The following is a 252,330-nucleotide window of genomic DNA, read 5'->3' as shown; positions in this document are numbered from 1 at the left end:
GATGTACCTCAACTATGAGAGACAAAAGGAGAAAAAAAATCCAGAAAATAACATTGTCTGATTTTTAAAGAATTTATTTGCAAAATATGGTGGAAAATAAGTATTTGGTCAATAAGAAAAGTTCATCTCAATACTTTGTTATATACCCTTTGTTGGTAATGACAGAGTTCAAACGTTTTCTGTAAGTCTTCACAAGGTTTTCACACACTGTTGGTGGTATTCTGGCCCATTCCTCCATGCAGATCTTCTCTAGAGCTGTGATGTTCTGGGGCTGTCGCTGGGCAACACAGACTTTCAACTCCCTCCAAAGATTTTCTATGGGGTTGACATTTGGAGACTAGCTAGGCCACTCCAAGACCTTGAAATGCTTCTTACGAAGCCACTCCTTCGTTAGCCGGGTGGTGTGTTTGGGATCATCGTCCTGCTGAAAGACCCAGCCACGTTTCACCTTCAATGCCCTTGCTGTTGGAAGGAGGTTTTCACTCAAAATGTGACGATACATGGCCCCATTCATTCTTTCCTTTACACGGATCAGTCGTCCTGGTCCCTTAGCAGAAAAACAGCCCTAAAGCATGATGTTTCCACCCCCATGCTTCACAGTAGGCCTGGTGTTCTTTGGATGCAACTCAGCATTCATTCTCCTCCAAACACGACGAGTAGAGTTTTGACCAAAAAGTTCTATTTTGGCTTCATCTGACCATATGATATTCTCCCAGTCATCTTCTGGATCATCCAAATGCTCTCTAGCAAACTTGAGACGGGCCTTGACATGTACTGGCTCAAGCAGGGGGACACGTCTGGCACTGCCGACAGGGACTCAAACCTGCAGGCATTAAAAGGACCTGGAACTTTTGTTTTTCCACTGAAAGCTCTGGTTTGCACAATAAATGCCATCTGGGTGAAATTTTATGGATGATACTCTGATGTCCCATTCTCCTAAAGGCTGCACAGAGCTGCACCACCAGAAACTGACAAACACTGAAGAGAAGAAGAGCTATGATTAATGTAGTTACAGTTCTATCCATGTTTTAATGTTGCAGAGCTCAGTCGTTTTGCAAATAGTTCAAAGTTTAAACTGGCATGTTAAACATCTTTTATCTGGTCATTTTGTGCAAGATTTAACAACTAGAAAATGGCACAAAATAAGAATATTTTTTCCACTCTGATTGGTTGCTGTTAGGCCTACTGATTTTGACTTGAATGTTCATTGCATTTTTCGTAGACGCCTGTGAAAATAATTTCTATTCCCATGACTTTTTTGTTCTCTGGGAAATTATTTTTGATGATAAATACAGAAACAAGCATAAAAATCAAAACATCTACAACAGTGATAGTAATATTAATGATAAAATAATGGTCAGTGCAAAGTAGCCTACAAATTCTTTGGTGGGGGGCGGTGAGGGACCTGGATAAAGGCTAGGGGGGGCGCTGGCCCAAAAAAGGTTGAGAAACACTGGTTTAGACTTAGATATGTGATTCTATGCATCATAATTTCAGGGATGGAAACATCTTGTCTCCTGTCCTACCATAGCATGAACTTCACTTTTTTTGCCACACATTTATTTTGAAAGAAATCCAACTGGCAGAGGAGGACATGGAACCAAGGAGCCTCGTAGCAGAGTTGTAGTCTGGACCACTGAACCCAAGACCAAATCAAAACCAGCAGCCCGTGCTACATGACAATAACATTAAGTGCACCTATCAAAATTGCTTCTCAAATTGATCTGAAAGATTCACTTTCCCATAAAAACACCTAGATATTAAACACTTAAAGCTGAAATAAATGTAACCAGTGACAATTCAAACTCTTCTTCATTCTGTTTTGCTTTCATCTCTGTGCCACAATACACAGAGGTCTCCTGCCACCCCTAAAAAAATAACACCCTGCGCGGTTGCCCATATTGCCAATGTCAGAAATAATAATTGTCTGCACCATTAGACATAGCAATTAACAACGCTCAACTATGAACACTGTCCAAGGCCCAATAAGCAAGAAGTAACCAAGCAGGAGGAGCACCGACTGTTCTCATCCTCCCTCCTGCTGCAACGTCTGCCACCATGACAGGTGACGAAAACAAAGAGCAATGAGCATGCTCTGTGTTCCTACGTTCTTGTTTTATTTATTCGCCAATTAAATATAAAGATATTTTAATGAAATAAAATAGCTACTGCAGTGTAGGCAGAGCATTACAAGAACAAAGCTCTCAGTGAGGCTTCAGCACTATAGGACTTTAGTCAAGATCCGTCCAGAAGAATCGGATCGTCCATGAATGTCATATTACTATATTGCACTTTGGTCACAGCGTTGTCCCATATATGCAACACCTCAGTCAACACCTCCATACAATAATTCAGCGCATGAGTGACAACTTTTTTTCATCGCAGATGCAACATGTGTTTCAGTCAATACAGCTAGCTTTGCTAGCATCACGTCCACGGAGCTTACCTTTCTTTAAGCTTTCCTTCCAAGTGATGTTAAAAATTGGACGAAGTCCCACCGTCTGTGAAAGCGAAGCGCTGCTGATTTTACATGTCGCCATATCTTATGATTTATGCAGCGCTTTTATATTACTGACGCTCAGAGGAAACCACTGCGCATGTCTTGGGGCTCCGCGTGCGAGTAAAGGTGGAGCCGATGGGTGACAACGGACACTAAGTCACGTTATTGCTTGGATTTTACGGCGCCACCTGAAGTCCCTGAACTTCACATTTTAACGGAAAAAAAGAGCAACGCGACTTGGATGTAACGAGTAACGCGACACTTTTGTAGAAATATAGTGAAGTAGAAAGTATAGATACTTACTGTAAAATGTAGTGGAGTAAAAGTAGAAAGTATCCATTATTAAATCTACTTAAGTAAAGTACAAATACACGAAAATTGTACTTAAGCACAGTAAGTACAATTACTGTACTTACTGTACAGTAATTATATATATATATATATATATATATATATATATATATATATATATATATATATAACCCTACCCTAACCCTAACTCAAAAAAAGGAAAAAACTAAGGATGCCTCATCCAATGTACACAAAACATCATTAATGCCCCACTTGCATACAAACCCATCAATATTCTTTGTCAACTTAAAAAACTCAAACTCCACACGAATTCGAGCGATTATCAGTCTCTGATATAAAACGCAAGCATCATCTGTTTGATGACCGTTCTTTTTGTTTCTCCTCGATAACCATATTGCCAGTTTCGCAGTCACTTTTCACACTTTTCAGATTTTCATTTGTACAAATCTGAACCACTTCTGTCCACTTCAAAATTCGACACTACTTTCTGATGGTCCATCACATCAAATTCAAATACAAAATAGCAATCCCTGGTTGTACCGTGACAAAGTATGAAAACGTTCAGGATATGTGAATCATATTGACCCTGTTGTAGTGAATGATGTCAAATGACTACTGATTTTTTTCATGTCTCTCAGCTCTGTGCTGTGGAAAATCTCTCTAGGTGATCAAACAAGTAAACAAAGACAGTAAATCACAACTTTTGGGATTCAATGCCTCAGTGTACAAGGCTGATACACACTTTAAGCAGAGGAGAAATGTATGCCTAAGTTAATTCCTTTGATATTTTAAAACTTAATGAGAACCCTTGGGATAGCATTATGCTCGCTGCCTCATTTGGAAATGGTCAATAGGTCATTATTATTATCCCTCAGGTGCAATTAAGCACACTTTGCTTCCTCTAAGGCCCATCGTGCAGAACTTAAAAAATAGTTTTTCTTGTAGCGAATGGTCAAACAAAACAACAATCTTAACAATAGTAAGAAACAAAACATGGCTGACCTAATCGTGTTTGCTTTTGCTGCAGTTTTTATGACCTATTGCGCTGAAATGAAAGTAAACACTTATTTGCTTTCTAAAGAGTAAGTAGGCCTGTCAAACTGATCGGTTAAAATGGCCTACACTGGTGCCGCGCTTTATTTTGTCCATAGGACTCCTAAGCTTTTCATACTACATGAAGTCACTCACCCAATAATGCACACGGATTGTGGAAACCCCACCCTGAGGCTGGCTGACAGAATCAAGGCTGCCGTACAGTCGGTTCCCCTGCTCCATCCATCTCAGTTATTGTGTTCATAGGCAAGACGTGTCACTTCCTTGCCTGCTGGTGGTATTCAGGCGGCCGATGGGAAGAGTGTATGGCAACCTCACTTCTGTCAGACTGCCTCAGGGCAGCTCTGGCTACAATCAGTAGGTTGCCACCATGAATGGCTGAATGTAGTGGGGAGCTATAGGACATTGGAACAAGAAGAAGAGGTTCTTTATCAGATCTTCCTGAAGCTGGTCTTTGGTTTATCTGTACCATCCTGTTTTCTGCATGTTTTTTTGTCATTGGATTTGCACTTCAGTCTTCTGTCATGTCTTGCTGAGAGATCTGATATGGAAATTACTGGAACTTCTTGTCAGCTGGGTCAGACAGAGAGTCCAGTAAGTGGTTTCTGAATGATAAGTCAACAACAAAGCACTTGTCTTCTCCAGGTGCAATCGTGAGGTTTTGGAAATGTCTCTCCTGAGTTTTATTACTTGATGCAGCAAGGAAAGCAGTACATCAGATCCTTATTCACTCTAAGCATTGCTCTGAATAATTCAAGCTTCACACCGTTTTATAAGCACATCCACAGTCACGCAATCCTTAATACGTGTCAGGATTTAGACCTCAGAGATGTAGAAAAGTTTTTTAAAAAAAATCTGTGATTGAGTTAAATCAAAAAATTAAAACGTTGCTGATTGTATAACATGTCAGATTGTTATCAGCTTCATGGTATTATGAAGTGGTCAGCGAGATCCCCAGATCCAATCCATTAGAAACCTGTGGGAAGTTGACATCAAACATGCTGTTTGAAAATAAAAGATATTCAGAGGAATTGTTGAACATCCTATTTATATTTTCCAAAATATAAACTACACATTGATTTATTTTTGCTTTATTTTGAAGGTCCTGTTTTGTATACACTTGTGTCCACGTTACTTCCTTTTCCTCACATCGGTCGCAGCCAAACATTGAGGGTAAGTTGTTGCTGGAGCTTTTTCCCGTACTGCCTTTGTAAATCTCACCGTTTATGCTGCACACAAGTTGGGATGTCGATTAAAGGCGATACTTTGACATTTGTACGGGAGCGTTGATCTGCCGCTCACGGTAATAAATAATAAATACGTAATAAATCCCCGTGTGTGTTCTGGCTTATTTGAGAGAACATGTTTCAGATTGTTTGTTCCTTTTCGTCTCAGTGTCGGACTGCGACTCATTCAGTGACCGTTTCATAGAGATATGCAACAAGGACGAGCGGGTAAAAACAGGTTGAAGACGTATTTTGACTGTAATTTGTTCTCTGGAGCAGAAGGGGCCAGTAATGCACCATTAAGTTGAACGCTAACTACTGCTAAACAAGAAGAGGTTCTTCAAGGCAGGTCTGTGTTCTACCTGTCTTCTGCATGTCTTATTTCTTTTTTGTTTCTCATACTATTAATTTTTTGTCCCATGGATTCTCAAATCACCCTTCTATCGGGGCATTCGTGAATTACTGAACCTGCAGTGTTCAACTGTCTTTGTTGTTATTCAATAATTTAGCAAACTATAACATTGGCAGTCTTGCGTGTAAAGACAAATGGATTGTGTTATTAACGCAAACCGTTTTAGAAAAACTTGGCACATTTATTTTTACAGACGAGAAAATAAACTTGATTCTATTTTACTTGCATTATTTCATTAGTTTGTGTAATTTTTCACATAATGTAGTTAATCTGATGTAATGTGTAGAAATATGCAATGAAAGGAAAGGGTTAAGCTGGAGGCCCAGTCAACAGCTCTGCAGCTGAGCTAACAGGACCTTCTACTCAGGCAGCTTTCAGTAAGAGGCTTAATCAGACCACTTTTATTAACTTTGTTTAAAAAGTTCAAATCTTCATCTGATCATCTTTAAATTCTCACTGCTCTCATCTGTTTTATTTGAATTGTAGGATGTCTGGGAGGTTTCATTCCTGCAAGACCGAAGACCACACACACACACACGTGCCTGGCAGGAGATTTGAAAATAAATATGTTACACAGTAACAAGATTAGCAGAGAGGGGAAGCAAAGAGAAACAAGGGATTGAAAGAGACAAAAGACGAACTTTGCTCCCAAAGGCAGAGACTGCTCTGCAGGAGAGATCAAGCTAGTTGCAACAAGCAAGAGATAAGAAAAGCAAGTGAAACTTCTCAATGGCATACCGACTTTTTGAAGGGAAGGAACACGCTTCCATCTACCAACAGTATCGGTTTACGCCTCCATCTGGGCTGAAGGATGTTATCATTCAGTACTTGGACAAAAAGGTATGGCCTGTCTGGCATAATCCTTTCTCTCTTTAATAAAGGACTTATCACCCCTTTTCATCCCCAGAAGGGACAGCCGCATGTGCTTGCTGTAGACCTGGGATGTGGAACAGGTCAGCACACTCGACTAATTGCGGCACATTTCAAAGAAGTGGTTGGCATTGACATCAGCGACTTCCAGCTGGAGGAGGCCCGGGCCGTGCCGGGATACGCTAACATCACATACCGGTACGCAGAGGTCCGCTGCAGGTGTAAACGTTCACCGGCAAATTATGAAAGTCTTTTCGCATGCGAAACAACGCAAGTTAAAAGAATGAGCTTCTATACAAAGCTTCTATACCATGACACATTAGTGCTTTGCTGCTCTATCTTTTACTGACATTTTGAAGAAAATGTTTATAAACTAAAGTTCTTCCTTTATAAGGTGACAACTACAATGCAGTTTGTCACAAAAACACAATTAACAAAGCGATATATCACAGCATCCATTACATGATGGGACTCAAACTACATTTACAAGGTGACCAGTCACATTAACAACTTTTAAGTTACTAATTGTCTCAGAAATTATTGCGATAAATAATGTTGTTTTGAGACACTTTTCAAGTAATATATTAAAAAAAAGACAGAATAACACAAGTTTGCCCCCTCAAAGCTATAATTTTGTGCAGAACACTCCTGGAACTGGAAAACATTTTAAATATCCAAAAGAAAACACAACAACCAAACACAATATACACACAATGGATTATACAGTGTCTGTAAACAAATTTTCCCTTCAGAATGGAAATGATCAAGCTTAATGTGACTGATTAATAGCTTATTGTGACAGATTTATTCTTAATTTCTTGAGTAACAGGTTTCGAAGCAGAATGTTTATGTTGGAGGAATTGAGTGAGTTAACTGGATGATGTGACATATTTTTACTTTTTTTCTCTCCTTAAAGCCAGATTGTCTGGAAATGTGATGGTCACTAGCTGTACTTGTCTCTCTGTGGTACATTTGCAGTAAGGGGACAGCAGAAGAGCTTCCTTTTGAGGACGGTACTGTAGATTTATTGACAGCAGCTTCGGCAGCACATTGGTTCGACCCGACCAGGTTTCTGCTTGAGGCCGATCGGGTCCTGAAGCCGCGGGGCTGCATGGCTCTGCTGGGCTTCACGGACTGTAACATCAGACTAAACTATAAGGACTGCGGAGAGAAGCTAAACCACATATACCAGGAGGTAGGTGTTGGCTTAAAGACGTGACTTTTATGGTCGAAGTTAAATTTTAAATCTCATCAGAAGGATCTGCCTTGTCTTTGTAGACCATCAAATTACAGTGAGTGAATTAATTATTAACTTCTGGCTTGAATCTGCAACAAATGTTGACGTGTATCTTATAAAACAGAATATTTTCCAGTGGTGGCAAATAAAATGCTTACATTAAAGACTTCCTCTTATTTGCAGATTTTGCTCTGACTAAAAGCAGCCACTGAATTTTCCATTTGACTCATTTTTAGGACATTTCCAGGATGAAAAAACAAAACAATTGCAAATGTCTTTGTTTTTTTGAATGTCTTTCATCAAAAGACTTAGACTTCCAACCTTAGTTAGTCTTTTGATGATGGAGCCTTTCTGTTTAAAACTGGCGTCTGATTTAGCTGCTGACCTCTCGTCTTTTGCAAATGGTGAGAACATGTCTTCTTTAGATTAGTTAACAATCAAAGTCCACAACTTTTTCACCTTACAGATTGGGCGTCTTTTGGTCATGAAAACTTCAGTTAATTGATCATCCTCCAAATAAGTAAAAGTCAGGTTCCAGACCAGGAAGTAGAGTTGTAGTTTAACACCTGTCTGTAGCTTCATCGCTCCATTGAGGCTGTGACCTGGCCACATCTCCAATTAGATTACAAAACAACTTTGGAGGAATATCTCATGAGTGACAACCTTTCCATCAGTATGTTATGATTAACTGTGTCAAATGCAGAATTGATATTGAGAAATAATAAGACAGAGCTATAGAATTTGGTAAAAAGAGTGGAACTCCTTCAGTCGGTGCTCCTTCGCAGCTCTGATTGGCTAAGCAATGTAACGTGATCCTCTGCAGCAACTGATGGCAAAGCGGGGTGTCATCACGACTTTACACAAGTGTGTCTTTACCTCCGCGGCAGAGGCTCCGCCGAACCCCTGAGACCGACTCACCGAACCCCTGGGGTTCGATCGAACCCAGGTTAAGAACCACTGATCTAGACTGACCACTGTTGACATTATGCAGGTGAAGGAGTTGCTGCGGCCATACACAAGCAACCCAGTCGCTGCGTCAGAGAGTAAACTGGAAGACTTGTACTCTGCCATACCCTTTCCAGACAAGGAAAGGTAATCTTTTGTAGTTGATCTGATGTTATAAAAATGGTTATTACACAAATTAAAGCTAAACTGGATGCTTTTAGAATTGTAGTTAACATGACTCTTTTTTTAAACGCACGTTTTCTCCCTCTTATGTTGATCCAACAGGATTGAGAGTTTTAAGTGCAAATCCATGATCTCTATCAGGACATTGGTGGGTTTTATTAGCAGTTGGTCCATGTACAATTCTTACAAGAGAAAAGACCCACAAGCGGCTGAAGACATGCTGGTCAAGATTCAGAAGCGGTAATTCTCTGTTCTTCAGCAAACACATTCTGATGTCTGTGTTTTACATTTAGGTGTTTAGTTACACAGTTTTGGGAAATAATATATATGTACATCTAATCTATGAGCGTTTTCATCGCAGGTTCCTGGATGAAATGGGCGTCACTTCTGTTGACACTGAAATAGAGCGGGAGTGGGAATATTTCTGCGTCCTCGCTTCAAAGCCGCAATAACCAACACCGCAAACAGAATCTGAGATTCTTGTGTGTTTGCATTCTAAAACGTGTGTAAAATCTCTCCTTGCACCCTAAATTTCTGCGACACACTTGAATGTTTACCACAGGGAAAGTGAAATATTCCAGGAATTATGTAACTTTTTTGAGATTTTTATAATGTATAGTATTATTCTATTGTAAAAGCAAACCTGCTTTGTTACTTTCATGCATGTTTGAGGAAACCTTGAATCTCCCATGGCAACCATTCAGGAAAGAGCAGGAGCTTCTTAAAGAAACAGAGGCCAATTTCAAGGCATCAGTTGCAAAGTCAAATTTCTTGTAAATTATATTTGATATATACAGCATTTTTTATAATAACTGAGGGTAACATAGTTACTTGATTGTGCTACTAAATGGCACCATGTGCCTAAAAAATTCATAACACCACCCCTTTAATAAAAAGTGTTCAAAACAACTTAAAAAAACTTGTCTTTGTATCATCTGTGCTTTTGTTGCTTCCCCTAAAATTATAAATTTGTCTTTATTTCCCCCACCCACTTTTTCTTGCACCTGTGACCAGTGCACAGTTTTGGTGGATCAAAATATTTTTTTATTCATTGAAATAATGATTAAAAGCAGTCAAACACTATATTGATTTAAAATAAGTTATAAATTCATTATTTCTGTAGCATTCTAGAGGTTTATCCAGAAATATGTATGTTGTATCAACGTGATATAATTGTTCAAACTTGAAAAGTAAATTGCAATGTCATGATTATATTTTGTACATGAATGAAAAGTATTGTTAAAACAATAAAATTTTCACATTATAATGTATTTTCTCTGTTTTTCTTTTCCCTGGATAATGACTAGTTTTGTATGTTTGGTTCTCATTTTGGCAGTGAAAATATGTTTTATGAGCATTTTTATGTATATTTGTTATGTTTATTTTATTACTTTCTTATGAATCCATGTTTGAGTGATAAAAAAACACAGTGGACATTAATATTCCACCTTTGGACCTAAAGTCAGGTCCAGGATTCTGACTTTTCTAACAGAAATCATCCTCCATGCTTCCTAAGCATTTCCTAGTGAGTTTGACCTGGTTTTCTATTAATCAGTTACACTAAAGGCCCTTGTTATGAGGCACAGCACGTGTGTGTGCTTGGAGGTAGTTGGTTGCTCTCCCTGTTACCCAGCAGCCACACTGCTTGTTTTGTCAGTCAACAGAGAGGAATTTAAACCTTGGAAGTTCAATCTGGAGAGACTCAGACGGACAAAGGGGGAACAATTAAAAGATTTAATGACAGGAATGAATAACAGTTCTTTGGCGCTCGGACCCCCGCAGCTAATTTGAGCTGAGATTTGATGTGAACTCGATGAACATCCCGATAACTGATTAGGGATGCTCTCCCCCGGGGCCCGACACTGGTGGTGGTGGTGGTCGGGAAAGGGTGCCATCCTAGATGGCTGGTTGGAGAAGGGGAGGTGGTGGGTTGAACGCAGCTGGGAAGCGGCTGACAGCTTGGGTGTGGATCCTTTATGCAGAGCTTGATTGCTGATTGAACGCGCCGGGTGAGGTCCAGCGCCGGGTCAGGTCCAGCGCCGGGTGAGGTCCAGCGCTGAGGTCGGAGTTGAGCATGACGTCGATGGGCTAACGGAGGGGGCGGAGTCTTCCAGTCTGAACTTCCATTTTAGCTCCATTTCTCTTTTCTTGTCAAATGAAGAAATATTACTATTTGTTTTTGTCTTCTTGCCAAACTTGAGTTAAATCAGAAGAAAATAAGCATTTGACAGCTATGACATACCGACTTTTTGAAGGCAAGGAGCATGCTGCGTCCTACTGGAAGTACAGAGTCTCTCCTTCAGGTCATCTAGTCCAACAAGTTCTGGACTTTCTAGAGAAGCATGTGAGTACAAGCAAAGTCTACTTTATGTTTTTGACTTATAAGAACTAACACTGTAGGCTGTTTATTTAACTTCAAAAAGGCAATTTCACAGCATTGTAACTTAAATATTTTCTCAGGGGGGTCGTCCTTTTGGGCTGGCTGTGGATGTGGGTTGTGGTTCTGGGCAGGGGACGCGGATCCTGTCCAAGCACTTTGCTTCGGTTGTGGGAACAGACGTGAGTCCTGCTCAGTTGGAAGTGGCTTTGCAGCAAACCAAAGAGCCAAACATCACATACAGGTGAGTCTGAGCCAAAAAAGTTGAGCTTCACTGGCTCATCCACTCTGTGGCTTTTTATTTTTCTTGTATTATGATGAAAGCACAGTGACTAAAACAACTGAGAGCTTTAATGCGTTTTTTAAATTATTTTTTTATGTGATTTATTGATAGAAAGTGTGGTGGTGGATAATAGTGAAGTAGAAGGAAAGGGATATTTACTTCTCATAGTCCTCTACAAATTAAAATCTCAAATACTTAAAGGGGACCTAGTATGCTAAATTCACTTTGCGTGTTTTTGTACTTGCATTTGGATCTCTACTGCTTCTAGAAACAGTCCAAGTGCTTAAAAAAAGCATCCAATCATTTTCTGGCAATAACTTCATGTTTTTTGGTGGCTGGAAAACAAACTTTTATGACGTAAAAAATGGCAGGCACTACCCCTCACCTAGCAACCCAAACGAAACCCTGCACATATAACCATGTTTGCTCAGTTTACCATTGCATTCGCTGCACAATGGCTGCTGGAAAAGACAAGTGTTTTGTTGTTGTTGCTGCAGTCTTGTTGGTTGTGCAGGAAATTCTACTAATGCTTTTTAAAGATGCACGATTGTATAATTGTGCATCTGTTTGCATTACTGTATAATATGCAAGAACAAACACTGAGGTGACAGAGCCCTAAAACAGCTCATTGTGAAAGGAGCTCAAAGTAGACAGAACTGAGAAGGTGAAATCGCATTACTTTAGAATGATTTTGTAATGAACATAGATCTCATTGATCTAACCTAATCTGTTTAAAAGGAAGCATGATAGGTCACCGTTAAAAAAACAAAACAAACAAAAAATCACACTTTTTTTGTTAGCCCCTGTAAGGTGGGATTTGCAGTTTCAAGCAGGGAAAATAGTGCATATGGTCTGAGTGGCTGCATCCACCTCTTGAATGCTTAAACGGAAAAGTCATGCCGGCTGAAAGTTTGATATTTTTCCCCGTGATTTATCTTTAGACAATGTGTGGCTGAGGAGCTGCCCTTCGCTGACAGCTCAGCGGACCTGGTGACGGCCATGTCTGCCTTCCACTGGTTTGACAGGCCTCGGTTCCTGCAGGAGGCCCACCGGGTCCTGAAGCCCCAAGGCTGCTTGGCTCTGCTCAACTACACAATTAACATGGAGCTCAGCTACCCCGACTGTTGCAAACATACACTCAACCAAGTCTGCAAAGAGGTAAAGACTGACACCTTAACCAAAAGCACAACACAAACGCGTTTATTAAATCTGTAAATAACTGCAGCAGTGGAAATGTCTTTTTCTTTGCCTTGATGTTTTGATTTTTACGTGGATCCGATAGGAAAGGATTTCTGTGGGTGCCAGTTAAAGCACTACTATGATTTTTCATAGTTAAGCCTTATTTTCGCAGCAGTATAGCCTCAACTCAAACCTCTGACTTCTGATATAGTTTTGTCTTTACAATCTTTAGGAACTAATAGTATCAAAAATATTTTTTTTCAACCTGCCTGCATGATTGATAACTACTTTTTTTGGTAAAGTGTCTATTTATTGTCAACATTTATTGTGAATTGACTCTATAATTTTGATTCTTGAGAGGTGACATCTATTGAGCTAAATATAGTTTGTTGAAAAATGTACTAAACCGCTGTGTGAGAGCATTCACTATAAAACATGACGTTAATGTTATTTTAAAACAAATTTAAAATGATTGGAGTTCACATTTTATGCTGTCTCCTGTTTATTGTATTTAATATTGGCAGAGTTAGCTTAATTAAACCAGTAATTCATGTGCATGTTCTAGAGAATATAGATTCCTAATTACTAGAAATATCTCAAAAGCTTTAATCAGAACAACATGGCTGTGCTCTATTCAACCTTTCCTTTATTTACTAAAAGTCTGGCTCTTTTTCTGTCTGAATGCTGAATGTTTGATAAAAATTTATTTAAAATGTTGAGTTTTGGTTAAAATCTTAATTTAAAGGCTAGTTTAAAATACACATTAAATACTCTTCCACTCTACTGTTGAATCAATAATCAATGATGGCATCAGATATATAAAAAAAAATCAGGGTATCTGACAGATAATAATAGTTGTGTTAAAAAAGTAAGAATGATTCAAGAAGAAGTAAATATTTATTCTTTTGCATTAGGGCCTTGTTCAACGAGTTAAAATGTCTTCAAGAAAGAATCTAAATAAAAAATATTTCATGATATATTGATAGAGTACAGATTGAATCTCTCAGACCTAAATATAAAATGCTGAAAAAGTGTTTTGTTACCATCCAGTGGACGTTTGAGGTTAAAACATCTTGTTGCTCTTTTTCTCACAGTAGGTTTTGCACTGAAACGTTGCTGTAGTGTAGTGAAAATGTGCTATTGACAAGTCAAAGATAAAAAATGTCACTCATAACATATACCCGAATTTAACATCTATATTTTTGTTGTTGGTCAGTTTTATGCAGCTCTGGAACCTTACAGGAGTCCCCACCTTGGTAAAAGCTCTGTTGATCTGTACAGGGAGGCGTACGGATCTATTCCCTATCCCGACAAAGAGTGGTGAGTGATGAATTCCTTTTCTTTGGCTAGTAACCTAACCTGACTTCAGTGATATCAAGTTTTTCCCCTTTGGCTGCGATGTTGCAAAAACACTGTGTTTCTGTGTGTGATATGCATACAATGCACGGCGCATATATATTGTGCTGTTTTCCAGGCAGGAGTGTTTTTGGGACAGAAATATTATGCCGCTGTCCAGCTACATGGGATTGGTGGAGTCTTTTTCCAGTTATCAGGCTCTGCTGAGAGAAGATCCACAGAGAGCTAACAGGCTCTCCCAGGATATAACTGAGAGGTGAACATCATGTTTTATGATGCTAATCTGTCATTTTCTGCACATAAAGTTATATCCCAGTGTTTTAAACCACCACTGATGTGTTTACACTTTGCTCTAAATAAGGTAAATGCTCATATATTTTATTACACAATAGTAGCGGCATTATACACGCTTATGTTTGTATGCCGTCCTCTGAAACAGTCTTGTCTCCTTTCTTGTCTCCTCCAGGCTGATGTCTGTAATGAAAGTAACCTCTGCAGAGGCAGAAGTCACAGTGGCTGTCAAGTATTTCTACCTCCTGGCCTGTAAACCTCAACAAACTTGACTTCTGGCAGCTTTGCCCTTTTTAACAAAGTCAGAAAAGGTTACATCTGCTTTTACTGGTGCTGATCATTTTATAAATTATTCTCTTTGGACAGAAATAATCTCACTATGTATGTAAGGTAGTTTAGGCTCAAGGATCAGAGGTGAGCAGAAAATCAGGACCAGCCACCGCTTCAGTTTCTTCCAATTGTTTTTTTTTATTCAGTCTTTGCTCAGACTTCTCCCCCAGCATCCAAAAGCTCACTGTTTTTATATACAACTGGCACCACACCTGTGCTTGATTGGACACAGCCACCAAGGAACAGGTCAAAACATTTACACAAAGAAACACAAAAAACTACAAATCAATTTACAAACTCCTACATAATAAAGTTATCTGCAAAATAAATTAAATACAAGATAACTCAAAAGGTTATTTTTAAAAGGAAAAACAAACAATACACAAAAGAAAAACCCTCTAATTGGTAGAACCCAATAAGGTAATCACTGACATCATCCAGCCATTTAACCAGGAAGTACTGGGCCGGCCTCTCCCATACTCCTGCAGATCTACATGGACAAATGATGGTGAGTACAAAGAAAAGTAAATACTCCTTGAAACAACTTCAACCCATAATCCAGAAATAATAACTTTAACCTAAACAGATAGATCTTGCAACATAATGCCAACACAAACAAACCCGGGATAGTAAGTGAAGCAAAATGGCAATGTTTGAATTAATTATTATAACCCAATATAAAAATAAGTGAATGAGAGAGAATAAGGGACAAGTGGTGAACACAAACTGAACCACTTTGTCACATTCCCCCCCCTTAAGTTATTTAGTCTTCATAGGAACGGGAAAGATAATCTGCCACCACATTTTTCTTTCCAGCTTTATACTGAATCTTAAAACAATAAGGTTGCAATGACAGGTACCATCTGGTGATTCTTGCATTGGTCTCTCTCATTCTGTTCATCCATTGTAAAGCTCGATGATCAGTTTCAAGCACAAATTCACCACCCAGCAGATAATACTTTAAAGTGTCAAGAGCCCATTTTATTGCTAAAGCTTCCTTTTCGATTGTTGAGTATCTAATTTCTCTGGGGAAGAGCTTTCGACTTATGTACTGCACTGGTCTTTGGTCGCCTCCATCACCTTGCAGCAACACAGCTCCTAGCCCCACCCCTGAAGCATCAGTCTGTACAATGAATGGGCGTGTAAAGTCTGGACACTGCAACACAGGTTCATTACACAAACAGTTTTTCAGATCTGCAAAGGCAGCCTCACTTTCTGGAGTCCATTTAATCTTGTTAGGACAAGATTTACGTGTCAAGTCACTAAGAATGGCTGATCTGGTGGAGAAGTTGGGGATGAACCGACGGTACCAGCCAGCTAAACCTAGAAAAGATCTCAACTTTTTCTTAGTTGTAGGAGGAAAACAAGCAGCAAGGCTATCAACCTTACTCACCTGAGGGCGGATTACCCCACCCCCGATGACATACCCCAAGTATTCAACCTCAGTCTTTGCAATGTGACACTTTCCAGGATTGATGACTAATCCAGCTGCTTTGATTCTTTGTAGGACATCCGTCAGATGCTTCACATGGTCTTTCCATGTCTCACTGAACACCACAATGTCATCGATGTATGCTGCTGCATAGCCATCAGCTCCTTTTAAAACCAAGTCCATCATCCTCTGGAATGTAGCTGGAGCTCCGTGAAGTCCAAAAGGCATAGTTCTGAAACGATAAAGTCCACTAGGAACCCTGAAAGTGGTTAAATCCCTTGAGGACTCCGTTAGTGGAACTTGCCAATAACCTTTACAGAGGTCAAGTGTTGTCAGGTAGTTAGCATTTCCCAAGCGCTCAATAAGTTCATCAACTCTTGGCATTGGATACGCATCAAAAACAGAGACAGCATTAAGTTTTGAAAAATCAATACAAAATCTTTGCCTCGAGTCATTTTTCTTGGGAACAAGCACCACAGGGCTGCACCACTCACCTCTGGAAGGTTCTATGATCCCCATAGACAGCATTTCTTCCACCTCCTGTTTCAGAGCTGGCATCAGCTTTGCTGGAACTCTGGAGGTTGTATCTCTGATGGGCGGTTGATCTGTACTGCGAAGTCGTATGTCATGCTGAATGAGATGGGTGTAGCCTGGCTTTGTGCTGAAAAGTTCTTTTGGCAAAATAGCCAGCAGTTCTCCTTGCTGCTCTGACGACAGATGGCTTACATCTGGCAGAAGCTGTTCCCCAGTTTTAGATGGAAGGAATTGCTCTTGAAGCTCTTCTTCGTCAATTACAGCTCGAGCCCACAACTGTGTTGATGGAACTGGCCGTTCAATCCATTCCTTTAACATGTTGACATGAAAAACTTGTTGCTTTTTACGCCGATCTGGCATGTTGAGTTCGTAAGTGACGGGACCTACTTTCCTGTTAATGAGAAAAGGCCCCTGCCACTTGGCTAGGAGGCTGCTCTCAGTCGTTGGCAAAAGCAACAACACTTTCTGTCCTTCTGTAAAGGTTCTCCTGCGAGCTGTTTTATCATAGTTCTTCTTTTGGCGCTGTTGAGCTTCTACTAGGTGACTATGAGCCAGTTCCTGAAACTGTTCAAGTTTATCCCTCATTTTCAGCACATATGAGAGTGATGTACACTGTTTTCCAGGTCTGGTCTCCTCCCAGGCCTCTTTAAGGACATCTAGTGGACCCCTGACAGTATGACCATACAAAAGTTGAAAAGGAGAAAACCCAGTAGATGCTTGAGGTACCTCTCTATAAGCGAAAAGCAGAAATGGTAACCACTGATCCCAGTCTTTCCCAGAGTCTTTTACAAACTTTTTCAACATTGACTTCAGGGTTTTATTAAACCTTTCAACAAGTCCATCAGTTTGAGGATGGTAAGGACTAGTTTTGATCCCGCTAATTCCCAAAAGTTTATAAACCTCCTTCAGCAGGTTTGAAGTGAAGTTTGACCCTTGATCTGTAAGGATTTCTCTGGGAATTCCCACCCTTGAAAACATCTGTATCAGACAATTGGCTATTTGGCGAGCTTTCACTCGTCTCAGTGGGAAAGCCTCAGGGTACCTTGTCGCATAGTCACACACCACTAGAATATATCTATGTCCTGAGCTGCTTCTCTCCAACGGACCAACAATGTCCATGGCAATGCGAGAGAAGGGAATGTCAATTACAGGCATAGGAATAAGTGGGGCTCTGTCACCTTTCTTACTCGGAGCTATTAACTGACACTGTGGACATGATTTGCAGTATTGCACGGTATCTGAAAACTGCTGAGGCCAAAAAAAACGGCTTGACATTCTGGAGAAAGTTTTCACATATCCCAAATGACCCGCCCAAGGAACTGAATGGGCCAACTGTAAAACTATTGGCCTTAAGCTTGTGGGAACTACTAACTGGTCACCCACTTTGCTACGGCGATACAGGCGTTCATTCTTTATAATGAAAACTTCTCGAACTCCCTCTGTAATCTGTGTTGATTCTGGTACACACTTAGCAAAAAGAGGCGTTAAAGAGGGGTCTTGCCTTTGAAGTTGGACAACATTGCTTGGAATTACCAGTAGCTCATCAATTTCAGGTTCAAAAAGTAACTCTGCAACTTCTGTCCCCCTTACCCTCTCATGTCTCCTCTGCATTCTGCTTTTTCTTGGACATTGCCGTCTTAATCCTTCCTCACCAGGAATTTCAGTGTTAGCAAAAGGTAACTCCCTCAAACCAGGCTCTGACTGAGACCTTCTAGAGCTAGACCTAGTGACGGCTAGCAGACCCTCACTTGAAATATCTAGATCTTTCTCTTCCTTTGCTAACAGGTCCCTAAGGAGTGGCATATCCCGTCCCAATACAACCTGGTAGGGAAGTTTATCCATCACTCCTACAGTAAGTAAATGTTCCTGGTCATGAACTTGAAGGACAACATTGGCCATGGGGTAATCAACATCATCACCATGAACACACCAGACTTTAACTTTACCAGAAAATGTGGTGTCTCTGGGAAGACAATCTTGCCTAACGAGGGTGCGGCTACTGCCTGAATCTAATAGGGCGACACATGGCTTTCCCTCAATGAAAACACAAATGGTGTGCTCCTGACCCCTTAAAGGTACTGCAGACTGAGATTTTTCTTCCAGCAAATCAAAACACTCTGGTGAAAAACACATGCAAGTCTTACTGACTTGTAAACCTGGGCAATCAGCCTTAAAATGACCAGTTTGACCACAAGCGTGACAAACCAAAGGACCTCTTTGTTTAAATTCCCTGACACGGTTATTGCCGCTGATCGGGGAACTGTCTTTGGGATATTTATGTCTGTATCCATTCCCAGCCCCCGACTTACCCACCATTAAGGGGCCTGCACTCTGTTTCAAAGTCATGAACCCTTTGTGTGGGCGGCGAGCCGCAAGGAAAGCCTCAGCCATCTCTGCAGCTTCCTTTGAAGTGGAGGGGTTGCGCTCCTTCACCCAGGTTCGAAGATCCGGGCTGAGAACTCTCAGGAACTGCTCCAGCACCACGACATCTCCGATTTGCTCTCTTGTCTTCTTCTTTGGAACCATCCACTTTTCATACAGGTCTTTTAGACGTGTTCGCAGTTCCTTGGGTGTCTCGTCATCCCTCACCGATGTGGACCGGAACCTGGATCTGTAAGTCTCAGCACTTATTTCAAACTTCTCCAGCACAGCAGTTTTTACTTTGTCATAGTCCATTGTCTCATCAGTGTCCATAGCTACATAAGCAGCTCTTGCTTTACCGCTGAGAAGTGGTGCCAGATGCAGGGCCCATTCTGTCCTTGGCCACTGACATCCGGTCGCAATTCTTTCAAATGTTGTCAAATAATGTTCAATATCTTCATCCTCACCATAGGGCTGCATCTTTGGACCTTTCCAACTGGTTGGTCTCAGACTGGATGCTTGTGGTCCCTCAGATGTGCTGGGAGGACTTTGTCTCTGTTGCACCAATTGTGGCACCTTTGGCCTCACTGCAGGACCGGGAAGTGTTCCAGGATCAGCTACTGCACCCTCCAGCTGCATCTGATGCTCTTGACGTTCCATTTGGACCTCCTGCTGAAGTTGACTGAACTGGTGTTCCATTTTCCTCCACCGATCCTCCTGGCGTCGTCTGTCCTGCTCCCATTTGGTTTCCTGGTCAGCATGCTGCTGCATCAGGCCTTTCAATAAAGCTGAGAGTTCAGAAAAACTTTGTGCCTCAGTTCGCTGCTCACTAGAAGCTTCTGGCAGATTTTCATCATCTTGGGCCCCCTCTGTGGAACACTCTATTGGTCCCTGATGCCTCTTTGATTTGACTGATTTCTGCATTTCTGACACCTATCGGCCTGGAACCACCGCTGCCACCATTTGTAAGGTAGTTTAGGCTCAAGGATCAGAGGTGAGCAGAAAATCAGGACCAGCCACCGCTTCAGTTTCTTCCAATTGCTTTTTTTATTCAGTCTTTGCTCAGACTTCTCTCCCCAGCATCCAAAAGCTCACTGTTTTTATATACAACTGGCACCACACCTGTGCTTGATTGGACACAGCCACCAAGGAACAGGTCAAAACATTTACACAAAGAAACACAAAAAACTACAAATCAATTTACAAACTCCTACATAATAAAGTTATCTGCAAAATAAATTAAATACAAGATAACTCAAAAGGTTATTTTTAAAAGGAAAAACAAACAATACACAAAAGAAAAACCCTCTAATTGGTAGAACCCAATAAGGTAATCACTGACATCATCCAGCCATTTAACCAGGAAGTACTGGGCCGGCCTCTCCCATACTCCTGCAGATCTACATGGACAAATGATGGTGAGTACAAAGAAAAGTAAACACTCCTTGAAACAACTTCAACCCATAATCCAGAAATAATAACTTTAACCTAAACAGATAGATCTTGCAACATAATGCCAACACAAACAAACCCGGGATAGTAAGTGAAGCAAAATGGCAATGTTTGAATTAATTATTATAACCCAATATAAAAATAAGTGAATGAGAAAGAATAAGGGACAAGTGGTGAACACAAACTGAACCACTTTGTCACTATGTAACTGAAGTAACTCTTTGGCATTTGGTAAAGTGCTTATATCTGTTTTCTACTGACATTTAAATGAAGTGATAGCATTCACAGTAGCAAACATTGTTTTGTTTGAAAAATGATCTTTTTTAGTTTCACATAACGCCAGTAGAGGGCGACATTTGATCAAATGTCCTTTTTGATTAACTGTGTATGTCAATCATTTTTGGGGTATGTCGCTGTTTTCACCTTCCATTCTGAAAGTAAAAATCAGATATTTGTGTAGTGTTTTATATTGAAATGTAACTGAGATCATAACTTTCAATGTGACTCACAGTCTTATCTGTATTTATAATTTCCAATTTGTAGGATTTATAATTTTAAATGTGAGACTGAATTGTGATTAAAACTCAATGAATTAAAATGTATTTGGCTAGCAGCATGAGTCTGCACATTAATGCAGACATTCACTGAGTCAACTGGGCAAACCAGGGGTGTCCCAAAGTTTTAACCCACAGGCCAAAACATTTAAAGTTAATATAAGTAGCTCTGTTAGTGACTTTTTTTTTAAAAGAGACTATACTACAAGGAACAAGGGTATTTTCTATGCAAGGAAAATAAAAAACAATAATTAAAACACAATATTAATGGCAGCAAAAAAGGCAAAATGCTAAATGTCAGTATACTTTTTTTCTGCTAATAGTAACCCAAAGGAATCATTATAGACCGGGAAGTATTGGTGCTTTTCTTCTGTGTCGGTGCAAAACATATGAGCCATTCAGATCACTTCCAAAGATCAAGCTTTTATCTGCGAGATTACAGCTCGGATCAATACCTGTCCATCCTCTGAGATTGGATCTGCTGACAAAACATGGCTCAGGCCAGGCTTCAGGTGATTTATTCCTATTGATCTGTTTTTTTGAAATATGTCCCTCCACAAAATAATACCCTGTCACTACAGTACTCTGACACGTCTCGGTGGTCCTTCCGTCTTTATGGACTGCCGGTTGTAGGTTTGGAGTTGGCGCATTATGACAGAGACAGTGTTTTATGGTTTACAAAGGCGATGTTGAAAGTGACAAGGGAGTCAGGTACAAACCAAAAGTCAACGTGAGAACATTAGACAGGAAAATCTTTGTTTGAATAAACAAATAAGAGCTAATCCTCATTTGTATTTGACACAAGACTTCTTCAGCCATATTCAAATCAGTATAGGACACATAATGAAACAATGATGCAAATCCTCTGCTGACGTTTTAGGTAAGAGAAGAAACTGTGAATTGTAATGGTGAAAGAAAGGGATTCTTTTGCTTTACTGAATCGATTGTAACCTTCGTACAGCAGGGTGAGTTGGATAAACTTCCAACTGAACAAGCTTAAGTTAAAAAGCAAAGATTCCATCTCCGGAGTGCAACATTTGAACCAAAAATGAAAGGTTTTCTGATTGTTTTCACGTCAGGGGTATGGAATATTACAAACATTTTGTGGAGACCAACTGTGCAGCAGATGTCAAACAAAAGATGACACATCACAGGATTTGTTGCAGTCTGACTAATGCATTAGTCATGTACTTGCAGACAAATTTTCTTTTTAAACTAAGCAGACACTTGGCTCATATTTGGGTCACTTGGTCTGGCAGGGAGAGCAGAGCCTTAGGTGCAACACTTTGCTTCTATATGATTAAGACCGGAGCCACTGGGCTTCTGTCACTGCGGCTGCGGTCTCAGTCTGATCTGAACTGACACAGAGAATGGCTTTTGAAAAAAACGGGTACTGCCACAAAGACTTTAATAGAGAATAAATTACATTACAGAAATTAGTAAAGGACGACAGCGCTGAAACTGAGTGGGTAAACATAATGTTCAGCTGAAGGTTTTGCAGTGAATTGTTCATGGGTATGAATTAATAAAAGTCTTAAATGATATAAAAGAAAAACAGCTGCTCGGTGAAGTCACTGAATTAACATTTGTGGGAGGTTTGCTCTGCACATTTTGACAAATCTACCTAGACAATGTTTCAGAGATGCCAGAGGGCCTTAATCAAACATTTAACTAAGACAAATGTAGAAAGTATAATCGTTGTATGCATTCTGCGCCGAGTATTTATAGCTTTGAAGAACAGTCTGTTGCTAGGGTAAGTTAGAAGGTACTTATGAAGAGGTTCAGCCTCTCTGGTCGAGTCAAATCTATTACTTTGATCACTTTGAATATCTTTATTCTCTTGAAAAAGTAATTTCTTCTTCCAAGCTTACCCTGCAACTTCTTACGCCTTGTGTTCTCTGTGACTTCCAGGTTGAAATTATTGTTGAGAAGACAAGAGAACCCAACACAAACATTTGACAACTTGTATAATTTGAAGAATTATAAAACATTATAAAACATTGGATTATGTTTGAAAGGTCAAACATAATCTATTCTAAACTCATGTCTGGGAGTGTTTTTAGTGATGAAAAGTGATGGACACTTGTATGGTTAAGCCCCCAAAAGTAGACTTTGGCTATTGGTGCAGTTTGGAAAAGAGATATTTTTCATTCTTTAGTTTCCTCATTTTTTCAGCATCTGTTGAATTTAACTTGCAACCTCGTTAGCGTTATGGCCATAAATCACTATGTTAGGTTTAGAGAATCATAGTGTGAAAATATTACTCCTCCATTGAATGGCTTTAGCTGCAGCCCTTTCACCTGACATAAGATCTGCCAATTAGTTAAATTAAAAGTTTTTATTAGTGCAAAAGTATTAAAATTGTTCAGCAACATTAACTCCATCTAATCAATAGGAGGAACAAGACATAAAGAAGCAATAGAAACAGGCTGTGCAACAGAAGGATCCTGCAAAGGAACGATCGATGTTACCTGGGGTGATGATTAATGAACGAGAAACAGTCGAGTGATCATTAACAGCCTACGGTTGTTGATGAAGAAAAAGAGCTGATGACACACTGAGAAAATGTAACGCAATGGAAGAAGAACTTAACATAAAGAAACTCTGAATCAGGAATGACGGGAAGTAAAAGGTGCACAACAGGAAGAACAATACAAAAAAAAAAGAGTAGAACTACAACTCAAATTAGAAGTCAGACTGACACCAAAAAGCTAAAAGTACACAAATACAAAATTGATATTTAAGGGATTTTATAATGAGACTTTGCTTTCACTGAATCTAAAGTCTCATAAAGTCATTTAAAGTGATGATGGGAAAAGCCCTCTTTCAATTGGACTATTCAGCTCATTCAGAAATCTGTCCTGTCTTCAGCCTTTTTTTTAAAAGTTTACCATTTGTTACAGAAATTATTTTAAAAGACAAATATATAAAACACATGATGTTTTTCCAATGTTTGGATTAGAAACACATGATTTAGCTCAATAATGTTCAGGTTTAAATGTTAACTGTGACAACTTCTCAAAAACATTTGGGCACTTTATAAAAAAGAACTGTTGAATCTGAGATTTGTAGAAAAACCAAGGATGAAAGTCCAAGGACACATTTAATGTCTTTCAGACGGAGCCCGTAAGCAGAAGGAAAGAAATCCTAATATATTCATTTTTGACATTCAGGCAATAGTTTTTCTGACTCCAGGAGAAACATTTCTCTATCACTATCGTTCCTCTGTTGCAAACATCAAAGCTGAACGAAGCTAATTAGACATTTACATTTTTAAAGAGGTTTCAGAAAAGATAAACTCTGGACTCAAATTTCTCATGAGGCATGTCGGGTCTGTTAATCCCCCTCTCGTTTAGGGTGGAGAAGGGTATCAAACCCTCCCTGTTTACTTGGCCCACTATCTGTAGAAACCAGAGGTGAGAGCAAAGTTTTAATATTTGATCATTTTTGACATGTGTGTCTAATTCTGGAATATAGTCAGATGGAGTTTAATTCAATTCTGCTGTGTGACCCTAAATAAATTTGACCACTCCTTGCCTTTCATGTTTGCACTAATGTGATATCAGCTTGAAGAAAACACAGCAAGATCGCTTGTCCCCAATAAACAGCCTGTCAACTACAAAAGCAAATGCAGTTAAAATGCACAATATTCTCCTTTTAAAAGATGAATGAGAGTTACCCATTATTTTAACTCTTAGCCAACCGGTTTGTTTGAAACTATATTCTGGGTTACATTGACAAGTTGAGGTCATGCCCCAAAAGACTCAATCGTTGTAGAAAATGTTGTCTTTAATATGAAATAATAATAATAATAATAATAATACACAATATTAATAATCATAATAATTAATACTATACTATATTTAATACAAAAATATAGCCCATTTTTGCAAATTGCTGCAGCGTGTTGGCTGAAGTTGAAAGAATTGTCCATGATTGTTCCTAACATTAACAGACAGAGGTCATTGCAATTACTGGCAGCCTTGATAAAAATGTATAAAGAGCCGTACATTTTATTAATCTTCTATTGCTATAGCACAATGTCACTCTGAAAAAAAACTCCAACCTTTAATTTTTTGGTGATGTTAACAGCAGGGTTTCCAATAATTGTGAAGGGCTTTTCAGGAAGCACATCATAGGAGAATCTTGATCTTCTTTATTCTTACTTTACTGATTAAATCAAGTAAAGCAGAAACATTGTCTTCACCTTACCAAAGTGAAATCTGACTGAGGGCTGTTTCGGCTGGGGTAGCAGCAGTGGTGATAACAGGTCTGTGTCCCTGGAACATTTTGGAAATAAATCCTTGTTAAATAACCAATACTACAAATCAGCACAAAGCAACAAACTACGTCCAGTCTTTAACTATCAGAACTGAAATGCTCTGACCTCAATATTGTCTTCACTCTAAGTCACTCATTACCATTATTGATTTGGATTTCGATTTCACTCTCAGCATCCCCCATTTGAGAGGCAAACTGACATTTCATGTGTAATATACATTCTCTGTACTCGTTTCCCCTCACTTTTATTACTCTGGGTGGTAGAGGACTCATTCATCTCAAAAGTGACAGAAATATGTGCGATGAACAAAGTGGGCACTTTGCTCATGTCCTTGCCACAGTAAACAGTTCAAATCTAAAATGTATGCTTTATATCACGTTAAGTTTGTTATGGGACAAGTACAGGCAGGAGTAAGGCAGTCTCAAAATAAAAGGGCCACAATTTAATGAATAAATACAGAGGAGCGCAGGGAGGGGACAGGATAGGTGGGTTTCCTGTTGCAATGTGTTTCTCTAGTGCTTACTGTCATATTTTAGCTGAATACAAATCATGCTGCACAATACATAGATATATAGATAACACCTCTGTCACAAAGGTTTTGCATATTCAGCTTAGACAGCATGCTTTATCATTTTCAAATGTCTATACGTAATTTTCATTAATACACAATTATACATTGTTATACAATTTTTGTATATTCTTTTATTGATCTGATGGTATATTTCTATCTTAAATGTATTTTTTTCTTTAGCTGTAAGCAGAAAATCATAATAATTATCAGAAAGAAAGATTTGAAATATGTAAGATAATCTGTATAGTTTGTTTCATATAGTTAAATTAGTTACTTAAATAAATGAACTTTTTAAAAATGTTCTCATTCATTAAATATGGCAGTATATAATTTGATTACAAACAATCTGGAAGTTCGAGAGAAGCGGAACTATTTATCGTTCTCTCTGTGTCCACACGGACAAAAACAACAAGAACAGACATTCGCTGCTCTTCCGTTGCCCATGACACCGGAGCGAAGTTCTGACAGCTGATTTCCAAACCGGTTTCCGACACTTTCAGAACCCCAGGTCCCGGTTTTTGGCTCTTTTCCTATTTGGAGGCGTTTGCTGCTTCCCAGCTGCGGTGTTCCTGACGGCGGGTTTACCGGGATACAGCGGCTGATTATGGTGTAGCACGGAACGTTAGCTCGGAGAGACGGAAGGTACCAACACAAAGCTTAGACAAAACCCCCTCAGGCTTCAGATACAGGCAAAGTTCTTCTTTAAAACAGGACATATTTTTGTCTGTGTGAGTGTGACGGATTTTCTATATTCTGTGAAATCCGCCGTGTCTGTGTATGTGAGATTATTACAGCGTTACCGAAGTGTTATTACGCTAATTTAAGGGAAGTGTTCTGAAATTAGGTGAGGAATTCTAAGTTATATTATTGTCCTGCTTCCGAGATCCTTTCAGCAAAACAATAAGTGTTTCTCTGGGCTCTTCTCTTTGTTTCAAGAATATTGGACATACGCAGCTTTCATCGAACTACATAAAACTACCTAAAATAAACCAATTAAGAATTATAGGGCCATATCATAACATTTTACCTACTAGAAAATGTAGCATGCAGTAGAAATAAACAGTTCTGGTGAAAAACAACAACAACAAAAACCCAATAACAAACAAAAAGAAAAACCTTGATTCACCCCTCATTTCTTAAAACCTTGTGGAAACTTCTTTGAAATGCATTAAGTAAACATTAGTGATGAACATCATGTTGCAGCAGCATAGTCCAAACCCCCCCCAAAACACTGCACAATATTAGAACAATATGAAGTTGCAATATTACTGTTGAAAGTTATGGTGGCCCCTGTTTTGTTGTCATTAGCACAAAATTCTAAATCAATGTTGGGTGTCAAGAACACAAAACGTGAATTCCTGTGAGTCTCAAGTTTTGAAATTAAGAAGAAATTGCTTCAACCTGTGCTTCAGAGTATCTAACGTATTTATTGTGATAGACTTATTGTGGTCACAATTAAGTCACTTAATCGCATGATGAATTAAAATGAGCTGAATAATTTCCATTTGGACAACAATAAAGAGATGTTCCCCTTTAATAACGTTGAAAAACCTGCATTATGAAAATGCTGCAAACATTTTACACCCAGAATGAAGTAGTCAGATTTTTTAATTTAATTTAATTTTATTATTTTTAACAAGAGTCCAAACTGGCATTGTTGCCTTCTTTCCCTGTCTAAACTGAAAGAGGCAGTTTTGGTTACAAAGACTTCATAATCCATTTTTAGGTATTGTTACTTCAGTTGCTTTGTTTGTTTATTTAAAAGGTTTTGCCAGTTCTAGTGTTAAATATTCTTTAGAAATTAAAATTTTTTTAGATCTTTGAGAGGATGTACTTTCATTAACATGCCGTTATTATTATGTTTATTGAAAATGGTCACAAAATAGACCATTGCCTTACAAGTATCGTAACATTATAGGACAGCTTTACTCTCCAGACTTGTGATGTGCGTGCTACCAACATTTCCTCACTGTTTCCTATTATGTGTAATCACTGTAACTCAGCCGCTCTACTTGATCCTTAGCATCTTTTTTGCGCTTTAAGTGTAGTGACAGTTCATCCAACTGGCCGAATGTAGTATTGGACTCCAGAGAAATGTCATTTTTTAAGTAGTTTTAAATGGTAAATGGATGGCTCAGAAGTGTCGAAGTGAGGTTTTGTTAGGAGGTTATAAGCAGTAAATATATTATCTGGTGTTGTGCATAACTTTCTCTGCATCTCGGTAAGCCAGATTAGCTTGTCTTGGTGGAGAAAGTTAAGGCCTGTTAAAGAGGACCTAAAACCAAGGCAGACCTCTACTGGCTTAAAGCAACTACAATTTCAAAACCATTTAAAATATCTGTTATTCATCAGTTTTCACTGCCTTGCTCTTGTGTTCAGTTACTACCCTGGTTGGAAGCTCTCTTTTTATTCGTTTCATTTCCTGTTTCACACAGAAAGATCACTGGCAGCACACCTCCTTCTACTCAGATTTCCTGTGTAAATAATAATCAGGTTCTTAAATAACTATTGAGTGTAAAGAACATTTTCATTGAGTAAAAAACCTGCTAGGCTTTGATCTTGGACCCTGGACCTGAGAGTAACTGACCTGGATTCATCCTAATTCAAGAACCTTTTAGAGTTATAGATATTTAACTGCAGCCATACTGCACAATCCATGGTATAGTTTTATGACACTAGCCTAGTATTGTAAGAAAATTTCCATATATTTAAGAACAAGTATTTTTTGCATTAATTTATCCAGATAATAGTACATTTAGAATAAATAAACTTTGCAATACTACTAGGTGAAAACACAGCTCCCAGCCCTGACAGTCTTTGCTGAGTTTAAAGATGGATTTTTCAAGCTTTTCACTGGACCATCATAAAAATTAATTGCATTTTGATCAAGCTTAAATTTTTTATTTGTAAGATTTGTTAGTACAGATTTTTAGTTCCCTCAAAGACAGCATCTTTATCTCTTCTGGAGTCCATTTACTGTTTTTTATGCCAGTCAAGCTGCAGTCATTACCATTATTATTACTATATCCATGTCTAAATATGAAGATAGTTAATGATATGGTCTGGACTGAAGAAGAATCACAGCCCAAACTTAGACAGCCATTTAGAAACTTGGAGCCTTGTCCAGATATTTTAACTATCACGGGAATTGGAAGCTAAACAAATAAATCTATTAGCTTGTTTCAGTTTTCAGCTGCTCGGAAACATTGTTGCACAAACCTGTTGTTACCCCCTGCAGCAGTTTGACTAACAGCCACGTTAGTGTGTGTTAGGGAAACATGTCAGAGCGGTGAGTGACAGCTGAGGCAGGTGGGCTTTGACTTGGTCTCAGTGACACACATTCCATGGCTTCACTGACAACTGATAGCTTCACTCTGCTTCTCCCTGCACAGATTACTGTAAACACCCCCCCCCACCCCATTAATTAGAGCTTCACACACCGAGTAGCTGCATGACATTTAATATTCTGGGAAGAATGCACAGTGCTTTGTATAAGCAATTACAACACTTATCAGCATCAGTAATGGGTAAATGGGATATGAAGCTTTGGGTCATGAGCTTTGGGTCATGACCGAAAGAACGAGATCACGGGTACAAGCGGCCGAAATGGGTTTCCTCCGCAGGGTGGCTGGGCTCTCCCTTAGAGATAGGGTGAGAAGCTCGGTCATCCGGGAGGGACTCAGAGTAGAGCCGCTGCTCCTCCACGTCGAGAGGAGCCAGTTGAGGTGGCTCGGGCATCTGGTCAGAATGCCTCCTGGACGCCTCCCTGGTGAGGTGTTCCGGGCACGTCCCACCGGGAGGAGGCCTCGGGGAAAACCCAGGACACGCTGGAGGGATTACGTCTCTCGGCTGGCCTGGGAACGCCTTGGGATTCCCCCGGAGGAGCTGGAAGAAGTGGCTGGGGAGAGGGAAGTCTGGGCCTCCCTTCTGAAGCTGCTGCCCCCGCGACCCGACCCCGGATAAGCGGAAGAAAATGGATGGATGGATGGATGGATGGATATGAAGAACTTCCCCTGTTTTTACAAATAAAAATCTGACTTTAATGAATTTGTGGGACGACCTCTTGCTGCAGTTACAGCTGCGAGGCTTTTGGGTTCGATTTCTACCCGTTTTACCGATGTAGAGGCTGAAATGTTTCCTCATTGTACGTCTAACTCAGCCGGGTTGGAAGGAGTGTCTGCAAACGTTGATTTTTCAAGTCTTGCCATAGATTCTCAACTGGGTTCATGTCTGGATTTGGACTGGGCCATTCTAACATACACAGCTCTGGAAAAAAAATAAGAAACCACTTAAAATGATTAGTTTCTCTGATTTAGCATTTTATAGGTATATGTTTGAGTAATATGAACTTTGTTCTTTTATTCTATAATAATAATAATAATAATAATACATTTAATTTGTACCGTACTTTTCATTAGAAAAAATCTCAAAGTGCTATCTATGAACTACTGAGAACATGTCTCCTAAATTCCAAGCAAAAATTTTTTATTTATTTGCAGAAAATGAGAAATGGTCAAAATAACAAAAAAGATGCATTAAAACAACAATATTAATGGGTTAACTTAGGAAGCGTTCAGAAATCAATATTTGGTGGAATAACCATGAGGTTTTCAACGTGGTTCAGTGCAGTGGGCTCTTCATTTTTTCCAGAGGTATATGCTTTGATTGAAACGCTTCCATTGTACCTCTGACTTTATGTTTCGGGTTGTTGAGGAACTTCCACCCCATCCTCGAACCGCTTTTCTTCAAGGATATTTATCTCCATCACCAATTCTGACCGGCTTCCCCGTCGCTGCTGTTGAAAAGCTGACTCATTATCTTAATTGTACTGAACAGCTGAACCTTTTGTTTATTACTTACTTTGGAAAGGAAGCATTGGAAAGTTAACCTGTCTGCCATTGCTCTTCTTGTTCACAGTAGGAGGGTTTCTGAGTTTATATAATTGCGATTTACTTACCCACCTACTTTTGATTGGCTGATCTAACATGGCGAATTGTTGCCAGAAGGTTTTTACACCTTGTACATGCAGGTCTATTGTGGGTGGTTTTACATATATGGGTTGTGTGGACTCAGTGGCTGGGGTGTGATTCTGAACCACTTTTGTTCAGCCTGTGTGAACCACAAAAGGGAACTGTCACTGGTTTAGTTGGTACATCTTTATTGTAGCTCATACTCTGAGACGGCTGTATGATAACGGCTGGAGAAACAGTCTTATTCTCCTCTGAGTTTTTATCTTTATTGCTTCCAGAAACAACAGACACTTTTTATGAGAACATGGAGACAGTTACAGAATATGTTTAATCTTCACTTCTTAATATTCAGGCAGTAGTTATGCAATAATTGTGACTTTTATGTTGTTTCAAACTGCGAAACTGGATTTTATTCATCTTAATCTACCTCTTCAGTTAGAAGTTGTGCTGCTGTTGCACCAGGTGTCTGCATACATACTGAGTTTGTATTTTTTTTTTCAGACTTAAGCAGAAGTCGAACCCACATTTTGCCCTGCTGTTCTTACCAGCGGCACATTGAGCTGCAGACTTTGTTGCAGTTTCTCTTCTTTGTTGGCAAATTAGCAGCCTTGTCAGCATATCTGCTAAAAAGCAGCCTGTGTTCACATCTCTGTGCATACCCTGCAGGACCGCTGGAGGCAGAGGAACTGAAAGAATTAACAGCCAGATGCAAGAAAATGAAGAATCTTAACAAGTAGTTTTGAATCTGTTAACTTCCAAAAAGTGACAGTAAAGGCAAATCAGAGAATTCATGATGCATTTGAGGAAGAAGTTGTTAAAACTTATCATGCGTCAAGTAAAACGGAAAGAAGCCTTTTTCCCTTCAGAGCGTGACGTTACGCCTCAGAGAGTGAGTGCTGCAGAAGGAAAAGAGCAGTTCACAGAAGCTGCCTGTTCCCTTGTACTTGTAACCTCTCTCACACTGAAAAAATGTAGGAAAATCTAACCTTTAATTTGATTAAACTTCGTCAGTGCGAGAAAAAGGGTGACACAACCAGTTATTACATTTAAGGGCATTTTTGTCACGTTGAGCGGAAGTGGCTTGCATGCTCATTCAGAAAATACATTTTCTTATTTTCTCAAGTGTGAAAAAAAGCAACATCAAAGAAATCTGTAAGAGGACAGATTCTTTTCTACAACTCTACTGTATTATTTCCAACTAGGAAGAAAAAAACAGCCAAAACTGCTAAATATGGAAATAAATGCCAAACATATCCAAAATCATAAATAAAAGGAAGAATAAAGTCTCTGTTAACCAAATTGCCCATCAGAAAATCTTAATTATTAGCATCAGGGAAAACAGGCAAAACTGCCTTTTTGTGATTACTGAGCCCATTTTAATTTATAATGTGATGAATTAATTTATCGTGTGTCGTGACAGGCCTGTTTTCAACATCAAGCCAGTTTTTGTTGGACTTATTAATCATGTATCAGATTGCGACTTGTCTTTACCTTTAATGATTATGTATGTTGACAATAATAAAACGGACCGTTGTGTGTTTTGATTTGTTCTATCTGCAGACATCTAAGCAGCGGACGCAGAGTGGTGTAGAGCAGACGGAGCAGCTTAGCCATGCTTACACTGGCCAGCAAGTTGAAGAAGGACGATGGAGGAAAGACGGGCCGTGCCTCCGGAGCCTCTGACTCCACCCACAGGGTCTCCATCAGAGACCGCCTCCTCACCAAAGGTGCCCACCACTTATTGCTTAACCTACGGTCGGGCTATATTAGAGGAGCGGCTCTCACTTTGTCAGCAAAGAAAGACTGTCTTGTCCTTTTTAACTCCTTAGCAGAAGCTACCTGCTTCAAGCTTCCAAAATTACTGAAAAATAAACGGGTATATTTTATACAAACCTAACCTGAAGTCACAACAGAGATATTGGCCGTTCAAAATTCAAAGAGCCAGTTTCTTCCATCTTAAAACCTCTGCTGAAATGAAGCACCTCATTTTTCTCCTTTTACTCATTTTAATAAAAGGATTCACTCCTTAGTGAGTTTTGACTTCAAATTGTTAATAATGAAAAACAAGAGATTGGACATATGTGTTTCAAGTATTCGTGTTTATGTTGTTTTTTTACTTTTATGTTTTATTTTTATTTTTGTCTTTTCATTGTGTTTTAAAACGTTGCCTTATTTTCTTATATGAGCAACGCTTGTCTAATGAGAGATGCTCTCAAGAATCCAAAAAATAACCAACAATTTTTCAGCAAGTTCATTTGGCTACAGTAAAACCACAAACAAGAACTTAAAATACTTGAAAGGGTTTTAATTGCTCCCGATCACCATAAATAATAGGCTTGCTGACTGTTTTGTCTTTTGTTGCTGTTTATTTTTATTTTTATGGGCTCAGCTTAATTAGCTTCTTATCTCTTGAAATATTTGATTCATTTATTATAATTAGGTTTCCTTTTCTACTTATCCCCTTTACCTGCTCTATGCATTAGCCTATGCATTCACTTGTCAATCAGTGATTACCGTAAGAAGTAACGTCGTACAGGTTCTAAGGGCTTTCAGTAAAGGATGTAGATTTTGTTGCCTAAAAATGAGAAATTGTTTTAATGAAATATCACCTGTTATTCCAGAAGTAAAACATAGACTTGGGCTGCAAATTGAATAAATAAATCGATAAATAAATAACATTTGATTTAATTAAATTTTCATTTTTTAAATAAGTGAATAGAATTAGTAAATAATTAATCAAGTAAATTAATAAAACAATATTAGTTTTTTATGTAAAGAAGAACTTAAATAAATATTCAAGTGAATATTTAAAGGCAAAAAAAGACATATTAAAATACAGACCTTTACTATTTAATATGTTTTCGCTAAATACATTTAAACAAATAAGTTATCTCTTATATATGTTCAAAATATCCAAATAAATCTATAGATTTGTAAGTTGATATGTAAATAAATAGACATTTTGCTAAATAAGTGAGTAAATAAATAAAAATTTTAAAGTAAATGAATTAACAGTTTATTTTGAGAAAATATATTTATGTCTTTTTGGAAAGTGTATGGCGGTTTTATTATTGGACTGAATTCGAAAGTTTATCGCAGATGACTGTTGTTTATGAACAAATGTACATTTTCAATGTCTGCTGCATATTGCTAGCTTCATTAGGTGAAGCAGTAGCTCTCTGCTGTTTAGCTGTTAATTAGCTTTCTCCTGTAGGTGGGAGGAAGTGAAATAATAAGAAAAATAACAAACCAAAAATAATTTTCCTCTGAGAATCAATTTAATTAGATTTATTCATAATAGATGTACTTTTATGAATAAAAATAGAAATGTCTTATCAAACGACAACAACAGCATATAGAAACAAAGAACTCAGAGAAACAAATTTGTTCTTTTCCTTCAGTGGCTGAGAATATGTTTAGCAAAACAGAACCTAATAACCAGAGCCAGCATCAGCAAATCAACTCTCTGCTGTTTTCCTGCTTTTCATCCTTTTTTTCCTGCTCTTACTTTCATCTTTTGTCTCACTGCACCAGTCAGTTTTTTTCCCCACTGAAACATTATGCTGCATGCAAGACATTTTTTTCCCCTTTCTCATTCAGTTCCCACATTTGATATTATGTGGAAAAACTTCGTTTATGAACCAGAAGAGTGGGAGTGTGAGTTCTCTGTGCTGTTGGCCTAATTACACACCGTTCCAAACACTTTGAATCTTCAGGAACCACAAAACACAAAGGAATAATCCCCATCAAGCTCAACAGAGCGGTGGTTACAGAAAGAGACGCTCCACATCTGTTTATTTTAAATCAAATGCACCCACTGAGGATCTACTCACAGATCCCCAATATTTAGCTTGTTTTGTTCTAACTCATTGTTCTTATTTTGTCCCAACAGAAGTTGCAGAACTTGAAGCCAATCTCCCTAGTAAGTATGCCGCATATTTTACCGCTCCACATTCTGCCTAAGGCAGAGTCACTGAAACTGGGAGCAGAATGAAACCATCATCAGTTCTTTCTGAGTTAAGGGACGTGGCTGTCAGAGCTCACATATGCTCTTCATCTTTACTTTAATACTTTGAGGTGGGAGTCACCTTTTAGTTACTGAACTGATTCTTTTTGGAATCTAGGGAAATCTACTGTAAGCTTTCGAAAGACTAGTGTTCTTCATTTCTGCACAGCAACTGCCCTCGTCACTTTAATCCTTCTTAATGAAGACAAAACTAAATTATTAGCATCAAGATGTGGACAGTAAGTCTGTAGGGACTTATTACTTTCTATGGTATCCTAAAATCAAAAGAATAACTTGTTATCTGACATGTTACATGAGTCAACTGGCTCAAACTACATGATAACGGGGTATAATGCACAGTTTCAATATATTTTATACAATTAGATTAAATTATACAGAATATTTGTGCAGTTTTTCTGGAATATTGATCTCTGTGATACAGGAAAAATACCTACAGCTGAAACCAGAATTTTACCCACACCAAATAAAAAGACACTTGCACCCTTTTTCACTGTTTCAAGTTAAATCAGACCAAACTTCTCTTGTTTAGGTCAGAATTACCAGAATTATTTCTAGTTTTTAAATGCCGCAATAATGAGAAAAACTGAAATATTTATTAATTGATTATCTTCAAAATCAGAAGTTTGCATATATTTCCTTAGCGTTTGGTAACATTGAGTAAAAACTGTATTCAGTGTTTGAAGACATAGAAATCATTCTGTATGTTAGGTAATCTTGAAGACATTAATAAATCTGACAGATTGGTTCTTGCATTATTGTAGAATTTAGCAAATAGAAATAATTGAGGTAATTCTGACTGACCTAAAACAAGAGAAGTTTGATCTGATTTAATTCAGAAAGAGAGGACAAAAGGTGTATATAAATGTCTTGTTTCAACCGTAGCGACAAGTAGTTAAATAGTTTGGTTCTAACAGTTAGAATCTAACTGGTACAAAATGTAAGTAGCAAGGGAAGGAAATGGCAGTTTTAGTATGAATTAGGGTTGAAGTCACCCTGGGGTGGTACAACATGCTGACAGTCTCTTTGACTTTCAAGGATTCGTGGCCCCACTTTGACTCCATCTCAAAACTGGAGTCAAAAACATTTAGCCTTTTTGCGTTATGAGGGGTTATTAATGGCGAACACTCTTTTCCTTCAATCTGTTTCGGAATAAAGTAGAGGTTCAGCTTTGTGCTTATCCATTATCATGATGGCATCCATAACAGTTCAGCTTAAGTAAAAATGGTTTGTCTTTAAATGGTCAAATACATCAACATAATTGCTCTTATTCATTCAGCTTGCAGTACTGATCTTTGAACACCAGGGGGGAATATGGTGCCATGGGGATACCTAGAGGCAATCTATAAATCTCGTTTTTGGTGCTGATATTAGGGATAAACTGGGGATTAAATTGGCTTTAATAAAGATAAAACATGTTAAATATGTGCAGATTTTTACACCACAAAGGCACATTGCTGTTATGATTCAAACTTTTCAGTCTAAATGCTGACAGCTGTCATTTTCACTGTTGTTTTTACTGTGTGCAGGTACATGCAAAGCCAGTTTCCCAGATGAGAATAAGTTGCATCACTTTCAGCTTGCAGTGTCTCCTGGTAAGAGCAACCTCATTTGGCATCTTGTCAAATATGTTCAGAAATGCAGATATCTTATATTTAAATTTAGTCCCTGCGTAACTGAAAGTTTGAACTGATGAATTGCGGTAAACTTCCACATGCACTCATGTTGTACACAAGGGATTTGAATATAAAGAGAATAAAGATTTTTCTTCAGGTTAGGAGTCTAAGTATGCTGCCGAGAGTGAAAGTGCATCCGCTGGCTGTTTTGTTTCTAATTGCGCATTTTCACTGAATGGCACTTGGAGCCCTGCTCTGTATTTCCACATTACGGTTACACTTTGATAAGCCCATAGTGAAGTCCATTGTGCATGCTCAGCAGCCTTCCAAGCTAAGTGGGCTACCTATCAAGTGTCGAACAACACAAACACACCAGTGTGGAATTACACAAGTCTCTGGAGGTTGTCTTACCTGTCACTTCCAGTTCCCTACCTGTCACAAGGAAACTGTAACACAGCCTAAACCCAGTGTTACCTTCTCCATTACCTGCATTTAAAAAGCTGCCCAACAGTTAATGTATTATGCAGAAACTAGAAACTGGGAACAAATATCTGTCTGTCTGTCATTAATTAATTACACAGAGATATTAACAACATGCCCAGTTAAAAACACAGCCAGCAAAGGGGATAAAACTCAAGAGTGAAACATTTTGAACATGAACATTTTAAAACAATTTATGTTAAATGTTATAGTTTTGCCAATTTTTGTAACATGGGTTTTAGAATTTAGCTGAGTTTTCAAAATTATTCCTAAATATTTTTTCTGGGATGCTCGTTCAACGGCATTCCTGTTGGTCTGAACATGCAAGGACCATTATGAAGCTTTATTAACTGAAAACATAAACTTTGTTTTCTTTGTATCATGAAGGAGTAGTTAAACCTTGGTATTTTATGTAAAGTGTTGTTAAATTTTCCATTGGCTGCTTCACAGCTTTTACCAAATATGTAAATGACACTGTCGTCGCCGTACGTTTGCAAATTTACTTAAGGACAGATTTCTGGTTGACTATTAATATATGGGCTGAAGAGGATGAGACGTAAAATTATTCCTTAAGAGATTCCTGATTCAGATTTGACAAAAATAGTTTTACAACACATTGTTCACAATCTTTTAAGTATGACTGAATTAATTTGTTATTAAGAGAGGTGAAAATAACTGATTGGTCCCCTGCTGAATTATTTATTTATGTTTTATTTAGCAAGAACCAGAATTCTAACTTCTGCAGATTAGCTCTGGCCTCATGTTGCACGTAAATCAATTTATCTTTAGCTGCGTTTCCACTGATCATATTATTGCAAAATGGGATTACCAAAATACGTTTGCTTAATGAAAACATGCCAAATTTGAAAAAAGCATGTTTTTCTCAAAAGGTTTTTGAACTAGAATAAAGTAGTTAATTTGGCTAAATAAAAATATGTGTATACTGAATAGTTTTTTTGCATCACACGAGTCATGTGATCAACAACCAGATGTTACTACAGGCAGAAAGATGAAGAAGATCACAGTAAGTGGTAGGTGGATGATGGTGATTCTTGTTTTTTAATGACTTATCGCTTGAACAAACTTATCCATGTTTGATTTTAATTATGGATCCTATTTAATGGAAACACCGCAATTTCAAAATTGTGTTTTTTCGACAGCAGAACAACAATTTTTTCCTTCCATTTGTTAGGGAAACATAGCTATTTGTAGATGCGCCTCACCCTAACTTCTATGTATAAAATCCATCAGTCTAGAGGATAATTTTATTCCGTTTTAACCTCTCGGCCACCACAGACAGACCATAAGAGCTGTCAAAGGACATCAGGGACACGATGGTAGATCTACACATGGCTGGAGGAGGATCCAAAAAAAATCAGATAGATGGTTGACAGCTGCTGGTGTGATTACTGGGAAATAGTGGAACTATTTCCACTATGAGAACTCATGTTGGGTCTCTTGAGGTGAGAATGATCAGGGGAAGGTTTGGCGGTGTCATCAACTCACACCTATGCAAAAAGAGCTTGTTATGGATCTGAAATTAGGTGGTTCCACAGCAAAACCTTAGTAGGACTAGATCAGACGTCCTCTCTTCTCTGTTCGATTACGCTTGCATATTTGTAATCCTGTCTCGTCTGTGTCACTCAAACTGGCACCATGACTTCAGATTAGCTGCCAGAAAGAACTTCGTAAGCAATATCTGTGGAGAAAATGCAAAGATCAGCGATTAGTGAAAAGGTTTGGTGTCTTGTTCTTTTAAAACAGAATTGATATGGAGATTGAGTTCTCAGAGAAAGACTCGCTCAATTATTTAAAAAGACTGCCTCCCCTGGCGCAGCCGTCCCAGTTCACACCGCCTTCCTTTCTCTCTCCTCCTGATTTAGACCTCACAGTTTTGGACTCTGTTCCTGTTGTCACGCACTTTGTTCCGCTTTACTCATCAGTCCGCCAGGTGTGTTTATTTCCAAGCACAGTGTGAAAAGTAATTTAATAAGAAGCACTTCAGATCTTGCTGCGAGGCATGTGTGTGTTTATAGAACAGGATTTGTAATCTTAACCAGCAGTCAAATGAAAAATATTACATCAAATCATGTGTGTCTGTGATGCTGATTGCTATTTTTGTGCGTCTCAGTTCTCTAAATTGAGTTGCAGTAGATGTTTTATCAGTTTTATCCACAGTCAAAAGTATAGGGAAGCTTGCCCCGGGGCTCAAGCTGTCTAGTTTGTCTTGTGTGGTGAAGGTAAAATCATGTTGACTTGTTATATAGAGAATACACAGCTTACGGCATTGCGAGCTTTTCTTGCGTCTTCTCTTTGTGTCGTCTTGTTTTGTTTTGTTTTCTCATGCTCCTGTTATCGTTTACATATCTCAGGGCCACAATGGGCTGCTTACTCTAGCTCAGCGTTACTTGAGCAGCAAATAGGAGTGCCATGAGTGACTCATAATGATTTTATTTACACGCAGTTTTAATTGAAACTGCCTCTATTCTGCTCATTAAAACAGATAAGTATTCCTGTCATTTTAAGTCATCTGATTCAAGACAGCCGTCTCCTCAGTAACATCATGTCATTCTGCTTCATTTGAACAGCACCTGGTGGGAGTAATATTGGAGTTTATGGTCTGTACTTATATCTGAACTTTTCTTATTCAACACTTTGGGTTAAGGCTTTAGGTATGGGTTCAGCAAAATGCTACTGCACAAGTTTGGATAGAATTGGGGTAAATAAGGAATAAATAGTCAAAAATGTATATTTGTATAGCACATTTCAGCAATAAGGCAGTTCAAAGTGCTTTACATCACAAAATGTAAAGCACTTTGGTGCTTGTTTCACCAAATATGAAACAAGCAGTACATATAATTTTTTTAAAATGTTGTCATCAAAATCATCAAGCAAATTTACATCAAATATGTTGATACATTTCCCACTTACTAATAATCAAAGGGAACTCTAAGCGAATGGGATTTTAGTCTTAATTTAAAGGAACTCAGTGTTTCAGCTGTTTTAGAGTTTTCTGAAAGTTGGTTCCAGATTTGTGGCGCATAGAAGCAGAATGCTGCTTCTCCGTGTTTGGTTCTGGTTCTTTGGATGCAGAACCAGAACCAAATCTTTAGTGTACTTTGTTGCTAAGCTGTTCAGTGACATGAGCAGCAGCGTTACGGATCAGCTGTTTTCTTTTTAGACAGACTTGTAAGGCTGTTGCAGTAATCAGTGCAACTAAAGATAAACATATGGATGAGTTTTTCATTAGTCCTTTAATCCTGGAAATGTTCTTCGTGTGATAAAAGGCCAACTTTGTCTTTATGTGACTCTGAAGGTTCATGTCTGAATCCATCACTGCACCCAGATTACTACTGACCTGATCCGTAATTAGAGTCGGCATGCAAATAATAAAAAAATGTGCATGCTGACCCTTGCAGTTTTGTTTCTGTTTAACTAAAAGTTGTTCAGTGCCGTGAAAATCAATTATTCTGATGGATAGATGGACAAACAGAAATACCTGCTTTCTCTGAAAGAAAAGGATTATCTATGTTTTTTTTTTATATCTTGATGATCAATCACTTCAGGTGACTACAATATAGCAAAATGTGGAAAGACCTTCATGGGTAAAAATACTTTAGCTTGATGTTTTATTCACAAACTCTATTTTATTAGACTATTATTGAGGGGTCTTCTCACATGAATTCAGAAGCATGCAGGAAAACATCACGGTGGGGGGTTTCAGCTGGAAGCATGCTCTCACGGCGTGAAATACAGACGATGGCTTGCAGGGAAGCACAAAATGAGGAGGACATGTTTTTCAAAGTACAGCGTGGAAATAACAATGTTTCCTTCACGGCACCTTGGATGATGGATGAGGCTTTCTGTGTCCTGTTTTTGTGCTGGAATTTACACCACGTGTTACTGTGTCTATCCAAGTATTGATGAGCGGGTCTGAAGAATCATTCTGGTCAGCAGAAAAGTGTGTAAGGCAGCAGCCCCACACTTGCAGTTAAGGGCCTGGAGACTCCTTGTTACATTTGCACATTGTTCCACTTCCTCTCGGTGTTTTGCTTGGAGCCCATGTGGAAAATGGAACAAACATGAAAACGGGCTTATTTTTGTATTTTGTCTGGTTGTACAAAAACAAACGGGGGGGAAAAATAAACTTTTATGCATTTGTTTGCAGTTTTAATTGTCTCCTCCTGCTTCTCCCAGTTTAGTTTCTTTTTTCACTAAAACGGTTCTTATTTGTGGCGTCAGGCTCTGAGTCTTTGAAGGATGGGGACTCCAGCAACACTGCGAGGTGAACATGTTCTGACCCATCTTTTATTCACAGTTTAACCAGGACTCTAATGAAAGGGAAACTGGACAGAAGACTAGATGTGTCTCTGTATTGGACGACGTGTCTTTCTGCTGTTTTGCATGTGAATAAAAGGCATATTGTTTTGCATATTGCACCATAGAGATGCAGAGGGAGGGGATTTTTAGAAGGCTCAGCAAGAGGTTGCATCTAATTAAAGTATTTTAGTTAAATGGAACAAAAGATGAAAAATATGGACAATTATAGTCATAGTTACGTCTGATAGATACAAAGATTACATCTTTTAAAACCAAAAGTGCAGAGGTTGTGTTGTTCTGTAACTTTTAGAAACATGTCCTGTTTAAATGATGATGATAAATTGTATCCCATTTGATTTGACATATTTTTTCATAAATCTGCTTAAGCGTGAACTCAGTTTTTAAAATGTGCATATTATCCTTTCATATTATTAGAAATGATTTCCCCCTCTAGTCGGTAAGTAGAAGTGTTTTGAAAGTCTTCACAATGAATCCTCTTTTGACTTGTATGATTTACTTATGAGGGGTGTGAATTATTTAAATGCCTTGCTGTCTCTCTTTTCTCTTGCTGAATTCAAACAAAATTATTGAATAGACAAGTCCCTGTTTGGAGAAATGCAAAAAAAAGATACACTTCTTTTTGGATCTCTGTCTTATTTATGTTTTTTTTTTTTAAGTTCAAGATTAAATTTTTCAGCCTTTAGGCCAAATGTTGCTCTTATAAATATGAGCGGCAGAGTGCTCTCAGTAACAATAAATATCAAAGCCAGTCTGAGGAGTAAGCAGTAAAAGTTTTAAAAGTCAAATGTTTCTTAACAACAATGTCTGATTGTTCTTCTTGCCTGCTGCAGACAGTCATGGATTGTTCATTTCATCTTACCGAAGCTGTTATACAGAGGATGTTCGTGGTTTTGTGCCTTCCTCTTGCTCCTTCTTTTATTCATCCATCAAAATTCTAGTCTCTTGATCACCACTTACACATGTTCTGGGTTCCTGCACCATCTTGAAAAGTGTAGAATACAATTTTAGTGTTTTTCAGATCTTTGAATGTGAAAATACTTGTATTTCCACAGTTTGTATCCTGTGCCAATTTAAGAAGATACAAATCTTTGGAAACAGTTTTTCTAAACAAATTTTTATATAGAAGATGTTATGAGAATGACAACCTCAAAATCATGAATTTAATACTTCGTGGGAAGAAAAAAACCACGACAAGAAATAAAATTTTTATTATTTGTGTGTTTAGTACATTTGATGCATTAACAATAAACCAGACTTTGACTTTGATTTCACATTTCTTTCTAAAATATTATGTTTAGAACATAGCAAAGAGAAAACAGTTTGGTATTAAATGTGGTGGGTATGAAGTAAAGGTTGGTATAAAACATCCTGTGGCAGCTGCCACCTTCTTGTTTATGTACGAAAGCACCAAAACTACTCAAGAAAATTGAGAAAAGACAAAATGAGACGCAACCCACTTCAGAATAACGCATGTTTGGGGATTAATCAGATTAATTGCCAAAGAAAAACAAAATGGTACATTTAATTTGGCTAATTAAGAAGAATAGTTTTTTTAGACTCAGGAAAGAGAAGTACTTTGTGTGTTTGTGTGTGTTGATGGCCAAAATTAACAAACACAAAAAGCAACAAAATAATTAATTAGCAATTAGAAACAATTTTGTGGCTCCTATCAATGCATAGCCCTCTTTAGATCCAATGTTCTCCGTTAGTCCGGCAGTGAAGGTTAATAAATGATCATCTAGTAAAATAAACAGAGATTTACTGAAATAAACATGTTCAGTTATTCTTAATGTTTTGATGCTGTAAAACAGTAATTACCACAATAACTTTTGTTAGTCCAATTCTAAAGCGATAAAAAAAACAGTTTTTAGGTCACTTTGTCTGATCTCTTGGTGATGAAGGAACAACTAACCTTCATAATTACTGGGTAATAATGGAATGCTTTTTCAACAGGGAATGATTTTGTTGTAATAAAGACACATTTGTTTCTGTCTGTTAATAATTGCTCTTTTTCTCTCCTCTCCTCAGATGAAGGTTACTACCAAAGTGGAAGGTTTCAGTTTGAAATAGATGTCCCTGAAGCCTATAACATGGTGGTGAGTAGTTTTGAATATTTTATTTCAGATGTTTAGGTGTTGGCCTTTTATCTTCATGTGAAACATTTGGAAAGGCTGTCAAGCTTTATTCAAACTTATTTGGAAATGTGGACGTTTACCTTAAATTATAACAACTATGAGAAATTCATTTAATTTTTGTAAACAATTAAAGCTGAAGAAAAGATCCTAATTCAAAGCAGCTGCTAATAGCCATGCAAGGAAGTCCACCCTGAAAGAAGACGGCAAGACACTAAAATTAGTCTTTGTATCTACTGCAGGATCTTGCTGGATCTGATATGCAAGTCAGTGATTGTTTGATCTGTAAGAGATTTCACTACTTGAACTTTCATAAGAGATGTGCAAGATGAAAACTTTTATTTCTGAAGAAATCATCTCAGGGAGGGACCAACAATCTAGAATAATGCTTTTTTTTCTAATATATGTATCTAAAATTTCATTACTCTAAGGTGAGCATTAAACTGATATCCGAAAGAATTGTACATTGATTGAATGGGATAAAAAAATCTCAGTTTTTGTCTTCGTTTTTATTTCAACACTATAATAAAAGAGGTGGCTGCAGAGTGGCGCAGTTGGTAGAGCTGTTGCCTTGCAGCAAGAAGGTTCTGGGTTCGATTCCCGGCCTGGGGTCTTTCTGCATGGAGTTTGCATGTTCTCCCTGTGCATGCGTGGGTTTTCTCCGGGTACTCCGGTTTCTTCCCACAGTCCAAAAACATGACCGTCAGGTTAATTGGCCTCTCTAAATTGTCCCTAGGTGTGAGTGTGTGTGTGCATGGTTGTTTGTCCTGTGTGTCTCTGTGTTGCCCTGCGGCAGACTGGCGACCTGTCCAGGGTGTACCCCGCCTCTCGCCCGGAACGTTAGCTGGAGATGGGCACCAGCACCTCCCGACCCCACTGAGGGACAAGGGTGAAAGAAAATGGATGGATGGATGAAATAAAAGAGGTTTTGGTTTTGTACTAACATATAGAGCATTTCTACATGATGCAGACAGGATAATAACATTTTAGATCACACAGAGTCAGTAATGGCAACTAAAGTAATAACTTCTTAAGACTAAAGCCTAAGCAGCTTCAGTTTTTGTTTTATGTCGCATTATTTTGTACAAACAAACTGGAGTTCACTGCAGCTGCTCATCTGCTCATAAAGTTAAATCGAGTGCTCTCAGGGTTGGAGGTTTCTTTATGTTCTCATTTATTATTAATGCTTCATTTAAGAGAAACAGACTCTTGAGTTTTAAAATCCAATTTACCAGAGTGCCATGAGCCAGAAGACAGCAGGTCAAAATAACACAACACAACATAAAAAGTTGCTACAGTACAAGAAAGTTCATTAAAAATGAAGAAAAGTAAACAAAAAGTGGTCTAATGGCATGTAAACACATCATAACTTCCAAAATCAAAAATCCCAATATTATATCCTGTGCGGAAAGGTTTCTGCCAGTCTCTAAGAGGATTATTTATATACACTCTTACATTTTAATACTTATCTAAGTACATCTATGTTTGGTGCAACAACGTAGAAATGACATCCCAAATTGTAATGATCATATATTAAATAATTATTCCTGTCATAGTTGATTTTAATAGAAATTTGAAAAGAAATTCCAGCTAAAACCATTAACATGCTGACATTCTAACACTATATTTACAATACTGTATTTCAGTGAAAACACAACCCAGATGAACTCACATCTCTTGTCTGAGTAATATTGGGAGAAGAGCAAAACCCATGGAACTGCTGGCGTAGAATGCCAGGTCAGGACTTATAAAAATAGTAAATTGGTGCAGTGAGCCTGTGGTGAATGCAGACGATCAATATAAACCTCTTTTCACTTCCTTTCCAGAGGTCACACTTTGCTCTTTACTTCCTTCTTACTTTCCTCCGTACTTACCACTATTGAGAGTTTATTTTAAACTTGTTCAGCATCTTTCTCTTTCTCCGTTTAGAAATGAACCTAAAGTGATCCAGAAGTTAACCAGGCAATAGAGACAAAAGGCTAATGTCATTGAAACCCAAATTTTGGTCACAGGAAAACGTTCATGAATTAATGAAATTTTGACACAGATTTAAATATACTTAGTGACCAGTTGCACTCCCACACATGGCTAAAACTCCCCCCTATACTAGGACTTTCTCTCAATGGAAGATCCTGAGGAAAAATCTGTTGAGGAAAGGCTCAAAGACTACAACAAAGAGCCTGTGTTTAACTTTCCAGATAAAAATCAACTGTTTTTTGCTGGGGAAACGAATCCCTGGAGACTCTATTCCACAGTCCAGAGGTGGTATTAGATCATCCAGACCTCCTTTAGGTGATGTTGTTCATGCCAAATACTGATATGAAATTGTTGTTGTGTGATTGTGACCAGTGACAAACCTTCCACTGAAATACTGCTGTTCTGTTACACCACGTTATGTCCTCCATTAACCATATAGTCAAAGGCCTAATAAACTTTTAATTTCTTGCTTTTTCTGTATTTTTTTCCAGCCTCCTAAAGTCAGATGTCTGACCAGAATATGGCATCCGAATATCACAGAAAATGGAGAGATCTGTTTGAGGTATTCCTCTATGGCTTTGTACCATTCTGTCACTTTTTTCCTTATAGTTTAGGCTGTTTTAATTGGTATTCTGTAGAGAGGTCCTAACTCATTTTCTTCTATTAAAAAAGGAAATTACTTTACCGGTGCTGTAATTGTAGTTTTCTAAGGGAATTTGTCCCTTCATAATTAGTTTGAGCACCAGCAGGAATTGATTGATATTCCTAATACAGTTAGAAAACAGATAATAGAGTGACCTGCATGTCTCTTTTTTTCTGCAGCTTATTGAGAGAACATTCAATTGACGGCACAGGTTGGGCACCAACTAGAACGTTAAAGGTAAAATGCATTTATTGTGGTTATAAATTACGTATCTTAAAGAATTTGAAGAGTTTCTGAAAACTGGTACCATTAATATCTGTATTAGAGACGAGTATGGGCCATTCTGATGTACCGATTTATTTTTATCTAAGCCGTTCTGTTGTAGCTGTCTTGGTACATCAGAATGGAGGAGGCTAAATACAAATAAACCAAAACTGAAATAAAGCAAGCATTATTTTCCTTCCACATTGAGTGTGTTTGTCAATTGAATTATACAGGACAAACGTCACTTTCAAGGTAAAAATATATTCATTTATATTATATTATATTATATTATATTATATTATATTATATTATATTATATTATATTATATTATATTATATTATTTATTGTTGTCTAATTTATTCCAAGTCAAAAAATGGTGGTTTTTTAAAAGGGTTGTGTTGACTTTTGAGATTAACTGTAAAGTGTTGTTAAAGTTCACAACAGGCTCAGAAGATTTAGATTTTTTTGCTTTGAAAACATTTTCATTTGTCCCAATTTTGAGGTGAACTTTCAAATTAAAAGCTCACCTTTTAATTTGGGTTACAGTGACCTTCAGATCACCTTCTTTTGCAAGGCTGTTTTATGTTCAGAGGATGAAACAGACGAGCCCATTTAGCTTTGAGAGCAAGGTCCCTTGCTGGATTGACTTAATATTTGTTGTAATTACGGCATTGTCTGAAATACCAGAAACATTGCTATTGACAGTGTCACCTCTTATATAATGAGCCACTGTTGCTTTGCCAAACTGCTATATTTGACATTTAGCAGAAAGTAAAGGCATGATGCTTTCTATGGATCCGTTCCGACCTTATCACTGGGTTGTTTAAGGTAAACTTAAAAATGGAAACTTTTTCACTTGCATTTAAAAGAGTTCGCTGAGTTTTCAAGTTTACTGTTCAGTCAAGCTGTCCTTTTCAAGCCGTTAAAGAATAGTAAAAGAGGTTTAAAGCAAGGACACTCTCTTTGATCTTCACTTAGGATTTGACAAAAATTACTTCTGATCGAAACTACGACTTTAAACTATGATACAAGGAAGGAGCTCTGCCCTCCATGCTAAAACTGGATGCTTTTCTCCAAAGAGACCCAAGACTAGATCAGCATTCTCCTCAGTGTCTGCGCTGGTTTTCTCCTTGAATACAAACTATCTATGACGACCCCTAAAGTAACTGTTTCTGTCAAAATTTTAGAGTTTATGATTTGGGAGTTTTCCACAGTTTTGTCCTCACTTTTCTTATAGTTCTGGGCAAAACAACTTTCTCTGGAGTTTTCTATTGTTTGAAAGATTATAGTTTAAAATGCTGAATATATCAAATGCATAAAATAATTGCATAAAACAATAACAATACTTTTAAAAGAGACACGATTTTCTCTAAAAAAAATACAAGCAAATTTATTTATTTATTTGCTAAATTGATTGGTATTATATTTAAGCATAATAGTTTCATAGCTGTGACATTGTATATTTGTTTCACTTTAGTCTACATGAAACAATTCTTACTACTCAGTTTAAATATATATAACATATCCTCACATTTACAGGTACTGCTGTCTGTTCAGCCATCTGTTTTCCCCTTGTCTTGTCTTCCATTAGAGCCTCTGGGATTGAAAGGTCTCCAGAATTCACAAGGGGGCTATAATGAACTGCAACTGCTTTTACTTCTTGTTTATTTGAACAGGCATTCCTTTTTTTCCTACTAGCTCTAATTGTGATGTATATTTCTCAACCCTTTGGGACTTGGATACAGTGGACCCCCAGTGTTATGGGGTTTAGGGACTACAGCCACCCACGAAAAGCTGAAACTTGAGACCCCCTCTAAAAACTCTTGTAACTGCCTATTTTAATAGTTCAGCCACCAAACATACCTTAATATGCATTGATATGCACAGTGGAAACAATTTTAGCACTATCACTATCACTATCACAGAAGCTAACATCCACAATCTTTGTTATCTCTACTCTTGGGGATTCAGCCGAGGAAAATGAACGGCGCTCCTGGATTGGCTGCTTTGTAAATGCCTCCAGTAACTTGTCAATTAGCATTGTTCTGACGTATTTCAGCATCCAAAGCTCAATTTATTTTGATTTTGAAGAAACCTGTGAATAAGCAAATTTTACCCAAATATTTCAGAGTGATCCTTTACTTTGGGACTAAAAGTATGTTTCAGAAGTTTCAAACAAAACCCAATAATACCACATTCCCTAAGCGTCATAATAGGGCTTTGGGAAATAAAGCTGAGAGTATTCACAGTTTTGATTAACTGACTGTTTATAATGTCAGATATGTGAAAATTACCCAGTTTAGAGTTTCCATAAAAGTATTCTGTACCTCTTATTTGAATTCACTATATACACCCATATTATGTTTTTCCTTGTGTAACACAAATTAATTCAACATGAAGAATGGTTTTGTCAGAAATTGCGCACATCTTTTAACTGACGTGCGTAGGATCTTTCAAAGAAATCAGAAAAAAAATCCCAGAAACACTCTAAGCCTCAGTTAGATGACAGTACAGTTAGAAAAACTAAACCAGCATGGCCTGTTTGGAGGATCTGACAGGAGAAAAGAGCTTCTCTCTAAAATGAGCGCAGTGTGATTTTGGTTTCTCCTTTTTTTCTTTAAAATCAAAAACACTCCTTGAAAATGTACAGAAAATGGAAAATTTGAGATTTTTGTCTGTAATTCATTTAGCAAAAACTAAAAACTGTATGCTCACTGTACAGCACAGGGCTGGATGGACGATAATGTGAGAATACTTGTGCTGGTTCAGCCTATTATTCTGACAAATGGTCCCAGCCATCAGTAACACTGTAAAGAAATTTGAGTCAAAACCTTTGAATGCACAACCAAGAGACTGATAAAGTTATTTAGACATCAGCAACACACATGTGTTGCCTTTTCTGTCAGCTGTTGTTATTCTGGAAAAACGCTCCTGTGTTTAGTCAAAGGTAGGTGTGGATGTGGTCATAGGCGTGTGAGCGGTTGAGCTTGAGTTCAGGTGTGTCACCCAGTGTCAGAGTGTGCACAAAAATATGTGGGAAAAATACAAAAAACAAAGGTGCAAAAGCTGCTAAGCAGAATGTGTGTTGAGTGGGTGGTTTGTCCCTGTTCTCTGGTCACCACTCTTCTCCACTGCAACCCACACATGAAGCACAAGCTTCTTTTCCTTCTTAAGACATGCATATTGCATATCCAATCCTCTTTAATCTGAGCTCATTCTGCTTGTCTTATAAATTTTTTTAAGTTATAAAACTGACAAAACTGGTGTGAAAAATACATGTATATACTCAGAAACAGAAAACATTTGATAAATTTGATAGATTTGGAGAACTCGATCCTGGTTTACTATGTGATTTTATTTTGTGACATACAAATGTAACATTTATAAAACATTAAACAGTTTTTATTATAAACAAAACTTGTTTTATTAAGCAAGAGTTTGAGCTCAGATTGAAGAGGGAACTTTAATGAGATATCATAGGTTGTTATGAAGCTTTTCTTTTGACCCTGTAATGTTTTTTATTCTCATTCTGATTGATTGCTTTGTGCACAAGAGTCCTGGGGAGCAGATGTTGATGAAAGTTACATTTTAGGCACGATTTAAATAAACTGTTTAGAGCCAGTTCTAGATAGTTTTCTGCTGCTTTGTAACTTTAGTTATTTTTAATGACAATAGCTAAACTGAGTTAAAAAAAATTGAGAGCTTGTTTCAGTTTAATATCAGCAACTTCCATGTAGAATTTTATCTAACCAATCTCTGGAAAGCAGTGTGCACCAGTGTAGCCAGTAAAATTAACTGGTGTCTGCACACATCCATCGACAAGCAAGTAAATGTTTTTGAGAGAAAATTATAAATATTTGAGGATTGCAAAATGATTTGTTTATCCAGAATAGTTGAGAAGAGTCAGAAAAGTATAATTTTTAAATTACTTCAAGATGAAAATGACAAAATATTTGAGTTGAAACAAAATTCATACCAGACGTTTCTGCAAATGTGCAGAGATCAAGAACTCCCTTTATTTGTAATCAACAATGTCTAACAAAAGAATAAAAAGCAGTATACTGCATGGTGCAATACGGTGCATCTCAGGTTAATTTAAAGTAGAAAAATTGACAAGATGTACATTAAACATATATGTGCATAAAAATAAGAGACTATAAGAAGTGAGAAAACTGTGTAAATAACAGAAAAATAAAAACTTAAGTTTGTTGAGATCAATGATGATTATAATGTGTAACAGCTGCTGGAGGGAAGGGTTTCTTATGCTTCTTTGTGCACATAAGATGCATTGGAATCGGTATTAGATAAAGCATTTGAATGGCCACATATACTGGACACCCACTTTCATTTTGACTGTTACTGTAATTATCATTTTCTTCATGTTTACTTCAGATTTTTTTAAAAAGTTTTGTGAGTAATTTAGAAAATCTTGTTGTGAAAATATTCATTGTGTAGCATATACATTTTTTTGATTTTGTTATTGAAATAAGTTTGTTCAATATGCATGAATGCATACAGGATTAAAAAAAAAACAAAAAAAAACAAACATCCATCTCATTTAACGTGAAATTTCCATTATTGACAGAACAAAACAGATGTTCAGAACGACTCTTAGAATCATTCTTAGAATATAAATGGAGTAAATCAATCTGGAATGAATGAGCTTCTAAACATTAAAAGTAATTGTCAATTAAAAATAAGCTACTTTGTATTGAAGCAAAACTGGAGGATATTGGTTTTCTATTTGTCTTTATTTTCATTCTTGATCAATGCTGGGAAATTAATCGCGTCTGTCTGAACTGTATCTGCGAATAGAAATGTCAGGATAATAAAAGCTAAAAGGAAAATGGAAAATAAGTCCTGTCACCTGTAGTTGCTGCTAACTTGAAAAACAAGCCAGAACCCACAGGACCTGGGGGTCATTTAATAACAGAAATGGACAAGATGATGTTTTATTTTAAGCGAGCTGTTGAAGAGACGGCTGTGAAGGTTACTGCTTTACTTGTGCTGCATATTAATGAAACTTAGCCTTTTGAAAAACAATGTGTAACTGGACTCTTCTTTGGCACAACTAACATCTGTACATCATCCTTATCAACATACACAGCTTGTCTTAATTGCTCCTACAGCATGCAGTGTTATTTAGCCGGCTTTAGCTAATCAAGGTAAACATGTTTTCAAAAGCTGATTATGCTTAACAGGCTTTGTTGTGTCTCCATTTGCTCGTGGATTTAAGATTAACTGAGTCCCTAGTAAGAAAATATATAATAATGCATCCTCAATTTTTAAACTGATTTATAATCAACAATTTTGACCCCAAAGTCCAATATGGCTTCCATTATTATTAAACTGTTTATTTCCAGTTCTGACTCTCAGGTCTTAAATCCAAACAACACACAGCAGTGCACAACTATTTATTTAGTCTGTGAATTCCTGCATGCACCGTTGTCTTTTGTGAGATTAACTCACAGTGCCCATGTTACCCACACTTTAAATAGAGTTTATTGAGCTCAAGAGGAATTGTGATGACTACCATTATCAGGATAGAGAAGAGGAAAGTGAGGAAAATGTGAGTTGATTACAGTCAATATTGTTCTCATGATATTCAGTAAGTTTTTTTATTTAATTTTTTTTATTGTGCTGTCCTCGTTGTAAAACTAGAGGTAGAAATTAGAACTGAAAGTACAGAAATGTTAATTTAATTTTACGATTCTAGCATTGAAATTACACGAGTAAGCACACATTTTAATGCGAATCATTTCTTCTCTTGTCTTTTCTAGGATGTGGTCTGGGGATTGAACTCCTTGTTTACTGTAAGTAAAACTTTTTTTGATGGTAAAATTGACACATTTAACTCTAATTTCAACCATCAGGAGCCAAACTCTAACATAATGCTGCAGTTTCTGCTGAATGGCCCCCAAACAGGCCACTGAAGAAGTGTTAAAATGGATTACTCCAAATATTCAGTCACAGAATATTTTTTGACCCCAGTAAATCTTCACTGCCAAAGTTTCTCATTGTATTAACATGGAGTTATTCTAAAGCCAGATCCAAATAAACAAGGTCACTGTTAATCCCTCTTTAAAGATGTACTGAGACCATAAATTCCGACTTGGGGGAAATCATGAATCTCGTTATGAAGAACACTTTGATGCAACTTTGAGGTCGAACCGAGAAAATTAGAGTGCAAGTCACGTTTTGGAGACGCCACCCGGCTCAGGAAGCTCGCTACTGCCACCTCTCCTCGGGGTACGCAGTTATACTTTATGTTTCTCGTGAAAAGAAAATGATACTGATACGATTAACCTTTTAAAAATATATCTTGTTGATGAAAGAATGGAAAAATTCAAAAGGCGACATAAAAACTACCTGAAACAAGACAAATATGCTACATAATAAATCAAGCATATACTTTACCACAACTGATGATTGAATATACAAATTTAAATAGACTTTTTATTGATTATTTGTTGAAAATATCTGTTCTTACCCTGAGGTTAGCACTGTGTTCATGGTGATAATGGTGATCTTACCACTTTATTAGGAAATAACCTCCCAGGCCGTCCTCTCTTTTTATCTCTTAATAGCACGCCTGCCTCTCTTGTTGTGTGTGGCGTCGCTAAGGCGACTGTGTTATTAAACCGTTTTGTTTGTCGCAGTGACAGGCGCTGCGGTGACATTACACACAGTTGGTGGTGTTGAAGTGGATTTTATTTCCCACGACAGCTTTTCCTAATTAACAACATTTGACCCACAGAATGAAGAGCTGAGTCCTGAAAGTATGCTAATAAAATGACAGAGCCCCTAGGCACAAATAGTTTAGAAGTGATGAATGTTTTTCAATGTTTGACTCAACATCTCTGCTGTGGTACTTTTTATTATTATTATTGTGGTTATTTTTAATCAGGCCTTCTCTTAATTTACCTTTCCTATTCTTCTGCAGGACCTGCTGAACTTTGACGACCCACTGAACATCGATGCAGCAGAACATCATCTGAGAGACAAGGTGAGGTACAGTCAGGACGAATTTAGGTCTCTTTTCATCATCACATTAGGAGATGCTGCAAGCAAGGATTGTGGACTTTTAAATGCATTTAATTCACTTTTGCATAATTTCTGAGAATCGCCTGCAGTCTTTTTAATAAATTTTACATCTGCTTGTGTGAACAACCTGCATAAAAATCTGTTTAAACCAGATCATCACCGTGCAGCTGCGACACTTCCTGCTGCAGCTTTTTCTGAAACACCATGGGATTTAGTTGCTGTTGTAGGAGGTGTAATGTGATAATAGAAATGCTTTAGTTTGGTGTAGTGGGCTGAAGCTGCCTTTCTGGGAACACAGTGACTGTGGACACTCCAAGGCTGTGTTCACAGGGAGACACTTGGCCACGCACTGCTGCTAAATTTGGTAACTCTACAGTAGACGACAGGAGGTTCAGTTTGCAAATCAAATAATCATATTAAAGCAGGTCCCTGGATCTTGCGCTCTTTACTGCTGTGGGAATTGATCAGCTTAATTCAGCGTAATGGTGTTGAAGCTTTGTGCAGTGAAACCATCTGGAAACCATTCTTCAGGATTAATTAAATCCTTTCTTTCCCTCTGCTCTAAATTTTACAGTGCATTAAAAAGCAATCTGATTCAAACAGGATAAGGATGAGTAATCGATGCACAAATTAGCAGTAGTCTATCTTGCAAAAGTATTGATATTTTCAGTTTTTATGAGAAAAGGTTCAAAGGTTATGAAGGTTTTATGGGGTAATGTCATATCATCCAAAAATACCTACTTACTATCTTAAATTTATGAGATCGTTATTCTTACACAATCAAAAATAAATCCCAGTTTGTTTGTTACTGAGGGAGCCAGGATTTGTCATGTGGCAATTGTAAAAATAATATTGTACCATAAATTCACAGTTCAAGTGGCTTTAAAGTTTTAGAAAAACAGCAGGTGGGATCTTTACGCTGTCAGTGTTAAGATCTGAGCTCCTGTTTTCTGCAGTCGGACTCTGGGTTCTACTGAGTCAGGCAGCAGCTGAAGGTCTAAGTGAAGAGACTTGTACGCAGATAAATAGTCATAAACCTTAATGAAGATTAAGTAATGTAGTCAAGAAATGAAGGGCAAAAGTAATCAACAATTCTAAACTTTATTTCATTTCATTATACTGCCGCTGATGCTAAAGCCATATTTCTTTATTGAAATTTGCATAATTTTGTCTTTGATGATGAACTGTAATAGTATGCTATAGTTTCTGACTAGTTTTTGACTGCCTTGGTCAACAAAATCTTTTTTATTAACACGATTTTTTAACACATGAATTGAGTATTATGTTTTTTTACTGTACTTGCTTTATTATTAACCATAGCGGCTAATTCCTTTACTACTGATCAGAGGAATAATGAGGTTATTTTTACGTCTTCACAATTTTGTAGATTTAGACTTTGTCAGATATGAAACAACCAGATCAAATGGGGTCAAAATATCCATCATTTTTTCAAACCTATTGGACCCTTCAAGTTAAAATGTTGTTATTTTTACATTGACAAAACATTAGGTTACTCTCAGACAAGTATGTTGTCAGTGTTGGATGCTGTTATGCTGGATTTGTCCATTTTATGCAGCACAAGAACTAGTAAACATATGGTTCTTGCTCACAGTTCAGTTCTAAAATCCCAGTTCTCTGCATGCTATCAGTAATACTAATGGTGCTGGTCGGTGGACCGCAGGAGGTTCATTAGGGGCTTACATATGACTTCAGAGATGGTCTGCAGCGAAGCAGACACCATACGCTTTGCAGTGCTCTGCCTCCTGCTGGATGGTGTCTCAGCACCTTACATTTCTATTTCCGTTCTCTGTTTCCACCAGAGTCTGATGTGCTGTGACGCAGCAGAAAAGATGCAATGTTGGACTAAGAAATGTTAAGACACTGATGTCTTGTGTAAATATCCGAAGTCTGTTCTGGTAGCAGGAACTACCGGCGGTACGACACCTGAGCTCATCTGAAGATGATTGATGGAAGCGTTAAAAACAAACCTCTTTTAATGCGTTACGTAAATCTATTTTGAGCATATTTAGAGCTGCTTCACCGTCCTGTTGTTCTTCTATGAAGTCGCAACAGCTGAAAACATGAAGTTGTTCAACCATGACCCCCCTCCCGTTGAGTCACAGTGTGCTATAATCAACTTCAGGAGTGAGCGGATAGAGGTGTGGGAGTTGTGTGTGTGTGTGTGTGTGTGTGTGTATGTGAATTCTTTTATATGTAGATGGATTTGCTTTTGTGTGTTGGAGCTTTTAAAGTGGTGCTACTCCTCTGGCTGCTCTCTGAATACATTACCGGTTAAAGTGGCTGAAAGGTAGCATTCTCAGAGGCTGAATCTAGTGTGCAGTTTGTTACCGACTTCAATTTCTGACAACTAGTTTGAGTACTATAATAAATATCTAAAATCCTATTTCTAGATATCCTGGACATTTTTAATCTATTTTAAAACTAAATCAAGGCCAGACAGAGAAGACTACGTTTATCCTTTCAAACATTTCTGTTTGATGATTTGTAAGAGCACTTTAAAAAGCAAACACACACTGACATTTGAAGTCCTTTTTACCAATTATCTTTGCCCAGTATTTATATAAATAGGGCATTTTGACAGACAGATTGCCATCTGGTTTCCTGGCACCCAGAATCTACGACTAAGGTATTTATTTATTTATTTTTATTTTTTATTTTTGCTGTGGAAGTATTTTCTTTGGGTATCTCTGATTTTAATAAACATGGATTTTTCTTCCTCTTTTGACAACACCTACACTGCCTGAAAATTGCCCACTATAAGTATATTATATATGCTGTCAACAGCAAACTAAAACGACATTAATTTATAAGTTGTAATAAAAACACCACTCCATTTTTTTATTGAAGTCTCTGTATATTTTCAGCCTGCAGTTGATTTGCCCTCCAGCTTCAACACATCAATTGGTTTCTGTAAATGAGTGTTTTCTTGCAGTAGCATCATCTTAAATGGAACATTTTGAAAAATTCAAACCGTTCATTTGATTATATTTTATTAGATAATCTTAGTAATATCTGTGTGTCACAAAACCACTAATTGCACATTTATAGCTATAAATGGTATTTGTGGTATCCACTCTGTAATACATAAAGACTAGAAAGCACAACATTTAAGTAAGGCAAATACTATGGCATCACATTACTGCCAAAGACCCAGAGGAAGGTGTTAAGCAGTCTCAACAGCACATTTACGGATTGAGAGCGTATAGCTCTGATTGTGGGCATTTCCATTTATTTGCAGACCCATTTGCTACCCATTCTCCTCCCATCTGTTTGCTCTGGGAGGAAAATTGTGTTTGCTATCTGTGTTTAAAGGGCGTATTTGCCAGGTGTTTGTAATAACTCTTCTGATTGTTCTGATTGGCCAGATTTTAGCTTAAAATCTAGCCATTAAACAACATTATACAAGTGTATAACTTTGTTGCTTAGCTGATCTTGCTAGTCCTATTTTAACAACATAAATCAAGTGGAAGCGAACAATGGTACAGGCAGAGCTTATCAATATCTAGCTGCAATATTTATACAAAAATGGCCGTAAAAACTGAACTACAGTGAAACAGGTGAAGAAGTCTCATACTGTCCTCACCGTAATGAAAAGTACGCATTGGTACTTGCAACACAAGGATTGAAAAAGTTTTTTGCCCTAAACCCTGATGTGATATGGAGCATCTGTTCACCTTCTGTTCAAGTATAACACCTCGGAGAATCTGTAACTGCCTCAGCACCACAGTTCACTTCCTCCTTTCCTGATAAAATCTGCACATTTCCACTAATTATACCGATCGTTTGCTGAGACCACCTGTCCTGGTCTCTACCCTCATCAGTTATCTCGTGTGGTTTAGCTTTTCATCAAGATTTAGTCACATCAAGCACGCTGACACACAATCCATTTACTCCATCCTGATTGGAGCTCTGCTCCCCTCATCAGCTTTCCTCCTGCCAGCTCAAAACTCTGTGGGCCTGTGTAGACCCTCATTAGGGTACCAAAGGTAGACCACATTGATCCTCTTTGTCTCAGTGTGTAAACAGAAACAGAGCTCACTTATTGGGTATGCAGTCTTTAACTCTTTGCAACTCAACAACATCTGGTCAAGTTTCAGTGGATTATTCTATACTATGAAAGTACATTACAGATGATCTGTCTTTGACAAACCACTGAAAATACTGTTCCTGCACTGTGGGGGCAAGTCAGATGCTCAAATATGTGTCTGCAGGTAAACCAGACTTGGTTATAACATATTTCACAGATAATTGAGTCTTTAGTTAGATTTGTGTGCTCTCTCACTTTTTTCTCTCCTGCAGTGAATGGTGCATGGGGTAATGTGCGTTTGAGAGGTCTAAACCAAACTGCAGCATAACAACAGATCTTATTATTGCTTTTGTTTTCTGCAGACACAGCGCCCTCCACAATAATTGGCACCCCCGTTGAAGATGTGTGAAAAGCCCTTGAACACATTCTGCTGTTTTCACCTTTACTTGAGAAAACCGCAGCATTTTATTAGGATGCATTTATTCAGCTGGTACAAAAACGGCTGTTTCTTATACCAAGTTACCTGTTCAGTTAAAAAACAAACAAACATGAATTTGTTATTGTGGTTTCACTCAATACTGTATTTAAGTTTAAAAGAAAACCTAAAAAAGTCACAAATGTACATTATAATAGCCACTGTTTGATATCGCTGTCAAATACAGTCATTTGAATTGGTCACCTAATGTCTCTCTTTATATTTCATATATTGTGGCAGATGCAGTAGTGGCAGATAAACCTCTTTGGTGTTTTTAGCCCTTGCATTTACACATTATCAGATCTTATTTATCACTGGGCAACTTTTATCCTGAGGTCTAATACATTTCTCTGATGTGATTGCGTTGAAAGGATAAATATTTGGTTTCATTATGCATAAATCAGTCTGATTAATAGACATGATTTCAGTGTCAGATCAGAGCTAGTGCAGAACCAGTTCTTAACTGGTTCTATAAAAAAATATGTCACCAAACTGCTCTCCTCCATTAATTATTAAAACCTTACTTGGTTTTATTTTAGGTTCCCTTAGACTTTGCTGTGCTTGCAGACTGTTTATCTACAAATATTTATGTATTTTTCTTTTTAAATATGTAAGCAGACTCATTATTATTCCCTGTCAAATTTGTAAAGGCTGCCTTAGACTACAGTTAGTAGTTGTGGTCACCCGATTAATAGTGCTGGAGTAGGGTGCACCACTTCAACAAGGATTCATAATTAAGAACAATCATTAATAAAACAGCTGACACTTTTTATGAACTGAACTGCAAACAGCTGGTAAAAGCTTAGACGTCTGCAGTCAATTGAACCACATTTGCAGCATTGTTTCATTCAACTTCTTTCTAATTTTGAAGCCCAGAGTTTCCTAATTCTACCCCAAATATGACGGAATAATGTGAAATTAACTAAAATTCTTGCTATCACAAGTTAGTTGTTAGTTTTCAAAAGCCCTGGACAGAGGTTTTAATTAATTCCCCCATCCCTACAAACGTTGGTGCAACGGTTGTTTTACTACTTTATTACATTTTTTTTACCTTTGATTTGATGTTGTTATGAAAGTACTACTACTGTTTTTGGACTGGAACTGCAATTCCTCACCTCTTACTTTGTGATAGTTGATGGAATAAACCAATGGGAGTCAATTAAGATAGAATAGATTATAGATAAACCACTGCTAGTTTTGAACAAAGGAGTTCAACTGAGACATGTCTTTTCATTGTAGCATTTGTTTTCTCATTGAAACCTTCTTTTGTTTTTGTTGCAGCAGTCATTGCTGAATCACAATTTTTGAATCACTGCTTTTCAGTAAAAAGTGTAATGAAAAAATTGTTTTTTTGTATAAAAATATTCTTGTGTGAATCCAAATGTGACAAAAGCTCAAATCCACCATTTTGCAACTTACATTCTGCCTTTAAATCACTCTTGATTTTTGTGTCTGCTTCATGTTAAATGTAGCATCTTGTGGGCTCTAGTTGAGCTTTATTCTCATTTGGAAAGCGAGTGTTTGCATCCATGAGGTTTAATTTACCTCCAGATGTCTGTGATCTGGCTCATGCATTTTGAAAACCTGTACATAACTCTGGATGGGCATAACAACCTGCTGTTAGTGAAAAGGTCCAGAGAAAAGAAGGTTTTATTTACTTAGTACATTCAGCCCAACCAAAGTTAGTAATTTGCCATCTCAGCCACTTTTCTGCTGAAAGAAAACTTTGAAACAAAGCAAAGGGGAATGTGTTGCTTATGTGATGTCATTAAATGGGTTATTTCACTGATTGTTGTTCTAATTGAATTTATGTGATGTTAATTAGATCATCTCTTTGTTTTCTCCCACTTTGCTTTGACGCTTTAGTTTCTGGGCATCTACATGTCAGTTTAGGACAATGTTTCTTAGTGTGCTACTTTGTTACCTGAACTAAAAAAACACATGTAAGAAGCCCTAATTGTGACAAAGTCAATCATGATGTTTGACATTTTCACATTTTCGTTGCTGTCGGCTCACCTTGCAAACAGTTTCCCCTCATAACTGAGAAGAAGAAAGTTGCTTAATGTGATTGTTTCTTGACGTCTGTCATAAATAAAGGTTTACAGCTGAGTTCACAAAGAGCCAACATCTCTGATGTACATGAGGTGTACGCAGATTTCCAGAAGTACAGGAAGTCATTTAAGGGATTGTTGAAGTTGGGACGTGATGTCCTTTTTGAAGCTGAGAAAGCCAGGAATGAAACGACACTTGCATTTTTTTTTTCAAATCAACTGAAGCCTTACTTTCACATTTTACAAAAACTTTACAAACACTTTTGAAAGTTGATTTTCAGGGAATCTGTATCATTAATATAGCATTTTTGTAGAACTATTTTTTATATTAAAAATTTATTTAAACTGGGTGTTAAAGTAGCTCACTGAGACCTGAACTAAAGGACAATCTGCAGTCCTCATTCCAGATTTGACTTTTTCATGACTTTTGTATTTCTACAGATAATATTCAAAGCCAACTTCTCCTGTGAATCAGTTTATGTCACTAGATTGTCATTAGCAGCTAATTAGCCAGTACACGTACCCTCTGCATCGTTAGTTGTTAGAGTCAAATAGGGCTTGTCCAGCAACACAAGTTTGAACTGCATCATTACATTTTGAAAGTTACTTTAACCAACTATAAAGCATCCATCCATCCATTTTCTTGACACCCTTGTCCCTTAGTGGGGTCGGGAGGTGCTGGTGCCTATCTCCAGCTAACGTTCCGGGCGAGAGGCGGGGGTCACTCTGGACAGGTCGCCAGTATATTGCAGGGCAACACAGAGACACACAGGACACGCAACCATGCACACACACACTCACACCTAGGAACAATTTAGACAGACCAAGTAACCTGACAGACATGTTTTTGGACTGTGGGAGGAAACTGGAGTACCCGGAGAAAACCCACGCATTGCACAGGGAGAACATGCAAACTCCATGCAGAAAGACCGGGGCCGGGAATCGAACCCAGAACCTTCTTGCTGCAAGGCAACAACTCTACCAACTGCGCCACTGTGCAGCCCAACTACAAAGCAAATATTTGTATATTACAAACAAAAGCTGATACTTATTTTCTAGTGACACCTAGTGACCCTACCTATTTTCTTGTCTTGCACTGATTGCTTTTTCCTTAATTCAGCTAGTTTTTTGTCTATTCCTGGCAGTAGTGGCCCACTCCTTTAAGAAACTGATAATCAGTTCATGTGGATTTACTTAATGCAGGAGACATGTACATCATTTGTTTTTTTGCATAATATTTTTAAAGGTGAGCATTCATAAATCCAAATGTAGAATACTCAGTGTGCAAAAGAAATCTAACTGTATTTGTGTTTTAATATCAAATTATATTACGTTTTTACTTGGTTTTGTGCAGGAGTAGAATTAAGTATTGACAGCATAATGACTGGTGTGATATTACAATATTTTGAATTGAGAAACATAGTGTAATGTAGTATTTTTCTGTTTTGAAGCATGCATAAAGTGATGCCTGCTTGTGTTTTTCTACTCCATTTCAGCCAAAGTAAAAAAAACAAGCAAGAAAAACAAACAAGATTTCTTTTTTTCATTCACTGTAATGAAATAATATCTTAAAACATCTTGCAGACTTGCAGCTGACTTCCTGGATTTTATTGTTGTCAGTCTTAGTTATATCAATTCATGCACTTTATGGTACTTCAGGGGTTTTATTTGATGATTTTATTTTTCTTTTCAAACTCTGAGAACAAAAAGATTCAGTTGCTTACAGCAGGCTTCTTCTGAGTCAGTTCACCACTACCATTTATTTTAAAACCTTACTGTGCCACATAGATATTAAGTATAATAATCACATTCCTCTCGCAGTTTTGAAGTATCAAAAAAATGTTCAGTAGAAGAGCATACTCTGCAGAAATGTGTCTCCTCTGTGGATAGATTCATAAATAGCCGACATCTTTTGTCACTGGCAGGCGTCCAGCGTTTACATCCATGTTTCCACACATCATTTTTAACGCCATATGTTGCTCTTCCCCCTTGTCGACATGTTTAGGCTCACGTTCTCTCGCTTCCTCACTCGTACCCCAGTGACCGTTCTGAAGCCCAGCGCTGCCTGCGTAACTAACTCACTACTGGAACTGATGCATTGATGTCAGTGCTGCACACTTGAATGTGAACAATCCTGTTGGAGAGCAACATTAGCACAGAGAAATAGCAGTGATTTAATGGCCAAGACCCCTGGGGTGGTGGATGAGTAAATGGAAATAACGAGCATAAAAGATGACAAGAAGGGAGGGTTAGAAGAGACTGGTAGGCTGATGCTGCATAGCACCAAAATATGAGTGTGACGTCTTTACAAAAATAATAAATTGCTTTTACATTCAGGTATTGAAAACTTTTCCAGGCAGTTAGCTGCCGCTAATCCTATTATCGCCATGAATCAACATTGTGATGCGGGAACTTCTCAGTGTGGCATCATGTTGAAGTAGTTTTATTAGGTTTGTTCTGATTTGGGTTTTTTTTTTATAGACTTTTGTTCCTAATTGTCTTTTGTTGAGTCGTTGCATGTTTCGAAAATGATTCCCTCTGGTTTTGGATGCTGTGCAGAGGAAATCCTCGTTCTTGCTAGTGGTTAAAGATGTGATCTGCTGCAAAAACAGTCTAAAAGAAAAATTACTGCTTTCTTCTTATTGTCGAAGCTCTTTCTGTTTCTTTTTTTTTTTTACCACAACAGCGACTTAAGTGAAACTTAAGTACTACATGATTAACCACATTTAATCTCTTTTAAAGTTAGTTAAAACTTTTCCATTATACCATGAAAATAGTTGTTTAAACTTGAAATTGACTGTGATGTAAACTACAAAAAACTCTATCAAAAAGACTTTGTGCTGCTAGTCCAACCTTGAAACCATCAGGGGGTGGAATATCTCAATCATATATAGTTTTATTCCAGTGTTTCTACGTTAGAAGGTCAGGCACTAAATCCCTCTGAAGAAATGCGAGTCTTTTGGGAAACTTTCTGCATTTTAAGTGGATCTTTTTGTGCCCCAAGGTAAATCTCTCTCATATAAAATAAAGATGAGTTACTAATAATGCAGAAAGGCATATTTAGACATGTAAATGAAGAAAATTGTGTTGCACTGTGGTTATGTGAAACATCTCATCCCATATTGACAAAATGTAGAAGGGTTCAGGAAAGAAGCGTTTTGAGAAAGAAGGCAATTTGCCATCTGCCAAATTCTATGGTGATGATCTGTTAGCAGCTTTTCTACAGATGGGAGGAAGCGGTTAGATTAGCTCACTGGGAAGGCTCGCACTGGAAGTAGATGCCCAGTCAACCCAGTACAGATAGTGGGAGACAGTAGATGTCTCCCACGCCAAGCATGAAGATTTGCTGGACTGGAGAGCATGGTTTTATTTTCACTTATTGTAAATAGTCTACTGTCTTGAATGCACACATACACATGCACATTATGTACATTTAAAACAAAAATTCTACCCAGTTGCACATTTCTTTGGATCAAAGTAAGCTACTTTTGATAAGTGCACAGTATCTTAAGTTGTAATTTTACCCTTGGTGTATAGTATGTAATTCTCAATTTATTATATATATATATATATATATATATATATATATATATATATATATATATATATATATTAGAGATGTGCCGATCATGTTTTTTCCTTCCGATTCCGATCACCCATGAAGGCCGATCACTGATACCGATCACATAATTATTATTTTTTTTATCATAAGCACTACCGGTTACATTATGTGGAAAAAGGAACCATAAATTCACCTTAATTTAGATAAAAACTTGTTTTTAATAACTTTTTCCAAGAAACACACAAAACAGGCATTCTGCAAATTGTACTGCTATCGGTAATACTATCTTTAACAGACTGATAACATATGAAGGCTCTGAAGAGGCTAAATAATGCAAAGAGCCAAAATAAAACCTCTCAACATTGTCAAAAAAATTCAAGTATAAAACATAACATTCAAAGGCAAATACAAGTTCCATTACAATAAACAATCCAGAGTTACTGAATGAAAACTTCCTGATAGCATGGCGGCTAGCTGATTACTGCTAGTTCTGATTGGCTGTTTCTGACTGAGCGGAGTAATTATGCAGAGCAGGGAGGAGATCGATTATTTCTTTAGAGATTATCTGTCTCATGTTAGGACAGCGAAAGTTTTAATACGTATGTAAAATTAATTTTTTAGGTTAGATGCTGCAGCTTTAAACAGAGGTTTGGTGTGAGAGTCACTACCAGGTGGAGCAGAAGCGGCGCTCCGTCTGTGAAATATTACTACCTGTAGCGAGTAGCAGCGGTTCGACAGCGGGAACAGAACCAGCGTCTTACATCGCACCTCGAAGACTTAAAAATAATTTTGCGGGTTATTTGTTTAGCTTTCTGACCGTCATGCTAATCCGGGTGAGTGTTTGTAGCTGTGCGCTGCTTTACCTGCTATCTGATCCTCCATATGTCTTTTTTACTGCAGTGAGCCTCGATGTAGCCAAACTCCGTCAAGTATTGTTTTTATCCCATATTAAATTCGTTGTGTTGATGCATTTTGACCTGCTTCAATTTTCCGCCGCAACACGCAAACTTCCCCATTCACTCAGTGCGATATAGTTACACATCATTTAGGATTTGTTGCTGCGTGTTTGCTCAGTGTGAAGTAAAGAGACCAGCTGCACAGGCAGGCTGAGAAATGAGATGCAGGTGATCGGTTTGTGTGATCGGCAACAAGAGGCCGTGATCGGCGATCACCGATCATACACTTTTTCACGGAAATCGGCCGATTATGATCGGTGGCCGATTTTTTTTTTTTTTTGTCTTCATGTGAACATACATACCTGTCACTTTGCTGTTGCCGTACCTAATTTAGCCACTGTGGTAAAATAAAGGATATTTTTATTTAATTCTAAAATCAGACCTTTGGGAAACACTTTTGAGTTTATGCTGATTTTTCTGCTTCTACAATGAATTTAAATGATTAATTTGTTTAAAACGGTTAATCATAGACACAACATTCAAACCCCAGATTCACTCATTTTTCAATTAGATGTAGAGAAAGTGACCAAAAATACTATCAAATATGAAATTGCATCGGTCATATTTAAGGTTAACACAATGTCCTGGCTGTTGTTGAAGTTAATTAACTTCCCTAAAACATGTCTGTGCTTTGATCGTGCTTGCCCAGTGATCCCATTTAGAGTAGTTTCTTTCTTATCTGTTGCCTTCAGCTGAATGAACAGTTTAGTTTGGCTTTGTCTGTTTTTGTATGTTCTGCATAAAAGGCTGCACTTTAACAAGAGAGCTGTTGTAGTTCAAATTAACAGTCTCTGGTCTTTGATCCAAATCCAGGATGACGTGCGCACGGACTGCAAGGCATTCTCTGTGAGGTTTCACCAAATATTTGGCTGAAGGGATGTAGACACAAGCAACCAAAGCCAATAAAGTCTCTAGAAAATACAGCAAGCTGTTGTGTGAGGAGAGATAGGCAGCAAAATGTCAAAACAGAACAAGGCAAAGCGATCATGCAAAGAGCTCCCTTTAGAGCAGATTTACCCGGGAGGTATGGGTCAAAAGAACTATAGAAACCGACTGACACAATGCTTGGATTGTATGCATGGTTGAAAAGATGAAATACATATCACAAAGGTATGGTCAAGTTAAAAGAGAGCGAGTTAGAAAGAGATGGTAAACATGATTGGCAGGAATGTGACCAAGGAAAAGTCTTCTGCAAGCATGAATTCTGCTTTGTCACAGTTTTATCCGTTCAATGACAGTGTTTAATAAAAACCAGAAAAACTGAAGTAGTGGGGATGCACCAAGATGGAAATTCAGGCCGATATTGATATCCGATATTAATATTGCTGTTATGGCCGTTAACCAATATTTAAGTGTTATGTATATTTCACTACAGTTTTGACAGTTTGTGGAAAAAAACAGATGCAAATAAATATTGGTTGTTCATATCGACCATATCTGTTCATATCTGCTCAGTCTCACACCATTTCGCCTCACAACATTGGTCAGAAGACCAATGCTGAAATAGTTTGACCAGAGCCAGGTGTCACAACTTTCATCACCGCTCTATGTCAATGACAGACGATTTCGGTACTTTGGATATAGTAAATGACAGGCTTCACTCTAGGTGTGTTTGATCTTTCTTGGCCAATGATGTGGTTTTGCTCATTGTCTCCATCAATGGGATGCTGTGAAGAAGTTGACAATAATCCCTTTGGTCTTCCTAATAGTGAGGGAGAGATTGTTGTCCTTACACCGTTGGAGCAGTTGGCTCACCTGTAGTCAGTTTCATCGTTGTTTGTTGGTGATGAGGTCCACTACAGCCGCATCATCCAGACTTAATGATGTGGTTAGTGCTGCAGGTGTGTGTGCACAGTCATTGATCAGTAGTGTGAAAAGCAGCAAACTGTGTTTTTATATTAAACTGCCTGATGTCCAAACTTCATCAGCAGACGGACTGTGGTTTGCGTCTCTCAATTTAATTACAAAACAAACCGTTATTATCAATTAATAACGGTTAATTGATAACCGTAATTAACTCGTCAAAGTGGTTGGCTTTTTCTTCATCTTGACATAGGAGTCCTACTTCATGTTATTCAGGCCGTGGTCATCAGAGTCTGAGACTGACCCCATGAAGGAAAACAAGACTCACCCTTTCACCTTCCCTGGGGATTACTTAGTTCAGTTCTGTTGAATCCCTGGATGGCAGTAGGATCATAAATATGTTATTTTATGCTTTAGGCAGTCTGTAGCCCAGCCAAAGAACAAACAAAGGTCACATAAGTCATACATTCAGATTCAGGAAAGACATATTTAGTTTTAGATTTTGTGAAATGTGGAGAAAGTGAGCAAAAATGTCCACAGAACTAATGCATATTTAATTTACTGCTGCAGAAAAATGTCACGTACCCTAAGTGAGCTGTTTTTTATGGCTTTTTTCTTTGAAAAGATGCTTTTTTGCAAAGTCTCAACGTCTTTCCACTGAAGAAATATGACTCACTAAATGTATGGTGACACTGAAGAAGGATATATTTATATACATATGACTAATTTGTGACTTCATTATCAGTCACATCACCCCTGGTTATCCTGGGAATAGTACATGTGGTTGCTTTTGCTTTGCTTATGGATATCCAGTAGCTTACTGTGTGCTGCCATAAACAATGTGTTTTAAGTGTTCATACCCACTGACCATTTTATCAAAAACAAATCTTATAACATGCTTTCACATTAGAACCACAGACATTAATGGATAAAACTAATAAAAAGCAGTAAATGATTGAGAAGTAGAAGACAAAGTAGCAATTTCTTTACTTGTGTTTGTATAAAAATGGGGCTGCACAGTGACGCAGTTGGTAGAGCTGTTGCCTTGCAGCAAGAAGGTTCTGGGTTTGATTCCCGGCCCCAGTCTTTCTGCATGGAGTTTGCATGTTCTCCCTGTGCATGCGTGGGTTTTCTCCGGGTACTCCGGTTTCCTCCCACAGTCCAAAAACATGACTGTCAGGTTACTTGGTCTGTCTAAATTGTCCCTAGGTGTGAGTGTGAGTGTGTATGGTTGTTTATCCTGTGTGTCTCTGTGTTGCCCTGCGACAGACTGGCGACCTGTCCAGGGTGACCCCGCCTCTCGCCCGGAACGTTAGCTGGAGATAGGCACCAGCACCTCCCGACCCCACTGAGGGACAAGGGTGTCAGAAAATGGATGGATGGATGTATAAAAATGACCTGGTCTTGCATTCCTTTCACATTTCAGTTATGTGCTACTTCTGTTTGTGCTTCGCATAAAGTCAAAATAGGTTGCCTTGAAGTCAATGTGAAGGATTTTAAAGGTCATCAGTAGTTTTTTCGTTGCATTTTAGAGTTGCACATACGGCAAATAGAAGCATCTCAATAGTGTTTAATCTTCCATAACGCTCATCTTATCTTTCCCTCTTGTCCCCCCTCCCCTCTTTTCCACTCAGGAGGATTTTCGAAGTAAGGTTCAAGATTACATCAAGCACTACGCCAGATGATAAATGCATCGGCTTCCCCCAGCAGCCGTGCGACAAACAACCAAACTGCTCTACCTTGCCTCTGCTTATCTGGCCGACTCCTCCACGTGTGAAACAGCAGCAGACTCTTTGACTCTTACTACTCCCCTCCACCTCTATATGACACGGCAACCCCCGCAATAAACTTCACACTGCAGAAATAATAAAAAAAAGAAAAAAATAGTAAAAAAAACGAAACAGAATTATGACTGCTTCAAAGGAAGGACTTGCAAACGAAATATATGCTTTAATTATGCTAATAAGTTGATTGTTACAGCAGCAACAATGTCTGAGTCGGCGCCTCGCTAAGGTGAACACGAGCCTGTTGGGAACGAGCCGTGGCAGGAAAAACACAACATGGAGTTTCACATGACGTTTCACCGAAAAAGACCAGAAGTCACACTTGGCTGTTTTTAAATACAAGCTGAGAAAAGAACAAATATCTGTTACTATCAGCTCTCTGTTTCAGTGCCTGCATTGTTTGTGTTGTTTATGAGAAAGTGCATGGGAGTCCACAAATGTTCACACATGCAAAAAAAAACCAACAACAACAAAACAACAAAAAAGAGGGTGAGCACACACACTCACACGCGAAGGTTGCTCATTAGACAGCATGTGAATGATCACGTTTTGTTTCCGTTCTCAGAGCATGTTTGCGTTGTCCTGTGCTCAGCATTTAAATCACCTCTAATCTCTTTATACGTTGCTTCCAAGTTCTCCAGGTCTTTTTCTTTTGACTTTGTTGACTTTATTACCATAGTTTTTAATAATTTACAGAAATTGGGGGCGGTTTAAAATCTTTGCACAGTTCTCCAGCAGGTTACACACACAAAACATCTCATAGAGATCATTTGAGTGTTTTCAGCTCCAGATACATAAAATACTGCCATGAAAAACAAAAAGCCACATGTATCGTTTTTTTGTTTTTTTTTATTCACCCCCTTCTTCATCTGTGCTCTTCACACCTTCGTATCTCGATCACGGTGTGTATGAGGAGCTTATTGCAAACTAACAGTGCAATCCAAAAGTGCTTTGACATCTCACTGGCAAAGTTGGTTTTGTACTTAAATACTATCAAGTTTTAAGTGAAATCATGAGGACTTTAAATGACTGGTTCAGATTTAATTTTTGCACCCATGAGAAATAAATGGTGATGGACTTTTACCTGTTTGGTTTTTATTCCAGTTTCTCTTGATTTAATTAAGAAGCAATGGAACTGAAGTTAACATCACCTTACTTGATATCTTATAGCTAAAATATTTGGGGTAAAACTATCAGCAGTTGATAAAAATCATGAACTTGGTAGAGTTCAGATGATCCTTCGAACATCCTGGATGCAACAATTTGAATGACCAGGTCTGTCATTTAAATGAAATGTTTACGACTTGTATTTGGATGCTTCTTTGATATCCGGTCAAAGTGGACAACTCTAAAAGTATCAACATCTTTTTACTCAGAGGTTTATAATAAATTAACTGCATTAATATGTTAGAGACTCATAAAATATGTGCTATTTCAGTTTAATTTAGAAAGGAAAATGTTCTCATTTTGAAAGGTAATACAAACTTCATTTTTTAGGTTGATATGGGTTTGGAAGCGCTGCAAAAAGAAACAAATACTGTTTTTTTATTTTAAAATGAAAATTACACAGAAACAACCTATGCTAGCTACATATTCTTCTTCATATAGGAGAATATGTAAAGCAGCATTTGGTAATGGAGAATTTCACTTTTATGCATTTTTCACATTTATCTTCTTAACAAACAAAAATAACTTAAATGAATCATTTTATTCTGTTTACTCAAAATTGGGTTTGCAACTTTGAGTAAACAAAGTTACCCTTTACCACTAAAGGGTCTTTTAGGTTTTCTACAGCTACAGAACCTTTAAAAAGCGTCCACCACCTTGGATGTTTGAACCTTTTTATTGCTTTTACAAATCAATCATGAACAACAAAATTTGTATTTTTTGACCAACGGAAATTACAAAACCCCTCTAATATCAAAGTGGAAGCTGATTTCTGCAACATAATAAAGTTAAACTATATGTATTTTACATAGAAGTGATTGCATAAATATTCTCTCCTTTTAAAGTGACTGACCTAATTCAACAGAGGACCAGCGAACTGGTACTGGTAGTCTCGCAAGTAAGAAAACATCCTGAAGCGTTCATCTAAAGCTACAGAGAAATGGTTTGGAGACAACAAGGTTGATGTTCTGGAGTGGCCTAATCAAAGCCCAGAACTCAATCCCACAGACTTGAAAGATTCTGTTCAGCTTAGCAGGAAGAGTGGAGCTTCTGCATCCAGATGTGCAGCCTGACTTAGATCTATCCACAGCTGGGGTATCTGCCAAAGCTACATTTACGAAATATTGACTTGAAGGGGTTAAATATTTGTCATCAATGTTTTTATTTTAAATATTTACATTTTTTGGTAATTTTTTACTGTCAAAATCTAATTTTTATGTTGCTTTTGCAGTCACGACCTCTTCCTCTGAGAGTGGCTTTTCAGCTTCTTTTGAGAAACGACGTTCTTTTACCAGACTCCACCAGCAGCTTCACCGAGTCTTTTTCTGTTGCTCTGAGGACAACACACATATTTGCACAAACGTTTAGACGGTCACAGTGTGACATGAATATGATGTGACTTGCCAGCATGATTTCTTCCTTCTCTTCTTCTTTTTTATCATTCTGTTCCAGGTTTTTAACTTCTTTTTTCCCCACTGGTGAAAATAAATGCAATGATCGCACTGTGTTCTGCTGAAATGAAAAACCCATCAGTGAGACAAACAAAGGCCAGTTAAAAGCAGCTGTGAAATGTCTGCTCTGAAGCATGTCTTAAGGCTAAAGTAATAGACATTGGGTGCAAAACTATCTTTCAAAATTGGCCTCAAGGTTCATTTTATGGTGTCTTGTGGTTTTCTTTTGTCATGCAGTTTCAATGTTTTCTCTTTAAAGTCATTACTTTTTCCTAGTAGATTTGTGGACTAGTGGGGAGGGAGAGCAAATATCCATTTTTATTCTTTCTCTCAAAAAGGAAAATATCAGAAACTATTTTTCAATAACTTAAAAGTTTTCTCTTAAGCATTTAATGCCTTTTTTATGCAGTGTATTGTGATGTTATCTTCTATCAATTCAAGCTACAACCTGACAAACTACCCTGCTTTGTCTTTCACCAACTAGTGCTGCCACATCTTTTACTGCAGTTTGGTGGCGTACAGTCCTTTCTTCTTCTGGGTTCCCTACATTGTTGGACGGTTTGATGAGGTGAAGCTACAAAGCTAATTGATTTACATTCATCAGCAGCTTTGTAATGCACACATGTTCAGTTGCTTAAATTTGCTAAAGTTCAAACCAAGCCTCAGGATGGGTAATAGGTGATTTAAGTTGCTTTGAATGTGCCACATAGTTGTTGGTGCTTGACAATAACGGATTGTTTTAATCCTAATCACCTCTATAAGGCTCACTGTTTTCATAAAGGACTTAGAAAAACTGTACTTTTCATTCCACAAACTGGTAGAGAGGCACTCTGTCCTATTCGTACCCACAATAACTGACTGCATCACCCTACTGTCAGCGATTCGTACAATTTGACTTGGTTGAGAGAGAACTGCAGACAGTGCAGATGTCTGTCAGTCACACACTGCACCAACCTTTGGAGGATCCACAATCGAACTGTACACTTGCCCTGTGGGTACTGCATATTGCATTATCCTGGGCCTGCAGTGACAGCTGACAGCGTCAACCGGGTAACGAGACGGGTTAGTGCTGTAAATCCTATTTCTTTCCATTTTCTGGCCCCAACAAGCATTGTTGAGCGCGAATACAATCTCCAATAAGCTCTTGCAAAACAGCTTCAATTATCCTGCAGCACATTTTCTTCCCCTCACCTTTGAGGAGACGAGGAGAGGAAGAAAAATAACAAGAAGCTGAAGAAATCCCTGTGGACGGCACACCTGACTGCCACACATACGAGGAGCTTAATCAGCCTAAATGATGACGGGTCATTTATCACAGAAATTGGCTGAAGCCAGCACCTTTTGTAACTTGGGGCAATATTTTGACCAGTGGACAATTTAAAGGGTGTAGGTTCTAACAAAGATCTTGACTCGCAGAGATAGTTAGCAGCAGAGAAGCTGAAAATATATTTTGCCAGAGGCTAGAGTGTTAAGAGAATTATTTATTTATTTTTTTTTTTACTCGAAGAGTCAGACTGAACAAAAGTAGATTTCATTTCAGAAAACTTTTAACAGCAGCTGAGCCGGTGGAGTTAATAATCGCTGCTTCCTGTATGTGCATGTTTTCTTGATCTGGTGAACAAGGTTCCCTACATGAGCACATTTCCCTTCTGCCTTTTCATTCTTTCAGATCGTCTGTCAGAATGAATAACCTATTCTCTTCTTTATCACATGACTCATCTCCTTAGTCATATTCTCACTATCTTATGGGGAAATCAAATGGAAAAAGAGCAGCAATTATATTTCTGCTGGCATAAATGATGTCCATTTATTATCATGGATGAGTGCAGTGCTGGAGTTTGTGGAGGGTAGCTTCTTTTTGCTGGTTAAATTGAGGATGAGCTGTTTATGGTTTTAACTGTTGATCCATTACCTGCTAAACTCTTAGAGGTGGCCTATTATGCTTCCTTAAACAGATTAGGATAGATCTTTGGGCAAAACAAAACATGTTCATTGCATTTTTTTGCACAATATCATTCTTTGATAATGAGATTTCAATCTGGTCAGGCCAACTTAGAGCTCCTTTCAGAATGAGCTGCACCCCAACTCAACACTTACATGAAAATGACTGGAAACAGATGCACAATTATACAACCGTACATTGAAAAGCAGAAGTGGAGCCTCCTGCACAACCAACAAGGCGTGGTTTCTGGATGGTACGTCTACAATATAACACTCGTCTTTCCCAGCAGCCATTGTACAGCAGTAAAATCAGCTGACCAAACATACTGGAGCTCAGTTTCAGTCGCTTGATAAAAGGACTGAGGTTGCTAGGTAACGACACAGTGCCTTTGGAATTTGAGAGGTTTTTGAAAAAAAACAAACAAAAAAACATTAATTTATTACCAAAATATGGTTGAAGAAATTTCTTAAGCGCTTGGACTAAATAGTAGAGACCTGAATGGATCGTATATAAAATATACAAACTATGAATTTTGCATCATAGGTCCCCTTTAAACTAAGCTGTCCACAATGCTCTGTTGCTTTTATCACTTCATTGGCTCTCCAGGTAAAATTTGAAAACTTGATTTTTGTTTTAGATATGTGCACAAAAAATATATATATTTGGCCTTCCAATGAATTAATTGAGAGAACAATAATGCCATTGGAGATTAGGTTCAACATAAATCTCCTCCTCTCAATCTCTCACTCACTTATTTCCCACCTCGCTTTATTTCTCTACTCCAACACAAAGTGGTAATTCAGTCCCCGGTAGTGTGTTAAAAAACAATTGGATCCCCGTAGACATTCGGTTTGATTTCACTTTGTGCTCATAAATTGTAAGCCTGGGCAGCCTGAGTGTCGCCTCAGGGCAATAACCTGTGGTTTTCTATTAGGGAGAATAAATGACAAAAAGTCTCAGTCCAGTCAGGATTCTGTAACACGCGCAACATGCCAGTCATCATCTCAGAGCAATCTCTGTAAGTCTTGCTCCGGGAAAACTCGTGTAAATCTTGGCTCAATGCACTGAGATGAAGTGTTTTTAAGGTTTGGATGAGGATAAGAGTGGACTTCGATGATGTACAGAGGATGATGGTTAGCTTTTTTGTGGAGGTTTGGTGCAGATGCCCAAATTGTCTGAGTGAAGAGGCGCAGAATGCGATGTGCTTGGAGTCAGAGCCATTAGCCGAGTATAAAACATCAACACTTATTTATCCTGCTTATGTTCAACAATGGAAAGACGGGTTGGATTTTTTTTACAGCTACGTCCACCAGAAAGAGTTTTTGTTTATGATCTCCATGGCAACATCTCTGAATCCATCTAGCTATGCTGTTAGTGATAGCAGCTAAACTTCAATTTATTTATTGGGATGTTGTGTTATAGACTAACACAAAGTAGCACGTAATGGTGAAGTAGAAGGAAAATAATAAATGATTGTCAACATTTTTTTGGTTTTAAAAATAAAAATATAAAAATTTAACCATATTCAGCTCCTCGTTCTCCCGAGTCAGTTCCTTCTCAAGCCACCTTAAATTTGAATTTTTTTCCCCATAAAGCTTTCAAGTCTTACCACAGATTCTTAATTTGATTTAGATTTGGACTTTGACTGGGCCATTTGTAACAAATACCTTAATCTTAAACTTTCTGGTTATGTGTTAATAGTCGTTGTCCTGCTGGTTGTCCTCGAGATCAAAGTCTTTTCCAGTGTTGAAACAAGTTTTCTTCAAGAACTGCCATGTATCCAGCTTCATACATCTTCCCATCAACTTTGACCAGGTTTAAAGTCTCTGCTGAAGAAACTCGTCCCCACAGTATGATGCTGTCACCACTGTGTTGTGTTCACGGTCAAATACTGGTTTGCGTGTTGGCCAAAAAATATATCTTGGCATCATCTGTCCAGAGCACCTTCTTCCATGTTTTTGGCTTTAATAGTGAACAACGAATAGTTTTACTGTCAGCAGATTACTTGTGAAGGCACGTGGTTGCACTAGAGGTTATTTATATGTACCAGAGTAAAATGGTGCATATCAAAATCAAAATTATATATCTTTATTCTGCTAAAACACCATAAGTTTTTTTTTTCCTACTTATCAGTAATACACTTCACCTCTTTGTTTTGGTTTATCAAAAAAATAATAAAAAGCCACAAATTTGCAGCAGATAATGTTCAAGACCCCATATACTGCTGCTGGTGTTTGGAAGCATTTTTCATTAATACGACCTTAACAAAAAGGCCAGCTTTCTTTTATTCTATATTTTTGATGTATATAAAATAAAAGTAAATAACTTGGTACTCCCCTCTCCTCTGATAATCGTTATAAAAGACGCTGCTGAGTTAAAAAAAAAAAAAAATGTTGCTGTGAGTGTTTACAAATAGTTTTTACAGCATTTGTTGATTTTTTCCGCTTAGACGTTCCTTCGGCTGTCAGTTTGACAGATGATCAATAAAAGCGGAGATTGCTTTTGGTGAAATCAAACTTACACCCTTCTGTTTGTTGCTGATCATAATTTCATGCTGCCAGTTTCACATCTACTGCAGGTTTTCTCACCAACAGTCCACACACACACACACACACACACACACGCACACACACACACACACACACACACACACACACACACACACACACACACGCGCGCACGCACGCATGCACACGCACACACACATGCGCACATGCACGCATGCACGCACGCACACACACACACACACACACACACACACACACACACACACACACACACACGCACGCACACACACACACACACACACATGCACACAAACATTTGCGTGGCTATCTTTGTGGGGACTTTCCATTGACTTCCATTCGTTTCTACAGCCTAAATCTTACCCCTACCCTGACCCAAAGCCTTAGCCATTACATACCTAAGTCTAGCCAAAACTCAATTCACACTTTAGTCCTAAATCTAACCCCTGACCCAAAAACATGCATTGTTGGGACCAGGCTTCGGTCCCCACAAGGAGCAGTAGGTCCCCACAACGTAGTAAGAAAATGGTCCCCACAAGGTATTACAAACAACTGCACACACACACATGCTGCATTTATTTACGTGAACATATAAAAGAGATGAAACGCAGTGTTTTGAAGCTTCCTCAGTAAATGTCTTTGCATGTCCACATTCAGGCGTGTCAGACGTCCAGGTCCGTCCAAGTGCTTGTCCCAGTCAATGAACAGAAGCGCGTCGACTCGGGTGTTGCGTTCACGCCTCTCACTGCGCCTAAGAGTAAAGTGCCTCGCTATTTCATTTGTTCTGCCTCAGAAGCTGCCCACACTGTTTCCAGCTGTGGGAGGCATTTCAGTGAGCTGCGAGATTAACTTGGAAGACTGCAAACAATAATACATTTAGTCATGCCAACTTACACAGAAACAGCGTAATTAAATAAGCCTCCATCTTTTCTGCTTTGCTGAAGCAGAGCAACAATAAAGGCCGATAAACAATGCAGACAGAATCACTGATGCGCACAAACTGCACTACCAGTCATCCATGTTTTAATGCAAATCAGCGTGAGATAGAAGACCAGATAGTGAAAACATTAACATGTTGTAAATAAAATGCACACTGTTTTGTTTTATCCATAGAAATATACAAACCTCTGTGCAACTTTTGTCATATTTAATACCTCGTGATGCCCACCCACAATGGCATAAACATGAGCGTTATAGTGAAGCCAGCTCATCTTTCTGTGCACCACCTTCACTTCACTTCTAGCTGAAACGGAGCTGTCAGCTGTCAGGCTGTGATATTTAAACAAATCCAAACTATTTAGGTGAACTCACTTTCCCGAGCAACAGTGATGCAGCCTAATTTCTCTGTGTAGGTTTGCTTATTTTTTCTGTCTTAAATGATTGGCCACATATAACATGTCTTTCTTCACAGATCAATGAGTGAGTGGCGTGGTTACACACATTAACTGTCTTGTTTTACCTCTAATGATTCCAAAATGCCTGCATTCACACACCGCACGAAATGGAAAACTGTTCACGGAAGAGCTGAGATGTTTAAACTCTGTAAAACGTCTCTCTGGTGTGCAGTCGTTGTCAAGAGCCCAGTTTGTTTCCACTGAGAGTTTGCTGTCAACTGCATCCCACACGAATTACCTCGTAAGCAGCTCCTGAGTTTTCAGGCGTAGCTCCCATGCTGATTGGCTTTAATGGGCAAAGTAGTCTCAGTTGGTTTCTGCAGAAGCAGGTGTTCACATCAACCAGGAGAATATATAATTCAGTAGGGAGTAAACGTGCTACCGCTCTGGCTTTTGTCACTGTTCTCTTTTTATAACAACACAACAGAAGGAGAATGCGACAAGGCACCGCGGGAGCTGCATCTCGCTCAGTCGTAATGAGACATTTAGAAACCCTCCTTCATCGTTCTACGCGATAGAGAAGCATCGTAATAAGCTGACCGAACAATTTTGGAAAGATAACATTTCCTAACATTGACCTGTCCAACCTACGCAACCCCATATCACGACACTGCCTCCGCAGGCTTTTCTGGCAAACACTCGGTTTGATGGCAGCCTCACTTTTTCTGCCATTTGCATTATCATGATGCACTCATTAAATTTCAAACAGACTAAGCCACGGCTCATCAGAGAAAAAGACCCTTTTCAAATGCTCCAGAGTCCAATATGCATGTTTCCTGTCAAACTGAAGGCTTTTTCCACCCCATTAGCCTCGCTAATAAGCTGTTGTCTCTGGGCTACGCAGATGTTTAGTCCCAATAAAAGACTCCGCTGCTGAAACAATGTAAGAGCGGAAACACTCTTACATTTACTAGTCAATAATGTAAGAGTGTTTCCACACTTAACTCCAGTTTGTGGTTTTAAGGTGAGACAAAATGAAAAGAACTGAAAACTATCAGTGGAAACTTGTGATACAGCAACTGATTAGCAAAGTGACAAAAATCTTTTTTGGCTCTGAATGGTGATCTTAAGATCTAAACCAAAAATTGTATATATATTTGTTTGGTTCATTAGATGATGCAATACTAGAAAGTTTTATGTTTTGGGTCAATATATAGCATGCGTATGTAAATAACACTTTGACACTTTGCATTCTTTGACATTTGTGAATGAAATAAAATCATTTTCTGTAGCATTTGAAACTATCACATCTTACAGGAAACATGCAGCTCAGTTGTTTTTCGAACATAATCACTGAAGTAAAACCAAATTAAAAGAGTCCTTCCAATTTTCTTCATCTGCGTAGCACAAAGACATCACAAAGCTTTAACTCTGAGTATGTTTCTCTTTGGAGAAATAATTACGGTTTGGAACATTGTGTGGCCTTAGCGATACAGTTTAAATATAATTCTACTAAATACAAAGGGAATATACACTTGAGATGTACGCACAAGAAATTCCAAAAGCACTAGTTATTGTAGGTATTAAAGCTAAGGCTTAAAGGGTTATTGCAATCTAAAATATGTTAGTTATCATCATATTTCCCATTGGGAGTGTTTATTTTTACCAGTTTGTTCAGTTAAAACCGGGTGGTTCCTTGTTTCACTGCTTGCTCATTTAACTGTATTCCTTGCTTCCAGCTCAGTCATCTGACCGGGCCACTTGCTGTCACATTTTAAAATAGTTCCTCATGAGGGAAAATGTACAGTTGTGCTCCTTTATAAACCAATCCATCCCTTATGTGTCATCCATGATTATCCTGAAGGAGTAAATACATCTGCTGGGTTGTGCTGTCACACGCTTCTCATATTTGTCTTGGACTTTTCCTGTTTTTAGTACAATTTCATCTTTCACTTAATTAGGCTTCTGGTGCTTCCTCCCAACATGGAGCTCCCATTGTTTTCCTTATACATCCTTCCCTCCTCTTTCCTTCCACCCACCAGCTCTCTTTCCTCGACATTCTCCATCTTTTCCCTCTCCGCCTCTGTCTCCAGAGACAGACGAAAGCTTCAGAGTGGAGCGTGAGACTGGTCTGATGAAGCTGCTTGCTATGATGATGATGATGATGATGATGATGATGAGAAGGTAAACAGAGGATGCACACCTTGACATATGCAAATCTGTTTACATGCCTGGTAGTTTATTTTTACTCATTTTTCACTCTTTATCGGCTGTGCACCTGATAATTCATGAATAAATATATGACACTAGATTCCCAGCAAAAAACAAGCCTTCTTGGTTCTATGGAGTGATATAAAGGTCTTTGTCACTTAATTTACTCGATTTGCCCTCCTTGTTGGGGTGTCATCTCCCAGGCCGCCTGCAGGTGGATTTCTATGTTTCTTGAGGGTCTACTGGGACCCTGAAAGAGACATAAATACACCAGGGAGAAAGTGGAGCAGCATTCTGAGTACTGGAAATGACATGGACTAACATTAACGACAGACATCTGTGGATAACATTACGTTGTCTGTATTCCACATGAGGAGACAACAGGAGGAGGAGGATTGGAGCAGGTCCTGACGTCACACATTGCTCTTCCACCTTTTCTTTCTCCTGCTTGTCCTCTCTGCACAGCTATTGGCTGGATGAACTCTGGCTGCAGGAAGCTTTTGAATTAAACAGCATTGGTATTCGTTTTTTATATTTTCTTAGTTTAGGAAGTTTATTTTGGGTTTTCACACTTCAGGTTCAATAAAGGTTATAACTCTAATTTCCCCCTATATAAAGCAAACTACACCTCTAATTCATTATTATCCTGATAAAGAATCCGCTGGTAAGGTGCATTGTGGGATAGGAGGGTCAACAAAATTTAAAATCCGCAACACAACAGCAAAGAGCCACGAGGGAAGTACTAATAATGCTAAATCAGAAGTTATCCTAGCAAGTTTATCATTATGTCCATTTTAACATAACCTTTGTGACTTTTGGTCTTGCATTGTGGCTTTTGCATTTTGTTCACCCTTTTGCACAAATGCATGCTGGATTATATTGTCAGGAATTGTACAAACAGGAAAAGTCAGACAAAAATCTGTTTGTGAAAACTTTGCAGTTCAGATGATTTAGCTCACATGGCCTTGAGGAAGTATGGCTGAAGACAAATCATTCAGTTGTTAAATTAAAACATTTTACAAACACTTTAATGTTATTTGATAATAAAACTTTTGCTTGTGTAGCCAAATATGTAACCCACATTTACCATGTGTATCGTATAATAAATTCAGAAGTAAGTCTGAAGGGAGGCAGCTAGTTAGCTTGAATTTAGCAAAACTAATCATGTAAACTGGCTTCATCATTCTGCTAAAAAAAGGAAAGCATTTATTTTACACCACAGAATGTAATGTTAACCTTCCTATGGTGTTAGGGTCCCTACGGACCCGTTTTGAGTTTTAGCATGCATAAAAGTACTTCATACATTTGTTTTTTGCGTTGAAACTTTTTGACTTTGTCAGGGACTTCCATTTAAACAAAGTAAAATAATTTTTTTTTTTTACTAAATTATAAAGTGCTTTGGTGAAAAAAATGACTTTTGTGGTGTTCGGGTCATTTGTGACCCGGTTAAAATTTTCGATTATAAAACAATAAAAAAAATGCCAAAAATTAAATCATAAACACACAATCAACCAACAGCCTCTTCCTCCAACCACTTGAAGTTCATTTAGGGGCTTTTCTCTTTGGCTTTTTGCGAGAACAAACAAAGGGAGACATGTCCAGGCTTCTCAAGCCATTTGAGTGTAGACGTGGTGACTTGCAGAGTACACATCTCCAATTCACAGGATGCAACAATGAGGAGAAGATTCACTGTAAATGAAACTTTGGATCACATATTTGCTGCAAATGAGGCAGAGGACACACAGGATTTTAGCGATGGAGATAAGCAGGCCTCTGAAAACGAAGATGATGTGGAGTACCAAGTGGAAGAAACAGACACAACTGATCAGTCTGAAGAGGAGGTCACTGGTGCTGAAGCTGCTCCTGCTGAATCATTCCAATCCAAAAGGGGCAACATCCGTTGGAGCACAGTTCCTCCTGATGTGCATGGAAGGACAGCTGCTGCAAACATCATCAAAATGACCCCTGGGGTCACGAGGTTTGCTGTGACAAGAGTAAGTGACATCAAGACGTGCTTTGATCTTTTTTTGCCATTGTCACTAAAAAAAGTCATAATTGCTATGACAAACCTTGAGGGGAAAAAAGTCCATGGCAACACTTGGAAAGACATTGATGAGACGTACCTGGATGCCTACATTGGTGTTCTCCTCCTTGCTGGAGTTTACAGATCCAGCAATGAGGCAACTGAAAGTCTCTGGGATGCATCAACGGGCAGAAATATTTTCCGGGCAACAATGTCTCTTCGGACCTTTCAGATGATCTCAAGAGTCCTCAGATTTGACAATCGAGACACCAGAGCAAAATCTGACAAGCTTGCTCCCATCAGGGATGTTTGGGAGAGATGGGTGCAACGCCTTCCACTGATGTTCAACCCAGGGCCAGAGGTGACAGTGGATGAACGTTTTCTCCCTTTCCGAGGAAAATGCCCATTCCGGCAATACATGCCTAGCAAGCCAGGCAAATATGGCATAAACATCTGGGCAGCCTGTGATGCTAAAACAAGAATATATAGAACAAGTACTTGATTTCTTTTGATGTGATTTTCTCAATTGGTTGTTTATTTGACCTTGCAAATCTTTGTTTTATTGTAATTTGATATTATTTATGACTGTTTTGTTTTTCATATTGTTAAATATTGTATTAAAGTTCTATTGTGTGGGGAAAAAAAAGACTTGTTTTTGCCTTTTTCTTGATGTAAATATATACGGGTCCAAAATGACCCGAAACACCATAGATGTTGCTATATTTGATAATATTAAAATTAAAATCTTTTTTTTGTTGAACATTTAAGAAATGTGTTTTAATATCTCTCAGTTACACTCAGGTAACAGAACAACTGATTATTTTCTTGCCTTCTTCTCTTATCTTTCATTTGACCACTTTTTAGACAATGAAAACGAGGGGTATTTTGTTAAAACAAAGGCCCAGGGGGCCACAAAAAAATATTAAAACCAATCTTTTCATGGATAAGGGAGCCCAACCAGCTAAACAAGAGTTAAGAAAAACATTGGATGATAAAAGATTGTTTTTAGGGCATTTTATGGCTGATTTAATACACGGGTCCAAAATGACCCGCTAACACTACAGATGGCAGGAGAAAGCTAACACCAGAGGAAGGTTAATCTTCTTCGAATTTAGTAACCAAGGAGATGAGTTAGTGTAAATTTAGACAGACTGACAGATTTGATACTGAAAATAGCATTTATCATGTTCTCACAGTTTAATCCTGCTTGAATTGTGGGAAAACATTTCATCTTCCAGTTTTCCTTCTCCATAATCTTCAGTATCTCTTCACATAGGGATTCTGAAACCCCTCTAAATAATCTGACTGTATTTGCTGAAGTTTCCATGTCGTGTTGTATGTAAATGGAGAACGATGCATTTGAATGCCAATAACTGTAGATGGTTCTGTTTGCATCTGTGCCAAAGACAGGAGTAGAAATTGAGTTTGTGCATATGCATATAATTTTCTAATATACTGACTGATATTTGTGATAAAGAACTATACATATCCATAGTTTTATAAATATAAGGGAAAAATACATATGGAAATATCCCACACAGTTTGAATCATCCAGTTTTACAGAGTTTAATTCAAATTGCCCTCCGACTTAGAAAAACTGCAACTTTAAATTTTACATTTGTCTGAGTCTGAGAAATTCCTCCTGCACTCTCTCTAACCTGAAACTGAGATGGTCTCCAGCCATTATGAAGGATAGAAATCTTTTCTAACAAAGATTTAAGGAAGGGCTGATGAATTAGCCCGAAAACAAGCACAACACAGTCCCTATCAATGCAATATTTATTTTTAATCTTTCTAATTTCTTCCCTTTCAATGAGCTTGATAGTTATTTAATGACTGCACAGACTGACCATTGCTTCTGTCTGGGTATCAGCGGTTCTTCACTTTCAGTGTTCGCCTCTGTCTAACTATCCTCAGGTCCCCTTTGTTCTTCATAAGTTATTCACCAGGGAGAGTTAACTTCTTAATAAGGTCAGTTAAGAGTCCGCCCTTCTGACAGTGAATCTTCATCTGTCTCACATCCTTCTGAGTTTAGAGTTTTACAAGCTTTGACATCAGAGTTGATAAAAAATTGAACAGTATAAAAGGTTGGAAGTTGGGTCCTTAAACCCTTACAATTAAAAAATATACATACCAGTTGTAAAATGTTACATTTTTACATGATACAATCACAAAGTGTAGCATGTTTTACTGGGATCATTTGTGACTTACTGACAGGAAGCTTGGATCTTTTGTGCAGTCCCTGCAGTAGTCTGGTTGTTGAGACCGAGTTTACCCTAAAGGAGCCAAACGGCCCACAAGAGCCCACTTGTTTGGTGGCGTTTTTCCTTGTATCTAAGAGATTTTGTTTAGAAGTTGAGGATAAAAGTATTTTTAGCAAGAACTCAAGTGGTCTCTGCTTCTTTTATCTGTGTTAGGTCAGTGTGTAACAAGTGCTTTTCAAACACTTAAGCTAACATTAGTTTATGTCTGTTTTTCTAAGCCAGTGCTATATTTGATCTTATTCTAGTTTCATTTCTGGAAGGCTCAAACATTACCTTTACCTAACAGTGCAAATCTTGAGGATAGAGGTAGGAGATCTTTGTGGCTGTAGTTTGGTTATTCTGGAAGTTGGGTTATTCTATTTGTAAAAAAAAAAAAGAAAAAGGAAATACTTTGCAGTTGATGGAATGACTTTCACCAGTTTGTGTGTCAGTTCCAGTCAAAGCACCAAAGTGGAGCGAGTTGGAAAATTAAAGTCTTGCTGGATCCTGTCAGGAGAAAGAAATCATTTCTCTACCTAGAAAAAAACCCCTGAGCATAGATAGTTGATTTAGCAAATAATCTCTGCCACCAATTTAAGCATCATACAAGCCTCATCATTACCTCCCTTCTTAAAATCTAATCTCACTTTACTGCTGTGCTTTTAACTAAAAGTACTAAAGTCTAATTGCAAAATGTAGAAATTACCACCTTTCTGGGTAAACATGAAACATAAACCTTGTGATAATATTTTTGCTCAGAAAACTTGTGAAAGTCTCCACACAGTGAGTGGATGAGTGAATTTTGTTGTAGACATGGCATGATTAATTTAAAAATAATCTAAAATGTTAAGACTGTTACATTTAAACACACTGGACAGGTAGTGTGATGCTGTCCTTAAAACAAGATACGAACTGCAGTGGATTTCTTCTTTTAATTAGTCAGGTTTGACTTGAACTTACCTGCAAATTTTTGAGGAGTAAAAGGAATTTCTGTTACATAGTGAAATAATTTTTCTCTGCATTCCTAAAAGAAATCATGAATTTGGAGCCCCATCATTAGGTTTTAGCAACTTCCCAGCCACTGAGGTGCATCATTGTTGAATCCCAAAAAACAATTTGAATTCAAGATTCATAATAAAAACTGCACACGCTAAACCCCTTCTGTCATTGTGTCATAGCAGAGAATCTGTGGTGTGTGTATTCAACACATTATTCAGACATTTTATTGAAAATCTCTTCACAATCACAGATTTCAGAATCAATCAGTGAAAGTCATTCCAACAGAAGATGGTTTATATATTCGTTTCATAACAAACATGGCTCTCCCTCTTTTTCCTTCACGAGGTTTTGGCACAAACTACAAACTGTGGGTGTATCTCAAAGTGTGTTTTGCTGACAGGCAGGTTACAGGTCAATGAATTTATAAAGGAAAAAGAGCATTTGAAAATATCAATGGAGGACTAGTTCACGCGGCACACTCTACTACACTGAGAGATCATAAATCAATAGAAACCCAAGGTTCGTGATTCACAAACTGCTTTGGGCGATGACGATGCTCAGGAGCGTTGTGCGTTGGCTAACTTAAAGTTACCCACTGCTTTGAATCTTCTATTTATCTGGAGTTGTGTTTTACAATACCATCTGCCCACTGTTTAACCTACTGTCATTTTCATGGCTATATATGTGGAAGTTCTTAAAAAGTAAGCTGGAGTTCGACGATCTTTTCCAAAACGTGCTTCCCGTTTCCTGAACTTACACCCTTGACTTGCGGAGAACTGGTAGTGTAGATAAAATACATTAAATGCAACAAAATCATGACACAATAATCACAAAGCTGTACATACTACGTATAGTTTAGGTACAGTGTATGTATACATGTAAGGACGAGAATATTTGTGGGTTTCCTGTCAGAGCTTTTAGTCGTCTGTTCCTTTGTTGTTGAAAGCACTTGTTTAATTTTTGTACAATCACATCCAGCATCCTTTTGAGCAGTTTCTGACAGAACAAAATAGTTTTATATACAATATACTATCACCAGTCAGTTTTCTGGTCCAGATTCAAGTGAACATTGCAGCAAAAGGTAAACCCAAGAAATGACTCCAATCCTTGAAGATGAAACAAACATGTAATGGACGTTAATGTCTTCACAGATCCATTGAAGTGGAACCTATTTTTATAGCCTGGAGTTCATCTTTTTCCTTCCAACATAACCCTTTCCCCAACACTGACACTGGTGTTACTGCAGGGAGTATAAAGCATGTTTTGACTTGTAACGCCAGCCCTGGATTGTTCCCTTTATTAAACAATCCCCTCGCTGCGCTTGCTCCTCCACACCACCAGGGCCGTCATGAGGATGGTGACCAGGATGGGACCCACAATGAAAGGACCCAGGATGCGGTTTGGAGGGTCCCTGAGTCGTCGTCCAGACATTGAGCAGTTATGGAAGTAGCGCCTGTGGACCTGGATGAAGAACTCGTCCACCATTCGATTGGGCCAGTAGCAGTTCATGTTCGATGCCAACAGGTATGTGCAGTTCGTTAGCTCTTCATAGAATCTGCAAGGTAGAAACACACAAAGCAAACCAGTCACACACTTAAGAAAATAAAGACATTTTCTTACCATCTGTTCTCCAAGAGCGCAGATAGTGTACAGTTCACCATAAGCCATGTAGGAAACACAGAAAACCTGCTGATAAGGATACTCTGGTCAGACAAAGACCCTAAAGACACACCCAGAGCTGTATTTTTAGGTGAAATATATTAGTCTTTGAAAATGGCTTAGTCAAAAACCAGCTCTAAATTATATTAAGAACAAGGCAATGACACACTCAACCCAGTTTGACTGAACCTGAGATTTTTTGCAAAGAGAAACTGGCAAAAATGTCATTCTGCATGATCGAATCTGGTAAAGACGTACCCAAATTGACTTGAGGTTTAAATGGTAATGTAATGCTAATGCTAATGGGGTCGGATTTTGATTGGTTGTCAGACATAAAACTAGTGGTTTAGAACTAGTCTCTCTGCTTAGGGTAATGTTAAATATGACATTCCTTAGGGAGAATAAGAAGAGTTGGTAACAAGCTTTTCAGCTGCTTCTTCATGTTGTTTTGAGTGTAAGACACATATTACAGAAAGCAAATCAAAGTATATTTTCGTGTTTTGTCCCCACAAAGAAACCCATTTATCTAACAGCACATCATCTCAGGTTGGCCTGGAAGCAACAAGCATTCTTGTTTTCAGCTGTCAGCTTTCTGACTGCGGAAATGTACCTTTACAACGCCCATAAAAGAAGATAAACACGGTTTTTATCAGAAGTTTAGTGGTTCACATAAAAGTTTGGAGGAAAGAGACACCATAGCAGTGTTTTTGAACGTGGAGCACATTTCTTATTTTAATTGCTTATGCATATGGAGAAATTCACACTTTTTAATATTTTGTTTGCTGAAAACATCTGTGTACTGCGGCTGGAAATTTGTTTAATGAGACCTCTGGGACCAACCTGAAAGACTAAAGTTGCAGACCTTAAAAGCATAAAAGCAGGCACTTTCTAAAATATTTAACATTCCTTAAGGGAACTGCAGAGTTGGGTAATATTCCCTCTGGATGCCTTCAACAAGTGACTTCCATCATTAGTATGTAATCCATCAGGTTCATTCTTGACGTTTGATTTGAGCTACAAAGCTCACATTTAAGATGTTCTAGTAATGACTAACATCTTTTGGTGATGCACCCCAGTAATAGGTGGTTTTTTGTGGAACAACAGCTGAAGGCTGTTTGGCATGGCACCATCACAACAGAGCACTGTGTGCGGCTTCAGGTGGTGGGTTCACTCCGTCTGGGTGTTTACGTCTTTCTTCTGCTGTTTCCTTGAAGCTTTACAAATCAGTTGTGGTAGAGAAGGAGAGAGAGAGAAAACAAATGAATTCTGGTCCTGCTGCTGGTCTAATGAGCGCCGCGGTCTGAGGGGGTGTTTCCGAGTCAGGAATTTAAAGAAGACACAGCGGAGTTGAGACAAGAGGAATGAACAAAGAGAGATGCCCTCGGTTACCAGTTCACCCCATGTAGCTAAGGTTAGGATCAAATTCAACCTGACAGTGTGGCAACTTTGTGAGATTCTGTGCGTATTTGTGTTTCTACACACAGTTCACTGAAGGACTGAATGCATTGTCCTATATAATTTGTGTCAAACACTCATTTTACTATGAAGTCTGCTCAACCAAAGAGAATTTGCGTTTATGACCGGCATCCATGTCAGCAGTGGCGCAAAAAGTGGGTATGCAGGGTATGCAACGCATAGGGGCGCAGCACCAGAGGGGGCGGCGCGTCGATGATGTTTTCCCACACACTTCAGCGCGCCTTATGCTCCTTCACCTCGCGCACATAATGAGGTAAATGTGGCAAGTTTTACCTTTCACGTATCGTCAACTGGGGAGGGAATGGGGGGGCCGATCTACGTTTTCGCATCCACCTGAATAATGTGTAGTTGCGCATCTTTCTGCATGGAGTTTGCATGTTCTCCCCGTGTATGCGTAGGTTTTCTCCGGGTACTCCGGTTTCCTCCCACAGTCCAAAAACATGACTGTCAGGTTAATTGGCCTCTCCAAATTGCCCCTGGGTGTGAGTGTGTGTGTGTGCATGGTTGTGTGTCCTGTGTGTCTCTGTGTTGCCCTGAGACAGACTGGCAACCTGTCCAGGGTGTACCCCGCCTCTCGCCCGAAACGTTGGCTGGAGATGGGCACCAGCATCCCTCCCGACCCCACTGAGGGACAAGGGTGAAAGAAAATGGATGGATGGATGGATCTCCATTAACTGAAGAACTGATTCAGGACTGTTCCTTTATAGCATACAGAGACACTCGCAAAGGCAGCTAGCTGCAGAGGACAAGTATGTCAGCAGATACATGTGGTGTTTATAAAAAAAAATAATAATGCTTTACGACGAGAAGTGCAGCATTTATCACTGCAAACTGTTGGTGAGTCGAGTTATTCACGCAGACTGCCAACAGACATCGTTATCTCCTCTGTTATAAAGTTTCACAGTGCAGTTCAGATAAATAATTCTTGCTCTCAGTTCGCTTGCATCCACGTGCAAACAACACTCCTGGCGTTCATCTCATATTCTCCGCTGGCTTTCAATATGTCACATTTTTCCACCTAGAAAACCAAGACGACATTTGGGAACGGCCTTTACAGAGAATAACCACACATTCTGGTTGTTTGTATTATTCTGCCCTCCCTGTAACCGCAAACTCATATTAAATTTAAAGCAGGCGTGTGAAAGCTCTCTTCAAAATGACATACAGACCGGCGACCATCTCTGGGGTCCCACCATGCTGTTAGTCGGGCGTTTAGTCTGGCTCTTCCTGTGTAAAAAACACTGAAGTCTCATGTTTTTGCATGAAGCTGCTTTGACATCGCAGCAGGTGTTCTAACATTGAGTGAAGGCAACAAATGTTAGGAATAAAACTACAAAAATGACTTCACTGTCACATCTAGCAGTTTCATACCTGTAGCAGAGTCAGTTTGAAAAACCTCCAAGTTGCAATCACAGCTGCTTCACACAGGACTTAACTGTTGCACATTCACATTAGTTTATCAACTAGTGCTAAATGAACTGAAGGGAATCTTGTCAAACTTAAAAAGATTGATGATTTAGTCGTCAAACCGTTACCAGACTGCAACCAGTGAACAATTAAAAGGTCAAGCCTTGTTGTGTTTTCGGAGCTTCGACAACATCAGCCCTCAGGGATGATTCTTCTAATTATTTTAAACAGCAGCGAGATGCTAATTGTCCTTTTGTTTATTATAAGAAAGTGGAACATCTGATAAGATACCCCCTACAAGAGAAGTGGGTCAGGAGGCACCAAAGTCTTTTAACAGGAGCAGCAACAGGAGGATTAAAGATTCATGTAATTTCACACATGAATGCCCGTCCACAAAGATTTTACAGTTTCCAGTTTGAGTACATAACCTGATATGACTGTTCCGGTTCTCATTAGAGAACCAAGAGAAACCACTTCCTGATCTCCAGTCCAAATAATTTATTCCCTCAAGGTCCACTGGTACATTACAGAGTCTGAAATCAACCTGTTTAGTAACTAAATGACAAAATGTATTGTCGCTTGTTCATGGTAATATTTTCAATTAATTTGATGTTAATGGGGAACTTACAAGCAAACAATATTTGGCTAAAATGATGCTCTGACTTTCAATGTGCTAAATTTAACCTGTAATCAAAAATAATGTATAGTGTTTTTATTTGTGTCTCAATATGAACAAAATCACAGAGATAAAACTAAGGAATGTAACTCTGAAGAAAGTTTTATGTGAAATAGTCCAAACTCTGTCCAAATATTATACTTTTATTTCTTCTGCAGAAAAATTGTGCTTTAATCTCATTAAAGTTACTGTATAATTAAAAAGTTTTGAAACTCACCAGACCTTTAATTGTGGCATTGTTTAACATGTTTTATCTGTGACTGGAGACTCAATCCTCCAAAAGATGGAAAATAGTGCTAAACCTTTAAAATATATATTTTTTGCTATTCTTTGTGAAGTAAAGCACTGTGTCTTTAAAACATCCTAAAGCTGTTTTTAGTTTGTTGTTTTTCTCAACCAGTAAGAGTTCATGTTTCAAATCTTGCTTTGGATTGGCTGGATACAGGAGGTTTTAGCTACTTTACTTTTATTTTATTCTTCGCCTTGAGGCAGTAACAAATAAGCTTACCTCACTAACAAAAAAAAAAATCAATCACTTTAATCTTGTTCTTTCTTGTTTACCAGGCTTATCTAAATTTTCCTTAAAATCCTCATGGTATTAATATACCACACACACACACACGCACACGCACACACACACACACACCCCCACACACACACACACACACACACACACACACACACACGCACACCCCCACGCACACACACACACCCACGCACACGCACGCACGCACGCACACATACACACACACACGCACGCAGACACATGAATAAGATGTATCTGTGTGTGAACAGATTATAGAAAGTCTTTTCCGCAGTGGATTTCTGAGGAAAGCATCTCATATGTCAGTAATTTTCTTAATTGATAACATAACGGTGTCAATAACTAGTTATCAGGGGCAAAGAGAGGTTACCTCGCCATATGTTCCAACCAATCGTAATTTGGTTTATAGATCATTGTATTGTTTAAAATATACTTTCACTGTGTGATTGTGACTTTTCTCAGCTGAGGAGCTGTGTGTGAGACAGGGAAGCTTGGGTAAGAAAGAAACCTACTTATTGAGGAAAGTGCTTTTGTGACATGATCTCTTCCTCACTGTCCAGTTAAACTCAGGCTAAAGAGGAGAAGAGGCCAAGAAGCACTTCAGAGATCCAGAACTCAGATGGGAAAATCTGTTAACCCAACTAAAAGGATATTTTCACACCTGATAGTCCAGTAGACTTGGTCCAACTGGGGACCAACATTGTAACATTTGTTAAATGTTTGCTTTCACAGAGCACTGTGTTAAAAAGATCCAAACCCTCAAAGAAACCTGTTCCCCTTCTCGCCTGTGGTGGCGCTGCACCGAGAACAACAAAAGAAAATGACACAAAAACGTCTGAAAAAACCACGAGCGCAACTTCCTTCATCATGAAACGTAAACATAAATGGAGTGACGTCAGAATTTAGTGGTTTAGGATTTCTCTTTTGACTTTGGCAAAAGACAATCGGCTTTCAGTTTGATTGCACACTCACACTTTGTCCTTTCTGGACAAATGAACAAGAGTTTGATTAAACAGGGCTGGTGTGAATACACACTAAGTCATATGCTCCAAAAAACATGGGCTTTTTTTTGGAAGTGACAAAGCAAGTGGGAGAAATCCTTGAGAAGTGCTGAAGTTTGCCACAGGTCATGCAGGGGACAGAGCAAACACGTGGCAGAAAGTGCTCTGGTCAGATGAGACCAATTCAAAGCTTTTGACCTGTAAGAAAAACTCAATGTGCAGCACAAAACTAGCACTGCACTTTGCTCTCTTCACTCATCATCAACGACGTAAAAGCATGGTGGTTGCAGCATCATTCAGTTGACAAGCTCTTTTTTCAGTTTTAGTCAGAGTTCATGTGAAAGTGGATGGAGCTAAATTCAGGTAATCCCAGAAGAAAACCTGCTAGGAGCTGAAGAAAGATGGTGGAAAAGGGTTGAGGTTCACCTTCCAGTCAAACAATAACCCCAAACATGAAGTCAGAGATACAATAGAAAAGCTTGGATCAGTATTCATGTGATGTAATAGTTTAGTCTAGTTTTGAATCTAGTCAGAAATATATGACATGACTTGGTTATAATATCAACTTAAGGAGGCCAAATGCAAATGCCTGACAAGATTTTCAGATTTTTGTGAACACATTTTATTTTCATTGTTTGAAAGATGTTGTCTTTGTCTCTCACATAAACCCCAAATTAAATATTTCTTACAAAATGGTAAGTGTTTGTGACTTTGTATTTTTTGAAGAGCTGTTATATTACTCTGATTTCACAGAATCAAACTAACTTTTGGTCTTATAGTCTAATTGTGACTTTTGATTTAGTTAGCATAGAAACTTGTGAACAACGTTTTAAATGTGTCTCAAATTATAAAGGTTATGGTTAAATCATCATAATCATAGGCTTGAAAATATCAGTCTGTCATTAAACTATGTCATATGTTTAATTTGTAATTTGAGTTACTGGAATAAGATAACTTTTCAAATATAGTCTAATCCACTTACAGAGCCTGACTCTCAGGCCTCTCTGCGCTGAGTTGCCGCTCCCCTCGTCAGCTTCAGGTTACATCTGGTGCTATCTGTGCCAGGTCTGAAGAACCCATCCGTTCTTCAGTGCAGGATAATGCAAGTTCAGCACAGTTTGTGGTTTCATTTTAAACGACAGGCACAGCAGCTTTGATTAAAAGGGACTGTAACATATCGCTGACCTTCAGATTCCTGCCACATCAGCAGATTTTTGCAAATAAACCTATTTCTCTTTTCAGATTTGTCCTAGTTTATCAGTATTTTGGTGGTTTTATAGTATTGGGACATTTTAGCACACAAGGACAACATGTTAGCAACATGGAAGCTAAAAAGTTCAGCAAAAACAACCAACAAACCAACCAGCCTGCCTTCCTACCAACCATGGATTCTTACTTTTGTGTAATGTTTTAATCAAACTTTGCATTTTTATTTAACACAAAAACAAATAAATAAAATATTGCTACAAAATCTGCTGAATAGATCGAAAATTCAGTTACCAAACCTTCACTCTGCTATTTCCAAAGTCTTACTGTTGGTTTACGGGAGTTTACAGGTTCCTATTTGGCTCTCCAAACCAACTTGGCCGACTCCCGTCTCATTAGTCTCTTGGACAGTTGATTTATTTGACCTTTAATCATACAGGTTGTCTCATGGAGATCCAAGATCTCATTTACAAGAGACATCCTCGCTCTATCTCCGAGCTCAGCCTGGGTTTTCTGATTTTAGCCCTTTTTATCTGACATCTTGGTCATAATCCATATGTCATCATGACAGGTGAGGGTGCCAGCGGAGACGACTTTGCTTTTCAGTTCAGCTCATTTCTCACCAACAGAGCAGCATCTCCTTTACTGCAGAAACGTCTCACAATCCGTCTATCCATCTTCCGCTCTCAATACCATCAAGTGAGCGATCCATCTTTGCTGCGAAACGCTCAAGTGCACCATGAAGGTCATAGTTTGACGACCCCAACAGAAACCACATCATCTGCAAAAACAAAGATCACCCTTCACTACACAACCACACCTCAGGACTGATTGTGACGAAATATTCCTTTCCAGTCTGCACTGGAAAGACGTTTGACTTCATGACAAGAATGTGGATACGACTCTTGCTTTGGGTACTAATGCTAAGAATTAATAATGTTCTATAACTCGGCATAAAGAGCACCGATTGTATACATGTATCACATGTTTGAGTTTACCAGTGTGATTTATCAGAGCTCTTCGACGGGCAAAAACAGAGCATTCTAGCAGATTCCCTCTTTCGGAAAAGGTCTTCATTACTCGCATCCAGAGCAGAGAGAGTTTATCCGTGGTTGCTTGGAGAGATCAATTTAAAGAATAAACGGAGAGAAGCCTTCATCTCATACCAAGGAAATCCAACAAAAACTAGGCCAAACTGTCACTGCAAAGCAAATCAAATAAAATGTTCTTTACATCGGTACTTTGGTATTCTGCTTACTTCTGCAACTCTTTTTCTTTCCTCTCGGTTTGCGTATTGCGTCACTTTCTCTCCAACATGAAACACAAATGTGATAAAATCCTCCATGAAGTTTAATAGTTGTGTGTTTCATGTGGTGAAGCTGTTTTTTTTTATTATTTGTTTTATCTCACTGTCCACACAGTCACATCGTTTTTCACTGCCATGATGAGAAATGTTATCACTTTTGAATAGAGTGCTGGTGTTTTTTTGGGATATCTGATTGCAAGGGTGTTTATAAATTGCTTTAGCTTATTTATTTAAATTTTTTTTACCAAGGTAATAAATATGTTTTTGTGACCGAGTTCATGCATTTATCACTACGCAGAGTGAGTCCAAATTTATGCTTCACAGGGTAAATGTTTATTCTCTCTAATTTCTCATTGTTAGTCTAGAACCTAGTAATAGTTTTAACTCGTTAAGCCAGACTAACTGCTGTTGCTGTCCTCCAAAATACCCAAAGAAGACTTAATATTTGCAAAGCAGTTAACAGCAGAGCAGCATTTTTGTAAACCGAGACTTATTTCCTTTCAGGTCATGAAATCTATTTAGTAAAGTATGATTGTAGAGACTTTTTCATCTCATCGGAAACCAAAAGGATTGTAAATGTATGATGGTTCCTCTGTTCCTGTTGGACCAATCAATATATCTGTGAATATATAAAAATTCATCCATGCCCTTCTGGTGGGCATCTTCATCTTCTTTTGTTTGAGAGGCAAAAATTGCAAGAACACTGACGATGAAAATTACCCACATTTCAGTCTAACATCTCTTTAAGCATTTAAGTAGCACAACTGTACAAGTTGTGAATTGTTTCCTTGATATCATGGGAGACAATGTTCTGTTCATTTTCATAGAAAATAAAATTGTCAGATGTTGAGCATAAATTTCCAGACAGAACTGAGAAACATCTGAAGTTATTTGTATTTGAGATGAGGCCGTGCTGACAGACCATACACTATGATGAATGACAGTTTAAGTTGATGCTATAAAACAATGTCATCAGTTCACATATAACTATAAAACCAGGCTGTCCCACACCGACTTGTGGTTTTCTCAATTCAGGACACGCTGTTCTGTCCTGACTTGGTAAAACGTCCTGAGATCCAGATCAGTTGACTTTTTTAATGCATCTCAATTGCTGCTAAAACTGGTCCATATTATGTCTTCTGGAAAATATCAACAAAAACAAAGATTCAAACAAATCTCAGTTTTAAACCAAATATGGAAATATACATTTCAGCCTAGATTACTAGCCTACAGTATGTCTGTATTGTAAAACATGCAAAGAGCCTAAATATACAAGGATAAATATGGTATTATTTTGATGTTTATTGTGTTTATGTTTAAATATTTTAGATTGTAAAACAAAAAGTTTAAGAGAAAAAGAAAAACTCCCACATTAAATTTTGCAACGCACTAAAGAAAACCTTTCATTTCTTTTCCATTCAGTCCTAAAATGCTGTATTAATGTGAAGACTGACTATTAGATAATGCTCAATTCAGGGAAAAACATCCTGTAAGATTTAGTTTGCATTTAGATTTAAGTAATGAAGAAAACTCTGCACATTAGGAGTAAATAACATAGATGACGAGGATTGAAAGGATTTAGACTTTGAGTTGTTTTTGCAGGAAGAGATTGAATTGTTCTGTTTTAAGGATTAAAGACAGCAGGAATGCAGCTTTGCAGTGGCGAGACTGTGTAGATCTTGTAATGAATGTGTTCCAGGAGAACTCATATTTTAACAGAAAAAAGAAACAAGTAAATATTTTTTTAGAAAACTAAGACGCCTCTCCATCCATCTCTCTCTATTCCTGCGATTCTTGTCCTAATTTTATCAGAGATTTATTGCATAACAGCTTCAAGTGCGCAGCAGTCGGAGCAAAGCTGGATATTATCCAGTCATTAGTTATAAAAACACGCAGAAATCCATTCCTAATCACCCAGTAATCAGCCTCTTAATTCACACAGCTCCACAGAGGCAAAGCTTCTGTAAGCTTTCAACACTACTTAGCTCACTAGACGTTCTCTGGCCCGGCTTCACGAGTAACCTGATGTGAATTCACTCACCACGAGGGTTTTTAAATTATTCGAGACGGCTGACAGCATGCATGACTGATTGACCAAAATACCCCTTAACAATAACACAGCCTGAAAAGCTCGCCCGTAACAAAGGAGTGGAGTTATTTTTAAAACTGAGAGCCTGGAGTACTGAGGCCAAGGAGACAATTAGTATTACTGAAAAACACAATATCGGCAACTGGATTCATTATTCCACTGTGTTCTATGCTACTGTGCTGACTCCAGATTTGAAGTAATACTGGTCATCAAACTATGATACTATCTCACAAAACCTTTTAAAACTTTGGAAAAATCTAATAACATTTACAATATGGCATAGGTACATAATAATGTTCTAATTAAATGCTTTGGGGTTAATTATTAACCCATTTACTGAAATGTTGTTGAATAACTTTGTGGTTTTTCCTGTGTGGAGAATTAGTAGAGAGAGTTTCCTTGGTTATATGTTGGGGATCACTGTCTTGCTTGCTCAGTTTTATCTTAAAATCCTTATCAAGAATGAGAATGCTATTCCTTAAGCTACATCAAGTCTGCCAGTATTTTATGCTAAATCATCAGTTTGAGGGCAACCTCATTCCTCCTCTAATAAGGGTGTGTGCAAAGACAGAGCATTTGATGTTGGTCTTATCTGACCGGATTGTATTCTTCTCAGTATTTTGTTGATTTGTCAAATGATCCAGCATGATTTTTCTTCAGCAGTGGAGTCTTGCGTAGAGGACAGGCAAAATTGTCTTCGTGTCTCGATACATTTCTTATTGTTGGCTCTGGAAAAACGGTTTATTCTAACTGCGTATTTATTGAAGAAAACATGGATTATGGGAATTGGTACCAATAAGTCACATTTCTCCCATAGTTTGGCTGGTCTTGTGACTTATTTTAGAAACTGCAACTTATGTATATATCTTTCCTCTTCATGACACATTTTTTGATTGATGGATAATGTCCCCCAGATGTTTAACAATTTCTAAATGAATATGACTTATAATCCAGCACAAGGTGTTTTTTTCTCCTCTTTATGACGTATTTTTTGACTGATGCGACTCATATAAAAGTATACTCTGGGGCATCGTGCAGTCTGGAAAATGAACAGCCAAAAATAGTTTGATTCCTGAAAATGTTTGACCTCAAAAGTTGTGCTTTTATCATAAAGTTATCACCACTTATTGATTTCTTGACTAATCTCAGACATTCTGGCTAGGTAAACTCCAAATATACCAAACTGTAGTGAAAGTCACTTAACCCAAAAATCCAAACTGACTCTTTTACATCAATTCAAGACAGGAAGGTCAATCAGCTCGGAAAATGTCATGGTCTTCATCCTTTTTATTAATTTCTGTCACCATCTCCACCGTCAAATGTCAAGATGAAACTGGCTCTCATGACGATTGCCTCGGGACATCAAGATGAAGATTTTTCTCTGCTGAAGATACGAAATTCATGTATGGAAATGAAATAATAAAGGAACCCTTAGATCAAAGCCATCAAGGATTCAAGCAGACATATCAAAACGTCAGCTGCTCAGGCGAGACTGCCGAAATCTGGCTTTCATGGACCCCTTTCCTTCAGTGAAAGCACTAATCAGGAAGATTGGCAGGAACTGGAGCCAAAGATCCTCAAGTAAAGGCAGGAAGTCCAGTAGAAATCTGTGTGTCAATCTGAAATGGCATTTATTATTTGAATCACTCAGATTACTGCTTCAAATGACCTCATAACACAGCAAAGAGGATCAATACTAAAATGGGTATGCATTAAAGTTAGGGTAATAAAATAAAAAATTATAGACTAAATGTTAGCTGTGCAACAAACTGTGCATATACTGAGCAAACTTCTTTGACACAAATTGAAGAAACACTTCTACAACAGAACAGTTTGTCCCAGTTTTATAAACCATTTCCTGCAAGCAAAACCTAAAACCTTACACAGCTAAAACACAGTAAAACCGAAGCATAATTGCGTCACAAATGACAATTTCATTTTATCATGCGTCTCATTTTGTATTTCATTTTCAGGTAATGGTTGGAAGGATTTATTTTAGCTGCATTCAAGGCTGTCAGAAATAATCAGTTTTGTACAAAAACTGATGATTACAGCGTCATTTCACAACAAATGCTGTCACGAGGGACTTTGCAGAAATTACATTTTAATTAAACAAAACAATAAATTTACCTGAAAACAGTGATCTGTGGAGAGGGATCTGGAGTGTTTCATAAAGGTGGCGCATTCACAAAACTATGAAACACAAGAATCTATAAAACACAAACTTAATATGCGTTGGCTCACAGTCTGTTGGAGCTGAATGTGCAATCATATTCAATAAATTAGAACATGTATTCACATGAGACTTGATTGTTAGATTAAAAGTACTATTTGAATATATCAACCTTTAAGCAAGTATTAACTATACTTTCCATTATGTCCACATTTCTGTGTTAAAAATGTGATTTTTTATTGTGTAATGCTTTAATCTTAAATGTCATATTTTCATTAACCGTGTGCAAAAAAAATCCTCACAATCATCAGCAATGAAGACTTGAAATTATCAATCTGTCATTTGGTTAGTTATCTGAAATGAGTGAACTTTTCAAAAATATTCTAATTTATTCAACATGACTGTATATCAAAGGTTGTAACGCCAAAAGGTGAACCTCAGTCTCAAGTCTTTTGATTGTTATAATTTTTCTTTTCCAGGATCGTTTTTAGTGCCATCCATCTTTGTAACAACTCTAACCAGACTTCCTTTCCAGGCTGAAGAGCAAACATTCCCCACAGGATGATGCTGCCACCACCATGCTTCACCAAGTTGATGGAGTCAGTTTTTTTGCTACGCATATCATTTTTAACATAAGCCAAAAAGTTCAGATTTGGTTTCATCTCATTGTTCCACATGTTCACTGATGTGTGTTACAAACAGATAGATGAATTTAGGACATAATGCGCCTGTGCTGCCTGTGCAGGGTTTGCCTTAATTTGAAATATCCTCTCAATCCCGTGTAGTTTACATTTCACCGACTTCCCAGGTGCAGCCTAAATATCTCAACATCATCTCTGCGTAGGCAGTGACCTCCACCATGGTGGGCGGCGTCCTGTGTGGCTTTAAGAAGTTCCTGGTTTGACCTCTCATAGGCTGCAGAGCAGCTCAAGCTCAAGCTGCTGAATGTAAAAAAAAAAGTCGGGATGGAAGTGATATAAGCAGAAGGAAATAAAATGAAGTCAAAAAAACAAACTTGTGTAACAAAAATGATGCATACTCCACGCCTCCGCTTGATTTATGTTATGAAACTGGTTTTGTTGAGTAACCTGGAACGAGTGTCTGATCATGATCATCAGCCGGGGCACAGCTGATCAATCAGAACGCACCTTCAACTATGAAATGAGATGTGATGGTGGCACTTTATGAAAGAGGAAAACTATAATCATATGCATTATTAAGTTTCCATGTTGCAGCTTTTTGTTTATGGGGTCTCGAGACGCCAGTCAGCGTTTGAATCTAAAGAGGAGCCATCAACATGTTGGAAAATGATCAAGCTGAATCGAATGGCGACACGTCAACGTTCCTCGCCACAGCATGAAGGTTATGTCTCTCCATCTGTCTCCTGCTTGCAGCAGCAGAGTTGTCATGATTTCCATCTGCTGGATTTTTTGGTTTGTGCTCAAAGAAATTCCTCAACAGACAGATAAAAATATGTTTCTATCCAAAAATAGATGTAGAAAAAGTTAAAAAAAAAAATGTTTAAGGAAGTAAATTTACATCTGGGTAATAATAGATTCTGTTTTGATTAAACAGCGGCTGCCATCTGTTATATTACAAAGGTTCAACACCGCATTAAATCACAGAGCTGCACAGCCGTCCTTTACATATCGGTCAGCAGATACTAGCATCTAGATATGCTAATGTTTGACCTGGACTATAAATAATTGTCTTCAGCAAAGTTATCGACATCAAAATAAGAGCTGACTGTACAGAGCTGAAAACGTACACCTTACTGGGAGCGTGAATAAATAACATTTAGAAGTTTCAAAAGTCTTATGAAGTTTTCAGCATGAGTTGAAGATAATTGTAAAATAAATATCTAATTTCTACAATATTTCCTGTGGGATTCATGAATTGGTTGAAACATGTATCCCTACTGTTTAAAAACATGGATTATGTTTTTGTTTTGTGCATCTTTGTATATCACAAATTAAAGTCTCCTTATGGAATTTTATCTTTTTTTGACAATTTTGAGCTGAGTTGGTAGCAAATGAGGGCTTATTTGGGATGATTTTATATGTATCAATATGAGAGATGCACGCATACTGCATATTTATTATTCAATCAATAAAGCAGTCACACAAAAGTGGATATTTTAAAAACTTAGAAGGCCTCGAGGATATTGAAAAGTAGGTTAAATGCTCTTTAATTATATTTGGCTGAAGGTTCAAATTGATGATATCTTCAGCATAATGACTGAAGAAAATGTTAGCTGTGTCAAATATGAAATAAAATACTTTATATTGGGCAAACCTCAATGTATGGCAGCTTTGAAAGAATGCTGGTTAACATCCTTTAACGCAACAGATCACAAATCCAAGGATGCATCTGAGGAATTTCCTGCTAATGAGTTTTATAGCAGCATGGTGATTATCAACGACACAGAGTCGGACAGAACCTTTAATTTATCGATTGTACCAGTCTCATTGTTCCTGTCTACTCCTCCAGTCTCAAAATGTCCAATTTACACCCTGAATGGCAGTGAGGCCCTGCAGTATTGAGCTGTGAGTAATGCTGCTGTGACCTCTGCAGAGCTTTTCTCTGCCATTTTCTCATTTCGTGCTGGGCTTTGAGGCGACACGTCAAAATATTGACAGGAAAACACACAAGGCCTTTACACACGGTGTGATAACAGCACCATGGCTGCTTGGCAGACTTGGGGAAAACAAATCTCTCATATGTGTCACTAATATATCAGAGGAACTGGAAAATTTGAAGAAACAATGGAAAGAATATTAAAGTAAGCAGCGGTCTTTGTGATTCGAAGGGGAATAATGGAAGTGGAACAAATGTGACAGAAAGCAACAACGTGACGGTCCCAGTAAACAATCGTCGCAAATGAAAAAGGAAACTTTAATTTAATTCATTATTTACTGCAGAAAGACGTGTCTATGGCTGCTCAGTGGTTATCACTGCTGTGTAGCAGCCAGAAGATGCTGGGTTTGATTTCTGACCAGAGTTCATTCTGCCTGTAGCTTGTAAGGTTTCCAGGAACTCCTGCTTCCTCCAACAGTCTAAAAACATGAGATTAACTGGTCTCTCTAAATTAGTGTGTCCGTGCGTTGTTGTTGATTGATAAACTAACAAAGGGCTTGATTTGTTTGACAAGGTGCAGTATGAAGGCAAATCGCTTCGGCTGAAAATCGAACCGAGTCTAGTGGACTATGAGGTCTGAAAACACCCCACATATGTTTTTCTATTGAAATAAAATTATTTCTGTTAAAGACAGTTTAACAAATTTGTCTCAAAGAAAACTATTTCAATCTCTTTTAGAAATTAACACATCAATAGAAAACTGCAAAATGAAATCTCCCATTGCTCCAGAAAAATGTAATGAGTCTGATTTACTCTGACTCTTGAACATTTCACAAATCATAATGTTCAGCTTTGAAGTAACAGGCTTGTCATGTTTTATTTCTTTCTACTAACTAACTCAAATGAACCAATGAACGTCCTATAACAGTTTCGATTCCACGTTTTTCTCAGAGTTATATGTACATGAAACCTTGCGAGGATTCATAAAAGTAAGTTGGACTGGAATAACACTGACTAATGTCTACAGCAGTGGCTTTAAGAGACAGAGTTGAGTGTTTTATGAAGAGGGAGCTGAATATAAACTGACAGCTGAAGACTGACAAGAGGGCAGAGGAAGCAGGTCTCCTCTTGACAGCGGAGACGCGCCGAGGAGCCGGGAGACGAGGCAAACTGGCCAGACGCTCACAGGAGACGCTCACACAGACTCCAAATGTCACTCGATGTGAATTAGAGATCTCTGAAGGCGGTTCGCCCAGAAAGAAAGGGTGAGAGGGGCTAACATTCCTGATGGTTGACCTTTTAACTTAGACAGACTATATTTCACATTTTGAATCCTTCATTCTCTGTAGCGCTTTGTTCTCTTTCACTTTTCTCTCAAAAACGTGAGAAAAAAAATCTACATCTGTACTGTAAAGAATTGGCGATTAAAACTCTATTTAGAGGAGGTTTTCCTTCTTTAGAATAGAATAATTGTTGTTTTGTTTTCCCAAACCGCTCCTCTTTCAAACAAAAATCTCCGTCAACTTTTTTTTTTGGAGACGCCAAATTGGATTCTCCCTCCAGGATCACAGACAGATGAGCGGCAGCAACAGTAAAAACGCACATTTGATTTGCGAACGTTTGATGAATACATCATGTTGTGACAGTTTTACTGTTGGAGTAGGAAATGTTTTAGTGTTTATTCAACTGATTAACTGATTTGAAATGATAATCTGCTGGAACAATTTGGAAAGACGTAGCCTAAAGCATCTTTTACAGTGAGTGCAAGGATAATATTTGTGCATGCACAAAAGATCTTTGTTTATGCCAAAGGCATGCAGCTTTTGTTCTGACTGTGTGTGTATCCTCTCTGTTTCTCACCCTCCACTTACTCGCTCTCTGTTGTTTCCCTCAGTTTTTAATCAACTGTTGGAACGCAACCAAAAACTTGGACAATCATAAAGAGTGGCAATCAAATATAAACAAGTTCACAGCTTTTTCTTTTTTTTTTTTCATAATAAGATACAACAATGCATCTCTGTTTATTTCTGCAATAAAAACGTGTTTATCCTCCTTATTGCAATAAAACCCAACATCAGTGAGATGTGCATCTCAGACGTGAAGCTCATTATGTTGTTGTTCTGCAAGAGTAAGTCTGTTTTCATTTCTCTCCTCTGTGCATGTTTGTGCTTGATTACTCACTTGGCTGTGTCCTCCCAGCTACACCACTGACTCTGGTCCAGTTCCTGCATGTCTAGCCTGAATCTGGTCAGGCAGAACTCCTCGATCACGAACTGGTAGTGGGCTCCACATCCCAGCGCGGGGGAACACTGAGCCACTGGTGAGAGCACAGTGGGGGGAAAAACAGAGAAAATGAAGAGAACAAAGAAAAAAAGGGAGACAGGAGTTCAAACTTGTTATGGATGTGATTATATCCCAGCAAGATGCAGAAATCTGGATTCAAAAATATATGTTTAAAATAATGTAGCACATGAGCTTTAATCATAGCAGTGATGTTCAAGTCACCACAGCTGTAACATATTCAGTAAATTAGAATATACTGTCAGATGAGGCCCATTACTATTATTAAAGGTGTTACAATTATTACCTTTTGAAAAATGTACAACTTTCATGCAGGTGTTAAACATACTTTTCATTCAGGCTACATGTCTGTATTATTATTCTTTTATTGGTATGATGTAATATTTAAATTTTTATTAACTGTAAGCGGAAAATCATCATATTGTGTTTCACTTAGTGAAAAAAAAATCTGAAATAAATTGACTTTTCAGTATTATTCTAATTTATTTAATGGGTGTGTATAAATAAAGTACACCCTCTTCACTTCTAGAGCTTCATGTGTAAAGACACATTTGAAATGATTTGGTGATATGAACGAAAACATAATAAAATACACGTGTTCAGTATTTATTAAACAAATATCTTTAAACATTTCATTCTTCTCAGCTCTGTTTGTGGTGATCTAATTGTGCTCTCTGCTGTTTTTCATGTAAATCTGTACTTCTCTCCATCAGCTATACAGTCTTTTGTCTCTCTTTTATATCTGGACAAATATCTGCGCTTTTATTTAATAATTATTGATAACTTTTAACCTCATTTGCTGTTACATTCCACCAGATTCTCTTGACACCAGAAAGATTGAGAGTTGTTTTATATTTGATTTTTTTTTTTAGAATAATATTGTCATTATTCTGTGTTTCTTGTCCCTCATCTACTGATTTGAGTTTGAACTTGACAAACAAATAACTTGCAGCCTGGTTGTTTTCTTCCCACTAATTCATGCACTTTTTCCCTCCCAGTGATGCTTTCCATCCTGCCAACCAGGAGTTCATTCCAGAACAACCTCTGAAAGCTGTTTTCCACCCACTTCTCCACTCCCCTGCCTCTGCTCTACCTTCACTTTGCTCATTCTCCTCATTAGAGGTTAATGATAACTCTCTGTTCTGTACTAAGCTAATGTCTGGATCTCCTAAGTCGTCTATCTAAGAAACCTGCATGGAGCTGATACTCTGAAAGCTGTGTGCTGACCTCGGAGATGTTCAAAGAAAACACAATAATTCCAGCTGGTTTTAAAGGTTATCAGTCATTTTATCCCCCGCCAGTTTGCAAAAATGGCTTTTTACTAAGATAAAATTAATAATACTCTTAAGGTCAAACTATTTTCCATCTTGCAAACAAAACTCCTTCATATTTCAGTTGCTTCACCTACATTTCTTTGCAGAAAATATTAACAAAACACCAATTTAGGCTTCATTAGACATGTTTTCCCATTCAGACTCATTTTATAGGACGTATAATTGTGAGGTACTCATTTCTTAGTTTTGGTTTGGGAAAGTTTTACAATATTATCACTACCATATAAACTTTATTTATGTATTACATTTAAAATTATGAATATAGACATGCAAAAACAAAACAAAAGTAATAGTAAGAATATACAAAATAGACATTTTTGTCTACCAAGGATGGGAGTGAATAATATATCAGAGAGGAAAACCATTTCAAGATTTTAAAGGGACAGTATTATGTATTTTCCAGGCACATACTGCCATTTTATAGCACAATAAAGTAACTATTTTATCTTCAGTTGTCATAAAAATACTATATATGTCAAACATGACAAAAAAAACTACAGATTTTATCCATGAAGCTGTTTGCAAAGTTTTTAGGAGCTTCGGACTGAGAAACAGATGCAGATCCATCAGGTGTTTGCTAATTTCTAATTTGGTTGTGTTGTGCCTGTACATTCATGTACAGTATACATACATTCACAACACAGATTAGAATAGGATTGGTAAGAAACCAAAAGAAAAACTTATACACCTTCTGCAACTTTTACATTTTCAAAAAGGAAATTTTGCAGGACTTTGACCACAACTGCAAATGTTTTTCTCTTGTCACATCTTGAGCTTTTTAACTGTATGACAACAAAAACAGAAAACATACAAATGAGACATGACTAAGGCACATTGATATAGAGTGTATAAATCCATAACAAAGAAATAATTTAGTTGAAAGAGTCTAAACTGAAAGTAAACCTAATTGACAAACTACATGTAACTAGTTTATAGTGAATTAAACACATGAAAACTTAACAAATGGACATTAACTGTCTCATGCAGGGATTGTAATTTTAGCTTTTTTGTTTTACTCTAAACTGTACTTCCTGTTAAATGAAAATTTGTACAAAACCTCTGGACAGAGAATACTATTTATGGTGAAACACATCTTTATAAAAGCATATCAAATGGAGAAGTCTCTCAGGCATATACACATCCTTATATGTCAGAGAAACAGACTGCATGACCAGAGCCAAGCAGTTTGCCGTAAAAAGAAGACCTCTGGCAAACCCTGCAATCATAAAGGCCAGGTGGCGCGTTGCACAGGCATCCAAATAAAAAAAGTTTTGGAACAACGAGATACACACACATCATTTGTTCTCTGAATATCCTGAACTAGACAAGTCAGTGACCTGATGATAATCTAGCCGTGTTGCAGTCCACTTCCTGAAGACCAGACTGAAAGCACTTGGCGGCTGCAGACAACTTCACTCAAAAATGTACTTTAATAAAGGTTAGACTTTGAGTTAGGAATAAGCAAATGGAAAAGTGTTCTTTCCAGGGGTTCACCAGTAGGGAATTGTTGGACTATTGGGTTAAAGAAGTTCCACCGGTTAACTTTTAGTTATGTTTAAAGATGTTAAATTTAAAAGTTTTGACTCCACTTATGAACATAGATCAAAAAATGTTAAATATTCCCTGTGGGAGCTGAATGTTAGAGAGGAGGGAGGATGGGAAATGAAAAAGAATGTCATGAATATTAAACAAAACTTGTTCACATTTGTATAAAGTGGTTGGTATTAACCTCGTGACTACCAGTAGTTCATTTTTGTCCTCTGTAGAGGACATTTCTAAACTAGAATATCTCCCACCCCCTGCATTCTACTGAATTAATTCCTTTTGGTATCTTGAGAGGACATTTAGGGCTTTTCAATGATGCCAGATGTGAAGGGGTGGGGCTTTTGTACCTCCCTTTTTCTCATTCATAAAAATGACGTTCATCAGTAGAAGCACATTTTATGGGGAGAGACAAAGTAAGTGCATACAACTTTTTATTGTGCAAATTTTTGTTGGCATATTCTAAATAAGTCTCTAAGCAGCATATTAAAACATTCTATAAATTATTTTTGACTGTATTTTATCATAGTATTTAAAAGTTGAAAAATTGTCCTCTGTAGTGGACATTTGTAATTATTTTTCTGTTTTTTCTGTATCCATCAACCCATCAATCCATCCATTCATCCATCCATTCACCCACCCATTCGCCCATCCATTCATCCATCCACCCATACATCCACCCACTCATTCATCCGTCCATCCACCCATCTATTCATCCTCCCACCAGCTCATCCATCCATCCATCCGTCCTCCCACCAACCCATCCGTCCTCCCATCCATCCATCCATCCATCCATCCATCCATCCATCCATCCATCCATCCATCCATCCATCCATCCATCCATCCATCCATCCATCCATCCATCCATCCATCCATCCATCCATCCATCCATCCATCCATCCATCCATCCATCCATCCATCCATTTTCTGTACACCATTGTCCCTTAGTGGGGTTGGGAGGGTTGCTGGTGCCTATCTCCAGCTAACGTACCGGGCAAGAGGCGGGTTCACCCTGAACAGGTCGCCAATCTGTCGCAGGGCAACACAGAGGCAAACAACCATGCACACCCACACCTAGGGGGAATTTGGAGAGGCCAATTAACCTGACAGTCATGTTTTTGGACTGTGGGAGGAAGCTGGAGAACCCGGAGAAAACCCACGCATGCATAGGGAGAACATGCAAACTCCATGCAGAAAGACAGCGGGCCGGGAATTGAACCCAGAACCTTCTTGCTAGGCAACAGTGCTCAGTTTTGTAAATGTGAAATTCACTCATAAGTTGATGTTTGGATATTTTCTTTGGGAAAAAACTGGTTGCCATCAAGGTTCAATTTCAAATGTAAGGGGTTCCGATGTCCACTGTAGTGGACACATCATATTTCAAAAATTAAAACTTTTTTCCCCCAAAAAAATGTTTTAAGTATGCCAATTACATTACAAAGATTGTGGAATTAAAAAAAAATGGTGATTGGACAATTTTCCTGGTAGTCAGCTGGAGAGTCTTTGCTCCAGTCTACAGAAATCTAGTCAGGGATGGAGAAAGAATGATTTTGAGTAAACAGAGATAAAGAGGAGAAGAGAGATCATGTTGGTCATTCCTGAGAAATGCTCAGAGAGAAAACTGAACTGTAGAACTGAGCAGTTTGTTCAACTTAAGGAAAAGTGAAGTGTGCTGGAAGGCAAGCTCCTACCTCCCACATGTTCTGACTTCACCACATTAAGAGTAAAATACTCCCTTTACTTATTATCAATGTCTTCATGAAGGGAAAATTGGTTTTCAGTCCTTTCCAAAATAAATACAGTTACTGTGTTTCTTTAAACTCAAATCAATCAGGGTTTGGACAAATAGGTAGTATTTTTCTAGTGATGTAATTGTCCATTATAATTAACCTTGTCCCATTCTGGAAGTTTATATTATTGAATCGTTTTCATCAGCCTTACAAACCAAACCATATGAAGGATGATTTGGAGACCCTGTCAACAATCCCAGCATTGTTTTTCTTTTTATTCAATCTGACATGGCTGCTATCTGTCTATTTTTATTAATACACAAATATTCACTTGTCCTGATTTTCTGGATCTATGAAAAATAGTTTTAAAGCACATTGTTCTCATAAGTGACAGAAACTTTTTCCAGTCAATTCCCTCACTGTAAAAGTATTTGTACAAGGGAATCTTCTAGTGTACAATGGGCCCTGAGGCTTACTGTGCATTAAACATCCATTCCACTTGAGTGGGCTAATTGAAGCCTGATAATGAAGGCTCAGTAGAATACATGCTGATGAGCAAGAAAGCCTGGAGGATGCAAGAAATTGCATAATCATGCCAACAGTTTGGGTATACAATGGAGATATAAGTTATTGTTAGAAGAGAACAGTGGAGGATTATCTCATTGTAATCACAAGCAGCCAACAGTTTTTGCCTGAGAGATAAACTGTTGAGCTACTGTGGAAAAAGAAAGTCATGGTTGACCCGGGGTGATTGGACATATTATCCTTTCTGCTCTGTTTCATTTAATTTTGACTCCATATTGACTCAGTGCAGAAAACGCCAGGCTGGGATTCAAACCGAGGACCTTCTTCTTGCAAAGCAACCAACTGCTCCACCGTGCAGCAGTAGGTAGATCAGTATTGATATATTCAGCACTTATGTAAGCAACAAAAATAGTGTTTTATAAAATGCATTCCCTACTATCCCTATCAATGTTAACACGTGATTAATCTGAAAAGTTGAACACATTAATGCAGATTAATTGTATAACCCTAAAAGCCTCTCCAGCAGAGGGTTACACGGCCTTGTACTGCGGTCAACAATGAAAACGCAAGTAAAAAGATGAGTGAGGAGAGTCAGACTGTTGTGTCTGGGTAGAAGTTTCACTTTAAAAAGATGCTTTGATGGATGTGCAGATAATACAGAGCCTACCTTTTTGCAAAGGTGAAAAATCTTTCCTCCAAACACAACCATAAATATTTCTAAATTACATTTGAAACAAAATGACTTTGTTTTTTCTTAAACGTCCCTGAATATGAAAACCTGGAAAACTTAGATCTTTGGTTTGAGACAATAAAACATTTTTTTTGAAAATGTGCATTTTTACATTTCAAGTTTACAAAGTTAAGCATAGTGATTAATCTTATTAAACACTAAATTATGATTATATTTTTTAATTGACTGACAGCACTAATTACTTAAACTAATTTTAAAAATTTCTCTAATTTCACATAAGTGCCATAATGTCACCAGAACACAAAGGAAAAAAAGTCATACTCTGTTGTTGGACTTGTGATGAACTGTAAAAACACAAAACCATACCAAATACTTTTTGGTTTAGTTTCTAGTGCAAATATCTTAGTTCACTTGAAATGAGACAAAACTAAGTTATAAGTATCTTTTCAGCAAAATACAGGTGATTGCTTTAAGTCAAAAATTCCTTTATATTCATGAAAAAGTACTACTTCCATTGGCAGATTATTTCACTTGTCATATGGGAAAAATGTCTTGTTAGAACTGCAGTAGTAGCTGTTCTGTTAATAGCAGCATAAAGGTCCTGGGGGCTTTTTGCACAAAGTTTGCATGTGCACAAGTAGATTCTCAGCACAGCTTTCTCCCACAGTTAAAGAATAAAACTCTAAATTGTTTTTGGTGTGTGTCTGTCTGTCTGCATGGTAGTTTGTCCGTTTGTCTCTATGCTGCCCTGTGGTAGATTGGCTACCTGATTGCTTGCACCCTGCCTTTCGTTCATTGATGCCATTGAGGCAACAGCCTTCCCCCATGGATGGATGGATGATAATGGAGGAGTGGAAATACATTCTGTTGTCTTAGTGGATGCTCCCATCAGCTATTTTTATTGATGGTAGGAAACAAACCTTTAAGGAGGTGTTCAAAACCAGACATCTCCTAAAAAGAAAAACACCTGCCGGCACTGCTTCCATCAACATTTTTCATCTTTACACCAAAGTATCTGTTTTTATCATTTCATTTCCCACACTGTGACTCAGTTGTTCAAATCAATGTTGTCCTCCAGATACTCATAGTGAGGCAACGCATGATGAACCTGAAGTGAAGGGTACGATTGACTGAAGTTTTCCTTACTTTTTCCCTCCAGCTAGTTTTGACTTGAAACTAAAAATAAAAGTAACCTTTCATGCTTAAGTCAATTTTTATTTTATTTACATTTTTCTTGATTGTTACTGAAGATGGGAAGGCTGCAGCTAGGCAAAGTTTAAATTTTAGTAATAAATAGAAGAAAATAAAAACTGAAAAAAGTGTCAGTTGGACCATTTTAATTTGCTCTCTCTACTAAAGATGTGAATTTAAAAATAAGGGTCTATTATCTAAAAATATCTCTGATCATCAAATACACTAAGCTTTGTCAGAATTTAATATGAAACTGTAAACTGTTTACTTTATGGAAAGTCAGGGATTTGCTTTATCATTAGATCTGTTGTTCACTTTTGGTCCTTTTGACTTTAGAGCAATTTTGTCTTTTGCATTCGACCATTTCAGCCTCGAAATCAAAAGGTCACATGTCTAGTGCAAACCCAGTTTGGGTATTTCAGAAAACCTGAGCTGCCCTTTCAGATAGGAATTAAAAGGAGATAGAAAGTTCTTAATAAATCTTATACTGTGTGTTTGAGCCGATGTCTGATGATCACTTAACGGAAGGGGGAGAGTCTGTGAGGAATGGGTGACGGGAAGGGAAGATGTCTCCTCAAGTCATGGCACTTTATGTGGAAAACCAGGAAATGTTTGACATTGATGAACACTGCAAGATAAACTGGATTAAGAAATCTGGGACATTTGAGAGTAATGAAAAGCACAACAATAATAAATCAGGAGAAATTTTCTTGAAATTTGGAGTTGAAACCTCAATGTTTTTCTATGTTTAAATCATTTTCTTATTCTACATCTTCTGCAACAGGGATTTTCTTGTTTTTTTTCTGTATTTTCTGTATTCCTGTATTTTCTGCTGAATCATTTCTGAGCGCAGAAAATGATAATCTTCCACAGTGACTCTCGGGGGGGGGATAGATATAAAAGCAGAATTTAGGTTTATTTTCACATATCGCTGTAGGAGAAGAAGAGTTTACAAAAACATTCAAAAAGAAAAACGCTGCAACAGATGCTTTGTGAAAAATTTAGGTAATCTTTGATGAAACAACACCTGATAATGTATGTATATATATATATATATATATATATATATATATATATATATATATATATATATATATATATATATATATATATATATATATATATATATATGGTATATTATACCTGCTGCTATAGATGCTAGCAATATCATTAGTTAATAAAATATTTACTTGTGACTAAAAAGCATTTTATTAAGGTGCTTAGAGAGTCAAAGCTCAAGAGATAATATTCTCAAAATGTTCCACTTCAGGTTGGTTTAAAACTCACAAATGACCAGATGCAAATCAGATCAAACATGGTTCTAAAAGAGGGCAATTTACATCATGTTCATTTGTGGAATATGATGTTTTATTTTTTTTATCTTTTTTATTTATCTTTTTTTCTTTTTTTTTTTTTTTTTTACAAAAGGACAGTTTCATATGAGTTTTGTGACATAAAACAGCAAGTCAATGCTTCATCTGCATGTTCTCTCTTCAACTTATGGACAGTATTTTAGTAAATACTGTCCATATAAAGGTCATATAACAATCTGCACATCTTATCTGATAGGGCCTTCACTACAATCTGTGAGAAGTCATCACCTTTTTGTAATGCAACAGCACATTACATGAGAATCAGATGATAAACACTGAGGACGTGAAGCTGTTTACCTGCCTTACACTTTAAGAGCTTAAATTTCCCAAGCCAGACAGAGTTTCATCATGATAATGTAATAACATCCTATTCCACGTGCGTGTTATTGCATTTATTGTCGCCAGTGGAGCTTTCAGGATTGACCAAGGCAAATGTTTCAGCTGCAGGCTTACACAGGAGTGAAGAAAGATTAATGAGTCTTAATTCCTTTATTTTCCTCATCTAAGAAGCAGGATTTGTTGTGAGGCGAGGTTTGAAAGAGGACCCAAAACCAGAAACTGATCGTGGAGGAAATGAGCAGAGAACTTACAGGTAAACATGAGGAGAGCAGGAAATGGAAACCGGATGAGCGCAAGAGAAGGTTCCACTTATAAACAATGAAAAAGAGGAGCTTGAATACTGAGGCAGGAGAGAAGAACGACGTAAGAAACAGGTGAGCTACTTAGGAGAAAAGTAGAAAAGCTGTGCAAGAGGACTGAACAGGGGAACCGAGGGAAGGAGATAAATAAATACATATCACACAACTCAGATACAAAATGATCTACAAATCAGAAAGACAGAAAATTACAATAACTTTGTGCATTTAACAAAAATGCACAAAGGGAAGAACACAAGAAATATATATGAAACTGAGCAAAAAGGAATAAATTATGTGGTGAGATCTTCACAACAAAAATAAATGGACACACCAAGCCGTTTTCTGCCAGTATGTGTCTGAAAAATGACCCGTTTGAAAAACCTCTAAATCGTTTGTTTGCTAAAACTTTTATTTAACCGTTGAGACTAAAATTTTATTTTACAGGAGTGTCCTGGGCTGTACAGCAGCAGCAGTCATGAATCATTAAAATAGTCACAATTGGTGAGCGCTGCCCCGTTACCTAGCAACCGTAGCTGAGCCCTGCCCATCACCTAGCAACCAGGAGGCGTGGCCAGCAGCAGCTTATTTGGATTTAAAGAGACGAGAGGCCCTAAAACAACTTATTCTGAAAGGAGCTCATAACAGGCAGAACTGACAAATGTGTGTGAATCAAAATTTGCTGTTGCAAATTTGTATCTAAGGGCAAGTGACAGCAGATCAGTTTCTGTCTGTTTCACACTTTGCAAAAAAGATTAGCCTCCTGCAGACTGTTGAGTTATGGATGAAGCAGCACAGTGTGAATTCTCGCTGTGTCAAAATGAAAAATATAGGCAGTGGAGCAGTGCAGCTGTTTTCTTTCAAAAACTAATTAGATGCCAGATCTGCTCCCAAATGAAGCAGCAGCATCCCTCTGCCACTTTGTCTTTCTTTAGTGTCACTTCCACACCAGTGTTGAGCAGGAAACCTTCATCTTGTTGCCTTTGAACAAAATCATTTCTGACCACTGCAACCCTCTCACCTCATCAGCCATCCAAACACCCACTCCTAAGACTTTTCACCACATTACAGTCATGAATCATCTCAGTTCATGGAGAAGCAGCGGAGAAGAGGGAAAACGCCATGTGCCTCTCTTCCCACCTCTCTGACAGCTCAATTTAGACTCTCTGAACGTACACAGATTTTATGCATATTTTAAAAAACCCACACATTTTACTCCTTCCTGCACTAAAACTTCATCTGTTTGATGTTTCTGCTCAGAAAAGTTTGGATGTCTGAGCACAACAATTGATTTAACTTTGCATTGCTGTTTTTTTTCCTTCTTTTTATGCAAGGGTAAACAAATGTGGTTAACCACTTGCTGGATTAGCAGAGATGGGAAAAGTTGAAAAGTTTGGAGTTAGCACAGAGGGAAGTCAGAGCTGACAAGATCAGATTCCCAGAAAGTATTTATATTATAATTTTCTGCATTTTCAGGCATGATGGTTAAAAACCACATGGTTGACCACACTTCTCTGATATGGTTGACCATATCAGAGAACCTAGAAATCTTGAAATCGTAAAAAACATAATTAAATCCTAGTTCCAGTAACTTTGAAAGTAACTTTTCTGACCCAACAAGCCGTTCTAACAAGTAGGGATCACTGCCTTGTGTAGTTTGATCACTGATTTCTTTTTTTTTTTATGTTGGCAAAAAATATATTTCTAATGGGAATATGTTCAGAAAATGTGGTGCTACTTAATGGGAATTGTCAAAACTTGCTACAAGAAAGCAAGAACCAGACCACCTGGGTAACAAAAGGGGTTGTTTGTGAGCATAAAGTTAGACTGGTAAGAAAATTATTTCTTTTTAACAATTAGTTTGTCTTCTGCTGTGTGTCTGCTGTTGTCCACCGATCTGTTTGTTAAATTAAATCAATAACTGCTTTCCACATGTCTCTTTTGTGTATCCAGTCATGACAATTAGCCACTGCAGAAATTAATTTTATTCAGTGTCTCCAATCAGCTGCTCAGAAATTACAATTATCTTTGTTTTTTCCTCCTAACTGGAAGCAAAACATCCATCTTAATCTCCAATGTAAAAACTTGCAATCAAGCTGGAGAGTTTTTCCATGGTTACTTTTTTCTTGGGTGGTTATTGTGATATACAGTGATGTCCAGGTTTGATGTTGTATACATGATTTTCACAACTTTTGGCTGCGTTTTCAGCTGCACTGTGCTTGCTCTCTGTCTCGTACAGCTTACTTCACATATTTCTCAACCTGGAACATGGAAAATGTGAACTACAAGATGATCTTATCATTTTAAGAGAGGCTGCAGCTTGAGTACATCCTTTGCCAATATTTAATTCTGTTTTTATTATCCTTTCATCTTCTCTTTCAAAGGAATGTCAACTTCTTTATCTGCTTATACTCTCAACTGGTTATTTCAGTTACTGGTTGTCCTTGTAACACTTAATGCAGAGAAATCAGCAGAATGTACTGTTCCTCTCAAAGCCAGCAAGAATTTGTGTCTTCATCGCTCATGGCAAGTTCTAAAATTTTGTACTTGTTTTGTTTTTCTGTTCCTCAATTCTTCAAAAAAAATGCCAGTATCTAATACAATTTCTTTTTTTTTTTTTTTAGCCAATTAAGGATATATTTTTGGACAAATGCATGAAAAAGATGTTCCCAGACAAGCCATAAATAAAAGTTGATCATTTGGTTGCCTTGCTTGTCATTGTGTTTTTCCATCTGATCAGAGATACTTTACTCTGCAGCTTGGCACTGCACTGCACCAACGACAGACAACAGATTCACATGGCCTCAAAGCAGCAAGCCAGGCTGATTTACATATCTGTGGGTTCACAGTATATTAAATCAGGCAAAAATGAAGAGCAACGTCCAAGCTGTGGTACAGTATAAACTTAAAACTCTCATGTTACCAAAACATTTTAGACAATTTAAATGAACTAGAGTGAGTTTTATTCTTTGGAGAACAACTTTGTTTTATAGTATTTTTTAATAAAATGCTACTATTATTTTTTTTACTTGTTCACTGGCATCTTTATTATAATTAAAAGTCAACCATGGAACTGTTCCTCAATAATTAATAACCGCAATATAGCAGCATTGGTTTCCTGTTTAAAGTAATAAAAATTACAAATCAGTTTTAGATCTGTAAATTATTCTATTTTTACCCAAAGTTATACTGCCATACTATAACTGGAGGAAGAAGGAGTACCCAGAGAGAATCCACAGGGAGAACATGCAAACTCCATGCAGAAAGACCCCGGGCCAGGAATCGAACCCAGAACCTGCTTGCTACAAAGGCGACAGTTCTACCAACTGCACCACTGTGCAGCCCCCTGAACTATTTAAAATGTAAAAAGTTGAAAAGAAAAGGTAGGAAACAAATGTAAACATGTAGTTAGTCTATTATTCTAAACTGCTTTGATCATTTTCTAAGAGCATTGATCATTTAAGAGGTTGTGCTTTTAGTTACCATGGTGATAGATTCAGGAAAACGTAAAAATCACAAACTGGACCTCCTCGCTAAGCCGCTAACTCTGCTTCATCCCCCAGCTGAAACAGGAAGGCGGTGACAAGATCAGAAATCTTCATGAGCACAAATTGCTCACTGGACACAACTTTGACCCACATCCCCACAGAATAAGCTCATAGAGTTAGTTTGTTACAGTTGAAAGCTTCACAAGTCGTACATATCATTTGTTTTTTAAGAAAGACAATCCTGCTCGAGACCAAATCACATGGCTAATTTTTTGGACATAAGTGGTCAGACAAAATGTTTGAATCTCACATAACAATTTAATTTATATAGCAACATTATGAAGTACAATTATGAGTTCAGAACAATAAAGTAAAACACAAACTATGATCAGTCACCTAATTTCATGGTAAATTACTGTAATTCACATTTTTGTCATGAATGACAAGGCAGCAAAATCTGTAACGAAATGTCAGAGAAATTTTATTTGCTTGAGTGGCTACAGATTGGTGAAAATTTAAAATGCCAACCACTAACAGAGCTGTTTGTTTGCATACACTGATGTTAGTAATTTTACCTGTCAGTTTATTTTTATCTACTGCTGATTACTGTTTTTTTATTTTTTATTTTTTTAGATTAAATAAAAAACAAACCAAGAGAATAATGGAATCATATTAAATTCTATATTTATCATCCAATCATATCATTTCTCTGGATAAAAATGAGGCAGGTTTATTCACTGTGTCATTACACCAACATCAGAGTTAATGCTCCCTCCTCCCACCTTTGCTATCTGTCCCAGTCAGCCAGCTGGAAACTCTGGACGTCTTCATGCAGAATCAAACATCCCGAAAAGCATTCACAAAATTAAACAGGATAGCTTCAGAAAGACATGAAAATGAGTCGTGCACATCTTTAATGTCTGCAGTCTGGCATCGCCGCCATGCACCCTTCCAACTTTTAACACATGCTAACTGAGATGCTCAAAATGTGAAACGTGTACATGAAGAGAGGCTCATCTTAAAGGCTCTGAACGTTGTTTTTGATCCTCCTCCTCCCTTGCAAACTGAGTCCCAGCTGCTTCCTTAACGTCTCCACACATGCAGCTCCTCTAATTGCTACAGAGTTTCTACTGGCCCATCTGTTACTGTTGCTCTCAAAAAGCAAATGTCACAATATGCTGACCTTCTCATGACTAATGTAACAGCAGGTTGCAGAAGACGTAATGCTGATTTAGCAACTGTATTTGTACCAGGGCTGCACAACATGTTGTGTCTACAACATCGCAATATCAGTATTAGCATGCTTTGAACTTGTTTTAAAAACAGATTTGCATCATTAAGGATTTCCTCTGTTGCTTTTTTTCCACATGTAAATGTTTCAGATCATCTCAGATCAGCTGATTAAATATGAATAGCAGTTTTCCAAATAGGATTTTATTTATTAAAGGAAAAAACAACATGTAAACTACCTACTACCTAAAGCCTGTTTGAAAATGTAATTATACCGAAGAGTTAGCTGTGATTAACTCATATTTTGGTTCAGTTTTACTAGCCACACTCAAGCCTGATTGTTGCCAGATCTGTAAATTACAAAAACACTTACATAAATACTGTGTGACACCATGAAGCTAAAATATCTGAAAAAGCAACTAATCTTTCCCGCGTCTGGACATGATGACTCTAAACTTTAACCTAAACAGATTTCGGCTTTTCATGTGTACAGCAGCTGTTTCAAGTGAATACTTTTGATGTGGTCTAGTCAAAGTCTGGACTTAAATCTGATTGACCTTAGGAAGGCAGTTTATGCTTGAAACCCAGGAGTTATCATTGTTTGTTCAGTGATAGCTTCTGAAGTTGAAAAAAAAAAAAATCAAGAAGAATGCTTTCAAGAAACTAAAAACGGGGCTGAGAAAATAGGATTTACTTTCCATATTTTCCTCGTTACCGGAACCAAAAAGGCATCCTAGATTTATTAAACCACATTAAAAGCCCAGAATGCAGGCAAGCATGCCTACTAATAAATGGTTTCTCTCATAAGAACATAATCCATTGAGGTAAATGAGATTTTTATCACAGGGATTGTTACTGATCCCATATAAAACCAAATTGATTGCATTTATAATTGATTTGGTATTTAATAAGGATACAGATGACTGCAGCAGAGTAATTGGTTTTTATCTCGCTCAAGTGGGACGTCTCCCTCAGAACGACTGTTTTTCTAAGAAGTAAGTTCATAAGGACTTGTCCTGTCCTAACATTGCTGCTGTTGTGTCTCTAGTGAAAGAGTTTGCTTAATATAGCTGAAACATTTCTATAATCAAAAAGAAATAAAACACACCACATTTTCTCTCCTATTTAAGAGTTAAATTTAATGTTCCCAGATATATTTTCATTTTTATTTAGTGCTTTTATACCCAACACCAAAATGAAGAAGCAGCAGTTGACCTTTGCCCCCCTGCTGTGGCTCATCGTACTGCCAGCATCTGGGAAGCAAACTCCACTTGAATGCATCGCAAAACTGACCTTTACCTGAAATCTAGACATGAAGAGGAGGACACAACCCTGCAGAGCCGAGCAGGAGTCCATGCATTATTCAGCATAGAAACTTACATAAGGTCAATATTAATTCACTTATAAATATCCAAAATAATTCTTCCTTAGATGCATGTTTTTATGTGTTTACACTCAAAAGTTTTATCTGGCATATAAACAAACAGAAACGGTTTTGCAACTCAGAGGCGACTGATGTTGGACCATATCTCCAGAGCTATTCTGACTGCTAATTTAGCATTTCTAAAATTTTTGAATAAACACTTCTAAATTCCAGAAATCCACACTCATAACTCTACTGTATAGAGCTATGAATGCCATTTTCACTTTGAAGAGTTTTGAGTTGGGAACAGTTTGACAGTCAGATTCAGGTCAGAAAGTCTCATCCTCTTCCTTTTGAAACAACAACAATCTGACTTCTAAGAGTAACTTTCATTGTTTTTTTTTTCTACTTTTGTTTTTATTCATAGGTCAATCTGTTACATTTTTATAAAGACATCAAGATTTATTTATTCACAGCTGATCGTCACAAGTTCTGCTTTCCCGCTGCCACCGTCCAACCTCTGCACATTCAGGTTTGCCCACGTCCCTAATAACTAGAGCAGCAGTGTGTGCTCTCTCTGACAGACTGCACACATTTATTACACCCTGCAAACAGACGCACCTTCATATCGCGCCCTGCATGACGCGTCCACACACCGAAGTAATGTGCGCTGCTACAATTACTGCAAAGATGGTGCTTTTGTCTGCGCGTTCGTGTGTGCCTGCCACATTCATCTCTGTCAAGTGGAGCTCCATCTATCAGCAGATTATCATTACAGTAAGCAGGGCTTTCAGCACAGATAAAGGTCTGCCTGTACTGGCTCTGTTTGGTAATAGCATTCAATTAAAGGGGATAAAGAGCCACACAACAATAGGATGATGCGCAACACCGTGGAGGATGTTATCTAAAAGCTCAGTGGGGAGTCAACGGGAAGATTGCAGATTGTGTCGTGAAGTAATAGTCATTTTTCTTGTCTTTCCTATCACAGGCTGCAACATTTTGAGGACTTTGTACATTTTCCGTATCCAGTTTCATACCATTGAAATGCTAGTTCACAAAATAGTCGCTCAGCAACTTTTCAACAAGCAACTTAAATTAAAAGTAGATTTTAAAAATTGGGCAGCGGTGATCTCATTCATAATTAAACATTCTGACTGAGAATAGAAAATGAATAATTATTGCATTAATATTAATCTCCTGAAAGGAAATTAAGATGGATTTCAGAAGAGACAGAAATAAACCTGACCTCACAAGTCCGGAAATATTTTTAGTGTTCTGTGGAATATCCATGAATCTGAGCACAATTTTAAAAAATGTAAATTTATCCAAAATATATATAAAACCTTTATGAAGAGCAGTTCAAGGAATGTATTTGGATTATATGTGCAACATCATCACAAAGCAACATGTAATTGTGAATTGGTAAAAACAAAAGTCATAAAAGGTATTCAAAAAATGTAATAAAAAGTTCACTTTCTTTTCAATCCCATTTAATCTAGCCTGACATAAAATAAAGGGCAACCAGAGATATGTAATGTTTAGTTACATTTACTTGATTCATTTTTTAGAAAAAATACATTTAGAGGTAATTTTACTGCACCATACTTTTAACTTTTTACTTGAGTTATATTTTATGAAGTATTGCTAATCTTGCAAATGTAAAATGTTTCAATGCTCTACCAGCATACTGCAGAAATACAAAATCTTACAAAGTAATTTTGGTCTAGCTTCTAGTGCTAATATCTTAGTAAACATTTAATAAGACAAACTTACAAGTAACTTTAAGTCAAGATAATTTTCTCATGTTATAAGTGAAATAATCTGTCAGTAGAACAAGTTTTTTTAATCAATATTAAGAAATTATTTACTTGAAACAAGCTTTTTTTTTAAAAAGTTACTTATAAGTTACTGTTATCTTACATAAAGTGCATTTAGATATTTGAACTGGAAACCAGACCAAAAATAGTTGGAAAGATTTGAGTTTTTGCAGTGAACCAAGAAACTTCACTGAATTAAGGCCAATGTTTGGTTATATATCTGATGTTATTATTATAAACATATCACTGCTATCTTTTTATAAGGACAGGAAGCTGCTGCCAAACAGGATATTATTCACCAAAAGGATCATGCAAATTACAAGCAGAAGGCTGGTCTCTAAATATGAAGATGTATCATTCAGTCTGGCCATTTTCATAAAACATATTTATGTGGGGAATATGTTTTAGATGGGCTAAAAGAAACTCCAAGAGGCTGCGAGTGTTTACCACAGCTACAATAACAAAGCAGGAGGGGGGTGGGGGGCATGTGGTTTATGAGAACAATTACACAACACATAACCACGACTTCAGAGAGAGTGGAAAGGTCCTGAGCTGCATAAACACAGAAACCATCCTTTGTTTTATTGTCCTGTGACGGAGCGAGTGCATCCATGCAGGCGGCAGAGCCCCACATCGAGTGGTGTCAGAGGTTTAAAGAGAGGTGAGCAGAGGGCTGCTAGAGCCAATGAGGTGGAGAGAGGGGCTGCAGGCTGTCTGGGTTATTTAGAGACACAGGAGGAGAGGGGAATTCAGCTTTGTGCTCCACTGTCAGATTGTGTACATAATGTAGAAAAGTCACTCATTTGGGTCATTTTTAGAAATTTGTTGGCTACACAAACAACAAATGGCTCTCAGGGTTTGTTTGTGCATATTATCCTCTGGATAATATGGAAAGGTTCAAGTTTGGTTAGGAATGCGCTGCTATTTTTAGGCACAAAGTAGCAGGTCAGCAATTACTAGAAGGGTTTGATTGCCGTAATATGAATTATTACTGAGAATGGGATACTTTTGGACATTGTTTTTTTTATGCAGATGTAAATAAAAAGAGATAAACATACATTTTCATGGGTCATTGTATTTTGAGAAATGTCTACCACATGTTGTTGAATGAAAACAATCGCCGTGGTGACCAAACTTTCTGCCACCAGAATCAAAATCATTGTGAAATGCAAATGCAATGCAAACACAAAAATGTTTTTGTTATAACTTTTTTCATTTTATTTATCAACTCAGGAATAAACTAAACATGCAAAATTTTATGGAACAAACTGAATAGTCAGATATATGTAGAAAAATGATCAATAAATCATTTTACATAACAAAAGCAGTTGCCTAATTTTTAGGATTTCTTTTTTTTTTAGCCCAAGCAGCTTCTGAGTAAAAGTTTCTGGATGTTTGTAGTTAAAGACCTAGAAATGAGTATTTTTTTAAATTATTTTAAGATGTTCTTTGTCTGTTAAAATGTGGGTGTAAAGATAAGAACAGACCAGGTTTACTCCATTCTAAAATTGGAGTCGAGAGCCACAGAAAATCATTCAGCGGGCTGCAAATGGTCCCTACACCACTGTTTGGACAGCCCTGTATAGTGTTTTGTTATAACACACAGGAAATAAAAATCCCAACAATATGCAAACATTAACTGCAGAAGTACAGTAGAGCTGTTAAATGGTGTTAAATCATCTGAGAAATGTTAAAATGCTTAGTAAATTATCAAAGTGAGCACCTCTCAGATTCCAGATTGGACTTCCTGACCTGATTACGTAAACCAGACCATGCAGTGAGGTGATATGTGCCTGGCAACATCAGCTTTAGTTTATGTTTCCATACTGATAAACACCTGGAGGACACACAGCATGCATGATCACGCCCACTGATGTGCTGTCAGTGTTTGCGGTTTTAGAAAATATCACCTCAAAACTACAGCCGCAAAGACTGGAAACATTCACAAAAAATAAGCTTAAAGGCAGTAAATATATTCCTGTCTGTTTACACCGATGGGAAGATCACTTTTGGCTGTGCGTGCTAGAAACCTCGGAGCGGTAAATTTAGTACTACAGCGCCAAACTCGCTGATGGACAACAGCCAGCTCATGGGCTGTTTTGGAGGTTGTTTGGGTGGGAGTGAGGTTCGGGGGGCCGAGGAGGGGGCTGATGACTGTGTTGCCCCGCGCTCGCAGTTGCCAACATCAAAAAAAAAAAAAAAAAAATCACTCATCCACTCATGCTTTCACACATTTATTAAAAAGGTTGAGTGAAATCATAGAGCTGCTGCAGCTTCTGTTTTTAATTTGTTCTTACCAGTCTGCTCTGCTTTTTGTTCAACTTTAAAACAGATTCAAGCAACATAATATATGTCAAGTCTGCACTTTAACCCTTTCTATTTTGAATATTAAGGTATGAATAGAAAAAGACAGCCCAGTTCTTAAAGGGTGCATTGATTATCCATGTAGCTCTACAGGGTGCTTACAAGTAGGGATGGACATTTATTGTATCGTTTATCACTTATTGTGATAAGAATTTTGATTCATTATTGCCTTGATAAACACAGCATTATTGTAGATGCTATTTTTACTATTTCCTTCTGTGTTTCGCAAAATCATCAATCAATATCATTACATTTAAAAATGTGATTACATGCAGTAACTGTGTGTAGTTTGGTGAAATAAATCAAGCTTCTTAACATAAGTGGCATCCTGAGGAAGGCAATTTGAAATGGGAACGTTTTTCAAAAGCAGCATTTGTGTTTGTGGTGCTAAGATTGTTGTGTCTTTCATTCACAGCCATACAGTTAAAAACAAAGTAATAAATTGTGTTTTTATCATCATTTATCACACGTCATCTATCATTATCACAACAGTACCACAAAACATCATTATAAAATTCAAAATCCATATTGCTCACACCTTACAAGGTGTTGAAAGCATTTCAGGTTATATTTGCTCTTTTCAATTCTGTTCACTTATATAGCAGGAATTCACAAAATCAATGTTATCTCAAAATAATTTACTAGACAAAAATATTCCATTCATATCATTTATGTAAAACTCAATTCAGTCCAAATTTACACAAAATAATTCTGACTTTAATCTGAGAATTATAACGTTTTTTCTCAGCTTTCTAATCTTGTATCAAAATCCAAATAAACAACTAAACATTCTTAGGTTGTTAGCATATTTAAAGAATCACTTATCTGTTTCTCCATTAAAGGATTTGTAAAAAAAAAAAAAAAAAGCACTTTATTCACAGTGAAAGCCTGTCCCAAATGTATTTGGTAGATTCGAGTTTTGAGACTAGATTCATCTAATGTTGCATAAACAATTTAAACAATTCTGATTCTGAGATTAAATTCAAAATTCTGAGGATTTTTTTTCTTTTCTTTTCTGTGGCCCTAATCCGTTTCCCTACAATACAATCCAGATGGTCATAAAATTTTAGAGCATTCTCAATCTGAGCGACAGGACATTATTTTCTTTCCTTTAATTTGCGCTTTTAAAAGCTGCTAATGTTTCAGATTACTGGAGTGCAACGTTCACTGCTGTCAACTACGGCTGCCTCCAGAGGGTATAGCGTCTACAAAGTGTAGATTATGTTGAAAGCAGATAGATGCGGTAATATCTCCTCTGAGTTTTCTTCTCCAGTTCTCCCTTAAAACCAAACAAAGGCATAAATCCTCTGCCTTCGGTTGTGTTGTAAACGTATCTGGATGAGAGTTGGAGAGAGAGAGAGGACAAGCAAGCAATTAAAAGACACATTCCAGCTGAGAGAGTGATCTCAGTTTCAACCTGAGACGATCTGGTGTTTAAACTTTTAAACCCAAGTTTACCCTTAGATTTATGAATGAACTGGATTCCTAGCTAATTCTAATCATAAACAAAGGAGGTTGAGACGTATTGTATTGCAAACATCTTCAATATTTTGCATGACTCAAAAGGGATCAGCAGTAAAAATAAATGTAAAACTGTGTTTTCTGGTTAGCTTCAGGTCAAAACTGTTCAAGTTGGGGGGAAAACAGTAAAATATGCTATTTATATGTGCAATATTTTCTGCATATGCTTAATCTGTCGCATCCTGAGTCGGCATGGTTCATTTACAGTGAGAAGAGGTTTGAAATGCCAGCTGGCCTTGTAACGAGGACTCACACACACTCACTGTGTTTTTTATCTTTTTTTATTTATTTATTTTATTTATTTTTTAAAATCTCTTTCTCTTTCTTACTGTTCATTCAATGTCACATGCTGTTTTTATTTTTTCTTTAATTATGTAAAGCACCTTGAAATGCCCTGCTGCTGAAATGTGCTATACAAATAAAATTTGATTGATTGATTGATTGATTGATTGACTCGCTGCTGCAACAATGTTTCTAAGCTATTTATTGCTGACGCTGAGGCAAAAATATGTAAATAAAACAGCCTCACTGCACTGAGCTCCTGTACAGAAATTGAGTTTTCAACAAATAGACTCAAACTAAAAAAAACATTATATAAAAACTCAACCTTAAAAATTATGTACTTTTACTGAAGTTGTCAGTTTCAGAGTTTTAGTTGCCATTAGCAATAATGTTTAATGAAATTTGGTACAGGTCTACAATCAGTAAATCAACCAACAGTCAACAAATGTGGAAAATGTAAATAAAATTTGGAGAGCAATCTCAAAAATCATGAATATTTAAAACACAGAAACAGTTTGTTAAATAGTTATAATTATTTGTCCCCGTCAGTGGACAGTCTGCAGCTTTCTTTATGAGGTCATCTGCACAGCATCACCTTCTTCTGAGATAAATTAATTCTTGAAAAGGAGAAAATAGAGACACAATTTTGTGTTTTGTGCAAACGTCTAAAATGGTGGGAGTTGATTTCTATAACCAAGGAGGAACTCAAGAGCAACACAAAGGAGCAATTTACAAAAGTCATTTCTGAATGTTTAATCAATATTTCCTATTGAGTATCAAGGATTTGTAAGAGTCTTTGAAGACTTACATAAAGAAGAAATATTTCCAATTTAGCTAATCATTAATAAAAAAATAAAATAAAAACATGTGTTTGGCTTTCTTTGATGAACTTAGTTTTTATATTGAACTTTTGGAAGATTTTCTCAACCTCCTTTTCGCACACTATGTTGCTTGACTCAAAAATAAAGACCATTCAAAGCAAATGACCTTGTAACAAAGGGATTTTGATCCTGGAAAAATTGGCTTTTCAGGTGCTTTCATAAAGGTTTAAACTGCAAGAAAGCTACAGATTTGAGTAAAGCAATCAGTCTTTTATCACCCGATAGTCAGTTGATACTTAACAATAGAGAAAATAAATGAAATAAAAGAAACTGCTGTAATGCTGTGACATTATAGCAATACTAAGTCATCTATTTCTTCACATTTAGACCAAGGATTTTAGATATGTCACCATATTTGGCCAGACAGGAAACAGAATAACAATTAGGTATATTTGGTGTTCAATCGATTAAAATTCTAAGCATTTTCAGAGCCTCTCAGGTATCCGTACAGTTCAGCTATTTGTTTTGTGGCTGTTGCCTCTTCTGTTCCAACAAAATGAGTCTTTTGCCTTTGTTTTGATGAAGATTACACTATTCTTCATCACCAACATGCTATGTTGAGGTAAACACACTTAGGGTTAATCTGCAAAGTGTAAATCACCTACAGGAAGCTGCTGTCATGCATTAACAACCAGTAACTCAATCCTTCTTACCAAGGCAGTTCTTACAAACTGTGACTAAATTGGAAACTTCTTATGTCATCCTCATACTGACTCAGGTTTTGTCTCTCCACTCTGGACTCTGGACATTAATCTTCATCCTTTTTCTGTCCTTTTTCTCACCCAGTCTCACAACTTTAAAACATTCATCCCATGGTCAGATTACGTTTGTAATCTGACCCATCAGGCACGACAGGCCGAGTGAATGCTTGTTAATTTTTCACGGGTTCTGGTTCACTGGCTTTGACTGAAAGGACATAGTTGTAGAGATCGAGAGATAAATATGATCCTGTTAAGCCTCTGGAGAGGAACTTTTCTCTGGTTACCAGGAAATATGAATCCGACAGGAAGATAATCTAATTATATAAGCATTTAATGTTTTTTTTTTTTACATTTTTAAAATGTAATGAATTAAAAGTGTGAATTAATTGTAATGCAAGTGAAACAACATTCTGATTAAACATTTTTTTTGGGTAGTGAGTAAAAACAGAAGTAAAAAATGTAAAGCCTGTGCTTTTTTAGGCTGAGTAGAGTTTCGTGCAACCTCAGAACAAACACTGACAGATGAAGTAAACCTCTCTAGATTATATGCCTGGGGCTTCAACAGAACACATTACTGAAATCATATACACTTCGTGTCATAAAACAGGAATCTGTGATCTTCTTTGGCTTCAGATGGCTTTATATAAGAAAAAAGTGTTGTAAAGTTTATTGCTCTCACTAAAGATAAGGAAGGATCATTTCTGAACCTGTTATTCCTTTAATCATCTTTTGGTGTGGACATAGTGACAATGTTCATCTTTAATTTTAACAAAAACACAGAGAAGAGCCACAATCTATTTTATGTGTTTGTTAAAATAGAACTTCTATAGTTTAAACCAGATGTAACATAAAGTGAAATTTGATTTTACAGCTAATTTAGAGGACATAAGGACACAATCCATTGCCTTCAAGAAGCTTTGAGCTTTTCTATATTATATTTCACACATTTTCTACTCACAAAAAAAATATTCAAAACTTTGTATTATTGTCCTACTACATTACAAATGCACACTACTCTGTGAATTGAGTGTTGGTCCATCTCAGAGAAAACAATAACACTTTTAAAATGTAAAACAATGTCAGCAGGTTAAATACTTTCACAATGTTTAAACACAACAAAGGTATAAAAATGGAATTAAATTTAGTCAAAGATGAAAAAGTAATGTAGTGTAACCTAAAATAGTTGTTGCATCACCCTGTAGGTTTATGTCTACATGTATCTTAGTACATGTATTATTTAATGCAAGCACTTTACAGTAAAACATAAAACTTTGAGCAATTCCTCACTTCAGAACACTTGGCAGACAACTGTGTCAAATCCATGCTGACAAATAATTCAAACCTCTGTTCTTTTGTAATATTTGGCTTATCAAATCAGTCCATCATCGTCAGCCACTGAAAATGAGTTTGGGAGTTTAGAGTTGAGGCAAATGTGCTTCACTAATGTTTTTATACACATATATGTTACCAATCCATGATTGTGGTTAAAGTTAAGAGAAAATAATAATAAGTCAAAATGGAGGGTCCAGCGTTGCCTTCATACCATCTGGACAATTGTTAATGGCTGCCATTGCAGACAAGACATTAACACACACAAACCCAGCAGACACACACATATAAGCACACGCATTCATTCACAGACACACAGATTCAAATATGCTTCATTAACCAGGCAGCAGTGCCTGGGTGCTCCTCATTAGTTGCTGAGGCGTAACGGTGAAAACTGGGTTATTGCTTGGCAAATGCACACATGTACATGTGTACAGCAAACATAAACCCAAACACAGAAATACATGAAAAACACAAGCTAGCCTCAAAACAGACAAAAAAGCATTTAATGTTAGCGTTCAAATGTCCAGATCAAATGTTTTCTCATTTTTCCCCACATGCTGTGGGTGGGTTTCTTTTACCCACTCCCTCTTGATTTATGTCAAAGCAATCCCTCTGAGTCCTCATCTGTTTTGTTCACTATTTCCCTCTGTCTTTTGCACAAAATTAGACTGCACACAGATTTAATTATGTGGGCCTGCCTCATGTTGTGAACGTCCTCCTCTAAGATTGGCAGTTCTCAAGAATGAGAAGAGGCACTAAGAATTGACCGAGGTCCTTTAAACATTTTCTCATATTCCTGAGATTATATAAATAAAAAACAACTTAAAGACAACATTGTGTTTTATATTCTGATGTTAGTTTTTGTTATTGTTGTCCACTTGTCTTGTCCACCTCGATGTATGCTCCTACCGTTTGTTATTGTGCATCTCACGCTCCAGTCAGTCACCTTTTCTCTACTATCACTACTACGATCTCTGTTTTCCCTACTATCTTCCTCCAACACCACATCGGTGATCTTTACCATCCCAAGTTCATTGTCAAAATCACATAGCTAATTTAGCATTAAAACAATATTAATTCAAGTATCTTGCATTTGGTCTTATTCAGTTACTCAAAATGTTTAGTCTTCATTCTTTAAAACTTTCATGCATGGCTCAACTATAAATCTGGGAACTTCCCCTTTTTTCCAGGAAGCTTGTTCCTATTTCGTGGCTTAGCTTTCTCTGCCTAACTATGATTTTTTTTTATGATTAAATACAAAAAAGAAATTGAATTAAAGCAAAGGTTGCATTAGACAAAACATAAAAGCACAACCTCATTGATCCTATTGAAGTTTGATTCTGCTGCCGGGTCCAGATATTTCTTTGTGTGATTAATTCTACAGGTAACTTCATGTACTGAAAAGTTGATTTGGAGTTTAGCTACTTTTTAAACACAGCTTAAGTCAGGTTTAACACACAAAAAAAACTTTTTGACATAAGTTTTGATTGGTTTGAACCTTTATTTCCCCCTAATAAATTAAGTCATTATTAAAAAACTATGTTTTTAAATTTAATTTGGTTTTCCTTGTCTAATATTAAGGTTTGTCGAATGATTTTAGGCAAACCTGGCTCAGTATGAATAGTAGCTATTTTGCAATCCAAAACTTGTGAGTTTGACTCCAGGTGCCTCATGTCAATGTGCTAATGGGCAAGGCACTCCGAGCTGCGTACTAATCTGAATGTGAATCTTGCTCTAGTGGGAAGCACTCTGAGTTAGGGGTGCACCGATTGCAGTTTTTTTGGCCGATCCCCAATTACCGATCTTTAAAAAACCTGACCTGCCGATTCCGATTTTGGCCGATACCCATTTTTTTTGTCTGAAATGTTGCTAAATACAACAAGAAAGTTGCTGAGTCGGTAACAATAGGGTGTATATTATTAACTGGAAACGTGCAGACATGACCTGGTGGTTCAGTATGTCACTCAAACCTTTCTCACAGGAGAGTAGAAGAGGACAGTGGTTTATTTTTAGACCTTTGTTGATGCAGATAAGATCAGTAAATAAGATCGGCTTCACATGTCACAGATCTCCCAAAATTAAGGAAATTGGCACCGATAAATCAGTGCACCCCTACTGTGAGTGGTCAGTTTGACTACAAAAAATCACTCAACTTATCTGAAACATCTAAGTGAGACTGAAGAAAAGCAACATATAACAGGCGGAAAATATTTCTTTACAGTATTGTGAATAATACACATTAACAGCAAGACCAAGCAACAAATAAAAAGAGAAGGTTGCTGGGGGAAAAAAAATCATCTTCAATATGGAAACATTAAGTGGTGCTAATTTAATTAGAGCAACTCATCAGAGAGGGGTTGAGGTAGAGAATAAGTGCTATTATTAATCTTTTTCTTCCCCTATAAGGAAAACACTAAAGCAGATCCTCAGCTCAGTCAAGCAGACACAGTATGAGGCGCCTCAGCTACCTGGGGTCAAAACGAGATAGGAAGCCGGGCGGTCACAGACAGATGAGCTGTTAAATGAGGTGATCACTGTGGAGCAATGGGCAATTTGTCCCCATATACCAGTGGCCACAGGGCGGAGATTAACCCCCTCTCAAATTATCTAAAGTAATGCTGAGTGTTATCGAAGCTACAGCTCAGATCTGTCTTAACGGTAAACTTGATCTGCAAAACACCTTTTAAATCATTTTGGTCATAATTTTAAGGCATTTAAGGTAAATTGGAGGCGATTACATTTCTAATGACAGTATACAAAACAGTCGCTGTAACGTGCTTCAGTTTGGGATTTTCTGCTCTGCCTCATGCTATTTGACACCAAATCCCTTCCAGTAAATTGGCAAGTTACACATCACAAGCAGCGAGAAAAGGAGGAATCAAAGAGGCGCTGATAGCTGGCAGTTCATTGAAGCTCTGGTGTGTAATTCAAACTGTGGTATCATTTTCCTTTTAATCTTTACAGAAGCTCCCAAAACTTTCTACACGGGTTCTTTATGATGTGGCTTATGAAGGAAGATTTCCACGAATAAATTAGCCCTGAACATCTAACCTGTAATGGCGTTGACTCTACCACCGCATGGCCTTCTGCGTCCAGGAAATATGAAGACACTTTTGCAAACAGAAGAGAGAAATAAAAGGTCAGTAGTTCACATCCCTGACCTCAATCTGATCCGTGTCGCAGAGTGAATCCTGCTGGGATTCCTCAACCTAAAATACAATGAATTATTTAAAGCCCATTAAGCTGCAGGAATGTTGACTAGGCTTTTTATCGCTGCAGAAGCAAATTGGGGGAAAGAGGAGACATCACTCCAACCTGATGAACAAATAACAAGTCAGTGTCTATTCCTGTGGTCTTCACACAAAGCAGAAGATTCAAATTGTAACTCCGTTATGTCAGTGGACACCTACTATTTACTGAGGTAGTAAATCAGAGCTGCAATTAATTACCATAGCAAAAATTCACAAATACTTCAGATCCTCTAAAAACACAAATATCTGCCGGTGTTCAAAGTTTAAATACCAAATATATCTTAATATGCATCAAAACGCTCAGTTTAAACTATCTTGGCATTACAACAGAAACTAACATCTACAGTCATGTTAGCTACAAGGAAAATGAATGGGGCTCCTGGATTGGGTGCTTTGCAAATGCCAGGCAACAACATATCAAATAGAGTTGCACCAGAGGGGTATTTCAGCTCCACAAACTGTACAATGTTTTCAAATATTTTATATATTTGCAAAAAAAAATCCACAAATATGCAGATTTTTTTGTAAATAATTTGAAGGTACTTTCCATAAAAAAATAAGTCCGCTGTATATCATTTATTACCAAGCCTTCTCAATTCAACGTCACATCATCCCTGCAAATTTAACTTGCACATCATTTTTTTAGTTATGTAATACATAGACAAACAATGTATGTTTCATTTTAAACTTCATTTGTTACTTGACATTATCAATCAATCAATTTGCTACATTTGTACCAGCAGGATGAGTGACGTTTCAGTGATGCGCTAAGTTAACTTAGTGCTTCCTTCACCGAAAATCTTGACTTCAATCAAAACCCTTTTTCACACTTAAATTAAATTTGAAACTGAGCCACTTGCGCAGACTGATTTCTAAATACATTCCTATGCATCCTAGCCAAAACATGACTCACACTAACCACTAATAACACTGCTATAAACTTTATTTGTAAGTTCATACAGGAGTTAATCAGTAACTCAATTGCAAAATGGCAGTTTCAGAGTTCAGAGTTTTAAATCTACTGGAAGGACCCGTTTAGGAGTAAAAACAGGTGGCCTGATTAAAAATGGTAGACAGGTGATTAGCTAGCTATTGGTAACAGCGTCTAGTCAGGTCATCAATAGGCAGGGGCCACAGGAAACAAGTGAGGAACAAAACCATTATTAAGCAAGAGTATTATAAATAAAACAAAAATAGTAAACTGGCCATCCAACAAACATTTGCGCAGCAATCAGACACATTAACTCAGAAACGTGTGTTAATCAAGCATTAATGGCCAAGGTTGGCATGATGTTGTCAAAAATATCAGATACAATTAAACCAAATTGAAGTAATCTTTTAATCTTAATAACAGGTTTCTTCTGACAGAAAGTACTACTACCATATTTGGAGTGGCCCAGCCAGGGTCCCAACTAATGGAGGGAGCTGAAGATTAGGGTTGTGGCACTGAGGCCTTCCAACCTCAAAGACCTGGAGCTTATCGTCACAGATAAAATGTTATATACCAGTGGAACTGGGCAAAAATTAAGAAGATGGTCAGCAATTAATTATAAGAAGGACTTGATCGTTGTAATGCCAATAAAGATCATCCAACAGATTACTGAAATATATGACATTTTTTAAATAAAAGGTTAATAAGAAGTTTTTTTTAATTGAAACTTATTTACTTTGTTTTATCCCTTAAGAAATGTTAATCTCTTTAAAAATAAAAAACAAGCTTCTTTTTTGTATAAAAATCATTTAAAATTTCAATTTGTATGAATTAACAGTGCAGTGGGTAAATTGAATATTTAAAAGGCTATTATAACAACGTCGACATTAGTTTTCTAATGCAGCAAAAGATCTACAACTGATTATAACATCCCAAAATGGGATATTAGCTCCTTTTTGGTGACTTGACACAAAATATTCCTATTTTTTTCCACTATGGAAGCTGCAGCCTATCTTTAGATTTAATAATCCCATCCAAAAGTTATGAAGGGGGAACAACTCTTTCATTTGTTAATACACATCCACTGTTCTATATGTAGTTACATGCTGTAGTGTAGAAACACAAACTGTAAAAGCTATTCTAGCTACAAAGTTGCTTAAAACTCACATCATGTCTCTGAAAGCCTAAGAAGGGAAACACAAAGAGGCACTCAGGAAGCGTGTACACAGAAAGTTTTTAAATATTCTAAAGCAGTAAGAAAAGCAGCTGCACTAAAGCAGGGTGAGTCCGTTTTTCTGAGCTTTCTTTTCCTCCTTTTAATCCCCGCTCACTATCTTTCTAATTAGCCAAAGTCCTGTAGGCGGATCTGTCGCGCAGGATGCACACAAACACACACGGCTCCAACTCCACACACAGCAGGGCACAGTTATATATCAGCACTATTAAAACTTACACTATCCAGTCCCACCTTCCTCATTTATCGCTCTCTCTGTCTTCTTAAAGCCTCTGAGCTGCCACTGGCCCTCCACCCCCACTGATTTGTGACGCTTCTTTTAAACGCCCTCTTGAGTCTTTTCACACTGGAACTGGGTTCAAGTATGAGAGACTAAACAAAAGCATACTATTTTTAAAAAATAATCCACTTCTTATGGAGAGTTTAGGGCTTAACCTGGACCTATAAGACAAACCCTCAAAGAAAAATTAACCCAACAGTGTCTGGAGGCAGAATCAACTGAGTATCTTAGTTTCTCTGACTCTACACCTCTTTTGTGTTCTCATGACTACTGTAAAGAAAATATTTTTAAGCTGTGGATGTAGAATCAACTAACCACAACAATTTTGCAGTAACATTTGTGTTGTAGCAAAAGCAGTAAGTAAATGGCATAAAATGCCAGCCTGTTTTTGTTTTCTTTGTATTTATTATCGTAAAATACAAAAGAAATTTGACTCTTTCTACAACCAGAGGGGGATGAGAGCAGCTGCACTGAGTCAGAATGGGAAAGAAAGATTTTAAACTTTACCAAACAAATTTTACAAATAAGCAATGCCTGTTTATGCAAGATTTGAGCTGTTTCTATGGTTATTAATAGCATAGCAGATAAAGCTTTTTTCAACAACACTCCCCTAATAGTTTCCTGACCGTCTGGAGATGAAGGTTCAATGTTTTCTGTGCAGTTTATTAGGGCTCCCAAGACGTAAAAAAAAATAAATAAAAATAAATAAATTAATTAATAATAATAATAATAATAATAATAATAATAATAATAATAATAATAATAATAATAATAATAATAATAAGAGTCACACATCACCAAAATGGCCTTCCACAATATGTGGGTCTTATAGTAAAGAAATGTAAAAAGCTCCAAAATAATTCTGTCTTTTGTTTCAGCACCATACTCTTCTACTTTTAAATTAAATTTTATTATCATTACATTTATTAGATGTGGACGGGAAACAGCTACAACTAAATATAACTAGAGAGCATATTTGTAAAGTGATATTACATTCAGTTAGCAATCCATAACTTCCTGTTTGTCACAGAACTCTGTATCTTAGCAACTCTTTAAAATGGGAAGAACAAGAAAAACATTGAAGGTATTTTGTTAATCTTTATAAGTCAATATAAACTGAAATTATATGTCTGGATTCCAGAAGATTCGATTGATTACAGATAAAACCTACAGATCACAAATTAAAATAAGATTGTTTATGTATTCATGCAGCTTATAAATCATTCATAGTGTTGAACTTACACAATTCAAACTGCTGTGTTTTAATTGCTTGCAGTCATTAAGCCCACATTGTCAGAGTTTCCTGATGTTTTCCTGTGAGTCATTCCACAAAGTGTTTCCTATCTGCCGTTTGACTATACCAGCAGCAAAGTTGCTTGCTGTTTGTGGAATATGTTGAATGAATTTAAATTGAATCCCAGGCTGTCACTTGAAAGAACACCACCTCAGAGAAAGAGGATTAAAGCGACTCTTTTTCTGTGCGCTGAATAGAGTAACCGAGTCCTTTTCCCCTTTATCTAAAAAAAAATAAATTACAGCTAAAACGGGGGAATAATTTATTTAATAATGACCTGTTGTAGCCTTTGATTAGCTTACTACAGTATTAAATCAAGCTTTAGCAATACCCACAAAGCCTAACAGATTAAAAACTGTGTGCCACACAGAATCAAAGATGTGAATTGAGATTCTACTGTGTTTTTTTTCAGGATTTTACAAAGTTCTTTTTTGGGTTTACAATTTTAGACTGGAGCACAGTCGAACGACGACGAGGCAACCTGGTGGCAACGATAAGTCATAACTGTTTCTGTAAATCCACAACACTCATTCTGTGCTTTTGTTAGAGGAAACAAAGATCAGAGGAAGCTCTTCTGAACACCCCAGCTAGAGCATCAAAGTGTGAACATGCAGCGTAACCACAGATATTAAGAGCCACTGAGGGAAGTCCAAAGAGCCGCTTGCAGGTTGCAAACGCCTGTCCTGATGTGGCAGCATCATCTGCATCAGGATTACTCCGGCGGTTTGCTAATGGAGCTAAGAGTAACCGGTAGTAAAGGGAAATCAGAAGTTTAACGAAACTACAGAAGATGGAGGGGAAAAAAATAACGCCACTTGGCTCCACTACACAGCAAGTGCCATTTAAACAGACTTTATAAGAAATGTAGAATTTTTTAAATATGACTGCACAGACATTTTCAAAAACTAAATGTTGTTTTGGCATTTAGACAACACTGTATATGAATGTATTTAAATGCTGTTGGGAAATCCCCCCAGGTCAGAGTTACTCTGCACAGCAGCATCAGTTTGTTGTTGTTTGTCTTGTGCAGCGTTTTGGACTGAACGCTGCAGGCAGCTGGATTTGGACTTCAGCTGACTTTCCTCTAGTGCTAGTGATGTTTACTTTTAGCTTGATGTTGTTTCAGGTGAAATACAAAGTAAATAAGTTAAAGTGAAAAACAAATAACACATGAACCTGTTTATTAAAGGCTAAGTGCAATTTATATTTCTAGTTCTAGTACTTGAGGTTCTAATTTTTTTTTTGCATGCCAGGTGTGGTGAATCGTTGAGTTTTTGTCACGGACTCTATAAAAGTGTGCAGTTGTTCTAGCTTTTCTATTAAAAGGCATCTTTCCACTTTTTGTTTGAGTCTGACCAACAGATTTGGGGGGAAAACCCTTTCGCTTCCTGACAGGCTGGACATCATATCTCATGAAGTAGCTCTCACTGATCCCAAAGTGGCTCTAAGCTGTTTATTGGTTAAGCTCTCGGCCAGCGTTTTGACAGCTCTGGTTTGCCAAGGAGTAAATCCTGAGTGGGGAGAGCGGTTTAGCGGTTCAGAAAAACGAATGCATGCGTCTAGGAAATCACACACTCCATTTCAGTAGTCATTCTGTTTTTCTTGTTGTCCAGGTGTTGTCCACTGGTTTGTTTTGTTGGTGCGTGCTCACATCTGTGCATTTTTTCCTGTGGACATGGCCACACCGTCCTGAATTGAATGGAGTGTCAGTTATTATGAAGATGTTTTTTATCTCAAAGATAGAATCAAGTTGTTTTCATCCATCCAGTAATGAGTTAGAAAAGCTTCTTAAAAATGTCCGTCTTCTTCTGTATATGAAAAAATACGATTCTCATATTTCCGATTATGTGGTTTTTGCTGCTGATTTGGGACCGGGTCGTAGAAGCAACAATCTGGACAAACATCCCCAGAACTCCTTGTTCCCATCTGTCTCTTTCAGCTCTTCCAGGGGAACAAGGGAGTATTTCCAAGACAGCCATGAGAAATATACAGGTCCTTCTCAAAAGATTTGCATATTGTGATAAAGTTAATTTTCCATAATGTAATGATAAAAATTAAACTGTCATATATTTTAGATTCATTGCACACCAACTGAAATATTTCAGATCTTTTATTGTTTTAATACTGATAATTTTGGCATACAGCTCATGAAAACCCAAAATCCATGTCTCAAAAAATTAGCATATCATGAAAAGGTTCTCTGAACGAGCAGCTAACCTGATCATCTGAATCAACAAAGTAACTCTAAACACCTGCAAAAGATTCCTGAGGTTTTCTTAAAAAAAACCAGCCTGGTTCATTACTCCAAACTGCAATCATGGCTAAGACTGCTGACCTGACTGCTGTCCAGAAGGCCATCATTGACACCCTCAAGCAAGAGGGTGAGACACAGAAAGACATTTCTGTACGAATAGGATGTTCCCTGACTGCTGTATCAAGGCACCTCAGTGGGAAGAAAAAAGTGTGGCAGAAAACGCTGCACAACGAGAAGAGGTGACCGGACCCTGAGGAAGATTGTGGAGAAGGATGGATTCCAGACCTTGGGGGACCTGAGGAAGCAGTGGACTGAGTCTGGAGTAGAAACATCCAGAGCCACCGTGCACAGGCATGTGCAGGAAATGGGCTACAGGTGCCGCATTTCCCAGGTCAAAGGTCAAGACACTTTTGAATCAGAAACAGCGGCAGAAGCGTCTGACCTGGGCTACAGAGAAGCAGCACTGGACTGTTGCTCAGTGGTCCAAAGTACGTTTTTTGGATGAAAGCAAATTTTGCATGTCTTTCGGAAATCAAGGTGCCAGAATCTGGAGGAAGACTGGAGAGAAGGAAATGCCAAAAGGCCAGAAGTCCAGTGTCAAGTACCCACAGTCAGTGATGGTCTGGGGAGCCATGTCAGCTGCTGGTGTTGGTCCACTGTGTTTTATCAAGGCCAGGGTCAATGCAGCAGCTGTCAGGAGATTTTGGAGCACTTCATGCTTCCATCTGCTGAAAAGCTTTATGGAGGTGAAGATTTCATTTTTCAGCACCACCTGGAACCTGCTCACAGTTCCAAAACCACTGGTATTACTGACCATGGTGTTACTCTGCTCAATGGGCCTGCCAACTCTCCTGACCTGAACCCCACAGAGAATCTGTGGGATATTGTGAAGAGAAAGTTGAGAGACGCAAAACCCAAAACTCTGGATGAGCTTAAGGCCATCGAAGCATCCTGGGCTCCATAACACCTCAGCAGCGCCACAGGCTGATTGCCTCCATGCCACACAGCATTGAACGATTCCTGACCAAGTATTGAGTGCATAACTGAACATAGGCTTTTTTGGTATTAAAACACATTTCTTTTATGGGTCGGATGAAATATGCTAATTTTTTGAGACAGGGATTTTGGGTTTTCATGAGCTGTATGCCAAAATTATCAGTATTAAAACAATAAAAGACCTGAAATATTTCAGTTGGTGTGCAATGAATCTTAAATATATGACAGTTTAATTTTTCTCATTACATTATGGAAAATAATTAACTTTATCACAATATGCTAATTTTTTTAGAAGAACCTGTACATTACAGCCAAACGTTAGCAAAGGAATAAAATCAGATCCAATCGTTTAAAACCTCAATATGCCAGAAGCAATCATTTCTCAAAAGGCAAAAGTCCAGAGCCTGTCACAAACTTAACAATGATGTATTGTTAACTATAAGTTGTTTTACTAAATGTTTCAATAAGATACAAGGCTGAAGGTTTGGAAATAAACCTTCAACCGTCACTGACTGCAGTAGGTTTAAACCAAATCAGGCAATTCTCAAGAAGAACTTGGTTTCTGAAGCTCTGCAGAAAAACATTTTATCAAATATATGGAATATATGATATGATATGATAAAACTATTTAAATAATATGGAGGAGTTTCAATGTGTAAACAGAAAGAGGAGAAATTCACAAAGGTGGACACCTGTGGACCTTATTTGCCACTCAGCAGTGCATCAATAATTCATCAACAGATAATAAAATAAAATGGATAGAGATATCTTTCAGACACCTTTAAACCACTGCAATATAGTGACTCATTCAGAAATGCAGCTTCAGTCTTTGAGGGTACAAAGTGGAAGAGCGGTGACTTAACTGGGCTTACAGAAACAAATGTTTCCTTCAGCATGACGTCTTTCTCTGGAGAAATTTGATTCTCTTTTAAACAAAATAATTGCTGCATATCCTCTGTTCTAATATATCTATAATGCATAACATAAAACATTTCTGACACCTAATAGTGGGACATTCTTGCATATAATGTGTCTGAGGGAAGAAAGAAGCAAAAATAATGCCCGAAATCCCCAAATATCTTCAATGCCAAAAATATCTCCATCTAGATTGAAAGAAATGGAAACGCGTCTCTCTGTGTGTTCACGTGGTTTCTGTGTATTTGACCTATCTTCCTTTATTTTCTCACTGCTGCCAGAGTTTCTTCTGTTTTCAGGAGCGTTTCCAGGTTGTGGAGCTTTCCAACATCTCAACCAGATTTACTGATTTCATGAAACCCTCAAAAAACAAAAATAACAGAAAACCAATCCATCCATCCATCCATCCATCCATCCATCCATCCATCCATCCATCCATCCATCCATCCATCCATCCATCCATCCATCCATCCATCCATCCATCCATCCATCCATCCATCCATCCATTTTCTAACACTCTTGTCCCTTGTGGGGTCCAGAGGGGTGCTGGTGCCTATCTCCAGTGAACGTTTCGGTGGAACGTTTCGACAGACTGGCGACTGGACAGGTCGCCAGTCTGTCGCAGGGCATGGAAAATCCATGTCAAACTAATTTATAAGACAGGACTGGCTTAACTGGGACCCAAATGTCACAACGTTATTTTAAACAAAAGCTTAAACTGGACTTGTTATCAGCAGATCTGGGAGGTGAGTGTCTGGTTACTTACATGTATCTTCCAGTGTGTTTATTAAAGTATATTTAAAAATAAATATGTGGGAAAAAAAGGAAACAAATCAAGTGTCTCTCACACATTTCGCTGACAGCCTAACAGCCCTTTTTTTTGTTTTGTTCCAGTTTAAACAGAGATTACTGTGTTTAGGCAGTAAACAGGGCGCTGGACGTCTCTACTTATCCTCTGTTCATTTTAATTTCTTCCTATAACAAACCCATAACTTAGGTATTTATTGGAACAAATAAACTGACTAGTTATCTAAATCTATAAAACAAATAAAGTTAAAAGACCTTAATATTCTTCCAAAAGTTGTAAAAGAGGCTATTCCCTTTACTTAAACTGTTATCACATTATTACCTCAAACTTAAGAATATTTGTATTTTATGTAATAGAATAAAAGCAAGCAGCCTAAAATTGTGATGTGGACAGAAAAAAGATGAAAAAAAAAAATAAGGATCTAAAAAGTGTGGTGTGTATTTGTTTCTGAATTTTATCTCACGCTCCAAAAATAAAATCCAGGGCATCTAATCGCCTTCAGGAGGCACATAGAGGGTTTTCACACCTGGTAGCCTGGCAGACTTGGTTCAATTAGGACCAAAGCTGCAGCATTTGTTACATTTTCAGCTGGTGCGGTTTGCTTTCACACTACACTGTATGAAACGAACCAAACCCTTTGAAAAACCTGTTCACCTTCTCACCTGTGGTGGCGCTGCACCAAGAACTACTTAAGGAAACAACATGAAAACCTCTGAGGAAGACATCAGCACTACTTCATTATTCAATAAATATAAACAGAAATGGAGTGGCATCAGATTTTAACATTAAGATTTCTCTTTTGTCTTTGGCAAAACACTACAAACTTTTCCAAGCACAAGACTTGCGTGTTTGTTTTGGTAGGATTTACCCAAAAGTCCTGTATTATAATCAGCTTCCTGCTTTTGGAGAGGTTTCCATATATGCATTCAAACCACACCGGAGTTCATTTCGACCAAACCGAGACCTGGGTTTTTAGACTTCTTTCGTCCGCGTCAGAGTTCATCTACATTTTCCCCAAATGAGCTGGACCTTTAAGGCAAACAAACTGGAGTTTGATTAAAGCGGACTAAACAGGGATGATGTGAATCGACCCTTAAGCAGTGAGCAAACTCTACCTGTGTGTACTCTACATTCAGCTGCAGCTGTTTGTGAAGACGTTTGTTAAAGAAAAGTAGTGAACAAACAGCATCATCAAGATCAAAGCTAAAGCAGTGTTATGTAATAAAGCTAATATTTTCAGCTCTGAACATTTCATAAGTGACTTCTCGATCCATCACCTGGACATGGAAAGAGTATGGCACATATCTAAACATGAGAAGAACAGAGCCTACTGACATGACAACTATTATTCATGCACTCCAGAAATGTGGCCTTCATGAAAGAGTGGCAAGAAGGAAAACCTTTGTTGAAAGAAGATCATAAGCTTCATATAAAGTCTACATTTTACTGAACACCGGTACCAAAGTCAGGTGGGATCAAAGTTAAAACTTCAGGCTAATGTCCAAAATACACCTGGCAAAAGCAGCTGTGGTTTTAGCTCTATAGCTGTGGCTCAAGTGTAAAATTCTGTGAAACTTTACAACAATTAACTACACTGAAGTTTGTGATTGAAACTTTAAACTTTAAAATGTACTTTTGCAAACTTGTTCACTTTTACAGATATGAGAAACAAACTAAATTGACAGCTTTCACTTTTGGAGCCAAACGGAGCAGGTGAGTTTTCAGAAGATGAAAAGCATCAGGTTCGTCCTTAATCAGTAAAATATTAAATCAGTTTTTCCATTTATCCAGATTTAAAACTGTGGGATCTTTAAATGTATTGAAGCAGGTGAGACTCACCTATGATGAACCACAGCAGAGCATGTTTCTGCAGCGCTGAACCGGCGTGCGACTCCATCCTGTCGCTCCCGAAACGATCAAGAGAGACAAGTTTCAGAGGAGGCAGCGAGCGGATCCACCAAAAGCTCAACGGGAAACCGCAAACATCATAAAGTAGCTGCTGGTAAAGAAATCCACCAAATGCGGCAACACGAGCCACCGCTGGAGCACCTTGCGCAAATTGCTCGGGGGAGAGCCCGGACTCGTCCTTGATCCTCCCGCGCTTACACGTCCACTCCCCCCGAGTCCTCCTGTCACCGACCGCGTATCATCCCGGCAGAAAACGTACCGAGTTGTCAAGTTAGAAGCTTTTTTCCCCCCCTTCTCTCTATAAGCCCCGAGGTTAGAGAGAGATCCGGAAAGGGAACTGTGTGGAAACTATGCGGCGTTTGGAAGAGTGCTGTGCGCAACGGGACGCGTCAGTCTGGCACCGGCGGAGCCGAGAGAGAGACCTACCCGGGTGAGCGGCGGGGACTCAGACCTGACCCGACAAATTACAGAGCGCCGGGAAGGAGAGCGAGGGAGGAAGGGAGGGAGGGAGGGAGGAGGCAATGAACTGATACTAATACCTTGGAACTGGTTATCTGACATAAACGTTGGAGTGCATGAAGCAATCTTAAGGACACAAAGTGACACATCATTTCTAAGATTCAGCTTGTAAAACAGAAACAAGCTCGACTGGCAAAACAAAACAAAAACCAGTGTCATTCCTGTTTTCACTAATCTCCCAAAATTCAAAATGTTGTGTTAAAAAGTCCTACGTTTAAAGTTGATCGATTTTTCGCTTTGCCATGGAGATCTTTGGAGTAACTTTCTTTAGTTGTTTCTTTTCAAACAAATTGTTTATTTATTTAATTCATTCAGCTCTAAAAGAGAAATGTGCATGTCATACAGTTTCTATTCAATTTTTCAATTCAGTACAATTTTATTTATATAATTCACAACACATCCACTTTACAAAAATCATACCATATGCTTTATTAATTATTCAACGTAATTTAATAAGTTTCAAATAAAATCCAGCAGATTGCTCCTTTAAACACACAAGCGCTTATTTCTTTTAATTCTGCTAAGCATGGCTCAAAGCTAATAAAATCCAGCTTCTTAGAAGATCCGTAAAGACGAGGAAAATAGTATTTTTAATGAAAATAAATATATTATGGCCTTCGTGTGGCCTACACAATCACAAGGAAGACTGCTTGCTTGACTGTTGTTTAGCAGTCGGTAACTGACACCTCTTACAAGGAGGACAAACCACAAAGGGTCATTGCTAAAAGAGCTGGTTGCTCACAGAGCTCTCTATCCAAGCATGTTTATGGAAAGATGAGTGGAAGGAAAAAATGTGGTAGGAAAAGATGCAGATGCTGCATCTTTTCCTACCAGGTACATTGCAATGAGGTACATTGCAATGTACCTCATTGCAATGAGGTACATTGCAATGACAGAAACTCCAAAGAGAAACTGGAACATCCATATTTCCTTATTAAAATACAGATAATGCTGTTTGTCAGTTAAACTGAATTCAGGTTTTTCAATAAGGTAAAACACATCTGAGTGTTATAAATCAATAAATGAATTTCACTCTTTGATTTGAGCTACTGAAATAAATTCGTGCTTGAATGATATTCTAATTCACCAAAACTCACCTGGATACTTTGACTGGACCACTATAGTATGTTAACTTGTTTCTTTTTTAGCGAAACCTTCTAAAGATTTTTTATTGTGTTCCTGATCCTTTTCACGTCCAATGGCCTGTTATCACTCACACTTCAGCTTTTAAACTCGTCAGGTCATTAGATTTTTTCATGATTGTGTAGATCATTACATGGCTAAAAAATCTGAACAAAGAACAATTATTTGGTGATATTACCCTTTTTTGAGAAACAAAATTTAACTTTTCATTATTTATAATGTCCCATCATTAAAATTAGTTCATCAAATTAATCACTACGTGTGGAGTGAGTTTACATAATGCACGAGTTCGATTTTTTTTTATTGAATTACAGCAAAAAGTATATATTTTTGTAATATTTTAATTTGTGATGCACGGAGAAAAGTCTGGTGTCGATCAAGCGTTTTGTTCCGCTTTCCTTCAGGACTGAAATATTTATGATAGTTAAACACTGCCACCTTGTGCTCATGTGGGGTAAGCTCCGCTGTATGTGCTTTTTATGTTTGAATTTGTTCCACTATATAGAAGAGCTTTGTTTTTCTCAGTCAACTTCCTTAACTCTGTTTTTGAGCTTTAATAAACAGAAGTATGAAGTCTTTTTAAAATATTTATATTTAATTATGAAGAGGCTATCTGTTGTTCTATTGTTATTTCGCAGAATTTAAAACACATTTTAGACGTTTTAACCTCAGCTGAAAGGACACACCTTTGTGCTGCCTTTTCACAGTGTATAAAAACTGCCTCCCTTTGTCTGCAGCTTGTTTTGAGCCCAATGTCAAAAGACACTTTCATCTGAATCAGTTCAACGATGACTCATCTACAAGGTCTTGTATATTATTCTCTTCCAAACACCTTTGTGTGGTTTCATGTTGTTCCACAATATCAGAGCTGCACAAAAAATCTGCCAGGCAACAATGACTGAGCCTAAGTTGGCTGAGCAGGAGAGAAATTCTGCTTTTTCAGATCTCAGATCAGTCAGGAGGGGGAAAAGTGTGTAGAAAGAGGTTAGATGACAGTGAGGTTCACAGATCTTTCTTCTGAAAATGGCCTTTAATGTTGGCCTTTAGCTTGTCTCCATTGTTTTCTCTGGTATCTCCTATTATCCTCCAAACAATCAAAGCTGTTTAGACTCTCTATGGGGTTACATTCAGGCCAACAAAAGCACGATAATACATTGGTCATTGAAGCAGGTGTTGGTAGTTTTGGTTGTATGGACAGCTGTCAATTCCTTCAGGAAAATGAAATCTGCATGTCCAGACAGTTTGTCAGAATCAAAATCAGCTTCATTCACCAAAATGTGTGCACTAAAAAAAAAGCATTTTCAAGAGTTTACAGAGTACAGACAAAAAGTATAAAAAATATAAACCATAAGGGAAATAAAGTAAGGATAAAGGAACAACATGTAGATGTATTCACAGCCATTTTTTTTTATATAGGATAAAAAAAGAGCAAAATGTCTTATTTTGTTTCTGTGTAGCTGCTGATTGGCTGAAAGGTATTTGTTGTGTTCAGGGAGACAGACTGGGAGACGAAAACTGTCTGTGGAGAAGCTGATTTTTACAAACAGCGCTCTGTAGGGCCTATCTAAGATAAAAGTGTGTCCAGGATGTGTGGGGTCTGCAGAGACGTTAGCCTCCCTTTTCCTGATCCTCGATCTGTACATGTCCTGTTTAGACTTGTCCTTATAATGTTCCTGTTGCTAGTGGAGCATTTGTTAACCCATTTAGAAGTTCTTACTTTCTGAAAAACAAAATTGGTGGTTTTGATAAGCTGTAATCCTCTAAATTTGGAGAAATACGTGCTTGAAATACATCACTGTGTACAATAAATCCATAACATCAGTTTCTTTTTTGACTTGAATTACCAAAATAAAAAAAATTTTCACTGATATTATTATTTGATGAGATGCACCTGTATGACCTTTCATAAACATAATTTTAATACATTTCTCAAATCAATAAAACTGACTCTTTGCTTGGTGATGTGCCTGTCAAAAGAAAATCTTTATTTTATTTTCAAGAATGCTTTTACCATATTTAACAAAGTTGCAAATATCAGATCAGCGAAACCTTGTTTTGCCTGTAATGAACTAAGTTACATTGTAATAATCACTGAAACAAGCAAATCATTGCTTGATCCTTTCAATGGATGCCTTTTACATGAACAAATGGAAAGCAAACAATGTGTCTTAATGTGTGGGGTAACAGACAGTCTCTGGGTAATTAAAAACCACCTCTGTTAACGGCTGTCTGTCCAACTGTCTCCAAGGAAACCAAGTGTAAACGGACGACAGAAGCCACGAGGGACAAAAAGCAAGAAAATAGAAATTGCTTGAGTGGACAGTCTGCTGAAAATAGATCAAAGGTTCGTTTGACAAATGCCTACAGAAGCTCAGAGGAGACACACAACCGGATTAGTTACTGATTGAAGCAACAGAGACAAGTGTAAGTAAAACACTTTATTAAAATGTTTCACTGCCGGTCATCATTTCAAGCTGCTGACAATCAGTTCTGAGGAGTAATAGACATTGTTTTAATATCCAGAAGCTACTTTACTGCTATTTTATCAACAAATGCTATTGCTTCATTGTGTAATTTAGCAATTCAGTGAGTTCTGCTCTTAGCTTTTAGTAAACATTAAACCGGAAGAGATTTAGTCACCAAGGACGCACGACTAAGGACACAGGCAGATTAACAAGCTTTTTTTATAAATGACCAACACTGCAGGGGAATAAACCTGTAATATCCTTACACATTTACTCAACACTGGATAATACAGCCTTTATTATACATTGATTTACTGATGTTTATTCCATTAAAAAAGACTTTCAAGTGAGACTTCCTCCATTCACACATATAAACTGTCATTTGCAAATAAGCTCAATTATAGACAATGATGTGTTTATGGTGACTCCACAGCAGTCGTAATGAGGGATATATTTCCAGTCACGCCTTCTGTCTGGTCCCACTGGGCACCAGTGGGTCATTAGAGACTGACATCACACGAACACACTGACTGCCAAACACCGAGTTAAGAAAAAACATTCTTCTTTGTTCCGCAGCTCAGTGGTGGCTCTTCTCATCTGACTTTTGACTATGAGGGCAATGGAGGCGAAGAAGAGGAGAGACGCTGATGATGTGGAAGACGGCGATGAAGATGATGCGATGCATTTAGGAGAGCTGGAAGGAGAAAATGATCAGGTGGTTTTAGGACCACAGATGGAGATCCTGGATGTGCTGGAGGTCTCTGATGATGAAGAAGAAGAACGGAGACGGGCTGACCTCTTCGCTGCTTGTCGAAGCAACAAGTCAGAGGTGAGTTACAGATAAATGTGCTTATACATGTAATTTAAAAAGTTCTGGATTATTAAAAAGATTGTTGGAAAAAAACAGTGTGGTCATGTGACACAGTTATTTCCTTCTCAACAACAACACCTGTTTACGAGCATGTATGTGCGTCACATAATCTAAATATTGCTCTATAAGCTCCACCCACCCTTTGGGAGTCATGTTGAAAATGACTTCCTGGTAACATGAGAAGGTTTCCTCTTGGAGATCAGTTGCTAACAACGTAGATGTAAATCCGCATCATGAAGTGGACATAAAAAAAAAAAAAACAAGATTAAACAGTTCACTGAAATATTTGAGAGCAACTTCGATGAAATACTGAAAAGACACAAAACGTTTTCCCTTCAAGTCCTGTTCATATATGTCTGAACAAAGCAGTCAGCCTTAGAGAGCAAAAAAGACAAATATTTAATTTTCACACCAACCATTTTCTAGTCAACAATATTTTATCATATCAATTCAACTGACTGACCGGTTTGATCGGTGTGCTCAACAGGTGTTGCAGGGGCTGCTGAGGGCCGATGCTGACCTGACGCTGTGTAACCACAGACAGCAGACCGCGCTGCACATCAGCCCACCTGAGCTCCAGGAGAAAATGGTGAGGTGGATGACGAGGCCCCATCTGTGCGCACAGGAGCAGCTGCTGCAGGCCGCCTGGCAGGGAGACCTGGGCTCTGTGAGGCAGCTGCTGGTGAGTCTCTGATCCAAAGGTCTGGGTGGAACTGATCAGCAGGGACAGCAATAACTGTTTCCTGTCAGAGTTTAGAGCAACAGCAAATTAGTCAGATTTTGGTCAGATTTATTACAGACCAGAGTTGGGTAGTAACTAGTTACATTTACTCACATTTAGCTACTTGAGTTTTTTGTTTTTTTTATTTACTTTTACGAGTATCTTTACTTTTCACTTTTACTTGAGTAATTTTATTATGAAGTATTGCTGCTCTTATTTGAGTAAAATGTCTGGACTTGTCTACCCACTGAATAAAGAACAAACATGTTTTAACCAGAAATTCACCAGACACAGACACACACCTGCAGTTTTGTTAAAGTTTATTAAATTTTGCATGGAAAGAAACTGATTCGGAATTTTTATTTTATTTTTTTTTTGCCTGATTTCATTATGTTTTGCTACTTGGATTGCTGTCATTTTGATTTTTAAAATACCAAAATTTCCACCTGACTTTATATTTTGGTCTATCTGATAATGTATTTTAAAACATTAAATGAGTGATAATTTGATCAGCTACTCAGTACTTCAGTAGCATTTTTTACGTTATTCTAACCACAGAGCAACCAGCAGGTTTGAAAGCTGGATCCTCTTCCTGTGGGGTTTTGTGTTTCTGGAAATGTGAAGCGTAAAACTTAGGAGTCTGTAAAAACAAGTCAACAACCCATGTCACAATATGGGACAGTGCTTTTCATCAACTTTTATTAAATCTATTTTTATTAGGATGATTATGTAATTCACAAAATGTGTATATTTTTAGCTTTGTGTGTAACAAGCTGAGGGATTAATGATGATTCCGGGTTTGTGTGTGTTAGTCTCAGACAGACAGTGTGGATGTGAACAATCCCAACAGTGACGGCGCAACAGCTGTGATCCTCGCCGTCAGAGACGTCGACCTGTTTCAGGGCATGGCGACGTGGTTACCATGGGAACACAACCCTGTGGAGGTGGTCAGGGAGCTTCTAAAGTTGTCAGCGTAAGGAAAAACACGGCTAAACAGGCTACACTTCCTGAAAAACTAAAAAAAAAAAAAGCTTTAAAACACCTCCAAGGAGTCTGAGTAACTATTGATCCAGACCACTTTTAAATAGATACATGACGAGGTAATCTAATTTGTATATTCATGTTCTTGAGGGACCATGTCAGTGTTGCTGCTTTGAGTTGTTAAATGATATTTTTTTTTAGTGATTTGCGAGCTCGAGACCTCAACGGCTGCTCTGCCCTCCACTACGCTGCTAATCTCAGCAGCCGTCTGATGGAAGAGATCGTTCCAGTTCTGATGGAGGCTCTGGGTCACACAGGTACACACTAACACACTGATTCACACACTAATACACTAAAATCAAATTTCAAGGCTTACAAACCATTTACATTTGTGGAAGGAATCATAATAGTTAACCTTTGACCTTGAGGAACAGATTCTCACCCTTGTCATGCACAATTGGCTGAAAACCACAAAAATATATGTTAATGCTCCTTAAATTATGATTTTAACAAATCATATGATCTGTGAAGATAAATATGTTTTTTTTTTATTTGTGAATAATTTAACAAATTATTTGGAGATAATTTATAAAATGAAAAAACACAAAGATCAGGATTGACATCCTTTGTTTTATCTTCTAACTTCAATTGATTTCAAGGCAGAGACTACTCAGGATAGTGTCTTGTCTTGTGTCAGTGTCTTGTCCTGTTTTTAATACCTTGTCAATTTTTAAAAAAATTTTTTTGCAGAGGCTGATCCTAAGTCCTTGTCGGATCTTGAGAAATACTTGTTCCAGGATTTGGACTTTGGAGGTTCAGACACAGAGCAGGATGCTGAGAGCCTTTTTCATCATCAGAAAGCAAGAAGACATCAACACAGCAACCATTCTCACAGCCATACACGGGTAAGAAAAACAAAGATTTATTCTTACAAAGTGATTAGAGCTCACAGAGTTTACAGATCTTTGAAATACACTTTAAACATAAACTCAAAGAAACATAAATGCTTAAGTTTGATGTAAGGTTTTATCTAAAACTGCCGTTGCATTCAGATCTGCAGAAAACCACAGTGGAACCAACATAGGTTTTGTGTAAAAAGGTTGTACAATTGTACATAAAGCTCACTAATGGCTTGGGTGTGGCTGAAGCTCTCAGGTTACACTAATTGACAAACACAGAGGTAGAATGGGAGTCAGCAATAACACACACAGCTTTGGGTTTTCTGTGTAGCCGCCATGCTTCATATAGGAAGGAGACGAACCAACAGCTGGTTAGCAGAAGGACGGAGCAGCTGGTCGACGCAGTTTATGTACATCACAGACACACTCTGGGTATCTTACCTGTAATATGTCACCAAAACATTTAGAATAATAAAATGGTTTTAGAACCTAATGCAGCTGTTGTTAGTTAATTCTGATTTTACTTTAATAAAATAATACAAATAAAACTAAAGGATGTAAACTGTGTAGACTGAAAAAAACATTGCTTACAGACCTTTGAACTTATGCATATCAAGTCATTTTACGATCACATATTTTATTACGATTTTAGATGATAGATCAACAATGCATTCACAAAATGGTGAATCAATAACAAGTGTACTTCAGTTTTCATTAACAAGAAAAAAATCTGAAATGTGTTTTGTGCATTTGAGTTGACGCAATAAACATGTGGGAGAAAGTCCTCTAGTCAGATGAGGCCAAGATTAAAACGAAATGCTATGTGTCACCGAAAAACAAATTGTCATCCTGACATTAAAAAAAGATTTATGGTAACAAATGACACCTTTGATTTTTCCAGGCATCTCTGCAGACTTCAGGGAGTCTCCCTCAATCTGACAAGAAGGAGTTCAGCCTAGGTACGGGCTTCTTCAGCGACACTAAGTTCAAACTAACGAGATTTTTTCTTCATATTTGATCCCAGAGAATAAATGGGGGACTAAGACAGGAGGATGGTAACAGTTTACTGTTATAAACAGCATTAAAGACTGACATTTTAGAGCCACCGAGTCTCTGTGATAAACGTTGGATGTTATTAACATATCAGCTGTTTATTTAGGAAACATAAATATGCAGTTTGTGAAACTCTACAGGGATTTGTGTGGTTTAGCTATATGAGCCTAAGAGTGAGTTTGAGAAAAAGGTCCTTGAGTCTGCTGTTAACTATAGTGAAGAGCTGTGATGCTGTTTCTCTTCCAAAGACTCTGACTGTGTTAGAGTGTGTGGCACCCTGAGGTCTTTGAAATACCAGGACTGTAGCCAAAATCTAGAGGCCTCTGCCAGAAACTGAAAATGGGTAGTCACCACAGAAAAATAATCAACACAGCAGTTAACCAGACACAAAATAACCTTCCTCACTGGCGAAAATTAAAGAAAGGCTGAAATAATTTTGTAAAGCTCTGTAGAGTGTGCCTGTTTTAGAAATAGTCTTAGTACAGTACACTGAAAGAGAAGCACAATGGTCAGCATCCCAAATGGGCCACGAGATCAGATCACCTTCACAAAGGGGAGGGGATCTTAGAGAGACGAAGGAGGGAGAGGCTGTCCAGGATGGGAGGGGTCTTCCACACAACACAAAGCTCTCCTCTGAGAAACCTGCCTGAACATCTTTCACCTCTGCATCCTCGACAGGCGGGCTTCAGCTCCAGAGCAAAACCGAAGACTTTCAGAAAACTATTTCAGTGATTTAGACAAAAGGTTATGTGAAATGAACAAAAGTGTAAGTGTAATATCTGGACATTTGAGCAGAGGGGATCAACGGGCTTAAGCACAGGTACAGCAAGCTATCGTTTTATAGTGAGCAGGGGAGTGTAATGTGCATGTGTCTCTTTTAAGGAATATTTAACTGAAAACAAATAGAGCAAGTTGAATTTGTTGCTTTGAATTAGCAAAAATGTGGTTTAATTTTAGAGAACCTTCAGTCCTCAAATCTATTTAACATCACTGCCGTTAGTCACAACAATTCTTCTGTTTTTATTGTTTCTTTCTGCCTGGGATATAAAACTTTAAAGGTGTAAAATTTTATCTACATTACATGAGTTTATTCATTTTCCTTTACTGTTGGAAATGAGAGCATAGACTTGAAGAAGGGTTGATGAGTGAATGTTTGCATTTCTGCCACAGATAAGGGGATTCCCACCTGTTCCCAAAACGCCATGGAAACTCTGAAAAATCCCGGACGAGCCAATCAGGACGCAAGGAGGGGCAGCAGGTGGGCATGAAAAATTCACCATCTTTCTCTCACAGACGTATTTTTATGCCAATAAATCTACAATGTGTATTAGTGATGAAGAAAAGTGGCGTCTGTTCATGTGTAACACCCACATAGTTTCTGTGCGTACAGTTAAAACTCCTTTCTTAACAAACGATCTCTTATACTGTACACCGCCTCCTGGGTTGGTTAGCATGTGCCTCTTACTTTGACACCAGCACTAGAAAAGAGGCCTATCTGGTTACGTTTGCAGACCTGTGCGCGGGCACCTGTCACTGTGTCCAGAGGACAATCTGTTCTGCCCAAACAGGTCGGATACACACAGACCGGGGCAGAGAACTTCGGTGAATCAGCTCATTGTCTGTTATGAGCAGCACTCACATTTGAATCAAGTCCAAGTTCTGAGAAGAGAATAAAACTCTTTGAGCTGCTCTAATTTCATAGAATCAGCTGCCAGAAATAGGTTTGGTTTGGTACAAGGAAATGAAAGTCAGTCATTTTCATGATTTAATGTGTCAACTAATATGGTTCCTGAATGTGGCTTTTTTTTATATGTAATTAGAGTTTGTTTCAGTAATCAAACAGGTAGGAAGAGGACAATATAATGAGATATGACAGCCGAGGAATATATCCATCCATCCATCCATCCATCCATCCATCCATCCATCCATCCATCCATCCATCCATTTTCTTACACCCTTGTCCCTCATTGGGGTCGGGAGGGTTGCTGGTGCCTATCTCCAGCTAGCGAGAGGCGGGGTACACCCTGGACAGGCCGCCAGTCTGTCGCAGGGCAACACAGAGACACAGGAATATAATGAAAAGAAATGCATATAAAATGTATTCCTGCAGTCCCTTCCTATGCTTAAAATGTCTCGGATCCATAATGGATATGGACCACTATATGGACCTCCAACTTTCTGGTTCCAAATTCGGAACATATTACTTATCAGATTTTGGACATTATGACTTGTGTGTTTGCCCAATTTAATGAGACACAAATCGTCATATGAGCACATAAACAGGTTGTTAAAACAGCCAGCTTTAAAACGTGCAGCAGTCTTTTTGGATTTTTCATATCTGGGTTGGTGAGGAATTCCACTTTCAGTGTCATTTCCATCTGATTTCTTTGATTCTATAAGACATCACAAGACATCTGAAGTCATTTGACAGGGAAGAAAAATAAAACAACCAAAAATAGTTAAAGCACCAATAAACCAGAGAAAACCAAATTACAAGCTACAAGACCCTCAGTATGATTGCAGATCATTGCTATCTTGTAGCCACAGACACATCATCAGTATTTAAACTCTGACCCCATATCTAAACCACATAACTGTCTTCTAACTTCCTTTTCTCATTTTATTCGCAGAGGTTTGTGTCTACCTAGCTTGTCCAGCAGTCATAGACATAGTGACCATTCAGATGCTCTACTGTCATCTGGGTTTCTGAGTACCAGAACCGCGTGTCAGCCTGTTCCCCCCAGACAAAGGTACAAACACACTCACACACGTTAACAGCAGAAAGTCACATGTATGTTTGTTGTTCTGCATGTGGACATAACTAAAATAATACAAAAATGTAATACCACAACTGAGACAAAGTTAACTAAATAAGCATGAATTGTTTGACTGCAAAATGTCCCTATGCTGTTTTTATAAATGAAAACTAATTATACACAATCTTAAAATAATGACACACAAACATAATAAACGTTCAAAATAAAATATTTCTGTGTACCTGACAGGCAGAGGACAAGAAGTGTGGTTGAAGTCTCTCCGCCTTCCCACAGTCTGCTTTGTGTGCCAGAGTCCAGCCAACTCAGCCAATCGGCCCCAAGCATCATGGAGCCACTTCTGTGCCCCAACACCATGATGCAGGCCAGAGCGCATATTCAGACCAGTATGTAAGAACAGAGCTGGTGTGTGCAAAAAGCAAATATTTGGATGTTGTTAACACTGTAATATTTTCATGTTTACAGGACTGAGCTCTCAAAGTACTTTAAATGATCAAAGGGTGAGTTTTAATGATTGAAAACTATTTAACAGAAATGCATTCTTTAGCAGTAAATATATGGGATTTTCGAGTGATTGTTGCCTTTCTATCATCTTGAACCAATCTCATTTGAGCACTGAGTCTAGCATTTCATTTCTGTCCATAAAACAGCTTCTCTACAGATATTTTCTCTTCAAAACATTCTTGGTATACCTAAAAAATGGTTGTGCATGCAAATACCAGTGATCAGCGGTTTTGATAAACACACACGTCCATTTGATATTAACAAATTATGCGACATTTAAAGTAGCCTAAATCCTCTTTTGTCCCCAACCCGAGGCAAGTTGTCCAGTTGGCTAAATGCATTGAGCAGCTGGTGTCTGCTTGTGCTTTTTACCAATTTTATTAACATGAAATTAATCAGGTGGATTTAATAAAGTGGCCATTGAGTGTATATCGATGTGTGACCATTTTCACTAGATTTTGTTTTGATGGAATTTCTCAAAATTTTTGTTGATTATTCAACTGTCTTTAGCCATATAAGTCATGCATGAAAATCAGACGATGTGTTTTACATTTATGCAGCTTGCTTACGCCACTGAACTGCTATCTGTATTTCCAGGGTCCTTTGCCAGCCTTCCACTCTTACACACCCAAGCTTCTGGTGCCCATTGAGGGTCGCCCAAGACATAGCAAGGCTCTGCCACCGCTGAAACCCCATGTTCCTCTAAAGCCCATTAGCCGGAGCCCTTTTCGCAGCAGAACTGAACTGAGAAAAGAGAGGCAGTCCTGGGGCAGCTCATGCAGTGGTCCTTCAAAGGCTGGCAGTGAGGAAAGTGGGTCCAGCAGCAGCAGCAGCCAGAGCTCCATCAACTTGGAAAATGAGGATGATTCTGGACAAATCCAAGAAACATCTATCAAAGACAGAAATCTGAAGTTTGTAAAAGATAGAACGTTGCAGGTTTCAAATGACAGAATTACATCGGAGGCAAATTTTTTTGGAGAAACAACGCGACATGTTAAAGCAGGACTGTGCTCATTGGTCAACAGATCAATACAGGGTAGAGAAAGAGACCATGTCAATTGTACTAATCCTCCAAGTGTAGAAAACACTGATTCAAACCATCCCAAGGAGGCCAATAAAAGTGAGTGTGTAAAAGAATGTAACCACTTTGAGAGTAATAAAAAGTCAGATGCATATGTGTTTAGTGAAGTCAAGCGAAACACGAGCCACACAACTGAGTCAAAGACTGGAATAAGCAACAAAGCTAAAAATGATGCAAGGAGTCTTGAAGACGATGCTACTGGTTGTTTTGAAGAAGATTCTGAAAATGAACAGATGGATCCAGAAAACACAGCGTCAGCTAGAAATGTTGTCTGTGATCAAGAAAACAAGGCAGAAGACGTAAGAGAGTGTAGTGCAGTTACTGCTGTGGAGAAAACCGGCTTCTTTCCTGTGGATCCCAAGAAATACGAGAAGATGTTTAAAGCCCGGAATAAAGAGAGTAAAACTAGGATGAACTTTCACTTGAAGGCAAAAAATTCAACTATTCATTCTCTCAACAAAGATGCAAGAGTCATCAGTGGTAACCACTCCAAAATTAACATAAAGTACTCTGTCGTTCCCACAGTGGACAAAGACAAAAGCAAGAAAATTAAATCTGCTAATGCGGCTCTCCTCAGTGTGGGTACTTTAACCCCACATAACATTTGTGAACCACACAGCAAAAAAACACATCAGCTGATATCAATGAGAGAGCTAAAAAGTGCCCAGCAGTTAAAGAAACCAGGTTTAGGTGGAAAACCCCCAAGATCTAAATCTGCTGTGGACCTCATCACTTACAGAGACATGTTTCAGCAGATAGAGAGTGGCAGCGAAGGACCAGCCATGTATGAGATGTTTGCTGGGCCATTATTTGAAAATCTCCGGGTCTCCAGCTCATGTGAGAAACCTAAAGAGAGACAACTACAGTGTACGCCAACAAGAAAGACAAAACAAAGCCACAAAATAAAACATAAACCAGTACAGAATAAGCCAAAGAGAAACTCATTGGAGAGCACAGTTACTTTGACTAAAAGCAAACCAAAACCTATGTCATCGCAAATCAAAACACAGTCTACCACTAACAGCTGCAGAACAGACAAAAGCCCTAAACTCAAAGATGAAACTGATGATGTGAAGGATGTTGAGTTTAGTCATAAATCTTATGAGGATGAATTTGAAGATCACATTTTATCAACCATAGTGGAAACTCTTTCTAAAAATGGATCTGAAACATTACAACCACGTGAGAAAACTCTGACTGGACCCATAACTCCCCTTTATGATGTTGATTCTAGAAATCACAAAACTTCAAGCAAATCAACAAGAAACTCTGCTAAAAAAGATCCACAGTCGGCTCAGTCACTAGGCCCTCAGCAGGCAAACATCAACACTTGGACATCCTCAGACAGTACCTGCCACACCCTGATGTCACCAGTTTACAGGAAGTTTCTGGACGAGGTGGGGGAGGGTCCGCTGACAGATGACCTACTGCAATGTCTGGCAGAGGAGCTGATCTCTTTGGATGAGAGGGATGTTTCTGCAGCTCTTGAAAACTCAGAACATGGAAAAAAGGAGTTCCATGATGAAGAAGAGCATGTATCAGGAAGAAAAGCACATCCTGAGGTAATATTCACAGCCTAAACATGATTAAATCCAGTTTCTATGCTTTTAGTCATTGCAGGGGTTGGGAGGACAGTTCCCAACTCAAGTGGTCAATAGGAAAGATGCAACCTAGACCAGTCACCAGTCCATCACAGAGGCAAACAACCATAACAACCCTACACACACCTAGGGGCAATTCAAAAACCAGTTAACCTAACATACAACCATATTCACAAAATTAAAGAATGCATTCCGATGAATCGTATTGATCAGACTTAGAGTACTTTTAGAAAATAACAACCTTGAAAGCAGGTAGTAAACATATGTTTCATTAAGCTTACCTTGATGTGTAAAAAAATATTTTTAGGTCTGATGAAATATTCTAATCTTAAATGTCTTGTTTTCATTAGCTGTGACTGTTAACATCATTATAGTTAACATAAAGGACCAAAAACATAAATGGTGTGTAAAAACTTTGAATTGAAGAAGACAAATTAGGACCAAACCAAATGTCTTTGACAAACATATCTATCAGGTGTCCTATTTGTCCGTCTTTCTTTACTCTCTAGCATTTATGACAAACATCATAAATGCTTTATGATAGTAGTTAATGTTTTAATTAACTACTATCAGTCTAAAGTTGAAAAATAAAGGACAGAAATAGATGTAAAGCTAAAATCCAGCAAATTCTTATGTCAGCACTCGTGTGTTTGAAATACTTTAATTAGATAATTATGTTTCAATGCATTTCATTGCAGGTTGCTCAAAATGACAGTGACACTTACCTTGGATCAGGGTTGGTTGCAAATGACACCATAACATGGGCTAAGGGTGAAGTGCTTGGGAAGGGTGCCTATGGGACAGTAAGTATTCAAATAACGTTGCAGCTAAGTACATTAGTGTTGATGACACAGTGTTGGTATCTTGTATTAGAAACATATTCCAGTGCTGTAACTTGCTAAAAATATTAACTTACATCAGGCTAGTTTAACTATTCAGTAAAGCTTATTTCAGCAATATGTCTTTAAACAACTGACTGAAATCATCATCTCACCAGGTGTACTGCGGTCTGACCAGTCAGGGCCAGTTGATAGCTGTGAAGCAGGTTTGCCTGGATTCGTCTGACCCTGATGCTGCAAAGAAGGAGTACAGTCGTCTTCAGGGGGAAGTGGAGTTACTTAAAACCCTTCGCCACAGCAATATTGTTGGCTTTCTGGGAACATCGCTTTACCAACATGTTGTTTCCATCTTCATGGAGTATATCCCTGGTGGATCTATTGCTAGCATACTTCACAGGTTGAAATTATTTGTTAGTTTAAAACATCTTGCAAAAAGCCTGAATGCCAAATTAATAAGGACTGCTTGCATTTTCCCGTTAGGTTTGGTCCTCTGCCAGAACGAGTGTTGGCGCTGTACACCCATCAGATCCTGGAAGGGGTGGCATTCCTTCATCAGAACAGAGTGATTCATCGGGACTTAAAAGGAAACAATGTCATGTTGATGCCAACTGGTGTCATCAAGCTCATAGACTTTGGTTGTGCACGACGCCTCAGCTGCCTTAACCCCACAGCTCCAAACAGTGGAGAGTTGCTGAAATCCATCCACGGTACACCTTATTGGATGGCGCCAGAGGTAAGTTAGATTTGTTTACTTTTTAGGCTTTTATACAAACTTGAATTTTTGAGATGTGATGGAAATTTGATCTAAAGTTCCCTTTGACGTTGGACGATCAACTTAGTGTGAATTCACACCAGGTGTTTAGTTCGTTTTAATAAAACTCTAGTTTGTCTAGAAAGTCCGGTTCGTTTGGAGAGGCATGAATTATTAATCGAACTTTGATGTGGACCAAACAAGCGAACTCTGGTTCATCTCCACACCTAGGTGTTGGTTGCATTAAAGTGAACTCTGATGCGGTCTGAATGCATATGTGGATGCCAAGTAGACCAGAGACTGCTCCAAAAGTGAACTAGAGCGCATGGCATCTAGGCCAACAGAACTAAAACAAACACAAGAGTCTAACACAAGAGGGAGAGATGGCTTGTGGTGTTTTACCAAAGACAAATCCTAAAACCGCTCAAATCCGATGCTACTGCCATTTTTGTTTACATTTTGTGAAGAAGGAAGTTGCGCTCATATCTTTTTTTTGAGGTTTTGTATAATCTGCTTTAGAAGTTTTTGGTGCAGCGGCACGAGTGAGGGGGGAAAACAAGTTTTAAATTAGTTTGAATTATTTGACAGTGCAGTGCAAAAGCAAACCACATCATAATGTAATAAATGTCGCAATTTTGGTCCCCAATCAAATCCACTGGACGATCAGGTGACACTTAGAAAATTTGAGGTTTTTCACCAACTATTACCTCAAAGTCTTTCAAGGCCGTTTTTAAGAACTGTATAAAGACATGCAGATGTCCTGTCATTTATTTCTCCTGTTATTTTTCCTCACCAGGTCGTCAATGAATCGGGGTATGGCCGGAAGTCAGATATTTGGAGTGTTGGTTGCACAGTGTTTGAAATGGCCACAGGGAAACCACCTCTTGCACATATGGATAAAATGGCTGCCTTGTTCTACATTGGAGCTAGAAGAGGGTTAATGCCATCCCTGCCAGATGGCTTCTCAGAGAACGCCAAAGACTTTGTAAAAATCTGTCTGACAAGGCAAGTGGTTCATTTATAATTTAATTATGTCAGTATCATACTGTTATCGTCTTAGTAACTTCTTACTGTAATATCTACAACTTATTGTCGCTTTTCAATTTATAGTGACCAGAGCGTACGGCCATCAGCTGACCAGTTACTGAAACATTCCTTCATTCCTAAAGGGCACACGAGTATCAAATACTGGGAAGCACAGAAAAAGAAATGCTGTGGTACAAAAGTGAGTGTTTAGATTAGGATAACTGCTGTTCTTATTAAATTCAGAGGCATTAAATAAGATCTAATCATTTAAGTTCACAACTCAAAAATGAATAAATTGTGGTATCAAAACCACTGTGAATAAGCTAAAAATGTTACAATTGTGTGTAAATTGTAGATATTATTGTACACTTTAGATTAATAAATGTGCCAATTTTATTAAAATTATGTGTAAAGTGTATTCAGTACTGATTGTTTAATGGTTTGTATAGAATAATGTCAAAGCAGATGACAAATCTACAAAACAGTCAAATGCCACATTTTATAAACTATTGCCATTGAAACGTCAGTTCTGTGGTTATGAGATAAAGGTTCATTTCAAATTAGAATATCATAAAAACCTCAAATTGTTTCAATTCAAAAAGTAAAATAAATTATGCAAAAATATACATTTCAAATTATAATGGTCTAAAACTAATTTAAATAATTCAAATTAAAGATTTTGAGCCTATAAATGTTACCTATAGATTCTACATGGTGTTTAGGACAGCTGGAGCCATCCGTTACATGCACATTTTTTAGAACAGTTTTTTCTTCCACTCAACTTCCCAATACAACCCATTGACCTTTAGTGAATTATCCTCCATGTGTCAGTAAACAGTATTCACAATGGTTGAGTAGGTCATTAAGGCTGGTAAAGAACATAAAATATTTTGTCTCATGTACTTTTCTGTTACAAAAAAATGTTGGGTTGTCATTAGCTGAAGTTGCAGTTAAATCTAACCACAAACAATTGAAATGCATCACTGTGTGTATTGAAACTTTCTGAATATATTCTACTTTATTAAAATGCATTTAGGTTTCAAACCTACATCGGAGTGCAGTGGTAGCTGTTTCTAGCATGTAAATTAATCCTGAATACTGTACTCTGATCAGTGATTATTAACTTCAGTCTTTATGTTGAATGAATGTACTGTGGCAGTTTAATACATATCAAATTAAAAAGAACTGAAAGGTTTGTGATCATATAAACTCTGAGATAAGCAACTCCTCTTAATGGTTCAGTGCTGAAAGTATTTGACCGAAAATATTTTTTATTTCCACACAAAACGAGGGATTTGTCTTTTTTCAGATCATAAAAAAAGACACAGACGCCGTGAATAAATAAAAAAGCTGTTCTCTAATCATTTCCTTTAAAAAGTTAACTTTCCCTTAGTACATGAAGCAATTAAAACTTTTTTACTCAGGTCATGAAATGACATTTTAATACAGATCTGAAATATTACACACGACAGAAAACAGCACAAATGAAATCTGTAAAGCAGGAAATACTTGTCCACTCCACTGAACCATAGAGGAATAAACCATGTTTACCATTTAAAGATGAATTGTATGCCATATTAAATAAAAAAAAAAAAAAGATTTTGTACAGTGTAATGGTGACGGCAATGAAGTTTATTCATTATATTAAAATGAGAAGTGGAGAGATGTGATGAGTGGTTCATGTTTTTTCTAAAACAATTGCAGTTTTTCATTTAATGTTCAACTGTAAATGCTTTATTACATACAAACACCACCGGCTTTGGACCAGTATGGTATGTTGGATGCTTTACAATACAGAGGTGTTTATAGGGTACAGGCTCTTGAGAAATGTAAGCTGAAAGTGATGGTTCAAATGTTAAAGGTATTCCCAAACAGATACACGAGAGGAGAGAATCTAAATTGGTCTGGCATTGCCTACAAGAAATATTTTTCTCTAGATCTAATACGACCTAAATGTGGTTAAATGGGCTGATAACTTTATGCAATGTTTGATCCACTTGATGTAAACTTTAGTATCATATTAGTAGCATCCCTTTTTTGTGAGGCACAACCTTTGGCGTCCAGCTTAGAAGTGAAGGTTTTTGGTACAAAACAATTGCTGATATTGTTGTAGTGGGAATCCAACAGTACACCATCTACAGAAAGTCGAACTCCTGGAATGCTGCAATCATTCAGTCGGTGACCTCCAATCAACTGAGCCGTGAAATAAAACCTTTATATGTATTATAGTCATCTTGTTATAATTACAAGCAGCTCCAAACCTGAGTAGTCATGGTATAGCTTCTTCTTTAAACATACAAAAGAAACATATGTACATTTATCTCCATTTTTTTTTTGTAAACAGCAAGTTAAGTGCTCCTCTCTCACATCCCTTTGATGATTGAAACATGCAAATCAAATGCAGTTTAAGTGTAAAAAAGGAAACCAAGACCAGAAAGTAATTTTGGAGATGGAACTTTACACCTAAAAAAAAATATTGCATCCATTAACAGTATCAAGTGGAATTCCAGAAAACAAACTCATCTCCAGCTGGCCAGATAACTTCTTCCATATAATCACGCAATAGATTTAAATTACTAAAAAACAAAAACAAACAACATAAAAATGAAGAAAGTGCACCTTCCATGCTTTTATAGAACTTGTAATACTTGTCCTCTCATATGGAGGTCTTACAACGTGAAGATGGAACCTTTTTCCACCCCACGCATCCACGTTCGCAAATTCTTCCACCCATTCGAGGAGAAAGTGAAAACTGAGCAGCAATTCGACACTAACAAAGAAAGGACTGAACGTCGCAGCCCCGAGGTGCGACAGGAAGCATAATTATTCATCTTTCTTATCTCTCAGAAACAGAGAAGTCCAACAATAATTATTTGCAGCAACGCTTTCTGCCTCTCAGTAAAGGGTTTATATTCACAAAGTGTTATTTTCTTAGGGCACTTGACAAAGAGGTCAGCATAGTCTTCAAAGTCTCAGTGGTCGGTAGTTTGGTGCCAGTTCCATGTGCTGCAGAGCGTCGGACTCAGTGTCTCTGCTCTCCCACTTCATGTGGCGATTCGCCAGGAGGGAGGAACTGCTGAGAGGTCCGCAGCCCACCTGGGTATGACAGGAGGGGAGGAGGAGGAAGAGGAGAGACAAGAATAAGGAGGAAGACGAGGAGGGAAGGGGAGGGGAGGGAAGTTAGCCACAGAGCTGCGAGCCGGACGAGACACACTGCAGTACAGGAGAAGAGCGAGGAGGAGGAGGAAAGGGGGAAGAAAAAGATGGAATACCTGCAGCACTAGTGCCACTCTTGGAGATTTTGCTCACTTTGGAGCAGGAAGTCGAGGATGAGGGGTGGTGGTTGTGGCCACCCTCGGCGTAGGCCCTCTTTCGTGATGACGACGTCAAAGTGGCGGACGTGGGATGACCGAGCGCCGTTCCTTCCATTGCCACCAGACCAGGAGGAACTCGCAGCAAACCCGGAGCCTCAGCGGCCCCTCGCCCGTTGCCGCTGTGCTTGTGGGGGCGATGGAGGTTGTGCTCGGCGCTGCGATGTTTCTCCTTGCTCACCAGCGGGCTGGAATGTTTGCTCTTGCTGTTGTTGGCGGAAATGCCTTCATCTGATGAGCTGTGCCGCTCCGATGAGGAAACTTTGATCTTCATCTTGAACTCATCTTTGATTGGTTGTCTACTCTTTTCTGGTGGAGCGTTGCTGCTGGACCCGGGGACAGGCAGACGAAGCTTGAGCGAGGCTTTGTCTCCATGATGGCGTCTGTCTTGCCCTGAAGAAGTTGAGGAGGAAGGGACTTTCATTTTCAGAGGGGAAGCTGTAGTGCTGCCGCTGTGGGAGGCTTGATGAGGCTGTGCATGTTTTCTATGTTCTATGTGGGTAATGTTTGGTGGTGCATAGGTAGAAGAGGAAGTCAAGTCGCCTTTTACGTCACAGTCCATTAGTCCTCCATGGGGCTCTTGCCTTCGCTTCTGGACAGTATACTCTGCAGAATGTTTCTCTCTGTATTTATCCAGAGACAGTTTCAGAACTGGAGGCTGACCGGAAGGAGGGTAAGCAGGCTGAGGTGTTGAGTGATGCTTGCCTGTTGTCCCTTTCTCTTGTTTAACAAGGTTTAAATCAACCGTTTTTTCAGTCTTGTAAGGCGGGGGCTGCTGGAGCAAAGAGGAAGTGGAAGTCTGCAAAGACAGCATGGATTCGTGGATGGGGATGCTGAGCGGTTCCTGTTTTATGCAGGTGGAGGGGTAATGGCTCTGGTTAACCTGAGGCCATTCACTGTGGCTAGCTGGGTTGTAGGTGGCAGCCATGGCGTCCAGAGACAACGGGACCCCTCTGGAATGCCCGGGCATGGGTACAGAAAAGGCAGCACCTGCTTTGGAAAAACTTGGGTTGGCCGAGGAAACTCCAGGAAGTGCTGTATCGCCGTGGTCCTGGAGCAATGAAGGCCCAGTAAATGCGTTATCCATCGACAGCATATTTTCACTTTTGGGCTTTTTTGCAGCTTGTGTCGCCTAGAGGGCAAAGAAAATTTGTTTTAGGTTGTTTTTTAAGACAATTGAGATGACACAATTATAAACTTGCACAAGAAGTTGTTTTTTTCACGTTTACATTATAATCACAACTTCTGCTTTATTTTATTGAAATTCTATGCGACAGACCAACACAAAACATAGCATAATGATGAAGTAGAAAGTAAGATACATGATTTAGATTTTTGTTTGTAGACACATCAATGCAATTATTTCCATCTACTTCCCAATTTGTTGGTCACATGAAACCTCAAAACTAGACTAGCTTGTGTGTCAGTGAAGTGGTTAAGAGATGTGAATTCTTTTCCAAGGCAGTCTAATCTAAAAAAAATATGGTACTGTAATATCTTACCCTCCAATTCCGTATTCTCTTCAGTCTGCTTGGAGTTTTCTCCAAAATCTGCAGAAACTCATGAGTCAGCTCTGAAAGTTTAAAGGATAAACATTATAAAACATTTTAGAATTCACATAATTAGTTTTTATTCCTTAATTTGCTTAAATAACTAACAGTAAATCTCAGATGTAGGCAATAGTAAGACTTCACCATCAAGCAGCTCCAGAGTCACCGTGCTGTCCACGTACTTCCACCAATGTTTCCCATCAGTGGAAACCGGAATCTCCCAGTTGGACCACTTGCAGGCCAGATGTATGCATACACAGGCGATCACTGTGGGCTTGTACTGGAGGCAGAAGGTAGTGAGGTGCAAACTGCAGAACGGGTGAGGGGATACGAGCGAGTTCGTCAGGCCACGGGAGGTCAAAATCCATCCAACATGTGGAGAAGAGAGGAAGAACACAAGAGGGAGCAGACAGATTTAATATTGGTGTGGGGTCAAAATGGCAGTGAAAGCAATTTAAGTGTTTTGATACAATAATATGACTTAAAAATCTAACTGTGGTTATTTTCCTACTAACCAGACCTGCTAAAAGTTAAAACACATTAATAATAAAAGTGATAATTGGTAAGGAGGTAGTTTGGTATTAATTGGAGACTTTTACCCACCCAATCACTCACTTGATACAGATGAGACAAACTTATGGCAAAATTTGTACTTGCAAATTATAATAATAAATAACGTTACTTGTATTACACGGTATCATATTTAAATAATCACACTTTTTATTCTAATTTCAAATTCATAGTAAACAGGTCTACAAATATATTAAGCGTTTTCAAAGACAGAGCCACTTTCCTGGTATTTTTGCTAAGTAGTAGACTTTTTTGCTCCTTGTCAAGAACACAGAAGACAATAAAACACAAAAATTCAGCTACTAGTCAGAACCACAACATAGATCTTCAAGAAAATCGTAGTCCTCCTAAATCTAAATTAGTACATGTTGAAAAAAGTGGAGCTGAAATGGAGTTAGTGAGTCAAGCACATACAGAAGCTCAGTCAGGATAGCAAATGATTCAGAAACTGCCACCAAAATATTGACATCAAAACGGTACCTAAATAATACCAACACTTTGTGTCTTTTTAGCAAGGTGAAGGCTAGGCTATTGGTGGTATACTCTAATGGTAGATATAAAATACCCAGCGAGGATTTACTGTAAAGCCCATTGAATATAATGCGACCTTAAGTGGTACATCAAAAAGGCAGAAAACACAACAAAAGTAAATAACTTCAATCCAGAAAATGGCTGTTATGATCCAGCAGAAACACTGATCTTGCTCCCTGAATTTTAAAGTAGGGGGTAAAATAAGCACCTGCTGTACAAACAGCTTAAATGTATCATGATTTCAGTAGAAATGTTTTTAATGTAGAATGAAAACATTCACATCCATGTTGATGGAGATAAACACAAAGTCTGAAATTTTGTGATTCTGGTAATATTTTTAAAGGTAATGTAGTTTGTACTTTTGCATGTTAGGACGAAATAAAAAATAATCTGAATCAGCATGAAAACAATTAATATACTTCAAGGTCATCTCCAAGTCAGGCTGTATCATAACCATTAGTGAGCAGCAGGTATAGATCAGTCATCATCTAGATAATTTGAACACTGAACTGTTACTAAAGATAATTTATAAGTGCCGTTTCACCACCTACTTTAAACCAACCCTTTAAGGACCCAGTTTTTGTAAATCAAATATGTAACAATGGAAATGAATTGACCAACTCCTGCTAGAGGTAAACCAATTACAACTTTAAGGTCCTTAATGAGTCAGTACTTCCTGCTTTCTTGAATTTTAGGTTTGCAATATATAAATATTGCATAGCTAGGAAAAAAATGTGTTTAGTGGCACAGTTAAGGTTTAACAGAATTTTTTGGGGCAATAATACAACAACATAACATGAAAAGAAAACTTTAAAAAGTCATCTGCAGTACTTACCGGAAGGACCTCTACGAGAAATGTTTACATCTGTGAAATCTTTAGCTGATATTCAGGCTACCAGAGTGTCTTTCGCTTAGAATTATGCACTTTTTCGCAACCGAACAAACATGTGGTTTTCAAGCGCACCACTATACTTCACATTTTGCATTCAACCCATCTGTGCCAACACGTGGTCCCTTGTACAATACACCGCACTGCGACTGGGGCCGGTAACGCTACAAGCCACCATGTCCCGCTACCTCTGGGGAAGGGAGGGGAGCCGAGGGGGAGGGAGGCAAGCGTCCCAACAACCACCAGTGCAAGTAGGGCCCGTTGGACACTGAAAGGGTACCCTGCATTACAGGAAGCTATGGTGTGCAGTCAAAGTGCAACAAAGGAGGGGCAGGATAACAACCTGTTGGTAGCCATGAAATAGGAAGTCTGTGCCAGATCCTTGCTTGCTGTAGAAGGGAGACAAAAAGGAAACAGACAAAAACATAAAAGAAATATTAGAATTGTTGCAGACAAACGTAACTTAACTTTATGTTTAGCATTCTTATTCTAATTTCCAGAGCACATATTGAGCCAAGATCCAGACTGGGGAAGCAAATTATTGTTTTTTATTCTGTATTAACATATTGAATTTACTTGCGCTAATGTTGCACATAAATTTCATTATTGTAGGACAATAAAGGATATTTCTAAATAAGTTTAACGGCCAAAGTTATATTTTTTGTTCGTTTATTTGATCAAAACTGGCCTCTAGTAAACCAGATATTGGACCGCAATAAGATAACCTGTATAAATAAAGGTCAAATAAAAAAAGTCATCGCTCAGTAAACGGAATCATATTTTGTTTTGTTGTAAGAAAATCATTGCAAGTTTCTGCAGTTTACATTGCGAATCCTAAGCTAGAAAATTTTAAACATTGTAAGAGTATTTCAGAATGTGATTGAGGAACATAAAGTTGTGTGAAAGATGTACAGCAAAGATTAAATACCAGGTTCTAAAATGACAAATCAAGACGCTGAAGGGTAAAAAGTAAAACGATTTTCTTCGCCATCATTAACACATTTTTTATTTAATTGTAGTTGAATAAATAATGACTATGTGGGTTCTACTTAAGGACAGACTTGAATAATATTCTGGTAAAGGCCACATGCTTTTCAGATATATACATAAACACTAATTTGAAAGAACTCAAAAGGTTAAACTGTTTCAAAGCAATAAAGCCTCAGTCTTGGCCCAACAGGCAATGGCAAACTTTCTGAGGAACAATATGTCACACAACAAACTCAGATGATTAAAAACCATTGTGGTCATTAAACCATTTAATCAGCAAGGTTTTCACCCTCACCCCCACCCACATCTGAGGTGGGGACAAACAAAAACAAAGAAGGAAGCCTCTACCTCGCACTAGCTGGGTACATTTCACCACATCAGTGTGTGGGTGATCAATAGTAATTTCAAAGCCTGGAACAAAATACATAACAGGTGAGATCAACACATACACAGTTGGGAGGTGACATGTCATTTAACGGCAGAAAAAAAATTAGACAAATGTTTTTCTATAAGCGGCCAACTTGGGTTTTCTTCTGCATAAAAAATGTTTAATTAGTGGGAGAAAATCAATCCAAAGAGCCTCAACCAAATCCACAGTGGAGGACAAAAGGTGTCAAAAGTAGAAGAAAAAGAGTCCATACAGTTTTAGTCATATCATAAGATGTTTTGGGTCTTACAAAGAAATCTCTCGGCTCGACTTCCAGAAAATGACATATCACCTTTACACAATGCATTTACAATATGGCAATAATATGGTAACCACAGAGTAGATGATATAACATTGCAATCAAAAAGTCGATACACTGAAGAATAAATGATAATTAGACCCTTACTCGTTACCATTACCAAAGTTATAGAAAAAGCTCTCAAGTCATCCACTCCAGTCACCATTACTTACCCAGGGTCTGCAGCACAATGGATTCAAGTATCACCAGCTCTTGAGCTTGCTGGAGGTATGCCTGAAGTTTGATAGACAATCATTACAACACAATTGTAATGAGTCTATTAATTTATTTCCCTAACAAGTGATTTAAAATGGCCAAACAGCTCTACGGCTCGGTTTAGTCATAAAGTGAGTGGTGGTAATCAGTGGGTGCTTGGTACACACCAACTGCAAGCCAGGGCAGGAAAAATAAGACCCCTTAAATATGGCAGCAGAAAGTGGCACAGCCATTTATACAAAGGTGAAACCATGACCACAGAGGAAAGACAGGGGGAGGGAGGAAAAAAAACCCAACTTTCAACCTTACAGTAACCCAAAATACCAGCACTTACGTTACTTTTCGTGTCTAGAGGAGATTCCTGTGGATTTAAGCAAGCATGTGCTACTTTAATTACATGCTCAAGCTTCCGGGGTTGCTCTTCCACTTTTGCAGCCAAAAATAGGGTGGTTGGAGATATTATCTGCAAAAGACAGCAACACGTAAGAATATAGAACATAATGTATATTCAACAAGCTGAAACAAGTCGACTGAACCATCGTAACTTGGAATACTTACATTTCTATGGAATTTGGTGAAAGAATGTTGCATATAAAATCTATGCATGTAAACAATTGCTGTGTTTATAGTCAGTTGAGAGCTGGAGGTTATGTCAAGGGAAGTTTGGTTTAATGTTTGGCTAAGCAAGCAAAGTAAAGAACGGTGAACTAAATAATACGTTACCAATATTAACCCTGGATTACAGAGGGGTCTGTTAATCAGCAAAGTCTATTAAAATGATACATATTTTCTCAAACCAAAGCATTTTTCACACTTCAAAACACCAAAAACATTTAGTTAATATTTAAGTAACTGCTGATCCATCTCTACATAATATAAAATATACCCCACGTTAACTGACGCAACATTAAGTGAAGCATTTTAGTACGCAAGAAACGCTGACCATCATCTGCACTAATGAAACCCTGACAGTCTACCTGCACATCAGTTGGGAACAAGAGACTGTGTGTGAGGCTTTTATTTTAAACGTGGAAGTGTTTGTAAGTGAAATATGACTTGTCAGACCAGTCTGTAGCAAAATTTGTAAAGGTTATATACTCAAAACAAGAGACATTTCTGCTTCTCTAACTGAAACAAATATAACGGATTTTTTTCTCTCAAAGAAACAGTAAACAACGTAAAACGTCAGTGGTTTCTGAGTTTCTGAGAATAACCCAAATGAAATTACTCTACATGGGATTCAAAACGGGAATTTTGATGGGGAAAAAAACGTATTGCACAAAACCCGTATTACGATATTACGTAATCTGAACACGTGCGACAGGGATGGACGGCAGTCTGAGAGAGGAGTCGATAAGACGAGGAGGAAAGTTTACAGCTGAGCCAAAGGTACAAAAAGTCCAATATCCTCGTTAGCTAGAGCAGTACTTTTAAAACACTCAGTAAATAATATACATTTAAGCCTGAAAGCTGATAAACGCATATCACTGTTTTTTTTAATAGCTTTACAACAAACACCGCAATTTAATTTCACCGTCTCCATCGAAACCAGCCAAACCCGCCTAATGGCCTGACAGCTAGCATGTTAAATAAACGCAGATAAAGTATCAAACATTAAGGCAGAGTTTCGACCTACAAGATTTTAAATGTTATAAAATGCTACACTACAACGAGAACAAACATAATGAGCTACAAAGTTCAGACTTTAACCGTTAAACCCATCCCTGCGTTACTGCCACTAATGGGCCCTACATAAACGGTTAGCCTCCGGTTTGCTCCAGAATAAACAAGTTTAAAGGATACACGTTGAGCCTTTGACCCATGTCCTGGATCAGATTCGCCGCTTGTTGTCGGTAGGAGAGCTCCCGGTCTGATTCTACTCCACATCGGCGGGACGGGGTGTTTTCCAGCTGCTCCCGGGTGAAATACCATTTCGACGAAGAACCCCGGCATGCCGCCATTACTCTGGAACGTTCGCTTCGGCATCGAGAAAACGGATGTGACGTCGTGTCTGCCCGAGAACTAGACGCGATTTGGTGCTTTGCTGCCTCCTACTGGCCAAAAGCTGATCAGTCAATGCGGTAAAGACAGTTACACTAACAAAACAATCAGTTATTAATATAGCTCAAATCTGGGCTCCAGGCTCGATTCAATGCCGTTTATTAGCAGCTGTGGGGTATTGAAGTCAAAACTTAAGTTAAGTTATGTAAAATATGTGGTATATGTATGTAAGTTTATAGCTTTCTGCCTCTCCACACCTAACTAAACACAACTCTGCTACCCTGATGAAATTTATGTAGTCTTAAAAAATATTTTGAGAAAACAATACAATGCTCACATGAAGCATAGGTTACACAAATCATAAACTCTGTGTCAAAGCATCTTCAATCTGTGTAGAATAATTCTGTCCAGTTTTGACCACACACACGCATACACACACACACACACACACACACACACACACACACACACACACACACACACACACATATATATATATATATATATACACTGCACAAAAAAATAAAGGGAACACTAACATTTAAGTGAACACTGAAGTGTTCCCTTTATTTTTTTGAGCAGTATATATATATATATATATATATATATATATATATATATATATATATATATATATATATATATATATATATATATATATAGAGAGAGAGAGAGAGAGAGAGAGAGAGACATTTTACTGCTTTGAGTCCAATAAAGCAGTAAAAATATTTATTTTTGTTCCTTTGGTTCACGTTCACAAATACAATTAGAAATTGGTGCTTTTCATACATCATTTTAAAAATTTGTGCTCCCAACAGCTATAAATCAAGTTTTTAATAATTTTAAAGTACTCTCTGGTCCATTCTAACATCTGCTTCCCAACAATAAAAAACAGATATGAAATTGCAAGCAGCTTCTTCAAACTTATGCTTCCTGCTACAAAAGATACCAAACAAAAAACTGCATTGAAAGAAAAACAGTAGAATCTGTGGAATATTATCCAAAATAAGTTTAATTTTGCAGAACCACACTGTTTATGACAAAAAGTTAGACTTTTTCTTTTTAAAGTTTAACTTTTAAAAAACTTTTGAAAATTGCTAAAAATTGCATGTTATTATTTCTATATTTAAAAACATTAGTTGATTCAGCATTTTCAGTCAATCTTGTCATTTGGCTCTGGAACCACAGGCTGCAAACTCTTGTACTACACAAACTGTTCTCGCTTTAGTCCCAAAAATTCCAGTGCATTTCCAGCAAGCAACTTGTCCTGCAAGAAAAAAGGAAAGAAATCAATCTACAGACTATATGAAAATGGTATTTTCATTTCTTTACCTAACACTCATTTAGATCTTCCTTCATATATTTGAAACTTCCTTTGAGTATTCTCTGTAAGGAGCATTTTAATACCTTCAGTTTTCCATCAAACTCATCCATTGACTCAATGAGTGACCCGGGTTCCAGCTCGCCAAGTGGGAATGGATAATCTGTTCCCAGCATTACTTTATCCTAGAAAACCAGTACAATCAGGTTAGATAGGAAATAATTAATGGGTTTCATTGAGAATATTTGAGGATTGACTTCTAAAGGGTCCTGTGAGACATAAAAACAGTGATTTTTGGCATTAACCTGCATGTAAAACATTCTAAACAAGCTATTGATTGAAATTATGGATCCAGACAATGACTGTAATAGATTGTAGTGATATGGTTGAACTAAATTATCTTAAATCCCGATCATCACCTGTTTGATCTCCTACCCTCTGGTAGATGTTTCATCCTCACTGCAATAAGTTTCCTTAACAAACATTAATTTGTTCCTATCATATATGATATGAATGTGTGCCTGGTAGTTATTTTAGATTTAGCTTAGTACATAACAGTGTGTGCAATTTTATATTTAGTAGTGTGTGTGGTGTAGTTTTTACTGATTGCACCTCATGGGAAAGATATCCTTAATTTCACTGTTTCTCGGTACTTGTCAAAAAAAAAAGTAATTCATTCATGTGGTGTAACAAAAATATAAAGCTGTGTGTCATCAACATGGACATGGAGACGTAACACTGTCACTGAAGTCAGGGAAGCATGGTGATTTTTTCTTTTATTGAAAGCAGTCGGAGTAAGGAGCCTTGAGGGACCCCAAATCTGATGTTCACATTCATAAATGCTGAAACATAGTTGGCATGACAAGTATGATTTAAACCAAATTACTACATTTTGATAGAATCTCACCCACTTTTTCAATCTAGCAATCAAAATGTTATGTTACATTGGAGATGCAATTACATAAAGAAAGAGTATTTAACTCTCCTCCCCTATTACCAGTCTTAAATATCTGGATATCTCAGTGCCAGGTGGAAAAATCCAAACACATTGAATCAGGTTCAAAATTAAACTGACTTCACTTTAATAACTAATAAAGTATTATTTTTACACTACACACTCAAAATCGATCATTTTACTTTCATGTCAATGGTAAAAAAACAAACAACCTCATCTTTAAGTTAATGAAATGAGAAGTTCAAACTTACTTTTCCAATTATGTCAACGAGCAGCTTCAGGGAGATTTGATCATGAACCAATGAGTCAGTGTAGAAAGAGCCCAGGTATTTACGTGGACTGATTGTGTTGTCAACTGCACACAGGTCAGGACGAACTTTGTGGCCGTGTTCGATTCTGCCAACAGTGAACGGAAAAGAGCCCCCTGTGGGCAAATAAACAAACACACCAAGGTCAAATAAAAACACAGAGGCTCTATTGATGCCACACTAAGCACAGAGGAAACACTTAAAATATGATACTTCACCGTCTTATTCAGAGGCGATATTAATCTTAGAAATAAAAGAAAAATACAAGCTGTCTGTTGTTGTACCTCCATGTGCAAAGCAGACTTTCAGCTTTGGAAACTTCTCAAAGATACCGCCAAATATCATTGAGCAAATAGCCATGGTTGTCTCGGTTGGCATGCCTTTCAGACAGAGGAGAGCAATTAAAATAATTAAAAAAAAAACATACTGAACATAACTTAAAAAGGGTTTTAAATTCAGTGGAGCATTGATCAGGTTGTGGCAAACATACTGCTGAAACCCACTGTTTAGAAATGCAGTGATAATGATTTGCAATGTTTTATCATTTACTAAAGTTGTATTGGGTTGTTTCACATTGTTAACCAAACAAAGTCTCCTATTTCTGCTCAATCTCCTCACCCACCAGCCAGGGCAGCCAATACTTAGCCATCCTCCCATCTGTCTGCATGTCCCATGGGTGGACAAAAATGGAGCAGCCCAGCTCCTCTGCTGCCTGCATGCAAGGCACATACTGCAAAATCAGTAACGCAGAAATAATATTATTATTTTCTGAGTGTGTTTTGATATTGTTTTATGTCTCACAGCATAGAAGGGAATGAGGTCCGAAGAGTTGAGGTCCCAGTTGTTGATGTGGGATCCGATCTGCACTCCGGGGAAGCCGAGCTCCTTCACGCAGCGCCTCATTTCCAGCACCGCCAGGTCAGGGGCTTGCATGGGCAGCGTGCCCAGCCCCACAAACCTCTTAGGGTGACTGCACACCGTCTGGGCCAAATCGTCATTTAAAAGGACACAGAGGTCCAATGTGTCATGAGGCTTGGCCTACAGTTAAAAAAATCTCAATAAAACTGGGAGAAAGTGAAATCAAACAAGACATGCAAAAATATTCACACCCCTTGAAAACATTGTAAAAGAAGTGTTGACTTTGGGCAAAGGAATTAAAATTATGACCCCTCCAAATTACACCTTTTTCAGAAAGTGCTTAATGTGAAAGTGTTGTACAATCTGCTCCCGTTCTCTTACAAATATGGGAAGGAAATGTTCTACCTTTTAAAATAAATTCACACAAAAACAGAACTGACCCAGTAACTGAACATCACAGGAACCGTCGACAGGGCCTGAACGGTAACACCTGCGGACCATAAACAGGAACATGATGGTCAGGAAAGATCGGGATGGAACAGGAACAAGAGCCGGGTCATTGATCCCTGTGAACACACCGTACTTGTCCATGTCTTTGATGCGAGCATTCGCATCCCAACAGTTTTCCTGAATCACCCGGAACAACTTTCCATCCTTCATCATGTTTGCTTCACCCTGAAACACAGCGTTAACATCAACTACAACTTGTGTGCTTTTATGGTGGAGTATAACATGCAGAGCAGAGTTTTATGTTTCTGCATAGAGGCTTAGGATTTAACATCATTTTTAAGTATGACCACACGATGGCAGCAGTGAGCTCATTCTTGAAATGCTCTCTGGGTGAATCTGCACCCAAAGGTCCTCTTATATCTTCAAACACAAAAACAAACGTGCATCACTGTTATCTTTGCTATTTTAAACAGTTAAAAATAAATATAGTGACTTTCTGGTTAATAAAGTTTAACTTCCAGTTCATACAGCAGCTTTCAGTGTTCTCAGTTGTGCTCAAAGTGAATCATTCAGTGATGCAGTGGCATCACGCTGTGTGCTGGCCAGCATGAGGGGTGGCTATGGTGGGGAGCTGCCAGTATGATCCTGCTGCGTTCTCAGCAAAGTAAGCATTTGAGACCTGTCCCTGTGCCCTTGTTTTATCTGTCTGCACATAAAAATGAGTGACTCACCTTGCAGTGATGGTGCAGCTGAACAAACCCATCATAACCATATCGCTGCAAGACATAAACACATACGATTACTGACAGTCATACAGTTGGAAAACACTTTAATACACACAGGCTTTTTCGGGACACAATGACTTTAACTGCCTGAAACAAAAATGAAAAAACAAATGAATTGGGTCTGAATAAAATTTATTCTGAATCTTCTCTAATCCAAATTAGTTAAAAAAAAATGGCATACAGGATTGTATACTGTATGGTTTTATACAAACCATGTGATAGAAGTTCAATGTCCAAAGAAAAAATTGATCAAATATTATTTGGATTCTGTGTGTATTTAAGCCTGTTTGTATAACCATATCCCTGTGAGGATTGTGCTTCTAAGTCTTGCTTTTAAAGTGGACTGAAACAGAAATACATCTCAAATACGTTTTTAAAACACCCAAGTCAAAGCTGCATTCATGTCCACTCTACTGTATGCTGTGCAATTGACAGTCTAAGTTATCTTGACAAAAGATCAGTGTGTGAACAGGTTTAGTATGACTTGCACAGCTCCTCTGAAAGCCCTTACCGTTTGTCCCATCTGTGGAGGTTCAGCAGTAGTCCTGCATCTGCTCCACCTTCTCAAAATAACTGCAAGTGAATGCCATCTGAGGCTGTTGATGCTTCTTACATACAAATGAAAGTGCAAGTGATCCATGTGAGCAGTGCAGCCAGTAAAGCTTCATTTGACATCAGTGCAGATCAACTGTGCACTTTTCTGAAGCCTCATTGGGAATGCAGCTCCTCACAATCCAACATGTGAATATTCCCTTCTGTGCATAATAAATCTCTCCCTGTGCTGTTCAAAATAACGCTAAGTACAGACTTATGCTTATGTAAAGCAACATTTAAATGCATATTTATCTTTTTACAAATGTAGTTTTTTTTTATTATTATTTAAAACCTATTACATTTACTAGATAGCTGATTTTTCTACAAATTTTACAATTATTCTGTGCTTTTCTTAAGGTTCTCTGTATAATTTTAAAGTAATTTATGCTACTATTGGCATAGGTGGAGTTAATTTAACACTAAGCATTTAAAAGAATAGTAAGAAAGAAGACTGAAAGAAAGAACAGTAAAGATTATTGTAGAAGTTTTAGACCAAGCTGCAGACCACGCTCTGTGGCCTGCACTTGTTGTAGCAAATCATTAGCAGAGGCCGGCAGACAGCGTAACAAAGACGTGAGAGCTGGAACAGATAAACCAAGGCCAGCGCTTATTGATTAAAGTTTAACCATCCACGGAGAGCACAGATTTATGGTGGGAGTTGTTAATCTGCTTGTAAAATGTCAGTGGGAAAACAAGATCAATTTCGTGTTCCTGCCACCTAATTTGACCTAGCAGAAGTGATACAGATACAGAAGCATACACACTAAATGGGATTTGAAATGCCCAGCATGAGATTTCTAAAGCATATTTTGCGGATTTACTCACGTTGAGGCTTCAAGCTGTAAAACACTCCCTTGTGAGGTCATGTGTCTGAGCACCTACCTGCTTCAAGTCGGGCCATTCCTTTGGTAAAATGTGATTATGAATATCAACCTTCATCCTTAAGTCTTCTTCCAACACAAGCTACTTTTCAAAAACTGCTAATGCTCACTTCCTGCTCTCAGCTGGAAATCGATGACTGGCAGGTGAATGACTGCTGGAGCAGGTTGGTCATTTATTAGCCAGTCCCAATCTACTTAAAGTCAAAGCATTTGTATGACTGAAGTGTAGTTTGGGATGTATGATCATAAATTTATATCTTTACTACTACTAATAAACCTAAAAACATTGTTTGCATTGCAGCAACAAAATGATTTCAATGTTGTAAAGGGAGCATTTATTTTTCTGTGGGGATTAATTTGTGTATTGGAATACAGTCTTAATGTTTACATCCCAAAATATTTACTTGCTTTAGATAAAATAAACAAGTAGAAAGAAACAAATAGACGGAAAAAAAATGACTAACCAAATTTCTACATTTAATTGACAGGTTTGTAAACACAATAAAATATTTAAAATGAAAAAAAAAGTATTATTACACCCAGAAAATGTGAACCATCTACATGCACACCCTTTTCTATTTTGTTCAATTTTTATTTAGAAAACAACAAATTGCATATATAGAAATATGACAGAATAACATTTATTGGGACATAAAGTCTTTGAAATGTGTGTGGTTCTTCTGATGCAATACTGTTTTTTAGTAGTGGTGAGAAAGTCACAGTATTCTGTTACACCATGACCAGGTACTTTTACATGATGTCATAGTCAAATGTTTTATTTACTTCCTTAGCCATTCATGCCGCTGACCAACTATTATTAAAAACTATGACTGATACTTTCAGTGAGATTCTGTTGTGAACATTCAATACAATTATTCTATTAAAAAAACAAAACAAGAAAAGTGCTAATAATTTGTTGTTATATTTATATTTAAAATCATTAGTTAGCTCTCTTACTAACTAATGATTAGTTAGTTAATAAGTTAACTAATCATTAAGGTCTAAAGAGCCATTTTCAGATCTATTCTATTTCATTTAAGTCAGTTCTTGTTACACAAGTCTTTGGATTTTCATGCTTATTCATGGAAAATTGTCCCCCTTTAACAACATTAATAACCATTAGTCTGTTAAAAATGGACTAAATGAAGCCTTGTCACTGATAAATGTGTTATTTATCACTTCAGACGGCTACTTTCTGACACAGTAGTAGTTGATTGCAACTCACATGCTGTTCAGCCACTTAGTGGTTTTTTTCATGTGCCTGATGCCACCATCTCATTAGTGATGGCTATAAACTTCAAGAAACCAGAGGCAATGGATCAAAAACAATCCTCACTTTATTTCTGGGGGAACAGTTTTCTGTCCTGTCACAGAGGAGCTCATTAGAAGTTTTAAAACAAATTTCCAAGGATACAGGACAGAATTAGACAGGGACACAGTGTATCTGCTGTTCTGCATCATCATTCAACGGCTTATTATGGGATCACGGCTCACATTGGCCCATGCTTTGTGAAATGTGGTTTTTCGCTGATTTGTAGATAAACAATACGCAGGAATGACTACTAGGGTTCTCTTTGAAAGCCTGTCTACTTATCTAAGATGTATGGATATTTTAAAAGGAATGGAAGTATTTAAAAATATAAAAGAAAGAAGCCAAATAAGAACAGCTCATATAATTCAACTTAAAAGTGCTAAAATTATACTCTAATCTATATGAAACCAAACAGAGGTGTGGTCAGGGGTTTAAAGATGACTCTGAATCATTTTAAATCAGTTCATTGTGCTGTACAATAATTCTTCAAGTACAGGAGACTCATCTCACTTTGTTGGAAGTTAAACCAAACATCACTGAAAAGACTTGAGCTTCTGTTGACATTATTGTTGCAGCATCTCCCTCCACTGGGTTGCCACAGAACAATGGCCTCCTCATTTCCACAGCTGCATGCACACAGACTTGGCAGATGTTTTAAGTTGGATATCCTTCTTGAGAGAATCCCCTGTTGTTGCCCTAAGAAAAGAATGTGATTCATAGAAAAAAAATGTGGGAGGTCCAAATAAATTTCTTCTGGCGTAAACGGAGAAATTTACTTTCTTTCCACAGTTGCCACATGTGACAATCAGCTTTGCTTTCTTCCCAGAACTTTATATAATCAACTGGCTTAGATTATACTGCATTTTAATTAGGATTAAACTGCACCGTATGTGACTGAATTACAATTATCATTATAAATGGAACTGATTCAAACACGAATTTTGATTTAGATTGAATGCGGTCAGCAAATTCTGTTAAAAGCCAAAGTTTTTATTTGCATGAGTCAGAATTAAATCTCACGCAGCACAAATTTGCATTTTTCTCTCTTTTTTTAACTGGATTTATCTTTTGATTTTTTTTTTTTTTGCCAGTTCTTTTTGTCGTTATTGTTGTGAAATCAGTAAAATGTTAATTAGTTGGAACTGCTGCTGGCATTAGCTCTTTTTAGAGAACTTGAATTAATTTGCAAATGAAAATGAACTTGCCAAAAAATAAAACCATCCAATCCTTCATGATGTGCAAATGTTCAAACTTGTTTTGTCCTTTTATGAATCTCTTTTTGTGGTATAAATAGTTTTTCTGCTTAGCAACAAAAACATTTCAGCACGTATTTTATGAAACGTTCCAAAAAATCTTGACTATCCTGAAGTAAATGAAATTTCTCATCCTTTCCTAATCTGAAAAATTAAAACCAATTTTAGAGAAACCAAAGATTGGTAGTCATAAACACCTTTGGCATGATCAGGCTTAATACGTGGACAATCTTCTTATCAGAAATAATGTATTACACTTGTTTTTTTCCTATGGAAGCTCCTGGCTGTGTGTTGGAATACGTCCAGTCTCGGAGATTCAACCCTCTTGTTTTGACTTGAGGTGATGTTGGTTCTTCTGGAAGTGCCACCATTTTTCTTATCAGCTGGAACAGCATATTCTTAGAAGCATCACAATTTAAACCTGAAAAGATAATGGTTCAATATGTATTTAGAAACCCCAAAATTAAATACACTTATGCCTCTGATAAAAGAATGCAAATTCCTGACAGAGACTGTTTGTTGTTTTTTGTCAAAGCAAAGTTCCTGCAGAGGCTGAGGCACATTTACATTAACAACACCTTAGGAAATAATATCACAGTTATACAATATCGCTTCCTGAAAACAGTCCATAAATTTGCCACATTAATGTTGTGAAACACTATAAGTGCCAACTTTACTTCAGTAGATAACAAGTTTGGTAAAGATAATATTTATTTCTAGTTTAATCTCAGTTTGATTTGGACAGTTCTATTTTTGTATAAAGATTTTTGCATTATTATTTAACAATATCAGTTGACAAAATTCTGAGAAGTTAAGTTTATTTAAACCGTATCATGTTATTACTCAGCAGTCAAATTTGATTCATATCTCTTTGCAAGCTGTAGACTAAAAGATTTTCATATTATTCTGTATGCAAAAACTAACTTCTTGTGAAAAGGATTTTGCAGACAATAGAAATGACATTTTAATTCCATTAAAAATGGGAACTCAAGATTTTAATGTCAATGATGGTCAATGTGCATTCTTGTGAATCTTTGGTGCCACAATTTTTCCGTCCACTAAATTGGTCATAAGTACAGCAGCTTTTTTTGTCTTTAGCAATGATGTGGTTGTGTTACATTTCAGTATTAAAAAATATCCAAATTATTATGTAATGAATCTAGTTAATAAGACTTTAGTTTGTGAACTAAAAAAAATAAGTTTTTGATCAAATTTTGCACATTTTTTGTCATTCTACCCAGATAAGGAGTTGTTTACGAGGCACAGACACCTCTTGGTTGGCTGTGCTCCATGCTGACTCTGTGTTTCTTGCTCATAGTTTGGTTAGGGCTCATGTTTGTGCTGGCACATAAAACTCTCCCATCTGACTTGGCTCGTATATTGAAAGCTACAGACGTGCAGCCAGGAATATTAAACCAAACATCATTTTTAATTGTCTGGTCTTCCAATGCGAAATGACCCAAAGTAGATGATTACTTATTAGGGTTGAGCTCTGCCTCAGAACGGGGATCAGATGCTGAGTTATGAAAGGAGGAGAGAAGGAGGAAGAGGAGGAGGGGAACCAACTTACTGGCACCGCCTGCCAGATTCACAGCAGATCTGAGCTTATCGCATCATCGCATCTAACCATAAATTACTGCTTCAGCCAGACAAGGAGGTCTTCACCGAGCCTGCACGGCTGACATCTCAACGAGGGAGTTACTTCTCTTCTCATGCTTTAGAGATAAACCTTTATTTTACCTCTAAGCTTCTTTGATCACCATCTCTTCTCTCAACCTCTCTTCGGAACCGGTGGCATATTGGACGCGCTGGATGGCCGCTGCACCTAACGGACCGGTGTGAATAGTTTTCTTTCTTTATCCCCCCCAAACCCCATCCATCCAGCCTCATCTTCGTTTTTCCTCGGACTCAAAGAGGCTGAGCACAAAACAGGAGCAGAAGCAATGGAAGACCAGGTGACCCAGGAGTCCTGCCCCGTCCCGGAGCCGACGGTTGTGGATCCCTGGCCGGGCACAGTGCGGAACGGCCAGTGCGCCGCGGATGGCTTCACCAACCACCAGCAGCAGCAGCAGCAGCAAGCCAAGACCCCCACAGAGCCGGAGTCTTTCACAGTCAACCAGGAGATGAAGATTACCGACAGTGTGGACGGAGAAGGTAACTTTTTATGTTTGGATGTTTAACTGGCTTTAAAAGTTGTTGGGTTTCTGTTTGGGTGGGATGGATGTCTGTGTTTGAATGTGCGTGAGTGAGTGAGAGGTAAAGAGAGAGAGAGAGAGAGAGAGAGAGAGAGAGAGAGAGAGAGAGAGAGAGAGAGAGAGAGAGAGAGAGAGAGAGAGAGAGAGAGAGAGAGAGAGAAGGGGTAGGAGGGGGTACAGGGGGGATATGACGGAGACAGGATGGTTATTTTTATCCATGCCAGATATTTTCGGTGTGCTCTTTGAATAATATATGATAGTCAGACATCAGCAAGATTCACACTGGAGCAGTATGGAGTTTAAGGCTTTAAAAAAGATTTAATCTAGCATTTCATTCATTCATTCATTCATTCATTCATTCATTCATTCATTCATTCATTCATTCATTTCAGCTGTTTTTGTCAGATTTAGCCTCGGATGTGTGTGTAGAGCGTCAGGTATCAGTGGAAATCATGCAGGGCCCCAGCCCCAGCCCCAGCCCCAGCCCCAGCCCCAGCCCCAGCCCCAGCCCCAGCCCCAGCCCCAGCCCCAGCCCCAGCCCCAGCCCCAGCCCCAGCCCCAGCCCCAGCCTTCCCTTAAGGCTGGATTCTGGTACCAGTCACACACACACAGACCAAACCCTCACACCTGCATTTGCATTTTCTTAACCCCTTTAGAGCATCTGCATTCATTCCTTATCAAAGTGCAAACTACAATGTGTTATGAAGGGATTTAATGTGAGACAACAACACAAAGCGGTGCATAATTATGAAGTGGAAGAAAAACGTTGCATTGCTTTCGATTTTGTTTTCCACAAATGAAAATCTGAGAACCGTGGCATGCATTTATATTTGGTCTCCTTTTACTCCTGTACCCTTAAATAAAATCCAGTACAGCTACCGTAGCTTTGCTGCTTGGAATTTCAGCTCCCCAAGCTGCAAAGAATATTTAGGTGAATTTTTCACAAATAATTTCAACTTAAGTGAATTGTTGCTGAACCACCACTAGGTGAGGTTCCACTGTTCCACTGAGGCTCATGTAATCTGTTGACATTAGTCATGTTTTTCTGTATTGGGACGACGGATGGAGGCAAATACAGGGCGTCCCTAGAAAAAGACCCGTCAGGCTGTAAAAGACTTTCAGATTACAGTGGAGGTTCATCTTACAGCAGGACAATGACCGTCACCATAGAGCCAGTGCACCAACAGAGTGATTTAAATTAAAATATTCATGTGTTAGAATGGCTAAATGAAATTGTGGACTTAAACCCAACTGAGAATATTCTGCAATCTTTGAAAACTGATTACTTAAAGTTGATGAAGCTGCTGAAACATTGCTCAATGTCCTCAAACCATTCTCCGTTTTATTTTTGGTATTAGAAAGATGTGAATCTTAGTCTATTTGACACTGAACAGGAGACAGGGTACACCTCTGACAGGCCACCGATCCATCAGAGGACTAAAAAGAAAAGCAAACCCTCAGATTTTCTTTATTTAGACTTTTGGCTTAGAAAAATATACCGCCTACTAAATCCAAGACATCTGACAAGACTGACTTTGCCCCATCATCTGCAGGGTTTTCTCAGGCCTGACTATAAACCTCCAGCTAGCCTAAACATCATGCAGTATTTTATTACTAAATATTAGAGACTTTGATTATAGTTACTTTTAATGTATACACACCCCCAGCTTCATGCAAGCTGAGAAACTTTACAAAATATTCTGTTCAAAAATATTTACCTCAGACCAATTATTGAACAATATATGGGATATAAAAATATGAGAATTAAATAGCAGGTTCTCATTTAATAACATCCTAACCCATCCATCTGACTGCACTGGGATTTCAAAAAACAACACCAAGCTACAAAGATTTTGTCGTGACCCATGCACCATTTGAAAGTGACACAAACACTGGGATTACTTTACCTTATCCTGTGAAGAGATCAAATCCAAATTAATTTATTGCAAAGAGATTTATTAGGAGAAGGTATTGACTCTCTGAGAAAACTCATTTCCTCTGAAGTTTCGCTCTGGCAAAAAATGATGAGTTAACCTAATTTATATAAAGTCATATCATAAACACGAGTGAAGCTGTACAAGACTCCAGATTAAATTGCTACTATCGATCTCATTAGCAGAACGATTTATGTAGAGGAGTAACAAAGTAGTAGCTCCCTCCAAAGAAAAATGTGAAGCCATTATCAGCTTGTAGCTAAAGGGTACCACTAAAGACATGGTAGCTTCCAGAGCAGTTTTCCTAATCGAAGGCCAGGAGCCTCTTTTATTGTAGAATGTTGTTGCCAACAGTGCAGAGTTCACAGTACCAAATCAGCTTGGTGGCAGCAGAGAAAGCAAGAGAAACATCAAGGACAGCTTTGATTTTGCAGCAAGTAGAAGAATGAACAGCAGAAGACTGATTTCTCTGTTGAATCGTCTTGATTGTTTGAGAAATCAGAAATACCACTTGGCCACCACAGAAAACAGCGTTGTTAGTCCAGCAGTGAATAATCTGGTAAAAATCCATGTGTGGTCTTGCTTCTTATCCAAGGAAGCAGACAATTGTGCCCAAGAACAGCACCATGAGTGGAGAAGAATCAAAATGTCATCCAAGGTGTCTTCCGATGATCCAAGAACAGTTTGGTGATTATTTGTGGATTTCTCAGTGCGACTGCAGGTGTTTTCACACCTGGTAGGCTGGTAGACTCGATTCGATTGGGGACCAAATAGCAACTTTTGTACATTTTCAGCAGGAGCGGTTTGCTTTCACTCTGCATTTGTCATATGATCCAGACTTGTTGAAAAACCTGTTCACCTCCTTTCCTGTGGTGGCGCTGCACCAGGAACTATAGAAGGAAAAGGAGACATGAGCACAACTTCTTTCTTCACAAAATGGTAACAACAATGGAGTACTGTTAGATATTAGTGGTTGTAGGATTTCTCTTTTGTCTTTGGTAAAAGACCATGATGACCCATTTCTTTCTTTTGAACTGGACTCAAAGTTTTGCTTTGGTTGTGCTTACCCAGAATGCCCTGCGTTATAGTCCACTTCCTGCTTCTGGAGCCGTCTCCGGTCTGCTTGAATTCACATGTTCATTCGTACCATGCCAGAGCTCACTTGAACCGAACCTAGATCTTTTTAGGTGAACCAGAGTCCACCTCAGAGTTTGATTATCCATTCACACCTCTGTAAGCAACCCAGACTTTCTAGACAAATGAACTTGAGTTCAATTAAAATTGATTAAACAGGGCAGATGAGAATTTTTTTTAAACATGTAAGACTATCTAATTTTCTTCATTTTCATGATAATGCACTACTTTAGTTGGCCTATCCCACTAAAATGGCATAGTTTGTGAAAAATTTGACTATAATAACAATTGTTTTTGCAAGTCATTGCAATAAAGACAATTTAGCATAAAAATGTTGAGAAATTCCTCTGACATAAATATGGCAAATTCAGTTAATAAAATCTGATTGAGTGTTCCACCTATTCATGGTAGATTGATTTTAATCAAGGTTTTGATTAGTTTTCTTATTTTTGCAGAAGTGTAAATAATGTTGCATGCTTCTTTGGAGTTTTTTTAATTACTCATGTCTCAGTGAAATTAATTCACCATGATGTTCTTTTATTTTGGGTAAAGGTGTGACAAAGACAAAATGCCAACACACACACACATACACACACTTTCGCTCAGAAGAGTGTGCAGAAACCTGTGCATGAGTCACAGAGAGATGTGGGTTGTGAAGAGATGTCGAACACATGCCTTCTGTCTGTTCTCCCAGCCAGGAATCATGTGAGCAGAGTGATTCTCACTTCCCCTCTCTAACACATACACACCCACGCACACACACGCTGAGGTTGGACAGTTTAAATTTTACCAAGTTTATATCTTTTCAATGAATCTTGTAGCTTCCTTGTGGAGTCTATCACCAAAATAGTCTTTAATATTTCAAAAATAACATTTATTATATCCTGTCTATACAAGTTAAAGAGGTTGGGTGTTACAAATGGTCTAGATCAAATGGTTGGTTATAAAGTCAGTATTTAAGGTATTCAGCATCTTTATTGGAAGTATAACTTAAATGTATTTGATAAAAAAGTGCTATTTTCTTTGTCTGGAAAATAACATGTTCAAATACTGTAACATGACTCAACAGTTTTATATAAAATGCCTCCATTCTTACATCTAACAAACCAAAACATAGCTTTAGGCAATGTTAGATCATTTGAGTGCCGTCATACTGATGAGAGTCTCTTGTAATTTTTCTGTTTTCCCAAAATACATAATCCAAGCAACCAGGTTGGTTTTTCAACGAAACTTGCAGGCCTTAAATGGCTTTTTCAGATATCAGTGGTGTTTTTGCAATTACTACTTTTTTGTCCTGCAGACTAAGCAGCTGTAAAATCTGTATTTTATAAAATGAAATATTTTTTTTCTCTAATCTAAGCCTCACCTCTGATATTTCTCCGTGTAAACAACCCTTTACTACTTAATCTGCCAGGGGCCACCAGATCAGAGCAGATCTAAGATCCCTTTTGGAGGCATGTGATTCTTTTTTTTTTCTTTGGATTTTTAAAATCTTCATAGGAATTAGATGTAGTAGAGCTTCAGTAAATGGTCGAGGTCAAAGAGAGGACAGTAAAAACTAGACGGTCCATTTTTATAGATTTGATTTTATATTTTATATTTTTTTTTAAATCCAGTCTTTTTGACTATACATCTGTCTGTTCATCCATTCATCCATCTTCTTTTTCACTTTTTCATCAAAATACACAAAAAATTAAAGGTGCTTAATTTCCGTCAAGAAAAAAATTCAAGACCCCTGAGAGCCAAACAAAAAGTGGCTGTTTGTATGATTTACTGGTCAAGTTGTTGTCTCAGAGAACAATCACCAACATACTAAAATCTCTGACTTGTCGTTCAACTCTCCCTATAATTTGACTAACAATATACAGACCACATTTGTTATGGTTTTTGTCTATGCATTTCACTCAGTTGAAGGTATTTTTTCCTGTGGAGCTAAAAAAACAACAATGACGCATATAATAAAAAGAATCAGAAGTTATAGGTTTTATTATATTTAATTGCTATTTTTTTCCTATGTGCTCCAACAGTTTTTATGATGCAGCTCGTTTTCTTTTGTTCAGAAAACACAATTTTCTTTCTGAATGATAAACAATGATGCAGAGCACATATGTATCGTCTTTATAAAAAAAAAAAGTTTAATAAAACATACAGGGTAAGAAATTGTTAGCTTTTGACACCATGAGATACTCCACAGGGACGATTCAGTTTTCAGTGAAAATTAGGATAAAATGCAATAATGTGTGGATAGTAACAGACAGTTTTCATTAAAAGAAACATGAATGAGCAGCTATTGAGCAGGCAGCTGGCAGATCAAGTTAGGTTTTATGAAGGTGGTGTGCTTTGAGATGTTGCATCAGAGCCGTCACACAGAAAAACAGTAATCAAAGTGGTCAGGACAGCCCACATCCATCGGCTGGTTCAACTGCTGGTTGCCATGGAGATTCTGGATGCAGGTTTTCCTGCTGTTGGGGGTTAAGGTTCTTCCAGTGCTTTTTGATTGACTTCATCTCGAGGAAGATGCTTATTCATCAATATTTTTATAACAAGACAAATTCTATTTCATTTCTCTCAATATTATTTAGATGTTACATTACTTGCAAGCCATCCTGTGTACTGTAACTTTCTAACTCAAGGAAGGCACATATTGAGATGTTTTGTTTTAAATTCGTCGCTCGACACTCATCTGACTGGTTTTGTCCTGGTTTCGTGGTTTCACTAACAATGTGCGATACAAATTTCAGGATACGATGATGGCCAACAGCATTAAAATCTCCTGGATGTAAAAGTTCAAGCTCTTGAATAATTCATGACTCTGCAGAGCCATCCTCACATTTCATGACACGGAGCTGCTGGCTGTTAGAAATCTGGGCTATTTAGTCTGTGACTTCAGGCAAGGACCTTTCTCAAACACAATAGGTGGACAAAGCGATTAGAAAATTCATCCAAATTATTTTTGAAAATTATTCTGCCTTAGTGAAATCTCGGTTTACTCTGGTAGGCTGTTTAACTAAGGTTTTTCTGATAAAAGACTGTGAATTTTGATACTAAGTGGGCCTGGGAACAAAAAGGGCTTCATGTATGGGATCCCCTTGGGTTGACTAAGTACTACCGATATTAGGAAAACCATTTGAGAACCATATGTGCAGTCATGAATATTTTATGGGGACACCCCACAATGTATCAAGTTCTTCCAAAGGAAATGTTCAAAAGTTGATGTCCAATTTTTATTTTCACCAATTCATTGCTGGGAAAGAAAACAAAGAATATCAACATAAATGAATGTTCTGTTTTAGGAAAAGGTTATCTCCAAATTGCTACCATTATCCACTTTGGAACAAAATAACTCAACTGAGACGCTTCTTGTGGTCATCTACCAGTCTGAGGAAATGTTGACCGGTGAATTTTTCATGCTGGATTTACTGGTGTGTTTTTGGCCACTGTCATTTTGCAGGATCGATCTTACTTCAGCTACCTGAGCTGGCCAAACTCAACTCTGATTTTCTGATTTACAGTAGCACATCAATCAAACTGAGTCAATCAAATGAACATTTTTTAAGATAACCCCCTTCCAACCCCTCATAAACAAACATTTTTCTTTGTACAAAGGAGATGGATAGATTGAATCATTTCTTACGCTTCCTGAGGGTGCCTGATATGATCACAAAGTGACACAGAAAATCATAATGACTCTCCTGAACATACACAAGAAGAAAGACATTGTTTGTGTATGTTTCCTCTTTGCAGGTCTTCTTGAGAGCAGCATGCGCCTGAAGCCCCACGAGGCTCAGAACTACAGGAAGAAAGCTCTCTGGGTCTCCTGGGTCTCCATTGTGGTCACACTTATCCTGGCTGTGGCAGCTTTCAGTAAGCATTTAAAACAAACGTTATTTAAACCTCTAGTAAGAGCACATACAGAGCCATAAAGTGACTCTGCTGGATATTTATGTTCAGCAGTAATTACTTTTTAAGGAGCAGATGATTTCCCAATTCCCATTTGATAAGATTGTTTTATCCAAATGTGTTTTTTTGCTGCAAAACAGCTTTCTATATCGTTTTAAAGTAGGATATGCTTTGGTATGTTGTAATTAGAGCATTTAGGTTACTTTTGGATGAAAAAGTATTTGACCCTTTAAAATTTTTATTATTTTTGGGTCAACCCAAAAAGCTTATCTCAGGCTTCCAGAGATAGGAAGCCTGAATAACAGTAGTTTTCAAATGTTTATTTGATGCATAAAGACAAAAAAAGCTATCCAAACCAACCTGATGGCGTAGTCAAAGGACAGAATTAAACTGAAAAGCTGTTATATGACCTCAAACAGTCTGTTTATTCTTAAAAATACTTCAGTGTGGCTGAATTAAGCAATGGGTCAAAACCTGTCCACAGCAATATGGATGAATGGAGCAAACACTTTTTTACCATAATACCAGATTGGTTTGGATAATGTTTTTCTTTAAAAAAATAATAATCATTTGAAAAACTCTGTTTACTCAAATTATCCTAGTCAGATATTGAAACATTTCTTGTTTGATTTGATAGACCAGTTTCAGGTAGTTGGGTCTGGATATAAATTTGGGTTCATCTAAATGTTCTGGCAGAGAACTGAAAAAGTTTAATGCAACCAGTTTGTCTGAAGCCCTCTGATTATTAGCTTGCTTATGAGTTGTCCAAGGAATATTTTCTTCAAACATTTGCAGCAACAATGTTATTACAATTATAACAATTGTTTCCAAAATGACCTCTCATTGGTTTGGTTTTGAGTTAGATTTAGTCTCGTCTTTTGTAAAATCTTGCTTTGTTTTGGTCTTGAGTACAACACCAGTGTAAGATGGTGTGTGTGTGTATATGTGTGTGTGTGTTATAAGAGCGTATGACAGCAAAGAGCATGTACTTTTTGTCGCATTGATGCAATGAAAGTCAGCTGTTGACAAAATACTAAATTAATGAATTTTATCCATCTTTAAGCTGATATATGCCAAGGCGGAAAACATGAGATAAAATTTCACACGTTTGTTACAAAACAGTAGAAAGAAAAACGTTAGCTCAGTTCTGTCTCAGGCAGTTCTGCTGGAGGAAACTGAAACTTTAAGCAAAATGTTAAACGACAGCCTGAAAACAAATCAAGATTTTCCTACCACAAAAAAAGGTTACAGTGAGTTCTTTCTTTTTCCCTTTTCAGTTCTACTTTTAATTGTAATTTGATCTGATCAAAGAATTGTTTGATACTTGAAAAATATCTCACTAACCCTACCGAGTCTTTAATCTATTGTGCATATAGATTGTTTTGTGTCTCTTCCTCATATTCTTCCACACAGAGCTGAGTTTTGCTTTAGGAGATTTTTTGCTCTGCATATATTGCACAGTAACTCATTGATCATATGGATGTTGTGACAGGATGCAGCAGTAATTTCAACATATTCAGTTGCCTTGTGATGTCCAGAGCACAAGGAAAGAAATGCAACTTTGTAGTCATGGGTAAGAATCATGACAAGACATAAGAGGAAATAGAGGATCTGAATCTAAGAGAAGGGTGAGACTGAGAGGGTGCCCGATTTTAAATAGATTTTAAATCTGGGTACATTTAACAAAACAACATTAAAATTCTTCTTAGATTCACTATTGGCTGATTCAGCCCAACACTGCCTTTATTTGAATATTTTAAGTGAAAGAGAAAGTCTGTATCTGGGATAGTTTTAAATAAGAGAATGTTCTATGAATAAGGATGCATAAGACATGAAATAACACTTGCAAAACTACTCAGAGGTGCTGTTGAAAGGCAGAACCTTGACTCAGACAATGAGAAATTATACAAGTTTTTTTTTACAGGAATAAATACAGAATTTATAAGCTTCTGAAACACATGCAATTATCCAAGTTCCTCCTTTGAACAGTATTTATTTAATTTTTTTAGCTCTAGGTTGTTTGCTTGTGCAAATTTATGTGGCTCTCAATGGACCTAAGCTGTGTTTGCACGTGTAAACTAAAGACTGTGGTCTGCAGGTTAACTCACATTACTTTTAAAGAAGTTTAAACTGCATCAGGCTGAATTAATGTTTATAAATTGAACAGTTTCCAAATTTTAACAAACTTAAGGAGATTTCTTTATATTCCTTAGAATTAAAAATTTCTTGTCAAAACAATACAAACTACATATTACATATTACTACTTAAAAAAGGAACTATATGATTACAAAGGAACAAACACTTAACAGCACTAATTAAACCTGAGGATTACCATGAGTTTCTCAGAAAAACACTTCAGTCTTTGAAATGACAAGATCATTTTCAAATTTCAATGGGTTTTCTGGTCATCAGGGAAATATGGTGAGGTCTTGCTCCGTATAGACTCATATTTATTCCTTATAGTAGGCAATGGCTAGATCATCGAACATTTCTTTAATGTTTCAGATATTCACATTTAGTTCCAAGGTGGGTACAAATGGTTGCATTATTGTTATTTTTCTGCCTAAATAAGTCGTGTATGAGATGGTGCTTGGCAACATGATCAAAACCCCAAGGAGAGCTCTTTCCAAAGACACTGATGCAGACAGACAGACCTTAGAAGGACATGAAAAGGAAGCAGACAGGAAAACAGAGAAAGAGAATGAATGGAGGTGTAAATATGCCCTCAACGAGTCACAACTGCAGAGCTGAAAGGACGAGACGGGGCATCGAGTGAGTCAAGTAAAATATTAATCCCACTCTTTCTTGTTCTGTTGCCACACTGCATGGAGTTGAAGAGACGCTGTTCATGTGCAGAACAGAGGGAAAGAAGAATGTGGGAGCTGGCAGAGTGAGAGACAGATGGATGTAAAGGAGGAGAGAAGCGCTGAAAGGTACCATTACACCAGAGGACGAGGCAGGACAGGGCAGGATGAGTCCTGGCACGCGGCATCAGGGACTTAGTGATGGCTCAACTTTAAAGAACACCAGCATTCTGTTTCCTCCTGCTTCTGCCCCAGTTTCCTTTTGCCTTTGAGTCTCTCCATCTTCCATCTTTCCATCCTTTTTAATTATTTCCCCATTTTCAACTTTCTTGCCTGTTTTCCCATGTGTTTTCTCCTTCTTCCCTCCTGCGTTTCAGTAAGCTCACATTCAAAAAACTAAAAATTGATTCCCATAAGCTGTCCTATGTGATATGTACATCTTATCCTCTTTGCCTCAAGTAGACAGGTTTTAATAAAAGCAGGTTAAGTGTCACGGTCTCCTTATATTTACGATTCTGTTTTTGCCAGTCTTTTTTTATGATTCTCTCTCTTCCTCTCTCTTTTCTGTCTGCCTCAGAGGAAACCTGCAGACTCTCAGCTGCTCTGTAACCTTTAGCAGGATTTTAAGAATTCAGAAGGGAGGCGGGGTCAAGCCGGTCCTCCTCTGCTCCACTTTCGGATGTGTTGAGTGTCTCGGTCATGAATGGCTGCTCTGTGTTAGCTTGCGACCTTTGTGAACGAGCTGTCCTTTGTGGTTCACCTGTAAAAGTGGTACAAGTTTGTTAAAGCTTATCTCGGGCTCAGGCTGGGACTCAACATACATCTTGTTAAGAGCTGTGTTGTGGTTTTTCACAGGGGTAGAACTGGGAAATGTCTTATGGGGAATATATTTCACTTCAGAAATGTAATAGTTGTGTCAAGTGACGACATGTAGACTTCACCATTTAAAATAAGCCCAACATGTTTATTTAGTACACCTTCTAATAAGAAAATTGTTTGACCTCTTTTTGTCTTCACAATTGACTTAAATTGTTGATTTAAAAAGGTGTTTGAAATATTCTGTAAAGATTTTGGTTGATATTGGCACGCATCAGCCTCTAAGATATTAAGATATGAGATATGAATCCCCAATTCCACCACACCCTAACGGTGCTCCACTTGATTGAAATCTGGTGACTACCGAGACCATCAAGCTGCACTGAACTCATTGTCTTGTCTTATTGGTGGAAGTAACCATCAGAAAATGTTTAAACTTTGGTTTTAAAGGAGTGGACATAGTCAGCAACAATACTTGGTTACACTGCTGTATTAATCAACGCTCTTTGGATTAATGGAGGCAAGGTTTCTTGGCAGCTCAAACCAATAAACTTAAACTGCTGTTATAAGACAGAATAACCCCATTCTTTAATGGTTTTTATGTTACATTCTAATTCTAATTCTAATTCTGATCCTATACCATATGAATGTTGCAACCCATCAGTTTCTCTACTATTTTGGAGAGCCTGTGTGAACAGACTCAGTTTCCTGACCCTATCTGTCAAGAATTAGGCAAGATATTTTGCTTGCCTTGGTTGTTTGAGCAAATGCTTTTCTATCGTCTTGAATCAGTCTGTGCAACGTTCTTCGACCTTTGATATCAACAATGCATTTTTGTTCACACAAAGGCTGCTCATTTTACCTTTGTCAGATCATTCTCTGTAACTGACAGAGATGGTTGTGTTCGAAAAATCCCAGAAGATCAGCAGTGTCTGAAAAACTCACACCAGCCTATCTGGGATAAACAGTCGTGAGGAAGAAATCTCTTTTCTTCCTCGTTCTGAGTCTGAGCTTAGAGATCTACCGATTGTCTTCACTAAGTCTAGATGTATAAATGCTCTGAGTTGCTTCCACGTGGTTGAATGATTCCCTTTTTGTGTTAACAAGTGACTTTCTTAAGAAGGAGAATAGAGAAAGAGACCAGTGAATGTAAGTTCAGTTAAGCACATCAGCATTAACAAAACAAATTGGTTTGGAAAAAGCATTGCCTTCTTAGAGCAGCAAGCAGCCGTGGGAGGGAAAAGATCCTGCTGAACAAGAAGAGACCTTGAGCAGAACAACTCAGAATCAAACCTTATTGACTTGGTTCTAGGAGACAAGACAGAAAAACTGAGAAACTACACCTACCAAGAGACAGATGTAAAGGCAAAGTTTTTTGAAATATCAGTTCATCACTACATCAATAGTTATGAGAGAATAGATTAGGTCAATGCCTGTCATTTAGCTGGGCATGTCAGTAGAATTAGACCTGTGGCTTATTGGGATCTGGATTAGCAACAGTGTACTTGAAGGATCTGATTTTAGAAACTCACTGAACGACACTGCAGTCTGAAATCAAAGAGTACTACTGGGAATATATGGAACAGTAAGTTTTGGTATTAAAACCCATACATCTAAGGAAAAATATTTAAGTTACATCAAAACTTATACAATTAATTCTTGTAGAGCACTTGCTGCAGCATTTTGGCTAGTTAAAAGCATTTTGTGGGATGTCCAGATAAGGTAGATAAGAAGTAACAGGAAATAAGGAAAGAAATAATGCATGGAAAAGTTATTCTGTAACTGCCTAGAACAGTGTGTTTACCATTTTGACTGTATAACAAGAAGAAATTTGGTTATTGTCAGTGCTGTTTGAGCTTTTCTCTGAAAATCCTCATAGTATTTGAAAGTATTGAAAGTTTATTTATGATGGGAACCATTATTTTTTATATTTATGAAAAATAAACTAGAGAAGTTTTAGAGTTTAACATTGTTGGATAAACTATACATTATGAAAATCTTACTTGATTTTTTTCTTATCAGATCAGAGAGCAAGACATACGTTTCCTTCCAACCAATCAGAATGGAGAAATTTTGCTTTCTTTGATTCCCAAATTGCACAAAATAAATGTAGGATTTTATATATTTCAAATACAACTAAAAAAATAGATATTTGAAACACAGACGACTGTACTACATATTTTCTGATAATTTGTGTTATTGCTCAGGAGCATGGGCACTTTAGTTCTGCAATGACCTACATAAAAAAAAAATTCCTCACATCTTAGATCATTGGCTCAGTTTTGGGGTGTTGTTTCAGAGTGATAATGCAAGGTGTGCTTGTATTTATGTTTACTTGCAAGGAAGCATCTGTAATATGCTTGGTAAGCAGACACTGGGAACGCTGTTCCATATTCAGAGCTGTGGATGAACTGCACTCCACCAGCATAGATTTTCACATTGAGGACTTAAGAGGAGCGGGCTATAGGTCTGCAGACTAACAGGCTGTCACTTGATCCATCGCCATCGTTGCCAGCAACGATTTGTTGTTTGAGCAGGGAGAAGATCGTGTGTTAAGGGAGAGGAAGGAATGGGGGATGTTGGCGAGAAGCAAAAAGCACACAGCAAGAAAAGGGGACAGAAAGGAGGATAAAAGGAAAGAGACAGCGAAACTGGAGGGAGTGGCAAAGAAGTGAACAGGAATATCTGCTGCAGTGAAGAAGTTTCCAGAACGTAAACAAGGATGAAAGTGATAAAAGCGAAGGAATGCAGATTTCTATCCTCTGATTCTTTTTTCTGCTTCTCGTCCTTCATTAAATGCCTCGTTCTTCCCGTCTGTGCAGCAAGGATGCAATTACAAGTTTAACCCAGATACATAAAATAAAAGCCTCTAGATCGTTATAAATAAACCATGTTTTTTAAAAATATCTGCGTGGCACAACTTTATAGACTGGGTTACGACAGGACCTGTGACGAATAAGCTGCGTAATGCAACTGTCACACAATAACTGGCATGGTTACATGTGCTAAGATGAAAAGAGTCAAAGCTTTGTTTGGCTTAAAATGCAGAAAGAATGCTTTTAAGTGATAATCTGTGGTTGTCAGTGTTACTTCATGCACTAAGAGTACATGCCAAAGGATAAAACTATACTTTATTTTAGGCAAATTCCATTGTATATCTAAACTATTTCCACATTTTCAACCTAAATTTAGCCAACAACAGTTCCCATTTCATCTAAACTCTTTAGATTTTTCAGAAAATCTACTTTTTAATTTCCCCAGTGTGCACATTAGAGGTTACACACATTGCAATTTGGTGGATAACTAAAAAATTGTAAGTTCTTTCATAAATGAAAAATAAAACTGCACAAGTCTGATTTAAATCAAGCTGAACTTGGGATGTGAAGCAGAGAAATTAAAAGCCTATCTGAGTCGTTTCGGTAATTCATTTGCAGCTTCTTCATCTTTAATCTCATGTCTTATCATTAAAACTTAGCCTCTTATTTGCATAAAAAACTTGCTGCAGAGATCAGAAAGGTCATTGATAGCTGAATGCAAGGGGAAATGAATTGAAGCGTAAAAAGTGTTGCCCCTCAGGAACATTTAGTTGGATCATAAGACCAAAGCCAGAACTGAATCTGAAAGAGCTCCACTGTTGTCCAAAAAGAATCACACAAGTGAGATGCCCTTTAGATTTCAGTCTGCATTCACCACGCTGGTGCCACTACGTATTGAAAAACACTCTTTTTTTTTAATGTTCTGTTACACAGCATGCATGTCTTCATGTTGCATAAACTTACAGGAAATACTTGATAACTACCTCATGTTTTGAGTTTTTTGTGGGTTTATTACGACTTATTAAAACAAAATGTGAGTCCTAGCACTTCTTGCTTTAGGTTGGTGCTTACTAAGAGAAGATCTAACTCTGCCAGGTTACAGAATTAATATTCTTCCTGTTGTGGCTTTTACAGCTTAATAAAAATACCGCAGCATAATCTGCATATCAGAATTCAGCCAGAATCATTAAAGTTGTCTTGTTTCTCATTTGCTGCATTCATGAAGGTGCAGAGAAAACTTGTGACGAATCACAGCAGGGCAACGTGTACACAAACAAGATGTTTGCATTTCAGTTGTTGTACAGTATCTGTCTTCTGTCTGCAAGCCATTCATCATATCCGGGCAGTCACTGCAGAAACAGTCTCTCTCCTCCCTTTGCATCCTGCTCCAGTTCTGCCTCTCTGCAGTTTACTCCCTCAGTCCCTCGTCCACACCTACTTCTCCACCTAGACCTCCTCCGTCTTCAGATTCCTTGCACTGTGTTCCATTTCTTGGCCCCCTCCAAACCAAAAAAAAAAAGAGAGAAAAACATGTCTGCCTTTGTTTTTTCCTTGCAAGAAAACAGAAATAATTTATTTATTCCGTTGTTTTTTCTTCACCCAATATTTGCAGTCTGCTTTTTTAATACCAAGCTGCCAGCAGGGAGAAAAATCTGGTCTTGTATTCAATAGTTCCAGTCGTAGTTTATATATTTAGCCTTGTTTTGTTAGCCTGAAGTACATTTCTTCCCATTTCAATCACTAAGGAACAAACAGACATATTTTTAAGTTCATAGGAAGAGGCTACACATGCAGTGTCTTTTCTTTTTTTTTTAGCATTTACACAACTCCCTCTTGTTTTGGATGTAATCATCACCATTTCCTGACATCAGCTCAGAAAAAAACACACCAAAGGTTTTCAGTGAGGTTAAGATTTTGGCAGACTCTAGACTAAGAATGTTCTCATATTTGACCCACAATGCCATGAAACACAGAGATCATCATAAAATTGTTCCTCGATTGTTGAAACAAGTTTCTCCTGGGGATCATTTTGATCTTCCTATTTATTTAACAATTTTCTTGGAAATAACTGTGAGGAAGATTCATCAAAGAAATGAACGTTTGCAGTTTTCTGATGTCCGTCTTTTTTGCTGCCCTTATTGTCGCAAGACAGTTATGCGTGATGATGAATTCACACCAACCTCTTGCCAGAGCTGAACAATGTGTACATTTGATTATGTGAACTAACTTAACTTTTAGGGATGAAGACAGTACTTGCACTCATCTGAAGCCTTCTTTACTGTTACTAAACATTTAGCTGTGAAATTCTTGATAAGAAAAAAAAAACATCTAAGGAATAATTAATGCTTATGCTAATTCTGGAGAAGCTGCAGAAATCTACAGCGCAGGTGGAAGACTATCATCTAGACAGCAATCAATTTTCTAAGAAAGTCACAAGAAGTCCTGTGGAAAGTGGTCTAGTCACAAAATATATATATTTTTAATTGACTGTTTCTTTTTTTTTTTGCAATTTCTTTTGAGTTAAAACAGTCAGATTTGAAGTTATTGATTGGGCCAGGCAATCATTATGTGGCAAACTCCTTTTTTGCCACCTAAACAGATACAGCATCCTGTTTATGAAGCTGTTTTTCATGCAGTCTTCTTCAGCGTGCTTTTGCATACATCAGAAGCATACAAAGTGTGAAATTGCCAGGAAAAATTGAACTGATCAGGATAAACAGTAGTTGGTTCAACAAATGGAGTGTTAAGAAGCGTGCATATTCAACGGGCTTGTAAATACACAAGTGAGATGTTTGCATAAATGTCTTTGTCCCTGATGATATATGTTACGGCGATTTATTGGGGAATAGTTTTACATCAGGCTAAAAATCTTAGAAAATGTGTGTGTTGACAAGACTGTAAATAAACCCTCCCTCTCTGTTCATATCTGTTGGTGGTGGAGAGGTGTAAATTAGCTCTATTTGCACTTCTGCACTATTTATATTTGATGTGAGATTTATATTATGCCTGGCTAGGTGGCCACAGCCAAGGCAGTTGCATATCATTAGAGAAAAGCAGCCAAACCAGCAGTTTTCCTTTGATTATCACTGTTAAGCTCAGATGTAATTTGAGCTTCCGGTCCATTTCCAGCTGCAACTGCTGGAAGAGAAGTCTATTATTACGATAACAGACGTCTCAATTGCTATTATCAAATGACCTTTGACTTTGCGCCATGTAATTTCCCAATTAATGTCTACTTTCTTGACATGAGTTGAACCCATACAAACCTTAAGCTGGTTAAATCATAGAAAGGCTAGCTGTTCTGCACACAGCTTTTCTTATTCTTCCCAGCTCCATTATGCTCCCAAGTAGAAGCCTTGTGATTCCTTGGATGGTCGACATTCTTCAGCCATCTCAACTTAAACAATGCTCAAGTGAGCAGACTGGCTGTCTCGATGAATTTAATCGTGTTAAATGTAAGCCGCTCCATTCTTTGTGTCGTTTGTGTATTGTGTGGTGAGCCGGAGAATGATCTTTTTAACAAGCTCACGATTTGACAGCGTGTGCTGAGACTGTATTTATCGTTTATCAGCAATTAAATGACGAATTGTAGGGAGTCTGTGTGAGTCTCACTGGCATCCAAGACATAGTGCTTCACTGTGTAGCATCTTAAGACTGACAGAATGGGGACAAGGGTACTTTGACTTCTCAGGAAAAGAGTGGGGCAACTGACGTGTTAGCTGTGCTGCACATCCTTCAGTCTCAGTGAGGTAAAAAATAAATGATCTTAACTTTGCGTCTTCAGTCGCATTACATTGAAGCATAGCAATGCTCTCAAGGCAATGTTTATAGAAATAAAAAAAAATGTCATGTGCACCTGTTGCAAATGGTTGCACACATTATTTTGTGAATAAATCTGGTCCCTTTATAATAACACAAGAGTTCTGCACACTTTTCAATAATGTTGCTTGTAAGAATGTAGAAAACAGTCATAAAATTTTAAGAAGTTCAAAGCAAAATATTGAGGTTACATAGCAGGAAAACACCTTTTATAAGTTTTTACCGTACACAACTAACTGCATGAAAATACATCATAAACTGAAATATCAACGTTCTTTCCCAACAAAGATGTTAGCCTTGCACTTTAGCAAACTGTTGCAAATAATTTCGGTTCCTATTGGGTCAAAAATATTTCTCTCAGTTAAAAAAAAGCATAAAAAAAAACCTAAATAAAAGAGACTCACAAGCATAGTTATAATCTGTTTGTATGATTCGACTGCATTCATTTCTTTGTACAGTGCCTTGAGACAAAAAAATAAAATAAATTGAATTGAATGATGAGAGGGCATTATATCCATTATGAACCTTAAAGCTTCCCTGTATCTACTAACCAACATCAAGGTTGATTCATATTGAGTAGCCAATTCTTGAATGTCAGTGTTAAAGTCTTATTAACATGTAAAATGGGTTTTAAATGCAACAGCAAACTTTACCTAACTGTTCAAAGACATCATATTTCTCATGGGTTGTTTATGGTCAGGTCTAGAGCAATTTTCACTTGACATATTAGACTATATTATGTTGTCTAATATATATATATGTGCAGTTATTTTATTCATGACAGCCACTGAACTCTGCACCCAATATACTCTTAATTTAAAAAAATCCCTCCCTCCGCTTATTAAAAACTAAGTTAGCCATTTCTTAATGTCAATATGGCTTAATTAGTTGGCTTAACCAGTCAGATCAGTGAGCTGAGGGTCTAAAAGAAAACATTTTAATTAAGTGGGTTTTCAACACAGATATAAAGTTTTTCTTCCACTGAGATTTCTAGTTGTACTTTCTAGCTTCATGATTTCTATCCTAATACAACGATGCAGTTTCAGTAAGGCCAACATAAATGCTTCAAAATGCCAAAGAAAGTGTCACTGCATTTGCAGAACATATGTTTTGCCAGGTTCCTGAACTCTCCTTAGAAAATTCTAGAGGAATTAAATGAATTGTTAAACTGGAGGGTCATTTTATCCTAAAGTTCAATTATTCAGCCAAGATCAATTGCTCAATCTGGAGTGCGAGAGAACATCCTGGTGCAAATAACAAGGTAATGTCATTATGATAGGTTATCAAGACAGCTGCAGGGAAAAGCCTTTAGTTCACTGGTTCTCAGGTTCTCAGTTCTTACTTCCCTGTATGTTTCAGCTTCCCTGCTGCCATAAATCTGACTGTAATGAATGGCTGACTAACAGGCTTCTGTAACACTTGATTGCATCCTGAATGGGTAAATCTTGTGTATCATTTAAATATTATGTGATTGATAAAGGACATGAGACTAGGATTGAGAATCACTGATTCTGCTGAGTTTTACAAGTTTGATAGGGTCAGAATCGCTTTCATATGGTTATTATGTTTTGCCAAAATTCTCTCACATTTGCACAGTTAAGGTTGTGGAGATCGTAGGTCCTAATCTTGTGGGAAAAGGACATTAGAAATCAAAATTAACCAAAGTTACAACATTATTCAGTTTTTTTATTTGGATGTTATATAAGTTATTTATTGAAATAAGAGTCGGTATCCGACTTATTCTCAATTACATGGTTAAGATATTCTGTTAATTTAAACATATGTAATTTAGTAGACATATTTATAACATTTTATAAATAAATGTAATCCTATCTGTTGGAATATTTTGTCTAAGTAAAAAAAATAAAACATTTTCTAATTCTACAAATTTCTAGTGTGAAAATTAGAAGTACAGCGTTTGCAGCGATCAAATCCAAGCATCATTGTAACTCTTTATTGACGGATCTGGGGTCTTGTTTAAATGTCTTGCACTTGTTAGATCCACGTCATGTTATCAGTGTCTGTCTTGCAGATCTGAAATATGCTGCATTTCTCTAGCTCAGCGCAGTGTGGCAATGAATGGCTTTGCGGGTATTCATGCTCTCTCTGATGCTCTGATGCAGTGAGGCTGTCCTCAGCATTCTTAGATTCTCACACCAGATGCTTCAGTCACATCTTTCCTCCCTTCTCCCCAACACCAAGAGGCGACGAACCAATTACGCACACAGAGGCAACGATGACTGATGAAAGATGACGATATAAATACATACATCTGAAAGCAATACAGTAAACAGGAAATTAAAGACTAATACCAATTAGGGGTTTAGTGTCTTATAGAGGCTCTCGTCATTAAAAGCACTCTGTCTCGGCCCTTGCTGCTGAGATATTATTATTCCAGAGCTGTTCTGGGGTAAATGAGGGGTCTGTGGGGGATTTGCTTTGTTTCTGTGCAAAGATTCGTGTTGGAATCCATTCCTCTGTTGTGGAAGCCATTTATAAAATTATTCTGAGGTTAAAGTAAATGTCAGCATTATAAATCATTGGTGTAATGATTCCCTCAAACTCAAACATGTATTCGCCTCATTATCATTACTATGTTTAGAGATTTAACTGGATCGCAGCTTTGCCTCTTTGTTTTTGTTTATCTTTGTTAGACCGATTATCTGGTTCCTGTAGGCACATTTTATTCCTGAGATGTAAAGATTAGGCGTGAGAAAACCTTTAATACCTATGTGATCTCTGTAGTTGATTTCAGGTGACTGTGAAAGAAGTAAGACAATTTAGTCATTTAAAACAAAAAATCAAAACTGAATATCACATCTAATATGTAATACGTTTCATCTGGACTTTTATATCCAAAACCATTCAAGATAAAATTAATTTTGCTGCAGCTTTTTGGTGCTTATTAGAAACTAACGAGGGGTAGCATGTAAACAGTTAAATCTGAATCCATCTTTGCATCATATTTGTATATCATGTCTCTATATTCTTGGAATTAAAAAGTGGTTCCATGCTTGCGTAGATGTTTTGTCTTAAATCTATTTAAGGCCACTCTTTGTAAATGCGATGACTAATTTTGAATTGTATTTCATCTTTACTTTTAAAGGTATACATGTTCTCTTCCGTTTTTATCCATATTGTATTTTAATTGAGCTTTGATATCTGTGGTTTTATGATTTGCAATTTTTTTTTTTAACCATTATTATGTTTTACCACAACCTTTCGGATGCATCTGTTTTACATGTGAAGCCTTTGAAGGAGTATTCATGCGAGTGAATACACACCTGTGTCGTCCTGTAAATGCCACTGATGTTCAGGGGATCCCATGTGTTCATACATGGTGTATTACACACACTCTGTTGTCAGTGGGACATCAGGGTGAAACAAAAGTAATGGAGCTGAAACACGTTGACATAAAAACATATGTGTCAGTTGTGTAATATTCTGGTTGTTTTCAGTCCTTTTAGATTAAAGTTGGCCCACTTAAAGTAGAGATTTGTCACATTATTTCAGAGTTTTGGTGTAAAGTTTAATGACTCCATGTTTTCTCAAGTGAAAAAGGAACATATCTCTGGACAATGTCTGCATTTACGTGGGAGCTATAGCCAACAATAATTTACCAAATAGACGTCGTTCATCCCATGAATTCAGCATCTAAAGCATATTTTGTTTATGGTTGGATTCAGTTTTAATCTCTGTTAAGGTATTTTGCCTGTCTCAGCATCGCTGCTCAGGCTGGATGGATTTCTGTTGAGGCTTCACGTCTCAGTAACCTTCTGATGTGACTTGTTTGTGGCAAGCTGTCAGGTTTACAACCCGGCTGTCTCATAGTTTAGACATGGTTAATGAACCAGGCTCACTATGGAAGCCATTTCAGTAATTCAAGTCTTGTTTTATGGTCCACCTTTGATTTTCTGCAGTACTTAATGTCACTCCAGACCTAAGTCCAGTGATTTTATTGGCTTGAATTAAGCTGAAATAGACTTTACCATTCTACTCATCCTCAAAATCTGCTCAAATGTGCATACAGTAGGAGCCGTAATTGTTCATACACTTATAATACGTTTGGTCATTTAATTTATCGGAGGAGTTATTTTCAGGAGAAGACAGTATAACAAAAATACTGCAGTGGTTTTGACAGAAATTGAATGGATAAATTTGAATTTAAATTTGTAGACGGACAACAACACACATATATAATAGTTAACTGATTACTAAATTAGTTGATGATTATTTCAATAATCAATTTATTACCATTAATCTGATTAATCATTACCCATCACTGGACATAAACATCTCACTTGAAATGTGTTTCTTATCTTCAATTAGTGCTTAAATTAAAAACTAGAGTTCCTAACTTAAAGTGAGGTCTAATTTTGCTTGTTGGTGGTGCAGTTTATGTTCTGCGAATTGTTTTGGGTTGCTTAGAATTGGCCAGGCTATTTTTGTCAGAGTGATGAGTTGCCTGCTGCATCCTAATAGAAGAAACCTCTGAAAGTGTCATAAGTCATTGCAAAAACAATAAACTATCGATTGTCTCCGCAGGGGAAAATATCTTCAAAACCTCTGCGGGCTGATGTAGGATTTTATGATGTTGCATTTTATTTTTAAGCAATATCCATCATAGGATCTATGTTCTGGGCATTTAAATTGTGCTATGCAAATCCCGAGCTCTAGTAGCTCATCAGTTCAGACTTTTAATGCGTTCAAAGAAGGAGTAATAAAGTCTTTTAGATGGAAGATGGAAGCATAACTCTGTAAGCTTCACTAATTGTACTTACATGGTGTATTTTGGAAGAACGTTACCGACATCTCTCCTTGTTTGCTTTTTTTGTTTGTTTCTTTTGGAAACCCTGCGCAGGCATTTTTCATCAGAAGTAATAGTGTGTTTTATCTGTGTATTTGCTTGGCTGTCAGGAACTCTCCATCTGCAGGGTAATTATAGTCCGGCCTCTCGAGGCAGCTTCGCACCATCTTTCGTCAGTCAGCAGCATCTCACTGTTTTTACTCCTCGCTGATGCGCCAAGGACGCGAGGTGCTGCAAATGTCTACTTCTAAATTACTCTGAAATTGTGTTGGGGTCTTTAATGCCAGTCACACTATGTGGTTTTATGTGTACACAGAAGGAATTGTTTATTAAAGTCAGGTGTTGATTAATTTATGACTGAAACAGAAGTTATCTTTTTAAAGAAAACCCACAAGGGAAATCATATCATTGTGACTATTTAGTTTAAATTGTTGTAATGTGCAAAACTAAATACGTAAGGTAAATGTAGTTGATGTAATTGTGTAAGAGCCTTCTGTATTATCATACAGAAGCATAAATTATACTTTTTAAAACCAGCTAAATAAAATACACACTGAATCAGACACATAAGCCATCCATTTTTATTTATTTTTTGGTCAGTTTGTACTCAACAGTCTGTAATAACTTTAAAAACTTTATAATAGTTTGACCCACTATTACCTATCTTCAACAATGTTTTAATAATTTAGAAATTTAACATTTATTTACTTTTTCAGATGGTTAAGTGATCAAAATATTGGGGAAAAATCTAAATGACGAGATGTTGACACTACAGCAAAGGCGATCAGCAGCAGAACACTGCAAATTCCACACTACTAATATCAATACACTATATAGTTTATGGAATGCATAAAAGTTGAAACACATATTTAAATTGTGGCAAAATCTTAGTCATTTTTTCCACTTTTAGACCCACATAGCACATTTTAGGGTTCACTTTTGTCTGAATTAATTAGTGTCTGCTTCCTATATCAGAGCTTGGTGGCATGACAAACAAAAACAATCAACAGAAAAATGAGAAATTCAGATGCTGGATTTCACAGGATGGAAAAAAAAACCCCATCACAGATAGTGGTAACTAGAAAGTCAGGCTTTGGTCATCAACCAATGGAAAAGCTGATGAAAAGCTGGTAACAACAGTAATCATTCCTCCATCTAAAGTTTATGCCCACTTGTTGACTATGGATGGATGGGGCTATGACTGTGGATTTTCCATCCGAGAAAGTTTCACATTAAAGTCCAAGCCCTGGCTTATTGCTCTGCAGCCACATTTTTATGAAGTAGCATCACTTAAATTTATGAATGACTCAGAGATAAGGCCATTATATTACCCCTCTGCTGAACTACAGCAACCTTCCTGCCTTATGTATGATCACAAAACAGAGTAAAGCTCCTTATGCACCCCACAGCTATGTAGATCCATGGTGATCAATGGCAAGGCTATGCATCCATTGGATCCATTTAACAAGCTTGGGCTTCCTCGTGTTGCCATTTGTTACCTGCTAGAAGATTGCTGCATGTGCTGAACGGGATGGCCTCAGGGAAAAGAGACTCGGAGAGCCTAATTCTCCTCTTAATGCATGAATATTTTATTGAGCTCTATGATATTGAGCTGATGGAAGTCCTAAATAGCAGCAGATAAGTCTGCGAGGGGTGGAACGAGAATGCAACAATGAATGGAAAAGTCGTCCATCTTCATTCTACAAGGTAATTTCTCTCCCCCCCCTCTGTCATTGTTTTGCAGTGCAGTAATGTACAATTGGAGAAACTGATGTCAGCATCTCACTCTTGAGCAGAATTATACGTTTTAAAAATGAATGTAAGTAGTGGGGGAGGGAACGTTGTCTACATATTAAAGCTGAAAGAAGAGTTGAGTTTGGTATGGAGCTTGCACCGAACTGGTTCCAATGCTGGCTCAAAAAAGCCAAACGTAGAGCCATCATTCTTCTTTTTTATTTCAAAGCAACGGCTCTGAGCCTGGAAAGCTGCCTTTATAACAGCACCAACTCTTTACTGGCACAGAGCAAAGAAACACTTATTTCAGGGTATCGAGAGACACTCAAAACCCAAACTGCTGCCACAGGCAGGAGAGTATAATAAAAAATCTGCTTACAAGTTTAACAAGTAAACTTGACCAGTCAAAGAACATGTTTCCTTTTTCCTACTAAAACGAATCATCGTAATACCTTGACTGCACATTGAACTGATTCCGTTTATTTTCCAAAGAGCAGCAGGGTAAAATAAAAAAAACATTCACTTTTGAAACATATGCATGATTAAATAAAAACACCCATACAAGTAACACTTGAAAAAGGATAGCGTTGTGTATTATGTATGCACTTTATTTTGGAATGCAATATAAAATTGTCCATTTGCTCAAAAATTAGCACATTATGAAAACTGCTAATTATAAAATATCCATCTGAAGTCCAATTTAATTTACAAGTGATTTCATTCACATAAACACATAAGTTAGACTTGATATTTAGTATATTGGTTTGCAGAATCTCCTCAAGGATCTCTCAGAGCTAAATGCAGGCATTGTAGATGAGTTAGATGTTCGCTCCGTTTATGACCCACATCCATTTCGATTTCAAAGCATTCATCAAAATCCTACAAGGTACTCACCACCCACTCATTCCAGCCTTCTCTTCTTTAACAACCAAGAGTAAGCCAGTTCTGTCAGGAAGACAGATTAAACCAGAGTCAGACAGAGTGAGATATGGGAATAACAGTGTGGGTGTTTGTCAGACAAGTAAGCAACATTTATCTGCAAAAGGCACATTTTGAAAAATGAGGCAGAATGGATGCACACGAGAAGAATAGTGCTTTCCTTGCCTCAAATGTACAACCCTGTTTTACATTTTGTCTTGACTTCTCTGTCCCCAATGAAGCAGGTGCACAAGCGCATGACATCAACCACTGGAGACACAAGCACTTGAAACAGTAGAAACAGAAATGCAATTTGCATTCTGATCTCCAGCTACCTTTTGGCAAGGCAACAAACGCATGTTTGTGTGTAGGTGTGAGGATTCCCGAGTGTACCTCTATGCATGATCCAGGCTGAAAAACCAAAAACAGATTTTTCTTTTACCATCTCAGAAATCTTTGATAGGAGTGATTCAGGAGGTTTTACTGAATAGACAGCCAGGGGCTCAGTGTTAAACTGCATATTGACACTGAGTGGACCATATCAGACAGGGTTATAACCTATCTGATAACCAACTATCTCCAGATTTATGTGGTTGTTTTAACATTTTCTTCTCCTTCTTAGCAAGAAACAAGAGTTTGAGTTTGTCTTTTATAACATATTCCATTTGATCTTCCACTGGGATTTTGTTTTTGAAGCAAAACAGATGAAATGGTGTCATTTTTTTCTTTGATCAGACATTTGGAAATGACAGATTTCTCACTAATAAATAAGAGAATCAAGGCATGGCTCTCGTAGACCTCATCCACTGAGTCAGGGTTACCTTTGTGGATGTGCTCAGGGTAACGAAGTGCGAATCCTGCTGAGCTTTAGGACTTTTAATCTCACTTTGGAGACTTAGATCAGCGGCTTCTAACTAAAAAAATTTCAGTAAGGGCACCGTTGTCAGACAGAGGTTTAAAATTAATAGAAATAAATTTAGCAAACACTTCAGTGTGGTGGGCTGCACAGTGGCGCAGTTGGTAGAGCTGTTCCCTTGCAGCAAGAAGGTTCTGGGTTTGATTCCCGGCCCTGGTCTTTATGCATGGAGTTTGCATGTTCTCCCTGTGCATGCGTGGGTTTCCTCCGGGTACTCTGGTTTCCTACCACAGTCCAAAAACATGACTGTCAGGTTAATTGACCTCTCCAAATTGCCCCTAGGTGTGAGTGTGTGTGCATGGTTGTTTGTCCTGTGTGTCTCTGTGTTGCCCTGCGACAGACTTTCGACCTGTCCAGGGTGACCCCGCCTCTTGCCCGGAACGTTAGCTGGAGATGGGCACCAGCAACCCTCCCGACCCCACTGAGGGACAAGGGTGCAAAGAAAATGGATGGATGGACTTCAGTGTGGTGAAATGCTTTAGTTTACATAAAAGTTTAATTTCAAATTATATGGTCTGTTGAAGATAACTTTATTAATTACGAAAAAAAAAATTAAATTATGATTTAATTTATAAAGCAAAAACAGTTATCCAAACCAACATGGACCCGAGTGAAAAACATTTTTCTCTGCTCTTACATTTCTTCAGATCGGTGCTTAATATGCTGCTTTTTGAGGTCTGTTAGCCTTCATCGTGTTGTCATACAGGTTTTATTTAGGTAACAGTTATTGAACGGTTTTGAAAAGTTTATCACATGAAAGGTTTGCTAAAGGATTAAAAGAACTTGGTGATTAAAAGAAATTTGGTTTGAAAAACTAGCAATGAATTACACTTTTTTATACAGCAAATGATAAGTGTAGCTCATGGTCATACTCAGCATTAACAGTTTTTTCTTCTTGCTAATTGCTATTGACGATCTCAAGAGATAGACATGAATTCTTAAACTAAAGTGACAGCACAGAATCAAATAGATAGAAATAGCTGTCAGTTGTGATGCACCGTCAATTTTTATGCAAGTCGAAACTGCTTTGGATGCAGATTAAATTTAAAAGTCTGGGGCTTACTGAGGCAGGTGAGCTGAATGTGGGTTAGTTAGCAGCATGAATAATTTCTTTAAGTAGAGCCACACATTTCTGAAAGATTATTAGATTAGATGATTGAAAACAGATGTAAATAAAATTCAGGACTGCAAATTTGGGGCTTTTTTGTGAATTAAAACTGACATGCAACTAAAGCATGTTAAAGCCAGAAGATAAGATCTCTTCTCCTGATACCCTCTAGAAAAAATACTTTGTTTGGCCCTTAGTTTATATGATGGATTCCCTTGAAGCACAATAAGATGTCTGATCAATTTCTGTTTCAGCCGCAGTTCTTCAGGATCTTTTCTGAGCTGCCAAAGTCTTCAGAGTCCAATACATCACACAATGTTTTAATCTGACAAACCTATCAGCTCCGTCTGAGCTGGTGTAACCACGGCGAATGAGATAGAATGTGATGAAAATGGGGGTCTGTTGCCATGGCACGACTTGCTTGTCACATGGTGCAAACTATTTGCTGGATGTATGACCAAAAAATACAGAGCGGCATCGCATTACACTGTCATCCATCACGAATGCTGATATGTGTGCATATGAGTAAGAGCTTTATGTTTGATTATTATTTTTGGCTTAGTGAATGCTTGAAAGAAACAGCGTTATTCAGAATGCTTTCACAGTTTCATATCTAATGGGATGTTTTCTTTTTCTTTTTTTTGCTACAAGCGTTTACATAACAGATCAGGGTTTTGTTTTCAGCTTTGAAACACTGGGTTGTAAACATGTGAGGTGTTTTCATATATGAAAAACTCTGACTGCTGCAGCCAATTAGCGGCTGCCGTGGTTTGTTTTGTCACAGTTTGTAATAAGGGGGGGACTCAGATGCAGGACTCCTAGGCAGACAGTAATGCTGATTAGAAAAAAAAGGATTTATTAAAGAAGCTGGAGTACAGTGCTGCAGGGCTAGGGAGCGAAAACAACCTATGTGTGAATGATACAGAGTATTGGGACCAAATGAATTCAAAAGAAGAGTGCTGCTGACTAAACTGGGAATAAAATGTAAAGAGATCAAACATGAGCAGATTTCAGGAGAGGAATGACATTTTTATTGAATTAAAACAGTATTATGTTCAGATGTAATTAGTTTTAATTTTCAATTCAAAATTAAATTCTGATTATTAATTTTTTTTTCCAGGGACCTCATAATCCATTTTATCTATGGATTTGGTTGTGTGTGGTTTTTACTTCCGTTTCATTAATAGTTTTTGGTTGTTGTGTTTTGTTGTTATCTTCAGCTTCTAGTGTTAATCACTCTTTACAAAATTAAAGTTTGTTGCATCATTATGGCATAATCAGTATATTACTTGAAAATTGTCTCAAAACAACAATATTATTGTTTATCACAATCATTTCTGGGACAATCTGTCATCCAGCAAATTTTTTTATTGTGATAGACCTAAACGCTGGGATGGATGGATGGATGGATGGATGGATGGATGGATGGATGGATGGATGGATGGATGGATGGACGGACGGACGGACCCAGGTGTAAAAAGCTTGAAATATGTATTTTTCAGGAGCATAATCTCAATTGGAAAAGGTGTTCAGTGTTTATTGCTAAAAATGTTTAGTAATCTTCTATTTGTTTAGAATAAAATAGATTATTATATTTGCTTTAATTAGTACCAATATGTGAATTTTTAAAAACAATTATTTCTTCTGCCACAAAATACTTTGCCCATTATGAAGTGTAAAAAGCTGAATTTGCTTTAAGGCTTTTTACAGAGTGACATTTTTGGATGCTTGTGTGAGCAACTGTCTGAGTGTTTGATTATGCAGAGCAGTCTCCAAAGATCTCATTATAAAACTCCTGGGGAAAATATACAGCGGCCAAAAGCTTTACCAGAGCTGTGGATTTTTTTTGGATAGAGCCATTCATGAACAAAATCACTAATTTCTGTAAAACTCCCTGCCCCAATCTTAGCTAACCAGCTAACCAGCTAGCTGGCTGGTTATCCAGCTAGCTGGGAGTTGCTGCTTCTTAGCTAGCTGTTTATCTAGCTAGCAAGCAAGCTGTCTGAATCATTACAGAGTGACGGGTTAAAGCCATGATTTCTATTAATTATAATGATTTTCTGCTAATAGCTAGTGACAGCAGAGCAGAACTTCCCCTTTGTGTGTGTGTGTGTCCTTACTTTAGACATCTTGTGGTTTTGCCCCTTCATTCTGTGACACGGTTACCGGTCCAGCCCTGCCCTGATAAGGTCAAGTTGGGCATTTACATCCAGCTTATGCTCCTGCACCCTCCTATGTGAAACTTTTCTCGTCAGATTTAACCACAGCAGCTGTGTGATTTCTACTAATTGCTGCTCAGCGTATATCCCTGCCTGGGAACGACTGAAACATTTCAAAGCAAGTACATTGGTGAGGTAAACAGTAAACAGAGGAGAGGCTGTTTCATATTCCTGCCCCTCAGAGCTGATGGAATCACTCCCTAAACAGTAGTTGAAGCTGCTTGTTTGTTTTTAATTAGATGGGGAAATGTAAGGCTTGATGATGCAGAGGTTTAAGTCAGAAAAGGGGAAGTTCTGGATCGTCACCTGACAGAGTTGTGCAATTTCAAAAATAAAGGTTTGTTGTTTTCACCCAGGAATTCTGAAAATATAATAAATGTGAACAAACATCTATCCAATTCTGTTTTAGTCTGTTTGTCTTTTATTTAAAATAGGGTATTTTTTTTCTTACAGAGGTCTGGGCTGTCAAAATTCATATATCATTCTGCCTGTGTATGCTTACCAATAAAGACATGACAAAAACAAAGTCCACACATTGATTACAGCAATATTCTCCATCAGGCTTTTATGCATATCTATCAGTTTTTCGCATATTTGTGCAGGATTTTGGCCATATATTTGTAACTGTATTGGTTTAATTCATAAAGATCTCAAACAATAATCTGCACAGCTGATATAGGGTTTCATAAAAAAATATTTCAATCTGCACTGCAAAAACACAACATTTTAAGAGGGTATTTTTGGTCTAGTATCTACTACGAATGTCACAGTACACCTGAAGTACTGTTAGGTAAATAATTTCTTACTATTGATAAAGGAGTAATAGTTTTACTTGGAGGTTATGTGGGAAAATGTTTTGTTATAAGTGAAATAATGCCAGTTGAACAAGTATAAATTGTTAAACTGAAAATAAAGGAATGAAACAAAATTTAAATGCTTTAAAACTGCAAAGCATGGCACATATTTACTTTTAGTTTGAAGTTAAAAGTCTGAACTTACCACTTTAAAGTCATACCACATGTTTGAGAGTACAACCAAATTTGGATATTCAGACAGTGATAGGTAACTCAGTTTACAACTAATCTTAACACCAAATCTGCCTCCTTGAACATTTATTTAAAAAAAAAAAAACATTTGATAAAAAGACAGGACAATAATCTCTTTCAAACTACAGTGCTAAATTTCATTTTACATAGATTGCAACAAAATATCCCTTTAACTGCATTACACAAATATGTGGCTGTCTAAATTTGTGTGGCTTGGACTTTTATGAATGTTCTGGGTTTACTTGAGCTCCTAATTATTCATGTTCATTATATTGGCATAAACTCTTGGTGACTTTTTTCTCTCACTAGCGGTGTAACTTTGTACAGCTCCTCTTGTAGGCAGTAAATCATGTTAACTCCACTGGAAGCCCTTTATAAGCTATTTAAACATTTCCAGGGTGAAACTGGAAAACCTACATGTGCGTAGGAAGCATTAGCCCAGTCAGCTCCAGCTTGAGCCCTACACAAACCCAGTGGCGTTCCCAGTGCCAAGCTGCATACAGATGGTACGTTTCGCTCTGTGCCAATCGACTTCAGTTCTGTCCGGCTACATATCAATTCTGCTGTGCTTATGGTGGGAGAGAAGAGCGTGGTGTCATCCCTGAGGAATTACTCAAAGGAAGGTTAGAATGAGGAAGTATTAACAGGGGAAGGATGAAAAGGTGGGAGAGATGAAGGGAGGAGAAAGGAAACAAATTCAAAGGCAGAATTAAAAAAAGAGGAAAAGGAAAACACAGGAAGCAAAATCAGACTCAGAAAGGACAACTTGAGCAAGAGAAACAGGAAGTTAAAAAAGGATTTGTGTTTAAGAACAGAGGCATGTAGGACGAGGAGCAAATGGGCCACCTGTAGAGGCAAAAGAGCAGAACCGGGGAAGATAAATCATGAGGAGGTTAAAAAGAAGAAGAAATGAGGAGCAGAGGCTGAAGGACAGGAAGATTCACGCTAAGGTTTTCAGCTGGGTGAACTCTTCCAGGAGAGCAGGGCTCAGTGCAGAGCTGAGCTGAGCTGGAGGTCCTGAATTATTAAACACAATATTTTGCGGCTGAGAAGACGACTGCAACCTTGTCGGAAACATCTGCTGAGAAAGCAGGGATTGTGTTAGTGTGCTCTTAGTTTGCAGTGTAGCACAAAAAAAAAAAAAACCTTTGAAGTCACAGCTTCTGGTGTTTTTGGTGGGACGTTTCCGTTGTTTTCACAAATCAATTAATTTAGTCAATTCATTTTAAACTTTATATAAAATCTGATGCCATATAGGATCTACAACAGATTATAAAAAGTAGATTAAAACAGGCAGTTGGAAAGATAAAACTAATGAGAGAATGTTACATTGTTATGATGACATGTTGAAGACACAGTGCTTCTTAAAGAGACGGTGGCCATTTTCAAGGCTTCAAATTGTGAAATCAGAAACACATTTTTAATTTTAGATAAGGATTCCTAATTTTAAAAAACATTAATGCTTCCAAAGATGACCTGATTCTAACCATCATGTTGTTGCTGGTATTTACAGATTTATCTTGCCTGCATGCTGTTCCTTATGCTTAAACTGTCTCTGCTTGTCTACAGCCTCACCTACTTTCTGTCTTGTATCTTTATTCTTTCTGCATGCAAATTATTTTTGCTCCCTTGTGGAGAGACATGGAAACAGTCCCACCTTCTTATGATTCCAGCCAATAGAATGACAGCGAGAGACTATAAGGTCAGATCTCCCTCTCCTCTTCCTGCCCAGACAGGCACATTAGCATAAAAACCTTGTTTAGTCAAATCTTAATGAGGCATAATTTACCCTTGGTGTCAGCTCTTCTTGTGATCCTCCTGTTGAATATTTTAACTCCTCTCTGCCCTTTTACCTGCCTCTGCTCACCAGATTGTTCATTTTATTATTTATTAATCTGTAAAAATACCGGATTTACAAGCAGACTGTTTAACAAACAGCATATGACCTAAAACACCAACAAATAAAAACAGCATCTGTTAGTCATGCCAAAAATTAAGACACTCTGAAAGCTTTTGTGTTTTTCTAAAATACTCATGTGAATGTTTAATCTTAATGCATAAAAATTCAAGCGGTATAACCAAACAATTATTAAAGAAAAGGCCTTTCAAAACTTTTTTAAATAAAGTGACACTTAAAGAAAGCTAAGTCTTGTGACAAATTAGGATACCCACATGCAAGTTTAAATCTTAGAGTTTGCTGCACTTCTGGCTTTTTGGAGTAAAAGTGAACCCCCAGGTAAGACTTAAAGAGCTGTCTGAGGACTTCAGAAAAATGATTGTAGTATCATATTAGTCTGGTAATTATGTTCAGTTCATCTGAAATAAGCCATCCCACTGTACAGAATGTAATCTATACACTGGGGACATTCCCAGGCTCGGATATTTAACCAAGTTCACCTTGAAAGCAAACATCAAGATGTTAAGCAAAGTTTCCAAAAACCCAAATTTAAATGCATAAAATTAAATAAAGTGCACGCCTGTAGAATTAGAATAAGGATGAGACTGCAAACATTTAACTTCCATTGAAAACCTGTGGTCTTTAAGAAAAAAACACAAATGTTTGGTTGAAGTGGAGCACAGAGAGTTTAGAGAAAGACCAAGACTTCTGGAATAATGTTCATTTGCCAGGGGAACCTAAAACTTAATTATCTGGAAACCAAAACAGAGGAGAAATTTGGCATGAAACAAATAAAGCATTCCAGGAAAAAGAAGCTCAGGTGGCTTGAGGAACACTGTGAGAACAATTTGGGGAGCTGAAATGGGTCGTACATGTGAGACACCCTCAAACATCTCACTGCTGAAGAATATGGTTTGGGACAAACCACTTGCTATTGAGGGATAGTTTGTTAATTAATTGTTTAATTGCAAATAAATAACTTTTTTTCTGAAACCAAAAAACAAGGTAATGGATCAATGTCTGAACATTTCTTTACGTTTTTGTCTTTATTATACTATAAAGTAGATTTTTTCACTCAGTCCACGTCAATAAATGCTCTTGTTGGAAGATTTGTTTTAATTTGTGAGTGCAGTGACTTACCTTGGTTAGATCAGAAGCTCAGTCACAGATTGGCAGTGGCTCATCTAATCTCCTTCAGTTCCCTTTTCTCTGTGTGACATCTTTGCTCTTTAATCTTTCACCTCCCTTTTCCTTCTGCCAGCCCACCTACGCCATCTCTCCGTTTAGATCCGATTCTCTTTTTTCATCTGTCCATCCGACTGCCTTTCTTATTCCTCCTCGTCCTCTCTACAGTCTCCCTGGTTATTCCTCTGCTCCTTGGATGTAATTGAAGTCTGCATCCTTGAATTGAGCCACTGCCCTTGAGGAGCAGAAAGGAGGACGTAATTACATTTCTATTTGGTTGCAAATTATTCTGCTAATTCGATATGGACTTTTTTCATAACGTCAATAGCATGGGAGGTTTAAGGGGTAATGGAATGGCAACCAGCCGGAGAAGAAATAACCTCCCTCACTCTACTATACCTGTCAGCAGACAGCTGGACAAAGATTTTCACAGATTAATATTATATTAATATTAACATAACAGTACCTCCAGTTTTTTTTGTCTTTTCATTGACTATTGAGTTGATTTAGCATAAACTTAGATGGATGTTGTAGTACAATAACATAACCAACAAACAAAAACAATTCAATAAAGATCTTTATATCATTGTTTAGTAGCATTTTTGAAATATATGTTTATTAAATTAAATTTATCTGCACCATAATAAAAAGCTAACAATTACGTCAAGAAATGTTGGATTTAATTAGAATGAACTGATCATTTTACCTTTTCTTTCTTTTAAAGGTAAAATGTGACTTTCTATAAACTATTCACAGAAAATGTGCCTATTTGCAGATTTTTTTTCTGCAGAGCATATCTAAAGTATTTGATCTTGGATCTTGCTATTGGCTGGCACATGCAAATCCAGAAACACTCTTAATGTTCTTTTGCTGCAGATTAGTTTCTGTGGTTGTGCCAGGACGCTGTCCACTGCGTTTATTAATGCACAGGTAAGGTATATTTGGTGTTTGAATTATTAAAACAGGCAGTTAAAAAGCGTTTTCAGGAGGTTTCCCTAATGTTTGTGTATTTCATCTGTTTGTGGGCTGTTTTTGCCTCTTACTCCTGCAAATACCGGTTGTCTGCTGTTTACTTCTAAACATGGATAATTGTTTTTGGGGACAGATTCTTTGTACTGTTGAAGTTAAAGAAGGACATTTTGGTGAAAAAGTGTAGCGAAAAGTCAAAAGGGAGACTTGCCAAGTTTTCGTCTTAAACATACTTTGGGCTTTTTCTCCTTTTTTAAACATGGAAAATATTGTGTATCAAACTGTGAGAAGATAATTCCTTATTTTAATAGAAAGCAAAATTAATTATGGATTTCCCCCACATTTTAATACTTGTGAAACAAATGTAGTTTATTTAGCTGTTTTCCCATTTACCTCCCGTTTCTTCTCTCCTGCTCCCTCTTGTTTGTCTTTTTCTTTAGGGTCTTTAAATTTCCTTCGCCTCCCTTTCAAACAGCTCTTCCTTTGCCTTTGCTCCTTATTTCTCCAGTCTTGTTAGTATCTGTCCATGCATGCTTGCCCTCCTGATTAACCACCAACCCGAAGGACAGAACACGGAAGCATGTCCGCTCGCCTCCAGAGAGGCATCGATTTGCTGGCAGCTGGTAACCACACAGACGGCTGGCACATCGAAATGAGCTGGGGAGCAGAAACTGGAAGATGAATAACTGCAGGGAGGGTGATACTGACTATTTTTACATTCGGAGCCTCGCTGAGTGAATCCAGTCTTGTTGGATTGACAGCCTCATAAACAAAAGCAATCCACCACTATCCTTGAAAAACTGCAGGCTTTTAAGATGCAGAAACAGAGTTGCTTTACAAATGATATTCAAGACAGGCGGCGTATATTTTCTGCTTGAGCAGAAAATATTTACATCTAAAGATAGAAAAGGCCCAGATTTAAAGTTTTAAAGTGTATACATGCAGTGACGTATGATACATTATTTAAAAAATTTCCATTGATAATTTTACATATGTTATGCGTAACTGAAAAACAACCAAATCTGTTGCAAAAAAAGTGCAATATTCATCTTTAGACAACATTTTACTTTATTGAAGCTCTTTTTATTTTAACTTCAGTTGTTATTCTTCTATTGATTTGGATGCAAATTTGAATTCACCGTGATGCTAAAAATTAAAAGATCACAATTAAGGATCAACTTATGATTGTCTATTAATGATTCATTAGATTGAAATCAGTTCCAGTTGATTATCCTATTATTAGACCTTCATTTAGTGTTGTAGTTTGGCCGCCATCCAGAAGAGGGCACCGCTGGTCATCCTTAAGCAAAGCCAGATACAGAACAAGAAAGATAAACGATCCAAGCAGAGTCCGGTTTGAGATACAAAATGCTCTTCATGCGGTAGAGTTTTGAAATGTAAATGACATTTGGATTTGCTCATAGCTTCATTGACATAAACATCTCTTCCTTTTGGAAAATGTAAGCCCACATCATTCTTTTTGTGATGCCAGTGTTGTTTTGGTGCCTAAATTAAAATTAATGTTTCATGATCATACCATAATACATTTCCCCAAAGTGTTTAAGTCTATGTGTAAATTTTGGATGAAAAGAATTATGTCTTGAACCCTGCTGTTTAGTACGTAAATGTGTGAATTCAGATTGAAAAGCTGTTTTAGCAAACTACTCATGTAAGGATTAAAACAATGAGCAAAACAAATCTCATGATGTAGCTTGGGTTTCACAGCATATTTTCCCCAGTGAAAAGCATTAAATATTTTTGTTAATTATTACTCCATTCAGTATGTGATTTACTTTCACTACATAAATCTTTTGCCATTCATATTTTTACAAGGATTTGTTTTCTTTTTTCCTCCTGAGTAGCCTTTGTATCATAAAGCATTTAACTGCATGGCACAAATCTCTGACTAATGACAACCCATAATGTCCTTAGTAACACTAAGACTGCATTACTATGTGATTCAATGGATTATCAACGTATTGTGAGAAAATCCCCGCCAGAGCCAGGAAAATGCCATGAGGTGATATGAATTTCCTTAATACTTCACAACTCACCAAACAAAAACCGAATAAAGACTGAAAGGACCACTCCTAAGCTTTTTTACATGATTAATATAGGTGTCTGTATTTAAATGAAACCATAAAACGAGGTTAAAGATGTTCAGAATGTTTCTGAGGCTGCAGCTATAAATTGAAAACCGACTTGGAATGCACATGTGAACTCTTGTAGATTCATAATCCAATTATCCTGCTGGTCACTCCATTACACATCAGTAACTGGATATATAGTTAAATCCAAGTAATGACAACAGAATTAGCCTTTCAGGAGGTTTAAGTCAGATCAAAAAGAGGGAGGTTTCTGTTGATGCAGAAATCTCAAGTGGGGATAACCGTGAGAAAGGATTTTCCCTGTTTAAGGGAACAATAAGGGGGATGTGGTACACTGCCCAGGGCGGCACAACCTTTGGGGTTCCACAAAAATAAACATCTGTATGTTGTTTTTCCCTGAATGAGTACTTTCATGCTTGCTTGCATCATCAATGGCTGCCCTCTCTGATGTAAGAACCCCACAGGAACAATGATGATGGTGTTTGATTTGAAGGTTCTGATGTGGCAATGTAAAGGTCAGAGGGTGCTGCACTCGTGGAAACTGTCATCTCACATTCAAATTGAGTTCTTGGTGTGAAAACTGAGTTTCAAAGAACTCTTTCTGTAAATTTGCATAAAGTGCTTACATATATACATGTATGTCCAAATTACTAGAAACTATCAGGCCCACTTTGGATAAGCCCACTCGTGTTCTCTGTGCCATAAACTACATCAGTGGTGCCCTTTTTTATGAGTTATTTCACATCTGCGTCACGTTCACCTCACTCTGTTTTCATTAAACATCAAACATAAGCTGGAGACGATTATAAGTTAAAGGTACCATTGTTTTGAAGAAAACTAGTATTGCTTTTTCCATGCTCAAAACAATTTTCTTTTGATTTTTAATGTAATTTGTCAACCATCTCATAGTAGAGATTAAAAAAAAGAAAATCTTCTAAAACAATCTGGACTTTAGATAGAGCCTTTATTATAATTATCACTCATCACTGAAGAGAGATTCTTTAAAAAAAATAGCAAAATATTAAAAAGTCATTAAAGCTTCTACTTGCAAAAGAACAGAAAGCTGCCATTTAGATGCCAAATATTAAGACTAAGTACAGAGATAAATGATAAAACCACATTAAGCAAACATCTGAACCTGGACTGCTTTATGCTAGGAGTTCTGGTATTTTAGCAAAAGCTGCTCCTGGTTTCCCAGTATATTGTATGCAAAACGTTAGGTAGTAAGAAATAAATACTCTTTTTTGAACTGTGTTATACACTGATATGTCTCTCAACAGCAGGGCTATGATTGCTGTGTCCTACCATACACTTACTTTAAAAAGTTGTAATAAATAGTTCTTATTGTCACTTTTATTAAATATCATGAGAAAACTTTTTTTATGCCCTAGATCATATGTAGCTTACCCTTCTTTTCTTCTCCCTCTTTAAATTTGTCTTTACCTTTAGCTACTGGGTTCATTTCCAGTCTAAGTTTTACCCCTGACCATTTTGAGATAAATGTTCTGTTTTGGTGCCGTTTTCCTAAGCCAACAAACACAGACACAAACTAGACTTCTAACAGAAGGCAAAAAGCCAGTACTTTGTCTAAACATAACAGAGAAGTTGGCGCAGAAGCATCCACAGTGACTTGGCCTTGTTTCTGCGCTCTTCGGGTAGGCGGGAGCCTGGTAGAGGCCCAGAGAAAAGGCAGTAAGACAGAACACATTTAGAAGTGAATGTGTGACTAAGACAACGATGGAGATCCAAGGTGATTATCTCAGGAGAAAAGAGCGACATAGAGACAGCATATTGCAGGAAATCCTGTGTCACCGCCTAGTACGACTGATGCGTCCATGACAGCAAAGCAGAAAGTAGGCAAGCGACATCTGTGAGGTTGCAAAGACAGAGGTCAGGGAAATGACTGCGAGGTAATATGAAAGAGAAAAGGAAGATTAAAGCTTTTTGCTTGCAGCTCGAGCTCAAACTAAGTCCCATCTTGGCCTCAAATCTCCTGTTGCCATGGCAATTTAACGGCGGGTTGGTGTCCCAAGAGACTCTGACCTGCGAGCGCAGACAGGAGGGAGCTAAACACACAAGGAAAAGGAGCGCAGCAAAACAATACAGGTGCTTTAAACAACTGCACTGCAATGAATGCAGAAGACATCAGCCTCATTGATGTCACTACTGGTAAAAACTATCAATAAAGGGTCTAGTTCTGCTAATTAGCTTGCACAGGTAATTAATTTGCACTTAGTAAATATCTCTTTATAGATAGACATCTCATATATGATAGTTTGACCCATATGGTGTTCATTGCTCGGCATTAAATGGATCCAGTCATTTCACACCGCTGATGTCATGCTGACCTTTCTGTGTCTCTGACACAGCCAGACAAAGCTTTCTTCAACCGTCTGGAAATGTCAGAAAATCTTTGAGCAGACTATCTTAGAAAAAGACAAAAATGTGGAAAGCATAATATAATAAAATTCAGAGTAATACATTATCTTGTCTAATGTATCTCTAGATATAGTAAAATTTGATAAAATACTAAGATTTTTTTTATTACATGCTTCATCATAAATTACAAATTTGTTTGGAAATCTGAGCGCATTTTATGTTTTACTATTTTTTCCTCTAAATTGTAAAGCAATCAATTTGTCCCAATACACCCAGGGAAAAAGCTCAATTTTGAGCCAAGTATGCAGACAGAGCTGTTGCTCTGGTGTACACAAAGATAATAACCATTAAAAGCAACCAAAGCACTCTGTACTCCCACGACAGTCCCCACAAAGTGCCCAATTTGTTCTCTGCGCTGCCTTAAAAACCTAAATTAGGTGCAAGAAAAATAAGCCAAAATTCCCTCCATCATCATTCTTTATGATCAACACTCATATTTAATAAAATTATTTTAGAATTTTGGATGAGATGAAAAGCACCTTTTGAAAATAACCTTTAAGCAGGTTTTAAGCATACATTTCTCTATTAAATCTTTTTTAATGGTCTAATGTAATCCATCCATCCATCCATCCATTTTCTTACACCCTTGTCCCTTAGTGAGGTCGGGAGGTCTAATGTAATATGTGTATATATGTTTTCACTAACTTTAAGCAGAAAATTATCATAATTAACAGAAATAAAGGCTATCAAACACCAATCTGTGTCCGTATGTAATGTGTTTAACTAAATGATAAAGTTTCTGAAATAAATGGGCTTTTCAGTAATATTCTCATTTATTGAATGTGTATGTTTTTCATTAAAGATGGTATGATGCTTTATTAAAATGAAAAACAATGGTAAAAAGAAAGAACCTCACTACAATTTGAATTTATTTTTACAACATGCTTTTATTTCGTAACAATAAAACCTTTAATTCACTAGGCTATTTCCCAGCATTGCACTTAGGTGCAAGTACATGATGAATCGTGTACCTATGAGTGCATTCTTTACAGAAAACAGGGAAAGGATCAGAATGAACTCAGTTGTTTTCTTTTGGAGGATAAAAGTGACGCATGTTGTTGTTTTCTGTCTTTACAGCTGTTTCCTTCATGAGACACAGCGCGTCAGCCTTTGGATTTGCCGTGAGTCCCAGCTTCCTGCTTTCCTCCCTAAACACTGATCAATTAGTCATTGCTGGGGACCCTGGTAATTTATTAATGAATCCCAGAACCAAAGTGTTATTGGTCCCCTTGTTGCCACGGTAACAAAGGAGAGCGGATGGACTCTCCGAGGAGCTGGGATGGAATGTCAAAATGCATTTTGAGTTTGTGAAAGAGGTCGTCAGGTTTTTACCAGAGGACAATGTTATGCAAGAGTTCATAATTACAAGAGGAAATGATTAAGATTGTTTCTAGTAGGATAATGTACAACTTAATAACAAGGAAATGAAAATTAATACATTCACACCTTGGGCTTTTGGTGGGAAATGTGATTAGCATAACATGATTAGATCATTTGAACTGCAGCTCTGGCTATTTTATCTCAGAATGTTTTAATTATATTTGGTAAATCATCTGAATATATGTTGCTTTTGCCAACTATAATACTTAAAGTCAGCATTGTTTTGATCATATTTTTAACCATTAAATCAGTCAAATGAATCACCGAACATTTTATTATTTCGCTTTAAGATTTTCTGTAGTTCCTGTTTTGATGCTTATCAGTTTATATTGAATCCTTCACAGAAAAAAACTGATTTATGTTCTCATTAGTCCAGGTGAGATCATTTAAAATAAACCATTTAATAAAAACCAATAAAACATGCTGTCATTATTGTTTTCACCCTTTTAATATGGGTGGTACGGCTGTGTAATCAGGGAAGCATATATTCAGGGGGCGGCAGGAGGACTCAGCAAGGAAAAAAATTAAATCTGTTGGTTGTACAATAAGTTATTTTTGTTATTTATTACACTGTAAGAAAATAGGGCCAAAATATACAATATTTAACACCATCCTCTCTTAAAACTTTGTAAAATCGCTTTAAAATGTATTGTTTTTTTCACTTATATATATATATAGATATATATAAAAAAAGAAATCCAGTATTTTTGAACAATAAAAAAAATACCTCTTTTTTTAAACATCACAAAAGCTACACTTGCTAGGAAAACATTTAAAATATAAATAAATGCAATAAGAGCACTTTTAAATCCATACTTTTCAAATTTTCCAGTCATTATTGAATATCTGTGGTCACAATTAGTAAAATTCTTACCATTTCTTTTTTCTTCTTGCGTTTCTCTAACCGGCCGTAGTTTGATGCCACACTGGATGTCATGTCATCAGTCATCGTCCTTTGGCGCTACAGCAACGCAGCAGCTGTTCACTCTGCACACAGAGAGTACATGTGAGTATAAACTAGTCTTAAAAAAGACATATGTATGAAATGTCAAAAACAGAAAGTGTTCAATTCTCATGAATAAATAAGACAGAACAGGATAGGATGTTCGGTGTATTCAAATCATTTTGAACACTTTGTATTTGTGATTAATTGGACAACGTAAATTTACTGTGTGTCATTGCTCATTACCGCTTGTCGGAGTTCAGTGGACTTTATTAAGTAGCTGTCAGGTTGCACCGAGGCTCACTTGTCTAAAAGTAATCACCAGAGCTCAGAGGTGTCACTGATAATGAAACATGCCACTTTACAATTCATTAACACACAACATCACCTCTACAGGCAAACAAACAGAAACTGAGCAGCAGACACTTAATTTTAAACAAATAAGTGATAAGTCCATCTCTGAGGAGCTGCAAGGTAGAAAAATGTAAAGAAAAACAGTTTTTTGGGGTTATGTGTTCACATAGTTACCAAAAGAAGAGGTGGTAAAATGAAAATTGTGCTGTGCAACAGACAAAAAATCAAAATAAGCTTGCCTTAAAAAAAGTTTTCTTACTGAAGAATTGGAATAGTTTGATTTCTGAGTCGAAATGAGAAAATAAGAAAAATGAGACTCACCACCACACTGCGCCTGCCAAGTAGCTGTGGGTCTGTCCTGCAGTGAGATAGATGAGACAGATATTGTAAATTTGGACCAGCAGATGAGCTTTTGTAGCAGCATCAGTCAGGCTGTGTTAAAGTTTTGCAAAAAAAAAAAAGCACTTTTGCTAAGCCTCCTTTTGACTAAAAATTCTCGGTTTTAACATGTTGGGACTGAATTTCCACCATTCTTTCTCGTCATTCTCTGTCGATCTCGTTGTAAAATATTGTAGTGGTTTGAGGCTAACTCAAAGCACCTTTCTGTTCCTGTTTTGGGGTCTGTAGAGCGTGTGTGATCCTTGGGATTGTGTTTATTCTCTCCTCATTGTGTATCCTGGGAAAAGCCATCCATGATCTGGCCACCAGGATGCCTCCAGAAGTGGTAAGGTTGCACACACATGCAACAGAGTACTTAACACACTTTAAACAGTAAATCTAGGTCTATAATCTTGTCAAAACCTTTAAAACATTATATACGAGTGGGATAATGAGCGCTTTAATATCTGAGTCATGCTCAATAAATAGCAGATGCAAAATTCTTGAGGTAACATAACCTTCTATGAATCTACCATTTCTTAACTGCATGAATATAGCTGCGTATTATAAAATGATAAAACTGATGTTTGGGGATTCTGCATGAATAAATGGCACACTGCAATACAATTATAGTCAAAATTCAGTTCTAACAAATTTATTCCAATGGAGTCCAGTGAAATTCAGCTGATCATTTATTGCCAAGTGGTAAAAAAGTCATCTAGAGGAGAAAGTGAGCTTAAAAGCATTCACAGATAATTGGTTATAATTTGATGAGATGTTTTTGTAAACAAACCAAGCTCAAACCCAAAGAAAAGATTAAATTTATAGCATGGGATTGTAACCATGGTAACACAACAACCAAAGAGTGAAGATGAATCTTTTTACTTTTTGCAAACTAAACTTACCAATTCTCTTAAACAATAAATTTAAAATGTAAACCATTTTAACATATTTTATTTATGTTGAGTGAAAATGTAATAGTATTCTCATTCTCAAAAAATATATATAAAGATTTTAGAACTGTTCTGTGTTAAAATTAAAGCAATTATGGGAATCTGATGAGCAACAACTTAGTCAGCTAAGACGACTAACACTGAGCCAGGCATACTTTCTACAGAAAAACAGAGGAAAAACATTAATATTTGCAAATAAAAATGCTAGATTGAAAAAATAACTAAGCAATGAAAGACAAGGGCAACATGACTATAGATGTACATCAGGTTAACTTAAGATGCTTTAAACTTACAGACAATCAATGAAACTTTGTTGAGACGTTTTATAGAACATGTCCAAGAGCCAACAAAAAAGAATTTGGTTTGGATTCATGGTCTGCATGCATGTTTCCCTGCAAAGATGCTGCTGAGGTTTGGCAGGTGCAGTAACGTAAAGGTGCAAAAAAGAGGTTGCGATAAACCTAAAATAGATCACAGAGGCAATGTGAGTAATGAATACTCTACCAGTCTGTGACTTTCCTGGTTTCTTTGAAACTACAGAAATAAAAGCTTCAGGAAAATGAAAGTGGGTTCTTCAGGAAATAGCTTGTCTACTACAATCAAAGATGTTCACATCAGGGTTTCCTTCACTGAAATAGAAAGGTAAAGACAGACACTGTCTTGTCTTGGTTATTTTTAAACTCATAGATCATGCATTAGGCTTATTCTCCAAATGTTTCTTTAAATTAAAGACTATGTCTTTACTTTATTATTATTGTTCATTTCTGCCTTTAACAAGGACTCCTCCTCACTTTCTTATAGCATCACTTATCATCTCTGTGAAACTGTTGAGACTATGAATAATCCTGACAGTGCTGTGTCTTTTCTTAGCTGCACTGTGACGAATTAGTGTCAGTTTAAAGCTGATTTTTCACAATGTTTTAATCTCAAGAACAGACAGAGAGAGATAGAAAACAAGAAAATGAGAAAGAGAAGCCAAAACCGCAAAACTGCCATGAGAGATGATTTTTTTTTAAAGAGTAAAAATCATTGTCACTTGACATGTTTGAGAAAACATGCATTTATTAAATCAACAAAACAAAGTTCACATTTTGTAACATTCATGTCGTTGTTCTACTGACACTTTAGTTTAATTTGGGACTGCATCCTGACTGGGACCCCAAAATCAATGCTTTGGACCAGATCAGGACATTTCTAACATAAAGAAAATTAACAAAATTTACAGATAACATTTAAACCAGGTGTGCAGCATGCAGACAGTGTGTGTTTATCGTTATTTCTTAATGCATATAGCACAATAATACTAATTTACTTGACTAAACTTCTTCTGAAACAATTTCCCATTTCGGAGACGTCTTTGTCTAACTTTAATCGACCCTGAGTCAAACGGATTTTTCTGTCGACCGTAAATTGCCTCAAACTCATTGACTAGTTGACATTTGGGTGGGTGTGACATTTAAAAGAAGGAAAAAATGTTGTTAGAAACAATTAAAGATCTCCGATGGTAAAGAGAAATATTCAAGGCAGGAGAAGAAGGGGAGCTGGTTAAGGTCAGCAGCTTCTCTCCTGACTGTGTTTATTGCTTTCATGCCATTATGTTAATAGAGACTGTGTGTTGGAGCCCAGTGGGATCTTACTAACACCATCAAAAGCCTATTACCACTATCTTTCTCTTTGACACTCTGCCTCTTACATCCGCCACCTCACTTATTTCGTCACCTTCTGTCAGCCCTTGGAATCCTTCCTTAGTTATAAACATTCTGCTTTCTAGCATGCATAAACTAAAGAAGTTGTTAGTGTATTCAGAGTTTCTCTGTCGCAGGATTTGCGCTTTGGTTGAATATGTAGATGCAGTAGTTTGGAGGATGAAATGATGCAGAGTTTCTTTTTTTGTTGTTCTCATCTAAAGCATCGTATCTTTTCCCTGTGAACTGACCTCATCTGTGTTCTAGAAATTTATTATCAGACATAGTTTTCCTGCTTCTGTTTTCTTTGGGGGTACAGAAATTCACTGAAGTCTTCAAAAAAAAGGAAGTCACAGGTGATTTACCTCACCAGATGTGCTTTCATTTTACTGTGAAAATGAAAAACAAATAATGAAAGAGGACATTAGACTTTGCACATTATGGTGTCTAAAATAAAACTCCTCTCACATGGAAGCTGTACAGTCTGAGGAGGAAAGACACACAGTGGGATTACTGCGAAATGTTGCTGCCTTGTACAGAGGGGTGAAGAAAAGGTAGAAATCCCCATTCGGATCACGTCCTCTTGTGCAGCTCTGACTGTCTGTCCATCTCTAGTACCTGATTAAACACACAACCAGAAGAGCCCCTCTGTGTCAAGAAAAGAGAGGCAGAGCAGCTTTGAAACTATTATAATGTGCAAGTACCTCATAGTGATACACACGTAGGATTTTTGCAGTAATAGAGCTTTTAATAATTGAGATTTCCAAATTGAATTCTAAAAGACTGTCAAGAGGATCTCAGGGATCCTTCCCGTTGGTTGCACTGTCCCGCCCGTTTTGGGGGATCCCGCAGCTTCCACAAGCCACAAGGGATTTAAATTGGTTTTGGTATCTTCTCCTTATGAAGCACGCCCAGGAATCGATATCACCCGCTTGAGAGTCAGAGTCAAACTGCGTCTCAGCCCAACTCTTCTAATAACGGTTGTTAACGACATGATGAGGAGCATCGTTGTGATGGAATGTTGGAAACAATGAGAGCTTCTTAAAGAGACAGTGGCCCAATTTCAAATTGAAGGTATCTTATTGCAGTGATGCTTATTTAGATGTTGAGTAAAATAGAACTACAGTGCAGACCGTTCAAAGTCTTATTTCTAAAACATTTTTATTTTTTGTTACAACTATGGAGAAATTTGTAAATGTCTGTGGAATAAGATACCAATAGAATGCCTGTGGCTGTAACATTAATAAAAATAATAATTAAATATTAACTGTTTGAATACTTTTCCAAAGTAATTGAGGTTTAAGTAAAAAGTCCAATGTTAGTAATGAATGCCTAAGATACAAATTAATAAATCAAAACCTTTTAATTGGCATTATGAAAAGCAGAACCTTGTGAAGAAAGTCTTTGTGTTTCACTGCCAGATATTCTTTGCTTTTTCTCGCCTCCTTCTGATTTCTGTCTCTCCTGAAGCAGGGGTCAAGTTTGGGTTTCTGCTGAATTCATTTGAGACTGATAGTGAGAAAAATAAGAGCTTGAATCATTTCAAAGCCTCATCTGTACGACCTTGAGCTGATGCACCAATTAAAGAGGAGCACTGAGTTTAAAATGCTTGAGCTAACGAAAAGCTAACAATTCAGCATTTAAATGAGTTTGCTTCCCTCTTGACTCTGTGCCAAGTAGTACAGGTATAGTATATAACCATAGAAAACATCCAGTTCCATGAGCTTTTTCTCTTTTTGTGTCTGACCCCAGGATGACTTCCTCTACAGCGTCTCCATAGTGAGCGGCCTCAGTTGTGCTGTGCTGGCCGTGGCCAAGTTCATGCTGGGAAAAAAGCTGACCAGTCGGGCACTTATTACTGACGGTGGGAAGTCTGCACACTCACATAATTTAATAAATAACTTCCCTGATAAATGGCGTAGGTGGGACTTAATGCTAGAGACACATGGAAAACCAAAACATAAATGATAAAAGAATAAAATGTGCATCTTGTGAAAGAGAGAGACATGCAGAGCTGAAGAAAAGTGCAACACAAATGTATGTTACTCTCCATTGTCCTCAGGTCTCACTCTCTAACTTGCAGGGCATCAATCCAATAAGCCTGAGGTTGCTGTTCTTTGAGCATGGATTTATTTCCCACAAGACTATACACTTACTGCAGGCAAGACAATAACCCACTGAGCTAGCTTCCACACTAGGGCACATGTAATTATATTTAGAAAAGGAAAAAAGGTACAAATAATGTTGCTGTATCATAGATATGATTTTCGTGTTTAAAAAAAAAAGATGGGTTTTCTTGAAATACAGATAAAATTCATGATTTATATTCCTAAATTTTGGGATGTTAGTTGTTTCACACATACTTATGAAAATGAAGGGTTATTTATTACATACAATTATTAATAATTATCCCATTTGGTTATTCTAAACAAAATCACTCACGTAAGACTTTAGTAAGAGGAATGATGCCAATAACAGGTTTAAAATTCGAATGGCATTAAATTCTTAAATGGTTCTCTTTCAGGAATATTCAAAGACATTTTAGAGAAACAAGTTTATAAACCGAGCCGACCTTTACATGCTAATCTCGTGTTTTTTAGGGTTTAACTCGATGGTTGGAGCAATCATGGGATTCTCAATTCTCATCAGTGCTGAAGTCTTCAAGCAGCATCCCGATGTCTGGTTTCTGGATGGCACCATTGGGGTTTTAATCGGACTAATCATCCTGGCCTACGGAGTCAAGTAAGAGTTTTGTGTTTGGCAGACGTTTATTTCTCAGTTTTACGGTTTGAAATCTCTTTCATTTCCTCCAACATCTACTCATTTTCTGTTTGCACAGGCTCCTGAAAGACATGGTGCCACGGGTCAGGCAGACGAGGAACTACGAACGCTTCGAATGAAAGAGCCCGAGGCTAATCAGATTGGCAGTTTTAGACACACACACACACACACCCACACACACCTGGGTGCCTCCTGCCCTCTCCTCTCTCATCTTTCATACACTCATCCACGTACTGCTTGTACATTCACTATTTTGGCATACATCATGCTCTGTTCCATGCATATATGTGAATATACACTTTTGCTGTACATACTGTACATAGTACACTCCGACATTCAATTACTCAAGTCTGAGAGACCTTGAGAGATAATGACATTATTGAAGATCTTCTCAGCTCAGAGTTTTTTTTTCCTTATTCTCTTAAATAGCTCCTAAATGCATCAAGTTAAAAATGACACCCTGGATGAGGAAGAGGTGAGATCATAAACTCAAAAGCTCAAGAAGTGCTTTGGGTTTGTTCAGGAAGGCAGAGACGGATGTCAATGCAGATTTTTATGTTGGTAGTGTCTTTAAATAAGGTCTTGTGGAAAAAAGTGGGTTTATCCATGTAATTTACTAAAGAAGACATTCAGTGGGCTTTTTAGAATGAAGCCTTTCCTTCATTGTCAAACTCTTGCTCTAAGCTGCCCACTAATTTACAAACTTTATCATTTCAAGTGACTATTAAGTAGAAGTGTGTCTTTAAATGTTAAACAGAGAAATTCTTCTGAGATTAGCCTCCTAAATTATCTCTAAGACATGAAAACAGGAGGAGAAAACGGTTAATGCTATATCTTCCTGAAACATTAACAACCTTCAGTTAGGTGACTGAGTTAAGATGAAAGGACTCATTAAGCACAAACATTTGCCATAAAATGGCGATGGAGACAAAGTTCAATGCACAAATCTGGAACTGTTTGGATGTTTTTGTTTTCTTTCTGTAATAAGGTCAAGCACAAATTAATGAACCAGCTATGATAACGTACACTTGTTGACTGCTGCTGACAGCTGATCCTTGAGCCAACTTGGGCCAGACAAAGCCTTGAACATTTTTTTTTTCCATATATTGTCATGTTGAAATTAAACGTACTTTAAAGAGATTTTAAGTTAAACAAAACATAGCGCGAAATTGTGAAGTCTTCAGAGAATATAACTTTTTTTTCTCCATACAAATGTGAAAAGTGTCATGCATTTGTTATCAGCCCCCAGAGTCAACAGAAGCACCATTCGCTGCATTTAAAGCAGACTAGTGCCTGTATTGTGTCTTTGACTTTACAGAAATCCCTCATACAGAGTATGCATGTGGCGACAGTTCAGAGGAAAAACTCCCCTCTAACAGGAAGAAACCTCCAGCTTAGCCTGGCTCAGTACGAGCTGCAATTTGCCACGAGCGACTCAGATTTTGAGAAGGCAGAGCAGATTTACAAAAAAGAAACAGAATAACTGATGTAGTACTTTTTATGTTAATAAAACATAATTCAATAGCAGCAGAGGAACATGTTTCCTCCCTCCAGGAAGGGACCACAGCCAAACAGAAAGCCAGACCAGATGTAGCTTCTATGGAGGAAAAGAAAACTGAGAAAACATTAAGTTTGCAGTTGGAATGACAGCAAATATTGCAAATTAAAGAGAAGTAGAAGAAGAAAGTAGCAGAGTGACGAAAAGTGGAAAGCCTTTAGCAGCATATCTAGAGATAGATCAAAATAACCCAACTCCTTAAAATGAATCTTTAGAGACAAAGCCACAAATAAAATATATAAAAACAGAACTAACAAACTGTAAAGTAAGAGGAAACTTACAGCATTAGAAAGTGCTGTGCAGTTATTAAAAACAACATAGTCTGATCAAAAGAAATGTGCAACTGAGTAGGAAAATATGAAAAAATGACCAAAAATGTGCATAAGAAAATCAACAGAGTACTTACAAGAAGCAAAAGGAAGAGGGCGCCAAATATAAATGCAGTAAAAATGTATTCTTTGATGGAAAAGTTTGCAAATGATGCAGCTTACATGCTTGTCTTTTAATGCATTTTCAATAAAAAAAAAACATTGAAATCCTTAAGACATGACAAAATGTGGGAAAAAAAGTTCAAGAGATAGTACTTTGCAAACACTGTTTAAAAACAAAATATATTTTCTTAATTTATTTTACCTAGTAAAATTAAATACTGCATTGGACTCTATTTAATTCCAGTGAGGTGTTCGTGTATTTTCATTATTTTTTTCTGCAGCAAAAATCCATTCAATCATTTTTCTACTCGAAATTGTGAAAGAGAGGGTGCAGTCTCACCTGGCAATAATGAGGTTTAAATAAGTGTTGACTTTCATACCATTGTCGTTGTTCGTACACGTTATGCTGTTAGAATGCTGCACTGAACCCGGGGAGGGTGTTTTTTTATTATTACTTGAAATCCAGTTATTTTAGTCAGTTGAATATTTTTTACTCACTGTAACAGCAAAGAAGAAACTTGAGAAACTTTAGTGCAACGACGAAGATCAAGCAGCTTGTAGAAAACCAATTTAGTGGCTCAGTGTTCTCTGTAAGTCTGATTTTACGTTCATCAAGCCTTCCTTCATCATCTCCTCCCGATACAGTTATGATGTTTATCATTACATGCAAAGAACAGAATGTAACAGCAAAGCACATGCTCTGTAAATATGTTTATTGCACTGTTCGGAAGTATAAAGCATATCTTATAAAAGTACAAACTGGTTATAGTTGCATATTGTTAAACATGTTTCCTCTGTAGTGTGAATATACTGTAAATGTCTTACATTTTACTGTAGATTATTGGTGAAATGAAACGACAAGTCTTACTGTAAGTGGCTGCTGTGGGTGAACATTCCTGAAAGGGTCTAGGCATGCTCTGGCTGCTCGGTCCAAGCCTCAACTCTTGTGCAGCTGCTAAAAAAAATATTCCTTGCTCACCTAAATCTGAGTGAAAACACTGTTTGACCCCAGGCAGTGAGGATTCATTATGTCTGAGCAACAACCACACTTTAATCGCACATGAATCCATTTTTATTGAAGCATAAATAAATATTTAGGTGTGTTTATATGCTCAAATTCATGAAGAGCTTGCTTAGTGTTAAAGTGTATTTCCAGGTCTCAGCTTCTCATTTTACAATGAATAAATAACGACCGACTGCCCTCTTATGGTTGGTAGAAGAATTACACTGGTCTTATTCAAAACTCCAAATCCCAAGGTAAAACTCTATATTTATATCCCCAGCTGAACAGAGTTATAAAAGCTTTGTGGAGTTATGAACAGGCCTGAATCCATTCAGCTCTGAGTTGATGTGTTTAGCAAAGTGTAACGTTTCTGTTATCTTTAGTTCCACTGTGTGAAGAACACGGATAAGCTGCAAGCTGAAGGTGTGAATCGGTTCACATCAGTTCAACTCACCAACAGCACACACTGATTTGTAATGTCCTCCACTCCCCTCTTAACTGCACAGAAGACAATCTCTACAGTGAGTCTCCTGTAAGTCGAGCACAGTTTTTCGATGCTGAAGTAACCCCATACTGCACAGAAAAACCTTCACTGTAAACCAGTTTGCTCCCCTTTACACCAGATTAAGACTGCGACATGATTTCTAGACCCTTCAATGCTAATCGCAAATCAGTGTATCCAAAATCTCAGCAGTACTATTCACATAACACAGTACTACTCCCACATTTGTCTCTATAAAGAGGTTTTCTACACCTCTACCAAGCTTTGCTTTGAAGGAGAAAGCACCATAAACAGTATGAAAACAGATGCGTCGGGTTTTTGTACAGTGTTGAGCGCCATTTTGGGCAATAATTATAAATTAATGCAGCGCTTTAAGGAGTTGTGCTGCCTTTGTTGTAAAATTAACGCTGCCAGCCAGGCATGAGTCTTGTGCATGCTGAAACAGTGTGAAATCTCTTGCTAAATGGCATCGGGGGGGAGGATGCATTAACCTCGATGTTCCCCATGACCTCAACAAGACCATGCAAAGACTACTTTTTAATGTCACTGTGCGGTTTTACTCCAGTGTAAAGGGGGCTGAATAATAATGCTTATACTCCAACTCTTTTCACAAGTTATTGATGTGAAAACAAAAAGAACATTTGAAAATTTTAGGAAGTTGGCACCAAAATCCCTTCTACCTCTCTTCTTTGTACCTTGTGTCGTTTTCATTCCACTTCATGTTGGAGCATTCATGCTTCTTATCGGTTTCCATGTTAAAGTTAAACAGCTCATCAATTGATACATGTTGTAGTCAGTTAATCCCTCTTATTTTCATATGAACATTTGAAACAACATCAGACTCTCTTTAGCCTACAAACATATCTGAATCATCAACACGTGTCAGTTTGTGTGAAATAACTTGTCTCTGTTTCATGTGGGCATGCTGTCAGTGCAGAAATGGACCATTCATTCCACCAAATTATACAATGTTTTTGAAAGCAATACAAACCAGCTCTCTGTTGCCATAGGCTTTGCATGGGCTTTTAAAAACCCAACAGTGTCTGCGGCTACAAAAGCTTTACATAGACACACACACACACACACACACACACACACACACACACACACACACACACAGATGTATAAATGAATTTACAAAGAAACTATGTAACGGATCGTTTGTTTGTACAATGACGGCGTTGATGGTATTACAGACGATGTGAACATTATTTATGTAAAAGAACATTAAGGAAACATGTATGTCAATGAAGAGAGTTTTATTGATTGAGTAAATAAAGTTTTTTCTGGTTGATCATCAAAGTGCTGAGAGGTAGTGACTTTTTGGCTGAAGAATGCATAATGAACAGTAATTAGGTAGAAGTTGGGATCATATATAACAATGGCGGATTTGTTGACAATGAGAAAAAGCGTCTAATCCCTTTTAGGAACACCGTCATCCCTATTAGCTCCAAATCACAACATCCGTTTCACTAAATGCGCTAATAAGATGACATTTTACTTTATGGGACACTTGCTGTCAATTTGCATAATCAGTTGCTGTGTCTAAAACTATAATAACAAAAACTAAAGGAGATTAAAAAATGTGTGCCTGTTAATAAAGGGATATCACATTATTGGAATTATTTAAGGTGGGCAGCCATAATCAAAAGTTATAATGGGTGTGGTTGTCAATAAAAATAAAATAATTGCAACAAACTTATGCAAAATCTCAGCTTGCTGGTAGGAAATGTTTTGCAGTGTTTCTACAGTTTATAAACATTTTAAACCACATTCAGTCCAAAGTTTGTGGATTATCACATTCAGATTATTAAGACATTCATTTTTATTTCTGTGTGTTGTGTTTATTAAACCAAAGCCAGGAGATCTATGAAATATTAACTTGGTCTTTTTGAGTATAAATGGGAAAAAATTACCCAAAACTCCATGTTTGAATATGAATAAATCCTTAAATTGTGTTACAAAAGACACTAATTCTGTTTAATAACTTGCAAATTTCTCGAATTTTTGTATCTTTACTGATATAAAAACCTTGTTTCACTAAATAAAACTTGTGATAAAAATAAATTAAAACAATAAAAGAAGCTCACCAAGCCAGTGATGTAATTTAGTATACTTACTTTTTTTAAATCACATTTTGTGGCACAAGTATAAAGGGAGCATGAGTTACAGACACAAATGTGACCACTTGCATTTCACACCGTTTCATAAAGAGGCTGATAAAGATTCCTGCAATATTTACTCCACCAGTAAGCTTTCTCTCCATCTAAGGTAATATTTCACACTTTTGCATCATCATTTCAAGTATGAAGTCACTCTGCTCTGTCCTGACAGCATGAACTAAGTGAACCATGGGAATGTTAAAGAGGAACTTCCATCAATGTTATCTTGGCATTAGAAACCATTGCCTAAATTGGTTTAATTGGAATAGAGCTTCAGAAAGTTGGCAAATTGACTTGATTTAAAAGGTTTAGCACTGGAAGAGCAGAACTATGTACTATGTGTTCATTTTCCAGACATGTATTTGTAGAACAAAAAACTAAATCCTCAGCATTACAGGAATTTTAGATGCAGTTACTGTTAATTGGAATTTGAAGATGATTTTAAGCAAAATGAAAAGAAGCAAAGTCAGTTTGTAAATTAAATTCAAATGTGTTGCAATCTGGAAAAAGAATACAACTATTAGCAGATGTGCTAGCAAATTTAAGAGCTAGAAACTTCATTTGTAAATGAAGATGGACTTTTTTTTCCAAATGATCCATTAAAGACAGAGTGGAGTTACACATAAGGTATGATAACATGACAGGCTTGTTTCAAGTCATTTTCACTTCCCACCATTGGGAATATCAGAAATTCCTAAAGGAATCAGGTTGTCAACTCTTGATGTTAGAGCTTCAAACTACAAAAAGTAAATAAATTAAACTTGGAGACTACAGCAAGAAACACTGAGCTGATACTGGATGCAGGGGTGACATTCAGTGGCATTTTGTTCATTGTTCAGCAATCATAAACATGCCTTACATAAGGCTACTTGGTCTTTGATGTAGTCTCTGCAGGGACAGATGCGATTTAGTGAGTGCTCGGATCTGACACAGCTGTAGAGCAGAGAATCCGTCTGGAACAGGCAATGTTCCCTGGTGCTGTCGTAGGCTGGGAACACAAGGTGGTCGTCTGAAAACTCAGACGTCTGACAAGCTATATTGTGGCTGCAAAAAAAGACAAAAAGTACATTAAATAATGAGCAGCTCTCTTTGTAAAACACATTAGGTTTCAAAAACGAGTAAATTTGCTTATGAAATTGTAATGGACTTTGCTTGCACCATTATTCAGGGTTGCAGAATCACTGAAGCATTTATCCAAAATGAATTATGTAATTGATTCAGATTAATGAATTTCAGATTGTTATGATTTATTCTTAAATTGTTCTCACAATCTAAACATTTGCATATCCGATAAAAATTATAGCTAAGTTGGTGGTTGTTAGTGGGCATTTTTTATAAACTTTAGATTTAGAGGGCAAAACAAATGTTTATTTAAATAGCTCCATTTAAATACCTTAAATTGCTTTACAGAAAATTAGAAAGTTCAGTAAAAGGCAGAACACGTTAAATTTAGACATCACATACAAACAATAATATATATTGTAAGAAGAAATAAATATAGAACTAGTAAAAGGAATATAAAGTAACTTTTGGCTTTTATTGTAAAACTGCTGCAAGTCTTACTGTTCAGTCCTGATTTTAAGGCACCAACTGCATTCATATTTCTGGGTTTCAGGATTAAATTTTTTTTGGAGTTGCTGTTATTGGGAATATTCTGTGGAAATTCACTCCTGAAATGAATCTGCCTGCAGCTTACCTATGCTAACTACGCTGCAAACTTGGAGAATAAAACAATTTTAAAACATATTTTAAAGAAATGTGTAATTTGATACATAGTTTCTAATACTTTTTAAGAATCCTTTATTTTGTTTTATGTTGATGTTTGTCTCACTAGAAGTGTCATATTCATGTTTAACACAGCATGAAATCATACTCACCTGGCGAGATTGTTGGCATTGTTGAGGTATGGAAAGAATGCTGGTTCACAGATAAGCCCCGCCCTCCGACAGGCCTGTTTACACGAAGTTCCTCCCTCTGCTTTCACTACCTGGAGCGCGCTCAGAGGAGGCCAGCTCATAGCAGGTGAGCATAAATCCTGCAAACAAACAGGTTAGAGATCAGCTACCATAGATTAGCTACCAATGCGGACGATACACGGCTCTACATCACGATGTCACCTTATGACTCTGAGCCCATCCAAGCACTGATGCTTAGAACAGATACATGTGTGGATGCGCCAAAACTTTCTCCAGCTAAACAAAAACAAGGCTGAAGTTATTATTTTTGGACCTAAAGAGGAATTATCTAGAACTTCAGTTATTACAACAGATCAGATCAGGACCGAAACCTGGGAGTGGTGATGGACTCAGACCTGAACCTTCAGAGCCACATAAACACAGTCACAAAGTCGGCCTTCTATCACCTAAAGAATAGTTCCAGGGTTATGTCTCTGTAATATCTAAAAACTCATCCATATGTTTATCTTTAGTCACATTGATTGCTGCAAACTGTCTTCACAGGTCTGCCTTAAAAAAAAGATAAAAAATACAAAATCAGTTCAACAGCTGCAGCTGATCCAGAATGCTGCTGTTGGCTTTTTGACTGAAACCAGAAAGATAAAGCACATAGCACCAGTTTTAAAGTCCCCAAACTGGTCCCTGACTTTAAAATACTGTTGTTTAGAAATCACTGAATGGCTTGACATCATAATTCATTGAAAATCTGCTGTTAGTAAATCACCTTTGCAGACCTCTCTGGTCTTCTGGTTCTGCTCTGCATCCCCAGAAACAGAGCCAAATGAGGAGAAGCATCATTCAGCTTCTGTGCACCACAAATCTGGGACAAACTTCCAGAAAACTACAAAACAGCTGAAAAACTGAGTGCCTTCAAATCTAGACTAAAAACCCACCTGTTTTGAGTTGCTTTTGAAACATAATCAATGAAACATTAATCAACAATCTGATGTGTAACAATGGTATTTGAAAAAAATTAATGTTTCAGTTGTTGACTGTGTGTTCTGTGACTATGCATTTTTGTGTTTTTATTATGTAAAGCACTTTGAAATACCTTGTTGCTGAAATGTGCCATTCAAACAAACTTGAAACAAAGGGTGAAAAATCTGGTTTAATAAAAAATGTATAAGCTTTATATAGATATCATATGAAGGTCTATTGTCAAACCTGTTTCTCAATCAGGACATTAACCCTCTGGAGCATTCCTTCACAGGTAAACTCGTAGGGAAGGTAGGGTTTTATCTGGAAGACAATAGAAAATACTTTTAGTAAATGTTTTCAGTGAATTTTCCAGTGGTAAGATTTCCATTAAACTTACAGTGCGATTGAGTATAGCAGTGATAGCTCTCTCCACGTCTGTTTGGTTATCCATATCTACCATCCACACATAGGGCTCCCCTATTTCTTCAGCATATGGGTGCTGGGATGTGACCTTCACAATTCAGAAAACAGAAAATCAACAAGAACGATATTAATTTTTTATTATGTTAAATACCAAGTCTTCTGCAAAAACAGTGAAAGATTTTCTCAGTTTATCAGACTTCATTTGATATTTGTTAATTAGATGTGTGTTTAAAAGGTAAAACTTTTATAACAGAAATGAAAGCGACCCCAGACCTCTCTGATGGTGGGTTTTCCTTTGAAGAACTCTGTGTTCAGGCTGCTGTGTGGAGGTTTTAATCTCGGGTTCAGGAAAGCACAACCATTGGCCAAGGCTTCCAGAGGGGCAGGGCCTTCATATGGGAATGACAACCCAACAAAAACCTGCACAAGATTACAAAAACAAACCAGACATTAAAGATGAATGGGTTATGAAAACATAATGTACTAATAAAGGATATCCACAAGGTGTCAGCAAACACCAGCACAATAAATGCTGACATGAGGAGCATGTAAAACATTGCCTTGATGTAGTTTTTCAAACCAAAAACCTACAATCTTTTCAGATTACAAATAGTTTTTTGAACTTGTGTTTTGGTGCTACTTATTATGGTTATTCAGAAAAACATGGTGAAAAGTTTGCCAGTCCTTGATGCCAGCGCCACACAAGACAGACACAGCTCAAATATAGTTTTTTATAGTTTTTTTCCAATCTGTTTTTCTTTTACACAAACTTTATGATCCCTATTTAGCTCCATAGTTACCCTGATAGCATAGATCCTTCCTGCCCTCAGAATCACCGTCCATTACTCTTTCAAGACTCTTTGGATGATGTGAGATATTACACCTAATTTTCCTTTCAGTACTTTTGATTTGAACTGAATTTATTTACCAATTGCTAAAATTTTCCATATCTATACACATTTTTCTACCATTTTCATAAATCAAATTCACTTCCACATAGCTGTTAATTCTACCAGCTGATGCTAAGACAGCAAAGCATTTCTGTCACAGCTCAACAATGTTGGATGGCATTGTTGGGTTTGATGCTTCTCTCCTTTCATCAGGATGAGACCATGAACTGAAGTTCATGTTCTTGTCACCTTTTCCAATCAGTCCTTTTTTGTATCATGCAGCTACATCGATGTGGATCAAATGTTCTTTCTCTTCCAGTGCTAACCAAACCTTTATTGTGGATGTCTCAGAAAACGAATCCTCCTTTCATGGCTTCTATAGAAACCAAACGATCCAAATTGTGCTTTTAAAATGTTCAGAGCAACAATGAGCCTCATCAGAATAACAAAGCTATTTGCTAAAGCTTGGACAATTTGTGTGAGAAATATAAATAAAGGATAATTTTGCAGAAAGCACTGCTCAGAAAACAGTAGAAAAAAGTTTAGCTAAAACTAGCATTATGCTTGTTTGATAAATCTTAGGTAAGAACTACATAAAAGCAGTAAAACTGAGCAGGAATAAATATGAACAGGAGGCATTTAATCCCAATGGTAAGACGCACATGATCATGACTACCTCTTATAATCATCATGATTACCAACAGAAACTTACTTTGCTTTGTCTCAACAAGGTCTGCACTTCAGTTCCTTTGATAATACCATGATTTGTCACGTAGTTTGGAATCAGAATACTGTTGTCGACTGTCCCATGAATGTCCAAGTACTTGTGGATGACATCCAGATAAGACTTTTTACCCTAACAGCAAAGAAATGATCAGTAGTTTTCCCGGAAGATTTCGAAACAGCAAAAGCACAAACCTGATTGACCAAAAGAAAAGTTTTTAAACCCTTCCACCATTATTATTGAGTCAGATTCTGGGAATACCATCCAAAATGCGGCCCTCTTCCCATAAATGAGTGCCTGGTTTTTTCTCTGGGTGGGCTTCAGCTTCTCGTTCTCCTCCAGGCTCAGCTGATGTTGTACCACGAAGCCGAGGAATGTGTTGTCTGGTGTATGAGCTGCTCGGACAATGCAAGAAAACACACATCTTTATAAGAATATACCAGAAATGTGTACAACAGGAGGATGTAAGCCAAATGATCTGATATAGACTATAAGGAATGCAAGAAGACACATACGAAACATGGTGTAGAACTGCATGGGGGTCAGACTGAGGCCACCAAACGGACTTTTGAGGTTGAATTTCTTTGCCCAGCCTGCATGATTGAAGTCTGGTTCAGTGCCAAAGGAGTCCAGCACACGGATTATACACCTGCCGGACACACAGAGAGAGAAATCCCATTTTATTGTACGGCTGACATCCAGATAGGAAAGCATTTCAATGGAAAAACTTCATTCAAGCAGTTAAGAAAAAAAAAAAGAAAGAGAAAAGCTTTTAACACCAAACTGCTAAGTGTTTGCACTACATTTATCTCCACTTATGTGAACAAAATGACAACTTTAGTACAAAGACAACATTTAGTTCAACTCTTACCGTCCCTATTTAGGACATCATATTACTCTATAAAATAAAAAAGTCTGTTCTCAAATTACCTATTTAACAAATTGTCCCCCATAGAAGTAATTTGATTACATTAATAGTCCGTGCAATTCAATAAAGCTTTTGTGGTCAGTTTCTATGTGTTTTATATAATATTAATGACCAATTATTCTAAATCACTCTTTGCACTTTTATATATAAAGAAAAGTAACATTTCTCTTTTCATAGAAGATAAAGAAACAGGATTGTATTTCCCAATAATCACAAATAGCTCTATTTCCAATAATCAAACATCGCGTAAGAAAAGGGTTTTGTTACCAATCCAGTGTAACAAACTGCAGTGCATAGTGGTTGAGTCAGAAAATAGGAAATCAAGTTTATTTGAACAGAATCTATACAAGGACTGGATAAACTATAAGTATACATTTAGATTTCTAAGCAGATTAAACTGATATTAAGTTAGTTTTCAAAAGTGGAAATCATAAATCTTTCATTGTAATGACTACAAGGACTTTTAATTATGTTGTATTGACTTTGTATATAATCAATCAAAGGTGCAAACCTATAGAAGAGCAAACATCTTAAGGTTTATTAGGGCCAGTGTCAGAACATTTATGTGGCAGGTTTTACTTTCATTGAGAAATATTTTTCCATGCATTCATTGAAGCAGATAAAGGATGAGTGGAACTTTAAAGTTATCCTCCCTCAATAGTCGTATTTTCATGAAAGCTTAGCTGTGTGCACTCACTGGAAAAGGAACATCTGTTTCGCTTGTAAAATGTTGGAACGCAGGAAGAACATTTACATTGTGCATGCTTTATGCGCAGGCTAAACGTTTCCATTTGTAATATTACTGCTCCATTTTATGTTTTCTCAGTTACTCTTCTCTCTTGACTTTTCTCTGTAACTGCCATTTTCTTCTCGCTCTTTTGTCTCAGTACCTTTTTGTTACCAGATGTCTCATCATCTCTGGTATCTGCTGTCATGTCTGAGATTCTTACCTTACTCAGACTGCTGGCCGTTATTTTCCTCTCAAGGTTGAAAATGTACATATTCAGTCAGCCTAAGAATTTCGCCATCTAACACATCCAATAACCATTTCAAATGAAACTCTTCCACATAAAAACAATATCTTTATGTTCCAGCATATTCATTCAGTGACTCACCATTTCTTTTTAACTCTTTTGATCAAATCTTTTTTTTTTTACTTTCCATAAATCTAGTGAATGCCTTGGACAAAATCACACTTTAATCGTTTCAAAAGTTCGAAATAATCAGAACTTGAACATTTTGTTTTTGCTCCAGCTTGTTGCTTGTGTAATGACAGTTACTTACATTACTGGTAGCATACTATTTGAAGTTTGCTCAATTTGGTAGATATAAGCAACTGTTTTCCACAAGAGACAAGCTCCATAGTTGCAATATATCTTGAATAAATTACAAATAGTGTTGCATATTGGCCTGAGAGGCTTTTCCATCAAATATACCAAGTCTGCATTATGTAGCATAATGTAATGCTGCGCTACATCTGAGCCCACAGCACCAGGTCTCTGGTCCCCATCTGAACCAAATGTCAATCTACACCAAGCCCATGATGTGGAAAAAAAAAAATCAATCTGAATCATGAAGATTGACACATTTAAAGTGGAATACCACTTAATTTTATAATTTGTTCACAGCATAAGTGTAACTTTACACTGATATCACTGTATGTAGTTCTAAAGTACCTTTTCTTTTGAGGGCAAGTGGTACGCAAATTTAACAAACAGGATTTGTAGTTGTTCAGTTTTGAATTTGAGTTATCAAGAAATCTGATCTTTGAAAGTAAAGTTTGAGAACCGCTCCTCTGCACATCCCAGGAAATATAAACTCAGTGTATGCCTCAGAGACGCTGCTATGCTATGACTTAGTATTTATACTTTTAAGAGTTATGTTACTAATACATTTACATTAATTACTTATTCAGTGAGTTAATGATAGACATTAATCATTACTAATCTTTTACTTCCAATTTGTGTTAACACTTGATTTGGTCCAGACCGCAGTTAATTGTAAAACCTCCTGCACTTAAAAAGATGGTCACAATTGCCGATTAATTAATCAAGTATGTTTGTTTGTTCAGGCTGGGCCTCACTGGGGTTGCTAGGTGACAGGCTGGGCCTCACTGGGGTTGCTAGGTGACAGGCTGGGCCTCACTGGGGTTGCTAGGTGACAGGCTGGGCCTCACTGGGGTTGCTAGGTGAGAGGCAGTTCCTGCTGATTTGTGACATCACATTAAAAAGTTTCTGAAACGGCTCATTTTCTAGACTCCAAAAAACTTTAACTTACTGCCGAAAACTGACTGGGTGCTTTTTTTTTTAGACGCTCTGGTTGTTTTTAGAAACAGTTGAGACAAATGGAAGTACAAAAATGTGCAAAAATGTTAATTTTGCACAATACTCCCCTTTAAATCCAATCGAAGAAGTAAGAGAGTGCTTAGTTTTTCTAAGAAAGTTTTTATACATGTAATGATTTGTAAACATATTTCAATGCCCATGAAGTTACTCACTTGTATTTGATCCATGACGTCTTAAGTACTTTCTGGATTTGTCTAAGACCAATTATATCTGTATAAATCACATCTGGCTTCACTAGTGAATGTCGAGAGGGACATCCGCCAGTCTGAATCCCGAAAAACCTAAAGAGAGACAGAGACACAAAGAAGCAAGAGGGAAAATATGATAATTATAGCATCAGGCTTTGGCATCACAGAAAAGGACACGATTTGCATTTGATGTCATGCAACACAACTGGGTTTTAACTGCCACATTTATCTGCTTCCTTTTTTTTTCCTGTGAAAGAAGCACAAAAGGCCTGCAGATGAATACTCACCTGTTGAGGCTTGGAAGGGAGGTCGACAGGTGAAGATGGTGACCCAAAACATGAAGTGAGGAAATAAGGTCACTCCACTGAACCAGCTCCCCGAGGGGGCCGCCGCTGAAAGCACTCCCAACTATTTTGAGATCCGCTTCTTTCGTAAGCACACCAGGATGCACAAGTATCTGAGGGAGTTGGGGGAGGAAACAGATTAATGGATAAGAGACGACTTTGAATGCTTTCTTAACTGTCAATATCTCCCTGGCGTCTGCTTCGACTTTTCAGTCAGAATCAAAAAGCTTCCCAGACGTTTAAGGATAAAGCGATGACTCATTTCAGACAGTCACAACATCTGTCCTTCCACTTTCATTCTACTGTGTGAGGTCTGCTGGGAGAAACGCCGAAGTCTGCAAATACATGAGCTTATGTCCCGTCTTTGCCATTAGTGGAATGAAAAGCTTCTCTAAACGAAGGATGAAAGCATCTTTAGAAAACAACCTGAAAATGCTAAATTAACAATAAAACACTTTTAACTACACAAACGTAGAACTCACAATGGTACAAACAATAAAAATAAATAAATTGAGTGAAAAGAAAATTTTATTTCATTATGAAAGACAGCTGGAAAGAAATGAATGAAAGGTGAAGTCTCTAGATTGGTGTTATTTCATTACAGAAAAACCCTGTAATAAAATATTACAGTGCTGCTTTAGGAAGACAACAATGTACAACCTCAGAGGAAACAATATGGGAGCTGATTATACACAACTGAGAGATTTATTAAAACACAAAATCAAAGCAAAACTATTTAATGTAACAGGAAAGAACACTGGCTTTTTATCGAATTCGAGAGCTTAATCTTAATGATAAAACAAATACCATCTGAAGTCTATAGTGAGAAAACATAGGAAACTCAACCAAAACTCATTCATAGCTTATAGTTAAGCCTGAACATATTTAGAAAATATTCAACATTTTTCATTTTGTTACTGTTAGAAAAAAAAGATGTAAGCCACTTATTGCAGCATTACGTTACAATTTGATTTGATTCTGTTTGTATTCACGGTTAAAATGCTGCACATTTAAACATGTTTGCTTTGTTGAAAAATAATTTTACTATCATTACTTCATCTAACTGATCCACTGCAGTTAAAAGCGAAATAGTAAAGACTAAAAGTCTGTGACATTTACAACCCAAAGAGCCACTTTTACCACCACAAGTCAAATGCCAGATGGTTAAAACTTGGGCCTTCCAACAATAAATTGACCCAACAATTATAAACGCTGGATAAATACGCTTGACATTAAGATTAGAAAAAAAAGTTAGAGAATGTTTTATGAATACAGATATTTAACAATTTAAGATTTGTGAACTTCCAATAACTTTTTACCTGTTTGGCTCTCCGGTCTCCCAGGTTGTATTTGGCCGAGAGAGAACGTCCCGCCTCCAACCAAATCTCCTCCATACTTTTAATTCTCTGTTGGATCCACCTAAATTCAGTCTTGTCGTGCAAAAACTGGTGCAGCCCCTCAAAATGTCCTCGTACCACTGCGTCCTCTAAAACCGGCTGAGGAGAATCAACAGAGCAGATCAGTCCCTCACTAAGTCACATTCATTCTTCTCCAACATTCCTAATGTTGGAGAAGAATGAATGTGACTGGTAGAAATTATTTTCTACCACTGAGAAAATAATTTCCCTTTCAACGCTTTATTTCTGCCCAAAATTTGTGACTTTTTGGCAGCTTCTTAGACCACACAGATTATTTTTCTCAGTAAAAATCTTTGACTTTTACCTGTTCTGTTTCTTCGATGACTGGAGGCCCAACTCGGCCTGGAAGAACAGGGCACCAGGACTCTGCCTTAACAGGACACAAAACGAAACACGGCATTACTTTTAACCGCTCCTGCCTAAAGAGATACATGTATTTGATGCAAACAAGCTTTTTTTTGTTCCATATCAGGACTTGCAGGGATATAAATTCAATGATGATAAAATCTAATCTTGTCAAAACTGATTCGTGTTAGTGCATGTTTAAAAGCACGTAGGTACCTCGCTGAGATAGATGAGGAAGGAGCACAGCGACCCATTCACACCATAACTGCTGTAGCAAGGATCCGTTTTCCACATGTCCTTCATCCACTGTCACCAGAAAAACAACAACAAAAACGTCACCTTCTGGTTAGTGAGTTGTAGACTCTAAAGTACTAAAACACTGAGAAAATTTCCCTCAGTTTTGCTGTAAACTGAAATTATTTGACATTGACTACAAAAAGAAGTATCTTTACAGAGTAGTCCTAAAGTTGAAGTGCTCATCTATATGGTAGTTTGATGTCAAAGTTTAATGTGTAAGTGAACAAAAAGGAATGATAAATAAACAGGATTAACCATATTCTCACACTTTTTGCTTCATGGTTCACAATCATTATGTAAAACACATAATTACAGGCCTTTATTACCTTAATTCTCCCTTTACACTCCGGAAATCCATCCAATGGTGGCAGCGGGCAATTTTTATCTTCTAGGATTTCATCCTCTAAGGAAGACAACCAGCAGTGTTTTCATTAATAAATATTTCCCGACTTTTCATGTAGTTTGTTAGAAATTGGTGGTGAAAATAAAACATATTTACCCATTTATGTATTCATAAAGGATTTTGCCTATGGTAATTAAATAAATTAGAATATTATCAGCAGAATATTATCATGTTGTCTGGTTATTTGTATGTCCGGCCATTTGTGAATGAGCATTACTTGCATTTCAGTTCTTTACTGAACTCATTATTTATCATAGTAAATCCCAGCCTGATGCTCAATTAAAAATATTGTTAATCCAATTTTCTGCACGGTTGTAGCAATCTGAAAAATATTGCTTTACTAACCCTGAAAGCAAGTCTCCATTGTACGTTTTTCTTACTTGAAATCTAAATTAATAGCCATCCTGTTTAAACTTTTCACCTGTTTAGATTTTTTTAAATGCATTCTTTTCCTGCTTAGCTGTGTTGAATCAAATCTTAAAAATGTTTAGCTTTAAGTTAAATCTTACCAGATTCCACTTTCTCCTTTTTCTCTTCCTTCTGCAGCTGCAACTGTAGAAGCTCCTCCAAGCGAGTCACTTCTTGCCACAGTTGGACTTTGTCAGCACGCAGCTCCTTTATCATCTCATCCTTCATCTGACCTTTCACTTTCTCTGCCTCCATTTTCTCCTGAAGAGCTTTTATGTCCTCCTTGTAGCCTTTAAAACGTGGCGATGGTGAGACTGGAGGAGAGAGGGTCATCTTTCTGCTTTAAACGTGTTGAAAAGGCGTTGGCATTTCTAAATGGCTCTTCAAGCAAAAGTCACGCATGAAGAGCTTTTCCTACATTTACTGCCTATTAAGGTAGGAAATGTTTCCCTGGCTATGTGAAGAGAGATCATTTTAATGATTCAGTCAAAACTGAACCAAGAGAGCTTGCATTTAGAGAATTAAAACAGTCTGTCTACTTGTGTATCATATTTTAATTATTTTAAAGGGGCAGTAATAAGTTTTATTTTTTTTATTTCATTTAATAGCTCAATCAACTACCTTCTGTTGTTATAAAAGGGCCATTTATATCACACGCGACTGATAGTAATCATTGTATTATTTGGTATGAGAAATGCTTTTTATTACATTTTATTCTTGAAAATGAAATCTTAATTCAGTAGCTGAACAAAGAAGAAAATCCTTCTGAAACTGACCAGGCACTGAAAACGGCTCAATTGGAAATGGACACAAAAAGCTAAAGCTCAAAGACATTAGCGGTAGGGCCTGGGTCTGTTCAGTGCAACGTTTTATGATCTGGTTTATTCAGGAGAACGTTTCCACTGCCAGTGGGACTCTCACTGCAGGCAACAGAAGCCTTCAGAAAAATCCAATTATTTTTCCAAGTAAAACATTTTCAGAAAGTTTTTCTGTTTAGACACGAAACATGAAGGAACGAGAGATGACTCAAACATTTTGAACAGCTCTAAGAGAATCATTTCTTCCCGCTGATGATTTACTCTCCTTAAAACACGGTGTCAACTGAAGCCCAATTAATTGAGTGAAATATATTTTTTTTTTAGAAATTAGCTACTGAACATTGAAATGCACTGGATGAGTTTTCTGCCAATAGCAAACCAACGTCACATGAGTTTGACTTGTTTATGCAAAGCATTCAGACGAAATCCATCACCATTAACACAAAAAGACAGATGGCAAAGCAATAATTGATGTCCACTGGCTGCTTGTCGCACCCAGAGTTTGTGAGCCAGAATATTGAATTAATTTTAGGCAACAGATGCATAGTTTTACGTTTCACATAAAACTTGTTTTTTAAATTGTTTTACCATTATTATCCGTTTCGACAAGGTTCAGCAGATCATCCACAAACTGGACACCAATCTTCATCACATCTAGAATTGAAAAGATTAAAAAGACAGAAAAAAAGATTATAAGGAAAAAGTAAAGTAAAAAAAAATCTTTCCATTTTATAAGTGTCACATAAAAACAAAATGATGTTCAACTGCAAAGTTTACATCAAGTAAATAAATGACCTAAAATATCTTATATGCAAACAACTGTTCTCAGAAACTAACCAGAATAATGTTATGTTACACAGGCAGGGTTACAGTTTGATGAATAAAAAAAAATATCTGGTTTTTTTTTCACCCTTGTTCCTTCTTGTGATTCTTTGCTTCCAAGGGCCAGACTGCAGGTGAATGGGCCACTCTTAATGCAAATTGATCCACTTCACAAAAAGCACTCAAATATGCTTAATCAGTCTCCATTCATATGGCTTCCTCTGGAGAACTGGGATAATGTCAAAGTAATGCAAGTAAGTGCTGAGTGCCTGGAAACTGCTCAGGGTTAATGTGTTTCCCGCCTGCTCTCGGCTCAGCAGTTGCCAAGAGAGAAAGTCTTTTATTTGTTTCGATTATTTTTCTTCCACGAGGAAGAGAATCTGGTGTCGACACCACTGGTTAACACCCTTACTTCTGCTTCTTTTTTTTACAGCCTGACCCTTCTCATTATCTCACTGCTCTTTTCTCACCTTGGGCATTGCTTGTTTCCAGCCACACCTTCCTGTTCTCCCTCAGTCTGTTGTCACCAGTCACACCGATGATTCTCTGGTCAACTTTAGTCTGAAAGACACACAAGCAATTGAATTTTAGCTAATAGGAATTCAAAGTTTAAAGACTGAGTTTGAAATCTGCCCTGAAATATTTACATATGTGTTCTTTGAAATTAATTTGATTATTTTCAGCTTACTGATAACAATTGCGCAACGTTGTACATAAGAATATTACATCAGACAAATAAAAACATTTCATACAGAAATATGGACTTAAGGAAAAGTTTGTTTAATTCCTGCTTAAAGTAACTTCATGGATTGTTTTCAGTTTTTTGCTTGAGAAAAAAAATAAATAAAAAAAACATCAAAAACAATTTTTATTCTTCCAATGTCCATTTTCTCTTCAATAAATTTAGCTCTGAACTGTGATGGATTTTAAGACCCCAAAAGACAAAGTAAGGAGAAAATGGGAAAAGATACATACCAGAATGAAATAAGGCAGGCCCAGACACCACAGCACACCACAAATGGCCAGCAGCACACACACAGGCTTTTTCAGGATTGGTTTCAGCGCTCTCATGATTAACAGGAGCTGCAGGTTAGATTGGATGTGAGTTAGTAGAAAATACAGCAGATTAAATGTCATGTTTTTTTAGAAATATAATTGTTCTGTTCAGCAGTGGGTTGTAAGACATAAACAGGAGTAAAATGAGAAAAATCAGAAAAACAGACATTTTATATCAAATGATGTGCCTCTTAAAATCCTGACTATGTAAATGAGACTTATCTGTATAAATAAGGGGGAAATTAAAAATAAAAGTGCATTTCCTTTATATTTTGTGTGAATCTTTCTCACAAAATATTTCACAGTGTGAATGCATATTATGAAAAGAAAAAATGTTTTGTTTTTTTATAGAGATGGATTGATTTAAGGACACATTTACTGAATTTCAATTAAAGAGACTGTTTTTAACATTTTATTTTCTAAAACTTTTGCCACGAAATGTATTGAGGTAATAATTTCAATCAAAACCTATACCAGACCAAGAGCTTTAAGTCTTGCAACTTCAAACAGTGCAATATCATGACAAAGAAAACTAATCCTGAAGGAATTATTTTTATTTTTTATTTTTAATTCTGGTGATAGATTTGCACATCATTCTTGAAGTTATGTACAGTCCTCTTAAGTTATTGCAGCTCTTTTTAAGCACATTTTATAGTGTATGACAACTATCATATGATCCAAAGTGAATATAACTAATGTAAAAGGACAAACATGTGACAATGGAGCAGAAGAGATCAGACTTTTTCAGATACTTTTACCTGCCAACCGATTTTAAGTCCCATTATACAACAGGTTTTACTCCTTGTATCAGTTTGTATCATTCCGGAATGATTTTCTTATTTACAATATAATGTGCAGTACATAATCTACCTTTAAAGTTCTGTAAATCGATATGAATTAATAAATCATGAGGTGTTTATATTGTTAATTTGTTTTTCTTGTTCCTGCTAGTAACAGAAGCAGGACTTATCTTTTGAGTTTTGGTCCAACAAAACAGTATTAGATTTACCAGAATATGAGAAGAACTTTGAAAAATAACCAAATAGTCTCTTAGTTCACATTATATTTAAAGTAAAGATAAAGTGATTCTATATGTTACTAACAGCTACAATGTTCTGAATAATTCACAATTCAAAGAAGAAAGTAAGCTGAATGTCTAGCTGAAGGCAGATGATTTCTTGGTGCCGTTTTTGATGATTTAACACAGAGTATGTCCTCAGGGCTTTGCCTCCTGCGTGTTTTAGGTGTTTCCTTGCAGTCGCACCTGTAATGAATGTGTGACTTTTGGCTTACTGAGAGATAATGTAATCATTTAAATCAGTTGTGTGTCAATTACCTAACAGTTCTTTCAGCTGCTAAAAAGGAAAAACATTGAAGGTTTGTTAAAATCTAGAAAATTTTAAACTCTCATAAATTAATGGACTCAAATTCCAAAGCTAAATAGTGTTTAAAAAATATTTTAATCTCCTTAAGTAACTTTGACAAAGTACTTTTTGAAAATGTTGCTAACATTCCTTTTGTAAGGAAAAATGCAAATGTTTCTCCTGTATTGCTTGCCTATCTTTTATTTTATTTTATTCTAAATGGGAGCATGGTTTGAGAAAATGAGGCCAAAGCACAAGATCAACCAACGGACAGCTGCAGCTCTTTAAGATTTAAGGTTAAGATGTGTGTTAATCAGGTCTTCCACAGCTGTGTGCTGTCAGGCTGATGAGCTAATGTTTGGATGGCGGTGGAGAAGATAATGAAGTAACACAGCTTGATTAAAATGCTGTTGAAATTAGTGACTTAAACAAGCTCTCTATGTGATAGCTTCTTCTTATTGTTAGCAGAGCTAAATTTGCTTAATAGTTAAATCCCTGTATGAGAGACTGATCCTGTAAATGGTCCAACCAAAACAGCTGTCTGGATATTCAAACATGAAGAACACTACTTTATATCCATCTTTGCAATGGTTTAATATGAGCATTTTAATTCATTGAAAGTGTGATTCTCTGCTGGACATACATTCACAATGAGAAAAAACTTAAAACACTTACATTCAGAAGTTTAATTGGTCCTTCAAGCTCAACAGAAATGAAGCTTTGTGCCTGTCTTAAAGTTTCTTCATGATCCAGTTTCCCTTAAAAGTACAGAGCAGTGCTCAGGCAGGATTCACAGGTGAAAATCTTCTTTGCCGGTGGCAGACCAGAAACGACACTGTCATGCTTAGGCTTCCCCACAGAACCAGTTTATGTTCACAAAACCAGTTTGTCTTCAAAGCAGAAGGCGGGTTTAACAATAAACCTGCTCCTTCAGATTTTAGTGGGTAATTTTCTTTACATTTGTTTTCAAGTTCAGTTTTACTTTTTCACACTTTCTTTACCTATATAAGTGTAGTGGGTTGAGAAAATACACCCCCTTTTAGAGTTTTTTTTTCTTATTTTTTTCTTATATATGTGGATGTTGTTTCCTCACAAAACCAGTTTATCTTTACAAAACCAGTTTATCTTCACAAAACCAGTTTGTATTCATAGTGAAAGTCTGGTCTAAAAATAGACCTGCTTCTTCAGACTTTAGTGACTGATTTTTTTGTGTTTGTTTTCAGATTCACTTTTACTATTTCACACTCCTCTATAAGTGTATGGGTTGATAAATACCTAAAGAAAATAACACCCTTATTTTTGAATTAGTCTTAACTTCTGTCTTTTTTATTTTTATTTTTTCCTCATATAATGGATATATATTTTTGTGTACATACAACATCTTACCAGTAGGGGCACTGGGTTGGCTCTTTTGTCTGTATGTCACGTGATGCTGGCTCAGATTCCTCTAGATCTGGTACCGGTAACAAGCCTAATGTTATAAAGAAACTGTCAAAAATCCTTTGACCTTTCGAAATGCATTGATTGAATTACAGAGGATGTGCTACACATATTATGGAGATGTTTAGTTTTTCCAGTGCCAAAAGTTACTGTTTGAAAAATGAACTTATTAGTTAGGGGCATGCCATAGCAATGCATAAGGAGAGCACTGCTCTCCTTATGCATTACATGGCAGGCACCTATTGTTCTACACCCAATAGAATGTCTCTTTATTATTATTATTATAAATATAATTTATTATTCTTCCGTTACCGTTAATGCGGCACGTACCGCTGCGTGCCCACCCACAAAAGTGGTATCAAAACGTGCGGCTCAATCCCGGGAGTGAGCTATTATTTTTATTGGGGATCGGAGTTACGACGGCGACGTAAAAAGCGAAAAACGAGCGAAATTTCCAACTGCCGAAACACTAGAGTGTAACTGACACCAACTGCCGCTTTTTTAGAGTGAGAAACAGAGTGGAATTTTGACCCAAAAATAATTTTGAAATCGCTCTCATGGCCGCAAAACTTGTGCTATTTGTATGAAAGTTGGTCAGGAAATAGCACCGCATGTCTGCTCCGGTAAAATGTTTTCGAAATTTCTCTAGGGCTTACGGTTTTCTGTCCAGGTGCTTCAGAGCAAAGTGATGGGACATGACCAACTTTATGCGAAGCAAGGCAGTACATTTACATCAGTCTTTCTTAAAATAAGCATTTTACCCATTTTTGCTTTGGTCTCTGGTTAGTATATGTACCTCAGTCTTTCTTAAAATTAGCATTTTAAGCTCAGACCCTGTTCCTCCTTCTACTGTAGACAACTCCTGCAGGTAAAGAACAATACTACTGATGCATTTTTGAAATAATAACTTTGTATTTGGAGAAAATTAAAATTGATCATAAAAAAAATAAAATTAAATCTTTTTTTTAACAAAAAAATATTTTTGTACCATTTTTTATGCGTCAAGAAAATGTAAAAAAAATTGAAAAAAATCCTGACACAAATGATAATAATTCATTAATGCATAATCATAATTCATGGATTAAAGGGTTAAAGTAAGCAGTTTACCTATTTTTTTTGTCTCAGGTTTGTAGACTGCCTTGCTCAGTCTTTTTTGAAAATAAGCATTTTAACTATTGTTGTTGCCTTTTTAACATTTGTTGTTTTGCAAAGCTGACCGGTCAACAGAAGAGTATGTCATACTCGCTGGAAAATGTCAATCTCTGATTGGCTGACACGTAACATCTTGTTTCTACGCCTGTGACATTAGGTGCTAAATCTGCCAGCCAGCTGTGTTGACAGTCTCAAAAAAGCTATTTTGTTGCATTTTTTTAATTGTTGTTTTGCTGAGCTGACTGGTCAGCTGTAGGACACGTCATACACGCTGGAAAATGCCAATCTCTGATTGGCTGACATGAATTCCCAAGCCGCTGAAGCTTCTGGAACTTTCTGGCACTCTCTGCTTCCGAGTCTGCTACGGTCAAGGTAAGACGTGTTTGTGTTTTCTCCATAAAATATAGTATTTTAATTTTTAATTTGATTAGAATATTATTGTAAATGCTTACAGTTGTTAGATTTAATGTGTTGTTTGAGACAGTTGGTCGATTTTAAAAGTTTAATTGCTGTGGAATATTTCGTTGTGGCTCTGATTCCGTACTTGCTAGCTTGATGGAACAGGATTTTTCTGGATTTATACGGGAAGCTAAATGTTTGTACGCCCTCAAGACGCTAAAGCATAAATTGCTGTGGTGTTTTTAATTATCATGTAATTTCTTTCGTATATTTATATGTGATATATAGTCATATGCCGGCATTATGTGAGATATTTTTCCACCTGGGAGGGTGCGGTTTTTATTTTGCTTGTGTTAGAAGTACAGCAGTGGGCAGATCCCAATGACTTCATACTACTGCGAGTCCACACCGATCGATTTGAGTGTTAAGGGCGTCTGGTTTATAGTTGAAGCTTATGTAGCTACGTTTCGCGAAGATGGTGGTTCGCAGTTGAAGCCTTTCAGGTGTTTTTGGGTGCGTTCACCCTGCAGCCTGAAGTGATCCAATTCTGACTTTTTTGGTAATTCCGATTTTTATTTTGTTTTTTGCCCGGGCCGTTCACACTACCAGTAAATGCGACCTGTATGTGTTCTGCAGAGTGAACGTTCAAACGACCTGAAAGTGTCCCGCATGTGCAGTAGAGGGCGCAATAGCGTCCGCGTTCTCTGTGTTCCGCCAACCGCAATAAAAAGAAGAAGAGCTCAGTGTTTGCGGAAGTAAACATGGTTGCTAATGGTGGAGCATAGCTTACGCATTTGATGTTGTCCGACCGGAGCAGCATATTAACAGCTTAATCCTCATTGTAGTCCTCATTTATTCATACAGTAAAAGACTTGATTCATTTGGTTATAATTTTTTTTTTCAATTTACATATTTAAAACCAGTTAGATTTATTTAATCTCTGCTTTTCGTTATATTTTGAACCATGTTGTAAAATGTATTGATGTTTGCAACAGTTGTGAAAAGTATCTCGGTCCTGCTTACAAGCCTCAGAACATCTAAAAAGTTTTTAAAAATTATTTAAAAAATGTATTTTTACACCTCTTTTTTAATGGCCATTTATTTTGCTTTTCATTACAGCTTTTCACTTGTGAGAGATGAGATTTGGAAGTTTTCCACTGCTGCTTGCTGAGATCCTAACCTCTGCATCACCACACCATCAGCTTTATATAGCTGGACTGTTACACGCTGGATTAATGTGGCCATTAATCCAATGTGTAACAATAATGAAGCCTACTGAAAATTTCAAAATAAAAGCCTTGACATTTTTCACATCAGGTATTTCCTCTTTTGTGCTTTATGTGACTGGTTTAAACAAACTACTGTTACGCATTGAATTGGTGTGGTATTTAAAAAGAAGCTAACTGAAAGTTTCAAAATAAAAGTGCATATTCCCCTCAGGTTAATAATAATATTACACTTTATGTTATTTATTCTCAGCATAGTGAACAGTTCATTAACATTAGCATTTCACAGTTTTTGACTAGTGCACTATCACTTTTACCTAAAGTTAGCTATTAGCTAATTATCTCATTAATTAGATATGTGTAGTATACTGACTGGAGAATGTAAAATGAAAACAACATGGTCCTGTTGATTTCACATGCTACTGCCAGCATTTAGGCTAACATTAGCATATTTTAGCTTATGCATTAATTTTAACATAATGAATGGTACAAGTACAGCTTAGTACCATTCATTATGAGGCTTCTGCCTCTCCACAGGTTAGTGACTACATTGCAGCTTTCTTTAGCATTAATGCTAATTTTTAACATCATAACGCTGCGTCAAAGCCGACGGGCACACTTTGGCATGCCCCTTTAAAATTTCTGCAGGAATTTTCTAGTTTTCAATATATAACCTTTTTTTTTCCAGCGTT

At 37.5% G+C, this 252,330-nt stretch overlaps 9 protein-coding genes and 4 long non-coding RNA genes across 28 annotated transcripts; 7 read left to right on the top strand and 6 right to left on the bottom strand.

Moving 5' to 3' along the window:
* The first annotated feature begins 4,970 nt into the window (after window positions 1-4,970).
* Window positions 4,971-10,009, top strand: LOC103460220 (putative methyltransferase DDB_G0268948). 4 transcript variants are annotated; one of them, XM_008402344.3, is made up of 8 exons: window positions 5,008-5,038; window positions 5,371-5,440; window positions 5,990-6,343; window positions 6,411-6,571; window positions 7,352-7,568; window positions 8,602-8,702; window positions 8,841-8,978; window positions 9,100-10,009. In XM_008402344.3, the coding sequence occupies exons 3-8, from the start codon at window positions 6,233-6,235 to the stop codon at window positions 9,188-9,190; spliced, it is 819 nt and encodes a 272-aa protein (XP_008400566.1). In that variant the 5' UTR covers window positions 5,008-5,038; window positions 5,371-5,440; window positions 5,990-6,232; the 3' UTR covers window positions 9,191-10,009. The 4 variants fall into 4 exon arrangements, with proteins under 4 accessions (XP_008400573.1, XP_008400544.1, XP_008400559.1 ...); XM_008402351.3 differs by lacking the exon at window positions 5,371-5,440 and having other exon boundaries at window positions 4,971-5,038; XM_008402322.3 differs by having other exon boundaries at window positions 4,997-5,168; window positions 5,261-6,343.
* Window positions 10,010-10,101: 92 nt separating this feature from the next.
* Window positions 10,102-14,611, top strand: LOC103460254 (putative methyltransferase DDB_G0268948). Its single transcript, XM_008402361.3, has 6 exons — window positions 10,102-11,082; window positions 11,199-11,359; window positions 12,340-12,556; window positions 13,794-13,897; window positions 14,052-14,189; window positions 14,400-14,611. Exons 1-6 carry the CDS (start codon window positions 10,972-10,974, stop codon window positions 14,494-14,496), a joined length of 828 nt encoding a protein of 275 aa, XP_008400583.2. The 5' UTR covers window positions 10,102-10,971; the 3' UTR covers window positions 14,497-14,611.
* An 11,549-nt stretch (window positions 14,612-26,160) lies between these two features.
* ube2f (ubiquitin-conjugating enzyme E2F (putative)) lies at window positions 26,161-68,024 on the top strand. Of its 3 annotated transcripts, XR_532886.2 has the most exons (11): window positions 26,241-26,382; window positions 32,271-32,437; window positions 34,603-34,632; window positions 36,264-36,329; window positions 43,200-43,267; window positions 45,772-45,842; window positions 46,103-46,160; window positions 51,687-51,757; window positions 51,969-52,001; window positions 53,132-53,194; window positions 67,762-68,024. XR_532886.2 is itself a non-coding variant. In XM_008402372.3 (10 exons), exons 2-10 carry the CDS (start codon window positions 32,323-32,325, stop codon window positions 67,810-67,812), a joined length of 555 nt encoding a protein of 184 aa, XP_008400594.1. In that variant the 5' UTR covers window positions 26,161-26,382; window positions 32,271-32,322; the 3' UTR covers window positions 67,813-68,024. The 3 variants fall into 3 exon arrangements, 2 of the variants coding, with proteins under 2 accessions (XP_008400594.1, XP_008400602.1); XM_008402372.3 differs by lacking the exon at window positions 51,687-51,757 and having other exon boundaries at window positions 26,161-26,382; XM_008402380.2 differs by lacking the exons at window positions 51,687-51,757; window positions 51,969-52,001; window positions 53,132-53,194.
* A 15,983-nt stretch (window positions 68,025-84,007) lies between these two features.
* On the bottom strand, window positions 84,008-140,859 carry ramp1 (receptor activity modifying protein 1). The gene is made up of 4 exons (XM_008402391.3): window positions 140,824-140,859; window positions 140,024-140,082; window positions 102,102-102,237; window positions 84,008-85,361 (listed from the first exon to the last, which is right to left on the bottom strand). Exons 2-4 carry the CDS (start codon window positions 140,079-140,081, stop codon window positions 85,106-85,108), a joined length of 450 nt encoding a protein of 149 aa, XP_008400613.2. The 5' UTR covers window position 140,082; window positions 140,824-140,859; the 3' UTR covers window positions 84,008-85,105.
* A 3,318-nt stretch (window positions 140,860-144,177) lies between these two features.
* On the bottom strand, window positions 144,178-145,668 carry LOC108166922 (uncharacterized). The gene is made up of 3 exons (XR_001777315.2): window positions 145,554-145,668; window positions 145,230-145,296; window positions 144,178-145,022 (listed from the first exon to the last, which is right to left on the bottom strand). It is a non-coding gene; the product is annotated as an uncharacterized LOC108166922 (long non-coding RNA).
* Window positions 144,830-157,650, top strand: map3k19 (mitogen-activated protein kinase kinase kinase 19). The gene is made up of 16 exons (XM_017308795.2): window positions 144,830-145,048; window positions 145,578-145,772; window positions 146,624-146,784; window positions 146,994-147,109; window positions 147,543-147,697; window positions 148,593-148,650; window positions 149,915-150,002; window positions 151,375-151,494; window positions 151,750-151,904; window positions 151,984-152,018; window positions 152,620-154,665; window positions 155,403-155,507; window positions 155,702-155,940; window positions 156,024-156,276; window positions 157,091-157,299; window positions 157,405-157,650. Exons 1-16 carry the CDS (start codon window positions 144,830-144,832, stop codon window positions 157,529-157,531), a joined length of 4,281 nt encoding a protein of 1,426 aa, XP_017164284.2. The 3' UTR covers window positions 157,532-157,650.
* A 1,008-nt stretch (window positions 157,651-158,658) lies between these two features.
* On the bottom strand, window positions 158,659-168,169 carry ccnt2a (cyclin T2a). 6 transcript variants are annotated; one of them, XM_008402411.3, is made up of 10 exons: window positions 167,966-168,165; window positions 166,721-166,802; window positions 166,497-166,625; window positions 166,120-166,180; window positions 165,570-165,632; window positions 164,575-164,620; window positions 162,386-162,549; window positions 162,194-162,264; window positions 160,593-161,823; window positions 158,659-160,416 (listed from the first exon to the last, which is right to left on the bottom strand). In XM_008402411.3, exons 1-10 carry the CDS (start codon window positions 168,121-168,123, stop codon window positions 160,343-160,345), a joined length of 2,079 nt encoding a protein of 692 aa, XP_008400633.2. In that variant the 5' UTR covers window positions 168,124-168,165; the 3' UTR covers window positions 158,659-160,342. The 6 variants fall into 6 exon arrangements, 5 of the variants coding, with proteins under 5 accessions (XP_008400633.2, XP_008400627.2, XP_081460698.1 ...); XM_008402405.3 differs by lacking the exon at window positions 158,659-160,416 and having other exon boundaries at window positions 160,428-161,823; window positions 167,966-168,166; XR_532905.3 differs by lacking the exons at window positions 158,659-160,416; window positions 160,593-161,823; window positions 162,194-162,264 and having other exon boundaries at window positions 162,413-162,549; window positions 164,178-164,620; window positions 167,966-168,169.
* On the top strand, window positions 167,472-171,831 carry LOC145550851 (uncharacterized). The gene is made up of 3 exons (XR_014086634.1): window positions 167,472-167,551; window positions 171,373-171,470; window positions 171,556-171,831. It is a non-coding gene; the product is annotated as an uncharacterized LOC145550851 (long non-coding RNA).
* Window positions 169,194-175,014, bottom strand: acmsd (aminocarboxymuconate semialdehyde decarboxylase). Its single transcript, XM_008402398.3, has 10 exons — window positions 174,317-175,014; window positions 172,787-172,831; window positions 172,184-172,280; window positions 172,046-172,095; window positions 171,549-171,785; window positions 171,366-171,459; window positions 171,032-171,127; window positions 170,691-170,863; window positions 169,571-169,669; window positions 169,194-169,430 (listed from the first exon to the last, which is right to left on the bottom strand). The coding sequence occupies exons 1-10, from the start codon at window positions 174,371-174,373 to the stop codon at window positions 169,368-169,370; spliced, it is 1,011 nt and encodes a 336-aa protein (XP_008400620.1). The 5' UTR covers window positions 174,374-175,014; the 3' UTR covers window positions 169,194-169,367.
* Window positions 175,015-175,634: 620 nt separating this feature from the next.
* LOC145550852 (uncharacterized) lies at window positions 175,635-178,729 on the bottom strand. Its single transcript, XR_014086635.1, has 2 exons — window positions 178,621-178,729; window positions 175,635-177,301 (listed from the first exon to the last, which is right to left on the bottom strand). It is a non-coding gene; the product is annotated as an uncharacterized LOC145550852 (long non-coding RNA).
* LOC103460319 (transmembrane protein 163a-like) lies at window positions 178,279-230,915 on the top strand. The gene is made up of 8 exons (XM_008402424.3): window positions 178,279-179,034; window positions 185,888-186,007; window positions 218,723-218,766; window positions 219,940-220,031; window positions 220,950-221,046; window positions 225,091-225,202; window positions 225,939-226,080; window positions 226,178-230,915. The coding sequence occupies exons 1-8, from the start codon at window positions 178,824-178,826 to the stop codon at window positions 226,236-226,238; spliced, it is 879 nt and encodes a 292-aa protein (XP_008400646.1). The 5' UTR covers window positions 178,279-178,823; the 3' UTR covers window positions 226,239-230,915.
* A 1,659-nt stretch (window positions 230,916-232,574) lies between these two features.
* LOC103460330 (alpha-1,6-mannosylglycoprotein 6-beta-N-acetylglucosaminyltransferase A-like) lies at window positions 232,575-250,055 on the bottom strand. 6 transcript variants are annotated; one of them, XM_081604569.1, is made up of 22 exons: window positions 249,969-249,993; window positions 249,658-249,723; window positions 248,798-248,892; window positions 248,097-248,179; window positions 245,977-246,084; window positions 245,472-245,562; window positions 244,768-244,833; window positions 243,463-243,675; window positions 242,877-242,953; window positions 242,470-242,559; window positions 242,213-242,278; window positions 241,810-241,986; window positions 240,434-240,603; window positions 240,111-240,239; window positions 237,201-237,334; window positions 236,947-237,080; window positions 236,674-236,817; window positions 235,345-235,491; window positions 235,046-235,159; window positions 234,895-234,969; window positions 233,653-233,810; window positions 232,575-232,819 (listed from the first exon to the last, which is right to left on the bottom strand). In XM_081604569.1, the coding sequence occupies exons 5-22, from the start codon at window positions 246,070-246,072 to the stop codon at window positions 232,618-232,620; spliced, it is 2,283 nt and encodes a 760-aa protein (XP_081460695.1). In that variant the 5' UTR covers window positions 246,073-246,084; window positions 248,097-248,179; window positions 248,798-248,892; window positions 249,658-249,723; window positions 249,969-249,993; the 3' UTR covers window positions 232,575-232,617. The 6 variants fall into 6 exon arrangements, with proteins under 6 accessions (XP_081460695.1, XP_081460693.1, XP_081460692.1 ...); XM_081604567.1 differs by having other exon boundaries at window positions 248,097-248,225; window positions 248,808-248,892; XM_081604566.1 differs by having other exon boundaries at window positions 248,808-248,892.
* LOC145550853 (uncharacterized) lies at window positions 249,719-251,728 on the top strand. Its single transcript, XR_014086636.1, has 2 exons — window positions 249,719-250,385; window positions 251,532-251,728. It is a non-coding gene; the product is annotated as an uncharacterized LOC145550853 (long non-coding RNA).
* The last annotated feature ends 602 nt before the right edge of the window (window positions 251,729-252,330 follow it).

This window comes from Poecilia reticulata, chromosome 2 (genome assembly GCF_904066995.2).
Source record: "Poecilia reticulata chromosome 2, P_reticulata-male-v2, whole genome shotgun sequence".
In the NCBI taxonomy this organism is placed as follows: Eukaryota; Metazoa; Chordata; class Actinopteri; order Cyprinodontiformes; family Poeciliidae; genus Poecilia; species Poecilia reticulata.
This window is presented reverse-complemented; position numbering and strand designations above follow the sequence as displayed.

Excerpts from the sequence above, each read along its gene's own strand:
- LOC103460254 (XM_008402361.3), top strand. The coding sequence starts at position 10,972 with ATGACATACCGACTTTTTGAAGGCAAGGAGCATGCTGCGTCCTACTGG. Across the intron at positions 11,083-11,198 it reads TGGACTTTCTAGAGAAGCAT|GGGGGTCGTCCTTTTGGGCT; the intron begins GTGAGTACAAGC and ends ATATTTTCTCAG. Across the intron at positions 11,360-12,339 it reads GAGCCAAACATCACATACAG|ACAATGTGTGGCTGAGGAGC; the intron begins GTGAGTCTGAGC and ends ATTTATCTTTAG.
- LOC103460319 (XM_008402424.3), top strand. The coding sequence starts at position 178,824 with ATGGAAGACCAGGTGACCCAGGAGTCCTGCCCCGTCCCGGAGCCGACG. Across the intron at positions 186,008-218,722 it reads CCTGGCTGTGGCAGCTTTCA|CTGTTTCCTTCATGAGACAC; the intron begins GTAAGCATTTAA and ends CTGTCTTTACAG. Across the intron at positions 225,203-225,938 it reads TCGGGCACTTATTACTGACG|GGTTTAACTCGATGGTTGGA; the intron begins GTGGGAAGTCTG and ends CGTGTTTTTTAG.
- ube2f (XM_008402372.3), top strand. The coding sequence starts at position 32,323 with ATGCTTACACTGGCCAGCAAGTTGAAGAAGGACGATGGAGGAAAGACG. Across the intron at positions 43,268-45,771 it reads CTGAAGCCTATAACATGGTG|CCTCCTAAAGTCAGATGTCT; the intron begins GTGAGTAGTTTT and ends ATTTTTTTCCAG. Across the intron at positions 52,002-53,131 it reads GATTGAACTCCTTGTTTACT|GACCTGCTGAACTTTGACGA; the intron begins GTAAGTAAAACT and ends ATTCTTCTGCAG.
- acmsd (XM_008402398.3), bottom strand. The coding sequence starts at position 174,373 with ATGAAGGTTGATATTCATAATCACATTTTACCAAAGGAATGGCCCGAC. Across the intron at positions 172,096-172,183 it reads CAAAGACATGGACAAGTACG|GTGTTACCGTTCAGGCCCTG; the intron begins GTGTGTTCACAG and ends TATGGTCCGCAG. Across the intron at positions 171,128-171,365 it reads TTGGCTGCCCTGGCTGGTGG|GCATGCCAACCGAGACAACC; the intron begins GTGAGGAGATTG and ends TCTGTCTGAAAG.
- ramp1 (XM_008402391.3), bottom strand. The coding sequence starts at position 140,081 with ATGGAGTCGCACGCCGGTTCAGCGCTGCAGAAACATGCTCTGCTGTGG. Across the intron at positions 102,238-140,023 it reads TCTGCTGTGGTTCATCATAG|TGGCTCAGTGTTCCCCCGCG; the intron begins GTGAGTCTCACC and ends TGCTCTCACCAG. Across the intron at positions 85,362-102,101 it reads AGCTGGGAGGACACAGCCAA|ATTCTATGAAGAGCTAACGA; the intron begins GTGAGTAATCAA and ends TCTACCTTGCAG.
- map3k19 (XM_017308795.2), top strand. The coding sequence starts at position 144,830 with ATGAGGGCAATGGAGGCGAAGAAGAGGAGAGACGCTGATGATGTGGAA. Across the intron at positions 148,651-149,914 it reads CAAGAAGGAGTTCAGCCTAG|ATAAGGGGATTCCCACCTGT; the intron begins GTACGGGCTTCT and ends TTTCTGCCACAG. Across the intron at positions 156,277-157,090 it reads CTTATTGGATGGCGCCAGAG|GTCGTCAATGAATCGGGGTA; the intron begins GTAAGTTAGATT and ends TTTCCTCACCAG.
- LOC103460220 (XM_008402351.3), top strand. The coding sequence starts at position 6,233 with ATGGCATACCGACTTTTTGAAGGGAAGGAACACGCTTCCATCTACCAA. Across the intron at positions 7,569-8,601 it reads TAAACCACATATACCAGGAG|GTGAAGGAGTTGCTGCGGCC; the intron begins GTAGGTGTTGGC and ends GACATTATGCAG. Across the intron at positions 8,979-9,099 it reads CTGGTCAAGATTCAGAAGCG|GTTCCTGGATGAAATGGGCG; the intron begins GTAATTCTCTGT and ends TTTTCATCGCAG.
- ccnt2a (XM_008402405.3), bottom strand. The coding sequence starts at position 168,123 with ATGGCGGCATGCCGGGGTTCTTCGTCGAAATGGTATTTCACCCGGGAG. Across the intron at positions 166,803-167,965 it reads ATGGGTCAAAGGCTCAACGT|CTCTCAACTGACTATAAACA; the intron begins GTATCCTTTAAA and ends CATAACCTCCAG. Across the intron at positions 164,621-165,569 it reads ATGTACCCAGCTAGTGCGAG|CAAGCAAGGATCTGGCACAG; the intron begins GTAGAGGCTTCC and ends TCCCTTCTACAG.
- LOC103460330 (XM_081604570.1), bottom strand. The coding sequence starts at position 246,072 with ATGAGAGCGCTGAAACCAATCCTGAAAAAGCCTGTGTGTGTGCTGCTG. Across the intron at positions 243,676-244,767 it reads TGTCGAAACGGATAATAATG|TCTCACCATCGCCACGTTTT; the intron begins GTAAAACAATTT and ends TCTCTCCTCCAG. Across the intron at positions 242,560-242,876 it reads AGTGTAAAGGGAGAATTAAG|TGGATGAAGGACATGTGGAA; the intron begins GTAATAAAGGCC and ends TTCTGGTGACAG.